Source organism: Pleurodeles waltl, chromosome 7, assembly GCF_031143425.1.
Source record: "Pleurodeles waltl isolate 20211129_DDA chromosome 7, aPleWal1.hap1.20221129, whole genome shotgun sequence".
Lineage (NCBI taxonomy): Eukaryota > Metazoa > Chordata > Amphibia > Caudata > Salamandridae > Pleurodeles > Pleurodeles waltl.
Window position 1 is genome coordinate 538710321 of NC_090446.1, and position 288358 is coordinate 538998678.

The following is a 288358-nucleotide window of genomic DNA, read 5'->3' on the forward strand; positions in this document are numbered from 1 at the left end:
CTTTACAGGTATTTTATGCCTCATCTGATTTCTTGGCTCTGATGTGTGTTCCTTTTGTGTCTTTTGTCCCAGACCCAATGTCTCCAATATCTTTTCAACGGTCAGTAAGTGTTTTGTATAGGTTTTTAATGTTTATTCCCAGGCAGCCAAACATATCTTCTATTTGATTTATTGTCTCTGTGACTTTCTTTACCCTTGTTGTGAGGTTCCGGTTGTTGATCATCTTCTTTGTTTTTCCATATTTCCCCATCGCCTCTTTTTCATTTTCATTGCCTTATTAAGGCCTTGTTTGATTATGGTTGAAGCCACTTGGCTTATAGCCATTTTTTGTTTTTATTACATACTACATTTTTTCTCCTTCTCTTTCGCTCATATTTCCTTTATTCCTCTCTTATCTACTCAAGTTTTGCCTTTTTAACCTATATTGCTTTTATTACTTTATTATTCAGTCGAATTTAATTTATCGTCATACAACTAAATCAAATTGAAGATGTGGTCACAAGTATTTATCGTTAGTCTTTTCATATGATTAATGCTATGCGTATTATATCCTGGAATGTAAAAGGCATGCGCAATCCCATTGAGAAGCAGAAGGTTCTCTTGCATATTTCCAAATTGAACTGTAAGATTGCTATGTTACAGGAGACCCATTTATCCGATAAGGATTTTAATTCCTTAAAAAGGCAGTGGGTGGGTCATGTGTCTTGTTCCCTTGCCTATCATGACAAGAATGGAGTCATTATTTTATTTCATAAGTCCCTTTCTTTGCGGATGGAGAGAGAGGAGAAGGATGATGAAGGGAGATGGTTTCTTATTCACCCTATTGTTAATAATATCCCCTATTCATTACTTATTATATATGCCCCCGCGGGCATAGATGTTAAGTTCTGGAAAACATTTAGGATCTTTTGCGCTCATGCTCATCTGATAACCTTCTAGTCAGTGGGGATTGCAATCAAATTATGGACCCCTTCAAAGACAGGCAATCTCATTCTAGATATGTTCCCAATAAAATGCAAAAAAATCTAAAATGCTATTTGTTCTAGAAGTCTAATTGATGCTTGGGGAATACACAATCCTGATAATTTAGAGTTTACCTTTTATTCTCCCACACATATTTCTAAATCTAGGATCAATTACATCTTTTGGACTCCCCGCTTACTTACAGCTCTAGTGCATGCTGAAATTGGTTCTATATTAATATCTGATCATGCACCCATATTTATTAATGTAAAAACCCTATCTGAACATCAAAGGTCAAGGATATGGAGTTTTAACAATTAAAAGATCAGATTTTTGTGGATAAATTTGGGAAATTCCTTAAAGAATATTTTGAAGTTAACCTTACCTCATCATTGCAATTCCACGTTATTTGGGACGCTTTTAAAGCTATGGCTAGAAGATTTATTATTGATTATATGGCTGCAAAGAGAAAATGTTTTACAGACTCTGCAATTCTTTTACCATATATTAAAAGTCTTGAACATAAATATTATTATACCTCAAATTATGTTGATACTCTTAAACTTCTTATTTGAGCCAAGTTTGACTTTAATAAAAAAAATCTACTGAAGAAGCCTTTGGCAATATTTTGAGGATTATTTCCAAATTTCATAGTGGGAGGAATACATCTGGCAAATTGCTAGCAAATTATCTTAACGTCAAGTCCCAAAAATTGAAAATTTCAAACATTATAGATGACAGGGGTATCAACCATTTTAAAGATGAGGAGATCTTACAATGTTCGTTTGACTTTTACCAAAATCTTTATATACTTGAATCCTCTCCATCAGAAGCAGCTCTTGATTCCTTTTTCGAATCTCTTCCACCTCACCCTGACCAATCACTTAACTTTTATTTTTTAGATGAGGACATTTCTTTGCAGGAAATCAGAATGGCCTCGACCAAATTACCTTAGGACACGGCTCCAGGTCCAGATGGCTTCACAGGGGGATTTTATGTTCACTTCTCTCATATTATTCCTCCTCACTTATTTTCACTATACCATCAATTCCTTCACAATAATGAAGCCCATGGCACTTTTTCTGAAGCAATGCTTAGCCTCATCCCTAAAAAAGATAAGGATTTATCTCTACGTACTAATTATCGGCCTATTTCTCTCATTAATTTAGACTGCAAAATATTTGTGAAGATCTTAGCACTTCGTATAAATAAGATTATTCCTGATATAATCGGCACAGAGCAAACTGGTTTTGTTAAAGGCAGATATATAACTGATAATTCTAGACCTATATTAAGATCCTACATTTAGCTTCTAAAAATCCTACCTCTTTAGCAGCCGTTTCATTGGATGCTGAAAAGGTTTTTGACAGTATTAACTGGCTTTTTATAATGCGAGCTCTTAAATGGCATGGCATCAGTCCTGAAATAATAAAATATATAAATATACTTTATTCTTTCCCATCTACTTCCATTTTTTTAAAATGGCTTTCAACCTTTGTATTTTTCCATCCATCTAGGTATCAGACAGGGTTGTCCATTATCACCATTATTATTCATTTTATCTTTGGAACCATTTCTGCATTCTTTGAGGCATTCTTCTTCTTATTTTGGTTTTAAATATAAAAATCTGCATATTAAGTTTGCTGCTTAGGCTGATGATATCATCTTAAATGTTTCCAATTCACAAACATTACCTGTGTTTGCTTAACTTTTATGTACATACTGTAACCTTTCAGGATATAAATTAAACTTTAGTAAATCTGAGGTACTTCCCTTGAACCAAAATTGGCTTTCATTAAGACCCTGGTGGTCTTTTGACCACCAGGGTAAATGTGGCAGTATCACCGCCAACAGGCTGGTGGTGTATACAGCCACATCTCCACTCATACCGCAATGGCGGTGTGAACTGCCGGGCCGGGGATATACATCTTCGACCCAGCAGTGCACAGCAGACTGCATTATGAGCCGATCTAACGCCATGGTTTCCGTGGCGGTAGCACCACCATGAAAACCATGGCGGTAGGGCTACCAGTGACAGGGAATTTCTTCCCTGTCACTGGTAGATGGCTCCCCCACCTCCCCAGCGAGCACCTGACCCCCCCACTACCCTACACACATAATGCCCCCTACCCACATAGGCCTCCCTACACAATTAGCACCCCAATCACCTCCCTGCATACATGCACACTATGTACACACACACCCACACGCACCACGCATACTCATTCACCTCCACTTTCAGACACGCATCCACTCACACTCATCCATACACGCATTCACTTACACATTTTCATCTATATGTGCATTCACTCACACATACTCACACTCATCCATACACGCGTTCACTCACGCATACTGACAACGCATTCAGGCACGCATCCACACAAACATACTCACACGCGTACACACTGACATGCAGACACGCACTCACTGCAACATTCATACACGCATTTACTCACACGCATACAACCACGCATATACCACAACACTCACAGACGGATTCACACATGCACACACAAATTGATACACTCGGGCAGACACCACACACAACACCCTCCACCTTCCTCCCCTGTTGGATGCCTGACTTACCTTGGCCGGCGAGGAGCTCGTCCGGCAGGACACCGCCAGGCTGTATTAATGGTCTTAATACGGCTCACGGCGTCCTTCTGGCAGGGAGGTGTAGGTGGTACCACTGCCCAGGCGCCTCCGACTGCCAGCATGGACACTGCCAGATTTCCACCAACAGTGCGGCTGAAATCCAGCAGTACCCATTATATGGTGGGTGGAAGACTGCCAGCACTGCCAAAGTCATAATGAGGGCCATTGTCTTAAACATACGTTTGCAGGAACTAATTACAAATGGAACTCTAACTATATTAAATGCTTAGGAATTAAGTACACTGCTTCCATTTTGACAACCATTCAGATTAATTTGGAGGACCTCCTTCAAAAAATGTGTAATATGTTGGATAAGTGGTCTCCCCTTTATCTCTCATGGTGGGGTAGGTTGGAATCAATTAAAATGATGATGCTTCTGGTTATTAATTTCTACTTGTCCATGCTTCCAGTTAAAATACCTTTGACATTTTTTAAACCTCTTAATAGTGTACCTTTTTTCGTTATGCCAACCTAAAGAAATTAATGGAGTTAATTTTCCTAATCATCGCAGTATCATTATTTATTCTCATTAAAACAAGTTTTACCTTATATCAATTCTTTTTCTGATGTTTCTCCGCCGATCTAGTACAATTTACAAGATAGCATAATCTCCCCTTTTCCATTCAAGTTTCTAGCTTTTTTTTCTCAAGCTCCCCTAAAGTTCACTTCTCTCACACTGTTAAACATTCTGTCTCGGTCACTTCTCCATTTTTTAACAAGCCTTTATCATCATAATATGCTTTCTAGACTCCTCCATTTGGCATAATAAAAATATTAAGTTATCCAATCATACGCTCTTGTGGAAAGAATGGGTGGGTAAATGAATCTTACAAATCATGCAATTATTTCAGAACATGCAGCCTCTCTCCCCGTCTGAAGTCCAATCTAAATGTAATCTTTCTGCTTCTCAGATGCTTAAGTATGTCTTTAAAAACCCTTCATTTGCAACAATTATCTACCGTAAAGCAGAACTCTTCCCTCACTCAGTCTTCAACTCTCTTGCAGTTTCCTTCTTCTACCCCTATTAAAGCATCTCTCTTGTACAAATATCTTCATTACCAGCTCCCAAGTCGTCCCAAACATAAAATAGAACTTATATGGGAATCTGATTTTCATTACTCCTGCTCTGTTCAAACATGGAACCGTAAATGGTCAAAAATTCATTATACTTTCTGTAATGCTAGCACCACACAAACTATTTACTATTTCTACCATAGACTTTATTTAACTCCTCTCTATCTCTCTATATGTTATCCAACCTTATCTAACCTCTGCTGGTCCTTCTCTAATATACCTGGTGCTTATTTGCATTCCTTTTTTCAATGCCCAGTTATTGCTTTTTTTTGGCCAAGATATGTAATACAATTGCATTCATATTTAATACTGACTTCCCTTTTGAAATTACTAACATTTGTATCAGACTTTTTTCGCCTGTTTGGATTGGTGTTCGTAAAATTAGCCATTTGGTTGATTTACTTATTGCTTTAGCATTTCAAATCATCGCCTCGAACTAGAAGGGTGCCACTGGTATCTCATTTAATAGATGGTGGAATTTACTTTGTCATCACCATAGATGCGAGAGAGCATCGGCTAAACCCACATGTCAACTTTTTCAAAAAGACTCCTTCTGGTCTCCTTTTACCACATATTTATGTCATAAATCTGCTCAGTTTCAAAACAAGCATTTTGACTTCCATACGCCATGAATTATTACTTTTTGACAAATTACAGTTTTTAATTGGTTGTTTTATATTGTTATAATGATATGACAATTTTGTTTTTCTTTAACTAATCAATGTATCTGGTAAAGTTAGTTTTAGTATGCTTTTTTTCTTCTATGTTCCTCTTCTTTTCCTTCTCTCTTTATCTCCTTTTCTTCCTGCTTCTTTTATCTTTATCTTTTCTTCTCCTGGAAATATAAAATATAAAAATTGCAGTTTTTAATAATGGTACATTTTATAACCATTACATATTTTACATAATGGTTTTAAATGTATACATTGTTTGTTAATCTTTTGCTTATTGTACCTTCCTGTATTATCCTTTGGGCTAAGTTTACTTCAGTGAAAAGATATAGTACCTTGTTTGCTCCCTCCTATTCTTTAATAAAGCATTCTTAAACTAAAAAAAACACCAAAGCGGTAATAATTTCAGAAATGAAGGTATTTCCACATGATTAGGGTGATGAGGACTATAGGGCCTATTGTACTAACTTTAGAACAGAAGCTTGCATGCAGAGGAAAGAGTATCTGAGATTCAGCCATCCAGTGCAGTAGTTTATCAAGTATTTGGTGACAGAATACTTTCTGCAGATTGTTGATCAGACTGATGGGGTGATAGTTCCCTGTCAAACTCCTGTTCCCATTCATAAAAATGGGAACGATTGCACTGCGCGTCAGGAGTCAGGTAGGATATCCCCGGATATAATCCTGTTGGACACAAAAATAAATACATGGGTACATGGGTCCCATACAGCAATCTCGGAGTGGTACAGAACCCCAGGGACCTTATTGAGCCCTAGTGAATTCCCAGGTTTAAAAATTCTATTGCTCCGACCCTCTCTTCTAGAGAAAAAAACAGAGATGTCAGTATCTATGGATCAGTTTTCATTTTGCAAATGAGCATCCTCTAAAGTTGTGGTGGCAGCCACTTGTGGTACACCTGTGACCAAATCATGGTCGGAACATAAATCAGCAAAGTGTTTTATATGTGGATGTATAAAATACTCAATCCAATTTACCAATTGGTAAAACCAATATAGATAGATCCCGTTCTGCCTGGATGTGGACAATCGCCCTCATTATGACCGTGGCAGACGGCGGTATTTTGAAGAAAAGTACTGCTAACAGGCTGGCGGTACTGTTCCCCAAAATATGAAATTGGCAGTTTGGCTCAACCCAAACCACCATTGTACCACTCTGTCCGCCACGGCGGTAACAGCCGCTGGGTTGGAGACTTCAGTCTCCAGCCAGGCAGCCATCACTGTCCCACCCGTGGGATTATGACCCCGCCTACCGCCATGGTTTTCGTGGCTTCGCTATCACCACGTAAACCATGGCAGTAGGCACTATCAGTGACAGGGAATCCCCTACCTGTCAAAGATAGGGGTCATCCCTGCCCCCTCCTCTGCCATTGTTATAATGAGGGCCAATATTTGCTTGGATCTAGATCTAGCCTCTCTGATCCCTTCCAGGTTGCATGATTTAATTGCCATGATGAATAAAGACTTTGCCTTTTGACATCTGCCTGAGAAACACAGGTTATTTTTGGATATATCAGGGATTTAGGTGGTAAAGCTCCCTCTGTGTACAGATTTTTAGAGCCTTAAACAAAATAGAGTAGAGTTGTATGAATTTGATCTTGCTGCTAAGGTGTTCAATAAAGGGGCCAAAGCGGGTGCTAAATAAATGTACCTCTTGCTTCATCCTTAGAATCAGTAAGAGTGTCCATACATTCTAATAGCTCATATGTTACATTAAAGTCTACAGCTAACAAGAGGGTGATCTAATTGTAACGCTGGATAGATGGTGGTCAGGTAGAGAAAGCATTGGAGATTTTTTTGCATAGAGCGATTATAGATATTGTGCACATTCACCACTAAACCATTGTGCTGCCAAGCCAATAATGTATAGCTATTTATCACCAATCATTTAATTACTAAACTTAGGGATACTTAAACCCAAATTAGAATCCTGCCTGAAGGGCAACTACATTTAGACGCCGATGCTTTGTAGCTGTAATATGTAAGAAGGGTACCTGTATAACTTCAACTAAAGTTCTAATCTCTAACTTTATACCAGTGGGCTAGATATTAATATCCAGGCACCATGCTGTCCACCCCCAAGAAAGGGACAATGTTTTGTGTGTGTGTGAATTGGTATTAAAAACTTAAAGAAGAATATGTGTTGAAAATGTGAAAACCACCAGTTGCATGCAGCTGGGACTTCATTGCCCAAAATCCACACTGCCCAATGCCAACCCCAGAGGTCTAGGAGGGGCAAGGTGGCCTTCAAAGTGCCGCAAGAGACCTGCTGCAGGGTAAACACTGCTACCACCAGCTGCCTGCATTGCCCAGAATCCACACTTCCCGAAGTTGTCCCAGGAAGCCCAGGAGGAACTAGGTGGCTCGAGACCTGCAGTTTGTGAAACACCAAAATCACCAGCTTCTTGCAGCTGGAGCTTCATTGCCCAGAATCCACACTGCCCAACACCATCACGGGAGGCCCAGGAGGGGCCAGGCAGCCTTCAAGGGGCAACAACGGAGCCATGACACAGGAAATGCAGAGACCCCCATTGGCCTGCAACTGGGACTTCATTGCCCAGAATCAATGCAAGCCAACCCCGCCCCAGGAGGTCCAGAAGGGTCTACGCAGCCTTCAAAGGGCCACAAAAGACCCACAGTGTGGGGTGCTCGTGAGATGCAGACCAGGCCAAGAGCAGGCCCATCTGTGCCTGTCAGTGACAGGAAGAGGCAGGACAGAGCCACCCTCCTTGTCCTCACTGCGGGAGAAGCTGCCCTTTGTGAAAGCAGTGAGTACACCACTGCAGGTTTAAGCTTTTAAGCTTTTAATTATTATGAGCTATGGGCAAAAGGAAGCAGCTGATTCCATTCCTGGTAACGACAAGGAGCCAACTGACAAAAAAACATTCAGCAGAGTACTGTTATCTGAAGGATATAGACAATTTAATTGAAGAAGTAGAAGATATACTTCCCACAACGACGGCCACCACAAATCTCAAGGGGAGGGGTGGGCAGGTGGGCACGAGGGGGACAACAACAAAAAATAATAAAAAACAAAATAATAATAATAAAAAAACATAAACGTACCTGTCCCTACGCCACTGGCCGCCTTGTTCCTCTTCTCTGATGGTGTCTAAGCAGTCCCTGGGACACCAGCACAGGCTAGCATGAGAACAGCATCAGGATCGGTCTTAGTGGCTTTGTCTGCTGCTCAGACAGTGCATGGGAGTCTGTGCAGTTTCTCCAATCCGGCTCTGCAACACAGCTAGGTGCGCATGTCAGTTTGGCAGGCCAAAGACAGCTGACCAAATTCACTTACGCACTTAGTGCACTCACTCCACTCCTCCTCCCTCCTATGACCCAGCCCCGCCCTGAACATGCTGGCTTAGCCGGCAGCTGAAAAATAAAATAATAGTAAAATATTGTTTTACTTTTTATCTGCTGGCTCTTAGCCAGTGGGGTGACGCTCCTGCACCACTGCAAAGGAGCTGCCTCTGCTTATCAAAGGGATCCCCAACGTTCAAAACCAAAGATTACCTCTATTTGTGTAAGTTGTCATTCCTTGCCTGTGACACATTCTGCCATCGCCCCTGAACCCGTGGGTCTACCAAATGGTCCGAGCTTACACATCGTCAGTCACCTAAGCTTGCTTAGTTTCCTTTGGCCCCAAGCCAGTCAGTGACCTTAATCCATCTCCCTAGCTTATCATGCTCCAAACATTTCACTCCACTGGCCAGTCCTATCCCTGAAAAAACTCTCTGCCTCCAAAGTTTGATAGAACTGCCACTACCTTGAGTTTGTAGGATGTTTTAGCGGTGATCAATGCTATGAGGGAATAACTTAATACCCTAAAGTCCACAGTACGGTCATTCAATAATAAAGTCTTGAGACTTTCAAAAACAAGTGGAAATCTACCTCAGAGTTTTTCAGACTCTCAGCCTAAGCACCCTGCCATACTATCAAGCTGTCAACAAAGACTGGTAAACCTACTGAAGGGGGTGCCAGCAGCTGTCCTGCTTCCACTAGCCCTTTTTCTAATGCCATGCCAACTGGCTTAACCACAATTAGGACTGTCAGTGGTTATGAAGACAAGTCAAGAACACCAGGCCCGCCCATGCAGACTGTGGCTATGAAGGTGTGGGGAGAGCTTGCGCTGAAATGCCTAGGGCACAATCTAATTTGGAAGGTCAGTCTCTAGTTCGGAGGCAATTTACATCCGCACCCTTCAAGCATTGATAGATACATGCATCCTTTTGATCAGTCCAGTCGTTCTGGAGTGGAAAAATCATTGGTCCTGGTTGGGTAGCCTTTATTGATCAGCAAGATATAATAGTTCTGCAAGAACCATGGAAAAGCACCATGGATTGGGTTACTCCATCTAGAGTAATGAAGCAGTACCCACCAGAGCAGGTGGTCCATCTGGCGGTCTACTACTCTGGGTCAAAACTATGTTGAACATTTATATTTAAAAAATAGAGTTTGACCGTAATGATATATTGGGCTCGTCTATAAGAGGTTGCAATGGCAGTAAGCTAGATTTATACAATGTATTTAATCGTACAGTCCAGAGGAACAAGGATTCTCCCTTAGGTGGTCTTGCTTAGGCCATAGACTTAGAGAAGAGGTCTTCAAACTGGGGGGCGCACCCACTGGGGAACTTTGGCTCCATAAAAACTTGGAAATTAAAATAGTGTGGAAGCACAAATTTATTTATTTACTGTGTTTCCAGGCTGTCTTCATTTACAAGCAGCAGCTAGAGTCAAATATGTAATTTAAAGAGAACATTGTCTGTACTGTTTTGTTCTGTGTTTTGTCGACTGTAGGTAACTGCAGTTAAAGTAACGCATACCTTAAATGAAAAATAATTCCAAGTTATTATTTATGAAACCTCAATTTATTAAAGCAATAGCTACAGATGTCTGTGTGGGGCCTAAGTGTTACAGAATTGAATCCTGTTTGCGGCAGTGAGGAAAAGGAGCTTGTGTATGTACTGTGCAATGAGGTCTCAGTCTATAGCAGAAAGCACCTGCATGTGTGAATATGTAAATCATTATTTCAAAACAATATTATACACAGTATAAGATAGACTGCTGTAGAATGGTTTAGTCAGAGCCACTGGATTTATGTGGCAGGGGAGCACCAAATTATGCAGTGGGGTTGACAAAATTATGCACGCATTAAAGGCAAATTATGCAGCATAATGTGACTTTTCTTATATCATTACTTCATTATTTTGTACTTTTTTACAAATGGTAATACTATTTGGGCAAAGCTGGTACCTCATTAAAACCAGTTTAACAACCAAATACATTAATAAGAAAATGAAAGGTGACCGGTTAACCGGCCTTGGACTGCTTGGGAACACTTCACCATATTTTTTCAACTTTTGATCCGTTTGAGCTAGAAATATTTTTTCTTTCTAAAGTGTCTCTCGGTTTCGTGTTTAAGATAAAACAAGGCCTTTCAAAGCATATATTTAGTAATAGCCAAACAAACTGTTCCTAGTGCAATAATTTTATAAGTATCCATTAAAAGGACACTTTTCAGAACTGAACACCCTTATTTCACTTGTCATCATGAAACTTCAAGTAACTCTGTCAATTAAGGCTTATACAGGTTCCCGAGTAGTTCTTACATTTGGTAATTAACCAATTGCACACATTTATATTTTTTCAGTTAGCAGGCACCTTGGTCTCTGCTTCGGCTTCACAACACATAAGAGTCCCACCACCTCCCCTTTCACTTTCACCCAGAGGCAGCACAAGTTCCACATTAACTATTCAGGGATGGTTGTTTCTTTTGTGTTAAACAAAAAGTACGGGAACTGGTTTTGTGCAATTAAAAAGACTTTTCTGCACAAAGGAGTTTATACTGAGTAAACGGCAAGTACAACAGCCTCCTCCCTGGTACTCTGATGAGAGACCAAAGGCCAACTAATTGATGCTGTTTAGCAGGGTTCTTAAGAGCCAATCAGTTTGGCCCATGCAAATTAAAAACAGATCCCTAATTCGTGTAAACCGAATTGGATCGTTATCAATTGGTCCGCCCTGGCTGAGGCTTCAAAAAAGAAATACTCTGAGCCCTTCTGGCATATATTTGCTCATGATAGCATTAAGTCTCATAGCTGATTCGAACTCACTGTTCAGCCAGAGCCGTTGGAAGTTCACTTCATGAGCATGTCAAATTGTCCTTACACTGATAGTAAATAATATGTTATTTACTATTAGTGTAATAAAAAGGAGTACAATTAGTTGGAATATGCCCTTCCACTGCAGCTGAGGTAAGTGAAAAATGATTTTAAATATATGTTGTGTGCATACTTGCGTGTGAGAGTGTATGTATGTAAGTGTTAATGTGAGAGTGCATGTAAGTGTGAATATCTGAGTATGTATAATAAGTAAGTGTGAGTGAAAATGGAGGTCAAAAGGCTTGTGATGTCACATCTGCTGCCCCTGGCATTTCGGTGAATTGATGCCTTTGCCCGCTACTCTTTGACTGTGGTATCAAAAGGTTGGGTGAGATAGCGTCCTTAAAACCTCTTCTCTATTGAGTTAAGTTGTGGTCCATTCCCGCGCAACTGCATTATAGGTCAGCTGTAGAGGACCTTTTGAACACTGGTAAAACTCACCATATCCTTTGGTTTTCTCATGTTAAATCTCACCTCACCAATTTGGGATTATGGGGGTCATTCCGACCCTGGCGGTCATGGACCGCCAGAGCCGGGGACCGCGGATGCACCGCCAACAGGCTGGCGGTGCATCCATGCCAATTCTGACTGCGGCGGTAAAGCCGCGGTCAGAAGAGGGAAACCGGCGGTTTCCCGCCGGTTTTCCCCTGGCCTGAGGAATCCTCCATGGCGGCGCTGCAGGCAGCGCCGCCATGGGGATTCCGACCCCCTTACCGCCAGCCTGGTTCTGGCGGTTTTGACCGCCAGAACCTGGCTGGCGGTAACGGGTGTCGTGGGGCCAATGGCATGGGCACTGCAGGGGCCCCCTAACAGGGCCCCACCAAGATTTTCAGTGTCTGCATAGCAGACACTGAAAATCGCGACGGTGCAACTGCACCCGTCGCACCCTTTCCACTCCGCCGGCTCCATTCGGAGCCGGTATCCTCGTGGAAGGGGGTTTCCCGCTGGGCGGGCGGGCGGCCTTCTGGCGGTCGCCCGCCCGCCCAGCGGGAAACTCAGAATTACCGCAGCGGTCTTTTGACCGCGCAGCGGTATTCTGATGGCGGGACTTTGGCGGGCGGCCTCCGCCGCCCGCCAAAGTCAGAATGACCCCCTAAGTGCCTATTGGAGTAACCCTTCTTCAATTAACGATAAAGCTAAGTCTGTAGTAAAAGCTGCTTACTGGAATAGTAAAATTAGTGAACTCCACTGTAATACAACTTCGGGGGGGGGGCTTGTTTGACGGGGACTTTCTATCCATAAAACCCGTACCTGCTCTGGAATCGTACATGGATGCAATCCAACCTTCACAAGCTCACACAGTATTTATAAAGTTCAGGTTGGATACTTTGTTGGTCAGCAAATTCACTTGCAACTGGAAAAACTGCACCAAATAATCCTCTGTTTTTTGTAATTATGCGGTTGAGGATATTGAGCACATTTTGGCGGTCATTCCAACCCTGGTGGTCCGAGACCGCCAGGGTTGGGGACCGCGGGAGCACCGCCAACAGGCTGGCGGTGCTCCCAAGGGCATTCTGACCGCGGCGGTATGGCCGCGGGCAGAAACGGAAAACCGGCGGTCTCCCGCCGGTTTTCCGCTGCCCTGAGGAATCCTCCATGGCGGCGCAGCTTGCTGCGCCGCCATGGGGATTCCGACCCCCTCACCGCCATCCTGTTCCTGGCGGTTGTGACCGCCAGGAACAGGATGGCGGTGAGGGGTGTCGTGGGGCCCCTGGGGGCCCCTGCAGTGCCCATGCCAATGGCATGGGCACTGCAGGGGCCCCCGTAAGAGGGCCCCTAAAAGATTTTCAGTGTCTGCCATGCAGACACTGAAAATCGCGAAGGGTGCTACTGCACCCGTCGCACCCTTCCCACTCCGCCGGCTCCATTCGGAGCCGGCTTCCTCGTGGGAAGGGGTTTCCCGCTGGGCTGGCGGGCGGCCTTCTGGCGGTCGCCCGCCAGCCCAGCGGGAAACACAGAATAACTGCGGCGGTCTTCTGACCGCGTAGCGGTATTCTGTTGGGGGAACTTTGGCGGCCGGCCTCCGCCGCCCGCCAAAGTTAGAATCACCCCCTTTATTCTTTTGTCCCACATATGTTAGGCCTAAACGGACTTGGATTAAGACTATATGCATCAGTCTAAGCTTGAGACGCTACAAAGAGGCCTAGCGAATCTTAGGATCTGACACTAGTCCGCTAATAATTTTCGGCATCAGCCCCTATTTATATGCTGTTAAATCAATCAGGAAAAGGGCAGGTCTTGTACTTTGATTTTTCTTGTTCAACTTCCCTTCTGTTATGCTTAGTTTTATTCTGGTAAATTTCATTTATGCTGGCAAATCATTCCCACCTCAGGTCTAATGTATTTAGCTTTTTATACTTTTAATCGCAGCTACTGTTGTCACGATTCTTCTGGGCCGAATACTCCCACAGACCAAGGATTTGCCAAGCGGTATATAAACCAGCCATTGATTTTAGATGTTTCTTCCAATGAGTTTTATATGCATTAGTACCTCTTGATCGATGACAATGTATGTGACATTGTAGGAAGTTGGCTCTGTATGTGCTATTTCAAAGTAAGGAATAGCATGCACAGAGTCCAAGGGTTCCCCTTAGAGGTAAAATAGTGGTAAAAAGAGATAATACTAATGCTCTATTTTGTGGTAGTGTGGTCGAGCAGTAGGCTTATCCAAGGAGTAGTGTTAAGCATTTGTTGTACATACACATAGACAATAAATGAGGTACACACACTCAGAGACAAATCCAGCCAATAGGTTTTGTATAGAAAAATATCTTTTCTTAGTTTATTTTAAGAACCACAGGTTCAAATTTAACATGTAAGATCTTGTTTGAAAGGTATTGCAGGTAAGTACATTAGGAACTTTGAATCATTTCAATTGCATGTATACTTTTCAAGTTATTCACAAATAGCTATTTTAAAAGTGGACACAGTGCAATTTTCACAGTTCCTGGGGGAGGTAAGTTTTTGTTAGTTTTACCAGGTAAGTAAGACACTTACAGGGTTCAGTTCTTGGTCCAAGGTAGCCCACCGTTGGGGGTTCAGAGCAACCCCAAAGTTACCACACCAGCAGCTCAGGGCCGGTCAGGTGCAGAGTTCAAAGTGGTGCCCAAAACGCATGGGCTTCAATGGAGAGAAGGGGGTGCCCCGATTCCAGTCTGCCAGCAGGTAAGTACCCGCGTCTTCGGAGGGCAGACCAGGGGGGTTTTGTAGGGCACCGGGGGGGACACAAGCCCACACAGAAATTTCACCCTCAGCGGCGCGGGGGCGGCCGGGTGCAGTGTTAGAACAAGCGTCGGGTTCGCAATGGAAGTCAATGAGAGATCAAGGGATCTCTTCAGCGCTGCAGGCAGGCAAGGGGGGCTTCCTCGGGGAAACCTCCACTTGGGCAAGGGAGAGGGACTCCTGGGGGTCACTTCTGCAGTGAAAGTCCGGTCCTTCAGGTCCTGGGGGCTGCGGGTGCAGGGTCTTTTCCAGGCGTCGGGACTTAGGTTTCAGAGAGTCACGGTCAGGGGAAGCCTCGGGATTCCCTCTGCAGGCGGCGCTGTGGGGGCTCAGGGGGGACAGGTTTTGGTACTCACAGTCGTAGAGTAGTCCGGGGGTCCTCCCTGAGGTGTTGGTTCTCCACCAGCCGAGTCGGGGTCGCCGGGTGCAGTGTTGCAAGTCTCACGCTTCTTGCGGGGAGATTGCAGGGTTCTTTAAAGCTGCTCCTTTGGATAAAGTTGCAGTCTTTTTGGAGCAGGTCCGCTGTCCTCGGGAGTTTCTTGTCGTCGTCGAAGCAGGGCAGTCCTCAGAGGATTCAGAGGTCGCTGGTCCCTTTGGAAGGCGTCGCTGGAGCAGAGTTCTTTGGAAGGCAGGAGACAGGCCGGTGAGTTTCTGGAGCCAAGGCAGTTGTTGTCTTCTGGTCTTCCTCTGCAGGGGTTTTCAGCTAGGCAGTCCTTCTTGTTGTTGCAGGAATCTAATTTTCTAGGGTTCAGGGTAGCCCTTAAATACTAAATTTAAGGGCGTGTTTAGGTCTGGGGGGTTAGTAGCCAATGGCTACTAGCCCTGAGGGTGGGTACACCCTCTTTGTGCCTCCTCCCAAGGGGAGGGGTTCACAATCCTAACCCTATTGGGGGAATCCTCCATCTGCAAGATGGAGGATTTCTAAAAGTTAGAGTCACCTCAGCTCAGGACACCTTAGGGGCTGTCCTGACTGGCCAGTGACTCCTCCTTGTTGCTTTCTTTGTTCCCTCCAGCCTTGCCGCCAAAAGTGGGGGCCGTGGCCGGAGGGGGCGGGCAACTCCACTAAGCTGGAGTGCCCTGCTGGGCTGTGACAAAGGGGTGAGCCTTTGAGGCTCACCGCCAGGTGTTACAGCTCCTGCCTGGGGGAGGTGTTAGCATCTCCACCCAGTGCAGGCTTTGTTACTGGCCTCAGAGTGACAAAGGCACTCTCCCCATGGGGCCAGCAACATGTCTCTAGTGTGGCAGGCTGCTGGAACTAGTCAGCTTACACAGACAGTCGGTTAAGTTTCAGGGGGCACCTCTAAGGTGCCCTCTGGGGTGTATTTTGCAATAAAATGTACACTGGCATCAGTGTGCATTTATTGTGCTGAGAAGTTTGATACCAAACTTCCCAGTTTTCAGTGTAGCCATTATGGTGCTGTGGAGTTCGTGTTTGACAGACTCCCAGACCATATACTCTTATGGCTACCCTGCACTTACAATGTCTAAGGTTTTGCTTAGACACTGTAGGGGCACAGTGCTCATGCACTGGTACCCTCACCTATGGTACAGTGCACCCTGCCTTAGGGCTGTAAGGCCTGCTAGAGGGGTGTCTTACCTATACTGCATAGGCAGTGAGAGGCTGGCATGGCACCCTGAGGGGAGTGCCATGTCGACTTACTCATTTTGTTCTCACTAGCACACACAAGCTGGTAAGCAGTGTGTCTGTGCTGGGTGAGGGGTCTCTAGGGTGGCATAATACATGCTGCAGCCCTTAGAGACCTTCCCTGGCATCAGGGCCCTTGGTACCAGAGGTACCAGTTACAAGGGACTTATCTGGGTGCCAGGGTGTGCCAATTGTGGAATCAATGGTACATTTTAGGTGAAAGAACACTGGTGCTGGGGCCTGATTAGCAGGGTCCCAGCACACTTCTCAGTCAAGTCAGCATCAGTATCAGGCAAAAAGTGGGGGGTAACTGCAACAGGGAGCCATTTCTTTACACAAGCCCCCCCCAGCCCACAGGCCAGGAGACTCAGCCAAAGCTGGGAGAGTCTTCCTAGTCTGTCAGGCGAGGAAGAGTAGAGAAAATAGGCTGGTTTGTTGCAGGGCCTACTCTGCCTTACATCCTCCTGTTCAGGTCATTCCCTCTGGGGAACTGACCCACTTCCACAGTGATAGGACCTAGTCTGAACTGCCTCTTGTCTGTGCTTTTTATGTCTTCACCCATTCTCTCTATTTTGGGGTTAGAGGTATCCACCTCTGCTAATCTTATCTTAGCCAGGGTCACCCCTAGCTTACCCAAAGAGGTTACCCAGAGCTGGAGTAACCCCACCATGACCAACAGGGTCAGGGGGCCTAACTTGTTATTTGGCATGGGGTCAGACCACCATGCCAAGGATAGTGCAGCCATAAAGGCTAACACCCAGCAGAGGCCACTGACAGCTGTCAGTGCCCAGAACCACACCTTTAGCTCTTCACCTACAAGGGAAGGGGCTAAGTTACAGGCTTCTTTGGGTTCAGGGTGCCTGCCTGCTGTATTAGAGTGGGGGGTTACCACATCTTGTAGTAAGCACCCTTCTTCCACTCTTTCTTCTGTTAGCTGAGGAGCCACCCACTCAGGCGTAACAGTTGCCTGACTAGCCAGGACTTCTTGTGGGTCAGGTTGGACTTTATCAGAGCCACTTTTGGAGTTCTCCTCTACTGGAGCAGAATCTCCTTGGCTTGCTGGAACCTTGGCTAAAGGTTGTCCACCTTTCCTACTCTGTTTCCTTTTCTTTTTCTTCTGGGGCCTACTTGCATTTACTGCAGAGGCAGGCACTCCAGAATCCTTGGGAGAGGACTGGCACTGGACCAGTTCCTCTCTTGGGCTCTGACTAACCTCTGGGTAGTCATTTCCAAGGAGACAATCAAGGGGGAGGTCTGTACTGACTACCACCCTTCTCCAGCTAAAAGTCCCACCCACTTCTATGGGCACAAAAGCCACTGGCCTACAAGTGACCCTGTCTGGGCTAACTCTTACTCTGGCAGTCTCACCTGGGATGTACTGGTTTGAGAACACCAGCCTGTCATGCACAATAGTGTGACTGGCACAAGTGTCTCTCAGGGCAGTGGCTGGGATTCCATTCACCAGTAGGTGGTGGAAGTGTCTACTTCCCTCTGGAATCTCCAACTCACCTGTTGGGCCCTTTTTCCAGTTGAAGGCTATGAAGACCTCCTCATCTGAGGAGTCATCTCCAATGGCTACACTGGTTACCCCTGGGATTTTGCTAGGGGGTTTGTTTTTGGGACAAGAAGTGTCCTTGGTGTGGTGCCCTGTCTGTTTACAGTTATGGCACCATGCCTTAGTGGCATCCCAGCTCTTACCCTTGTACCCACCTTTGTTTTGGGTTGTGTCTCTGGGCCCACCCACCTGGTCTGGTTTTTGGGGGCCTACAGGGGACTCTTTTTCTTTGTTTCTAGTGTCACCCACTTTCTCCTGGGGAGGCTTTGTAACCCCTTTCTTTTGGTCACCCCCAGTGGAAGTTTTGGTTACCCTAGTCTTGACCCAGTGGTCTGCCTTCTTTCCCAATTCTTGGGGAGAAATTGGACCTAGGTCTACCAGATACTGATGCAACTTTTCATTGAAGCAGTTACTTAAAATGTGTTCTTTCATAAACAAATTATAAAGCCCAACATAGTCATACACTTCATTTCCAGTTACCCAACCATCCAGTGTTTTCACTGAGTAGTCAACATAATCAACCCAGGTCTGGCTCGAGGATTTTTGAGCCCCCCTGAATCTAATTCTATACTCCTCAGTGGAGAATCCAAAGCCCTCAATCAGGGTTCCCTTCATGAGGTCATAAGATTCTGCATCTTTTCCAGAGAGTGTGAGGAGTCTATCCCTACACTTTCCAGTGAACATTTCCCAAAGGAGAGCACCCCAGTGAGATCTGCTTACTTTTCTGGTTGCACAAGCCCTCTCAAAAGCTGTGAACCATTTGGTGATGTCATCACCATCTTCATATTTAGTCACAATCCCTTTAGGGATTTTCAACATGTCAGGAGAATCTCTGACCCTATTTATGTTGCTGCCACCATTGATGGGTCCTAGGCCCATCTCTTGTCTTTCCCTTTCTATGGCTAGGATCTGTCTTTCCAAAGCCAATCTTTTGGCCATCCTGGCTAACTGGATGTCCTCTTCACTGGAGTTATCCTCAGTGATTTCAGAGTTGTTGGCCCCTCCTGTGAGGGAACCAGCATCTCTGACTATTATTTGTGGAGTCAGGGCTTGAGAGGCCCTGTTCTCCCTAAATAGGACTGGTAGGGGGGAATTTTCCTCCAAGTCACTATCTTCATCCTCTGTGTTGCCATCCTCACAGGGGTTGGCCTTTTCAAACTCTGCCAACAGCTCCTGGAGCTGTAGTTTGGAAGGTCTGGGGCCCATTACTATTTTCTTTATTTTACAGAGTGACCTTAGCTCCCTCATCTTAAGATGGAGGTAAGGTGTGGTGTCGAGTTCCACCACATTCATCTCTGCACTAGACATTATGCTTCTAAAAGTTGGAATACTTTTTAAGAAACTAAAACTGGTTCTAGAATCTAATTCAAACTTTTAACAAACTTTTAAACTCTAAAAGAAATGCTAACAGGGACTAACACAAGGCCCTAGCAGGACTTTAAAGAATTTAGAAAACTTTTCAAATTGCAAAAATCAATTTCTAATGACAATTTTGGAATTTGTCGTGTGATCAGGTATTGGCTGAGTAGTCCAGCAAATGCAAAGTCTTGTACCCCACCGCTGATCCACCAATGTAGGAAGTTGGCTCTGTATGTGCTATTTCAAAGTAAGGAATAGCATGCACAGAGTCCAAGGGTTCCCCTTAGAGGTAAAATAGTGGTAAAAAGAGATAATACTAATGCTCTATTTTGTGGTAGTGTGGTCGAGCAGTAGGCTTATCCAAGGAGTAGTGTTAAGCATTTGTTGTACATACACATAGACAATAAATGAGGTACACACACTCAGAGACAAATCCAGCCAATAGGTTTTGTATAGAAAAATATCTTTTCTTAGTTTATTTTAAGAACCACAGGTTCAAATTTAACATGTAAGATCTTGTTTGAAAGGTATTGCAGGTAAGTACATTAGGAACTTTGAATCATTTCAATTGCATGTATACTTTTCAAGTTATTCACAAATAGCTATTTTAAAAGTGGACACAGTGCAATTTTCACAGTTCCTGGGGGAGGTAAGTTTTTGTTAGTTTTACCAGGTAAGTAAGACACTTACAGGGTTCAGTTCTTGGTCCAAGGTAGCCCACCGTTGGGGGTTCAGAGCAACCCCAAAGTTACCACACCAGCAGCTCAGGGCCGGTCAGGTGCAGAGTTCAAAGTGGTGCCCAAAACGCATAGGCTTCAATGGAGAGAAGGGGGTGCCCCGATTCCAGTCTGCCAGCAGGTAAGTACCCGCGTCTTCGGAGGGCAGACCAGGGGGGTTTTGTAGGGCACCGGGGGGGACACAAGCCCACACAGAAATTTCACCCTCAGCGGCGCGGGGGCGGCCGGGTGCAGTGTTAGAACAAGCGTCGGGTTCGCAATGGAAGTCAATGAGAGATCAAGGGATCTCTTCAGCGCTGCAGGCAGGCAAGGGGGGGCTTCCTCGGGGAAACCTCCACTTGGGCAAGGGAGAGGGACTCCTGGGGGTCACTTCTGCAGTGAAAGTCCGGTCCTTCAGGTCCTGGGGGCTGCGGGTGCAGGGTCTTTTCCAGGCGTCGGGACTTAGGTTTCAGAGAGTCGCGGTCAGGGGAAGCCTCGGGATTCCCTCTGCAGGCGGCGCTGTGGGGGCTCAGGGGGGACAGGTTTTGGTACTCACAGTCGTAGAGTAGTCCGGGGGTCCTCCCTGAGGTGTTGGTTCTCCACCAGCCGAGTCGGGGTCGCCGGGTGCAGTGTTGCAAGTCTCACGCTTCTTGCGGGGAGATTGCAGGGTTCTTTAAAGCTGCTCCTTTGGATAAAGTTGCAGTCTTTTTGGAGCAGGTCCGCTGTCCTCGGGAGTTTCTTGTCGTCGTCGAAGCAGGGCAGTCCTCAGAGGATTCAGAGGTCGCTGGTCCCTTTGGAAGGCGTCGCTGGAGCAGAGTTCTTTGGAAGGCAGGAGACAGGCCGGTGAGTTTCTGGAGCCAAGGCAGTTGTTGTCTTCTGGTCTTCCTCTGCAGGGGTTTTCAGCTAGGCAGTCCTTCTTCTTGTTGTTGCAGGAATCTAATTTTCTAGGGTTCAGGGTAGCCCTTAAATACTAAATTTAAGGGCGTGTTTAGGTCTGGGGGGTTAGTAGCCAATGGCTACTAGCCCTGAGGGTGGGTACACCCTCTTTGTGCCTCCTCCCAAGGGGAGGGGGTCACAATCCTAACCCTATTGGGGGAATCCTCCATCTGCAAGATGGAGGATTTCTAAAAGTTAGAGTCACCTCAGCTCAGGACACCTTAGGGGCTGTCCTGACTGGCCAGTGACTCCTCCTTGTTGCTTTCTTTGTTCCCTCCAGCCTTGCCGCCAAAAGTGGGGGCCGTGGCCGGAGGAGGCGGGCAACTCCACTAAGCTGGAGTGCCCTGCTGGGCTGTGACAAAGGGGTGAGCCTTTGAGGCTCACCGCCAGGTGTTACAGCTCCTGCCTGGGGGAGGTGTTAGCATCTCCACCCAGTGCAGGCTTTGTTACTGGCCTCAGAGTGACAAAGGTACTCTCTCCATGGGGCCAGCAACATGTCTCTAGTGTGGCAGGCTGCTGGAACTAGTCAGCCTACACAGACAGTCGGTTAAGTTTCAGGGGGCACCTCTAAGGTGCCCTCTGGGGTGTATTTTGCAATAAAATGTACACTGGCATCAGTGTGCATTTATTGTGCTGAGAAGTTTGATACCAAACTTCCCAGTTTTCAGTGTAGCCATTATGGTGCTGTGGAGTTCGTGTTTGACAGACTCCCAGACCATATACTCTTATGGCTACCCTGCACTTACAATGTCTAAGGTTTTGCTTAGACACTGTAGGGGCACAGTGCTCATGCACTGGTACCCTCACCTATGGTATAGTGCACCCTGCCTTAGGGCTGTAAGGCCTGCTAGAGGGGTGTCTTACCTATACTGCATAGGCAGTGAGAGGCTGGCATGGCACCCTGAGGGGAGTGCCATGTCGACTTACTCATTTTGTTCTCACTAGCACACACAAGCTGGTAAGCAGTGTGTCTGTGCTGGGTGAGGGGTCTCTAGGGTGGCATAATACATGCTGCAGCCCTTAGAGACCTTCCCTGGCATCAGGGCCCTTGGTACCAGAGGTACCAGTTACAAGGGACTTATCTGGGTGCCAGGGTGTGCCAATTGTGGAATCAATGGTACATTTTAGGTGAAAGAACACTGGTGCTGGGGCCTGATTAGCAGGGTCCCAGCACACTTCTCAGTCAAGTCAGCATCAGTATCAGGCAAAAAGTGGGGGGTAACTGCAACAGGGAGCCATTTCTTTACAGACATTTAAACAGATTATTTATTTATATGTAAAAACAATTAAAAGTGAGTTTTGTACGTTGCGCATGTTCTATGGCTAGTCCCGAAATAAACTTTACTACTACAAGTATTGATCACAAGTTTATTACCATTAGACATGAGATAGGGAGGGGGTGGGTTCCACTAGAATCTCATCTGTCAGATGATTGCAAAGGTTTGAGTCAGCCTGTATGTTGTTGGTAATTAGAGAAGACTATTAACGTCACAATTCTGAGGACTCAACAACAGTCTCCATCATAGGGTGCCTTTCTGCGATGTATAGAGACAGTACCAAGTGGTGAACAGAAAAGACCACAATAGGGGAATGTGTGGCGACATTCTTAGCAAGCCGTACACATGGAATGACTGGCCATGGGAGCCTGATGTGAGGATCAGGACTTCAGTGAGGACCTGGATACAACTCTGTCTCTATTCTTATTCGATACTCCCTTTGATAAGCAGTCTTTAAAAAGCATCACAGCCTCTCAGGACAGTCTCCTACTGGCCTTCCCGTTTTGAAGTGGGTGAGTTCCACATTACTAGGTGTTCTGAATGTGTCCTAGTGCAAGTATTTTTATAAGTATCCATTAAAAGGACTCTTTTCAGAACTCAACACCCTTATTTCACTTGTCATCATGAAAGTTCAAGTAACTCCATCAATTAAGGCTTATACAGGTTCTCAAGCAGTTCTTACATTTGGTTATTAACCAATTGCACACATTTATATTTCTTTCAGTTAGCAGGCACCTTGGTCTCTGCTTCGGCTTTGCAACACATGAGAGTCCCACCACCTCCCCTTTCACTTCACCCAGAGACAGCACAAGTTCCACATTAACTATTCAGGGATGGTTGTTTCTTTTTAGTTTAACAAAAAGTGTGGTTTTAAACTTGACAGCCTTAGAGTGGTCACCCCTAACTTTTTGCCTGCCTTCCTCCACTTTTTGGACACTATTTTGCTAGTTTTTAGACTCTGCGCACGTTACCACTGCTAACTAGTGCTAAAGTGCGTATGCTCTCTCCCTTTAAACATGTAACATTGGATCACACCCAATTGGGCTATTTAATTTACTTATAAGTCCCTAGTAGTGTGCACTATAAGTGCCCAAGGCCTGTAAATTAAATGCTACTAGTGGGCCTGCAGCACTGATTGTGCCACCCACTTAAGTAGCCCCTTAACCTTGTCTCAGGATTGCCATTGCAAGGCCTGAGTGTGCACTTTCACTGTCAATTCGACTTGACATTTAAAAGTACTTGCCAGGCCTAAAACTCACCTTTTTCTACATATAAGACACCCCTAAGGTATGCCCTAGGAACCCATAGGGCAGGGTGCTGTGTAGGCAAAAGGCAGGACATGTACCTATGTAGTTTACATGTCCTGGTAGTGTAAAACTCCCTAATTCGTTTTTACACTGCTGTGAGGCCTGCTCCCTTCATAGGCTAACATTGGGGCTGCCCTCATACATTGTTTGAGTGGTAGCTGCTGATCTGAAAGGAGCAGGAAGTTCATATTTAGTATGGGCAGAATGGTGATACAAAATCCTGCTGAATGGTGAAGCTGGATTTAATATTACTATTTTAGAAATGCCACTTTTAGAAAACGAGCATTTCTCTGCACTTAAATCTTTCTGTGCCTTACAATCCACGTCTGGCTGGGTTTAGTTGACAGCTCCTTGTGCATTCACTCAGACACACCCCAAACACAGGATACTCAGCCTCACTTGCATACATTTGCATTTTGAATGTGTCTTCCTGGTCTGGGAGGGTGGAGGGCCTGCTCTCACACAAAGGACTGCCACACCCCCTACTGGGACCCTGGCAGACAGGATTGAACTGAAAGGGGACCTGGTGCACTTCTAAGCCACTCTTTGAAGTCTCCCCCACTTCAGAGTTACATTTGGGTATTTAAACAGGGCCTCTGCCCCTTCCAACTCAGACACTTCCTGGAGAAGAAACTTGTAACCAGAACCTGCATCCTGCCAAGAAGAACTGCCTGGCTGCCCAAAGGACTCACCTGACTGCTTTCTGTGAAGGACTGCTGCCTTGCTGTTGCCCTGTTGCCTTGCTGCTCTCTGGCTGTGGTGAAGAAGTGCTCTCCAAGGGCTTGGATAGAGCTTGCCTCCTGTTCCCTGAAGTCTCAGGATCAAAAAGACTTCTCTCTTGCAACTGGACTCTTTGTGCGGCAAAAATCCAATGCACAGCTTGCTAAAACCGACGCACAGCCTGCCCCGCGGTGAGAAATTCACTGCACGCCGAAATGGAACGACGCAGTGCGACTTCGCAAGGAGAAGATCGACGCAGCACCTGCATTGCGACCGGAACTTTGGCGCGCGGCCCACTGGATGGACGCACAGCCGACCTGGGACGACGCAGCCCGACTTCCAGAGGGGAATCAACACAGCGCCTGCTATGTGGGAGAAAATTTCACACAACGCTCACCGGAACGATGCAGTGCTTGTGAGTTTGCTCTGCAAACCCAGGATTCCACGCACAGACCCCGGTGCATCTGAAAACCCTGCAACCCGATGAGGATCCACAACCGAGTGCTGGAAATCGATGCACAGCCGTCCCTGCGTGGAAACTAAACGACGCATCGCGGTGTGCGGCCGGAGAAATCAACGCACACCCCTTTGTTTCCACGCTTCTCCTCCTCTGCAGCCCTTTGCGGAGATTTTTCGTGCGAACCAGGTACTTTGTGCTTGAAAGAGACTTTGGGGGTTATTCTAACTTTGGAGGAGTGTTAATCCGTCCCAAAAGTGACGGTAAAGTGACGGATGTACCACCAGCCGTATTACGAGTTCCATAGGATATAATGGACTCGTAATACGGCTGGTGGTAAATCCGTCACTTTTCCGTCACTTTTGGGACGGATTAACACCTCCTCCAAAGTTAGAATAACCCCCTTTGTTTGCTTTAAAAATACTTAGGACACTTTATATCACTTGTCAGTGATAACTCTACATTTACTTATTGCATCTTTGATCTGCAAATATCCAGATATATACTACATATTTTTCTTAACACTGTGTGGTGTATTTTTGTGGTGCTATATTGTGTTATTGTATGATTTATTGAACAAATACTCTACACATTGCCTTCTAAGTTAAGCCTGACTACTCAGTGCCAAGCTACCAGAGGGTGGGCACAGGATAATTTGAATTGTGTGTGACTTGCCCTGACTAGGATGAGGGTCCTTGCTTGGACAGGGGTACCCTGACTGCCAACCAAAGACCCCATTTCTAACATATGGGAACTGGTTTTGTGAAATAAAAAAAGACATAGGCATATCTGTCCCCACAGATACTTCACACTTCGACCCGGGGATGTCTTATCAGGTAAATTGAAGGGTGGCCAGCAGGGTTGCATTCAGAAGCAGAGCCTTGATCATCCAGACCTCTAAGGCTTCATAGTAATGGCCCGATTGGTGCTGCAGGTGCTGTGGCACTGAGGCAGGATGGTGTGACAGGTCAACTATACCGCAAGTTGGCTGTTTTACTATCCTTCCTTGTTTGCATTAGGCCCCAGTGCGTCCTTGCTGTGTTTGTGTTTTTGGTTCACCTGGGGTACCAGCCAGAGCAGAATCGATTAGGTAATGTTATATATGGATCTTTGGCACCAAACAACTGATTTCAAAATCTTGTCCAGAACAGACAACGATCACAGCTCTTTAAAGCTTTTATTGAAAGGCAATTTGTTGAGTAGCACTTCTATACAGGGTGCTTGTTCTATTTCTTTGGGGAACAATAGAAGATTTATTAAATAGTTCAAACTAAACTTCGATCCAAAATACCAAACTCAAATATGCAGCACCTTTAATCATATTTTGGCACCTATTATTGAGAACCCCAAAGTCACAGATTCTTTACTAGAGGCACATGATGATCTTTTTAGGCTCCGCAACTTTTATGCGCAAAGGAGTTTATACTGAGTAAACGGCAAGTACAACAGTCTCCTCCCAGGCACTCTAAAGAATGACGAGAGACCAAAGGCCAACTAATTGATGCTGTTAAGCAGGGCTCTCAAGAGGCAATCAGTTTGGAACATAAAAACAGATCACTACTTCATCTAAACCGAATTGGATCGATGCCAATTGGTCCGCCCTGGCTGAGGCTTCAAAAAAGAAATACTCTGGGCCCTTCTGGCATATATTTGCTCGTGATAGCAATAAGTCTCATAGCTCATTAGAACTCACTGTTCAGCCAGAGCAGTGGGAAGTACATTTCTGGCGCATGTACACATTTATTGGGCATCGGACACCCTCTTATTTGTCAGATGTACATGATCCAGTACCAACAACTGCTGATGCTTTCACTTTTTTTACACTTGATGACACCCTCAGGGGCTATCCAGCACCTAAAACCGGGGAGGGTCATAGGTCCGGATAAAGTTCTCAGTGACCTGTTCCGACCTTATTTAAATTTGCTTCCAACTAGGAAATGCCAGATTTCTGACACACATGGATCATAAACCTATGGTTAAAGTACTTACATCTAGTCGGATGTTGAAAGCCACACCATGCATAGCTAGGATGACAGGTTAATAGATTTTGTGTATGATGTAGAATATTTACCAGGAAACAGAAACAAAGTGGCTGATTATTTGAGTCGTTCTACTTTACCATTAAATGAGCAGGTCAAGAATACTTGGGATGAGTACAACGTGGCATTGGTTAGCGAAGGAGATGAAGGCATATCAAAAGAAGATTGGGAGACAAGAACATGGAGGATGAAGATTTACTTGCGACCAAATTGTACATTGTTAATGGGTGGTTGGAGAAAAGTAAATTAAGAGAAGAGGGTAAGAAGTTGTGGGAGATCAGGGAGCAATTATCTCTTAGTAATACAGGTCACATTATTAGAGGTGAAAGAGTGCTACCACCCAAGGGATTAAGAGAGAAGATTATGCAAATTAATCATGGAGGAAATTGTGGTATTGTAAAACTAAAGAAAAGAGTGAAATTGTTATATTGGTGGCCTGGTTTTGATAAAGATACTGAGGAATTTGCAAGAAATTGTAGAATTTGTGCAAGTTCTGATAAAGCACAATTTGTGTTCCAAACCCCATTAGGTGAAAGAAGATGTCTGGAAAATCCTTGGAAGGACCTTAGTTTAGACATATAAGGATTTATTCTTGATTCATGGGGTGTGTCCAAATATGTGTTTGTCATTATTGACCATTATTCTAAATGGCCAGAATATGAAATTTCCGGGAATACTGAGGCAAACATTTTGGTTTCTTTTTTGGGATAAAATATTTTTGAGTGCGGGATACCTAAATCAATTCTAAGTGATAATGGACCACAATTCAGAGCAAAAAGGTTTCTTGATTTTCTCACTAGGAATGAGATTGAAAGCAGCAAACACCTATCATCCAGCTGGTAATGGTGTTGTAGAAAGGCTCAACAGAGTGTTAATGGGAAGTGTGCAAGCTGCTATTAATGTAGGTAAAGACTGGGAGAAGGAATTGGCTAAAACTATATGGGCTTGTAGAATAACACCAACGGTTACAGGGTATATTCCCTTCCGCATCTTAAGAGAGAGAGAGCCTTTTAGAAAAGATAATAAAGTGTGGATGAACTTGACACCCTCAGGGCTATCCAGCTCCTAAAACCAGGGAAGGAAACGGGTCCAGATAAAGTTCCCAGTCACCTGATCCACTCAGAACCTACCACCTGGGGGCATTATTTAAACTTGCTTCCAACTAGGATAATGGCAGGTGGGAAAATCCCTAATTCTTGGCATGGTGCAGAGGTGATCCCATTGTCCAAAAAAGGTGACGGAATATTCCCTTACAATTACAGACCCATTAGTTTAATAGATAACATCCTGAAGGTGTTTTGTCACCAAGTATTGGCCAAACTACTTGGATTGAGGAGGCTGCTATTCTGTCTCCTTTCCAGGCCGGTTTCAACTCCAGGATGATCACAATTGATCAGATCTTTCGTATCCATATGATTTTTGCCAAATATCTCAGAATTTCCAGGGAAAATCTATACATGGCTTTTGTGGACCTTAGGGCAACCTCTGATCTGGCCTCAAGAGAGCAATTGTAGTCCACCCTTGCAATAATGGATATTGATCCTGTACTGCTTAATGTACTTATAAGACTACACAAGAATAATTTTGCACAGGTCAGGTGGGGGTGGGTGGTGAGCCGACTGCTCAAATACCAGTTAAAAGAGGGGGCGACAAGGATACATCCTAGCTTCCACCTTGTTCTCGCAGTATATAAATGATGATGTCAACTACCTAAGCACTTGGGTTCATGAATCCCCCAGGCTGGGTGGCTCTCCATCACCGCATTAATATTTGCAGATGATACCCTGTTGTTATCTCGAACCCCATCAGGGCTTCAAAACTTGTTCAATAAATTTGCAGATTTTTGTGACCAGAAACCTAGAAGAAAACACCACAAAAGCAAAGGCCATGATTCTCCAACCCCATCGATCTATTAGGGGAGGGTTCCAGATGAAGGGGGTGAATCTGAAGACGGTTGATAAATTTGATTACTTGGAAGTCAGAATTGATAAATCTAGTGGCTGGAAATCTCACACTGAAAAATGTAAATTAATGTTACTCCACAGTGCTTCAGTAATAAGGAAGCGATTCAAGATAACAACTCCCAATCTGTTTCTCCTGCTATTAAAGTTTATAGGGTAAAGGTACAGGCTGTAGCTCTGTGCAGGGCAAAAATTTGGGGCAATGAAAACAATAGAGGTTTGACCCTTACGGAAAATAACTTTCTCAGAGGAAGATGTGACCTAATGGCCTGAGCTGCTGACTTTGGAGCTGGGGGAACCAGGCTGGAGTCTCAGCGTCGGCTCAACGTCCTGTGAGTCTGGGCAAATCACTTAGGGGGTCATTACGACCCCGGCGGTCGACGGTAATATGGAGGACAGTACTGGCAACAGGATGGCAGTACTTTCTTCCATATTATGACATTGACGGTTTGGCTGAAGCCAAACCGCCAATGTACCACACCGACCGCCACAGCGGAAACGGTGGTCAGGCTGGAGACATCAATCTCCAGCCCGGCGGCCGTCACTTGACCGGCTGCAGGATTATGACCCCACCTACCATGGAGGTAGGCAATATCAGTGACAAGGAATCCCTTCCCTGTCACTGATAGGGGTCTTCCCCAACCCCCTCCCCACGTTCCCCCCACCCCCTTCCTCTCCAGATCCCCCCTTTCTTTCCAGTTCCCCCTTCATACACACCCCTCCCTTCACACATGCATACACACACCCATTCCCACATTCAACCATGCATGCTACATCCATTCACACACACACACATCCACACACTTACATACATACACACAGACACGTATTCATGCAACTCAACATACACACTCACACCTCCCAACATGCAACACACACCTGCATACATGCACGCACATACTCACACACCCCAACACACACAACACCCCTCCTTCCCTGTCGGAGCACCCACTTACCTTTGTGTAGAGGGTCCTCCAGCAGGAGATGGGATGGTGGCTGCGCTGCTACCAGCAGAAGCGTCCACCAGCAGAACACCGCCGGGCTGTATTAATTCTCATAATACGGTTGGCAGCAGTCTACTGGCGTGGCGCTGCTGCTGGCAGCAGCGCCAACTTACCGCCGTTTACCGGCATGGCCACAGCCGGATTTCCATCATCCTTCTGGCAGAAATCTGGCTGTGCTCATATTATGGGAGACAACTGGTAGCCACAGCAATGGTCTTTTGGCGGCCTTGAGACCTCATGGGTGATTTACAGCACTTTACAAATCCTGGATTTATTTATTTATTGTTTAGATCTCTGTTTTGCCTACACTACCCCTATATCCCTGTTACCAAGGCTGTCATTTAAGGGTCGCTTGCCCCTGCCAACCCCTAACACTGCCTTTGCGACCCCTAGCATCTAAGGTGGCAAATTAAGTGCCAGGAACACTGGGGCAGCTCATCCTTATGACGGGCGTGCGTTGGGGTTCCACTCTCTTTGTTTTCTGTCAAATTGTCATTACACTGATAGTAAATAATATGTTATTTACTATTAGTGTAATAAAAATGGAGTACAATTAGTTGGAATATGCCCTTCCATGGCAGCTGAGGTAAGTGAAAAATGCTTTTAAATGTATGTTGTGTGCATGCTTGTGTGTGAGAGTGTATGTATGTAAGTGAATGTCAGAGTGTATGTAAGTGTGAATTTCTGTGTATGTATAATAAGTATGTGTGAGTGAAAGTGGAGGTAAAAAGGCTTGTGATGTCACATCTCCTGCCCCTGGCATTTCGGTGAATTGATGCCTTTGCCCGCTACTCTTTGACTGTGGTATCAAAAGGTTGGGTGAGATAGCGCCCTTAAAACCTCTTCTCTACTGAGTTAATTTGTGGTCCATTCCCGCGCTACTGCATTATAGGTCAGCTGTAGAGGAAGTTTTTAACACGGGTAAAACACACCATATCCCTTGGTTTTCTCATGTTAAATTTCACCTCACCAATTTGGGATTAAGTGCCTATTGGAGTAACCCTTCTTCAATTAACGATAGAGCTAAATCTTTATTAAAAGCTGCTTACTGGAATAGTAAAATTGGGGAACTTCACTGTAATACAACTTCCGGGGGCTTGTTTGACGGGGGACTTTCTATCCATTAAACCCGTACCTGCTCTGGAATCGTACATGGATGCAATCCAACCTTCACAAGCTCCCACAGTAATTATAAAGTTCAGGTTGGATACTTTGTTGGTCAGCAAATTCACTTGCAACTGGAAAAACTGCACCAAATCATTATCCTGTGTTTTTTGTAACTCTGCGGTCGAGGATATTGAGCACATTTTATTATTTTGCCCAACATATGTTAGGCCTAAGAGGACCTGGATCAAGACTATATGCATCAGTCAAGCTTGAGACGCTACAAAAAGGCTTAGTGACTCTTAGGATCTGACACTAGACCGCTAATAAATTTTGGCCTCAGCCCCTATTTGTATAATGTGTAATTAATCAGGAAAAGGGCAGGTCTTATACTGTGATTTCTCTTGTTCAACTTCCCTACTGTTATGCTTAGTTTTATTCTGGTAAATTTCATTTATGCTGGCAAATCAGTGCCACCTCAGGTCTAATGTATTTTGCTTTTTATACTTTTAATCGCAGCTACTGTTGTCACGATTCTTCTGGGCCGAATACTCGCACAGGCTGCATTCTGCCAAGGATTTGCCGAGCTGTATATAAACCAGCCAATGATTTTAGATGTTTCTTCCAACGCGTTTTATATGCATCAGTACCTCTTGATTGATGACAATGTATGTGACATTTTAAACAGATTATTTATTTATATGTACAACATTTTAGAAGTGAGTTTTGTATGTTGCGTGACATGTTCTATGGCTAGTCCCGAAAAAAACTTTACTACTACAAGTATTGATCACAAGTTTATTACCATTAGACATGAGATAGGGAGGGGGTGGGTTCCACTAGAATCTCATCTGTCAGATGATTGCAAAGGTTTGAGCCAGCCTGTATGTTGTTCGTAATTAGAGAAGACTACTACTGTCACAATTCTGAGGACTCAACAATAGTCTCCATCAGGGGGTGCCTTTCTGCAATGTATAGAGACAGTACCATGTGGTGAACAGAAAAGACCACAAGAGGGGAATGTGTGGCAACATTCTTATCAAGCCGGACACATGGAATGACTGACCATAGGAACCTGATGCGAGGATCAGGACTTCACTGAGGACCTGGATTAAACTCTGTCTCTATCTATCCGATGCTTCCTTTGATAAGCAGTCTTTAAAAAGCATCCCAGCATGTCATGACAGTCTCCAACTGGCCTTCCCGGTTTGAAGTGGGTGAGTTCCACATTACTAGGCATTATGAATGTATCCATGTTGTTTGCTTAAAAGTGTTCTAGGAACTTTTCTAATCCTTTGGCTCACAGAATTCCTTGTTCAGCTCATCCAGTAAGAAGAGTGTTACCGCTGTCTTCAGAATGGCCAAAACAAATCAGCTGTAGGCACAGGGCCAAGAATTTCTTACTCTTTAGATTTGTTTCATGGGGGCAGTCTTAGAAGGATAATAGTTAGTAGTCTTTGATGAGGAAAGGGTAATTTTGCTTCTTGGTGACCCGGATTATCTGCCTCATTTTTGGTGATGAAGTAGGGACACCAAAACAGGTTTTCAATAGTGTTATAGGTGCATGCTTCAAGCATACTCTATGCACCCTTTGGAATTCTAGAGGCGGTCAGAAGGCTACGCCCTACAGGTCTGTGAGGAAGCAGCCCAGGGACCACAACATGTTTTCTCATTCCTCATTTTCCAGAATTCCTGATTTTCTGACAGTGTCCTGCAAATTCTGTATTTTAGATCTACTGTTTTTAGGGTCGAGCCCACAAGCGCTCCATCCCTTTTGTAATCTCTCTTTGGGCTTTTAACCATGCCCATGTCATGCCTGTCACTTTAATTAGTTAGTGGGCTTGCCTTTTAAAATCCGCTTGATTTCATTAGTGAAAGGCATGCATACGTCATGCCTTTTCAGGTGTTTAGCCTTCCTCAAGGGCACCGGGCAGCAACCGAAAACATACGAACCTCCATGTTTTCAGCCTGGTTTCTGCACTACTTTATCTTTTTATTTTCCATGCAGAGTGATCGCGCTGGGTTTTACATAGCGTGATCGCCCTCAGTTTTTTAGTTTTCAATTTCAGCACGATTGCTCTGGGTTTTACATAGCACAATCGCACTCTTTTTTTTTTCTTTCAATTTATGTGGCAAGAAAGGTCTGGTTAGGAGTTTACAACGCTAATAGCTCTAACTCGAGCAAATACGAGACCCGTTGCATTGCAAATGCTTGTATTATGTAGCATCCAAAGGTTTTAGCCCCAATCTGGTATTCTGATAATTTGTTATGGTTGGTTTTTGGCAAGGCAGCTTTCTGTGGAATGAAATATGGTCTGAAAAGAGATTCCCGCACTAATCATGCAAACACACAACAGAAATCTGGGACACCATCAGGACCAACAGGTGGACACTGTCTTCATCACTATGACCTGCCTGAACCCCTTATGCACTCTAGACATCACCACAGCCACCCCCAACAGATACAAGATCGCAAACCGGATCGATCCAACAGCATCACCAAATTATACAACAAGAACATCGAATGCTCCACCACCACCGACGACTCCAACCCCTTCATGGAACACTTCAACTTCCAACTCCGAACCAATAGCACAACCACCATCAGAGGCACACTTGCCTACAGCCCTCCAGGACCCTGCCCCGCCTTCTGCAACTCCATCTCCGTCTTGAATCTTTACATCTTGCTAGGAGACCTCAACTTCCACCTGGAGAACACCGAAGACGCCAACACGGCTGACCTCCTAAATAGTAGGGCCAACCTTGGGCTCAGACAGCTGGTCACCGACCCCACCCACTCTGCATGACACACACTCGACCCTATCTTCTCTGCCAGCAACAGAGTGAAATACACCCACGCTCAAGAGCTCACTTGGACTGACCACCACTTTGTCTACATTGTCATCTCTGAACCGCCGAGCACCCCCTGCCTTCACCGCCAGTCAAATACAGTGCAGCTGAGCAAAGGTATAAGAACAATTCTGGACCAATACCCTCAACTGCCTAATACCAACAACCACCAGAGACACAGAACAAGCAGCAGACAACCTCGAGATTTTGCTCATGGCAAGCACTGACGAAGTCGCACTGCAGGAACACATCAACCCCAAGAAACAAACACAACCCCCTAACTGGTTCATGGAGGAACTCAAAACCCAGAAACGAAAATGCAGACAGAAGGAAAAAATATGGTGCACCAGTAAGACCCCAGAGGACCGTAAACACTTCAAAGATCCCCACAAAAGACACCACCACCTCCTGAAGAACACAAAGAAAACCATATTAGCCACCTGCATCATGGACAATGCCAACAACAGCAAGGAAATCTTTAACATAGTCAAAGAGTTCACCAACCCCTCGGTGACAGGAAACAACATCACTCCCCCGCAAGCGCTGTGTGACACTCTCGCAGACTTTTTTCACAACAAAATCAATACCATCTACCAAGACTTCGCATCCCACCCCGCAGAGGACAGCATCAATAGCATCATGCTGACCAACGCACACCCACATCAGCTAAACTCGTGGAACATCCTCTCTGAGAAAGAAACTGCATCCATCATGAGATCCATCCACTCCAGAGCTCCAGCAGACCCCTGCCCACACCATATCTTCAACCTCAGCAATCAACCTATCATCAAAGAGCTTACCAAGGTCCTCAACTCCTCAATCACCACTGCCCACTTCCCCCAGAAATCGAAGCATGCCGATGTGAAGCCACTGCTGAAGATACTGTCTGCAGACCCAAAGGAACCTAAGAACTACAGACCTATCTCCCCCTCCCTTTCCCAGCCAATGTCATTGAGAAAGCCATCAAAATTCAACTCACCAGACACTAGGAGAGCCACAACCTTCTGGACCCCTCCCAGTTAGGCTTCAGAGCAAACCACACCACAGAGACAGCCCTAATCACAGCCACAGACAACATTGGAACACTATTGGACTGCAGAGAAACTGCAGCTCTCATCCTTCTCGACCTCTCAGCACCCTTCAACAACGTATGCCACCACACACTGCTAAACAGATGCCACCAGCTCGGCATCCAAGGAGCAGCCCGCAAGTGGATTCCATCCTACCTCACAAGTAGAGCACAGAAGGTCATCCTCCCACCCTACTCCTCATTACCCAATAACATCACCTGTGGTGTACCCCAAGGCTCATCCCCCAGCCCAACCTTCTTCAACGTATACATGACAGCCCTGGCAAACATCGTCAAGAGCCACGGACTCAACATCATCTCCTACATGGACAGTACCCAACTCATTCTCTCCCTGACCAGCAACCCCACGATCACTAAGAACAAGTTCCAAAGATGCATGAAAGACATGGTCACCTGGATGAACAACTGTCTCAAACTCAACACCGACAAGACAGAAGTACTCATCTTCGGGAAAGGCAAGAACACCCTCTGGCGCTTTCAGCTTCTTCCTCCTCAATCTCTTTGACGTAATGGAGACCTGCCGACTATGAGCTAAAGGCCGAAGGTAGATTTCCCCACTCCCACCTACACCTACACTCTTGGCCTCGTGAAAGGGCAGTGAACCTTATTAAGATGTTCAGGAGTCAACTCCACAAAATGGGAGGTGAGAGGAAGGTGAAGAATATGTGGTTAGAAAGAGTATCTACCAGAAAAAGAGCTACTGAACATAATTAACTTACTCTTCTGATGGATATGTCTAACAGCAGATTCCTCACCTTTTAAATAGGTACCAGAGCAGTACCTCCCAAAGTTGGAGGGTGTGGGGAGTGAACCCAGACCACAAAGTCTCACAGGACCAAGTCGGCAAAATTACCTTCCCACTGGACCCAACTGTCAAGACAGTAGAATTTCATAAGCATGTGTACAAATGCCCATGTCGTAGTCTGGCAAAAACCAAGTACCAACACCTTCCTCACCAATGTCATCATTGTTTTAAACATATATTTATTGGCATTTTGTTTTATAGCTGTAGACAGAAACAATACAAATGGGCTGGTGCCCAAAGCACAAAGTAGAGCAGTAATACAGTGTTTAGAAATTACATCCTCATGTGTCCTTTTCACTTCTTGGGTCGGGGGTTTAATCTCAACACTTACAGGTCCATGTCCAGACCTTGGTATTAAACATTTCCTTCACAGTTTTTGGCATCTAAACCCTCCCAGCTTACGTATCAGCACTGTTCTGTGTCAGAGTATCTTCAGTAACTGCCATTACCACCTCTTCCCCTTTTGTATATATGATTCTCTCATATTCTCCAGCCCTCTGCTATATTGGAGATTCTCAGTCGACGGTGTATTTAATAGCAGCTAGTAAACTTAGAACTTTAACAAACTTAATGAAAAAGTAACATCAGTCCTGGAGGTTCAATAAGTAACTTAAGGTTATGCGGCATAGGGGAGGGACCAAGAGTGATATTACAAGGGTCTAGTAGCTCTCCTGGGAGGAAAGAAAATTCCACAAAAGAGGTCCAGTATGGAAAGGGTTGGGGGCAGGGCTGTCCGCATCACCCCCGGTGAGGCCGAGGGTGAGTGAGGCGGTCCCGCGCCCAGCAGGGGAATCAATCTAAGGTCAGCAAAGGGCACAGCTCCACTGTAATGTAAGTTCCCCACATTCAGGGGTCTCCCACTCCTCCCTGCATCCCTGTTAACATCACGGCTCACCACTCTAACCATTGCAAATGCAATAGTAGAGGCATTGTCACAGGTACGATGCACCTGCAGGTCTTCAGAGAGGAGCTTCTTGGCTTGCGCCTAGCAGATTTTGATGCAGAGAACTATCTGTCTTTACAGGACCCTTTTCTGATCCACATTTCCTTTCTTTGCTCCAGATAATGCCACAAACAGCTGATCATCCACCTGATGGCATTTTGTGCAGTCAATGTAGAAACTTAACATCCTCTTGGAGTCCAGTCAATGAATCCCCCTCTCCTCTTTGGTGAGGCTGTGCAAACAACATTGGCAGAGTGAAAGACTAGCAGATGTGAAAAAGTCAAAGCTCAGCTGTATAATAACTCTTAACTGTTCCCAAAGCAAGGTGTTTCAGGGCCAATGATAGAATAAATAATGCATTTGAAAATCTTGCCTGCAAAGGGTTGGTGTGAGTAGCGCTACACCAGGCAATTCATTTCTTCCAGATATCAGCATAGATAGACTGTTCCGAATGGTGTTGGGGAGCAAGAATGATATAGACTACTGTGGCAGGGGTTTGGATGCAGGACACTTCCTTTTTGCTGAAGCAGTTGGTCCTCCTGAAGTGGTAGCCAATCGCAGGGCAAATGTTTACTCTCAGAAGCTCTGAGCACCATATGCTCCTCTTCCAGTCTAGGGTTACTAAGTGTGCTTGGGCCAGGTGTGTCCCGATATTCCTCAGAGCTAGAAACAAATGAAGAGGTGATGTGAACACGTACAGGAGTCTTGAGTCCCATCGCAGTCGGAATGAGTCTTCCAGAAGCTTCCTAAAGGAAACTTCAGCCCACAGTTTTGGCACACGGTTCAAAAGCAGAGAACAGATCCAATCAACCATGCTTCACTGATTGAAAATGTCACTTGTCACCTCAAGATGAAGTGCCGCTTGCGATCCACCAACCGGCGCCTGCTCAGCTGATCTGCTCTGGGTTGAGATCCTGCTAGATTGTTGGTAATTAGAAAGATGTTATGCTATTCCAGCCATCTCCAAAAATGTAGGTCCTTCTGGCACAGGAACCACATAGCGGTCATGTTGTCCGTAAGGAATGTACCAGGTGCCCCTTGATGGAAGGAAGGAAGGCTTTCAGGCCAGACAAATTTCCCAAAGCTCCAGAAGATGGATATGCACCTGGTTTTCTGCCAGAGACCAGAGGCCGCTAATCTCCCACTCACCCAGGTGAGCTCTGCAACCCATTGCTGATGCATCTGTCACAAGTATGACATCTGGGTCGGGAAAGAAGAGTGGCTTGCCATAGGTCAGGTTAGCACTTGTCTCCCACCATAGAAGATCCTGATCTGACTCCAACTCAATATGGATGATTTCCAAGAGGCAGCCCTGAGGCTAGGCCAACTGAAACTTGAGATTCTACCGCAGAGCCAGCATATGCCATCTGGTGGTCAGGAGAGGAGGATGCATGAGGCTAGCAGACCAATAGCCTCAGAGACATCCTCATTAAGACCCAAGGTTGAGCCAGATACATTGATATCATATTCCGAATATCCTAGACTTGATGCAATGGTCGAAAGACCTTGAATCAGATAATCTCAGTTAAGGGAATTCTCTGTATGGGGCCCGGGTGAGACTTCAGTTCTTAATAGAAAAAAACAAGGTTTTGACAATAGGAGTCCGGGATTGGTCTATTCCTCATTGTAGCAAGCTTGTCTTGAGCAGCCAGTCACTGAGATACAGGAGCACATATATCCCCGACCTCTATGGCGGGCAGCGAACATTACCATCACTTTCAAGAATACTCAAGGGGTGGATTTAAGTCTGAAGGGGATCAGTGCAAATTGGAATCGTTCCAACCCCTACTGTGAACTGCAGATTACACTTGGAAGAATGTCTGTAAAGCCCCCTTTCAATGGCACTAGGGTGACGAAGAGAAGGGATATGGTTGAAGGATCTCAGTTAATAAATTTGCATTTGTTTCAACAGTTGGCATAGGTCTAGCACCTCTGCTAACTTTTGCACCACTACTGCAAAAGAGGCACTGTCTTCCATTGGTGTCTGAAGTGGTGTGTATAGCTCAGTTACTGGCATTCTCAAAATCCACATATAGCCCATCATCAGTATAGTGAGGGAGGAGCAAGTTGCCAGACTCCTCATCATCACTGGTGTCAAGAGGAGGATTTTGCATACTCTGAACTTCATCAAAATCAGAGTCAAGTAAGTCCTCTAACCTCTGATAGTAGGGGCCGGGAGTAAGAATCTTGTTGCACACTGACTGGCTTTGCTTTTATAATCTCATAGTGCAACAGAGGTCTGATGTCGACCAACGACGGCTCACAGACGTGCACCTACACAGGAGCTGGGGCATTGGTGCTGGCATGAAAATGACAGTGTGGTCCCATGGGCCAAGGCAGAAGTATGAAGCTGTGTCAGAACAGACCCAGGAACAGGCCCCACAGACTCAACTGTGCCGGGGAAGGGCCTGCAAGAAGAGGTTCAAGTGGAGGCCCTTGCAGCTCCATGAGATACCAAGGTGAGCCAGAGAGAGACGGAAGCATTTGGAAGAGCTGCAGCATAGTCTTCTTGAAAGTCGCTATTTGCTACTGGGCCGACTACATACTGGGAAATCGAGGTTTGCCAGGACCAGTTACAAGATCAGGTCAGAAGACGCTTGAGAGGTCTGATGTTTTCATTGACACCATTACACCTTCTTGACAATTTCTGGTGGGAGGTGGGGCTGAGCCCCACTTGGTGTTTTTGTATATTCAACTTACCAGAAGACTTAGAGCTAGAAAGAGTCTTGAAGTAAGAGATGTTATTTTTGCGACCTCTTGTTATGTTCTGCAACCTAGAGATTTGCCTCCTGCTCACAGATCACCTTCATTTGCATGAAGACACATTTATTGCATGACTTAAAGCCGTGACCAGAGCTAAAGCACCAAAGACATATGTTGTGCGGGTCCATAACAGACATCTGCTTTTCGCAGTAGTGACACAAATTGTATTGTACCTTGCACACAGTCAGAGGTAAATTTAAAGTTCCCCAAAGACCATCAAAGGTGGGAGTAGAGCTCCAGATCTCTGTCAACTGGTGTGGAAAGAAAGAATGGCGCTTATATGTGACACTACTGTTTCCCTTCAAGGGTGATGTTGGAAAAGGCCTTTTCTGTAGTCACCACCAAACTTTTTGCCTTCCTCCTATTTTTTAAATTATTTTTTGCTGTCTTTCATACTCTGTGCACTTTACCACTGCTAACCAGTGAACGTGCTTGTGCTCTCTCCCCTAAAACATGCTAACACTGGCTTAACCCCAATTGACATATTTAATTTACTTATAAGCTCCTAGTAAAGTGCAATACATATGCCCAAGGCCTGTAAATTAAATGCTACTTGTGGGCCTGCAGCACTGATTATGCCTCCCTCATGAGTAGTCCTCTAACCATGTCTCAGGCCTGCCATTGCAGAGCCTGTGTGTGCAGTTTTGACCCTTTTGCCAGACACAAGCCTTCCTTTTTCATACAGATAAAGCACCCTAAGGTAGGCCCTGGACAACCCAAAGGGCAGGGTGCAAAGAATTTAAAAGGCAGTACATATACTTTAAAGTTTTACATGACCTGGTAGTGAAAAACTCCCAAAGTCGTTTTTTCACTAAAGTAAGTCCTATCTCTCCCATACGATAACATTGGGGTTAGCTTATTACATTTTAAATGTGTAATTCACAATCTGGAAGAGATCACGTTTGGTGTCTCTGGACTCCCAATTTGAAATCACAGCTTACGGTGAAGTCAGATTTAAATTGTAGATCTGAAAATGCTACATTTAGAAAGTTGGCATTTTCTTACTTTAGCTGTTTGGTGCCTACTGTCGGTCTCTGAATACACATCTCTGGTGGGTGACAGCTGGGCTTGGGCATTTCCTCTAGACAGCCACACACAAAGGGAGCTTAGGTGTGACTGATGGGTGATCCACAGCCTGATGGGCGATTCTGGCCAGGATGAGAGGGAGGAGCTGACACACCTGAATGGGCTGTGTCCTGTCCCAACACAAAGAGCTGCATACCCCCCTGTAGTGAGTCTGGAGCCACATCAGGCAAAGAGAGCAGCAGGTCAGCACAGCAGCGCAGGATTCCCACAGAGTTGCAGCCCAGCAAAGTGGCAGTCCTTGCAACAGTATAGCAGTCGCCCTTCCTGGCAGAATATCCATAGGTCCAGAAGGGTAAGGAGTTTGTGGTGTCAGAGGTCCAGTACTTACACACAGTTGTGCTTTTAAAGTAGGGGAGACTTCAAAGAAAGGTCTTTGAAGTGCACAGAGGAAGAACGTCCGTACACTTCAAAGACCTTTCTTTGCTCTATGCCAAGCTACGAGAGAGTGAGCACAGGCTAACCTAGGGTGAGTTTGTGACTTACCCCGACTAGGATTGTGGTTCCTGCTTGGACAGGGTACATACCTTTGCCAACCAGACACCCAATTTCTAAAACTGGTGATTGGCAGTGAGCATAGGACTTGTGATTTGTGGTGCCATACAGTAACTTGGTATACAATACCCATCCACACCCAAGATCATTTTAATTTTTTTAATTGGCATTTTTTAAATTTTCCTCAAAATCATGTCTCTGGCTGCTGGTTTTACAACTGGAATCAAGGAATTTGAGCTGGCCAACTTGGAAACCTATACAGTGGCTCAGTTTAAAGACTTCTGCAAGGAGAAGGGGGGTTCCTGCCAAGAGTGCCACCTAAAGGAAGAATTGTAAAAGGTGCTGAAGGCCTGGGCAAAAGCCCACTCCAAGGAGAATGGTGGATTGGGGGTCCTCAGAATGGCTCTGCTGAGGATCCACCTGCAGTGGCTGAGGGTGAAATGCCTGAAGTTGAGCTCCCTGTGAGGGCAGGCAGCAGTGTCTCCTCCTGTGGCCTATCTCCTGACAAGCTCAGGGAGAGGAAGCCAAAGAGAAAATTGAAGCTGCAGATGGCCAAATTAACAAGCAGTTGAAATATAATTGGTCTAGCACTCGCAAGAGTTAGAGCTATTGGCATTGTAAATGACAATGTCTTTTGCCCTTGTGTTTTGGTTTGAAGTGGAGTGGATGTATGTGGTTTGGAGTGGAATTATGTGGGATGAATTGGAATCGTAAGTTGTCGAATTGTGGGGTGTATTTGTATAGTGGAATTATGTGGCATGGTGAATAGATAGGGGTGGGGGTTGAATAGAATAGATAGAAAGAAAATTAGAGAGAGATAGGTAGTTTGGGCACACAGTGGTGAATAAACTCCAGTCAGAGTAGCAGAAAGAGTGTGTGAGAAAGAGAGAAAGAGGAAAGCAGGCCACAGACACATAGAGAGGGTACATGTCCAGTACCATTGAATCTTGGGGCAGGACCACACCACATGAAAGAAGTCCGCCTGTGAATAAGTGCACCTGTTACATCAAGGGTCCAGCCTGACCTCGGCCCGGAAAAGCCTAGGTGGGGTCAAGTAGGCACAGTGCAGGTATTATATCTGCACCATGCGCAATCTATCTGAGATTGTAAAGGACTTCCGGCGCCATCAGCGATTCTCGCCAGTCCTCATCGTCTAGTGGACCAACCCAGGATTCCCAGCAGATCTGCAGGGGTATGAGAGGCAGCAAGGCGTTCATTACAAGAGAGCGGTAGATCTAAGAGATCCTCCCCCCCCCCCTTGGTTCCCAGAGCTCCCATCATCATTTTGGCTTCCATAGGGCTAAATTCACGTATGGGGGTATCATTATCAACATGTGTTCTCAGTGCATGCCTTAGTTGTAAGAATTTTTGAAACTGTGTCGGTACCCATGCATATGTTTCTTGAAGCTGTTGAAAAGACATCATGTGTGTGCCCTCCAAGATGTCTCCCATCGTTGTTATACCTATGGCGTCCCATCTCAAAAAGCCCTCTAGGGTGGCAACCTCCCTTAATCACTGTCCATGCCATAAGGGGGTGTGTTGTGTGATCCAGCCCCCCCACCCTGTCAGTCTCTGAGCTGCCCGCCAACCATAATAGACCTGACTAGTGACTTCGGGCATGATCTTGGGAATGGGACTTCCGTAGAGCATGTTCATAAGATGTGAGAATCCCACTGCGGACAGTTCAAGGCGATAAGTTGGATCATCCCAGCCTCCAGTGAGCCAGTTGTTGATGGTGAGGACCCGGGCAGCTAAGTAGTAGCAGTATAAGTTGGACATGGCTAGACCACCATCATACACGCCGCGTTGGCATGTCTCCCATGATAAGCGCCGCTGTGCCACACAAAGGAGCAAGCCATAACGTCCATCTCCCGAAACCAGTGGTGAGGGAGCCAGATGGGAAGGTTTTAAAGGATGTAAAGGAATCGGGGCAGGATAAGCATTTTATATAGTGCAATGAGGCCCATGACGTTTAGTGGCTGTATCTGCCACTGTCCCAGCTCTGCCTTCAACCTCCGGGTAAGAGGGGTGTGGTTAAGGGCCCAGGTCATAGTCAGGTCAAGTGCTATTTTCATGCTGAGGTAAGTTAAGCTTAGGCATCAGATGGGAATGGTCATTTGCCAGTAACTCTGGTCATGAGACTCCGAAAGCCGGATCAGGAGGGATTTCTTATAATCCATCTTGAGACTGGAGACCTCTCCGAATATGCGCAGCAGATGGAGACATCTGGATCCGCTCAACTCCGGCCGTGACAGGTAGAGCAAGACATCATCTACGCAAAGCGAATGCGGTCCTCCCCCCTCCTGCCCACTGCCAACCCTCTATGAAGGTTTCTCTGCAGACCATCTGTGCAAGCGGCTTTATGGCTAGGGCGAAGAGGAAAGGGGACAGGGGGGCATCCCTGCCTTGTGCCCCTCCTGACAGGAAAGACTTATAAGAGCTTCTCATTCACTAAAACACAAGAAGTCGGCGTCTGGTATAGGATTCGGACAATGTGGCTAAAAGGGCTTCCCAGACATGCCTTATGAAGGACGAGGTCCAGGTAGCTCCAATCCACCGTGTCGAACGTTTTTTCGAAGTCGATGAGAAGGAGGGCCAGTGGGGAGAGGAGCGTATGTCTGTGCGCCAGGGCAATGATTAGCCTCCGAGGGCAGTGTCTGGTGCTGCGGGCAGGCCTGAAGCCGCATTGGTCTGGATGATTCAGGTATTGTAGAGCTGTCTTGAGGTGGGCGGCCAGAAAGTTAGCAAACATCTTGATTTCGTTGATGATTAGCAATATTGGTCAGTAGTCTACAATGGACGCAGAGGGGGGCTGAGATTTAGGCAGTACCACTATTGTGGCCTAGTCCAAGTCATGAGGGAAGGCGCCCCTCTCCAGTTCCTCTGGATAGAGACCATGGAGTTGAGGCAGTAAGATGTCCTGGAATTTAGAATAATATTCTGCATGGTACCCGTCGGGGCCGGGAATTTTCCCTGGTCTCAGTTTCATGATGGCTTCCCCGATTTCTTCTAGAGTTATGGGGTCATCAAGACCCTTACTAACTGGAGCCGGAAGGGTCGGCATATCTCTTTCATTTTGCAGTGGCATTTGCTGTTCAAAGGTGGGCATGGGCACCACTGTGTATAGGGCCGCATAATACTTTGCGAATCTGTCCGCTATGTCCTGCGGGGTCGTATGGGCCATCCCCAGGTCATCTATTATTTTGGGGATCACTCACCCCACCCTCGGTCTAGCTGCCAACCAGTAAAGGAGTTTGCTGTTTTTCTCTCCACAGCCATAGATCTGGGCCTGGGAAGCCCACTAAATCTGCTTTGCCTCCTCTAGGGAGTGGATTCCGATTTCTTGTTGCCCCATCTCTAGGACTCGCCTGTGTTCCTCCCCTTCTCTCCCAAGCACTTGGCGTTCCAACTGAAGTGCCCGGGCCTCGAGGGAAATGACATGGGCCTGTCTCTGTCTCTCCCTCTCCCTCCACCACAGAAGGTCCATGGTGTGGCCCCGAACTGTGGTTTTGCCAGCGGCCCAAAGTGTGGTATGAGATTGAAAACTACTTCCGGGACAAAGAGGGGACGGTCCAATCTCTTTACGGAGGTCAGTACAGTATGCCTCGTCCTGTAAAAAACAGGCATTGATACGACACATGGGCCTTCGGCTCTGATCGGAGTGGCCAATGGTCAGAGAGTGGAGCATGATCGGAGAGGCCACGGCTAGTATCTGGACCTGGGTTACCAGGGAAAGGTCACTTGCGGGGATGAGAATCATGTCTATGCAGACATGGGTGTGATGTGCTGTGGAGATGTGGGTGTATTGCCGTGAGGGTGCCATGCTCGCCAGTAACCGACATCCATTTATTAAGGGATAGAGAACGCCTGTGGCGTGCGTCAGACAGGGGGCCCGTGATGTCAAGGGTCGGGTCTAAGACCGTGTTCATATCTCTGCCGTTGACAGTAAGGCCGATGGGCATTTGGGTTAGTAGTGTGGTAGGAGAGTGGAGAAACTTGTTGAGTTCTGGTGGGGGGGGGGGGGAGGGTCATGAATACTGAGTAGATTGATATTGTGGCCGTCTACCCTGCCTGCCAGGGCTACGAACCTCCCCTGTGGGTCCAACCAATTCTGCTGCAGTACTAGGGGGTAGTCGCGGTGTAAGAATATTGCCATTCCCCTGGCTCCCCGTGTGTACCCCGAGTGATATGCCCGGTCAAAGCCATATTGGGCCAGGAAAGGGCATGTGGACCCCATCAAATGCACCTCCTGGTGAAGTAGGATTGAGGGGCGGAAGCGCTACGCATGGTACAGCACAGCCGTCCTTTTAATTTTGTCCAGGAGTACCATTGACGTTCCATGAGATTACATTAGTAGGAGCCATGTGGCATTGAGGAGAGGGGCACTTTCCACCACTACATGTGGCGCTGGGGACACAGGACATTTACCTGGTGAGCCATTGTGAGGATGTATCCTGCATATGCGTAGTGCCTAAGAGACCTGAGTATATCTTCCCACCTGTGACATTAAGGCGTAAAGTGTACAAGACAAACAATAATATAACAATTCAATAGTATATTGGTGACTCCCATCCAACAACCCCCCCTATACTTCCCCTCCCAACTTGAAGAAGCATCTGTCGCCCCAAAAACCCCAACAAAACCAAAAGAAGGGTAAAGTGAGTCTCTGTTGGCGTGGAGTGGTGGACCCCTCCAGTGGGTTGAATCTCATGTGCACGTTACTGGTGGACCCATGCCAAGCCCATTGTCACCTTGCAAGTTAGTCAAATAAGAGGGGGTTTGGCTTAGTCTTTCACTCTCTTCCAGAGGCCTCTGCCCCCGGAACGCAGACACAAGGGAGGTGTCTCTCTGCAGCGGGGTGACAGGGAGGGGGGTCCCGCTGTGAGGGATCTTGAGGGCGTCCGGGACCGGCGCTTTCTGCGATGGGAGCCAGCCCAAGAAGCCCCAGGGCGATCGGGCTCCCCTGTAGCCATCTTGGACGTGCACGTCAGTGGCACCCCGTATCAGGGCGTTCAGGGGGCAGCCACTGGGCCACGGACCTCCCATGTTCAGATGGAGGCAGGGCCGATGCCGCCAGGGCCTTCACGCCCGGCTCGGCCTCTTCTCTCGACAGGATGGGGCAGTGTCACTACTGCTCAGGGCCACATCGGAAGGCGGCCCAGTGCCTGGAGCCGGACCGATGTCAGGGTCCCGCAGCTCCAGGCTGCTCAATATCATGTCAGCTGTGCAGGGCCTCAGGGCCTCACCGCCTAGCACCAGCCGGGGCCTAGTGGGTGTCTGCCATCTTGTTTTGCCCATCGACCGGGTTCCGCTGTAGTTTGGGTCTCACGGCCAGGGAGGATTCCCACGAGGCCGTCCACTCGGCTCACAGCTCTCCTCATATCGGGACAGCGTGGATGCCGGCGGATGACGGAGGGTTCCAGAGCACTCTCAAAGTACGACCGCCATCTTGACGCCCAAAGCCACACACTCCAAATGCGTCAAGATTTTTAAAAAATTGTCAGTCGTAGCACAACAGATGGTCTTTTCGAGCTACATGGTGATGAGGAAATTAAAGGGAGTAGAGTTAAAGGTGAAGCGGAACACAAGGACTGATAAAGAAGCAGGCATCGGCCATTCGGAGGAGTCGAACAAACATGAGCAGGAAGCAAAGACAAGCAGCAAAGCGGGAGGGGCTTGGGGGACTGGGGAAATCCTCTCCCTTCAGAGAAAGAAAATTACCTAGTGCCAGGCATTTGATCACTGTCTTTGAAGGCACAGCAAATGTAAGGAGATAACGCAAATTACAGCCCTGTTTACATAAACAGAAGTCGGAGCACAGGCAAACAGGAGCAGGGAAGGAATCTCTTACAGAAAGGGAAATGTAGTCCCTAAACACATGCTACAATGAGACAAGTGGAAGTGTACAAGCACTGGGGCACTGCTACGTGGACTGAATAGGAGGGAAAAATAGGAAAGATTGACCACTAGCAAGCAAGGATTTTAAAAGGGCACTGAAACAAACCAATGAAAAGCAATAAGTCCACAAAGAAGTATATACTAAAAAACAAGTATACAAGAGATCTTGAAAGCTCAACCTAAAAATGGAGGCTGAGGAGAAAAAAGCTGAAAGGGTCTTGAAGGGAAAGAAGGCTGGGGCAGAGAGAGCCTTAGCATAGAACAAACGTCTACTGGCTCATGAACTGAGCCTGAAAGACCTAGATATCAAGGCCAGGCAGGCAGTTTCCAGCAGTCATTGACGCAGCATATATGCAGTACCTAATGAAGAAACAAGGGTTTGCATAGCCAAGGATTTGGTCCCAGTTTTGTGGTGAGAGAAGATACTGATACATGGTTTTCTGCTTATGAGGTTGCACTGAAGGTTCTGAGGGTTCCTGAGGAGCAATGGGGGGATGGGAAGTCTGTGGAAAGACAAGCCAAAACCAGGGAGGGACTGTCAAGCACTAACCTGTTTGTTCCACGAAGAGCACAATGCAGACAAAGCTCCTTGTTCCCAATTCCACCTAAACGTTGCGTGCCTCCCATTTAATAAACGTGATCGGCACCGCAACATCCCAGAGGAAAGAGGATCGATGACAGAAGAAGAGAGACACTGGAGTCGCAGAGCTGGATCTGGACGCCTAGTGATGGTTCTTGAAGAGCTGGTCTTTCCTATGATAAATTACACATCTGTCAAATAACTAATATCTCATAACCCAGGTATACTCTACTGTTAAACTATGATGTGCAAGCTAGATGTACCTGCTGGGGTCCCTTTTCCTGCTTTTGATAGCTCTCCTTCTCTCTAGGAATTTTGGAAAAGATATGGAGTACCTGTAGTTAAATAAGAGCCTTGAACCTCCTATACTTTTTATAACTACTCCCACTGTGATCCCAGATTAGTCCCTCGTCACCTCAAGTAAGCCTACCTAGATATTCCCTGACGTTCAGTGGATATCTTGCGCGTTTTACCTTGATGAGATTTCCCAAGATGCTGACTCACTCGACTCAGACATTTATATAGGCAACAATAATAAGAACAAACTGTCAGGGAATTAGATTCTCCAGATATTCATGGGTTAATTATTGTACTGTGCTAGTATTGTGAGGATTGTAATTCAGTGTTCAAATCACACTGAAAATGTAGGGTTAATATCAAGGATTACAGTTCACATTGTATTACTATGAAAATATAGAGTTAATCAATAGCGTTCAATTTCATGAACAACCGGCTTATCACTGTTACATCACTGTGTAATTTTGAGCATGGCAAAGATAATCTTTAACTTCGTTTAAGCACCAAACACAGAATGTTCTGCATCACCAGAAACAACTTGAAATAACACAAATGCACTTTGAACTCAACGATAATAACCGTATTCACAGTACATCGTATTGCTAACAACAATAGTAATGCCACATTAAACTCAGCGATAATAAACATATTCACAGTATATCATTTTCATAAAAATTGTTCAATAGAAACTCCTTTCTGTGGTAAAATGTAAGCAACTACAATAAGCATTAGAGCATGACATGCGGTGAACATCCCAATGACCTTAAAACTCAAAGATGTGCCCTCTTATGTGTGTCGCATCCTAGAACATTCGCTTATCAAGTTTAAAGTCAGCATGTATTAAGTTTTAACAATACATGTTCTTAAAAAACCGGCATCACTTCACCGCCTTTTTAAGGGTTAATTCTCTTGGTCTATTCTTCTTCCAAAAACCGCCTCCAAGATGCTAGACAGAATAGAACACGAAGATCAAAAGTGGAGGAGCAGAGATTCCTTGTCTGCAGCCAGTGACCTTTACAGCAAGCAATTCACTCAGGCCGGGTGTGGTTTAAATATCCGCCGCATCCAGCCACACCCAGTCTGAGTCATAGGAATGCTGGAGGCTTGTGCAACACGTGTTCCCAAACAAGAACTGGTCTCTAACCAACATTAGTTGCAACAAGCATTGGTCTCTGCAAACAAGCATTTGTCTTGGTAAACACACATTGACCCTGCAAAGGCAAATGATCAACTCAGAAGTTCTTCTCCGGGTTTGCAGGCCCGACAGGGACAGACTTCTGACAGAGGCTGGGGACCAAACAAAATATACCCCTATGAAGGCTGTTTTAATTGCCAAATATGGGCTGACACTCGAAAGGTATTGCCAAAGATTCAGGGACAGCCCAGAGCTCCTCAACCAATCCTGGATACATTTTGTTGATTACTCCTGGAAGACACTGATTAGCTCGGTGAGGGGCACCAAGGTTATTGATTTTAATGAGTTGTACCGTTTAATTCTGAGAGAGCACATGCTAAGTATCTGTCTACCTGAGCTGCATCAGTGTCCAATGGACAATAAGCTTACTGACCCCAGTAAGCTTGCTGAGGAGGCAGACCTCTGGGTGTCCAACAAGGAACCTGGAAGTAACCCCAAGAAGGGTGGTTCTGGTCCTGCCCCCCCCCCCCCCCCCACAGGTGCATTGTAGGGGAGGTTAAAGATGACCCAGATAACTGGTGGTTCTGGAAAGAGGTAGCCCAGCACGCCCCATTTACAACTCCATTGCTTTGAGTGCTCCCAGTTAGGACACAAGCAGTAGGAGTCTATCAGTCCAAAGAAACCAACCAATGGTGTGACCTCTACAGGAAAGGCCAATGTGGCATTAGGGGCAAGTAATTCCACAATCTACCTCACCTGGGAGATAGGCTCAGAGGGTGAGCTGGTGGTCCCTAAGGATGAGTGTCATCACTTCTACCAGGTAGAAGTGAATGGGTTCCCAGTCACTGCTGTGAGGGACACCGGGGCTAGCCATACCATGATAATGAATAGGTTAATTTCCCCAGAGCAGTACACTGGCCAGGTGTGTAGGGTGACTCTGGCCCATGGGCAGGACTCCTTCGATCCTATGGCCCTGGTATCCGTGGAGTGGGGTAGGGAGGTGATCCAGAGGAGGGTCATAGTTAGTCCCCCAATGCCCATAGACTATTTTCTGTGGAATGAGATGCCCCCTGTGGCACGAGAACAGGGTGGGGCAGCCCCCCAAGGCACCCTGATAGTTCAGTTTTCTGGAGGTACCACTCCCACACAGAGGGTACAGAAGCTCAGATGTAGTGGTAGGTTGGTGGAGAACTCAATTCTGCTCCCTGTTCAGCCTAGGGGTACAGATCCTGTGTTGAATAGCCAGTGTCAGGATATTACCCCAGAACCATTGGGCGGTAGAGTGGAAGGGGGTGCAAATCACCTGGGGCTACTCCCCCCCCACTCTGAGAAACCTCAGAGGTCCAAGTACCTTCAAGAGCCGTAGGAAACTCATTGCCAGCCCAAACGCTGGAAGAAAGGCTTAGCCAATGTCCCTAGTCGGGGCTCCCACCCGGCAGTGGATGGCCTGGGGCCTAGCTCTTGACACTGACAGCTGTGAGTGGCCTCTGTTGATTGTTGTGCTTATGGAAATAATTTTCATTGGCTTGGCTTGGGAACAGAAGTCTAATCCAAGGAGTAGACAGGGCCACATCACTGATCACCACAGATGAGAAGAGTTCACAATGGGTCAGTTCAGTGGCTCAGGTGGGTGTAGCCAGGGGGATCCCAATGAGAACAGAGAGGTGTAGATCTGACAAGTACCTCAAGGTACTGATTAGGCTACCCTGGTTTTAAGCTAGAGGTGGTCATGATGGAAATACCCATTTCTGAAGGCTCACCTCCAAACATTTTGCCTTCCTCCCTCCTCCTATTTTGTTTACATTGTTTTTTGCTGGCTGTTAGAAATGGAGTCTCTAGTTGGCAGGGTAATGTACCCTGTCCAAGTAGTGACCACAATCCTATTCAGAGCAAGTCAATTACACAACATAAATTATTCTGCACTCACCCTCTAGTAGTTTGGCACAGAGCAGGCAGGCTTAACTTAAAAGGCAAAGTACCTGTGCAATACACCAACAGTAAGTACAGTGACAACACCACAAAAAGACTCCACACAGGTTTATATGGTTTATATAAAAAGTAGAGATTCTTTATTGGAACGAATCGTGACCAGTATGTTAAAATATCCAATAGGTATTTACTTTTCAAGAGTATCAAATAAGTACACTTTATGCAAGGCTCATTTCAGTTCAGGGAAGTTTGTATGTTCCTCTGCGATGAGCGCAGTGAAGATGTGTTGGGGTCGTTTAATGCTGACCCAAGGGTGGATCGACGTTAAAATGGTGATTTTCTCTCAATGTACAGGGAGCGCAGCAGAAGCCCTCAGGCCATTCAGATCTGCAGTTATCAGGCAAGGCACCACCGTGACCCGGGTTGGAGGCAGGCAGTATCGCAATGGTCGGTGCTGCGACAAGGGATGCCTGAGCCTAGGAAGGCAAGTGTGGGCAGCACATCTTGATTACCTGGTTAGTGCTGGCGGTATCTTGAAGGAGAGCCACAATGAAGTCCGTGTGAGATGGTCAGCCACCGCAGTGTGGCGGTGTCGCAGTTCGTGGGGACAAGCAAAAAAAGAAGCAGCTCCAAGGTTTCTGCTCAGCAATGACGGCAGTAATAAACCCATTTGTAGATTGATGCACAGTGGAGACGACTGCGTGGGGCTGCTTGTAAGTTGATGCACAGTGGGGATGGCTGCAATAAGGCAGCTTGTAGGTTGATGCCCAGTGGCGACTCATGCAGTGAGGCCACTTGGGAGCCTGATGAACAGCGACAGCAGCGATGAGGCCCCTTAGGAGGTCTTTGATGTACTGGAGACCCTCAGTGGAACTGGGGGCAAGCCAGCAAGCCCTTGCACTCTGGAAGGGATGAATCCAGAACATATATGACGGATTCAAGAACCAAAACCTGCCCCCACTGCCCACCAGCATCACCAAAGACCCCATGCCGCACCAGACCCTGAACCATTGGACCCCTACCTCTACAGAAGACATCCAGAAACTCTGGAACTCCATCCATTCAGGGGCACCCTTGGACCCATGCCCACATCACATCTTCGACTTGGCCAGCGCCACCATCGCACCAGAGCTTTGCCGAGCTATCAACTATTCCATCGAAACCGCCAACTTCCCATTTAAACTGAAAGCATGCAGAGCTCAACCTGCCCCTAAAGAAACCCTCTGCCGACCCAAGGGAGATGAAGAATTACAGACCCATCTCTCTGCTCACCTTCCCAGCCAAGGTAACAGAAAAGGCCAAGGACATGCAACTCACAGAGTTCCTCGAGTTGAATCACATCCTAGACCCCTCGCAGTCCAGATTCAGGAGCAATCACAGCACCGAAACAACCCTCCCCGGAGCCACCGACGACATCCGCTCCATACTGGACCACAGAGATACAGCCGTCTCATCCTCCTCAACCTCTCTGCCTTGTTCGACAGTTTCCCACTTCACCCTTTGCACCAGACTCCATGATGCCGGCAACTGCGGCAAAGCACTGGAATGGATTCAATCCTTCCTCACTGGAAGAATCCAGGGCATCAGACTCCCAACATTCACCTTGGCACCCAAAGAAACCCGCTGTGGAGTACCTCAGGGATCCTCAGTAAACCCGACCCTGTTCAACATCTACATGGCCCCGCTCACTAAAATCGCTAGACAGCATGGCCTAAACATCGTCTTCTATGCCGACAATACCCAACTGACCCTCTCCCTAACAACCTATCAACAGCCAAGACAAATTTCCACAACAGAATGAGAGCAGTCGCCGCCTGGATGGAAATCAGCTGCCTCAAGCTCAGCTCAGACAAGACTGAGATCTTCGTCTCCACCCAGTCTTCCTAGGACGACTCCTGGTGGCCAACTGTTCTAGGAAATGCCCCCACCGACCACACACGCAACCTGGTCGTCATCCTGGACTCTACACTTTCCATGACCCATCAAGTCAATGCCGTCTCATTGTTATGCTTCCACACTATGCATCTCCTTCAGAAGATCGTCAAGTGGATCCCCACAGAGACAAGGATGGTCACCCACACTTTTGTCAGCAGCAATTTGGATTACAGCAACGTACTCTATGCTGGCATCACAAAGAAGCTACAAGCAAGACTACAGAAAATCCAGAACACAGCAGCCAGACTTACCCTGGACACTGACTGTCAGTTAACAAATGCATCACTTTCAAGCTACTGACACACACCTACAAGGCATTGACCAACATCGGACTGGACTACCTCAACTAGCGCCTGACCTTCTACATCCCCGTCAGGCAACTCTGAAACTACCAACTTGCCCTCGCCGTCATCCCCAGAATCAGAAAGAGCACAGCTGGAGCCAGATCCTTCTCTTTCCTCGCACCCCAGACATGGAACACACTCCCACTTAACCTCAAACAGGCAGCCTAGCTGAAGCAGTTCAGGAAGGATCTCAAGACTTGGCTTTTTGAGTGATCAGCACACCCACAACAGCGCCTTAAGACCCCAAAGGTGATAAGCCGCGCTTTACAAGTGCCTGATTGATTGATTGATGAATAAACCTTGGGGTGCAGGGCATGGATCAGCAGGCAGCAGGGCAGCACAGCAGTCCCTGAGAACAGTCAGTTCTGGAAGAGTGGCAATCCTGGCCCACAGCAGTCTTTACTCCAGCAGAGTTTTCTTTCGTCCACTGGTGTACTGTTTTGAGTGGGTCAGACACCCAGTACTTATACAAGAAAGTGCCTGCTAGGATGTGGGTCTCTAGTTGGCAGAGGTATACACCCCGCCCAAGTAGGGACCACAATCATTGTCAGGGCAAGTCAATGACACACCCTAAATTAGCCTGTGCCCACCCTCTGGTAGCTTGGCACAGAGCCGCAGGCCTAACTTAGAGGTAATGCATAAAGTACTTGTGCAACATAACCTCAGGCAGCACACCACAGAAAGAGACTACACATGGTTGTAGAAAAATAATGCATGTTTATCTGGGTAATTTAAATTAAGCACAATAGAGATCCAATTCGTAAATAGTGAAATATTTGCTTTGCAGACTCAAAAATAAAGTAAGGTGGATGAACAAATGCAGAGATCAAAGGGGGGGTGCTGAGGACTCCTTGGCACAGTTGCACAATGTTGTTATAGACTTCAGCACTATCCTGGTTACAATCCTCTCAGGAAGCGGTGCATGGCTAAGCTGGGCAAGGCCACGCAGGTTGATTTACAGCAGTGAGCCGCAGTTTGAAAGAGGTGCTCAGGTTGACCTGAAAATAGTGAGCGGCAAAAGGAAAGCAGGGCCGCTCAGGACTGTTCACAGATGCAAGCAGCGAAGTTTGGCAAAGCCACTTGGACTGACGGAAAGTTGCGAGCTGCAAAGGAAATTAGGGCCGCTCTATACAGTTCGCAGAAGCGAGTGGCGAAGTTTGGCAAAGCCGCTCAGGCTGACAGAAAGTAGTGAGCGGCAAAGGAAAGTTGGGCTCCGGGCAGTTAACGGATGCAAGCGATGAGGGAAAGCAGGGCTGTTCTGGGCAGTTCACAGATGTCAGCAGTGAAGTTTGGTAAAGTCACTCGGGTTGTTGGAAAGTAACGAATGGCAAAGGAAAGCAGAAGCCACTCGGAGTCACTCTGGGTTTGGAGAATGAGCCTTAGGCTACCGGGGAAAGATCAGCAGGCCAGCACAGCAAAGGAGGGCAGCAGTTCCTTCGAGCAATCAATCAGGGCAGAATGGCAATCCTGGCACACAGCAGTCTTTACCCCGGCATCGTTTCCTTGAATCCCAAAGTGTACTGATTTTAGTGGAACGGGGACCCAGTACTTATAGTAGAAAGTGCCTTTGATGTGGGGGGGTGACTACAGAGTTCTGCACAGGTTCCTCCTTTACTGTCAGCCTCAGCTCCAGACAAACAGTGGGAGATAATCAACTCCTTTGTGTGGACTCTGGTCAATACCCTTTGAGGTATACATGTCTTCACTTTCAAACACAGTGTAATATTAAAGCTCAGAAAGCATAGAATCAACTGTTTTAACATCCCAGTCATCAGAAACAACACCAGGTGTAATAACATCACTCATGGAAATTTTAAAAACATATGGAATTTGAATCACCTCACTAGGACCGTATATGTCAAATGGTACGTTATTCCACAAAATCCCATCTGGAATAAGAACTGCTGAAATGTTCTCTTGGGACCTTATGGAAAGACAGGTAAGGTGTCAAAACCTTATCCACCAGCTCAACCGCAGTGCGTTCAGGAAGAAAATGTCAATTTATCAAAAGAAGGAAAACAATAACAAAACCAATCCAAAGCAGAAAGGCAACAACTCTGTTCTCTCTGGAACCACGCAGTGGTGGTATGACGACAGTTCTGGTACCATGTATTCCCAGGACTGGAACCGGTGCTCTTTAGGATGGACCCAATTCATTTTTCACAGCAATCTTTTCATGCACTAGATTCCTGACTTTAGGAATCCAGCCTGCAGATGTTGTTTGTAAATCCATTATTCCAAAGGTGGCGGCACAGGCAGATGACTTCTCATCACAGAATTGTTATAGCTCCTGTGAGGCAGTGACATGTTCATTATGTCAAACATTGTGTCTGCCGCCACCACGCCAGACCCACCAAAATCAAGGAAATACATAGGTATCCCGAGGAGGACCTCATATGGTGTGCGCCCTCCCAAGGACCTTATTGGCAGATTGTTTAGTACTCATTGGACCCCCCTATGGGTGATAAAGCCAACTACGTCCTGAAACTAAAACTCTCACTATAAAGCAGTCCTTAAAGTCTCCGTTCTTTCTCTTCACTACGCTTTTTCCCTCAGGATGATAGGGTGAGGAATAATGGAGTTGAACACTCATCATTCCCATTGTGTCCCGGAATGCCCTAGAGGCAAAGGCAGGGCCCTGGTCCAAGTGAAATGCTGCAACTACATATGTTATTGCAAGTCTTTAATAAGAGTCCGACGTCAGCCGACCGTTGTGGCCATACTCACAGGAATCTAGAACAAGAATCAACAGTGACTAAGATGTGTTTGTATGCACCATCAGGTTTTAAGTCCTTCGCTGCCAGGGCTTTCCCCCCTCAGGTGCCAAGCCTTTTTTGGGCTATTTGGGGCAGTTCGCACTTAGGCCCTCATACCTTTTTGTCCACATAAGTTACCCACGCCCAATTTGCGTCTGTTCTTCCCAACATCCTAGGGATTCTAGAGGTACCCAGACTTTGTGGGTTCCCCTGAAGGAGACCAAGAAATTAGCCAAAATACAGCAAAAATGTTGTTTTTTAAAAAACAATGGGAAAAAAAGGCTGCAGAAGAAGGCTTGTGTTTTTTATCCTGAAAATGGTATTAACAAAGGGTGTGCGGTGCTAAAATCACCATCTTCCCAGCTTTCAGGAACAGGCCGACTTGAATCAGAAAACCCCACTTTCCAACACAATTCTGGCATTTTACTGGGACATACCCCAATTTTACTATTTTTTGTGCTTTCAGCCTCCTTCCAGTTAGTGACAGAAATGTGTGTGAAACCAATGCTGGATCTCAGAAAGCTAAACACTTCTGAAAGGTAGACAGAATTCTGAATTCAGCAAGGGGTAATTTGTGTAGGTCCTACAAGTGTTTCCTACAGAAAATAACAGCTGAAATAAAGAAAAATATTGAAATTGAGGTGAAAAAAACTGCAATTTTTCTCCATGTTTTACTCTGTAACTTTTTCTTGCCATGTCAGATTTTTTTTAAGCAATATACTGTTACGTTTGCTGGACTCTTCTTATTGCGGGGATATATAGGGCTTGTAGGTCCATCAAAAACCCTAGGTACCCAGAGCCAATAAATGAGCTGCACCTTGCAATGGGTTTTCATTCTATACCTGGTATACAGAAATTCATTTGCTGAAATATAAAAAGTGAAAAATGGGTATCAAGAAAACCTTTGTATTTCCAAAATGGGCACAAGATAAGGTGATGAGAAGTGTAGGAGGCTGGACTGGCTTGTAGTGAGTACCAAGGGGTACTTACACCTTGCACCAGGCCCAGTTGGCCCTTATTAGTGTATAGGGTGTCTAGCAGCTTAGGCTGATAGATAATGGTAGCTTAGCAGAGCAGCTTAGGCTGAACTAGGAGACGAGTGAAGCTCCTACAGTACCACTAGTGTCATATGCACAATATCATAAGAAAACACAATAAACAGATATACTCAAAATAAAGGTACTTTATTTTTATGACAATATGCCAAAAGTATCTCAGTGAGTACCCTCAGTATGAGGATAGCAAATATACACAAGATATATGTACACAATACCAAAATATGCAGTAATAGTATTAGAAAACAGTGCAAACAATGTATAGTTACAATAGGATGCAATGGGGACACATAGGGATAGGGGCAACACAAACCATATACTCCAAAAGTGGAATGCGAACCACGAATGGACCCCAAACCTATGTGACCTTGTAGAGGGTCGCTGGGACTGTAAGAAAACAGTTAGGGTTAGAAAAATAGCCCACCCCAAGACCCTGAAAAGTGAGTGCAAAGTGCACTAAAGTTCCCCAAAGGACTTAGAAGTAGTGATAGGGGAATTCTGCAGGAAAGACACAAATCAGCAATGCAACAACGATGGATTTCCAAACTAGGGTACCTGTGGAACAAGGGGACCAAGTCCAAAAGTCACAAGCAAGTCGGAGATGGGCAGATGCCCAGGAAATGGCAGCTGTGGGTGCAAAGAAGCTGCTACTGGACAGTAGAAGCTGAAGATTCTGCAGGAACGACAAGGGCTAGGAACTTCCCCTTTGGAGGACGGATCCCCCACGCCGTGGAGCGTCGTGCAGAAGTGTTTTCCTGAAGAAAGATCGCCAACAAGCCTTGCTAGCTGCAAATCGTGCGGTTAGGGTTTTTGGATGCTGCTGTGGCCCAGGAGGGACCAGGATGTCGCCAATTGAGTCTGGGGACAGAGGGGGCGTTGAGCAAGACAAGGAGCCCTCTCAGAAGCAGGCAGCACCCGCAGAAGTGCCGGAACAGGCACTACGAAGTGGAGTGAAACGGAGCTCACCCGAAGTCACACAAAGGAGTCCCACTTCGTCGGAGGACAACTTAGGAGGTCGTGCAATGCAGGTTAGAGTGCCGTGGAACCAGGCTGGACTGTGCACAAAGGATTTCCGCCGGAAGTGCACGGAGGCCGGAGTAGCTGCAAAAGTCGCGGTTCCCAGCAATGCAGTCTGGCGTGGGGAGGTAAGGACTTACCTCCACCAAACTTGGACTGAAGAGTCACTGGACTGTGGGAGTCACTTGGACAGTTGCTGGATTCAAGGGACCTCGCTCGTCGTGCTGAGAGGAGACCCAGGGTACCGGTGATGCAGTTCATGGGATTGTGCCAACTATGCCAGGATGGTATAGAGGGGGCAATTCCATGATCATAGACATGTTACATGGCCATATTCGGAGTTACCATTGTGAAGCTACATATAGGTAGTGACCTATATGTAGTGCACGCGTGTAATGGTGTCCCCGCACTCACAAAGTCCGTGGAATTGGCCCTGAACAATGTGGGGCACCTTGGCTAGTGCCAGGGTGCCCACACACTAAGTAACTTAGCACCCAACCTTTACCAGGTAAAGGTTAGACATATAGGTGACTTATAAGTTACTTAAGTGCAATGTAAAATGGCTGTGAAATAACGTGGATGTTATTTCACTCAGGCTGCAGTGGCAGGCCTGTGTAAGAATTGTCAGAGCTCCCTATGGGTGGCAAAAGAAATGCTGCAGCCCATAGGGATCTCCTGGAACCCCAATACCCTGGGTACCTCAGTACCATATACTAGGGAATTATAAGGGTGTTCCAGTAAGCCAATGTAAATTGGTAAAATTGGTCACTAGCCTGTTAGTGACAATTTGTAAAGAGAGAGCATAACCACTGAGGTTCTGGTTAGCAGAGCCTCAGTGAGACAGTTAGGCATCACACAGGGAACACACACCTATAGGTCACAAACTTATGAGCACTGGGGTCCTGACTAGCAGGGTCCCAGTGACACATAACAAACATACTGAAAACATAGGGTTTTCACTTTTAGCACTGGGCCCTAGCTAGCAGGATCCCAGTGAGACAGTGAAAACACCCTGACATATACTCACAAACAGGCCAAAAGTGGGGGTAACAAGGCTAGAAAGAGGCTACTTTCTCACACAACCCCTTCCCCCCCAAACGAAGGACAATAAGGCTAACCTTGGCCAGTTGAGACTTTATTGTCTAAGTGGTGATAAGTAGAGAGTAGCTCTGCAATAGACTGGTTACTCCCTTTATCATCCACTATATGGTTACTTCCCTGTGGGGATGTAAACCACCCTGTTTGAAGTTTTTTAGCTAAGCAACAATGTGAAGATGTATTTTCAGAGTTTCTATCAGTAAGTTTTAGTTTAGAGCAGTGGGAATTGTCCACTGAACCTATTTGTAGTGATGGAAATGCCAGACAGGGATGCTGTCTCAGAAAAGCCATAGCTGGGCAAAAACTTTGTCCATATGGCTGGAAGAGAGAACAGGGATGCTGTTTCTCTTGAGTTGGAGCAGGGCAGGGATGCTGTCCTATGAGCTCCACACTAGGGCAGGGATGCTGTCCTAAGTGTTGTGAGGCAGTGCAGAGTTTCTGCACTAACGTTTCTATGGGAGGGTTGGAGGGATGCTCCATGTTAACTAAAATGGTGCTCTTTTTCTCACCAATGTTAGTTATCCCACAGAGAGGTACTTCTACCTCAGGGAGTACAGCTTTGCCAGCTGATGCTTCCCTTGGAACAGGTGCCACCCCAGGAGAGGTTTCTCCCACCACAGGAATGGTATCCTGATTGGCAGGGTGATTAGGGGATACTGTGATACCCTTTTTACCTGTTGATGGAGAGGGATCCTGAGTTTTCAGGCCTTCTCTCCTTTGCTTTTCATTTCAGTAGAAATGAGAGGGAACAATTCCTCTGGGATGCCCAGCATGGCTGCATGGGCATAAAACTCTACATCAGCCCAACCTGAGGCCTCTAGGTCATTACCTAAGAGACAGTCTACAGGTAAGCTAGGTGATACCACCACCTGCTTAGGGCCAGTAACTCCACCCCAACTAAACTGAATTATAGCTAAGGGAAGGAACTTAGTGGAGTTATGGACATCAATAATTTTATACTGTTGTCCAATGATGTGTTGTTCAGGAGCCACTAGGTTTTCAGTCACCAAAGTGATAATGGCACCTGTGTCCCTGTAGGCCAAGGCCTCAACACCATTTATTGAAACTGTCTGCCTGTACTTATCCATTGTAAGGGGACAAGCAGCCAGTGTGGCAAGGCCAATGTCACTAGGTGTGACAGAAACTGTCTTGGGACTGACTACCCCAGTTTCTATTATGGACCCATAAGTGAACCCAACTACACCCTTAACTTGACTGTTGCCAGCAGTCCCACCACTAGTACCACTACTGCTAGGGGCACTAGAGCTTGATGTATTAGTGGTGGTAGGCTCATGGGGTTTACCTGGACAGGACTTATCCCCTGGCCTATGTTTTTACACACAAAGCACCAAGGCTTTGTAATGTGTGCAGGTTGAGAAGAGGAAGAATTTGTTTTATCCCCACCCTCTGAAGAGTGTTTAAGATTTGAAGTGGGATCTTTGGTTTTTCCGCTATCCCCATGCTTATCTTGAGATTTCTCACCATCTTTCTTCTTATTGCCATCTTTGTCACCCCCTGTATGAACTTTTCTGTTCACCCTTGTTCTGACCCATTTGTCTGCCTTCTTTCCCAATTCTTGGGGAGAGGTCAGATCTGAGTCTACCAGGTACTGGTGCAACAAATCAGACACACAATTATTAAGTATATGCTCTCTCAGGATTGTGTTATACAGGCTTTCATAATCAGTAACTTTACTGCCATGTAACCACCCCTCCAAGGCCTTCACTGAATGGTCAACAAAATCAACCCAGTCTTGTGAAGACTCCTTTTTGGTCTCTCTGAACTTCATCCTATACTGTTCAGTGGTTAAGCCATAACCATCCAGGAGTGCATTCTTAAGAACTGTAAAATTATTGGCATCACTTTCTTTCACAGTAAGGAGCCTATCCCTACCGTTTCCACTAAATGATAGCCATAGGATAGCAGCCCACTGCCTTTGAGGGACATCCTGTACAACACAGGCCCTCTCAAGTGCAGCAAACCACTTGTCATCCCCCTCCTTATAAGGGGGAACTATCTTGTGCAGATTCCTAGAATCATGCTCTTTTGCAGGATGACTATGGGGAATACTACTGCTGCCACCATGGGTTTCTAAACCCAATTTCTGTCTTTCCCTTTCCACTTCTAAGGACTGTCTATCCAAATCCAGCTGTTGCTTCTTGAGCTTCAGTCTGGTTTGTTCCACTCTCAATCTATTGAGCTCCCTTTCTAACACTCTGTCATCAGGGTGGGTGGGTGGGACATTCCTTGAAACAGAAGTATGGTGAGAATGTACAGAAGGAGACGCATCCCTTACAGAAGGCATCCTAACAGCTTGGTTAACAGAAACATCACTTCTACTATGATGAGAAGGAATACTCTTGCTATGATGTGAGACAACACTATCAGTATGGTGTGACTCTACATCAGTACCAACTATGCTAGGCTGTCTGGTAATGGGCAGGCTAGGAAGTTTCTTTCCTGAATCTTTTTCTAGGGGAGTCCCTGGATCAGATTGGGAACCATTAGCTACTTTTTCAACAAAGGGGCACCTCTGGCCTTATCCTGTTCTATAAGCATGTTAACCAACAGTTCTCTGGGGGGATTCTTCCCTACACTTATACCTCTTTCTATGCAGAGACTCCTTGCTCCTTTCCAGCTAAGGTGATCATAAGCAAGTTTGGACAGATCAACAGTTTGGCCTGTGCCAGACATTTTAGAAAGTGTTTAAGTGATAGAAAAAGGAACAAAAAGTTTTTCAGAACTTTTTAGAAAGACAGAAAAAAAACTTTTAAAACTTTTTAAGAACTTTTAGAAAGTTTAGAGGTACTTTTCAGCACTTTAGAAAAGATGTGAGAAAAGAAATGCAAAACTTTTTGGTTAGGTGTACATACACTGAACTTGTTTTGTATATTTTTCTCTTATGAAAAGTACAATGACAAAAGTGGTAAGTAGTCTCAAGGCACTTATCCCACCGCTGCACAACCAATGTAGGAGGCTGGACTGGCTTGTAGTGAGTACCAAGGGGTACTTACACCTTGCACCAGGCCCAGTTGTCCCTTATTAGTGTATAGGGTGTCTAGCAGCTTAGGCTGATAGATAATGGTAGCTTAGCAGAGCAGCTTAGGCTGAACTAGGAGACGAGTGAAGCTCCTACAGTACCACTAGTGTCATATGCACAATATCATAAGAAAACACAATACACAGATATACTCAAAATAAAGGTACTTTATTTTTATGACAATATGCCAAAAGTATCTCAGTGAGTACCCTCAGTATGAGGATAGCAAATATACACAAGATATATGTACACAATACCAAAATATGCAGTAATAGTATTAGAAAACAGTGCAAGCAATGTATAGTTACAATAGGATGCAATGGGGACACATAGGGATAGGGGCAACACAAACCATATACTCCAAAAGTGGAATGCGAACCACGAATGGACCCCAAACCTATGTGACCTTGTAGAGGGTCGCTGGGACTGTAAGAAAACAGTTAGGGTTAGAAAAATAGCCCACCCCAAGACCCTGAAAAGTGAGTGCAAAGTGCACTAAAGTTCCCCAAAGGACATAGAAGTCGTGATAGGGGAATTCTGCAGGAAAGACACAAATCAGCAATGCAACAACAATGGATTTCCAAACGAGGGTACCTGTGGAACAAGGGGACCAAGTCCAAAAGTCACAAGCAAGTCAGAGATGGGTAGATGCCCAGGAAATGCCAGCTGTGGGTGCAAAGAAGCTGCTACTGGACAGTAGAAGCTGAAGATTCTGCAGGAACAACAAGGGCTAGGAACTTCCCCTTTGGAGGACGGATCCCCCACGCCGTGGAGAGTCGCGCAGAAGTGTTTTCCTGAAGAAAGATCGCCAACAAGCCTTGCTAGCTGCAAATCGTGCGGTTAGGGTTTTTGGATGCTGCTGTGGCCCAGGAGGGACCAGGATGTCGCCAATTGAGTCTGGGGACAGAGGGGGCATCGAGCAAGACAAGGAGCCCTCTCAGAAGCAGGCAGCACCCGCAGAAGTGCCGGAACAGGCACTACGAAGTGAAGTGAAACGGTGCTCACCCGAAGTCGCACAAAGGAGTCCCACGTCGCCGGAGGACAACTTAGGAGGTCGTGCAATGCAGGTTAGAGTGCCGTGGACCCTGGATGGACTGTGCACAAAGGATTTCCGCCGGAAGTGCACGGAGGCCGGAGTAGCTGCAAAAGTCGCGGTTCCCAGCAATGCAGTCTGGCGTGGGGAGGCAAGGACTTACCTCCACCAAACTTGGACTGAAGAGTCACTGGACTGTGGGAGTCACTTGGACAGAGTTGCTGGATTCAAGGGACCTCGCTCGTCGTGCTGAGAGGAGACCCAGGGTACCGGTGATGCAGTTCTTTGGTGCCTGCGGTTGCAGGGGGACGATTCCGTCGACCCACGGGAGATTTCTTCAGAGCTTCTAGTGCAGAGAGGAGGCAGACTACCCCCACAGCATGCACCACCAGGAAAGCAGTCGAGAAGGCGGCTGGATCAGCGTTACAGAGTTGCAGTAGTCGTCTTTGCTACTTTGTTGCAGTTTTGCAGGCTTCCAGCGCGGTCAGCAGTCGATTCCTTGGCAGAAGGTGAAGAGAGAGATGCAGAGGAACTCGGATGAGCTCTTGCATTCGTTATCTAAGGAATCCCCAAAGACAGAGACCCTAAATAGCCAGAAAAGAGGGTTTGGCTACTTAGGAGAGAGGATAGGCTAGCAAAACCTGAAGGAGCCTATCAGAAGGAGTCTCTGACGTCACCTGCTGGTACTGGCCACTCAGAGCAGTCCAGTGTGCCAGCAGCACCTCTGTTTCCAAGATGGCAGAAGTCTGGAGCACACTGGAGGAGCTCTGGGCACCTCCCAGGGGAGGTGCAGGTCAGGGGAGTGGTCACTCCCCTTTCCTTTGTCCAGTTTCGCGCCAGAGCAGGGCTGAGGGGTCCCTGAACCGGTGTAGACTGGCTTATGCAGAAATGGGCACCATGTGTGCCCATGAAAGCATTTCCAGAGGCTGGGGGAGGCTACTCCTCCCCTGCCTTCACACCATTTTCCAAAGGGAGAGGGTGTAACACCCTCTCTCAGAGGAAGTCCTTTGTTCTGCCATCCTGGGCCAGGCCTGGCTGGACCCCAGGAGGGCAGAAGCCTGTCTGAGGGGTTGGCAGCAGCTGCAGTGAAACCCCGGGAAAGGCAGTTTGGCAGTACCCAGGTCTGAGCTACAGACCTGTGGGATCATGGGATTGTGCCAACTATGCCAGGATGGTATAGAGGGGGCAATTCCATGATCATAGACATGTTACATGGCCATATTCGGAGTTACCATTGTGAAGCTACATATAGGTAGTGACCTATATGTAGTGCACGCGTGTAATGGTGTCCCCGCACTCACAAAGTCCGGGGAATTTGCCCTGAACAATGTGGGGGCACCTTGGCTAGTGCCAGGGTGCCCACACACTAAGTAACTTAGCACCCAACCTTTACCAGGTAAAGGTTAGACATATAGGTGACTTATAAGTTACTTAAGTGCAGTGTAAAATGGCTGCGAAATAATGTGGACGTTATTTCACTCAGGCTGCAGTGGCAGGCCTGTGTAAGAATTGTCAGAGCTCCCTATGGGTGGCAAAAGAAATGCTGCAGCCCATAGGGATCTCCTAGAACCCCAATACCCTGGGTACCTCAGTACCATATACTAGGGAATTATAAGGGTGTTCCAGTAAGCCAATGTAAATTGGTAAAATTGGTCACTAGCCTGTTAGTGAGAATTTGTAAAGAGAGAGCATAACCACTGAGGTTCTGGTTAGCAGAGCCTCAGTGAGACAGTTAGGCATCATACAGGGAACACACACCTATAGGTCACAAACTTATGAGCACTGGGGTCCTGACTAGCAGGGTCCCAGTGACACATAACAAACATACTGAAAACATAGGGTTTTCACTATGAGCACTGGGCCCTGGCTAGCAGGATCCCAGTGAGACAGTGAAAACACCCTGACATATACTCACAAACAGGCCAAAAGTGGGGGTAACAAGGCTAGAAAGAGGCTACTTTCTCACAAGAAGCAGTGGATATTTGCACATCTCTGAATTCCGGGGTGCCTATACTAGCATGTGAATTACAGGGCATTTCTCAAAAAGACGTCTTTTTACACTGTCTCACATTTGGAAGGAAAAAATGTAGAGACACTTGTTTTGCTATTCTGTGTTCCCCCAAGTCTCCTGATAAAAATGGTACCTCACTTGCGTGGATAGGCCTAATGCTCGCGACAGGAAACAACATGGACACATCACATTTTTACATTGAAATCTGACATGTTTTTTGCTGGGTGCCTAGCTGTAGATTTTGGCCTCTAGCTCAGCCGGCACCAGGAGCAACCTAGCAAACCTGCACATTTTTGAAAACTAGACACCTAGGGGAATCCAAGAGGGGGTGACTTATGGGGCTCTGACCAGGTTCTGTTACCCAGAATCCTTTGCAAACCTCAACGTTTGGCCAAAAAAACAAGTTTTCCTCTCATTTTGGTGAAAGAAAGTTCTGGAATCTGAGAGGAGCCATAAATTTCCTTCCACCAAGTCTCCCGATAAAAATAGTACCTCACTTGTGTGGTTAGGCCTAGTGCTCGCGAAAGGAAATGCCCCAAAACTCTATCTGGACACATCAAAATGATCAAATACAAAACTACCTGCTTTTGCGGGGGGCACCTGCCTTTTTAGTCCTGGCCTCAGCAGCCATCTAGGGAAACCTACCAAACCCATGCATTTCTGAACACTAGACACCCGACGGAGTCCAGGGAGGTGTGACTTGCGTGGATCCCCCAATGTTTTCTTACACAGAATCCTCAGCAAACCTCAAATTGAGCTAAATAAATCACTTTTGTCCCACATTTCTGTGTGGGATCACTGCACCGGGACAAATTTCCAACCACCCAAACTTCCCCTCAGTCTCCCGGTAAAAATGATACCTCACTTGTGTAGGTGGGCCAAGTACCTGTGACAGGAAAGAGCCAAAAACATGTTGAAATTGAGGGGGAACCAAAGCGGGTCCAAAAGGGCAGTTTGAAAAAAAAAACATTTTTAGTCTAAGAAGTGCAGCAGAATTTTTATCGTTATAGATGAGACAATGTTGGTTGGTAGGAATTTTGTGGTTTCCTGCAGATTCCGGAAGGTTCCATCACAAAAATGTGGGAAAAATTTGTGATTTCCAGCAAAGTTGGAGGATTGCAGGGCACTGTGGGTATGAAAATGGTGCTGGTGCATGTGAAGCACACCAACGTGGAATCAACCAGATGTTTAGTTTTCAGCATTTTCAGATGTGTCTAGGTCTTGTGGATTTTTCTACATGGCAGCGTCCCAAAGTCAAAAATGTGCAGCCCTCACCATTCCAAGTGGGACGATTGTGAGAGTTACCAAGCTCTCATGGCCCAAATGTAAAACCAAAACCCAAAATAATCAATTGTCCTCTTGCTTGCTTGATAAGATGTTTTAGTGTGCGGGGGAGAGCTGAAAGACTGTTACCCCCTTCAGTTGGGGTGGGGGGCATAACCAGGCCCATACTGGTTGGTAGTCACCACCGCACTATTTTTTTTTTTTTTTTTTTTATTCCATAGCATCTAGAAGCCTTTCTGCCCCCGGGATGTGGATCGGCGGTAATTGCCCCATCTGCCCACCGGTGAGCAGAACAACTTTGGCCCCATTTATTTGGGGTGGGGGTATGGCTATACCCCCACTCTCTTATTTTGAAAACACATCTTTCCTGGTCTCTGTGGGCTTTCTGCCCCCCAAAAAATAGGCCAGTCTGCTCCCAAGGGGGACAGATATAGCCAACAGTAATGTGCCCCCATCAGGAGCGACCCTTGTCCAAGGGGCTGCCCCCAAATAAAACACACACACCAATCCCTGGTGTCTAGTGGTTTCTGCCCCCCTTGGGGGCAGATTGGCCTAAGAAAAATAGGCTGATAATGCCCTAAATACAGTTTGCCCCCCAGGGGAGCGACCCTTGCCTAAGGGGTCGCTCCCCATACATAAAAACATGAAAAATATAAATATATATATATATATATATATATATATATATCCATGGTGTCTAGATGTTTCTGCCCCCCCTGGAGTCAGATCGGCCTAACTATATTAGGCCGATCTGCCTCCGGGGGGAGCAGAAAAGTCCTAAAAATATTTGCCTCCCCTTGGGAGCCGCCCTTGCCCAAGGGGCCGCTCCCCTGATGCGTTAGTATAAAAAAGAAATCCCTAGTGTCTAGTGGCTTCTGCCCCCCGGGGGTGATCGGCCTAATATAATTAGCCCGATCTGCCCTCAGGGGGGCAGAAATGGCCTAAAAATAATTTGGCTCCCCAGGGAGCGACCCTTGCCTAAGGGGTCACTCCCAACATATATATAAAAAAAAAAAATGTATCCCTAGTGTCTAGGGGTTTTCTGCCCCCCCCCCAGGGCAGGAAGGGATGACCGCTATGCACTTTAAAGAACTTTCTTTGAAGTCTCCCCCACTTCAAAGGCACAACTGGGTATATGTACTAGACCTCTGACACCACCAACTCAGTACACTTCTGGACCTGTGGATAATCTGCCAGGAAGAAAGACTGCTGTATTGCTACAAGGGCTGCTACTCTGCAGGGCTTCTAGTCTGCGGGACTCCTTCTCTGCTGTGCTGACCTGCTGCCCTCCTTGTCTGGGAGTGAGAAGGACCGGACATGCATTTCTCCAACCCAGAACCAAAGTGACTTCAAGGTTAGTTTGCCTCCTGTTTTCTGAAGTCTGAGGGACACAAAAAACTTCCAACTCACGATATAGCTCTTGGACTCTGCTAAGTGAGTCTTACCCTGCCAAGTGGTGCTACTCCAGTTCCTGGGCCATTGGAAGTGGTTAAAAAGTGCTGTGCCAGTCAGAACCAATGCATCGCTGCCACTGCGCGGAGTGAATCCGAAGCATCGGCTGCATTGCGTGGACCAGAGTCGACATCACCTCTACGGCATGGATCAACCTCGGCGCATCGCCTTCAGAACCTCCACATCTTGAACCCAACGCATTGCCGCTGTTGCATGGATAAAACTGACACCTCTTTGCCACTGCGTGGAAAGGACTGACGCATCGGCTCCACTGTGGGGATCGATGCATTGCTTAAGTCTACACCCCGCATCTTCCTTGACATTAAAGCAACCGGGATCAAGTTACTTTTGTAAGTGGGTCCCTGCATCTGGCCTAGGCACCGTTGCGGTCAGCCTGAACTTTTGATTTTGCCGGGGTCCTGTGCAACCAGTTATCCAAAATTGGTGCTTATTGTTTCTAAGCGCTGTTTTACATATATTGTTTGAAAATTCATATCTTGACTTCTACTTATTGGATTTCTGTTGTTTTCTTTATTAAATTAAGCTCTATTTTTCTAACCAGGTGTAGTACCTTTTTGTGTGATGTTCTCATTGTTTTAATGTTTGAAGTGTTGCACAAATGCTTTACACATTGCCTCTTAAGTTAAGCCTGATTGTTCTGTGCCAATCTACCAGAGGGTGAGCACAGGTTAAACTAGGGCAGGGGTCTCCAACCTTTTCTGGAGTAAGAGCTACTTTTGATCAGTGAAAATCATTGTGAGCTACTGAAATCTAATCAACTTTCGCATTGTTACCAGACGCCCCCATGCCCAGTTCAACTGATTTTAAGCCTAATGTTCATAGAGGCAGATACTAAGATTTGAACAAAATACTTTGACTGGGGGCACTATGACAGAACTTCCACATGTCAGTAAAAGCATGGTCCTTGGGGATGTATGTACATGTTTGCGTATGAATGGGATTATATGTGTACAGCTGACCAATAAACTGTTGTATGTACTTGTGGAACAGAACATACCTTTATCCATATGTGGCACCATTAAATGTATAACACAAACATACAAAAGTTTTTTTTAATGGGAGAAATTTTAAGTGCATAAAATGTCCTGCAAAACAAATTCAGAATATGGAACATATTTCTGCACTTTTTTATTTCTCTCACTTAAAATAATGTTTGCATTTTTTACTTGTAAATATAACACTTAACTTTGTTTATATGGATTCCATATAACTCATCATTTCCAAGTGTCACATTTACACACACCAGACATCTTGCCCCCAGTGGCCTTTAGACATGATGCTATATATTTATAACAGAAAAATAAATTTGTTTAGATAGGACTCTCGCAATTTCTGGGAGGAATTTTAAGTGAAGAAACATGCTTCATAAAACATTAAGGGCCTGATTTTAAACTTGGCCAATGGGTTACTCCATCACAATGGTGGTGGATGTCCCGTCCCCCGAACTCTAAATCCCATTATATCCAATGGGATTTAGATTTCGGCAGATGGGACACCTGTCACCGTTGTGATGGAGAAACCCATATGCCGAGTTCTAAATCAGGGCCCAAGACTTGATTGGCTTAATTAAACTGGAGAAAGTCATTAAGACCTAATAGTTAATAGAAATGTTTTCTTCACTTTTAACTTCTCCATTTAAATTTCTTTACTATTTTTCAGTTATAAATATATCACAGTGTTTACTGGCCATGGGAGCAAAAGAAAAGGACTGCTGCTTGTAAATGTGACACTTTGAAATGGGAGAAAATTAAAACGAAGTTAATGATTAAGGTTACTTTTCATTTTAATTTTCTCCCCTTAAAAAGCACACAGAATCTTCATTTTGTTCTCACACTCCCAACATTGCGTCAAAAAGGACTTTTATTTAAGAGTTAAATATTTCAGTTCTTCAACTCTGTGTGGAGACCCCAGACATAGGATGTGTTTGTGACGTACCCTGACAAGGTATGTGGTTCCTGATTGGACAGGGTGCATACCTCTGCCAACCAGAAACCCAATTTCGAGCAGGTGGTATTGAGTCACTCTCTGAAGTTATCTGAAGACTGACAAAATTGGGAGTGGAGTTCGGGATCTGTATCGAATGGTGTACAAAGAAATGGTGGCACCTATATGTGACTCTCCCCCATTACTTCATGGTGGTACAGAATCACTGCGTAGCCATATGGCACAACCTATTAGTTCACAGGGGCCCTGCTGTAAAATCTCTGTATTCAGGCCGGCATCTGGGCATATTGGAAAGGTGAGGAATCTGTGATTTGAAGCATCTGTCAGAAACTGACATACATTCAGGAACAGTAAAGCACTTGAACTCTTAAAAGGAACAAATCATTATATGGGGAAGTATTAGATATGTGTTTCAGTTGAAAGTCTATAACAGTATTAAAATATAGCTCTATTTGTCTTTATTTTTATAGAAGTCACTATATATATTCTACAAGGATCTTCGCTATAAGATCATTTCCAAAAATAAAACTTCATCAACTAAAATGTTTTCTGCTATCCCAAAGGAATATTTAAGTGTTTAAAATATCAAAGAATATTTTTGGTAAAGACAAAAGTAAAAAGGAAAGGTGTGTACAATTTATATCTATATAGAGCACAAATTCCTTTCAAGTAGTGAAAGTAGGGTGCAATGTTACAGGGCACTACAGACCTGGAAAAGAGTGGTTACAGTATCCATCCAGTAAAAACAGAGAATGTCCCCTTCATCAGAGAACTTGTGTCCTAGGTTTTTTCCAGTACAAAAGCATCCAAGTTACTTTGAACGGCCATGAATCAGACATAAAAGCCAACATAGCGTGTGGTGTACTCGTGTGACTCAGAGAATAGCCAGTGGTCAATGTTTTCAGACTTTCTATATGTCAGACTGGTTTGCAGACTGAAATGGAACCAAACTTTCATCCATTTGCTGACAGCAGTTCAGGAGACTGTTATTAGTTTTTCCCCCCCTGAGCTAATGATATTGGTCCAGTGTCTTTCAGCTGGCATTCAAACCTTGGCAACGTGAAGCAGAGAAATCTGATGAAAAAATAATCAACAGTCAATTTTTCTTTTTAATTAAAAAAATGTATGTTTTAAGTACAAGTCAACTCACATACAATTTCAATACATGGGGCCATTTCTTTTTTAAATCAAGGGCTTTATTCAACTATTTCGAAAAACATTTATACTGTAGAAAGCACCTAATTTTCCATCCATGATTGCACAAGTACATGCACTAATTGGACATTCTAAATACAAAAATCATTTAGCACAAGTTTCAAATAAAACCTTATGAGGGTGGCAAAGTGAGCAAAATATTAACAAACAGTGAAGAGGTGTCTGGGGTTCGTATCTTCCATAGACCCTGAGGGTTTTTAAGCCATGTCTCTTCTAGAGCTGGAGGATTGGTTGGAGAGGTTGTATATTTTACAACTCTCTCCAAGTTTTCGCTGTATTGAAAACATCAGCATAGTGTAGCTTACAATTGTGGTCCATTATTTATATTAATTTTAAGTAAATGTACATGGCTTTCCTGTCTAAATGTGTTTACTGGACATAAAATCTAGGGCCCTTGCTAAGTCGACAGGTGGTCTGTACTTCTCAGCATCAGGGGTTGCCAATGCGTTTTAAATACCCATGCAAAGAAGGTCTGCTTCCTACTGCTGATATTAAATACAAAATCAGTGTTTGGGTGCCATTGGGGAAGGGTACCTTGGAGCTATCCTGCAGGTATCCCTGAAATAAACAGATGTGTGAATAAAGATGTAGACGGTTGCAAGTCGCACCAGAAGGGGGACCTAAAAGCACCTCCTCCCGAAGTGGGAGGGGTTGGGGGAACAAAAGCAGTCCCCTTTGTCCAGCATAAAGCTTTTTCTCAAATTCCAGAAATGACCTTGTATTTGGATCTGAGTCTTTTGTAGAATGGAAGATCACTTTTTGGTAGCTTCAGTAAATCTGAGTGAGCTTTTCCACTGCTTTGGTTATTGCATTGGTTCCCAATGGTTAGAAGAGCTTGTATAAAGGCAACATCTGATTCATTACACCATTTGTCTTGTGGCATGCCATTTTTGACTAAAACTTTCATTTTTCACTCACAGTTACTGTGTAACATTGAGTGTCCATCTCAAATTGTTGTCCAGCTGAAGAGACAAAAGAGGAGGGAGCTCGTTTTCAATTCTAGGAACTACTCTATGGAAAAATCTGCTTCCAAACCTCTACATGCCAGACAACTTACTGCTTTTCTATAAATGTTCTAAACATTGCTTGTTTCTATATAATAATTTACCATGAAGTAAAAGTCACTGCTTGTGAAGTCTATTACCATTTGCGGCAAGAAACTACTAGAAAACATCACCTTCTTAGGTATGCAATATGCACAACACAATTCACTTTTCATGATATGATTAGATTAAGGAAATTAGAAGCAATATATTATGTCTTACTAAAACAGATGGCAGAGTGGCTAAGGCAGAGGTCATTAAAATGAATAGCCTGGACTACTGCCAACCAGTGTAGGGACAGCATATGTGAGGAGGAGGGGATGCAGTGCTTTCAAATTTCTTGATAACCCTTGCAGTTGAGGTTTGCAAAATTAGGGAGCTGAGTAGATCAAGGTATACCGTACTGCAATATTTAAAATATGAGGTAATAGGTACTGTTGCCATAGATTTGCTGTGAGCAAACACTGCATGGATCATCTATCAAAGACACCAATTCAGGTTTGTGCTGCACAGATTCCAAGAGAGCTTAACATGTCTTTGGTTTAGAGAACGTTTTGCAGTTTTCCAAATATGCTTGGTATCAGTGTGTATGCAAGAGGTAGCTGCAAAATACGCCTTTAGTTGCTGACCTAAACAGGCTATAGAACTAAAAAAATTAACCAAATAAGGGGGTGATCTTTATCAGGCAAGACTGGGGTATGACTAGTCGCCCTGAGTGAAAGTAGAACTTGGGCTGCTAAAGAAAGGTGGGGACAAGGGCAGACAACTTAGTTTGAAGGTCAGAATTAGCCCCAAGGCCTATCCACAGCTGCTCAGAGTCAGCATGGAGGAATGCACAGGATTATCACAAGAAGTGTTAGCATGATTTAGCATGCTGTTGACCATGATTTTCAAACCATATCAGGTGATAAGGAGACCAGTTCATGTCATGGAATTTGTCAAGCACTAACTTTCTTCACTACACAAGCCCTCAGCACTGTAGAACACAGTCTTCAATAAAGACTCTCATGACACGGTTCATCTGAGTCTGAAAAGGTTACATTTTAAGTGTACAACAAATACCTGTAGTCATAATCAGCTTTGTATTAATAATATGTTCAAAAGCCGTGCTGCCTGAACTTAAAATCCAGTGCAAGTCTTTAATTTAGGGACTGTAATCAAGATAAGATTGACGAGTTCTGGGTGGCTTGTACAAGTCAAAACGTTTCATTAAAAAACACACTCAACTTGTAGAGTGAATAGGGACTTATCCACAGTACTTTAAATTTTACTCTCTCTTTGACAGGCAATCAGTGGAGTGACTCAATGATTAGGTAAACACTGACCTGACAACCCAGATGCAAAAGGGCTCAGCACTTAATGGCGGAAGAAACAAAGACCTGACAATCCACATGACAAAAGTCAGTACCATTTTGTAGTTGCTGAAGAATCTTAAGTATATTGGGAGGCCAAATTCACATATATGTGGCGCAACCATAAGCAGTGCATTACTAATCACTTCCATTATTTACTTTTTATATGGATTCTCAGAATGAGCCTAGCTGTGAAAGCCTAATGCCTGAAGGCCACAAAGGAGTCAGCTCACCAATTCCAATCATTTCCAGATTTGTCGGGTTGGTTGACTTTTCAGCATTTATGCCTCATCCACGTGAACTGCAGCAAGCACAATGTCTTATGAACTTCTGGGTAGGAAAGACATAGCTTCAAAGAAACTTGCATGATGCCTGAGGAATTGCACAAACCATGTTGTCAGTTCTGAGAAACTGTGATTCTTGCAATTCCTGGGATTCCTGCAATTCCAGTGAGAGTGGAAAAATGTAGGACCGGTCCTAGAAAGGTTGATGGTGAATGAACGAGGCAGAACACAAAGGATGAATACAGAGTTCACAGTTTTTATGGACAAAAAGATATTGGCCCCTCTCTTGCTCATGTTAATAAATGTAGACCACACGCATTCATGCATCTGATTTTGCCTCTGCTGGAATAAAAGGCACTGCTGATGATGCTGGAAGTAACGAAGGGGTTAGGATAGTGGTCTTAGTAGACTGCTCCACTGGGTGTTGTAGCGCAGTTGGAAGCTCTGGGGCAGGTGGTTTAATGGACTCTTCTTCTGTTGTTGATGGAGGGTCTGGGTTAGGGGACTTGGTAGTGTCTTCCTTGGCTGCTGGTGAAGGAAACATTGGAGGAGCAGTTGTAAGTGACTTGAAGATAAATGTTGCAGCCTTAAGAACCACGGGGCGAGAAATAAAAGTAGGAACTTCCAATATCCTTTCCTCTAAATATGTGTCAAGATCATCATTTTCTCTTTTAATTTCACCATAGATATTATCAGATGCAAATAATTGATTCTTTCCCTTCTCCCAGTTGCTAGCTCTAGCTCTTGCTCTTTCTTTTTCGCTTAATCTTGAAATCCTTTCCCTAGTAGCTGGCAGAGACTTCTTCTGGTAACCTATTTTCTTTTCTGGTTTGTCTCCAAGCAGACCAGCACATCTCTGATTTGCATGGTGTTTTCGAAGTTGTGATTTCTGGCTGAACCTCTTTCCACAGTCAGGGCAGGGAAAAGGCCTTGTGTGGACATTATTGTGAGCTTGCAGGAATCTCTTTTGACTAAAGCTCTTCCCACAAAGTGTGCAGTTATATGGTTTCTTGCTTATCCTCAACTTGGGGTCAGGATCATTTCTTCTGTGGATTCTCTGATGTCGTATAACAGTTGACTTTCGAGTATATTTCTTCCCACACTCAGGACATGGAAAAGGTCTCAAGATTTGTTTTTTCTGCTCATTCTTTATTTTAGAGTTTCTGTGGAGTCTCTGATGACGTACAAACTTTGCTTTCATAGTGAAGCTCTTATCACAGTGAGTGCAGGAAAATGATTGTGAGGTTTGTGAACTAAGATTTTTCTTGGTGTTAGTGCCTCTGTGTATTCTCTGATGATGTACTAAGTTTTTCTTTAAACTAAAACTCTTATTGCATTTTGTGCAGGAAAATGACCTTGATGTTTTTGAATCCAGGTTGTTTTGTGTATTCGAGTTTTTGTGGATTCTCTGGTGAAGTACTAAATTTTCTTTTACACTAAAACTCTTATCACACTTTGAGCAGGAAAATGGCAGTGAGATTTGTAAATTCAAGTTGTTCTGGGTGTTATTATTTCTGTGCATTCGCTGGTGAAGTACTAATCTTGCTTTCAGGCTAAACTTCTCATCACATTGCATGCAGGAAAATATTCTTTCTTGAGCTGCTGGATGGTTTTTGACGTGTCGCTGAAGATTACCATTCTGGCTGAATCGCTTTCCACACACAGAGCAAACATAGGGTCGTTCTCCAGTATGAACTCTTTGGTGAATTATTAGATGGTTCTGATTACCAAATTCCTTCTCACATTCACTGCAGGAAAAGGGCTGCTTTTGTGTGTGGCATTTCTGGTGCTTTTCAAGCCCTGACTTCACCATGAAGCCCTTTCCACAATCACTGCATGAAAATGGCTTCGACTTCTTATGAATTTTTTGGTGATTTACAAGCATGGCCTTGAGATTAAAGGTTTTTGTGCACTTTGTGCAGGAAAACAATCTTTCTGCTGTGTTGTGTTTCTGGTTTAAGGTACCATTTCTCATTTGAGAAACCTCCTTTTCACCATCTATGCATGGATAAGCATCACTCTCCTTCATATTTCCAAGTCTGTCGACAGATCACTGCAGAATTAAAAAAATAAAAAATAAGTTATCCTGTGTTTCACTGACAGAAAATAACATTTTGCAGTAGGAAATTATGAAGAAAATGCAAAGGTCTCTATTTTGAAATATTGGAAAAATCCTGATGTGGCTGGTATCGAATGACATTGGTCAAAAAATGTGTTTCGGGGGGGATCAACATCACCCCCACCCAACAGATACATTTAACCAGCAAAAATATTCTTATGTCTCCAGGCCATAAATAGGGTATTACTATGTGGATCAGAAGCAGTAATCCCAATTGCTTAGTTAATTTCTCATTTTAGGGACTACTCGTAGTGAAAATCTCTATACTAGGGTATTCCTGTGTCTCTGAAATACCAACAACCACAACTTTGGTAATTTCAGGTGCAGGGATACTGCATTTGTGTTACAAACGAGGGCTACCGTGAATTATAGATACAGACAAATCAGCTTTTCTTTGATTTAGTATAAAACTGCAAATACAGTTATAGCTAGAGTGACAGTCAAACAATGTGCAAATGCCAAGTTGATAAGACTCATTAAGTATTTCCATATTAACAACAGAAACATTTTGACTATTAAGTGCAAGGTAAGAATCACCACATTACCACTCCCATAACAAGCATGTTTACTAATACTATGAAAAAATGCCAACACATTCAATTTGTAAGCTCTGAACGTTCAGCCAAAGTGGACTACTGAAACAGCCCTGTGAAACCCAAGTGGTGGGCAAGTTCAATGACAGGAAACACAAAGATAGACCAGTGACAAGCAATGTGAATACAGCTTACTGACTGTCCAGCTGTAAGTTGCGTCAGACACCAAAGACTAAGCAATCATTAAGCAGCTCCTAAGAAGATAAGTGTTGACAAATTTAAAACAAGCTGTACAGCATGGATATTGTAGACTCTATCAATAATGTGTTTCATGGCAGCTGTGAAAAATATTTCTTTTTAAAGTGCTTTGACTTAGCCAGCACTATGGTGCTTTTTTATTATTGTCTTTAGCTGCCTGCTACCCAATCTCCTCTCGCCTATCCGCTTCCCCTGAGCCCCTTTCCCAAAGAAAAGGTAAGTGGGCTAACATCACCACACAGAGAAAGAGGGTAAGTGAATGACGAGGGTGGGGATAGAAAAAGATGAGGGAGTAATCACATGGACAACTGTGAAGAACTTGTTTAGACCAACCACTCCCTCTTCCTGCTACACAATATTTGGCAAGGTAAATAAAGACAATTATTAGGTTGCATTGATGCCTAATGACTCTCACATTACCTGATGCAAACAACCCTTTGACAAACAAAACTGTTTTCTGAACTCTTTGACCCTAAAAAACAGTTTCCATTGTCTATTTAATCGGGTACTAAGTCTTATAAACAATGTTAAAACATCTTTGCCATGATGGGAAGGGGTGAGCAAGTTCAATGCCAATGGCATTCTACTTAATGGCGCCTCTCTTTTAATAGGAGGTAAGAGATGTGAATTGAACACAACACCCTCCTTGTACTTTTAAGCTTTGTAAAGAAAAGTAGTTAATATACTATGAATTAGACTCCTCTTCTATACATATATATTTGTGTGTACGTTTTCATATTTTCCAGCTGTCTTTTAGCAAGGCAATCCTCACTTTTAGGCTCCTAACTTCTAATGTTTATATTCAACTTTTTTTTTCAGAAATGTGCAAAAATTGGGAAGCGCCTTTTAATATTGTTGAAGAGTTGAGCAATGCAACTGGTGCCATGCTGATTAGTACTGTTCCTGTGATTTACCTATTCCTCACCTTCTCACGTCATTCTGTATTTGGAATTCACCACAGAATATGCTTTTTTTTAACAGCTCCATTTGAGGCTTGAGATACTCCTGGTGGTATAAAAAGTTATCTCTGTGCACTTCACTGTTCTTTGCAGTAAGGTTTTTTATAAATATTAAGTACCAAATGAAAAAATAAGATCAGCTTTGAAGGTGTACACAAATGCATGAATGCACAAAACACATGCATGAATACATCTCCCCCGCCCCCTCCCCAGAGTCCCCCCCACCCCACAACCCTGACATACACACACCTACACGCACATACACATGCATACACACACACACACACACCCCATTCACCCACGCATGCATACATCCATGCACACACACATCCACTGACATACATACAAGCACACACGCATTCACACAACACAACATACACGCACACTCACATCCATTCATGCACACACGTATTCCACACACCCCATAACCTGCATGCACGCACACAGAAACATACACCCCCCCACCACACACAACTTCCCCCACCCCTCTCGGATCACCGACTTACCTGCTTGCAGGGGGTCCTCTGGCAGGAGACAGGACAGGGCGCTGCTGCCAGCAGCAGCGTCCGCCAGCAGAACACCACCAGGCCGTATCATGGATCATGATACGATCTGCGGCAGACTACTGGTGTGGCGCTGCTGCTGGCAGCAGTGCCACCTTATTGCCATCCGCCGCCATGACCGTAGCTGGAATTCCGCCAGCCTTCTGGTGGAATTCCGCTTTCGGACATAATATGGCGGTCGGCTGGTAGCCACGGCGGCGGTCTTTTGGCGGCCGTCGCTGAGGCGGTAGGCGGCATTTACCGCCTATGTCATAATAAGGGCCTTAATGCTAATTCCACCAAAGGTTTCCTGTACCATGTGTCTCTGCAGTTCATCCCAAAGCTACTGTGTTCGGGGATAGGTCACTTAGGTCTGTATTTTTGCAATCTGGACAGCAATAGTGGTGGGGTGGGTTGGGAAAGATAAACGGTTTATTAAGGTTCTAGAGAGTGGTACCTTGTGGGAGGGTGAATTTGTAGGAGTTGGTAGGCACATGGGGGTAGAGTATGCACTGGAAAGTTTTTATGGTAGAGCAGAAGTGTTGCCATCTTGGGGGGGCAGGAAAAGGAAACAAGCATTTGCAATGCAATAGGTCTTGCATTTGCTTAAGTTAGAGCTATTGGTGTTGTAAATTCCTAACCGGACTTTTCTTGCCATATAAATTGGTCAAACCAGCTTTATGATTTTGTTTTTTTCCTGTCTTATAATTCCAGTGGCCCGAAATATAACTAAAGCACTTCCATTTACCTTCTTCCTCTATCTGTAGCAAAAAATGAAAATGTTGCCATTTAGCATCCTAATTTAAATCTGCCATACTAATTACAATAGAATACCACTTTCACCAGCCCACTATCAGAGTTTCTGGCTGGCTAACACAATTCCCAAAAATAGACAGAAGGCAGCCAGGGAGGAGTAACGAGAAATAAACAAGAAGGGTCACCCAAACATATCACGAGTGTTCAAACAGTTATGGTGTAACAAGGATATTACGTTGGCCTGAATTATTGTCATAACTGCAATAAGGAGATTCGTAAAACATAATCATCATGTAAACCCAATAAATACCTTTTTCATTAATAAACTTAGAATAAATTAGACTGTAATGCTCAAAACTGTTAAATAAATGTGGAAATGTACCATTTTGTGACTTTATTTATACTCAAAACATAAAATAAATATGGATTAGTATTAATAAGATGTCCAAAAAATAAACATGGATAAAGACAGACGAAAATTTTAAAAATATATATGTAACATAAAACCGGGAGACCCATTTATAATCAGCACTAGAGAGTTTTGTCCAGATATGACCCCCTTTGTTGTGTGTACATTGGTGATCACACATATTTATAGCGCTTTTGTCTCACCATGTGCCTCTAGTTAAGATCCTTATCAATCCGACAGATATACATATGTAAAACATGCTCTGTACAGCATCCCGGCAGAAGTGGTGCAGTTGAAAACAAGACAAGCCAAGAAAAGATAGCTCTGTGGGCTGAGGACCACCTTTCAGGTTTTGATCTGTGCAGGACTGATATCAAGTGTCATTTTTCCACAGTTGATAAAACAATGCAGCTACGTTTCACCCGCCATTTAAGGAACAATAGACTGTTCCCGTTTGCTGAATAAGCACTTCGTAAGTAGAGATAATGCAGGCTCAAAACGGTTGGCAGAAAAAGACCTTATCATAGCACCGAATATCAAAGGGTGCAGCAGGGGTCCAAGCCGGGACGGAGGGGACTTTGCACCGACTGGAAGCAGCGTGGCGAACAGGAAGGAGTTAATATTTACATAGTTTGAGCTTTGAGAGTTCTCCAGACGTTGACAATTAACACATTTTCCTGAACTTGTAATTGCAATTTCCGTCAGACCATATCTGCAATATCATTTGTGGTAAATTCTCTCTCACTTAGCAAGTACTAGACATTTATTAACTTATCATTTGAAAAAAAGACGACTTGCAGCACCTGCCCCCTTATGGAACAGGTTCTAGAAGGAGGTTGACGGACACCGGACACGGAGAAAGCTTTAACTCATGCTGTGAAAGTGCAATGTAACCTTAAGTATAATACATTTATAGTTATTAATGTGACTCCCTATATCAGCATTCATTGCATTTCTAAGCGCTAGCACTTTCGGCAGACACAGGGATCATGTACACAGGTTCACACGGTAGTCAGCTACAGAAGTTCAGGGTACCCTACGCAAGTGGATATTATATATGCAAAAACACAGCCCCTAGAACACAACACCCAACTTAGCTGTGAGAACCTCTGGATAATGAAATACTGAGCCCGCTCTGCTAGTATGAATAACTATAACCTGCAGGTTTATGCAAACCTGTTCAGAGTGTGCGACCCACTGAGATTTCTCACTAGTATCTCTTTATAAAGGTATTTGGTTAGCTCAGGGAAAAGAAGAAAAGGTTGAGAGTGAACAGAAACCTGTATGAATGGAAAGTGTTGTAGTATGGTGGAAAGTGGATTTTCATCACAGCTTCCTTTCTTAATCAACATGTGAACATGTGGAGATGGACAGCAAATAGCTTTATCTCCATCTTTTGACAAAATTAAAAGTGGTTAGGAACAAACTGAAACCCATTAGGAAATCACATTTGTGCGCGCCAAGAGGCAAAGCAGTTTGCAGTATTGCGTTATACATGTCTCATCATTTCAATTATCTAAAAAAAAAAAAAGTTACACAAGTTGGCAAACTTACATTTTGGACTTAGGAGATGGACTCTTTTCTCTGTTGCGGACAGCATGTTTTCTTCTTGGCTGGTGTTGCCTTTCAGCTTCTCCTCATAAATCTTGTACATCCTTAGCAGATCAAGCTGAAGCATTTCGTCTCTACCACCACTATGGAGCGCGAAGGGGAGAGACAGAAAACAACCGCCTTGGAGCGCGAAGGGGCAAACAAAAAAACAAAAAAGACTGCCATGGAGTGCGAAGGGGAGAGACAAAACCAACAATGTGACGTAACTGGTAGTCATGCAAAGTGCTCCATTTCCACTGATCGAGTTCGCGCTGTATGATATTTTAAAGCGCCACAGAACACGTGGTGGAGAGACAAAAGAAAAAAATTGTTTGCCTACACTGAAGAATATCGGCAATCGTGCAATCCATTCAGTAGCATGGCATAACCCTGTTTGTCACAGGAATAAATCAGTGAGGACTGATGTAAAGATTGATATCTACGGTCACTGGCTACTTGCTCAGACTAGGAAAAGGGGGGAGGGTTCAACTTATTAGCTGCTCTGTTTCTGACCCAAATATTGATGATCCTTCTGTTTTTAATTTTTTTTTTGGGTGAGTTACATCTATGGCCCGATCCTATTGTCTCTTTTTAGGTCGAGAATGCAAGCGCTTTGAACCGTTGTATTATGGACTTTTAACCACACCCACCTCACGTCCATCACTTTCACTTGTTCATGGCCTTGCCTTTAAAAAGTCCCTTGAAGTCCTTGGTAATTGCTTTCCATTTGTCCCGCCTTGAGGCGGTTGGGTAACTGCCTTGCAGACTGCCCCAGTTACATGGATAATTGCACAATTGCCAATATACTTCAGCATGGGTGAACAATTTTTTTGTCTCTCCCCTTTGTACTTTATGGCAGTCATGGCGCTCACAGCACCAACAGCGCAAACTCCATTGGCAGTATTGGAGCACTGGTCACATTGTTCACAATGCTACCTAATCAGAGTCATTTCTTTTGACTCTCCCCTTCACGCTCCATAGCTTTCCCAAAAACACTGATAATTGCTAAATGCTTTACTAAAAACAATCAATCATTCGCATTTATAAAGCGCGCTACTCACCCATAAAGGGTCTCAAGGCGCTGGGGGGGGGGGGGGGGTCAGTGCTTGAGGAGCCAGGTCTTGAGCTGCCTTCTGAAGGAGAGGTGTTCAGGTATGGCGCGAAGGTGGCTGGGCAGAGAGTTCCAGGTCTTCGCTGCCAGGAAAGAGAAGGATCTTCCTCCGGCGGTGGCTTTGCGGATGCGGGGTACGGCTGCCAGGGCCTGTCCGGCGGATCGTAGAGTGCGCGGAGGAGTGTAGAAGGAGACGCGGTTGTTGATGAGTTTGGGTCCGAGGTTGTGAAGGGCTTTGTGTGCGTGGGTGGGGAGTCGGAAGGTGATCCTCTTGTTGACGGGGAGCCAACGGAGTATTTTCAAGTGTCCTGAGATGTGGTGGTGGCGAGGGATGTCCAGGATGAGTCTTGCGGCAGCGTTCTGGATCGGTTGGAGTTTCCTCAGCAGCTTGGTGGTGATGCCCGCGTACAGGGTGTTCCCGTAGTCCAAACGACTGGTGACGAGGGCGTGGGTAACAGTCTTCCTGGTGTCGGTGGGGATCCAGCGGAAGATCTTGCGGAGCATGCGGAGGGTGTTGAAGCATGCTGAGGTCACCGAGTTCACCTGTCTGGTCATGGTTAGGGATGAGTCCAGGATGAAGCCGAGGTTGCGTGCGTGGTCGGTGGGTTGGGGAGTGCTGCCTAGGGCGGGGGGCCACCAGGAGTCGTCCCATGCGGTGGGGGTGGGGGTGGGGCCGAGGATGAGGACCTCCGTCTTGTCGGCGTTCAGTTTCAGGCGGCTGTCTGTCATCCAGTTCGCCACTTCCTTCATTCCTTCATGAAATCTGGTCCTAGCTGAGGTGGGGTTGTTTGTGAGGGATAAGATGAGCTGGGTGTCGTCGGCGTATGATATTAGGTCGAGTCCGTGTTTGCGTGCGATGTTCGCCAGGGGGGTCATGTAGATGTTGAAGAGAGTGGGGCTGAGGGAGGATCCTTGAGGTACGCCGCAGATGATCTCCGTGGCTGTGGATCTGAAGGGGGGCAGGCGGACTCTCTGAGTCCTTCCGGAGAGGAAGGAGATGATCCATTCGAGGGCCTTGCCTCTGATGCCGGCGTTGCTGAGGCGTCGTATCAGGGTGCGGTTGCAGACCGTGTCGAAGGCTGCGGAGAGGTCCAGGAGTACGAGGGCCACGGTCTCACCCTTGTCGGTCAGGGCTCTGATGTTGTCCGTGGCTGCGATGAGGGCGGTTTCGGTGCTGTGGTTGGTCCTGAAACCGAACTGTGTGGGGTCGAGGGAGTCGTTGGTTTCCAGGGCGTTGGTGAGTTGAGTGTTGACAATTTTCTCAATCACTTTGGCGGGGAACGGCAGGAGAGAGATGGGCCGGAAGTTTTTGAGTTCGGTAGGGTCTGCTGTGGGTTTCTTTAAGAGGGCGTTGAGCTCTGCGTGTTCCCAGCTCTCCGGGAAGGTGGCGGTGGTGAGGGAGGCGTTGATGACATCTCGGAGGTGCGGTGCGATGATGTCGTCGGCTTTGTTGTAGATGTGGTGCGGGCAGGGGTCCGATGGGGATCCGGAGTGGATCGAGTTCATGACGCGGGTGGTCTCCTCGGTGGTGGTTGGGCTCCAGGTGAGGATGGTGGCGATGTCGGTAGCGGGTTCCGGGGGGGGGTTCGCGTCGGTGGTCGGGAAGCTGTTGTATATGTCGGTGATCTTGTGGTGGAAGAAGGTCGAGAGGGAGTCGCAGAGGTCCTGTGATGGAGGGATGGAGTTGTTTTCTGCGTCCGGGTTGGAGAGCTCTTTGACGATGCCAAATAGTTCCTTGCTGTTGTGGGCGTTGTTGTCAAGTCTGATCCGGTAGGCTGTTTTTCGTGCGGCGCGGAGGCGTTGGTGGTGTTGGCGGGTGGCGTCCTTGAGAGCTGACATGTTCTCTTCGGTCTGGTTGAGGCGCCACGTCTTCTCGCGGGCGCGGCATTCTTTCTTGGAGTCCTTGAGGTCGGGGGTGAACCAGGAGTTTTTCTTGTGGTTGTTGGTGCTGGCTTGAGTTTTCAGGGGGGCCAGGAGGTTGGCGCAGTCGGAGATCCAGTTGGTGAGGTTGTTGGCGGCTTCGTTTGGGTCGGTGGTGCTGGTGGGTCGGTTCTGGGAGAGGGTTGATGCGAGCTGATCCGTGGCGATACGATTCCAGTGTCTTCTTGGTGGTTGCTGGGTGTGGTGGTGCACAGTGGTCTTCTTGAAGATGAAGTGGACGCAGCTGTGGTCCGACCAGGTGAGTTCGGTGGTGTGGCTGAAGGTGATGTGTTTGCTGGAGGAGAAGATGGGGTCGAGCGTGTGTCCGGCGTAGTGGGTGGGGGTGTTGACTAGCTGATTCAGTCCCAGGTTGGTGAGATTGTCCAGTAAGGCGGTGGTGTTGTTGTCGGTGAGGTTCTCCAGGTGAAAGTTGAGGTCTCCTAGGAGGATGTAGTCGGTGGACGAGAGTGCGTGAGGGTTGACGAAGTCTGCGATGTCTTCGCTGAACTTGGTGCGGGGTCCTGGTGGTCTGTACATGAGGGTGCCTCTGAGGGTGGTCTTGGGGTCGCTGTGGATCGTGAAGTGGAGATGTTCGGCGTCGGGGAGTGAGTTGTCAGTGTCGGTTGAGATGCGGATGGAGTTTTTGTGTGCGATGGCGATGCCTCCTCCGATGCGGTTGGTGCGGTCTTTCCGGATGATTTTGTAGCCGTCGGGGATGGCTATGGCGATGTCGGGTGCCGAGGAGGGATTCATCCAGGTCTCGGTGAGGAAGGCGATGTCCGGGTTCGTAGAGTTGATGAGGTTCCACAGTTCGATGGCGTGCCTGTGGACGGATCGGGTGTTGACCAGGATGCAGTGGAGATTGCTTCCGGGGGAGTCGTTCTTGACGGGAGCGGTGTTGGTCCGTAGGCAGGTGAAGTGACAGTTGCTGCAGGTGAAGGGTCCGTGGGTCCGTTTGGGGGGGGGCGCGGCAGCAGCCCGGAGTGCGGCCAGGGTGGAGGTTGACGAGGGTGGCGGAGTCGTAGGTCAGGCGGGGGGTGCGGGGGCCAGGGGTTCGGGCGCTGTGCGCGGTCCAGGCGCGGACGGGCGCAGACGGGCTTGCAGACGGGCTTGCCTTAGGCGCGCCCGCTGCGCGCGTCCGCTGCGCGGCCTCGCAGCGGCCGCCATTTAAGGGGTAGCCGGGGAGGCGGGGTCAGCTGGGAGGCGGGAGGAGGGCGGGTAGGGCGAAAAAAGCGGCAAAAAAGCGGCGGGAAAAAGGCTCCGAAGGCGAGGAGGCCTAGAAAAATGGCGAAGTGCCGAAAGGCGCAGAAAAACAGGAAAAACAAGGGGGAGACAGCGGGAGGGCAAGGGGGACGGCACTCAGAAGATGCAGGCACTCAGGGATACAGAAGAAAACCAGGGGAGCGCGATCACACAACACAGGCACTCGGGGATACAGAAGGAAAAAAGGGGAGCGCGATCACACAGCACAGGCACTCGGGGATACAGAAGGAAAAAAAGGGGAGCGCGAACGCAGACACGCGGCAACACAGACACTCGGGGCACAGGCAGCGATGCAGGCAAAAGAGAAGGCAGAACAGGGGATCTGGATCTGGTGGCGCTGTGAGGACAGGGGAGCGACCTACCCTGGGGTCAAGGGTCGCTACTACTGCCTCGCAGCGGCCGCCATTTAAGGGGTAGCCGGGGAGGCGGGGTTAGCTGGGAGGCGGGAGGAGGGCGGGTAGGGCAAAAAAAGCGGCTAAAAAGCGGCGGGAAAAAGGCTCCGAAGGCGAGGAGGCCTAGAAAAATGGCGAAGTGCCGAAAGGCGCAGAAAAACAGGAAAAACAAGGGGGAGACGGCGGGAGGGCAAGGGGGACGGCACTCAGAAGATGCAGGCACTCGGGGATACAGAAGAAAACCAGGGGAGCGCGATCACACAACACAGGCACTCGGGGATACAGAAGGAAAAAAGGGGAGCGCGATCACACAGCACAGGCACTCGGGGATACAGAAGGAAAAAAAGGGGAGCGCGAACGCAGACACACGGCAACACAGACACTCGGGGCACAGGCAGCGATGCAGGCAAAAGAGAAGGCAGAACAGGGGATCTGGATCTGGTGGCGCTGTGAGGACAGGGGAGCGACCTACCCTGGGGTCAAGGGTCGCTACTACTGCCTCGCAGCGGCCGCCATTTAAGGGGTAGCCGGGGAGGCGGGGTCAGCTGGGAGGCGGGAGGAGGGCGGGTAGGGCGAAAAAAGCGGCAAAAAAGCGGCGGGAAAAAGGCTCCGAAGGCGAGGAGGCCTAGAAAAATGGCGAAGTGCCGAAAGGCGCAGAAAAACAGGAAAAACAAGGGGGAGACGGCGGGAGGGCAAGGGGGACGGCACTCAGAAGATGCAGGCACTCGGGGATACAGAAGAAAACCAGGGGAGCGCGATCACACAACACAGGCACTCGGGGATACAGAAGGAAAAAAAGGGGAGCGCGAACGCAGACACACGGCAACACAGACACTCGGGGCACAGGCAGCGATGCAGGCAAAAGAGAAGGCAGAACAGGGGATCTGGATCTGGTGGCGCTGTGAGGACAGGGGAGCGACCTACCCTGGGGTCAAGGGTCGCTACTACTGCCTCGCAGCGGCCGCCATTTAAGGGGTAGCCGGGGAGGCGGGGTTAGCTGGGAGGAGGGAGGAGGGCGGGTAGGGCGAAAAAAGCGGCAAAAAAGCGGCGGGAAAAAGGCTCCAAAGGCGAGGAGGCCTAGAAAAATGGCGAAGTGCCGAAAGGCGCAGAAAAACAGGAAAAACAAGGGGGAGACGGCGGGAGGGCAAGGGGGACGGCACTCAGAAGATGCAGGCACTCGGGATACAGAAGAAAACCAGGGGAGCGCGATCACACAACACAGGCACTCGGGGATACAGAAGGAAAAAAGGGGAGCGCGATCACACAGCACAGGCACTCGGGGATACAGAAGGAAAAAAAGGGGAGCGCGAACGCAGACACACGGCAACACAGACACTCGGGGCACAGGCAGCGATGCAGGCAAAAGAGAAGGCAGAACAGGGGATCTGGATCTGGTGGCGCTGTGAGGACAGAGGAGCGACCTACCCTGGGGTCAAGGGTCGCTCAAACACAGAAAGCCCCGGCTCTCCCAGCACAGCGGGAGAGCCAAAACGACAATATTCACTGCACTTGGGAAAAGTCACCCCATAATGCTTTGCAAGCATCTTTTTTCAAAACATTTTTGCCCATAACTCCGCCTGTGGTTGTCCTAGGACAACGGGACCACCACCAAAACGTTCAGCAAGACACACTCTGTTTAGGTCGTCTCTGGGTCCCCACCCTAAGTTAGTGGGGTCCCTAAAATAATAACCCCTCCCACCATTCAGTCCCTTTTTAACTTTCTTATGGCTGGAAGTAGTTTTATGGTTGAAGGTAGCTTGGAGTAGTTTGTGCTCTAAGGGCCTTAGTACTGCAGTAGGCCTGAAAATGAGTAAGGCACAACAACGCCCTCTAGGAGCTAAATATATGGTTGCATACAATACTTTGTGCCATTCTATATTCACGCAGTTATGCCCTCTAGGGGCTAGTTATATGGTTACATGACTATGGCCCTCATTCCGACCCTGGCGGTCTTTCGGGCAACGGAAGCACCGCCAACAGGCTGGCGGTGCTTCATTGCCCATTCCGACCGCGGCTGTAAAGAATGACCCCCTATGTTTCTTACAACTTATATTTTTATTGTGGTGTCCTCTAGGGGCTGCTCTGAGCATTACAGTCAACAAACTACTATATTTCCTGCACTCGGTCATCCCCAAAAATGCTTCGCAGGGCATTCTTTTACTAAACATTGTTTTTCATAATTCGGCCTGTGGTGGTCCTAGGACAATGGGACCATCTTCAAAACTTTCACCACAACCTGTTCCTTCTGTCTAGATCATCTCTGGGTACCCACACTAGGTTAGTGGGGACCCCAAAACAATTATCCTTCCCTCCATTCGGTATCTTTTAACCTCTCTCATGGCTGGAACTTTTGTTTTCCAACTGAAAGTAGTTTGTGTTTTCAGGGTTGTTTGTAATATCATTGCAGTAGGCCTGCTAACCATGAAAAGGTTTAATGCACTATGCTCTCTAGGGGCTATATATGGCTTCACTGCAATACTTTTAGTCATTTTCTTTTTATGTGGTTATGCCCTCTAGGGGCTAACTATATGGTAGCATGACCATGTTTCTTACAAATGCTATTTTCATTGCGGTGTTTTCTAGGGGCTGTTCTGAGCATCACAATCTAATGCCAAACATTTATTTCTGATAAAGGTTTTTATTGGGTTTATATGATAATTGTATATGTTTTAAAATCTCTCCTAATTGCAATTATGATCATGATTCAGGTCAACGTAACATCCTTACTACACTATGACTGTTTGAACTCTCTTGATATGTTTGGGTGACCCTTATAGTTTATTTCTCTTGTTACTCCTCCATGGCTGTCTTGTTTTGGGAATTTTGTTAGCCAGCCAGAAACTTGGAATTAGCACAGTAGATTTAAATTAGGATGCTAAATTGCAACATTTTCATTTTTGGCTGCAGATAGAGGAACAAGGTAAATAGACGTGCTTTAGTTATATGCCAGGCCACTGGAATTATGTGGCAGGCAAAGACCAAATTATGAGGCAGGGTTGACCAATTTATAAGGCAAGAAAAGTCCAGTTATAAATTTACAACAACAATAGCTCTAACTCGAGCAAATGTGAGACCCACTGCATTGCAAATGCTTGTTTACTGTTGCCATTAAACCAGCTCTTGATTCTACATCAGTAGTGTATGTGGCTAAGACACATAAGTAAATCAAGAAACTCACTGAAAGAAATCGTAGAATCAAACACCTTAACAGATGTATGGCAAAACTGTCTACCGCTTGAACATGGATATTCATTTTATTCTGTCCCTCACAAGTCACCTCGGACCTTTATGTTTTTTGCCAGCTATGCAATCATTCAATATTTAGATATAAAGTTTACTCCTAAAATTGTCTAAGACTATAATGCTCTTTCTCTTTACATTAAGTCTTGTTACTTCCAATTGGTGGTTGTCCCGTCTCGCTGGACATTTGATTGCATACTGCTTATGGATAAAACATTTACCAACACTATGGAAGGCCTCCTTAGAGAATTTAGGTAATAATCTACAGTCTGCAGAAATTACTATAGTGTGGGACATTTTCAAGGCTTTTATAACAGGCCAGACATTGAGTTTTTCTATCAAGCAAGAGCAGGCTGGTAGAGCTACAGAAGTTCACATACGACTTCCATTTTTACAACTAGAAACAGAGTATGCTTCCAATATTTCTGAATAATATAAACGAGATAACTGATCAATAATCTCTGAACAACTGATTATCCTCCAAATTACTTTGAAAAAGAGGATCTGGGATAGGGCTAATCGAAAGCTACATGCTTATCAGGTTCTCGCTTTGAAAACAGTGAGGAAATTGGATGCCTGTTTGTGTTTCAGATTAAGACAGAAGAAGCAGGAACTCCATCAGTAAAATAAAGAACCTGGATGGGGATTAGGTCTCAGGTAAGTCTGAGTAAAGAGGAGAAGTTTCATTTAAATTTGTAGATATAAAAATCTAGGGCCTCTGAAGAACAGATTGAAGAATACTTAGAAAATGTCCCAACTGTCAGCTGCACAATGAGAAATATTAGAAGCTAATATAACATGTACAGAGATAGAGACAGCAAATTCTCAGGTGGCATCTGGTAAAGTGACAGGCCCTGACTAGATACCTGTGAGGTTTAATAAAACCTTCTTGAATGTCTTGATTCTCTTGAGGTACGACCTTTTTAACTAACTAATATTTCATAATTCAGTGCCATCTTCTTGAAACGTAAATAACAAAATTTCTTAAAAATAGAAGGATCCTTATAAACACAGATATTATCAGCAGATTTCATTGATAAATGTAGATTCGAACAGTTACACCATAATACTATGACCAGGTTATGGTTATAACCAGTTAGAACCTATGCAGGATGGATGTAGTCCTTCCAGGGACACAACATTCAGCAATAACTGCACTGGAGGTCGCATGGTACTGGAAAGGCCAGGATGATCCTGTTGGATGACAAAAAGGCATTTGACAGGGCCTCCAGACAGTTCTTATGGTTATGTTATGATGTACAAGGGCTTCAATACTGACTTTTTAGGCCGAGTTAAGGCTAAATATATCTCAGTGACAGCTCGTATTGTTCGCAGGGGTGGGCTACGAAACACCATCTTGATTAACGAGAAACAAGGCAAGGGTGCTTGTCCCCATAGCTTTATGCCAGTTAGGTCCATATATTCATGCCTTTATAACACAGACTACTCTCCTCTCATTACAATTCCCTGAGCTAGAGGTGAGAGTATTTGCTTATGACGACAATGTTATTTCGTCTTCTCCCTCCAGCTCTTTAGAAGTATTCGTACATCTAAGGACAATTTGGCAAGGCATCTAGCTATAAGCTAAACGGAGAAAAAGCATATGACTAATGTATCTTCAATAATATCCGACTCCTGTTGTGTCAAGCATGTAACATATTTGGGTGTACAAATAGCTATGAAGATAGATGAAATTTTTGCATTAAATTATAACTCTTTATTTCTAGAATCACTCAAAGCTACTCCACTCTAAGCCATACCACTCCACTGTGTGCCACTACATTCTATCCCACTACACTCCATGCCACTCCATATTTTGATACTCTATGCCATTCTCCTCTACGCTGCTGTACAATACATCTAAAACACATTAACAAAGCTAAAAGCTCTTACATAAGAGAGATCTAATGGCTTTGCCAGTGTTTGTTTTTACACTGTCTGCAGCCATGGAAGGGATAAATGGCCATTAGGTGATTTGTTTTCTGGCTATCAAGGCAGCAGATATGTATCTAGGGTCCAGATGTATGACATGTTTTACCAGTAGCAAACGGCCCATTGGCCATTTGCGACTGGGAAAATGCATTTTCCTGTGTACCAAACCTATTCTGTGAGTCAGTAGCCATTACTGACTAGCAAAATAGGACTTGCGAGTCGCTATTAGGAAAGGGCATCCCTTTCTAATAGTAAGTCGCATTTGGTATGTATGAATGTTTTGCAACCGGGAATGTGGTCGCAAAACATTCATACTTTAATGACTCCTTGAAGGAGGCGGTAACCCATTTGCAAACATGGAGGGGTCCCCATGGGACTCCATCCCCTTTGTGAAAGGGGGTGCCAAAATGTTTCCAGAGCAGGCAGGGGTACCCTGGACTACTTCCCACTGTGAAAAAATGAAAAGATAATTTTTCATTTTCAGTTTTGAAATGCATACCGTTTTCCTTTAGGGAAAATGGACTGCCTTTAAAAAACATTGCTTTATTTAAAAAGCAGTCAAAGACAAGGTGGTCTGCTGATCCCAGTAGGCCACCATCCCTGTGAATTCTAGCCATTCCCAATGGGATGCAAACTGCGATCTGCCTCATGAATATTAATGAGGCAGGTCCCTTGAGACATATTTGGGAATCACAAACTGTGTCTCAGACACTATTGTACATCAGTGTTTGCGTCTCGCAAAAAAAAATGCAAATTGAGAGTTTCAAACACTGAGGGTCGTACATCTGTCCCAAAGCCTTTAAAAGGTCTTACTGACATTGCCTACTTTGAACATACTACATTTAAAACAATTATGTTTTTTAACCAAATATCGTAGAATATAAGGAGGTTTGCTCACATTTCTAACTTTAATCAGTATACATTCCTAACCTTCCATCAATCATGCATACAAGCTGTTAGTATGATCCGAAATGTATTACCCTGGGAAAGATAATTAATAAGGGGGTTTTCCTTCAAAAGAGTTGCAGAAGGAATATGCAATGTCCAAACAAAGGTTCTTTCGATACCAATAGCTTTGAAGTTTTTCCTAGCACTTGTATCGGAAATAAATTAATCTAGCACATAATGATTTTGTCAAACTTCTAATAAAGACACCATGGAGAGATTTCATACGTTTTTTTCTGTAATTCTTTAACAGTAATAAAGGACACAGGTTTGATCTTTTGGTATCTAAATAGAACAGGCATTTTGATACCAATGTTACAGCTGAAGATATTAATTTGAGCAATATGCTTGCTCAATCTGTTCTTAATGTTTCTCGTATTAGACTACATCACTTTAAAATACTGAATGATTTGTCTTATATACCCCTATTGGCTGCATTTATAAGGACTTGGAGAAACTTCAAAATGTTTTTGCTCCCAATGCGTCGAAGCCAACACCACCCATATATTTGCCGTCTACCCTTTTATTAAAATTTAGGTCATGTGTTTTATCTACTTAATGATGTCACAAAGATCAACATAGTTTGGGATTCTAAAATGATCATATTGGGACATTCAACGAACATCCGGTCTTTTGTTATGGGTGTCTACTACTTTGCCATCTCAGATGCTCGTCTTGGTCTAGCACAACATTGGCTTCAAACAGATACTTCCGATCCCTTAACAAGGTGACAAGAATGTACAACCCTTTGTTTCTTGGAAATGTCTATCATTCAACTTGATCAACAAAGAGTTAAGCTTCTAAGAATATGGGATCCTATAAAAGAATGGGTGCTGATGTTCATGCCTGGTTACATACTTGAAATGATTTCAAATGAATGCTTGTTTCTTTTGTGTATATGAATATTTTGATCATTGTTATATATGAATTGTTTCTACTCCCATGACGGACACTGCACTTAAGGATGTAACTGAAATGTACACTTAAAGTTATGAATTGTTGATACTTCCCTAATTAAAAAATTAAAAAAATATTGACAGGAGGGTTACTGCTCCTGATGTGGAAGCTCACATTTTTTGTTCCCATAACAGTAACTTTGGCATGAGTTACAAAACCCATTTACCTAGCCTGCCTGCTGTATTACAACGCTTCTCTGCTTGGACAAAAAGCAGTCTGTGACCTCATTGAGCACCCTTGGCTAAGATACCATCACAAGCAACTTTGAACATACTTTAGCCATCTTCTTAGACTTCCAAATAGTAACTCGATTTTAAAGCTTTAAAATGTTGAAGATATTTAAAGAATTTCAACATGTCTTTTTGAATGTATTTTGGGGGTGTAGTAGTGCTTAGCGAAAGGCTTCTGACCCCTCCACCAGGCAGTGTAGTAGCCACTGAAATAAACTGAAAAGTTCAAGATTCGAAGTGTTTCCTCCATTCAAGTCACCCTCCAAGGTGTTTACAAGTCAGTAATAAGAAGAAATTCAACATAATTGAGCGGAATGTACATTTCTTACAAATTGTCTCTTAATGTGCACCGTGGTACAAGCTCTAGAAGGTGATTGGTTGCAACTCCTTAAGAGGTCACTGCTATTTTTGTGATTTCCATGACAACGTAGATTGAACCGCAACGAGAATTTAAAAATGCAGCAGCATCGGAGAGGGAAGCACAGAGGCAGGAGTCTTTGCCACAGAGAGAGAGGACAATGAGACAAGAAACAGTACAACGCACACATGGACAGAAGTTTATTATTTTCGCGTTGCTTCTGGTTACGTTCAAGTTTCCATTTAGCCAGATTCACTGATGTGCAGCAGCAAAACAGAGAGGTTCTTCAAATGTGTCAGACTTTGTTACTTTCAGAGATGTGGGCTGAGGGAACTCAGAAAATTAATCCAAAAGCACAATTATTGGCTGCATCTTCAAAAGCACAGGAAAAGCATTTACAAAAAAGGACCAGTTTTGAAATGCAGTCCAGCACTGGCACCTGAAACTGGCTAGAGCACAGAGGCATTGCACGCCTGGACTGGCTGGCAGAGGCAGTGCACATGTCCTGGGATGAATATCCTGCTCTGTCTGATTGTAATTAACCAATGAGAAGTGGGTAAACGGACTGGTATGGTAGACTACATCATTGATGGAAGATGCTTTGAATACACAAATGTGAGCTGCCCTCTGATTGAATCATTGCAACATGAGCTCTGCAGTCTGATCCTGCACTGCAATCAGTCTTTCATAACATATTCTTTGCAAGCCCTGAACCCTTTTGAGATATCATGCTGCTGCACCACCAGAAGCCCTATGCTGCACTTAATGAACTGTCGGAGAATGGCTATAATCAGTGAGATAATTCAGACTTGGGCTCCCTCACTAGACATAACCTGAATGCCTGAGTAGTAGCTCACTCTGAAGAAAAAAACTGGCTCACCACAGCAAGCAGGCGAGTACATTTTTTGAGGCTTGGATTACTATTCTGATTTGAAGGAAGAAGGAAAGAGAGGGGAAAAAACAATTAGTCAAGGGGCATCCCAAAACAAGGTTTGGTGCAATGTGAAAGAAATTAAAGCAAGTGCAGATATATTATGAAACTGCAAGGGTTAAAGGGCATATAAAATGGCAGCACTTAATGGCAAAGAAAACAGAAAAATAGAGTAGGATGCAAATTACTGCAGCTAGAGTATGTAATGGATATAATAAAAGGGGATTTCAGGTAGTTGACTGGCAAATAGGGAAACTGTACCATATTGAACCCGAACGCTCCCTTTATATCTGGATAAAATCCCCAAGTTCATAATAGCTAACAACAATGGACAATTGTTATTAAATTGGATACAGATTTAGAAAACAACTAAATCCATCAGTTGCATCTAATTAAGTTGTTCTCAACAACGTTCAACACAAGCATGCTGGTACTCATTCAGCCATCTCACTAACATAGAAAAAAATTGACAAGCATTAACAAAGCCAACAATTTTGGATTTAGTATTAAAGGTCCACCTTAACCACAGATAAGTGGGAATACACAAATGCAAGTCTGAGGGTCACTGATTACCGGGCAGCAGGTCAACCACGTTTGGAGGTGTTCAATAAGCTAACATTGTATCTCCTCCCCGACGAAAGATTAAGAGCTGATGAGGTAATGGTTTCATGGATCAAGGTAAGTAGAATAGTTGACTACTTAGCTAGCTATGTGTGCTACGGAAACTGAGTGAAAGTTTCTGGTAGTTCATGGGGAGTTAAGGACTGATCTCGTAGGATAGAGGATGGGCACTAAGGACTGGGAGCCTGATTACGAATTTGGTGTTCCGGTGACCGCCATGGCAGCAGCGGCAGTCCAACAGCATTGCAATCAGTGCAGTCGGACCGCCACAAGACCGCCTCCACTGCCGACATTGAAGTTGCTGCACAGGTGGCGGTAGGGACCGCCGCAGTCAATGGTGGCGATGCCGGCATTGGCATGGCCGTGTATATTACGACTTGCCTTTCCGTCAACCTTTTCGTGGCAGGGACACCACCATGAAAAGGTTGGTGTAAAGGCAGGTAAAGTGTCACAAAAAAGGACCCTGGGCATTGAAGCCCATGTAGATTGCGGCCGGGCCCATATTGTTCCCCCCTATACCTGTAAAGTCATTGCACGCACTATTTGCCATGCACAACATGGTGCATTAAAACAGTGCACCAGAACTGCTGGAGGTGCAGTAGTGTGTCCGACAGTGGTTTCAGGCTCCCTCCTAGAGCCGAAGCATGCCGTCTTGACTGCCCTGCTGACACACTGCCAGCCCCAGGAGAATCTCGTAATGCGGCAGTCGGGATGCCGATGGCTTGGTGCTGTTGTCCCGATTGCCAAACTTGTAATCAGGCCCTAGGTCTTGATCAGCCAACTACAGGCAGAATTCCTCACTCTCCTTCTAGGTATGTCCGTTCTTGAAAGGTACAGTCAGGCATAAAGGATAGAGAAGAACTGCATGTCCAGACCGACCTCTAGTTTTTTCAAGATGTCATGCTGCAGCTCACCATGCTAACAGCCCAAAAGGGGCTTACTGGGCACAAGTAGAACATACATTCTCCATAGGGCACCTGACCATAGGCTTTGGCCCTCAGCCAATGTCATACAACTTCAAATTCCAAACTAGAAACCACATGCAGAGCACAGTACTGGGATAGACCCAAAAGAGACACAAGAGGAAATGGCTCTGAACATGCTTGCAATATGAGTTACTGCCTCAATGTTAATTGGTCTACCACCCAGAGAGGGTGTTAAAAACCTCTGAGGTCTATATTGAAGTCTCCCTGACCTAGAAAGAAATGTTACTTCACTAGAGTGTGTGGGTCAAGAGAATCTAGGAAGAGAAAGTGTGTGTATCTTATGCACTGAATGCAATTCTTATATTGTTTCCTTCTGCCTCAGGCTTGCACTTACATTTACTGGAGTATGGCACCAAGCTAGCGTGTGTGTTTTCTTCAGAGATGCATGCTGAAGGGTTTTTTGAACTCATAACTAGAATAGATGCATAGATATAAAACCATAACTACAAAGGAAAGTTCTGAAAAGTCCCCAAAAATATATTTTATCTTGAAGTTGATTCAATTCTGTACAAAACACAAATCAATGAGTGAACAAATTCTTCTTAAGTCCACCATCAGGAAGCAGCCATATTATGGTGTTCAATTTAATTTTATTATTCTTCAGACATCACAATGAAGCCCGTGCCAACACATTTCACCCTTGCAGACTTCATCAGGGTACATCCAATCTTGATATTTTCTTTTTTTTAACTGAACTTGTCAAACTTCCAGGTAATGAGCAAGTTCTATAATATATATTTCTCCCTAGCGGGTCATCCACTGACCTGGAAAGTAAAGCCTTATCAACAAGCCATTGTAGCCAAACAGGATTTCCGCTTCATTACCCAGACTTTTGTCAAGTTCAGATAAAGAGAAAAACTCAAGACTAGATTAACCCTGAGGAAATCTGCAAGGATGAAACACATTGGCTGGGCTGGATTCTGATGTCTGAAGAATTAGAATAAAATTAAAATTGAACACTGTAATATTGCTCCCGCCTCATGATGGAGGGAAGAAGAATGCGTTCACTTAATGGACTGTGTTGTGTACAGAACTGAATCAACTTCAAGATAAAATATATTTTTGGGACTTTTACGAGCGTTCTCTTGTAGTTATAGTTTTTTATTTATGATTTTTAGCTCCAGAGCATTGGAAGTGCAGGAGATTGAGCACGGATTTGTGATTTAGGATTACTAACACTTGTGCAACTGTGTAGATCCAACACTTCTCTTTTCAGATGCACAGATATGTTCCAATGTTATATTAATCACGGACTTGGGAGTGCGCCGACTGCTGTGCAGGTTAGCACCAATTGCACTGCACGTACAGGAGTGCCACTTTAGAGGATTCAGATTATTATGCAGCAGTGGGGAAACTATAGCTACAGTACAGATGCAATTCTTTATATTCACGCTCAAACAGATGCACACAATCGGACGTCGATAAGTGGAGAAAGCAGAAAGAAAGTATGTACTTTTAAACTGTATCCCGAATATATGGGGATTTATGACAAGCTCTGCTTGTAATAGGCAAAAACAGAATAGAGGTGCTGTAGCGAGACAGTGTTCCTTTTGTAGAGTACAATTTGCAGGTCTCTGATTCCAATCAACCAATTCAAACGTAGCTCATAGTGAAGTGCATTTTCATTAAGCAGCACTAGAGCGTGACCAGTCAATCAATCACGAGCCAAGCTCTTCTATGTCTCTCCAACTCACGTCACAGAAAGGATGAGTTGAAACTAGCATTGGCAAAGCTAGCCAGTCTCAGTCTCAGTCTTTGGGATTGGCCTTGCCAATGTCTTTTGGTCATGATGTACAGTGTTGGCAGCAAGATGCTGTGCAGCATGTCCAAAAGGAAAAACGGGCACTGACACACCAGTGTCATTTTGTAGGCGTGTGAGGTGTGTGTGCGCTGCACAGGCAGCATATTTACCAAAAAATTTAAAAGTATTAGCAAGAAAGTGTTTCGTTTTTTTTGTTTGTTTTTTTAGACGCAGGGTTCAGCAGCAATTTGCTGCCTGGTCCTGCCACCCACCCCACTACAAAGAAAAAAAACAGTGGGCTATGGGGAAACAGCACACTAGGTAGGGCAACACTGGGACAGGTGGAGAAGCACACAAGAGAGAAGGAAACACAGAATGCGAGAAAGAGGTTTTGGCAACAGGGGAGAAGCACAAAGGAGAGAGACTACAACATATGGAAGCAGCAATACAGGATGCAGGATGACAGACTGGGAAAGAAACACACTGGGGAGAAAGCTGGAAAAGACAGGCTTTCTCATGCAGGGAGTAAGAAAAAAGTAGTTCCTTAAAAGTGAGCAGTGGAAGGCTAGAAACCTGCCAATCAAAGAGAAGGTAACAGGGATGTGCTCCAGTGGTGGGGGACAAACACAAGGAGGACAAGGAAAACCAATGAATAAGATGAAAGCAAATGAGTGACAAAGTCAACCAATGGTAAGTAGTGTTGGGGGTTGTAAGACCCTTTAAGTTATCGGTTATGCACACAATAGGTATTTTGCAACTATGCAATGCAAAGCACAGGAGGGGATATATGGCTGACGAAATATCTTCAAAGAACTTAAATATTCTTACGTCAGAAGATTGTATGTAGGCAGAAAACAACAAACTAATCAATTAAGAATCATACAATTTGGTGAAAGAAATGGCAAAAATATTTTACGGTAAACAACAGAAACATAAGTCACCTAATTGGCTGGGCCATAATTCTCAAAGAATCCAGGGTCAGGCATGATTAGTTCATCTTGACCAGTTTTCCTGTTTCATGTGTGATATTTTAGTTATAGTCACGTTTTTATAGTGGAACAAACAGGACTACAAGTTACACAAACATGGATCTTGGAAATGTGAATTCTCTGCCTGGCTACCGGATAAAAGAGTTCGCAAGCCGGATGCTCACGCAGGGCACACTTGGTAAGCTGCACATGCAAGCTTCAGGGTAGAAGATTTCTCCAAGACCAAGCCTACTTGTGGGTAATAACTCACAAATGTAGCCATGGTTTAGGACGTTTGCTGGCCTGTCTGCGAGGGAGCTCTAGGTATCACCGTTTGAAGGCTGTTCTAAACACGCCCCTCGGTCGACTTCTTGTGCTGGAGCCTGGACAAAGCGCCTTAGATGGTTAAGCTCCGTCTTACCAATCCGTTAACAAACACTGCACCATTTAGGAACATACAAGACTGCATTAAATAAATAGTATGACAAACCTGCGCCCGAACAAAGCTTTACGCGGGGCTTATCCCGGAGATCACAAGAAGCAGAAAGCGCGGAATCTGATCTTAACAATAACAAAGTAGCGACTTGCCGCCTGGAATCTGCGAATACTGAGCGTGAATTCGGCTCCTCTACTGACGTCGGAGAGGAGATGGTATGTTGGGAGAGCTATGGGAACGGAGTGGCCATTTTGGAAGGTCCACAGAGAAGCCTAGTTTCATTCATTCTGCGGGAACGTGAGCTTTACAGTGTGCCCGAGTCGCAGATTAATTTTTCTTGTCTCGCGTTTTGAACTGTAACTTTAAGCATGTTTTTTACCTTGTCGATGCAACTGAACACGTCTCAATTTTGCCGCAAGTCATATACTCTTGAATTAAGCATTGGGAATAGACTCTGCTCTAAACCCAAAACTTGAAAACAATATCCGATGTGGTCTTCTGAGGAGCAGTTCCAAATTAAATGATCACCTTGTAATATAAAGACCAAAAAGCTCAAGCTCTGAAAGCATCCGATGGTCTGGCAGACTAGTTGTGATTACTTGTACAACGAAGATTTTTTATTTATTGCTAAAACGGTAGCCGCGTAGATGTTAAAACGATCATATTGGCTCAAAATTTGCAATATCTATTACGAAAATAGTGAAAGAATTACATTTGCAGGGTACGCTGTCAAAAGTAAACCAAATACGAGTCATTGCAAGATGGCCGAGCTCCAGCTCCCGGACTTCTGAGTTCAACCGCCTGGCTTTGATCAAGCTACCAGTGCACTGCCTCCATCATCGGATACCGTTTGACAGATTGCTAGACTGCTGTTGACATCAGCAGATTCCAGTCAGCCGGTCGTTAGTTGTTGCTTGCCAGAGGTTCCAGATTCCTGCAAAGCTGTGAACAGAACAGGTAGGTTAGAGCTGTAGAGGGGTAAGTGCAAGGCACACAAATACGCCCCGGGGGAAACCATGTCTGCCTCCTAACCCAGATCATCATATATGTAGAGAGCCACAGTAGGCACTGGTTGGATTTCTTGACATGGAGAACATTTCTGACAGAAATGTTCATTGCATAGGTTACATAAATTAATACTTAAGCGATTGAACAGAAATCTACGATGCTAGCGGAGACGGGACGTATATAGAACATATATGCTGTGATGGCGACCACTTTGCTGTCCGATGTGCCTATCGTGTTTCCTAGAGTCAGAGTCGATTTTTTAACTGTTATTTTATTCAGATTTGCGGTTTCCAGAAAACCCTATGTACGCGGAACACCAATTATCCAGTCATTGCGTTGTCATTTACATTTAACAAATCACTGCATTCTGGCAGTTGTAGTCTTCATCTTCTTAAATTAAGGCAGTGGGGCTAACGCATATAATAACTATAATATGCACAAAAGGAAGCGGAATTGAACGTGGGTTACGCCTATTCACAGAACTTTGTTTAGCTTTTTAGGATACATTGGTTGTAAATCGTCGTGTCACTGTCCTTTACCCACTGAGCTACCATTTTTGCCCGAATAACAATATGAGCGAACCATTTTGGAAATTCTTATCGCCAGACCTGCTAACTCGCATTGGACCTTGGTGCAGTTCACTATATTGTCACTCTTCGTAAGTTATCTGCTGAAGAGCTGTTGATATCACACTGAACACAAGGTGAGATGGAGACTCCTACTCTAAGTGGATTTCAAGTTCATGCGTGAAGGATCCGCATGGCTTAAGCTCGTCACAGGTTTTGCAGCCTGCTCAGGCATTGCAGGTGATGTCAGGATCATTTGTGTTTGAGTACTCGGGCAGTGTCAGTCTCAAAGACTCATTGACTCTCCCTCACCCTGGCCCATCCATGGATGCTCTGTCAGTGAAGGGCTCAAACTCACGCCACAGGGCCCGCTCCTTCCAAGGCCTCTACTCTCATCTTAGACTTAGGTAGTGAATATTATTTTCGAGATTGACAGGTCTGTATTGTGCTTTTTCTGCTTTCCCATTTACCGCTGGGTTGTAGCTAAGGTAATTTAAGAGCAAAAACCAAGTGAGAGCTAGTTGTGCTTAATTTTAAATATTGGTGTAAAATTATTTGCACCGTGTTTCCATTTGTGTTTTCCACTTTGAACCAATATCTAAATAATCACCTAAGAGACGAAGTGAGCAGTACTGTGTTCAGGCTTACCTGTTTAAATGAGCTGTTGCATAAATGTAGTATTATAAATCATTGTTACTTATTATTTTTTTGTAAATAGAGCAACAGCTTATATAGAGTTGAAAAGGGGAATAATAATAATTTGTAACAGCACCTCATTTGCACAAGTAAGGACATTTTTATTATATTAATCTGAAAAAACAAATCTATATGTTTAAAAAAATAAAATATATATACACATAGTTTGAGAATACACTGAATCCTGTATGTAGAAGAAGAATGTCTACAAATGTAGCCATCTTCGCTGTACCATACACATACCCGACACATAGCTGCCAAGTCGCCTAAGGTCCATGCGTGATGTGCTGCTCCAGTTCCTTTTTTAAAAAAATTGTGGGACTTGTAGTCAGTTTTCTGGGATAGAGAGTGGGGTAGCAGTATGGTGGAGCTTTCCTTTAAAAATACCAATACTCTACTGTGTATTCTACTAGTCTACTCGGCTGGGCTCTCCTTGCAGAAAACAGGGTGCATGTCACGAACCTGAGACTGTCACAGTACATATCACTGACCATAAGAAGAAATCTCTGAGGCACTGCCATGTAGGATTCCAGGAGTGGTCTATTCTGGGGATTATGAATGGCGCTATCCCATTCTGCTCTTTCCTCTGGTCCTTATTTTAATAAAGAAACAAAAAGCATCCTCACTAAACTACTCAATTTCTAGTCCCAACACATGTTCCACATTGTAAGATTCTTAAAACAAAAATAAATTTTGAGAGCAATACGTTTTTAACTATATGTTAACATTTAAAGTGAAATGTTATTCTAGCTAATGTGTAATCAACACCATAAATCCCACAAACATAAGAGTTCAGGGATTAGGGGTAATCACAGAATATTTAACATTCACAGGTGTTGAATTATTCTGAAATCAGTGGGGTAGCTGAGACCACTTAGCCTTGTTAAGTGTGTTTGTTTTATAAAGTGTGATGAAGTCTTTAAAATGTTATGGTAATTTACTTTTTAAGCGCTACAGTTCAAATGCAGAGTCGTGCTGCATAACTCCATATACTAATAGGCTGAATGCCTAATTATGTGTACTGTATATTAATTTTAGCTAAGGAAATGGTAGGAATTTAATTGTTTCTTAAGGAAATTAGTGGGGTGTGTAAGATGGCCCTATATTGCTACAGGAATTAATACATTGTGCACAATAGACATTTAAAAAAGGGCAAAGACCTGCACTGTGTATATTGATTAGAAGAATGATTAGCAACAGTGTGGTGGTTCTCTTTAAGTGCACTCCGTTGTCCATACTCTAAGTTTTTCTGTTGATAGTGGACAGATGTTTCATTGAAAAGATGGGTTTTCTCTAATTTATGATGAATAGGGGGTGATGGCACAAGTCAGTTCTGTACACGGATGTTATTCCAGATTCTAGTAGCGTACATTTTCTGCTCTTTGCCTTTTGCACTCCATGCTTTCCAGTCTGAATATACAAAGGTTGCCTATGTTGTGTTGCCACTGGAGATATTTATTTTTTCTTCCAGACTGGGTGACCTATGAAATGTTGCTGCTGTGCAGGGTACAAAACAGGCCTTAAAGGTGATGCGGACTGAGGGACGAGCCAGTGAAGTGTTTTCAAACTGGGGAAGTCATGTGATGTAATTTTGTAATCCCTTACAGAGTCTCACTCCTGCAAGTAGGACATCTTCAGTGGGGTTAGGCGAGAGTCCACAATTCTAGCAAACACAGTCCTGGTGCGAGTGGACCAGAGCTTAATATGTTGTTCTGATGTCTGTTTCATAAATGTACGGTTTTGTTAGTGATAGCTGTGGCAGTCTCTCTCTACACCTTTCTCAGTACTTCTTTGTTCCATATTTCTTAGTATCTCTTTCACCTCAATTAATAGCTGACGTTCTGCCAGCTATATTATTTACACTTTTTTCACCTCCATTTCACATTCTCCTATACCCATCACTCTCTTCGGTCTCCCTTCCACCACCTTATTCTTTCATTATGTCTAGCTCGCATCCACCTCACCCCAGTTTCCTACCCTACAGCTACATTTCTTTCTCTGACCTTGTTTGCTGGTTTCCTTCCTTAATTTTCTTTCACATGCATTCCTGCCTCTTCTACTCTCACTTCTCCCTTTTTTAATTTCTAACAAGTATCCCCATCAGTGTCCCTCTCGGTTGTATGGGTTTTCCTCTCACTAATTCATCTAATTTTTTTACAACTATACATCGTCGCAATTACAGATTCATATCAAACCAGCTCATCTCCGATTTTGTAAGTTCCTGAAAACATGGATATTCTCTTCTTAACCACCATCTACCTTTTCTGTTCAGCGTCTTCTACCAATAGATCTATTAATTGGGGTGGTTGTTGGGCTTTCTAAAATACCCCTAAATAAATCCTACCATCCAGATTAAACTCCTAACTTTAATAGTCTCTTCCACCTCTTTGTTCCTCACCTCTGTTCTAGTTCTCACATCTCGAGCTCCTGTATGTTTCTTCTTCTCATCCTTTCGTCTTTTTTATCGTTTTTTTTTTTTAATTCCTTCACTACTATCTGACAGTTGTCCACTCGCCTCTCCTTTTCTCTTACTTGCTACTCTTTATTTTATGGTAGCCTCTCTCCCACCTAGTGCCCAGTTTGTTTCCTGCCTTTACTTCTCATGAGCTATTTGACTTCTATAACTAACAATCTCTTCTTGTTAATCTCTTCTCCTTTTTTCCTCTCTAACTTCTGCTACCCTCTTTCATGGGTGTTGACAGAAAGTCATTGTTTGGATACAGCATACCTTGCAATTCTTTATTATTTATACACCCATTGCAGGTTGAGGGTGTTCTGTCCGGCAAATAGATCTCCTCTGTGGAATAAAGAAACTTCTGGCTTACTTCTGTGACAAAGAAACTGTAGGCCTCATCTTATAACTCTGCCTTTATAAGAATAATTTGGTGAGAAAAGGCTATACCAGATGTTTGGAAGTGTTGCATCAGAAATGCTTTAAAGGGCAGATGTACAAAGCAATTTAGAGGTCGCAAAGGGTGAAATTTGCCGTTTGCGACCGCTAAATGGACTTGCACCATGTACTAACCCAATTTTGCGAGCCTGTAATCTATTACCAACTCACAAAATAAGTTTTGTGACTCGCTATTAGGAAGGAGCGGGCCAAGGGCGTCCCTTCCTAATAGCGAGTCGCAGAGACATGTATGATTCTATGTCAGGACCGGAGGCAAGGATTATGCCTTATCTTTCTTCACTCTTTATTAACTGCAAGTTCAAAGTGCAACATAAAGAACTACAACACCCATGGTACACGTCGCCATGGCAACCAATGTCCAATCATAACACTATCCGACAGCCCGTATATATGTCAGCCCGTGTCGGTGTCCTTCCTCTTTCTTCATTGCTCATTCGTCAGTTAAGTGCTTCCCTTACTGCCTCTGAGTTGAGAGAGTGTTGTTACTGCTATTTGTCGACTAACGTTGTGTTTTTTCCTGTCTATAGTGTTTCGCTGCACGGTTGTTAGTGGCTGCTTAGCAATCACATCGCGCGGTAGGCAATTTTCATCGCCCGAGTGCAGATTTCCTTTAATCTACGTCGGGTCCATCAGAGTGTGCTCTTTCGCGCGCTCCAGTGCCCGAGGCGTTTCTCTCAGCGATTTGAGCCGCGTTAAGTGCTCGCTTCGCTCTAGAGTTACGCGCTAGGGTTCCAAGTGGGCTTTTTGCTCACTACGAACCCTCCAACCCCGCAAAGACACCGCTTGGAGGTTGCAACGCATTACTCGTCTTGAAAAACGCAGCAATCGCGGATCGCGCGCTGAGACGTTAAGTCTCTGCTTTGATTGACAGGAGTGCGGGGGGGCTTTCCTTTATATACTGTTAGGGTGTATTCTCCTGTCTGGACCCTTCTGTGTCTGCCCCTATGCAGTCCTTGCAGGACCATGATAATTACCCCACCCTGTCCCCTGGGGAGGGCACCTCTCAACGGACTCTTCCTCCTGAGGTGGATGTCCTCCTGACTCAGGCCATTTCTAGGGCCTTGGCCCCCTTGAGGGAGAGCGTGGCCAAACTTTCGGACCACGTATTTAAGGGGACGGGGACGGTGGGGGTTACGGGGACCGACCTTAAGGGTACGGCGGCCCCCTAAGAGCTTACGCAAGCATGATGCGGGGCACCTGGAGGGCTTCAGCACCCTTACTGAAGTTTTCCACAAGAGTGCGCGCACGCTCAGGCGTCCACCCTTCCGGGAGGGTTCTGACCCCGGAGAGACCGGTGAGGTGGCTCACCACGTATCAGACCCGGAGACCGGATCACCCAATAGGGTTGAGGGGGACACGGAAGGGGACTCTTTCTCCGATGAGGAACAAGATTCAGGACGTCCGTGGAATCCGAATTCTAATTTTTCCGACCCGCTGGAGGCTGAGAACTCCGATGCTGATATGTTTCAACCCGAGGACATATACCATCCTAGGTCCTCGAAGTGGCGCCCTGAGAAGAGGGTGGCGAGCGCCCCAGAGGTGCCAATGGTGAGTATTACCCTTTTTTCCCCTCAGGTGCTCGGGGGGAGGCTGTGACTATTCGCACACAAGTGGACCCAGTTAACTTCGGATGCCTGGGTTCTCCAGATGGTGTCAGGGTTCCACATAGAGTTCTGGGGGCCTCCGGTTCAGGAGGTACTGCCTCGGAGCCAGACACCTCACTGATAGACTCAGAAGTGGGGGATCTTCTGCGCAAGGAGGCCATTTGCGCATCAGTCCGGCATCCCGGGGGGTTTGTGAGCAATCTCTTTTTGGTCGAGAAAAAAGACAAAAGGGTTTCGGCCCGTCATCAATCTCAGAGCCTTCAATGAGTGGGTCGTCTACCGCCACTTCAAAATGGAAGGCATCCACATGCTCAGAGACCTACTCTTGCACGGGGATTGGCTGATACGGCTCGACCTCAAGGATGCCCACCTGACGGTACCGATTTTTTTTCCCCTCATCGCCGATTCCTGCAGTTCGTCTGGAAGAATCAGGTGTTCAAATTCACGTCCCTGCCTTTCGGCCTGTCCTCAGCACCTTGGTGCTTCACGAAACTGCTCAAACCAGTGGTGGAGTACCTTCGGTCGCGGGGGATCTGTTTGATCATCTACCTTGACAACATCATGCTGCTGGACCAGTTGCGCGCGTGCGCGCCTAGTGTCCAATGCGAATATAACTATGCAGCTCCTCCAAGACCTGGGGTTTGTCATAAACGCCCAGAAGTCGGACCTTCGGCCATCCCAATCCATGACCTTCTTGGGTTTCCTCATTGATTCCCAGGCGGCCACTCTCAGTCTCCCGGGCTCGAAGATAGCCAAAATCAAGAAGGAATTGTCAAAGGTCTTGCGGGGCGACAGAATCTCACTCCGGCAATTGGCCAGAGTAGCGGGACTCCTATCCTCCTCGATACAGGCATCTTTCCGGGCCCGCTTCATTGCAGGGCCCTTCAGCTTCTGAAGGCTCATCACCTACGACGCGGTCTCACGTATTCCGAACTGGTCTCTCTCTCCCAGGAGGCACGGACAGATATCCAGTGGTGGCTGTACCACATGACGGCATGGAATGGCAGGGCGATCTTCGGAGCCTCGCCGGACCTTGTGATCGAGTCGGACGCCAGCCGCTGCGGCTGGGGGGCTCGATGTGGGAGCATCTCCTTTGGGGGACGTTGGACCCAGCAGGAGCTCAGCCTCCATATCAACTGCCTGGAGCTCCTAGCGGGCTCCTTCGCCATCAAGTCCCTGACGCGGGTCAGAGTTTCCTGCTGCATTCTATTAAGAATGGACAATATATTGGCGGTGCAATATGTGAACCATTTAGGGGGCACCCGCTCGAAGGCTCTAGCGGAGATGGCGAAGGACTTCTGGCACTTTTGCCTCCAGCGACAGATATCGGCGACGGCGGAGTACCTTCCAGGCTCCCAGAACACCCTGGTGGACTGGAATTGAGGATTCCAGCGACTGGCGGTTGGACAGAGCGGTATTCCTCACATTCATGGAGCGATGGGGTCCCTGCGCGGTGGACCTCTTTGCATCCAGGTGGAATACCCACCTGCCACGATACTTTAGATGGCGTCCAGACCCCGGGGCGACGGCGGTGGACGCTTTCCTTCAGGATTGGGGGCGGGATCAGAGTTATGCGTTTCCCCCCTTCCTCTTGATCCCGAGAGTGACAGCGCAGATACGTCGCCAGGGAGCGACAGTGATCCTCATCATCCCCTTGTGGAGGTCTCAGGTGTGGTTTCCCTCTCTTCTGGAACTCTCTTGCGACCTTCCGATTCTGTTACTGGACTTCCCATCCATACTATTGAGCCCAAAGGGACAGTTACACCCACTAGTCCTTCAGGGCCATCTCACACTGGTGGCTTGGAGGATTTCTGGTCTCGTTGGTCGGACCACAGACTTTCGCAGGAGGCTGAAAAGTTTATCAGACAAGCCTGGGCCCTGAGCACTTGTAAAAGATACAGATCGGCCTGGAATTGCTGGGCCCATTGGTGTGTGGGAAGGCAGGTCAATCCCATGGGGTCCCAAATTACAGATGTTGTGAACTTCTTGGCAGAACTGGCGGAAGCCGGCCAAGCTTACTGCTTGATTAATTCGACACGGTCTGCGATTTCGGCAGGGCACCCCCCAGTTGGCAACCACCCAGTGGGGGAGCACCCGTGGGTGTGCAAGCTGCTGAAAGGCATCAGATTGAGCCGTCCCCCGGAACCCAGATACGCTGAGCTGTAGGATGTCAACCTGGTGATGCCAGGTCGGTAACTTACCCAGCTTTTGAACATTCTCCCAAACTCTGCGTAGTGAGATGCCTGAAGGCATATGAGGAAATGACGGCCGACCTCCGGCTGCCTGGAGAGCGACAATTGCTGATCTCACAAAAAGAAACCCTTTAGGGCAGTTTCTTCTCCCTCCATTGCCAGGTGGGTCAGATGGATTCTGATGGAAGCCGGCATCATTGTAGAGGTCTTCAGAGCGCATTTCACTCGGGGGCCATGGCCTCCAAAGCCATTTAGGTAGGCGGAAGGCTGGAAGACATCATGAACACGGCCGATTGGTCGTCAGAATCTATGTTCAAGAGATTCTATTTTAAGCCGATTCATGAGGCAGCCTCACTGGTGGTGAGCAAGCTTTAAACAGGCATAATCCTCGCCTCCGGTCCTGACATAGAATGAGAAATTTCCTAGCTATTGTGAAGGAAAGTTTCAATTCTATTAAGGAAACGGCAGCGAGGATTATCCTACCCGACATGGCGGACATGTCACCTACCCAGGAACGGAGTTAACGGAGTCAATGGGTTTGGAGGTAGTATTCTTTCTTTATTGGTGAGGAATGAGATTATTTTAGACTGCACATGTTCTAACCGGAAAATCATGTTGACAATTAATATTGTTCCCTATCTTGAGGAAAGTGGGCTTCTTGTGTCTGTTGTGATTCACTTCACCTGTTAATCATTCCAAGACATGGTTCCCTATCTTACTATTCTCTTTCTCCATAGGTACAGAAGCTGCGCCAACCTAAGAACACCTTAACTTCCGGTCGCAGTGAAGACAAGGAAGAACACCGACACACGGGCTGACATATATACGGGCTGTCGGATAGTGTTAGGATTGGACATTGGTTGCAATGGTTAAGTGTACCATGGGTGTTGTAGTTTTTTATGCTGCACTTTGAACTTGGTGTTAATAAAGAGTGAAGAAAGATAAGGCATAATCCTCGCCTCTGTGTCCTTAATAGAATTGAAACTTTCCTTCAAAATAGCTAGGAAATTTCTCATTGTTTTGCTAACTGGTGGTAACCCATTCATAAGTAGGAAGGTCCCCAAGTGACCCCTTCCCCTTTGTAAATGGGGGCACAAACATTTTTTGAGAGCAAGTAGTGGCCCCACGAACAACTCACTGCCTACTCTGAAAAAATGAAAGGAAACTTTTATTTTTATTTCTTGATAAAGTAGCTTGTTTTCCTTTTACACAAACTGGCTGCATAAAAAAAACCCTGCTTTATTGAAAAAACATTCACAGACATGGTGGACTGCTGACCCCAGCGGGCTACCTTCCCGGTGAGTGCTGGCCATTCCCAAATGGGTCGCAAATTGAGACCTGCTGCATGAATGTTAACGAGGCAGGTCCCTTACGACCCATTTGCAAACGGCAATCAGTGTCTGTTACATTGTTGTACATCAGCTTTTGCTACTCACAAATTTCGAATCACAGAAAATCGCAAGCTGACCGTCGTAGATCTGGCCTAAATGCTTTATGTTAATACAAAAACAGTGACCATGTGTGATCCTGTTTGCAAATGCAAATGTTATTAATTTGTTGTGAGGACAGAGGACCATGGTACCACTCTTTTAGATTAAGAATAGGATGCTTTTACATTTTTGGTTGCTGATGACTATTCTTCTGATTGGTTGTATGGTTATCCATTGATTTATTCCATTAATGTTTTGGTCTGGCGTAAGCCAAAGGCATTTTGCTGCAAATACACACACCGAGAATAGGCTTTAAGTGAAGCAACTTCAGCCACTGTCTTGTTTAGGGAAGGAAATTGTGCAAAAAATCCCTCATTGTATAGCAAGAGAAAAACGTCTACACAGTTGTGTGTTTCTTTGTGCACTCTGTTCACTTTTGCTCCTGGGGTTGTTTTAAAAAAAAAAAACTAGTTTAATCACCAAGCTCCACTGGTGCTTGGCTTGGTATTACACATAGGAATGGATTTTGCGATCATAACTTTTAGCACCAGGAAAGTATGTCCTTGCAATTTGGACCAATATTGTGAAATCTGATATTCTCTCCAACTGCTTTCCCCTCTACCCGAGGTCACCCTTTTCTCTGGTGTCCTGGAGTGCAATGTTGCAGTCTGTGTAGTTTATAATACTTACAATGATTAGATGTGCTCATGGACCGTATGGCGTTACGGGAGCCCCCAACTCATCTACCTGTCATACAAACAAAAGTGGGGGTGGTTTATGTTAGGAACTTGATAATACATTTTCCACAAAGTTCTTCATGTTCTAATAAGAACGAATTCCGAAATCCTGTTATTGCAAATGAATTGTTGTGTGATCTCAACTCAAGGGCTTCATCACTTACTTAAATGTACTTGATAATGGCCTATGCTTTGGAAGTGCTCCCAGCCTTCTTCGTCGGTTCACTCTGTTTCTTAGTTTTACCTCGCATGAATTTTACCTACCTAAGTCATCAAATTTGGTAGAAAATCTCACCATTTCCTTCTCGATTAGCATACATTTAGGATAGTGCCCAATGAGTAAATCAAGATAGAAATAAGCACCAAGATGTCTGAGCTCTGTTATAAGCGCAATAGTACACCGTTCGAGCTCTGTAGAACTTCTGCCTCCTTGAGGGGACGGGTGGGGCTGCTGGAATGGTTGAATGCCCATTTTACCTGCAAACTCCATCATGTGGTTTATATTTTAGATTGGCAGTTAGGTTTGTGGCCCAATCTATGATCTTATACAGTCCACCCAGTGAATAATATTACAATACATGTCTAAACTTCTGCTGACATCAAACAAAGCAACGTTGTAGAATTTCTATTGTTGTTGATTGTTTGTGATTCAGGACTGGATAAAGATAACTGTGTTTTTTTCTGTCCTGAATGGGCCCTTTGAGCACTCAACCCTAACTATCTTCAGCACCACCAATCCTTCTGGTAATGATAAGACTACTAATCTCCTCCTGACTTTGGCAGAATGCCTGCCGCGGCACGGCACATAGTACACATAGCTTAAACGGTGATGAATGGGAACACAGAGTGCCAGGTAGATGTGGTTTGGTTGACTTGTCAGGAGCCACACTGGGCTGCACAACAAGCAAAGCAACACCTCTACCCACTCCAGCCAGAAAGCAGGTGGACCTGCCCAGCTCTGATCTTTGCAATCAGATGCCCGGGTGAGAAGGGGAAAATGGAGTAGGCTTCTGGGAAAGAACAGCTGACGGGCATACCTGGGAGAGCAGAAATGAGCAGATCGATGCACCAGACAAGAAAACATTCATAACAAGGGCGTGGACCCAAGTGGGACTGTTGCATGCGTATTGGTTGCACTTCGTCAGAGGCTGGGCCTCCGCACAAAGGCCACACATCATCTCTCTGCAATAGTCATTATCAACTTTGGCTGCTACCTGAGATATTCGGAGTTCCTACTATAACAGCATGTTCAGCTGCAGAGCGGACTCCAGAGTACTTGTTTATTTGTAGCCCTAGACATGAGCTGTTTTGATGAGCAAAATAGTGCTTGATTATTATACTCCTCATAGAGCTGTCCAAGTGCGTGTGTGTATTTTTTCTTTTTACAGGGTGGCGGTCGGCAAGTTTTGGGGTGATCCTTCAAGCGGGCAATGAGAAAAAAGGGAGATCCCAGAATGTGTTCTCTCCATGTTAATTCCCATTGTGATTTTGAACAGGAATAGTGCCCGAACCACTGGATGGAATTACACCAAATATGGGAGCAGGGTAGCCCTTGGTCCAGAAAGCGCCTTTTTTGTTATTTGGTGTAAATCTGTTTAGTAGTTTTTGAATATTAAAGAAATCTATATTTGTATATGGGGATGCATAGCCTCCACAAACCCTCCCGATCTTGTGCCGAGATCTGATTGGCTACCAACACTTCAACAAGGAAGTGTTGACAGCCATCTTCGGCTCTGCTTCAGTCGAATCTCTGAAAAAAGGTAAAAAAAAATAACAAAAGGGGCCAGGGTAGGGACACCTTGACTCCTTAGCTCTGTTGCAGGGGTCGCAGAGGGAACCCCCAGTGCAAAAAAAAAGTGTTGATTTTTTTGTTGTTGCTTCAAGTTCAAATCCAGAGGGGAAATCAAGCTTGGGCTCCTGCTTGCTTTTTATGAAGCAGGGGGGTGGGCCAGGTCCCAGGGACATGTCAAAAATAAAGAAGGAGGTTCATGCAGCCCCGCTGCTGGGCTTGCTGAAGCCCATGGGACCTTTACCTACTCTGGGCTTTAAACTACAATGAATGCGGTGGGGGTGGTCTGCACCCCCTGCAGCCCCAGGGACCATCACCTCCTTGGGGCTTTAAAACAAAATGAACACAGAGGGCTGCACAGCTGCCCTCCCTCAGCCCTGGGTACCGCCACCTCCAGAGGGCTTTAATGTAAAATGAATGCCTGGGCAGCATGGCCCCCACACAGGGACCGCAACCTCCCAGCGGGGGGAAGGGCCTGTGCCGCCTCTCCGCAGCCTCAGGGGCTGCCACCTACCAAGGGCTTTAAAGAAAAATGAATATGGGGAGCCTGCGCAGGCCTCCCCTCTGCAGCCCTGGGGATCGCCACCTCTCTGGGGCTGAATTTAAAATAGGAAGGGGGTGTGTCACAGACCTACATCCCCGGGGACCACCACCTTCCTGGGGATTGTTGACGTTGTAGGGGGGCTGTGCGCCCCCCCCTCCTCGAGGAGCCAATGATGGCCCTGGTGACCACCACCCCCTAGGATCAGCTCCTGCTATGTCCCGGGGTGGCCACCCCCGGTACATAGCTGTTTGCTTTTGCTTGGTGGGAGCATTGAAAGCTCCCACCTAGCAAAAGCAAACAAACTCTGCTTTCTGCAAGCGGCCTAAGGTAACTATAACTCCCAAACTCGCCGTGCACTGATAATTAACTCAGATATTACAGCACTCATTACCACTTTTATAACATCAATAAAAATATCAATTAGAAGTGAAATTATCAAAGAAAAAACTGTGCATTGCAGGGGGCGAGTTATAGTTACTTGAAATAACTGACTATAACTGCTGAATTTCTGTGAGTAAATTAAGAACGTAACAAGAACGTCCCTGTAACCTTTTTTTTTTTTTTAAAGTGAATTTGTATGTTTTTAAAAATTTTTATTTCCTAACTATAATCTCCCTATAACCTTTGTTTTTTCAGTGTGTGTGTATATATATATATATATATATATATGTCCAAAACCGTATTTTAGTCATTCTAGATGATGTCTTGCTCTGCCACTAAGACACCTAAGGGTTCTGTGTAAAGATAGACAGTCCATTAGACACAAATGGAACCTTGGGGGAGTGATTTGGACTAGTCCATCTAGGTATTTATTGTCTACTAGCTAAACAAATTAGGGGTGGGTGGAAAACCAGCTGTGGACCATAGTGTTATATCTGTCTGGAATGGAGGGTGTTAAGTAGAATTTGATGATCAGCGATATTAAAGGCCAATGAGGGATAAAGGTGGCCCAAGAGGCGGTGACATTGTGTTGTTGATCTCTAGGGTGTCATGAACACACTGCATTGTTCTATTTTCTGTGTGGAATTGGGGTTAAAACCTGATTGGCAAGCCTGTAAAAGATTGCACTGGTTACTGTGGTTTTGAAGATGCAGTATTCCTGCTTTTTCTAAGTCTTTGATAATTGTCTTAGCAACGTGTGCAAAAGTAAAAATAAGATGGTTAATTTTTTGTCTGTATATTACATTTAAAAGAATGTAACTTTTTTTCTATAAATTCTACTCACATCCAATAGCAAATGCTCCTTTATAAGTACCATTGTATTCAGTAAGAGTAACATTTGTTAATTAAACCGCTTAAAATGTCAGAAGTGGGGATTTAGAACTGTATGTAGGTAGAACAAGGTTATTTTTTATAAATGACTTCAAAGAAGAGGTAGTATTTTGGGTGGTCAGAACTGTTTTTTTTTTTAATTTAAACAGATTTTATTAGGTTTTGTGAACACAAAATACCAATAGACATATAGAAGTAATAGCATTATGAAGGCAATTGTATTGACATTTTTACATTTGGTTTGTATTTTTGTGATATCAACATGTAAAAGTACATATGACGATTGTGACCTGATGGTTTTCATTTACAAATGACCAAAATTCACATTGGTTTAAATTCTGCTCTTTTCTGGAACATAAAAATGCCCCACCCACCAACTAGCACTGTGTCTATGTTCTGCCCTATTTGCTCCATACATATTGACTGTATTAACTGAATTAGAGGAAGGAAGGGGAGGAGTTCACAAAATTAAGTGTAAAGCATAGGTTACTTCTGGTGTGAGGGCGCCAAGGGAAGCATCAGTTTTAATGTGGGCAAGTCGAACCTGCCCAGTCAGCTGGACCATTCCTTGATTACTTGACAATAGACTATTCTTCAGACCCTTGCTGTCGGAACTGTTCTAACACCAGGTCCCATGCTGCGGACATGGGCCGCTTCTGTTTTCCTCTATACTCCTCTGTGTAAGGCCAAACTTGCATCCTTTCCCCAGTGGAGCATTTCCGCTCTCCATGTCCGCCCCATTGGGGGGTCGATTATTTCTAACAGATTATTTGTCTTTTTGCTACTATTAAAGCCATGTCTACAAATCTCGCCACCACAGTGGAACCCTTGGATCTCGGGTGAAGCCCCAGTATGCAGTGTTCTACTGAATCCCAGTATGTTAATTCCATTACTGCCCGTAGTGAGTCGAGGATACCTCCCCAATAAGCTCTTAGGAAGGGGCATGCCCACATCATGTGGAGGAGGTCCGCGTCCTCCACTTAGTAGCGGAGGACACCGCTGAATGAAAGAGTGTGTACCCTCATGGGAGTTTAGGTATGACCTACGAAATATTGAGTATTGTATACATTTGAAAAGTAAATTGTGGGGGACATGGGTTGCATATTCCATCACAAATTTCTATTCCTTGTCATAGAATGGACGGGGCACATCTGATTCCAATGTTCTCGAAGTGGGGCCAGGGATATTTGTAAGTGTGGATGCAGAGCCTTGTATACCCATCTCACCAAGCATTTACCCGCCCCCATTTCATAAAGTGCCTGCATTAGAGCGTGCGTTTTGGGTTCTTCCCCAGATAGTGTTGGTGTGTATATTAGCATGTATTAGAAAAAGGGACCCTGGCAATAGGTACGAGGTCATGGACTCTCGGTGGGGGACCAGTGTGCCCTCCTTGAATAAATCTCCCAAGGTAGATATATCCTGCTCTTCCTAGTGACGTAGCCTAGATAGGGACAGCACACCTGATAGGGTGGGAAGACCACATAGGGGAATTTTAGGGGCATACAGGCTCATGGTTCTAGTCAGGCAGAGCGCCATGTGCCAACACCACAGTGCATTATGTAACAATAGGGTTAACTTTTGTGGGTGGCTGGACGTCCCAGGAAATAAGTGTGTATTGTTATCCATTATTCAAACACGTCTGCGTATAGTTTATTTTCTGAAGATGTCTACCTTCTAGCCAGTGAGAGACCACTGTAATTGCACCGCTCTGTAGTCAGTGAAAGTCAGAGGCTCCCATCCCTCCTCCATCTGTGGGCATCTGTAATTTTTGAAGACTGATACCGCGACGACACATGGCCCAGATTTGAACTGTTAGCAATGAGTTCAGTGTTCTGAAGACCCCTTGCGATATTACGATGGGGAGATTTACAAAGTAGTACAGCAATCTGGGTAAGATCACCATTTTGGCTAAGGCCAAGTGCTCAGCCACCGACAAAGGGAAAGTGACCCAGAACTTCACTTGGGCTCTCAGTGATGTTATCCTCCTTTGTAGATTTCCGTCCAACAAATCAGTGTGGGATCAATATATGTGGATTCCTAAGTATCTGAAGGTTTGCTGGGCCACGGTAATCTCAAGCGTCCCTAAGTAGACTATATCAGTGTGAGACAGGGCGTCTCGGAAGGAGGATGCCTATGATTTTGTATGGTTTACTCACAAGCCGGAGATTGCTCCGAATGGATGAAGGGTATCCCCTATTTGTGTGCGGTCCATGTCCCGAGCATATATGAGTATGTCATCTACATTTAGGGAGACCTCATGTAATTGGCGTCCGTCAGCTATGCCCCATTTCCTCTCTTCTTGTTGTAATCTTTGCACCAGTGGTTCCATCACTAGGACAAACAGCAATGCAGATAAAGGGCAACTCTGGCGCGTGCCCTGAGATATTGGGTAAAGCAGTGAAATATATTCTCCAGTTTTTGCTTTGTCCGTTGGGTGTGCATATAGCACTTGAACCCATTTATTGAAAGCAGTTGGAAAGTTAAGCCTTCTGAGTATTTGGGTGGTAAGAACTGTTATGCAAATTTACAGATTATGCTCTCAATATTCAGAAACCGTGGCCCACCTACTATGTACTTGTCTGTGGTTAACCTTGGAGCATAGATTATTCCTGCACTATATATTTATCTAGCATCTATACGTTGTTGTCGTCACACCATCATCTTTTACTTGTGGAGTAAGCATCCTCAGGCTGTGACTCGATTTATTAAATACATAGACATTGCTGAAGTGAAAGATTAAACATCACTGTATAAGATTGGAGGCTGTTTTTAAAGTAATGATGGGCTGTTCTCCCTTATCCTGTCGACAGAAGGCCAGAGTTTAAACGCGCAACCTTGAGTGTTCAGCCTGCGTAACAAAATAATTAACATTTGGTCCTTGTTTTACTTTAGAAGGCACCTTAGAATTACACTTGGCAGTTGTTTTTGCCTATTTTAGAGGAAAGTAATTTGTTTTGTTGTTAAAAATGTTAGAAGAATAGCCCATGAAGTTACTGTTCCCTCAATAATGACATTTCACTATTTACTTTAGATACTTAAACCTTTTTATGCGCACATACTTTAAGGAAGGATCTATTTCTATTACTTTAACTTAATTTTAGGACGTTTTAAAAAAATATTATGCTTGTTAGCTTTTTAGCTGTTGAAGTTATAGATCATACAATAATCCCTATTATCAAAAATATTTGTCATAAACTGTGTAATCTTTATGGTTGTCCCAATGTTTTTTACTTACTCCGTGATGGAAGTACAAAATATATTGGGTTTAATTACCTGCAAAAAAATTACTACGACTAGGTAGCATTTAATATGATTGTAAAATGCACCACAGAAAGCAATTGAGTGTTGAATGTAGCTAAAAAAGTTTTTTAACATTTGTAATGTTTTCTTTCACAATAAACGAAGCAAAGAGTGAACAAGAACATGAACCGATGTTGGCAGTTGTACAGACGGACGTCAGCCAGAGGAGTAACATAAGAGTAATGTAACTGAGCGAATATGTGTCATAATCTTTTGGGAAGTACTCCACGTCACCAAACCAGAGATTCCCTGGAGAAATGGCTATCTCTCTGAAGTGTTTGGCTCTGGATTCCCCATCATATAAAGAACACGTTGATATGCTTATGCAATTCTCCTGGGGAACCAAATGTCTAATTGTTTATGGCATTCTTTGTTTACATGCACCAATTTAAGTTCCCTTTCACTTTGTCTATTACTGGGGTTTTGCCGTATTCCTAATTTATTCACCTTCTTTATATCTCTGTAAGTAACAATTAATTCTAGAGCATAGGTAATAAGTTTGCTCTTGGGTAGGTTTAGTTTACCTCAGAATCCCAGCAGCTCCATCTGTGGGGTCTGTGTTGCCTCTGTCCTCAGGACCATTGTTGGTGTTCATTTTTTCCTGAAAAGATTGTACAACTGTACCACCATAAAGTAATTGGATGAAAGTCATGATGCATAGTCTTGACCTGTAAAATGTACCTTATATTTGATTGTTAATTGTGCATGCCACAGGGTTGAATAGGATCTTCCCTAGTGTATAAAAAAAAAACTTCCATCCTCATCATTAATTGAGCTGAGGTCAGTTGCCCATTTCCCCTCAGACTTCCCACAATGTCTGCCATGTTAGAGAGGAGCATACTGTATATACTGTGTACTCTACTTCATCGATCAGTTTCTCCATCTGCACCCTTGCCTTGGTCAGGTGTTTGTCCTGAATTGCAACCCAGCCTAAGTTGTGTGCATATAAAGCAGTATGATCTGCTGGTAACAATAACATTTAATCCACCCCCTCCCCCAAACTGATCTGCTTTACATTCTTGCAAATGACTTTAGTCAGTGCCCTAACGCCAAACAATCCCCCATCTTAGATTTTTAATTAGGCAAGGTGCACCTTTGATCAACTTATCCTTCCAGCCCTCAAGTTATATCGCTGTCTTGCAAGCCTTAATTATCCTAGCAGAGGTGTGGGACAACATTAAAATACCCCTCCCACCATTATGAACAGTAGATGTGTTCTGTGTCCTAATAGACAGCCTATCAAGTCAGAGTGAGGCTTCTTCAAGGTTGGCGAAGACCTAACCATTCACCTAAATTGATTTAGCCATCCAAAAGTAGCCCCACTGGTACGGCAGAGACACCCCTCTCGTGCTTATCAACACAGGGACATGTAAGTATTTAGGAAGTTCAACCATTTTAATTAGGGCAGCCTTGATCAGAAATGTAAATCATTTTTTCTAAATTTGTTCAGAATTAAATGAAAATTAGGATTTACAACCTGGTCACAAGTCTGGTCCACACCCAGTTATCAGAACTTTTTCTGAACTTATTGGTCATTTCCTTGCTAGGAATTGGGTTTGATTCGGGCTAGTTTATTCTAAACCCATGACGTAGGCAATGTACAGCACCCATGTACATAAGAATTGTGAACCAGTGATCTGCAATAAAAAAAAAAGGGTACCTTCCGTGTTGAGTGATATTTGATCTTCATCATTATTTTCCCATGGCAATCATTCGACAGTGGGTCTTGTCTGGTCCAGCAAGCTAGGTGCTTGAGTGCCAAAGCAAACAGCATCTTGGAAAGTGGATAGCTCGGTTTCAAGATCAAAGTTATCACATAGGATCCCATTCACCTAAAATGCATCTGAGGGGCTGATACTAGCTTATATTCCTCCCCAAAGGCCATGTTTTGGAGGGCATGTAACATAAAGAGTAAATTGACTGACTCAAGTGCTTTCTCAACATTAAGGAACCACACCACAAAGGGTTCCTCCACTGAACTCGACCTCACTTTTCAGACAGTTGAAGTGCTGGAGATTCAGGTGCTTAGAGCTGCATACATTCTGTTTGGTCAGGAAGGACCAGCGAAGAGATGGAGGGAAGATGTTTTCGGGCTAGAACTGTAGCAAGAACTTTGCTGTCACTTTTGAAAGCTGATAGGACCTTTTAATGAGATAAACTTGTTTATATATTAGGGTAACTACTGGGAGATTTGTTTTGGAAAGGAAACAGCCTTTGGATTTCATCAAGTGAAAAAGTGGTAGAAGTTTAGGGTAGAATTAACCTGAGAAAAGTTAAAATAGTTCTGTCAGTAGATCCTTAGGGCCAGACATCTTCCTGGACCATGCCTGAGCTATGGTTTTATTGTCCCCACAATGAGTTCTTTCATCTTCTCAGAGTCCAACAGTATGTCATGATAATAATTTCTAAACAGCTTAGCAGTTGTCACGTTGTGATAAACTGTTTCACTTTTTGCATGCCTCTTTATAGCTGCTATGCAACTCTGTCAATTTACCAGCTTTATACCCTGTATTACACAACCACGTTTTTACCTCTTTGTAGTGTGCCTTGTAGTCCCTGTAACCTCCTCATTATATTTGTCCAATTGACCTTCCTCTGTTCATACATTCCCCAAGGCTGTATTTGTAGACCGATCCCTTTCTGCGGCAATAACGGAAGCCTTGAAGTCAGTTTGCTTCCAATTTTATTATGGGATGATGACATTGCCTACACGTGGAGTGCTGTTTTTCATATTATATTGGCACTTTGAACTGCATTTGTAGAGCTGGATACAAATAATCAATGGATACATGAATCTAACTAAGGTTGAGCTTCATGATAATAAATATCAGAGTTGTTTTTTTTCTATGCCATTCAAATGTATTTACAGGATTAAAAGATCACTCTTAGTGAGTCAAAGCATTGTTTCCATCCAAATAATAAGACTTCTAGAAGGCAAACAGTATTTCTCAAACAAAATACTGGTCAGTAACTCTAAATCCTGTTACTTCTTTCCTCATTTGTCATACTTCATGTATGTATAGTGCACTGCCTAATGGTGAATTATCACTGGATGGTGCTTATAATAAGCTCATTTAAGTCTGAAGTGTTACACTTTTCTTCCCCTACCACACTTGTCTACGTCTTCACGTCTACATCCTCATAACACTTTGATCATATCTTTTTCTGCCATAAATCTTGGTGTTCTTTTCAGCACTGCTATGCCAGTGGAATCACCCATCAGTGCAATAAAGCTGAATACCAATTTTTAAACATACCCAATATATGCCTTTTCATCCCCTTCCACATATCTGAATCTGGTACATACTTCTATTCTGTGATTCCACATCTTAAAATCTCCCCTGGTGCGTGACTGTTTCCATAGAATTTTGTAGAAATGTTAAGTGGATTTGTGCTGCTCCGAATGGACTCCATACCGACTTGGAAGTGATCTAGCAGAGCAGAGCCACATATAATTGCCATCCTTGATTGCTGACAAAAGTTTATTTTCTTTCCCTTTCTGGGCTCTTAGATGCAACAAGTGAACAATTGTTGGTAATAGTGTACTGCTAACTAACTAGGGACCTTTTCAAATGTTAAAAATAAGCCACTCCACAAAACATGGGAATAGTAGGGGAGTGACTTATCTGTGGTTACATAGGGTTTCCATCAGAAAGAAAGTTATAGAAGATATGTAGCTATTTTTAAAATGGAAACTTCTAACTGGAGAGTCGTCAACTTAGAATAGATACCAAAGCAGTTGCTCCCCAAGGTCGGCGGTCTGTGGAGTGGGCTGAGACCTAATGGTTTTGTAGAACTGAGCAGGCAAAATGTCCTTCCCGCTGGTCTTGGACGTTAAGGCATTAGTGCTTTGCAAAGGTTTGCACCCATGCCCACACCAGATTTTGGCAGATATCAAGGATAGGTACCACATGCACCAGCACATTGCATTGGTAGTGCCCTGAACTTGGTGGAATGGATTCTCAGACATTCCGGGGGGTGGGGGGGGTGGGGGGGTGGGCTGGGGGCAGGTGGCTGGTGGGTGTTGTTGACAGGGGCTGAAGCAGAGTTTTGCTTCTTGCCAGCACTGTGCAGATCTTAATGCAGCTGTCGATCCACCTCATTAGTGACCTGTTCTACACAGCATGCCCTTTCATTGCTCTGAAGAACACCAAAAAAATTGAGTTTCTACTCAGTTGCCTTTGCGACAAAGAATGCTAAAGCTCAATGACCATTTTGGATCCAACCAATGGAGCCTCTACTCGTTTGAGATATGAAGGGGAGCAAAGAACGCTGGTAGAGTGGTTGATTGGTCAAAGTGGAAAGAAGCAATGACTTATGGTAAAAAGGTTGCCCACGTCCTAAGCACCAATTTTGGAAAAAGGTAGTGAAGGGCAATTGCACTGAAACGGCCTGAAGTTCAGTCATTCGACCAGCAGACATAATCACAGAGAGGAAGACAGTGCTCAAGTGCAGATCTGGGCACAGCAAGGGGTACTTCTGAATAAGACGGTTCAGAGACGTGAGAATCCACTTGACCAGTCCTGGGTCTTTTAAGAAATGAATTGTTAGCTTAAGTGTTAGGCAACTGCTTAATTATTCCAACTTCTCATCTGTTCATGTTTTTCTTTCTCTGCCCATACTGGCACAGGAGCAGAAACAAGCAAATAATTGCAGCATCATCAGTACAAATGCTGTGGTCCATGACAGACCCAGGCACCTATATACTATGATAAAATATGATAGATAGCCTAACTCCTTTTCCCAGTGCTTGCATAAGGACACAGGAAAATGAAGACTTAATGGGGACAACATCAAGGCTATAACATCCAGCAGCACTGCACAGGTGCTGTGAACCATAAACTACTTCAGAGTTCAGGAACATATTGTGTTTAATACTGAGTTTCAGATCACTGGTGGGCTTTTTGCCATCTTTTGATTGATGTGGCTGTGTTGGATGCTGTTAGAAATGGGGTCTCTATTAGGCAGTCAGTTTACACCGTGTCCAAGTAGAGCCCCTCACTCTAGTCGGGTAAGAGAGATGCACAGCTCAGATAACTCCTGCTCTCACACCCTTGGTAGCTTGGCACAAGCTTATTTCAGAGGCAATGTGTAAAGTGTTTGCACCAACACACAGTAGTACAGTGAAAGCACCACAAAAGGACTCCACACCAGTTTAGAAAAATAGCCAATATTTATCTAAATCAAACAAGACCAAAATGACAAAAATCCAACATGATATGAATATTTAAAGTAAAAAGTGTCTTAATCCTTAGAAATCAATGGGTGTGTTGTTTTAGCACAGGGTACTGGTATGCATGAAAAATAAAGCCTCACGAGCGAGCGTGCGTTGGAAAAGCAAGCGATGCATCGATTCCTTACTCGCAAGTGAGGCAGTGTGTTGATTCTTTTTCCACAGGGTAAGTGATGTTTTGGTTTCCGGACCAGCAGCCTTGGGTCCGTGCGGTGATGTTGAAGATTGTGACGATGCGTGGAAAATATGGATGCACAGCAGTGAGGAATCCATGCTGAGCTGGCAATGCATCGATTCCACCAGCGCTGTGTTTATTTTTCAGACGCAGTGCAGGCGCTGCATCGATTTTTCTGCCGCTCAGATCTGATGCTTGAATTTTCTCTCTGGTTCTGCCAGCTTCTCCTTACAGGGCCCAAGGGACTGGATGTGGCACCACTTGGCAAGTCGGGGGGGTCTCAGCAAGAGAGCCCAGGTGCTGGATGCTGGTAGATGAAGTCTTTGATGTCCCTGAGACTTCTTAACAGGAAGCAAGCTCAATCCAAGCCCTTGGAGAATCTTCACAAGCAGGATACACAGCAAAGTCCAGTCTTTGTCCTCCCTCAATCAATCAATCAATTGAACATTTATAAAGCGAGTTACTCACCCGCTAGGGTCTCAAGGCGCTGTCAGTTGGGGGAAGGGAAGGACAGCTGCTGCTCGAATAACCAGGTCTTGAGGCATTTCCTGAAGGTCAGGAGGTCCTGGGTCTGACGAAGGTGGGCCGGGATGGTGTTCCAGGTTTTGACGGCGAGGTAGGAGAACCTAAGGCATAAGCTGCAACTGCAGACCAACCCGGTAAAGCACACACAGCAAAGGGGCAGTACTCCTCCTTACAGTTCTTCAGCTCTTCTCCTTGGCAGAGGTTCCTCTTGATCCAGAAGTGTTCCAAAAATCTGGGGGTTTGGGTCCACTACTTATACTAATTTCAGCCTTTGAAGTAGGCAAACTTCAAAGGAAAGTCTCTGTTGTACACAAGATCCTGCCTTGACCAAGCCTGGCCCCGGGACACACTCCAGGGGGTTGGAGACTACATCGTGTGAGAACAGGCACAGGCGCAGGTGCAGGTGTCAGCTCCTCCCTCCCCCTCTAACCCAGGAAGACCCATATGCAGGATACACTGCAGCTCCTTCTGTATCACTGTCTAGAGGGAATTCACAAACAGCCCAACTGTCAGTCTGACCCAGGCGTGGATTCCAAAGGCAGGCGGTGGCACAGAATGGTTAAGCAAGAAAGTGCCCACTTTAAAAAAGTGGCATTTTCAAACCAACAATCTCAAAACCAACTCTACCAAAAGATGCATTTTTAAATTGGGAGTTCAGAGACCCCAAACTCCACAACTCAATCTGCTCCCAAAGGGAAACTGCACTTAAAAGATATTTAAAGGCAGTCCCCATGTTAACTTATGGAAAAGATAGATCTGGCAATAGTGAAAACTGCATTTGGTAGTATTTCACTATCAGGACATGTAAACCACACCAGTACATGTCCTACCTTTTAAATGCACTGCACCCTGCCAATGGGGCTACCTAAGGCCTACCTCAGGGGTGACGTACATGTACTAAAGGGAAAGGTTTGGGCCTGGCAAGTGGGTACACTTGCCTGGTCGAATTGGCAGTGCAAAACTGCACAACCAGACACTGCAATGGCAGGTCTGAGACATGTTTACAGAGCTACTCGTGGGTGGCACAGTCAGTGCTGCAGGCCCACTATTAGCATTTGATTTACAGGCCCTGGGCACCTCTAGTGCAATTTACTAGGGACTTACTAGAAAATCAAGTATGTCAATCAGGAATAACCAATCATAATCACAATTTATACATGAGCACTTGCACTTTAGCACTGGTCAGCAGTGGTAAAGTGCCCAGAGTACCAAATCTAGCAAAAACAAAGTCCAGCACACAGTCAAAAATACAGGAAGCAGAGGCAAAAAGACAGGATACCAAACCAAGAATGCCAGGTCTAACAGGTGCTTCTTAAATCCTTGTTATTTGTGTCTTGAAGGGCAGTGGATATATTCTTGGGTTTGTATAAGATATAATTAAAGAGTCTTCTAATTGCTTTTTTTCCCCGCTATTGTGGACAGGAAAGGGAAGAGAGGATAATTAGGAAATGGAGGAGATATATTTTTGTACCTGAGGATGCCAAGCTGAGGTTGGAGATTTACCGGTGTAGCCAAGTCAGTGCTCATGTTGCTGGTTCGTCTACTTTGGCATTATAGGTGGTGAACAGAATCTATTTATTAGTTTGCTTGATTGGTTGAGGAGGTTGAAAAGTGACTACTGGATTTGGACCGGAGGGGCAGGCATGTGCAGTAGGGATTCCTGGAGTAGGGTGTTAAGTGGTGAGTTGTAGTACACAGTAGATAGAAATATGTTAGAGGAATATGGCGGTAGTGCTGAATTTGTACCAGGTGGTGGGCAAGTGCACTCACCTTTGAGAGCCACACCTTATTTGTCATCAGAAAGGGAGAAAAGAGAGATGAAACAAAGATAAAGGGGAAAAGAGGGATGAAGAAGAACCTGCATTAGCAAAATCAAGATTCAGGGAATGTAGGGTGGTGATAGCAAGACCAGTTGATATAAACATGACTAGACAACCTTGGTATTGGCCAACCCTGACATTTAGCTGCACCAGGCTCCTAACAAGAACATTTCAGCCCCCTTGCTGTTATGTTTTTGTGCAAATTATGCATTATACGGAGGCCAGGTTGGTGAGCAAAAGAAGTGAAAGAAAGGTAGGTTGGGGGCCATAAAAGGATTAGGGGTTGGTCAAATGGATACTTCTGAGGTAACCAATGTCTGTGTAATGGGCAAATAGATAATTCTGTAGGTAATCTAGATTTGCAAATTCTGATGGATACAACTACCTGTGGATTCCTCACCTCATGAATACTCCCATGGCGCCAGCATTCGACGGAAATCTTCTTACTAGTCTCTGCACGTCGACGAGGACGTCACTGTCTCGCACGCGACGCCGTCTGACGTCATACAGGCAATAAGAGGTCCTCGACGACGTGCAGACGTCAGTTCCCTTTTTTCCGTGCATTCGAAACGGTTATCTTCGAGGGAGCAACTGTTACTCTTGCGGTTACAGTGTATATCTTGCTGCGTACTCTTTCTCTGTGGAAATAATGTCGCAGAGAAAGTCTGGATTTAAGCCTTGTCGTGAGTGTGGAGGCAAGATGTCGGTGACGGATCCTCATTCCGATTGCCTTTGGTGTTTGAGCTCCGACCACGACGTCTCGACTTGTGATTCATGTCAGCACATGAATCCGAAGGCCCTTAAAGAACGCGAGGCGAAGCTGTTTATGGCCAAGTCAAAGGAGAAGCATCACAAGAAAAAGTCTTCTCCAAGACATCGGCGTCATCGAGACTCCCGGCGCCGTAGAGAATCTCGGCGTCATTCAAGGGAGGCTCGTTCCAGGTCTCCGGATCGGCGCCGAAGGACATGGGAGGTCAGCCCCACGGTGATGCCGCACCCTTCGACGCCGTTGCCCTCTCCGGCGTCTCCAACTTCGCCTGGACAGGCGTCGGTGATTGAGGTATTGGAGCCTCAAGTGTTTTCTCCGGCGCAGACGCCGAGGCCGGCGTCGGGGTCGCCTCCGAGTCAGGCACCCCAGTATCCGGCTTTTCCCACCCCTGGAGCCGATAGTTCCGCATTCTTGAATGCGATGTATGCCATCTTCCAACAGATGGCTCCAGGGGGTGCTCCGGCTGGGCCTTTGGCCTTTTCTTTGGGTGATCCTGCGCCTCTTCGGCCGGCACCCTTTATGCCCTTTCTCCCGTTTGGGAACGTGGGCTCGGCGCCAGTGTCGGCGCCGGTGGCCGCTCCGGTGGCTTCGGAGGGATTGGCCCCAGGGATTTCCATCCCGTCGACGTCGAGATTTCGGCCTGTGACTCCGGTGGGTCCATCCGTTTCAACTGCTCTTCAGTCGGCGCCGAAGTTACCTGTGGCGCCGGATGCGGCGTCGGTGGCTTCGGAAGATCGGCGCCGATCTCCGACTTCGGCGGAGGTATTGTCGACTCCGCGGATTGAGCAACGACTGCATTCAAGGAGGCGTGCTCTCCGGGTACTAGAAGAGCAGGAGTACCAACGAGCCCTAGAGGAAGGAGAGCTAGAGGACTCGGGTGATGGGCTGCGTGGACTGGAGTCGGCCAGTGGGCTGGACACTTCCCCTGAGTGGGACCTTTCGTCCCCGGGGGAATATACCGAGGAAGCTGCTTCCTTTCATACAGTGGTACGGAAGGCAGCTAGTTTTTTGGACCTGCCTTTGCCGGTGGTGGAGGCGAAACAAAACCTTTTGACAGAGGTGTTGCATCCGGCCTCAGCCGCGGCGGAGCCTCTATTACCTTTTAAGGACGCTCTGCTGGATCCGGTTTTAGAAGTGTGGAAGAAGCCGGCATCTTCCCCAGCAGTTCACAGAGCCGTGGCCAGGAGGTATCGGACGGCTCCAACTGATCCTGGTTTCCTATCTAGGCACCCTACGCCGGAGAGCTTGGTTGTGCAGGCCTCCTGTTCGTCCAAGTCAGCGCCTGGTTCTTTTCCGACGGTGCCTGGGGACAGAGATTCAAAAAAGCTGGAGGCGCAGTCGAAGAAGATTTTTTGTCCTGCAGTCTGGCATTAAAAGCCACCAATGCAACCTGTATCCTGGGGAGGTATATTCATGCTCTGATGGATGACATCTCCTCTTCGTTTACAGAGCTTCCCCAGGGTCTTTTGGATCTTGTCTCTGATGCCCAGGCTGCTGCGACCCAAATTATCCAGACGGGACTGGATACCACCGACTCGGTAGCCAGAGCAATGGGCACAACTGTGGTGGAAAGGAGACAGGCCTGGCTCCGTAACTCGGGCTTTTCGGCAGATGTACAGTCCACATTGTTGGATCTCCCGTTTGATGGGGACAAACTGTTTGGGGCTAAGGCTGATTCGGCCTTGGAACGGTTTAAGGAGAGCAGGGCCACGGCTAAGTCGTTGGGACTCCAAGCTCCTTCTTCCACGGCCTCTTCCAGATTCTTCAGGAGATTTCGTGGATTTGGGCGTGGCTCTTCCTCCTCTTCCTTTCGGGGAAGATATCAGCAACCTGCCTCTTCCCATCCCTATAGATCTTTTAGGGGGAGGGGTAGGGTCCGCACCAGGGGAGCTTCTCAGCAGCACTCTGCCTCTTCCTCATCCTCTGGCGGGGTGCAGCAGGGGAAGCAGCCTTAGGCTTCCACCATTTCCCACTCACTCCTCTCCTGTAGGGGGAAGATTACAGCATTTTCTCACCAAATGGGAGACTGTTACGTCGGACACTTGGGTTCTCAGTGTTGTGGGAAAAGGCTACACCCTTCCCTTTCGGGAGTTTCCGCCCCTCATCCCGCCCCGCCCTTCGTATTGTTCACAAGAACACCTCCTGTTGCTAGAACAGGAGGTAGAAGTCCTCCTTTTAAAGGGCGCGGTGGAGTTGGTCCCGGAGCAGGGAAGGGGTCAAGGAGTTTACTCAAGGTATTTCCTGATTCCCAAGAAGGATGGTCGTTTGAGACCAATTCTGGACCTGAGGATCTTGAATTGGTTCCTCAAGCAGGAAAAGTTCAAGATGCTGACCCTAGCACAGGTGCTTTTGGCGTTGAATATGGAAGACTGGATGGTGTCTGTCGACTTGCAGGATGCTTACTTTCATATCCCGATACTCAAGTCACACAGGAAGTATCTCCGGTTTGTGGTGGGATCGCAACACTACCAGTTTGCGGTCCTTCCGTTTGGTCTTACTTCAGCACCTCGAGTCTTCACGAAGGTGATGTCGGTGGTTGCGGCAGAGCTCAGAAGGAAGGGGATAGCAGTATTCCCTTACTTGGACGATTGGTTGATCAAAGCCAAGTCCCCGGAGCTTGTGTTGCGTCATCTGCAGTCAACAACCCAGTTGTTGTTCGACCTGGGCTTTTCGGTGAACGAGCCCAAATCTCACCTAGAGCCCTCTCAGCGCCTCCTGTTCATAGGGGCAGTACTGGATACAACATTGGGTCGGGCCTTTCCTCCGCCTCAGCGGATTCAAGATATTCAGGATTTGGTTCCAATGTTTCGAAATGGAGCGGTAGTTCCAGTCCTCAAGGTCCTTCGTCTGCTCGGTCTTTTTGCCTCCTGCATTCTGTTGGTCACGCATGCTCGCTGGCACATGAGGGCTCTTCAGTGGTGCCTCCGAAGGCAGTGGTCTCAACACAGAGGGGATCTCGAGGGTACTGTCAAGATCTCCAGAGATGCTGCTGTGGATTTGAAGTGGTGGATTGCAAGCAACAATCTTTCACAAGGAAAGCCGTTCCAGCAGTCGCCACTAGTGGCCACAGTCATAACGGATGCTTCCACTCTAGGGTGGGGAGCTCATCTGGGGGATCTGGAGATCAAAGGTCTTTGGTCTCCAGAGGAACAGATTTTTCACATCAATCTGTTAGAGTTACGGGCTGTACGTCTGGCTCTCAAGGCCTTCCTCCCTTCCCTTCGTGGTCAGTCGGTACAGGTCCTAACGGACAATACTACCACGATGTGGTACATAAACAAGCAGGGAGGAGTGGGGTCGTACCTTCTCTGCAGAGAAGCTCTTCGACTATGGTCCTGGGCAAAGGACCATCGGATTTGCTTGATAGCAAACCATCTGGCCGGAGTTTTGAACGTGCGTGCGGACAGTCTCAGTCGCCACTTCTCGGCAGACCACGAGTGGCGTCTCCATCCAGATCAAGTCCGTTTAATCTTCCAGAAGTGGGGGTTTCCTCGGGTAGATCTGTTCGCCACTCGAGAGAACGCGCATTGTCCGTTGTTCTGCAGCCTTCAGTATCCGATGCAGGAAGCGTTGGGGGACGCGTTTCAAATGACCTGGTGCGGCCAGTTGCTTTACGCGTTTCCTCCCATACCCTTGATTCCTCGAGTATTGAGGAAGATTCGCCAAGACCGGGCTCTAGTAATCTTAATAGCTCCGGATTGGCCAAGGAGGGTGTGGTACTCCGACCTTCTCCAACTCTCAACGTGCCCGCCGCTCCATCTCCCTTTCAGGGCAGACCTCCTCTCACAGTCGCAGGGGCAGGTTCTACACCCCAACCTCCAGAGTCTGCACCTACATGCCTGGAGATTGAACGGGGCAACCTGAGTTCCTTCTCTCTCCCGCCTGAGGTAGTGGATGTTATATTAGCGGCCAGGCGACACTCCACTAAATCTATCTACGCTAATAGGTGGTCTAAATTTGTTGCGTGGTGTGGAGAGAGGCAGATTGATCCCTTACATGCTCATCTATCGGACGTTTTGTCTTTTGCTCTATCTCTGGCGCAGAAAGGTTGTGCAGTGGCTACCATTAAAGGTTATTTATCGGCCTTGTCAGCCTTCATATGTCTTCCAGACCAACCATCTTTATTTAAATCCCCTATTGTTATCAGATTCTTGAAAGGTCTTCTAAATCAATATCCTCCAAAGCCATTCGTTATGCCGCAATGGGATTTGTCCTTAGTCCTGACTTTCCTTATGGGGTCCCCTTTTGAACCTATGCATTCTTGCCCCTTGAGGTATTTGGTTTTAAAAACAGTCTTCCTGATAGCTATAACATCAGCAAGGAGAGTGAGTGAGTTGCAGGCCTTATCAGTAAAACCCCCTTATACAACTTTTTATGGGGATAAGGTGGTGTTGTGGACCAAGGCTGCTTTCCTTCCGAAGGTTGTTTCACCCTTCCATTTGGCTCAGGCAATTACTTTGTCCACGTTCTATCCTCCGCCTCATCCTTCCAAAGAGGAAGAAAGACTGCACCGTCTGGACCCAAAGAGAGCGTTGAGCTTCTTTATCGATAGAACAAGGGATTTCAGGCTGGAGGATCAGCTGTTTATTGGATACGTGGGCAAGAGGAGAGGAAAGGCAGTCCACAAGAGAACACTATCCAGGTGGGTTGTTCTTTGCATTAAAATATGTTACTCTTTGGCAAAGAAGGATCCTCCTGAGGGCATTAGAGCTCATTCCACCAGAGCTAAGTCGGCCACTTCGGCCTTAGCCAGAGGTGTTCCTGTGGTCGACATCTGCAAGGCCGCAACTTGGTCGTCCCTTCACACTTTTGCAAAACATTACTGTTTAGATTCTGAGGTTAGAAGGGACGGCCATTTTGCACGGTCAGTGCTGCAGGATTTCTTGGTTTGACCATTTAGGCACCCACCGCCGGGCGTGGTACTGCTTTGGGACTCTATTCATGAGGTGAGGAATCCACAGGTAGTTGTATCCATCAGAAGAACGAGTTACTTACCTTCGGTAACGACTTTTCTGGTGGATACATTAGCTACCTGTGGATTCCTCACGGTCCCACCCGCCTCCCCGTTGCCTTTATGGTCTTGCCAAGTAATCCTTGAGTGCGCTCCTCTTGGTCTTTGAGGGTGCAATAGATGTATATATAATATATTTATATATATATATGTATATGTGTATATATCTTTATGTATATACTTGGTGTGTGTATATATTTTAAAAGAGAGAGTTTTATATATATATATATATATATGTACATAAAAAGATTTACAGTTATTCATACAATGTGGTGTATTTTACAATATAATGGATGTTGCCTTGCTCTTTCATTGCATTGCCTGGTTGTTCTCATGCACGTAAAAAATGATTGGTACTGACGTCTGCACGTCGTCGAGGACCTCTTATTGCCTGTATGACGTCAGACGGCGTCGCGTGCGAGACAGTGACGTCCTCGTCGACGTGCAGAGACTAGTAAGAAGATTTCCGTCGAATGCTGGCGCCATGGGAGTATTCATGAGGTGAGGAATCCACAGGTAGCTAATGTATCCACCAGAAAAGTCGTTACCGAAGGTAAGTAACTCGTTCTTTTATGACAGTTGTTGCAGTGGGTGGGCATGAGTAAGTGGAAATGGGGTTTAATCATTAGCAAGGTGCTTTGGGAATTTGTAATGGAGAAAGAGATTAAGATGGAAGCAGCAGATAATTTCGAGAGGGGTGTAGAAAGTCGAGGTGGGTGTGGCTAGGGGCAGTTGATTGGTAGGTTGGGGTTGAGGATCTTGAGTTATGGGTGGAGGAAAGTATGGCATTGACAGATTGCTTTTAAAGATGGTTGAGAATGTAATGTGGGATTGGGTGAGGATAGGAGAGATGTGTGGATTAAGTAAGGAGGGAATAGGAAGAGGATGTTGGCTTGGAGGAGAATTAGTAAATGTGGGGTTTGAGCCAGAGCAAGGGGTAGTAGAATTCTGTTCAAGAACATGGAAAGGCAGTGGGGAGTGTTGTCATTTGTAAATGTTTGACAATTCTTTTTGCATATTCAGCCTATTTCCAATTATATGTTAATGCCTGCTGGCATGAAGTGGTTAGGCTGATTGCTGGATTGGTCTGTGTAGCAGAAACTTGACCATCAGGGTTGTGCAGACGCAGGAGGAGCTTGGCCAAAAGGCTAGTCACAGGTCCAGTATAAACTCTGAAATCCCTATAAGATGTGCCTGTAAGATCTACCTTAACTGGGAAGGAGGGCATCTTCGTAAGAAATCCTGAGCTAGAGAGGTGGTTTTACGTATCAACTGGAAGTTGAATGGCGTGAATCCTGGGATATACCCAAATAGCACAGTACAAGGTTTTGCAGGTTTACTCTAGTGCAGCACAGTGGCAACCTTGGCTATAACCAGGCATCACAGTAGTAAGCCTAGACGATAAATGTACCAGATTAGAAAGTTTGTCCTGCGAAATGCAACACTGGCTTGAATGGATGGGGATACTAGGACCCTGCATGAGCAATGGTGGACCCCCTTCACGAAAGAGGAAAACGTTCAGTACCAGCAGTACCAGCAATCAGCTGTCGCCTCTGTTACATTAAAAGATGATTCACAGTATACCAAAAGCTATTGGAAGGTCTGACACCACTAGCATGGTCAAACTGCCTGCATAAAGGATCCTACGGGATGTACCTGTAAGAATTACAAATTCTGACCCTTGTTTGTGACGGACCCCTGACTGATGGATTTCTAAAGCATTTTTATCATCCAGTTGCTTCTGCAGCTGTGTTGTCAGTGTAATTTCCTAACTATGGAAAGGCTAGGTAAAGACCTGTACCTGCTTTGTGTGTATGTTTTCTTTAAATATCTTTCTTAAACTACAAACAATAACACTGAAATAAAGGCAAGTGAATCCAGTGTGTTTTTTAACAGAAGGGTATTAATGCTTGTTCAAGGATGCTTGGACTATACACTGTTGCAGTGATGCTTTATTAATGGACTGCATGGAAGGAGCAACACAGTTTGGAAAATTAGCTGCAATCTAGCCTTGTGCAGAATCAAAGGGCAACTCTGTATGGGTTGTTGTGAGGATTCTAAAGGTCTGTGTTATGATTAATGGGGTTTATTCAGACCCCTCGTGATAGCCTTCTTAAATGAAATATTTGTGATACTGTCATACATAATTTTCTTTAAGTAATGTTTTTCAGTTCTGTTTACCCCTTTGATATTGGTCTTATTCTTGAAAGTGGGAGGCTCTCATATACTACCAATATTGCCATTCGCGTTTTCCTATTCTGTACACACAGTATTTTTTTGGGTCTTCCTGGTCACCTCAGTGTGATACTCAATTCCAGGTGTCTTCTTTACAAACTGTCTCCTTACATTATTTTCATTTCTTTTTCAAGGCTTGTGTTTTTTTGTTTTATGTGCCATCAATGCAGTTACATGAGATCACTGGATGTGGACTGCTCAACTTTATTGAGTCTGCTACCATTACTTGTTCGCTCTCCTTGATCTTTGCTTTTCCTTTGTCACTGTCACTGCGTATCCCTATTGGCCAATCCCACGTCACAAATATGGCCAAGGTATGCAAAAGCATTGTTGGGAATTGTATGGGATATTTACCCCCAGGATGCTTAGGAGTTGTTGCTGTGAACTGTTTAGTATTGTAGTTAATGTTCCATTATGGTTTCTCCACAGTGTTTTTCTGCTGTAATGGCCTTTCACATAATTGTCATTTTGTGCTCATGTTGCTTGCTCAGTGGGCTTTCATGGATGAGGTTGTGGTGTTTCTCTAGCACAGACCATACCTGCAGCTCAGCTTTTTCTTCCTGGAGTGGTCTGTGTTATATTATTTGTTTGATGCTTTGTAAGTTGGTTTGAGCCACAGTGTGGCCACAGCAAACAAGTCTGGAGATAAATATAAATAGATTTTTAAAGAAAGGCCACCATTTGTGAAATTGATAGTGATTCACAAATGGTGACCCCCAGGTCATAGTTCCTTTTGCAAGGTGAGGTGATGTCATTACCTTCAGAGATCGTGATCGGAGAGTGCCCAACTAGGATGTAAGTTGAATGACTATGCATGAAGTTTCCAGGCCATCAGTGAACACTAGGTGCAAGGTGCACTCTAAGTTCTCAAGATTTTCACCACTTTTTGATGCTTGCTTGTTCTGCTGTATGTCCGTCCCACTGTAATAATTCTCTTTTACCAAGGTCTTTTGCAACATATATAGGACTATTTCCTTGATGAGCTTTATCCCCTATTCTGTATCACTAATACAAAGAGCTAAGAACTAGTTGAGTTGCAAGTAACTAGGGCTGAGCATATTAGTGCAAGTGAAGACCTCTGAGTGGATAAGTATCACCCCACCACTCTTGCTGATGGTTCTTGCGTGGAAAATGAGTCTGTTATATTTTGATAGACACTTGTTGAATAGGATAGGAACTTTCATCATACGTAGAACATGGCACCACTCGATCACATGAATTTTGATGGGCTGCTTGCCAGCTAACCACTGTTTAAACCCTGTAGTAGTTGAAGTTAATCAGTAAGATTATGCCAAAGCTCTTTTGGTAAGCCCTTGCTTATGTGACACACAGCCTGATGAAATATGTTCATGCAGTCAATCTTTCATTGTAGGTGGCCTCTCAAAACCTAGGTATGAAAGGAATGAAATAGTAACTCCCTTACAGCCATACTTCTAAGGGGTATCCTCTTGTAGCTCTAAGCTGGAAGGATTATCATCTTACTTCTATTTCTTTGTATGGTATGGTTAAGAATTGCTTATAGTCTTTCCTCTAGCTTTTTGAACACCTAATTGCTTTTAAGTTGTATTAAACATGTTCCTTGGTGCAGGTGAGGTGAAACGGGCCACTGTAGCCTTCTGTAAGGGAAAAGCAGTTATTATTTGAACATGCGTAAATAATTGGTGGTACTGGGAGAAGAACCTTATGCACACCTTCTGAGTAATGGTGGATACATGTCCGTAAAATTGATGGCCATGTTTTGTCCCTTTAGTCCAGCTGAAAGCAGCCCGATCCCTCTCCTTTATGAGACTGTCACATGGCGGCTGTACAAGTTTCTTTTAGTGAAAAGTGTTTGGTGTGTGTAATTCATTGAACTGTGCTCATCAGTGCCACTTTACTTATATCTTGGGTGCTCTTCAGTGCTGAGAATTGGCTAGAACTGGCTTGTGTACCCAGTAAACTGTAGATCCTGTATCCCACTAAAGGTTGATGTGGCATCAGACAAAGCTACATCATTGGAAGGATTAGTCCTAAAATCCTTGTCTTCAGAAGGCCCAATCCAGGTAAGTCTCCCTAGACTGATGAAATGTGACTGAGATGTTTTCTTGAAATGTTAATCCTCTGTAGGAAATCACTCTGGCTTGAGTAATCAGCTTGTTTCTTTACAACTTGGATCTGGATTTTATTTCTTTACATCATGGTTGAGACTTCCTAATCATATCCGACACACTTGTGCTCTCTGTTTAAATAGTGTGCTTTTTCCCCTCTGCTGCCTGTCATCGCCTTGTGTCTTGACACTATCCTGACATTTTAGGTTATCCAAATATTAATACCTAGTCCAGTGTAAGGCCGCAGTAATTGAGCAGACCCTCTGTCCTCTTGAGGTTCGACAAGTTATGAGGCTGCGAAAGGAAGCTGTTTGTTTCAACATCCTAAAAAGGTTTTGCTCTGAGAGCCATGCCTATCTGTTTGACTTTTCTCACGTAAGAAAGATGCAAAATATGTCTGTGTTAAAAATACCAGTTGGGTAGCAGTTAACAAGATCAAAATGAAACCATAAAGGTAGTTTGCCCTGTTGAGGACATTCATCAGCCATATTTCATCGAAATTTGTATTTTTTCATACTTGTTAGTTTTGATTTGCAGGAAGACTGCAAAAGCAACTTAAAAATGTTAGAGGACACCAATGGCTGGTAAACAGCTCTGCCTGTCTCTTTGAATCTAAGAAACTTCAAAAGGAGTGTAAACAACACCCTTCATTTCCTACAGTGTGTTCTAGGACACGGGATGGCCTCCGGCTCCACCTCATGACAGGACTCTCTCCACAAATAAAGGGAAGTAGGAGATTGGGCACTGAGAATTTTTATAGGACTTGCTAGGGGCATTTACTGGTAGCATTCTAATGTACACTGCATAACTTTGAAAGGCAGTCACCCGCAATACAGTGCTTGTGCCAATGTAAATATTAACTATCCTGCAACAATAGCAACAACATCATGAATTGTCATTTGTTTCTCCTTGGTGGTCTTTCGGAGCACAGCAGAAAGTGTTGGAAGAAACACGTATGACCTAAATGCAGGGCTTTTACACAACATCATTTGTTTCGGCTAGTGTATCTTCAGAAACGCAACAACTACAACACACCACTTCTCTTGATTAAAGGGTGGATGAGACATAGGAAGAAAGAGGGCACATAAATGTAAAGTCCGTATTCAACTGCGTCCTATCTACACACAAATGATTATCTCCCTCAGACACTGCTGCAACAATGGGGAGCCCCCAGGCATACCTGAAAAGAACGCATGTGCAGTTATCAAACCTGCGCTCAAAGTATTGAAAGAGCTCATATTGATATGTCCTAAACTACCTAAACTAGTGTTTCTTAACCCTGTTGTCCGTGTACTGCTGGTGGTCCACAATGCCTACTCATAAAATCCATAACTGTTTAGAAAATTAAATATTAGCGGATTATAAAGGTATGTGTATAAAGAAGGAAAATGTAAAATCGAAATGTTTTGTAAATGTGAAGGAATTTGAAATTAGAGGCAGAAAAGTATGTTTGTGTCCTTTGCTGGATTTGTGGGAGCAGCTCAATTCCGGCATACAGTCTATACAATGAATGGCCTCAACTGAAGCACAGACAAAAAGCAAGCATGCATTAGAAACAAAAAAGGCAAAATGATATGCTAGACTGTAGCATATCACTTCATCGTTTAGAACTGAAAACAAATCTTCTGATTAAAATCTCGATTTTTCTATATTTGTGAATAAAATAGTTTATCATTTGTATGCTTGCTGTATATTTGTTTCAGTATTTTTGTGTATTGTTTTGAGGTTCAGAAGATACAAATTGCTGAGGCCTGGGTGCCCAGCTTTCACTAATGCCTCAGGTGTTGTCCCTGGATTCCAGTAATGATACAGTGGAGGTTTCCAGTAATGATTCAGAGGAGGTCCACAGAAGTTAAAATCTTAGGCACTGCTGTCCTAGACATCTGTAGTTGACTCTGCCATGCTTAATGCTTGTCACCAGATACCATGCAACTTTGTCAAGCACCTCAGGCTGAAAGGAACCCCGTACCACTGACATGATTATGGACATAATAAAACATATTTGTTGGGAATAGTGGTCAACATGTATGAAAGAAAATGGATTATTAGTTGAGGGGGGGAAGTATCTACCTCTAGTAATAATCACATCCTTGTCAGCGTGAACCACTAAAGTCGCTAAAAGAATCTAAGCTCAACCCCCTTGTAGCTTTGGCACAGAGCAGACAGTCTTAACTTTGAGGCAATGTGTAAATAATTTGTGCAGTACTAAAACAGTAATAAAGTTGAAATGCAAAACAATAGAAATGTGAAAACAACAGGGGTGTAGGATGTAATAAAATATCTACTTTTCCGTAGGACAAGTTATTTCTTAAATCTACTTGTCCTGTAATCATAATCTTCTTGTCCCTTTGGTGCCATGTACTGCAGTGACCAATTATCACAGCATTTAATAGCTACTATAGCAATTTCCTTATTTTGCCACCTTTCTGCAGATCTACAGACTGGGGCTGGAGGAAGCAGTAAGCAATAGTTCCAGGGCTGGAATACCTTTGAGTCTGCAAACCTACTAGCTTGCATGTTTTATGGATTTTCACCAGCTCTTCTCTAATCTTTTCCCATAATGAGAAAGGTTGGAAATGTACTCCTGACAAGAGCAGAAGTAGAAGTTCTTCCAGGATTGGGAAAAAAGAGGTTGGAAGGAAAGTGAACTTGTAAACCCTCAATAGATTTTCACATGAGCAAATCTACACATGCATATTTGCTCGTGCTAAGATACAGTTCACAAATATTTTCTAGGAGTACGATTTCCTGGTCTACTTCTGTAAGTTCTTGTGAATTCATGAAAGCCACTAATTCAAAGACGTATACCGTGTGTGCACTTTAGTGACTTTCTTTAAGAATTGGGTCCCAAGTTAGGGTTAACAGAGACATTTTGGCCCAGATTCAAGAAAAGTGGTGCTTCACATCATGAAGCGCTACTTTTCTTGCACCCCCCTCACGCCACCACGTGTGCACCATATTTAAGATACGGCACTCCATGGCGGTATTAGGCACAATAGCATCAAACATTTTTACGCTTTTGTGGCGCTTTGCTCCACTAGCGTCAAAAATTCTGACGCTAGTGGAGCAAAGTGCAAGGAGGCCTATTGATTCCAATGGGTGCGTCCTCATAACGCCTGCTTTCAGCAGGCATTAAAAATGATGCCAGAAATGGCACAATGAAATTTAGTGGATTTCATTGCGCCATTTTTGCGGGCCTCCTTGTGCCAGAACGCCCCCTTTGCATGCATTATGCATGGAGCATGCATAATGTGGCGCAAAGTGGTGCAATGCATGCACTGCGCCACTTGGTAGCTATGGTGCGGCTTTTTTGGCATTCCTTAAATTTGGTCCTTTTGTTTTTATTAAACTTTTTATTTCTCTGTCTATTGGCTGGGTTTACTGTGAGTGATTGCATTCTGCTCTTCCAGAAGGAGCATATTGGCACACAAAGTAGTTTTGTTCAGTGCCAGGAACCACTGTGGCAATCAATGGTGTAACGAAACTGGAGGGGGACTCTAAGCAAAGAACATGGAAGGCTCCTCCCTCAAAACTCATTCAGGGCAGGTGGTGTTCTGAAGGTGCACCCTGGAGGGGGGGCTGCGGGGGCCTTTGTTACGCTACTGGTGGCAATGTGTGTGCTTTTTGAGACCAAAAACATTTTTTTTTCTTTTTGACAGCGTTTGTTAGAATTGTAAGGGCCTGGCAGCTCCCACAACAACAAGCTTTTGCAATGCAATAGGGTCTTGCATTTCTCTGAGTTACAGCTATTAGCAGTTGTAAATTCTTACCAGATTTTTCTTGCCACATTGAATGGGAAAAAGCAGTGTGATCGAGCTGCTACTGTTCACTCTTAGTGAAACCTATCGGCAAAAGTGAAATGATCTACGTAACCGGCAAAAGTGCAGTTAACTATGTAACAGGGTCGATGTTATGCAAAGCGCTCGACTTCTGCCAAGGGAGATTGCGCTGCGAACAAAAGATAAAAAGTAGTCCTAAAACCTGACGGGAAACAGCGACACTCGCATGTTTTCAGTACTTGGTTGCTGCGCTCGAGGAGGGCTAACCATGTGAAAAGGCATGACGTATTCGTGCCTTCCACTAATGAAAGTAGGCAGATTTTAACAGGCAAGCCAACGAACCAATGATCGACACTGACGTGACATGGACAGGGTTCCGAACCCTTTTCTAACTCCTAAAGTGCCTCACAAGCGAAACGCATGCACAAGCGCATGCGACGCAGACTCGACCCTAATAAAGTGCTACAAAAGCCATTTCAAAACAAGACACGCATTGACAAAACCGAAAGACTCACAAAAAATGTCCAATCGATTGGCTTTGCCAGTGCTTGTATATTTTTATGCTTTTTATAATCTTGTTGAAAATGGTTACACTGACTGTCCATTAGGAATATTTTTGGGAAATACTAGCATGCATCAACACATTTTACTGCATGATGCTTCAAAGAAAGAGCACCTAACATTTCTTAGTAGCAAAACGTTTTTTTTCCTACTTGCATTTTTTTCTGAACATTGAATTTTGAAAGAAAATAATTATCACTCCTGCTTACAAGCTACTACAAACATTTGCATCTAATCAGAGAGCTTTCTGGGTGCATTATATTTAGCCTTATATTGTTAAACTTTTCAAACAAGTGTTTGAGCCACTGTCAGTAGTGATGTGTGACCTTAAAACATTTATTTACAGCGCTCACCCTAATAATGAAGGCTTTTAATTCATGAACCATAAATACAGGTTCGAACAGCATTAACTTTTGGACACACATAGTACCTGAAATGCAGACAATTGCCTTCTCTGTAAACTGGCAGCCTAAGGGTTTGTGCTGCAGGGGGTTGGGCCTACTTCTCCCAAGGACAAAATAGACATGAAAACTTGTTGCCCTTGACCCAAAACAATATGTCCCAGGCGTCGGGTGATAGGAATTCCACATCCCTGGAGCAATTTAGAAAAATATCCAATAAGGGGAGCTGACGATATGAATTTGTATAGTTTTAAGTAGAAATAGCACCAAGAAGCACAGATTGCCAATGATAGTCAGTGGTTGTGGTAAAAAATGACTTAGACACAATTTACTGTTGACTGGGTTAGAATGCGGGTTGGATACACTAACCAAGTTTGCCCCGGTCAAAGACTTTACATTCTGACTTTAGTCCTTGAATTCCCAATTCACCAGATGAATAGACTTCTAACCACCCCCCACAACCTCCGGGGAGGCACCTAGAGACTCACAAGGTGGTAAGCAGAGGCCAACAAGAGTCTAGTCCAGGGCCAGATGCCACTAGTCAGCTTGGCAGTTGCAGGAGAAGGACTCTTGTAGCTTGTTGTGTCCCTGTAGCTTTAATAAGAGTTCATTCTTATGAGCCCACTTCTTTGTCCTGGGCACATGGGTGAGAACAAGTCCAGGCCTCCAGGGTTGCTCTCAGGTTGCAGAACGCAGGTTCAGTCTTCTGATCTTTGTGAGGTCCAGTAGTGTTCTAAAGTAGATGTCTAGAAGTGCCACATTTATACCTGGCATGAACTTGTGAGTGAGAATGATTCCTGGGAATATTCTAACCAATAAGGAAATGTTTCCCCTATTGCTCTGAAGTGGAAGCTGCTCCATATTTTTTCTCTGCTGACCACGTAAAGCATCAAGAGCAGAGGTGTCTCAGACCCGGCCTGGAGAGAAGGCTGGCCTTGCAAAACTGGCAGGGATAAATGTAGCGGGCTGTACTGTGCTACAGTGCTGTACCACCTGACTCGTAGGGGGCCTCCTGTCCTGTGCCTGCGGCCTGTGCTGGAATGCTCCAGCCAGTTCTGAGAGGGGAAGAGTGCTGCCCCGGGCGGCATCTTAGATTGGCACACTTGAAGCGGCCTGCCTGAGTGTTCAGCCTGTGGACCTGGGCGCCCCTATGAAGTGTGCGGACGCCAATCTGGTTACGTCTGTGGACGGGCCTGGGGGCCGTGTCCCCTGAAGAGTCCGGTGGATGAGTTGAGCGGTCTCTCCCCCTTATCGTTTGCCTTTGTCTCGGCCCTGTCCATAGTTGATTACAGCCTATGCCTGTGCCTCTCTGGGTGGCCCTGTGGCCACATAGGTCTGCGCATAGGAAGTCTGTGCCGCTGAGCAGACAGAGGCTTCAAGGTGTTACTGCAGGGATGGCGCTTGTGGTCATTTATTCCCTCACCGCCTGGCTTCAAGGTGTTACTGCAGGGATATAGTGCCTGTGCTCATTTATTCCTCCACCGGCTCAACAAGGAACATTTTGCCACTTCTTGAGGACTTGGAAACACTCGTCTTGTAGCCTGGAGGGACCCTATCTGGTTGACAGGTGAGGCGACTGTGCTAACTTGGAGCACTGCCACATTATGGAGTTTGGAGAGCCTGCAGGCCACTCCCCCCCGGATTGAGATAGCTGGGGTAGAGTGCGATGCCTGAGTTGGGTACAAAGGTGCTCTGGAGGATGAGCCTCATAACAGAAATCCTGATTTATAGAGACAGGGATATTGTACAGCACCATGCCTGCAAATTGAGAGATCTGAAATTTGAAAACCATGTGATGTACATTTTTCCTGACAATAAGCATTAAGTACAAAAAATGAGAAAATCGTTTAAAGCAGTGAAACACAAGCTACAAACTATGGGCCTGATTACAACTTTGGAGGAGGTGTTAATCCGTCCCAAATGTGACGGATATACCACCAGCCGTATTACGAGTTCCATAGGATATAATGGACTCGTAATACAGCCGGTGGTATATCCGTCACTTTACCGACACTTTGGGACGGATTAACACCTCCTCCAAAGTTGTAATCAGGCCCTATGTGTTCTCAATGTATGCTTTTGTTACTGGCCAAACAATGGGCAATACTTAGCTGGTGCTCCACTTCTTTGTGGACTATGGGGAGGTATAGGAATGGCTTGATATGGGTGGTGCCAGGATGGTTTTCTAACTGGATTCGAGGCCCGGAGGAAATGAGAGTGGAGTGGGGGTCGTGACTGTGGTTTGCTGTGACAGGGCATAGGAGTGCCTTGTAGAAAGCTGGCTCTTTGTATAGTGGACCAAAAAGAGGGTCACTGTGTAAAGAATCTAAGCAAACCCCAGAGGAATTACAGAGGCACAAATGACACCCTAGTTACTCTCTTTTGTGCTATTGTGGGAGAGCAGTGAGCCATATCAGAGGGTAGTGCAAAGTATGTATTGCACACACACATAGGCAGTAAGTGAGACACACTCAATAGAGAAATCCAACCACTTTATAAAAAATAGTGTGTACTTTTATATAAATTTTTATACCAAGTTCATTGGAATCAGGTAAGTACTTTTTGAGTTATGAGTTTTTACAGTTCGACACTGTGCAGTTTTCTGAAGCTGCAATGTCTCTCTATGGGATAAAAAACATACATGGCAAACAAGTACTACACATCAAGTTAGAGGACCAGTCTTCCAGACTTAAGGTGAGTATAGGGCTGGGTCCCAGGCCACACCAACAGGTCACCTCGGGTGGCACTTGGGCATGACGGGTGCAGTTCAGCGTTGGGTGCCCCATTGAAGTCAATGGGGATTGGTCCCGTCAAAAAGATGCTGCAGGTAGGAACCGGGGACCAGTCTGGGTGAACCACCAAGGGGGTTCAGTTATTGCAATGCTCTGAGATGTAGGGCCACCTTTGCTCCTCTTCTCCTTGGTCTGGGGCAGATGGGTGCAGAGGTGTCTTGGACTATCGGGTTTCCATCACCAGTGGTAGTCGCAGTAGAGGGGACCTGCCAAAAGAGGCTGCAGGTGTGGACTGGGGGTCCAGTCTGACCAAACCAATGAGTGGGCTAAGGTCTCACGAGGCTTGGGGCCATAGGGACACCTTTGGTCTTTCTCCTCTGTCTGGGCAGCCAGGTGCAGAGGTGTAGTGAACCGTTGGGTTTCCATCATCGGAGGCAGTCGTGGTAGAGGGAGCCTGCAGAAAGAGACTGCAGTCAGTCACTGGGAGTCCAGCCTTGCCAAACCCAATGGTGGGCTCAGCTCCAGAGGGTCTCAGGAGTTCATGGACACAGTTGACTCCCTCGGACTGCTGGGCTTGGGTGCAGAGGGGCTTTGAGGCGTTGGGTTCGTGGGGGTCAGACAGGTTCTGGGTCTTGGTGACCTGGTGAGGAGGGGAAACAGCGCAGTGGGGCCACTCTCTTGAATTGCCTTGTGGACCCTGATGTCCCTGCTTTGGTGCTGTTGGAGTCTGGATTAGACCGCCAACAAGCCTTGGTTGCTGTAAGGGTTCCAGTACCCCGGGTGTAGGTGCAGGAAGCCTCCAGGTGGGGTCAGCATCTTGGGGATTCGATGAAGTGGCTGGGGTTGAACTCCTGCACTCCCAACAGTCTTTTTCTGCCTCTTTGCACCCTCAGAGGACCTTATGGCCAATGGGGGAGAGTACTGCACCTTACAAGCGGTGCTTCCATCGGCAGGGAAGCAGCTCCTCTGCTTCAAGGGAGATTCTTCTGGTGATTGGTGAAGCGCTGGCAGCTCTCTTGGTTTCTTGGAGTCTCCACAGCGGCAGGACAAGTCTGTTTCTCCACAAGGGTCAGGTACAGCAGGCAGGCTGGCAGGACTGACACAGTCAGTCGTGCTTCTCAGTTCTCGGATCAGCAGTCTTCTTTGTCCACTCCTTTTGTGTTCAGCGAAATCTCAAGTCCTGATATCAGGGGGTCCCCTAAATACTCCATTTAGGGGCATCGAGGGGAGATAGGGGTAGTAGCCAATGGGCTACTTACCCCTGTGGTCTCCATGCCCCCTAGATGACTACTTCCTTTGGGGAGTGGGCATCACCCTGTCCCAGAATTCATAATTATACCACATACAAGATGGTGGAATTCCTAATGTTGTGTTAACTTCAGGCCGGTCACCCTACAGACGTGTCCAGTCTGCAAGTGTAACAAACCTCCTGCATAGCTAATTTTCCTGCCTGTCCAGGTGCCAAATGGGCCCTGGCCAGGGGGGTCAGCATCTCCTCATTTCTGAGGGAAGACAGATCTGCAAATTAAAGGGAGTGGGCTCTTTGAAACCACTGCCTTGGAATGCACATTTGTAGGTAATCCTGTTGGGAGAGGTGTGTAGCACTCCTGCCAAAGTAGGCTTTGTTCCTGACCACCCGAGAGCAGAGGCTCTTGCCCTTGGGGGTCAGAAGCTTGCCTGTTGGTGGCAGGCTGGTCAAAACCAGTCAGTCAGCACACCAGTAGTTGGTAGGTTTTTCAGGGGGCATGTCTAAGGTGTTCTCTTAGTGCATGTATTAATAAATCCCTCCCTGGAATCAGTGAGCCTGTATTATTTCAAGATGTTTGACACCAAACATCCCTATTTTCAGTGAAGCCATCATGTGGGTGGGGTACTTGTTTTGACCAGTGCCCAGCACATGTACTTAAAATAGCTTCTCGGATCACTTACTATGTCTAAGAATCGACAAAGACATAGCAGGGGCATATCTTTTCTTGCTGATATGACCACACATGTAATATAATGCACCCTGCCTTATTAATGGAAGGCCTGCTGTAGGAGTGACTTACATATATTGCATGCAGTGTTAGTGGGCATGGCACACAGGCTGTGTGCCATGTTGTGATTTCACTTTTAGCTGTACCAAGACACAGAGCCTGCAGTGGCAGTTTGCATTAGCTAGGTGAGGGGTCCCTGAGGGTGGCACAATACATGCCGCAGCCCTTGGGGATCCTGTTTGGTATCCATGCCCTAGGTACCTAGTTTACCATTTACTAGGGACTGCCAAAGGTATTGCTAAGTTGGGGATTAATTGTGCAGTTTTGGGGAAAAACACTGGCACTGGGGACCTGGTTAGCAAGAACCCAGTGCACTTCAGTCAAAGTTGCATCAAATAGCAGGCAAAAGGTGGAAAGACTACCAAAACGAAAACCCAGTTTCCTGCAAACCTGCCATGCAGAGGATCAGAGTGCAGTAGGATGGCATGCTGGGGCTTGCATCCTGGGAGGCTAGGATGGACTGGAGGTATCTGTGAAGATGAGAACACTGACTGAAATGATCTGACACTGGACTGAAGCCCGGAGCGGATGCTGCCACATCCACTTTGTGGGATGCCGGAGAGATCACTGGAATGTAGGGGCACTTCCAATAGCTTGCCTAAATATGAAATATCACCTTGTGTAAGTGGGGAGGGCAGGAATATGATATTCTTTAACTGTAGGTGGGCTCCCCCCTATTTTTTATAGCTCTTTTCTTTTTTCTGTGCTTCTCTTCTTTGTTCTCTTTGAATGCCACTGGGGGGTAAAACTCACCAATGGGGTTTGCCTGGTCGGTCGCTCTGCCCGGTGGGTGTACCAGGCGAGTTGCACCTTCCCGTATTGGGAGACTATTACACACAAGGCTCATTTCGAGTTAATTTACAGTTTCTGTTACACTTATGCAGTCCATTGGGTTTGCATTTTTCTCTTTCATTGGCAAGTTGTTTGGATAGATACCGTCCAGTGTTAGACAGATATGGAAAAACGTTACTACCTGATACAATTTGTTTACCCCTGGGGGAGCAGGCAGGGGGAGGAGATATGTTTAGCAAGTTCACTGTACCATTTGCATTACATGAATAAGTACAGTGGCCTTTTTCTCCTTTTTTCAAGTGGCAATGGGGGCGATGGTCGTTGAGACCCACCTTGAGGATAAACGAGGGTGGGAGGTCCAAGATGGAATTTCCCCACTGCTACATGGATCCGTCAGAATAGATTGTGAGAAATGGCAGGCAGCTTCAGGTTTGTGATGTGGAATGTTAGAGGTCTTAATAGCCCTGTGAAGAGGTATAGAATACGGTCCTATCTCAGACGACAGTCTAAACATGTTGCATTCCTGCACGAAAAGCATCTGATTGATTCTGAGGCAGGAAAGCTATGTAGCAAGTGGCAAGGCTGGCTACAATCCTCTACCTTCGATTCCAGGGGCGTATCGATGTGGATGGCCCCAGGGGTCTTCTTCATATACCATTGCTTCTGTGCAAAAGTTATGGGACTCTAATTATTGTTACATGGTCTGTTGAACAGGACTGAGGTCTCCCTCTTTAACATCTATGCCCCAAACACTGATAATGAGACCTTTTTCCTGTCTATCATGGAATTACTGGTGTCTTATTTTGATGTACCACTTATGGAGGGGGTGACTAAAACTGCACAATAAATGGGACTCCTGATAGGCTCCCGACATGCCCCTTAGCTAAGCGTAATATGACACGAGAGCTAGAGGAAATGATGGGTAGATTGAACTGTGTCGATATCTGGTGCAAACTGCACCCAAATATTCAGGAATAATCTTGTTACTCAGCGACTCATGAGGCGCACCACAGAATAAATCGTATACTGGTAACAAGGATGGATTTTCAAAACGGGCACTCAATTATGAGAAGTCTGATGTGATTAGGCTTCTCTGTTTTTAATTTGTATTTATATTTTATCTGGAAAATGTATGTAATGTTGTATGTTTTATTAATGTGCTTTTATGGTTTTTATAAAGTTTAATAAAGATACTACTACTGGTAACAAGGCCTGTGGCCAAGAAACTAGAACTAGCCCAGTATTAATATCCGTTCCTTTCGTACAATGCCCCACGGATAGTTTAGTACCATGGAGCTCATCCCCAAACTCCAGTTCAGTTATGGAGGCTTTGCCCAGTGGCCCTTGGTAATATATCTCCTGAGATCGTGGAAGCGATAACAACATATTTTGATAGCAACTGGGGCTCTCTTTTCACCAGAGCCAATGCCGGGATGCTTTCCAAACTGTTAAGAGAAGAATACCTGAGCAAGGTGGTTGGAATCAAACACTAACTTAAGACTAATCTACTACAGTGGGAAGAGCAGGTATGGCGGCTACAGAAGCTGGTAAGCTCTGATGCAACGCTTTGCTCTGAATTGCCTGATGCTGAGAAAACACTGTGAGAGATGTGAGACGATTTGGACAAGCTCATGGTTCGAGTTTATAGGCAATTACTCCTTAGGGAAGGAGGCAAGTCGGGGACACTTCTCGTGTGGCTGATCCGCAGTGAAACACCGCATACACAGGTCCTCTCCATTTGGAGGTTGGATGATACAGAGGTGGGAATTGTGGAGGCCTTTCAGGGCTTACTGAGGGACATATATATAGGTCCCAGGAGGGTGGGGCTGTGGCTCCCCTGTGTGAAACGTGTGGTGGAGAGGGCATGCATTGCAGTCCCTTACGGAGGAGCAGCTGAAGGCTTAGAGGCGAAAATAACTGGACCAGAACTGTGGTGGCACTTAAGGACATGCCACACAATAAAACTCTTGGATTGGACTGGTTCCGCAGTGAATTCTACCAAATGTTTTCCCAACGCCCGACGTAGAGACTGTTAGTGGTTTATACCGAAGCAGGGAATTTGTGCAGACTTCCTGAATCACCATGTGAGCCAGTTATTGTGATGTTGCCTAAATCAGATAGACCCACAGATGAGATGGGCTCCTATAGACCCCTCTCCATGATAAAAACAGATGCCAAGTTGCTGGTCAAGATATTGGTGAATAGGCTTAGGACAGTAGTGCAACTTTATACCTGGTTGTAGCTTTACAATAAACCTTTGACATCTGACACATGTTCTGCATTAGTGAGAGACACTGACAATGAGGGTGCTCTGAGAGGGCTTGACATATAAAAAGCATTTGACCACATCAGATGGTCGTAGATGCTATGGGTACTGCAAGCAGTGGGCTTCATGCTGCATTTCCTGGGTTGGGTAAAGGTCATTAACACAGAACCGCTGGGCAGGGTACATGTGGGTGGATTGGTGTCTTCCAAAAGAAAGATGGGGAGAGGTACCCGACAGCGATGTCCCCAGCCCCCGCTGGGGGAAGGTCAATTAATTCAGGTACCTGGGTGAACAAATTGTGCTAGATCCCACTACGTAGTTCGCACATAATTTAAGCCGAAACACGGAGGAACTTCGGGGCTCTATCACATTCTGAACACACTCCCCATTTCCATTGAAGACCTCCTAGCACTTACAAAAATGGTACCTCAGCCCATTGTTTGTACCACTGCATTCCTAGATCTACCTCAAGGAGCTGGATTCTCTATTGATCTTGCTGGTCTGGGCAAATAAGAAGAGTAGGTAGGGTTAGACTGCCTGTTCTTAAACTGGACATACAGGAGGGTGGGCTGGGACTTCCGGATTTAGAATTATATTATATTATATTTCTTCCCAGCACAGCCGCATGATACTCGGAGGAAGACAACTGGAAGAAACGTCCCTTGAGTAGATGCTGGGAGGTGGACACATTCCTGGTCACATTGCTGAGGGATAGAGGGGGTACTGTCTCATTGTCCCTTTGTGATTAATCATGTGGCCATAACATGGTAGACAGCGACGCATGGGGTCCTTCAGTGGCCCCCCTTTTCCATACTTTTGGAGATCTGATGACTGTAGCCATTTCGGTCTATCAATGACTGTTGCCAGGTGGGAAGAGGATGGATGCTTGACATTGTGAGATGTGTATCCCTTAGACATATTCATTTCCTTCAGAGAGGCTCAGACTCAATTCGGGGTCGCCACTGGTCAGTTCATGCAATAAACTAAACTGTGTTAAGAGTGCACAGGACATTTGGCTGGAGTTCCCTGGGTTCTCAGCTGTTACGACTGCAGTTATGGAGTTTAATTGTGTCGCACATGCAATCTCCCACTTCCACAGACCTTTTGGGTCCAGTGGCTGTGGGACGCCGAGCTGGAAGCACCCCTGTCAGATGAAGATTGGAACACTGCAAAAGAGTATGTGCAGACAATTTCAAGCAATGCCGGATTTCAGTTGACTCACTTCTGTTTCCTACGTGTCATCTACATGTCACCCGCGCGGCTCCACAGAATCAACCCGGACACACCACCCACATCTCCCTAATGTGGTGAGGGTTGAGCGGACTTTATCCACATGACCTGAAGGTGTGGTCAAATAGGGGGTGTACTGGCAAGCAGTAGTGGTTGCGCTGGCAGAATTAACCAGTATATCAGTAGAGATGTTGCCACATCACTACTTGCTCAATTTAATAACTAAGCCTCCAAAACAGCAGATTGCGCATATACATTTTTATACTTGGGGTTAGCGTTAACAATACGCACAGTAGCTATACACTGGATAAAGCAAAAGGCACCACTCTAGAGAGGTGGAGGAGGGATATATGGGAATGGGTCATAGTGTAAGATATTCGGATGAAAATTATCAGGACCAACCCAAGCTACAAGAAGTCCTGGAAGTGTGGGCAAGCATGCTTGTTGAAGTGGATTATGATCAGGGCCACTGAAATTATGCAGCAGGACAGGACCAAATTATGTGGCAGAGTTATTTAAATTATGTGGCAAGAGAAGACAAATTATGTGGCATAATGTGCCACTTTTTGTAATAGTATTACTTCATTATTTCATCATTTTTGCACGTGGTAGCACTGATCATTAGTTGCACTTCATTAGTATAATTTTAATACCCAAATATAGCAATAACCAACAAAAGGGTGGCTACTCCAGCTTTGCGAAGGGCTTTTCACTGCGCAGCAGCATGTCACTGCATTTTAAGTAACGCTTGAACCATTCGAGCTACCAGAAGCATTTTTTGTTAAAATCTGCAGATTATGCAGCAGATGATGGATTATGTGACAAATATGGTAAATCTATAGTCATCGCCACAGCTGCACAATTGCATGATTCTCATGGCCCTGATTATGATTCTCTGGGAGGAGGGATGAGGGAATTATGGACAATTGATGAGGGCATTGTCAGCCCTATACTCATACACGCCACTGCACCAGTTTATTGTCAACATGTCACTTGTAGTGTGACTATTGTTAACAGACAAATAAAGATTTTTTTTAAAAACAGAAGACCTGTCAAAGAGGCTTTGACAGTGTAATTTCAAAAGAGGCCCACTATGATTGTGGTCTGGATGGCTGGGAGACAACAGAAATGCCCTGCCTAGGTGTTAGCTAACATTTGCTTGTGACTGGGGAGGCCTCTTTGAATTGCGCCCCAGTATCATATGAAGAGCCCCAGCAGACCTGTCGAGCAGGATGTGACATTTAAGCAGGACTTGACACTTTAATGTAAAAAATAATCTATCCATGGTTCTGAGGGATCATCTTTGCCCATTAAGCTCCACCTAATTGTTTTTGCTCCTAGGAGCAAGAACACACCTTATTCACGCCTATTTAAATGCTAATTACTGACTTACTGAAGAAGTGGGAGAGCAAAATGCAGGTTTAGCTTCCAGGGGCTTCAAGCAGGGTAAAGGTAACGTTTACGTAATTTTTAGAACAAATCAGGCTTCACTGTTGAATTGGATTTTTAACAGCTGTTAAAAATGATTTTTTAATTTTTCTAGCTAGACCTATTTTGAGATCCGGGGTTAATGTTTAATATTGCATCCCAGTGTTTTCCTGTGGAACTGCGAAGCCTGCTTCAATGAAAATAGCTTTGAGGGCATTGTCACTGTACGGCCTTTAGGCATGTTTGCATTATCATTGCAGTGAGTGACTCAATGAGTGCTGTAGCTCACTGGTGACATTTAACTTACAGGTCCTGGATACACTGTGGGTACCGTGTAATAGGGACTTGTATGTAAGTTAAATATGCAATCAGGAGTATAACAATTTTACCATGTTGAAAAGAGGAGACAACAAAAATAGAGTTTGGCAAAAAAAATTGAGGTGACCCTGTAGAAACAGCATTTTTCCAGCAATGTATAACTTCCGCAGTAATGCCTAAACCAAAAATACATAAGCTCGTGCCAACACAACACGTGCCAAAATGCACAACTATGTCTTGTATGACTGCACTGAAGAATCTGCTTTCCCTACATTAATTAACATTTTCTCCAACCCTCAGTAAAGTCCATAAATGATTCAAAGCTTACCCTAAGTAAGCCCCCAAACTGCACAGCTAAAGATACTATATGCACTTCTGATGGATACTTCTAAATGCAGGTTTCACATTTTAGAATACTCCCCAGGCTCCTGACTGGGTCAGAAAAACTTTTTCGCAGCAGTGCTCCTGTGCGCTAGAAGGTGACACAGTGCGGCTCTGAATTGGCTCCGTACCGCCTCAGAAATGACAGAGCAAAGTCACATATAAATGCAGTTCTTATGTTCTCTTCTTTCCGTGCCTTTAAATGTGTATCCAGAGCTGCACTCCCAATCTTGTCTGTCTTCTCTCAACATGTGAAATGTCCCCCTACCCAAAATTACAGGTTTCAAACCATGCAGCGTTTGGAGATAACAGAAGTCGAGTCACAGGCCTACACAGTGTGTGCCTTGGGTGCCTGGGCTTGGACCACGACTCAGTTGTGCGATAAATGTGCCCTCATGGACCAAAAAGCAATCTGGGACCAGGAGGTGAAGCTGTACATCGACAAACACAAAAAGAAGTCATATATGTCACGTTCAAAGTCACTGGCACAGACTCTGCCCCACTTCCAAGGTTGTTCTCACAGGAGGTCAGCATCACACTAGAAGTCCTCCAGTGAGTATAAATCCAAGTCCAGGTACAAACATAAAAAAGCAAAGTGCAACTCAAGCCTGTCCCGTCACTCTGAATCCAAAGAAAAGTCTCAAGAATGGCATGATGCTGTTCTCTTTCGAGGTCTCCAGTTGTGTAGCTTATTCCTCAACTGATCTCAGTGTGTCCTTAGTTTCCCCGGCTGTTAATGCAGCAACAGATTTAAACCTTTGAGGAGACCATGGTACAGTTTTTTGCGCCATGCTTGTTCCCTTTGGGCCTCAAGGAACCACAGGAGCCACATTTGGGTTATCACCTGCAGATCTGTCCTCTGTGACATCTGAACACTTTTGACCTGCTTACTTACTGACATTGGTACAAGCTTCCACTCTGGCTCCAGGATCTGCGCCTGTCCCTTCCTTGATGATACTGGTGCTGACACCACCAGTGCTGGATGAGGATCCAGTACTGATACCAATGTCAGACAGCAAACCAGCTTCAGCTTGATCCCAGCTTATGTTGCCCTACAAGATTACAATAGCACAACCGGTCTTCAGACACCCAGACTCAGACCAGATTCAGCGCTCCACCAGAGCATACATGCCAGCAGAGGCTTCATTATCTCTTAGGCACAGATTCAGACTAAGAGACAACCCATGATGTGGATTGTGCTTATGGTTGATATGTGGGTGTATTTCTCACCCCCTCACTACACAGATGATACCTTTAACATTGATGTGGTAGAGGCTGGTTGTCTTGACTCCTCTTCTGAGGCAGGTCTTAATTCACCTCTTGGTTCACCAGTGAAATAAAGTGCCTCCTGGTTGTCCACGGGACAGCTGAAATTCTGGATTTGCAGTTACTCTCCTTTGAAACCAAAATAAATGTTCTGACACACTTTATCAGCCTTTTACAGCTACTTTTATGCCCTTGCTCCCTTTTTAAAGAAGCCCTCACTGTAAACTTTATGGGCACTTGGCCAAAGCCCTGTTCCTGTCCATCGATAAATAGGCAGGTGGCCAAGCATTACAGTTTAGCTCCTGGCAATCCTAATTTTCTTGCAAACCATCCTACTCTAGAGATCCTGTGTATTTTCATATAACCGTCCTGCTGTCTCCCAGACATTATCTGTGGTTCAGGGTATGCCAGGAGCATTTTCAGTTTGCTGTGCTCCTTTTCAGCCTCATCAGCACCCCTTGGGTGTTCACAAAAGTGATGGCAGTGGTCACTGCCCACCTTTGGAGGTCAGGGATACCAGTTTTCCCTAATCCCAGTGACCAGCTGTCGAAGGTGGGCTTGCTACAGTCCATCATAGGCCACCTCCATAAAACAGAGAACTTCCTGACATTGATGGGGTCACACAAGCCGAAGTTACACCTAGCTCCTTAGCAGAGGCTTCCATTCATTGGAGGTATGTTGGATATGATTCAGGGCCTTTTTCTCCTCTGCAAAGAGCCCAGGACATTAGAGCTTTGATCCCGATGCTTCAGCCTTGATCTTGGATCTTGGTGAGAGCAGCTTTGAGGCTTCTTGGCCTGTTAACCTCCTGCATTCTGCTTGCAGACTATGCCAATTGGCATATGCTGTCTCTTTAGTAGAGTCTGAAGTCCCAGTTTCCCCAATACTACGGCAACCTGTCAGATATTATCCAGGCTTTGACAGTTACTGCACACAATCTGCAGTTGTGGCTGCTCAACTGGAATTGGTCTAGCAGGGAACCTGTCATCCCTCTCCACCCAGAGCTGATGGTGGTAACAGATGCCTCACTGCTGAGTTGATGAGGTAGAGAGCTGAGGACTCTGGTCCTTGATGAAAGCCTGGCTCTGTATCATTCAGTTGGAGTTGCAAGCCATTCATCTGGCTCTGATGACCTTCCTAATTTCCATCAACAGTAGGCTGGTGCAGGTTCACAAGGAAAACATGGCCATGTGGTATTATAGTGAAGTGGGGTCCTGGACCAGGAGGCTGTGTGCTTTTGGGTTTGGTTGGAGTGCACAGGCATTTCCCTAGATATGAACCACCTGGTAGAGTCGGTGAATGCCAATGCAAACAAGCCGAGCAGATGGTGTCACAAATGGTGTTTACATCCTGTGGTGGCACGTAACATCTTTCAAGGGTGGGAGAACTCTGGCTATATCTTTTTGCCACTCTTGAGAAAGTGCAGCATCGAAGGTTTTCCATGCTGAAGTTTCTGCTAGAACCCTTGTTAGGAGATACGTTCTGGGTGGAATGGAACACTGGACTCCTGTATACCTTCCCATCCCTGCCTGCCCTGTCCTGAGTTCTGAAAAAGAGAAAAAACTTCTGGGGACCTGTCATCCTAGTAGATGTAGATTTGGCCAGGAGATTCTGGTACCCAGAACGTCTGTACATGAGCAGCTCCCATGTCAGGCTACCACTTTGTGAAGATGTTCTGTCAAGGCAACAAGGCATGTCCTCCCCCCGAATCATATCTAAAGTGCTCCCTGGAATAGGGTCAGGCCCATCTTGGTTTTTAGGGACGGGGATGAGGCCCAGTGATGAAGCATGCCATTAACAGCGTGGGTGAGAGTCTAACAAAAAAAAACTATTTGTTTTTCCAGAACGTATCCATTCTCATAAGACATCAGTTTTTTACAGTACCTCTGGGTGTGGGATACTAGTTAGTGTTCTAGTATTAAATAGAGAGAGTGTATCCCCTATCCGTAGAAACATCTCTCTCCCCTCCCCAAAGTGCAGTCTAGTGGCTGCCCCACCGGCTCATTGGATTGGTGGTCACCCATCACTCTGCCAACGTTTTTTGTTCCTGTCTCACCCCTGGAAAGAGGAGGAAAGGCTCCAGCACCTGGACCCCATAATTGGTTTGAGCTTTTAAATTATTCATACCAGGAAACACAGAGTGGAAATCATCTCTTTCTGGGGTTGTGTTAGGCAAAGAAAGTGTAGGGAGTGCAAAAGAGGACCCTGTTGTGGTGGGTCAGCCTCTGCATCAAGATCTGCTACACACTGGCCAACAAGCAGTCCCGGAAGTTATTAAAGCCCGTTCTTCCAGAGTTAAGGTTACTACTACTGTGTTGGCTTATGGAGTACCTGTCCATGACATCTGACAGACTGTGATATGGGTGTTGTTTCATACCTTCACGAAGTTTAACTGCCTTGGCAACTGGGGAGTATTTCAGGGGAGAAATCTGTGATTAAATGAGAGTATTCGCCAGAAAGAAAAATACCAAATGTGGATAACTTGTTCATAACAGGCAACCTGTACTTTTTTATTAGGCTCCAACCCAACAGTATAATACTAAATCCAGATGGCAGGTTTGAAGGTAGGCACAGCAGATGACAGGCTTGCAGACTGATGAGTGACTGAGCAGAGGTTCATTGGCATCGTCTTGGGGTTGTGTAATGGCGACAATGTGACTGGCAAACATGTAGTTTCTTAAAACTTGATATTTATCATCATGGTCCTCTTTACCACATTACTGTTGTACTAGTTGTTAGAATTTGGGTTTCTGGTTGGCAAAGGTATGTACCCTGTACAAGCAAGAACCACAATCCTAGTCAGGGTAAGTGAGATACGCACCACAAATTAACTTGTGCTCACCCTCTGGAATCTTGGCACACAGCAGTCGGGCTTAACTTAAGAGAAGAGGTGTAAATTATTTGTGCAATACTTCAAAAAGTGAAAAGACCACACAAAAGACACCACACCTGGTTAGAGAAATAGAGTTTAATTTTATGAACAAAAAACAAGACCAAAATGACAAAAATCGAATTAGTATAATTCGAGGTATGAATTTTTAAAGATTAAAATACAATATAGGCTTTAGAAGCATAAAGTGCCAACCAGGGATATCTGGTTGAGCTAGACCAGGTTAAATCCAAAAGTTTAGGCTGACTGCGATGAAGCATGGGTCGGATACAGTCCCAGACAAGTCCCACTGAAGCTTTACCTTCTCAAAAGTTGAGCCAAGAGTCCCATTTGCAGGGAAGACATTTGCTGAGAGCAAGCAGAGTATTCCTGGTCTGCGAAAAGTCACCTGGACATGACAGACGGGTGAACTGGAGCCTTGTGGTCATGAGCAGTGATGCTTACTGTACAAAGAAATGAACTTGTGCCCACTTGCGCTGATTCTTCGTGTGAGCTGCGCGTTTCCGGTGTGAGCAGGCCTGCTCGCGGTTGCATAGAGCCCAAAAGCTTGATTTCAGGATCAAAGAAACACTTCCAAGGGCCCGGAACTAAAGTGGTACCTCTTTGGGGGTCAGTAGCTGGTTGAAAACAAGTCCAAATGCTGTACCAGGTAGGTTGGGTCTTTTGTGTCCCTGAGACTTCAGACAGCAGGAGACAAGCCAACGTGCCCTGGGAGTTATTTTGGTTCTGAGATGGCGAGATGAAGATCCAGTCCTTCTCAGTCCCAAGCAGGAGGGCAGGAGGTCAGCTCAGCAAAGCAGGAGTCCAGCAGAGAAGCAGTTCAGCAGAGCGGCAGTCCTTCTACCTGGCAGAGTATCCAAAGGTCCAGAAGTATACTAAAGTGGTGGTGTCTATGATCTAGTATCTATACTTTGGTGCCCTGGTTCTGGAAGGGAGGAGAAGCATCTACATAGTGTGTTTGAAGTGCCTGGACTTCCCTTCTTCTCCTATCCTGGCTCCAAACTGGCTAGAGTGGCAATTTAGGGTTGTTAAGCCCTTGGTGTGTCTGCAGGGTACAGCTTATTCAGGTGTAAGTGTGAGGGTCTGGCCAACTCAGGATGGCCCATCACTCACACCTAAGCTCCCTTTGTGTGTGGCTGTCTAGTGGGAATGCACAATCCCATCTGCCACCCTGCCCCAGATGTGTATTGGAGACAGGCAGAAGGCACTGAATGGTGTCAAAGCAGATAATTCCTCTGGAGCAGTACCTCCATTATGCCCACCTTCCTGCAGCACTGACTCTGAAATTGTAAACAGAAGTTAGGAGTGGCCAGATGAGGAGAAGGGTTTTAGGGAGAGTACTGCGGGAGGGAGACCTGGAAGAAGACTGGATACAGACTAGATGACTGGAACCTGCATACACTTTAGTGCCAGCATTACCATAAAGGCATTACAATTGTCTCTTGCCTGTGGAATAATAAACACCTATTAGTATGCTACCAGATTTCACTGTTCAGTTGTTTAGTGAGTTTAAGTCTATGTTTTTTCTCTGATTCTGGCAGTGGTATGCTTTGAATCGCTTCACACATTTTTATAGTCTTGCATACCCCTTAAAGAATACCACCAATATTCAGGCTTGGATAATTAATTGTGTTCCATCACACCACTTGAAGGTCTTCATTTACCATGAAAAAAAACAATGAGCTAAGTTCTTACCAAATGTTCTGTAACTGGATTAAATAAAATAACTTGTGTCTTTTTCCTCAAAGACACGATGTATTAATAAACACAGTCACTCACTTCAGTCTACTGCATTGTAGCTTCTTGCTACTTATAATCAGTAACTTGGCACTGAAGGTGTCTAGAAGCACTGTTAGTGTCGAGTAATTTTCTCTTTGTACATGCAAGCAAAAGCTTTCAGAATCTTAGTGCAATGTAGCATTTCGTCTTACAGTGATTTTATGTTCCAAAAGCCACTTCTACCTGTACAGGATCTGCTAGGCCAACAGTCCTTCAGGAACTCAGAATCTTCTCTTGCGTCTGACCGCTAGAGGAGGGATCTGCAATTGTGAGCGGTTGACATTGGGAGAGGCCGCTATTTATAGCATCTGCCACACCCAAGATGGCAATCGCGATTGTTCGTTGTCTCGTGGGATTTCGCAGCGACTGTAGACAATGCAGCTGTAATCTGCAAAACTGCCTACCACATGCAGCCCCCCACTGGCTATCAATTCTATTTTTTCAAGGTCCACAAAACACAGTACATGAATCCTGTGTGTAGAAAAACTAACAAGCGTCCAGATCGCAAATACCATGCCAGTACATATAGCGTCCATATTGCATATACCATGTCATTACCATGAGCAGCATGCAATGTCTTGGGCACAGTTGTAGCAGTACAATGGCATCAATATACCATCACTCCAATATGCACAGTGGAAGCATAAAATGCATCTAACGGTGAGGGGGCCATGCCAGCCGTGACAAATGGTTAGAGTAAGAAAATGCCAACTTTCTAAAAGTCTAATTTTCAGAACTACAATTTAAAATCCAACTTCACAATGAGTTGTGATTTTAAATTGTGATTCCAGAGACACCAAACTTGGGGGTCCAAGCTCTTCCCAATTGGAAATTACACTTATAAAATGTAATGATATGTCTATCCCAATGTTATCCAATGGGAGAGATAGGCCTTGCAGTAGTCAAAAACAAATTTAAGAGGACATGCGCAACTTTAAAGTACATGTCCTGCTTTTTAAATACACTGCACCCTGCTCTTAGGGCTGTCTAGGGCCTAACCTAGGGGTGACTTATATGCACCAAATAGGAAGGTTTGGGCCTGGATAGAGTGTTAACTTGCCAGGTCGACATGGCAGTTTAAAACTGCAAATACACCTACGGTAGAAGGAGGGAGAGAGAGAGATGCACCACCCAACCGAGCATCCAAGGGCTCTGCACCAATGACAGGGGACACAGAAAAGGAAAGTGAAAGTAAAAGAATCTGTTCGGTTTGGGCAGAAGAAAGTAATGACAGGAAATTACTGCAATTGAGAAGGGGATTGAGTGACAGTCTTTGCGCTGGATAGACGCGCTTGTATCTCTTGCACTATGGCAAAGTCCTCCTGTGCCCTTAAAGTCAGTGGCAACAGCAAGAAGACGGTGAGCGTCTTCAAGGATGCTCTCTTCAAGGAGGCAGAATAATTTATCTCAGTGTTTTACCATTGAAACTCAAGTGGGTGGCACTAGTAACATTTAATTTACAGGCCCTGGGCACATTAAGTGCACTTTAACAGGGTCTTTATAAGTAAATTAAACACGCTAATTGTGGATAAGCCGATGTTACCATGTTTTAAGCAGAAAGCACATGAACTTTAGCACTGGTTAGCAGTAGTAAAGTGCCCCAAGTCCTAAAGCCAACAAAAACGAATTCAGCAAAAAGGGGAGGAGTTAGGGAAAATCTTTGGGGGTGACCATGCAGAAAAGGCCAGTCTAACACTTAAATCACTTGAAATTATGTCTCGGCATGGCCGTTTTAGTTTATAATTCCTTAGTTACTCTCACGTTCTAGTTAACTATACATGATCTACACTGGAGAAACAAGCCCTCGAATTCAACTGACCTTTCTGTCAGCATTAGAACATGCAGCAGCCCTGGAACACTCATTCATCGCACATTCTGCACTAGACCATGGACACCCTTCAACATAAAAACACTTAAAGATACATAGAATAGCCATTCCCCTCCTTAGCTGCAGACAGTTTTCTATTTAAAGTACTCAATTACTTTCCATCCTTTATGTAAATAACCATTTCCTCTGTGTGAATAATAAACCATTAATGTTATAATTTAGCAGACTGTGCTTAGCTTATGTGACTAGCTGTATATAAATCACTTATTAAACTTTTTTTGTTTTAGGCTGTTCAGCATATAAAAATGAAGCTGAAGTGTTTAGTATAGATGATAGATGACTTTGCTTAAGTGCTTATGTTGCTAGGTTGTTTCAGCCTTCATAGGGAAATTACCTTATTGGCCTTCCTGGATTCTTGGTATGCGAGGTTGATAAATGGACACCTCCCAGTTCTTTCTACTGCTTGGAGCAAAAATATCTTAGGTGTTTTATGGGAGGTGTTCCTGAAGCAGTCCATAACTGACTTTTCTCTAAGAGGCCATTTTGGACCTGTGTTTCCAAATGGAAAATCGTTACAAATCCTGAGGTATAAAGCTGTGGTACTACTCCAAAGATATAGCCCTTGTGTTTGAGGTGGGGATACTGGTTTGCATTTTTGATGCAGAAGTTACCATGGAAACATTGAATGGGAGATCTCTACTGGATTTGATATGTGTCCACTCTTCCTCCTTGTACAACACTTTACCACCCCAAATCCTTTTTGCATACAATCAGGGCAGCTGTTTCAATGTAGGGTGCTGCTGGTATGTTCCCTCTTCCAGAAGTGAGAGCCGCCTGCTTTCCTGGTTTCACCTGTCTTCAGTTACTGAGTTACAGCCCAGCAAGCAATGGGGCCCCAAATGGGACCAGGGAAGACTAAACTTTCGATCTTCCCCTTCCAGGGACACAGCCAAGAAGTGGTTGTGCCAACCCCTCCTCAAAGCTCATGGGTGACCATCTTCTTCAAACTAGGCCCTTTGGGGATATTTTAGGGGTAGCAGAGACTCAGGGTCTCTCTCAAGTCTTTAGGACTTCTCTGGTTCCTTGTATTCCGTGGGGGTCCGATCCCTTTTTCCTAACCACTTTGTTTGCAGTCGTCCTGAGGCAAGGAAGGTCCATTCTCTTCTGTGTAATTTATCTGGTTGTATTCCTGTGTAAAAAAATCGATTATTAGTTGGGGTGTCTGTGGGGCCTCGCCAACTAATAATTCCACTATTCTCTGTCAGGTCCAGTTAGAGATCTTTAAGTCAAATCTTAGCTGGGTCCTGGTTATCTGTGACACAGAGCAATCAGGCTTAACTCGAAAGGAAAACAAGTATAAATCATTTATTTGTACCAATCAGTCAACAAGTAGGAAATTGAACACAATAAAAATCCCTCTCCAATTAATACAAATAGTATGTATTTTTGTCTTTAAATGGAGACAAAAAGGACAAAATGCAGATGAAGGGAATATTTTCATAAATCACTGCTTTTCACTGTAAAAAGTTTTTTAAAGTTTCCAAAAGTTTTGTAAGTCACTGCTTTTCTCTCTTAGCTGTTGTCTATGAATCTTGGGCATAGGGGTCTAGGACTAATTCAAAGTTTCAGGCTGACCAAGATGGAAGTCGGGTCGGATGTGGCTGCCAGGTTAGTCCTAGTTTTTACCTTTTCACTTAACACCTTTTGTCTTCTTTTTCTCGTTATGCAGAGGTTAGCAGAGTTGTCTGCAGCTCCAGACCTGCTTTGGGTGTGACGTAGATGAATGGATGAAATCCAGGGTTTCTTTGAAAGTCTTGAATCACAGTGGTGTTCGAGGATACCTACAGACCAGCAAGTAGCGGTAGTCTAAGAGCCTCACACTCTGCTCAGAAATCATTATCTTTGGCTTCAGGTGGACTGGACTGAGGAAGTACTGCTGGGAGGGAAGGGTTGAACTTGAACTCACAAGCTACAACAGTGGAGTCCAGGTTAACTCCAGTGGCTGCTGGTCATCTGGGCCCTTTTCAGGTGCAGACTTCTGTAGCTTTTGCATCCCTGAAGCTTAACAGAAGGCTAGACGACTGGCCATTGGAGTCCACTCACTGGTCCTTGGCACAAGAAGGAACAGGTACAGCCCTTTGTGTCACTTGTCACGGATTCAACTGCAGGAGCAGCTCTTCGTTTTCCAAAGCCCTCTCTTGGTCCAGTAGGTGCAGTCTTCTCTGGAGTGGCCTCTCTTCCTGGGGTCCACAGAATCAGCGGGTGCAATTCTTCTTCTATTCTTTCCTAGTCCATCAGTGTTCTGAGTTTGGTAGCCAGGGGTGCTACTTTTATGTCAATTTCTAGTTTGATTGTGGGGAGGACTCCCTAGCGAATGGGACAGCAGTTCCCATAATCCTACCCAATTTTACATCGTTTCTTGTGGGATTGAAACTAAACAATCCCTCAGTACATCTCTCAGCTCAAATTCAAGATGTCAGGACTCTCCTTCCCTGGGTCAGAGCTATGGGCACACCCCTTAGGTGTGTCCAGTATAATTAGCCCTCCCACCCCAATACTAGGGGAGATGCCAGTCTTTCTACCTATCCAAAGGTGCGGGCAGCAGACTGAAGTGAGACATTTGCTTCTCAGAGGAGGTAACCCCTTTGAAGCGGGGCCATCTGTGGTCACTACCCTATAGGCATCCTGCTGGAGGAGGTCACAGCTTCTCCCACCATTAGTCCCTTTGTTCCCCGTTCCTGGGAGGCCTTTACACCTCCTAGCAGGAGGGCAGCAGATTGTCTCAGGTGACAACTGCTGTAGTTAATCATTAATGGTTGCTGGAAGTTTGGCGCAAGAAAATAGTGACATTCTAAAGTCACCTTACTTTTAAAGGTTACCACAATTTTGATACCTTAATGGTCTCAAATAAAAGTTAGCACGGGCCAGCGAAACAACATGTTTGCCAGTGGGACTACCAACCTTACTACAGTGGGGAAAAAACAATTTTGAGTTTTCCCAGTCGGGACATGTAAAATACAAAAGAAACATGTCCTTTTATTTAATATTCAACCTGTCTTGTGGGCTACTAAGGCCTTTCCTATGAGTGACTTAAAAATATTAATAAAGGAAGGTTTTAACTTGGCATAAGGGTTTATTTTGCGGTGTCAGGGTAGCAGTTTAAAAATGTCCCAGCTGGGCTGCATTGGCAGAACTAGAGCCATGTTTTCACTTAGTCACTATAGTGGTGGCACAACAAGTAAGTAAATATTTATTAGCATAGTTAATTAAAATCAGCGCCAATTTAAAACTCATCACGTTGTCAGGCAAATGAGCCCCCGCAAACACATTAATAATAGATAAAAACAGTCAATTATAAAAACCGAAAAGCAGACCCCGGTAGAATTTAATTGATATTCCACAAGACTACTGACTTCCACAGTGGGTTGTCCCTGCCCTGTGGTCATAATGCTTAAAACTTGTCTGTAAGAATGATCCAAGAACTCGCTTATGGCCGTATATATACAGTAGCAGTACAACCTAGTTAGCGATCCTAAATTGCCCACAAAATCAAAGCAACAAGTTTCGATGTTCCTGAGTCTTAAGTCTAAAATCTAGAAATACTTGATTACACCGCATGATAGATAATAACCCAACGGCTAAGCTATAATATCAAAACCTGCTCAGTTTCCTAAATTTAGCCAACCATCTACCCATCCACAAGCACACGAGGACATTAAAAATAGCGTCCTCCCTATCCGTCTTGACATTGCGCTACCATATTTGACCGTTTTTTGAAAGACAGCACCATAAACTTAGCCCCCCAGCGGCAAACGAAATTGACAGGCCGCTTAACCAACTAATGTCTGCTGGCCTACATGAGCGTATACCCAGTACCATAAAAATATGTTTCAGATATGTTTTCCTTTGTTCGGCCAACGCTGGGAATGCACAGAAAACATGAGCAAGTGACTCTTGTTTGTATGCACAGAGATAACAAGATTGAGTCCTGAACTGCTACTTCCAGGACGGGGCCATGTCTTTAGTTTCAGTCGACCCAAAGCGCAAAAGCATAAATTGGTCTTTCAGCAATTGCGTAAAAAATGCTGAAAAATATTCCTGTGCTCGGAATGCTTTATAAGATGATAAAACGGTCCAGGCATGTTGTCTTTTGGCAAGCATGTTCTTGTCTGTTGTAAGCGTCAATAACCGAGTTGAAGCATTTGCCATCAGGTAGAACTCCGCTTTGCTCACGCTCATGCCCCAGGTGTTTTGCGGGCCCAGTTCCTTTATTGAATTGTTTAGATGATTTCCCCATGAGCATATAGTATTGCAGCACTGTTGCTCCTCATTTCACACCAGCAGAGGTTACTTATAAATCCTGTCTCTCCAGCTCGCAGTTTCCAACAAAGTTTTACATATGCGTTTTTGCTCTGAAATCTGTAGTTTTTAAAATCCAAATTCTAGGCGTACCTTAGCTGGCGAAGCTGATTTTAAAATCAGGAAAACTGTTTTATACACCTTTGTTTGAATTTGATTTAAAACTACTATTTCTTTGCCCAACATTATTTCAACCCCATATGTAACAGTAGGCATTAGCCATGCCAACATTACAGAAAGAAGATGGTAGTATGATGGACAGCTCAATTATTGTTTTAGACTTAAACCCATAGGACAAGGATTGTGCCTTTGCTTGAACTATAATAAGCTGAGGTTTAAAAGTTAGATTACGGTCCACAAATGAAGTCCAAGTATTTATATGTGGGAACAACCTCCACCTGGGTTCCATTGATGAACCATGAGAAAGATTTGAATTTCGAGTCCACCAGTCTGACCACCTTAGTTTTATTCAGGTTCAATTCCAAACCTTGCTTGGTGATAAAATGAGTAAATGCATTAATACTGTGCTGCAGGCCAATTGGAGTTTGACTAAGTAATACTATGTCATCTGCATACTGTAACCATGCAATTGCTTCCTGAGCCAGTACAGGTGGGTGATTGTTTACTGGAGAAAGAGCATTGGCTAGTCTGCTAGATATAAGTTGAAAAGGAGAGGGGCTAAGACACATAGGGGGTCATTCTGACCTTGGCGGTCCATGACCGCCATGGCGGAGTGCGGCGGAAGCACCGCCAACAGGCTGGCGGGGCTTCCTGGGCGATTCTGACCGCGGCGGTAAAGCCGCGGTCGGAAAAGGGGAGCCGGCGGTTTCCCGCTGGCCCAGGGAACCCGCCATGGGGATTCCGACCCCCTTACCGCCAGCCTGTTTCTGGCGGTGTCCACCGCCGGAACCAGGATGGCGGGAACGGATGCCGTGGGGCCCCTGGGGGCCCCTGCACTGCCCATGCCACAGGCATGGGCAGTGCAGGGGCCCCCTAACAGGGCCCCACAAAGATTTTCACTGTCTGCTTGGCAGACAGTGAAAATCGCGACGGGTGCCACTGCACCCGTCGCACCCCTTCAACTCCGCCGGCTCCATTCCGAGCCGGCTTCATTGTTGAAGGGGCTGTCCCGCTGGGCCGGCCGGCGGTCTTCTGGCGGTCGCCCGCCGGCCCAGCGGGAAAGCCAGAATGACCGCCGCGGTCTTTCGGCGGGAACCGCTTGGCGGGCGGCGACCGCCGCGGTCAGAATGACCGCCATAGTTGCTTTAGACCATGGGTACTCACAAACGTTTTACCAGAGGACAACATTTTTTGGTCTATGATGTGACGAGGGCCGCATTGATGCCAGCAATGTGGCACTCAGAAGGAGAAAGTTCCAGGGAGTGGTGCCAGTAAAGTGGGTGTACTGGAAGTGAAACACATAATAGCTGCAACCTAGAATTAATCCCAGCTTCCCCACTTTATCAAACTGTGTGATCCTAGGCAATTGCTTTGTTCCACTTTCCCTTTTTTTCTTCAATATCACATACAAAAGCATGTCGAAATACATGACTTCAAGATGTGGAATGTGCAAAACCTTCCCCTGTGTTTGATTTAGTAAACTATAATGTTGTTTGTGTATAACAAGAACCCAACCCACAGGGTGCATTCAACAGCTGGCATGCATCTTAGCTCACTATTGACACTGTTGTCACGGTGGGGGAAAAATGAATGTAAGTTCTTGTTTAAAAACTATTGCTTTAAAACAAAATAGTCCTCAATGCACTGATAAAATGTGATGTACGAAGGTGGAACGGTTTTATATGTTAATGAAATACGCTTTCTGAATTTTGAGTGGATTAAATCATATTTTTGCAATATTGCTTTAAAAATAAAAGTGTTTCTATAGATAAACAGTGCAGAATAACCTAGTTACTTCCTTTCTTTAATTTCAGTTAACCTTTACATAAATGCTTGCTTGTTTATTTAATTTCTTGCTCAATTTTAGTGCTAATTCAGCCCACTGCTACTTTTGACTTTGGGACTTTGCAAAGGTCAGGGGGGCTGCATGCGGCCCCCGGGCCATACTTTGAGTATCAGTGCTTTAGACCATTTAACGTTTGAAATCTATTCGTAATGTGAACACCTCCTCCAATTTTAACTTGCGTCCAGGTGCCTGAGTATAGTTCCATCATTGCGTTCAACAGGCTACTGGGGAGACCCCAGCTTTTCATTTTTTCCCATGGGCAAGCTCTAGGAACACGGTCAAACGCAGACTTAAGGTCAATAAAACAGGCAAATAGTTGGCTTTTTTGTGCCTAGACTTTCGACCTAACAACGCCAAGGCAGTCAAGTTGGTCGAAGTCCCCATGCCAGCTCTGAAACCAGTCTGACTTTGTGGTAGGAGTTGTTTCTCATGTATCCAAACGGATAGTTGCAACTGTATACAGGATGCCTAAAGCTTTGCTTCAACTTCAGTCAAGGCTATTAGCCTATAGTTTAGTGGAGAGGCGGGATTGCCGGTCTTATGAATTGGATGGAAGATGCTACCTTTCCAGGCATTTGGAAGCTTCTTTGTGCCATGAAGATCGTTAAAAGGAGCGCCAAGTAGTAAGCCCAGTATGTTGCATCTCCTTTAAAAAGGGCATTAGGGATACCGCTTTGTCCTGCTGCCCCTTCCTCTTTTAACTTCGTTATAATGCCTATTAGCTGCTCCATGTCTATATCCATGAGAGCATTATCTTGATCAGAGTCGGGAAGGGAAGCGTCTGTTTTCAACTTTACTGTAAATCCAAAGTCATTCGAACTAGAGCTGCTACAAGTTGCTGGCAAAGGATCCCCTCCCATCACCTTTTGGTCTGGGGATGAATACAACGCTGAAACGTAGGCTTCCCAGGAGGCAGCATCAATGCCTGCATTTGAATGACGATTTTTCCCATGTACCAGCCCATTCACCAGTTGCCAGAACTTCTTCTTGTCCTTCATTTAATTGGGCATCAGGAGCTTTGGCTACAGATCTTCATCCTACAACCTTTTTTCATCCAGCAGGCTTTCTTATATTGTAATCTCAATTCAAGGAGCTTTGTTTTGTCGGGGTTCTTATTCCTTTGTGCCTCCACTTTTTTGTCTCACGTGAGACTTGATTTTTTAATTTACGCTGAGATCTGTTATACCATGGATGCTCTTTGTTGACAACTTTCAGATTTTTTATTGCAAGAGTTGCAGAGCTTGAGAGAGGGATTTTATTCAGAAATGTATTCAGTAGAGAGTTGCATAAGTGCTTTCAGGCTATCAGCTGTGCTCCTGAACACAATGCAGTTTGTTCCTGTTTCTCAAGTTCACTTTTGAGCTCTTCAATTGACCATGCACAGCATTACACTTCTTCCATCACTTTCTTAATGCCATGCCCCTGCCATTTTAACTTCTTTATATTGTAGATCGTCGGTGCGGCGATGATGATATTTGCGGTTGGTAATTACTTCCATGCCAGTCTTAACTGTATAACTTGTGGAAAATGATCACTCTCTCAACGTGCATAAATGTTGTAGGTGGCGACTAGTGATAAAGCTGCTTCATTTATTAATGTGAAGTCAATTGTTGATTTTATTGAAACACATGAAAATGTTACTGATGAAGGCTAGTCTCCCCCTGAGTGGGTCATCAGCCGACAGAGGACGAGATTTTCAAATCTATTGTTCAGATACAAGCCCTGATGTTTTTGACCCTGTTTTATATAGCCTTTGCTCAAGTCAACATTAAAGTCACCGGACACAACATGAATGGCCTCCTTTTACTGCCTCATAAGCATCTTGAGGATATTTAACAGTGTTTCCATATTTTCTTTATTTTGTTCCTTGTTCGGATGAATGTATGCGTTGAGTAAATCAGTGGTGTATTAGCACCATTTATCCCCCGAGATTCCAACTTAATTGGCAGCACCCAGTCTATTCAAAGATCAATTTGTTTGATGGCCCAATTAGTTTTAGTTGAACAGAAGGTCCTAGGGTCACCTTTAGGATGCCCAAATTTTTGGATCTTGACTGCAGGTACATGCCATTCGGCATAGCCTGAAGTGAATAGGCTCCGTATGCCAGGTTTCCTGAAGCATGATGGTATCAAATTTCTGTAGGAACAAAGACGCCTCAGCGTCTGTTACCATTTGTTTCAAACTGTGTCAATTCCAAGAGCATATGTAAAGGCTGTCCTCTATGGCTGTTTCCCGCCTAGGTCTTTCATAAGGACCATTTGTGACTGTGGACCATTATAGATTGCCGCTCTTCCTGATTCCAACTTGGAGGTCTACCAATAAATACTCGATGGCTGCTCCCCTCATGCAGCAAACTTTGATTCCTTACTACAGTTAGAACTTTGCGTCTGCTTGGATTCGCCTCCAATCCAGCTGCTCCTTTCAACACTGAGGCCCCCCTCACAATTCCCAGGAGCGGGGGGTTAGGATATCGACATGATTCTTGTCTTTGTAGCATGATGCCCCATGAACTAAAGATGTCCTGGTGTGCCAAAATTTGGCCAACAATGGCTGAAGAGGCCCAAGGTTTGAGTTTTGCTTCTTTGTCCCTATTATTCGGATGCAGAACATACTCCACTGACTGCAGCTTGTCCATAGAGATTTGGGCTAGAGGCGAATTTCATTTTAGAGTTTTATGATTGTTTCTCTATTTAAGATGTCGAAGGCCCCTTTTGAATTGTTCCTGAGGATGAAGAGGAGTTTGTGGTCACTCGGAGCCCCAGTTTGTAGTAAGGTCTGTCCTCGTAGCGAGTTTGTTGATATTGACAAATTAAGATTAGTATTGTTCCTTATGTGTTGTTTCTTTCTGGAATTCGGCATGATGCTTACCTGTGGGGGGGTGTTGTGAGGCCTGACAGTGATCGAGTACTGCAGGGGTTTGGTTGATTCCCCCACAGTTGAAGGCATCCCAACCTGCATTCCCCCTTCGATTCCCTTGAACAGTATTCTGAACAATATTACGATCCACTTCCGGGGTGTTTCTGGTCGTAAGCTTCCACTGAACTGGGTTACTACCCCGGCGGCTGGGTGATGACCTGATATCCTCCAGTGGCTGATTTTGATGAACTGGTTGATTTTTACATTTGGAAACGGCTTGTGTTGGGTTATCCTGAGTAGACGTCTGCTGCGTGGGATGTATACTACAGTCCTCCAAATCTCCCTCAACTTTCTCCTTGGAGACTTTGCCCTGCGTGCCAATAGACTTTGCAAATGATTTCCAAATACTGTTTTGCTGAGCCTCCTTGGTCTTCTTCTGTGCTTTTGTTTGTCGTTTCTTTTCACTTTTAGTAAGAGAGACCTCTTTTATTGCTTAGCAGTCTGAAGCTTCTCCTACTATCCCTTTCTTGACGAGGCTTATTGCTTGAGTGTTGGAGTCCTTGCTACCCCCAGAAGAACTCTGGTTTTCCTCCTGCTGGAAGGAGCAAGTTGCCTGTGAATTGCTGTTTTTACTGTCAAAGCCATTCTTATCAAGTTGATTGTTGTACACGGACCCATCCATTCTACTAAGCCCGTCCTGAGATCTAGAGGCCTGGGCCGTGACTTCTATCAAGATTTTGTTTAGAATTTTAATAGTCTTGGGTGCATTGTCTCCTATAGAAGCACATTGACATAGCACTTGCTGAGTGTAAGAATGGGTCTGAGCCCTTCTTATCAGGTCGTTCAACCCTTAAAGCTTCTTGTTAATACTCACAATATGCACTGCCAAGACATTGAGTAGTCCACCTGAGTTTCCTGTTTGTCTGCTTGATAATGAATCGCTGTGCCATTGGAGGGCCTGCCAAGAAGCCCCGGCCTCCTCGGAAACTGACTGGTCCTCCTTAAGATTAGCTTCCAGAAAAGGATTCGCCGATCCTTTAGCCTTTTCTGGACAGTCCAGTATGGTGCCCGATGCCTGATCCAGCTTGGCTAGGGCACTGGGGCGCTGTGGATTGGCAGAGGGGTATGCCTGCCTGTCCGCCAATGAACTGCTGCTGTTGGTGATACACTGTTTCAGAATAGCTGTTGGGTTCACCGAATCTTCCTCTCCTCCTTGCGTGGTGATGATGTTGATGTTGGACGGTTGAGCTGCATTGGTAAAAGCCACACAAACTGCTGGCTCAGTTGAAGAAACTGTGGCGCAAGTTTCGGAGAGGTTAATTAGAGGTGGGTCATGCGTCATTGTACAGTTGCTGGTACACGTCCCCTGCGGTGGTTGCAGTAATTACTGTAATTGCGGTACTTGTGGAAGCTGTAGAGGGGAGTTCTGGCTCCATTTGCTAAGATTTGAAGTGGAGAAGGAGTCCTGTAAATTATCAGTGTGTACTTCTGCCATAGTTATTACATTAGAGGCACTTGGGGTGCTGCTGTGGAAGCTTTCCCTATCCTGAAGGGGCCTCTTTGATGCCGCATTAGTTGTCCCAGTAGTAGCGGCCATATGCAGTGGGCCCGGCTGTGAGCCATTGTAAGCTGGAATGGACTTATCCGCCGGCTTAGTTAACAAAAAGTCTATGATTTTGTATCCATCTTTCTTGTGATGTTCAACGTGTTTGCTTGAGGTATTGACAGATTTCTTGGAAGTCGTTGAGTTAGTGGAAGGATTCCACTCAGTAGAGTCAATCGGTTGGCCGATTGAGTCCAGTGATTCCTGGGAGCTTTGCCTTAACCTCTTTGCTGCTTTTTTCCTTCCCCGAGTTAGTGTAATCCTTGCTCCTCTGCTCCTTTCACCGGTTGTTGTTGGTGGTTAGGCAACCAAGTAGAAATTGAGTACTGGTTATAAGGTGCTGAGGTGCTTGGCAGCCTTCCTTTAGGCACAAGCCGCACCGGTCTAAGGTGGCTGTGGCCCAAAGCCCTGGAGAAGCTTGCACTCTCAGTAATGTCCCATAAATGTTCTTGAGTTTTGAGGTATGGCGCTTCATGGTTGCACACTCTTACTTGCACTAGTCTTTGTGGGTCGCGTTGGTGCAAAACTGGTGCGAATTGTTACTTGACTCTTAGCGCGGATACAAACACTACGCTGTAGACCCCAAGGCCGGGGGCGTGGACGAGTGATTGACCGATGGTGAGAGGATCTTGAGCGCCTACAGACCATGCTTTCCAACCCCCTAGACCCCTGCTGCCTAACCTTCAATCTTCCCCTTGCTGAACTGGGTGTGGTCCTTGGTGCCTCGGGCTCAGGCTCCTCCTGTTAACTCCCCTTTCACGTGCAGAAAGGCCAGACCAGGTCAGAACCGGTCCGGCCAAAACCCGAATGCTGCCTGCTGACCCCAGATGCTGAAGCGCGGCTCCGGTAAGACAAAAGGGACTAGGGACTATGGCTGGGTCGAGTATAGCCGGTGGGGGGGGGGGAAACCGGCCCAAGTCAATTAAATGGAGCTGCAATGCTTGCGCCTCAGCGTGTCCTGGCTTCATGCCTTGCTTCCTCAGCCACTCCTCCGCCGTATGCCACCCGGCACTCGTGGCATTAACATCCCAATGCCTCCCAACGCCCCGAACACACTCCGTCACCCGAATGAAAATCACCACCAATTACACAGAAACAATATGTGCACCAGCATGTTATAATAAGCGCTGCAGTGCACTAGTGACATTTAACTTACTAGCCTGTAGTACACTTGGTACCATATACTAGAAACGTATACATAAGTTAGAGGTCAGTTAAATATGCCAATCAGGGATTAGCCAATTGAACATACACGTTTGAGGGTTCAAAGCACATGCACTGGCACCTGGTAAGCAGGATCCAGTGCACTTTAGAGTCAAAGAAAACAGTATTAGCAGTCCGAAAATCTGCGTGTGGGGTGAATCATAGAAAAAGAGGCATTTTCTTATACTTCCGATCAGTTGGAGCACTCTGAAACCACGTGGGCCATATTGTAGGTCAGCCACGCCCACAAAATAATTGTTAGACTAGGACAATGGAATTTGGGCAAGGGAAAGTAGAGGTGAAAACACACTTGAAGGAAATGTTGCCCAAATCTTTAAGGACGGATAGGAAACTGTGTTTAGGTAAAATGATTGGACACAGCCACACATTTGTGCAGTGGTTGAACTATAATGTTTAATATTCACAGCAAAAAGTAATGATGAAGTGCTACCAATCATGTGCAAATAAAGACCCATGCTTGAACTGGCAGCTCTTGATGCAGATTCGAAAACGTACCAAGGGGTTTAGCCTTTCTGTGATATTAAATGAGCATAGAAGGGAGTGGCTCTCCAGTGTGCAAGTAAATTATATTGCAGGTAACTCGAGCACAGCACAGGTTTGATAAGGGCAGTGGCCGTAGTACAAGCTTCCTTACAAGCATTGAACCGGTACAGTGGAGGCAGCACTTACCAATGATCCTTACGCGGTGCAGCATCAGTGCAGTCTCACACACAGAAACCGTCCAGCGTGGACAGCATTAGGCCAAATTTGCCACACACAAGACTGTAGGTCCATTACCAGCCCGAGCAGGACTGTCCCACATACAGCCCGGCTCTGTACAGGCAGAAATAACATACGTGCTGGAGCGATGCCACCTTCGCTTACACACGCAAACTCACAATACAGGTGGAGCATCGATAGTAGCGAAGCAATCTTTCCTCACAAGAACAACTGAAACAGCATCAGCAGCTAGAGCACAACATTCACTTCCACACAAATAACAGGGTGCGCACGAACAGTGGCTGTGCACATTACGCACACACACAGCGGTCGAAGAAGTGAAATGTAAAAATAGTACGGGAGCTGTGATGCTGCATGCAGTGGGGGCGGGGTCAGGCAGTGTGGGGGCGGGATCAGGCAGTGTGGGGGCGGGCACACAGTGTGCCAAAAAAAATATCTGTGTGTTCTTTTGGTCTTTCACCGCCCGGTACCTAAATATAAAATAACATGCAGCTTAAGTAAAAAATACATTTAAAAAAAGTTGTTACTCATTGGGAAGTTCACTATTAGTGCCCTGCAGATGTCTTTGTGTAACCAGAGAGCTACCGAATTGAGTATTGGTGGGTGCAGTGGAGAAAAGGTACTCGTATTTTTAGTACTTCGAGGTCACAGAAGGCACTGTAAATATGTACTTCATTATTTAAATGTATATTACGCACAGTATCAGATAGACAGCTACAAAATGTGCAAAATGTTTCAGATAAAATGGTGCTTCCACAATGCATATTTAGTGTACAGAGTGTACGTAATGCAATTTTGTTTACATTACTGTCTCTTCAACACCTCCAGGTGTAGCAAGCGTGATCTAAATGCAGATACAATTAAAAGCCTGCAATTCACAGCTCAGTTGTTAACTCTTAACACTGCCACTTGAAAAAATAAATATTTTGTTATCTTAAAACTTGAGTGATTACGTAAAATTAGAGATAGTACCGCCTCTTAAGCATCCTTCAAAGTTGCAGAATAACTTGCAGCGCACATTTGCATTAATTTGAGGCAAGAAGACACGCTGGCAGAACACTTGTTTAGTTGTCTGTCTGGAATCAGGGCACAGGAGACTCACTGAGTGACACTTCAGCTGAGGCAGTTAACTGGCGGGCACTGTTGTCTTTTTACAACAAGCATTTGCAATGCAACAGGTCTTGCATTACATCGAGTTAGAGCTATTAGCGTTGTAAACTCCTAACTGGACTTTTCTTGCCACATTAAATGGGGGGTGGGGGGGGGGGGGGGAAACGAGCGCACGATCACGCTGCGAAATAAAGAGAAAAAGTGGTCCAGAAATCATATGGAAAACATGGAGCCTCGTATGTTTCAAGTTGTTTACTGGTGCTCTCGAGGGGGGCTAAACACCGGAAAAGGCATGATGTATGCATGCCTTTCCCGAATGAAAAAGCAGATTTTAAAAGGCAAACACACAAACCAATGAAAGTGACTGACGTAACATGGGCGTGGTTAAAATCCCCCTAAAGAGATATTAGAAGAGGGACGGAACACTTTGCGCTCGCCCTAAAAAGTAAGGGAACAGTGTTTCATAAATCATAAAAGTACGTCCACGTTGTGCCCCTCCGATCCCACCCACTTCGACCACTGCACACATGCACACGTGTGTGCACATGCAGGCACGCAGCAATATGGAAAGCTTCTTGCACATAGATAACACAGGATAAGCATAAGCATTGCTAATTACCAATTAAACTACATGCACTTCCACTCCTGCCTGAGACAAATGCGTGGTTGAAGAAGCACAGGGGCAACCCAAAATGCACTTTTGTATTAAAATAGTATATACAAGTACAAGGTGGACTAATTTAAATTAATATCTGCAATTAATGGACAAGACAATGTCCCAAATCTTAGTTAATGCGGCTTGAAAATCAGAACTAAGAAGCCCTTACTGCCCAACTAAAAGAGTTTTATTTACAGTGATATTTGTATATCCATATCTCCTGTAGCATCAATGAATATGTGCTTAAAGATGATCACTTAGTAAAGAAGGGAAAAAGTGAGATTATGTGTATATCATCTTGCACCACTCCTTATACAGTACGCTTTTAGCTCTGTTCCACAGTCTTATTAGCCATTAGTTCGAATATGAGTAGTAATTATTGCATTTCTCTTCAACAGACAAAAATGTGCTCTCAATAATGAAGTCCTGATGCTGATGTTTTAAACGTTTACATAAAGTTGAAACATCATTGAAAGCTGTACAATCAGATGAGTGATTGCCGGCATACTATTAATTATATGATTGTGTATTTCAAACCTTGGATGCCTTCGTTTTGCTGCTGTTCCTTGATCGATTGTACATTTCTGTACATACATACCATCTTACTGTTCTCTGCACTGTGTGTAATAGCTAATGATAACATATTTATTATATTATATATACATATATATATATATATGTATGTATATATATTTCTTTCTCGCTTAAAAAGCTAAACGTTACAGGGACGTTATAGTTAGGTTCTGAATATATTTGTACAAAACCATAGAAATTTAGCAGTTAGAGTTATTTCAAGCAACTATAACTCGCACCCTAAGGTAACTATAACTCACGTCCCCCCATGCAGTTTTTTTCTTCAATAATTTGAGTGGTAATGTTTCATTTACATTTTAAATGATGTTATAGAAGTTGTCATGGGTGCTGTGATATCTGTGGTAATTAGCAGTGCATGACGAGGGTGCAAGTTATAGTTACCTTAGGGCGCGAGTTATCGCTATAATGTCCCTGTTACTGTGTTTTTTTCCAGTGAATTTCTATGTTTTTTTTATATATACTATTTCCTAACTATAATGTCCCTGGAACCTTTGTTTTTTTCAGTGAATTTCTGTGTTTTTTTTAAACTTAAAGATATTTTAATTACTATACGTTCATCCAACCACCGGCGTAGCACGGCACAGGTTGGCAGTAGGGCCTGCCGCCAACCCCTATAACCAGTCCACCCTGCGAAAGCCCTTTGACTGTGCACAGTGGGGGTTGAACGCAGAACCTGGCTTGTGGCCACCCCCCTATAATCACCCAACCCTTTGTCATCTTGCCCTCTATTTCTGCCTTTCTGCTCATGTCTTGCCTTCTGTTTCTGCTTCTCTGCCCAGTTACTGCTTGTTTCTTGCCCTCTGTTTGAGACTTTTTGCTCATTTCTTGCCTTCTGTGCCTCTTTGTCCATTTATTGACATCTGTTTGTGCCTCTCTGCCTGTTTCTTTCCTTTGTTTGTGCCTTTCTGGCCCCTTTTCTGCTCATTTCCTGCCCTCTGTGCCTTTCTGCTCATTTCTTGCCCTCTTTTTGTGCCTCTCTTCCCCTTTTCTGTTAGTTTCTTGTATTCTGTTTCTACCTTTCTGCTCCTTTCTTCTCTCTCTCTGGGCTTTTCTGCTTGTTTTCTGCTTTTTTTTACTTTGTTTCTGCCTTTCTGTGTGTTTCTTGGCCTCTGTTTGTGCCTCTCTGGCTATTTCTTGCCATCTGTTTCTGCCTTTCTGGTCATATCTGCCCTCTGTTTCTGCTTTTCTGCCTTTTTCTTGCCTTCTGTTACTGCCTTTCTGCTTATTTCTTGCCCTGTTCGGGCTATCTGGGTCTGGAAGGGGGCCTCAAGGCCTCTATCATTGTCCCAACCAGCTCCCACTTCCTGTTGGAGCTGGAATTGCTGTCACAGAGAGAGGGAGAGAGAACTGCTTCCTCTGTCCCTGCCTGCATGTCCACAGGCAGAGGAAACCTCCACTAGGATGAAGTGAGAACTGTTTTAAATTAGCCCCGGGGAGGTGGTGGTCCCCAAGGCTGCAGGGGTGCCAGGCGGCCTCCCCGCATTACTTTTCTTTAGTGCCCGGGGAGGTGATGGTCCCCGGGACTACAGGGGGCCACCTGGTCCCCCTTATTAGCTTATAATTCGTGCCCTGGGGAGATGGCAGGCAAGGGCAAGTGGCCCCCCTGCATTAGTTTTCCTTAGTGCTCTGGGGAGGTTGTGGTCTGGAGGAGGGCCGGACAACCCCTCCCGTTAGTTTAGGTTAGTACCCAAGCGGGATGGCAGTCCCTGGGGCAATAGGGGGCAAGGACCCCCCCCCCCCACATTTAAAAATAGCAATGCCCCTGAGAGCTTATTAAAAAACAAGCGTGCATCCCGCGGATTTGCAGCAAAAAGTTCTTTAAAAAAGGGGTCAGGGTGTCCGGGGGCCCTTTTAAAAAAATATTTCATTAAGATTCGTCAAATGGCGTCAAAGATATAGGCAAGTCAAAAACACTTTTTCTATAGAAAGGTGGTCCTAATTATAACTACCTAGCGGTAACTGACACTAGGAAATATATATATATATATATATATTCACTGAAAAAACAAAGGTTACTGTGATGTTATAGTTAGGCTCTGAACTTATACGTCACTCCCATAGAAATTCAGTTATAGTTATAGTTCTTTCATGTAACTATAACTTGCTTCCTAAGGTAACTATAACTCGCACCCCCGCCATGCACAGTTGTCTCAGCAATAATTTTATTGCAAAAGTTTCAGTGATAATATGAAAGATGGGATAGAAAATGTCATCAATGATATAATATGGGGAGTAATTAGCTGTGCATGGTGAAAAAAAAGGAGGGAAAAAGACGAGGGTCCTTACATATTTTTATTTATGTTCGACAAGCCCTTTACAGGCTATCTGGCTCTGGGGGAAGCCTCAAGGCCTCCCTTGCGGTGCCTTTGCTTCAGCAAGCATGGAGCTGCTTTAACAGCAGCTCCGTGCTTGCTGAAGCATTTCATCTCTGTTCCCTGCACGCGTACTAAATATTGGCATTTAATTAAGGCTGACAAAGTGATTGGTCAGTTAGTGAGTCCTCTTCCAATGATAACATATAGAAGAAGTAGCTCCTCACGAGATATCCTTGTGCACAGTTATGTAAGGAGAAAGAAGGGAACCTTCTTAGATACACAACAAGGTTTCTATATATGTGCCAAGTGTAAAGCATGCAGAAATAGCACTAGCCGCAAACAGTACACATTACCCACGGGTAAGAAAGAGAACATTAAGAAATTTATCAATTGTACTTCAGACTTTGCTATTTATGAGATTGAGTGCCCATGTGGGCTGCGATATGTGGGAAGTACAATTTTTCCCCTCAAGAAACGCATTCTTGAACATTGGAGAGCAATAGTGAATAAGGACACTACATACCCAGTAGCGCGCCATTGCAACTCGGCACATGATGGGCAGTTGGATAAGATGCAATTCTTTGGTATCGACAGGGTAGTGGGCACCCCAAGGGGGGGTGATAGAGAAAAACTTTTGAGGAACTTAGAATCGGAATACATCATTCGATTAAACTGTCAATTCCCTTGGGGATTGAACAAGGACGAAGAACTTCATGTCCACTTTGTATAATCTGACATTGTAAAGAAATGGGAGAATTGGGTTAGGGTTTCAGAATTTTGGTGTTGTGTGATTTTGAAATTGTGTTAGCATTGTCATGTGGTCACTCGATTAGTTCGGTTAAGAGTGTTGAAAATATATTGACATCTCTAGAGAAGAGAGAGAGAAGAAGGAGAAAAAGAAAAAAAAAAAGGATTTCTTCTATGTCTACACCATGGATCAATGGTTATATAAAGAGTAGGAAGGGCCACATGACCTATATACTAGAGGGGCCAAGGAGGAAGACCGCAATGGTTGACACGTCGCCCTTATCTGTGATTTCTTTGTCATATGGATTGATATGGAATCTTGGATATAAATAAAGGACAGTAACCTGCATGGAGTGCCAGCGTTTGAATTACATGTTGGAACAATATATATATATATATATATATATATATATATATATATATATATATATATATATATGAATTACATGTTGGAACAATATATATATATATATATATATATATATATATATATATATATATATATATATATATATATATTGTTCCAACATGTAATTCAAACGCTGGCACTCCATGCAGGTTACTGTCCTTTGTCATGTGGTCACTCGATTAGTTCGGTTAAGAGTGTTGAAAATATATTGACATCTCTAGAGAAGAGAGAGAGAAGAAGGAGAAAAAGAAAAAAAAAAAGGATTTCTACTATGTCTACACCATGGATCAATGGTTATATAAAGAGTAGGAAGGGCCACATGACCTATATACTAGAGGGGCCAAGGAGGAAGACCGCAATGGTTGAAACGCGTCGCCCTTATCTGTGATTTCTGTGTCATATGGATTGATATGGAATCTTGGATATAAATAAAGGACAGTAACCTGCATGGAGTGCCAGCATTTGAATTACATGTTGGAACAATATATATATATATATATATATATATATATATACATATACATATATATATATATTTCTGATGGATAGAACTACCTGTGGATTCCTCACCTAAAGAATTTTCCCCATGCTCCAGCATTCAACGGAAATTTTCTTGTAGCTCTGCACGTCGATGATGACGTCAGAAGTGCCCGACTCCCACGCGACGCCGTATGACGTCATCCAGGCAATAAGAGGTCCTCGTTGACGTGCAGACGTCAGTTCCCTTTTTTCCGTGCCTTCGAGTAACATTTTTTTCTTCGAGGCTACCAGGGAGCTACTGTTTCACTTCGTGTGTTACAATGTCTCAGCCACAAAAGTCAGGTTTTCAACCCTGTAGGGAGTGCGGAGGCCGAATGTCGGTCACAGACCCACACGAGAATTGTTTGTGGTGTCTGAGCTCTGACCATGAGGTCGAAGCGTGCAGTTCATGTCAGCGCATGAATCCGAAGGCTCTTAAGGAGCGGGAGGCCAAGTTGTTCTTGGCAAGGTCTAAGAAGGAGGAGAGACATCATCGTCGTGGGTCTTCTTCCAAATCGTCGAAATCTCACAGGCGGCATCGAGACTCCCGACGCCGGCATGATTCCCGACGCCGGTCAAGTAAGGACCGTTTCCTCTCAAGGTCGTCGTCGGCTCGACGTCGAACGACTTGGGAAGTTAGTCCGACTGTGTCACCTCTGCCTCGGACAACTCCTACTTCTCTGACGTCTCCGCTGTCGGTTTTCGAAGTTGATCCTCACCAGGAGCCGGCAGTCTCTCCGGCGCAGACGGAGATGCCCGAACCAACGTTGGCTTCACCTCAGGCACCGGCTCCGCAAGGATATCCGGCATTCCCGGCGCCAGGCACAGACCCTGCCGCATTTCTTAATGCGATGTTCAACATCTTTGCCACCATGGCTTTGGGAGGTGGTCATTCGGGACCTTCGGGTCCATTGGCTTATGACATGGGTGTTCCGGCTTCATACAGACCGATGCCCTTCATGCCTTTCCTTCCTTCGGGAAGTGCTAGTTCGGCGCTGGTATCAATGGCGTCGCCTAGAAGGCCTGTGACGCCGACGACATCTACTGCCACAGCGCCGATGAGTTCGCCACAGCTTTCATCTACCCTGAAGAAGCCTACGGCGCCGATGGATCCGGCGTCGGATGAATCCAATGGTCGATGCCGTCCGAGGTCTTCGGCGTCGGCAGACGCCTTATCGATGCCAAGGATTGAATCCAGGCTCCGCTCCAGGAGGTTGGCTCTGAGGCTGCTAGAGGAGCAAGAGTATGAGAAGCAGCTCTTGGAAGAGGGTGAGATTGTGGAGCCCCTGGGAGACCTGCAGGGCTTGGACATGGTTAGTGGTTTGGACACTTCCCCAGAGTGGGACTTTGCATCTCTGGGGGAGTACACTGAAGAGGCTGCCTCTTTCCATTCGGTGGTCAGGAAGGCGGCGGATTTTCTTGACCTTCCTCTTCCAGCTGCGGATGTTAAGACAAACATTCTTTCGGAGGTTTTGCATCCTTCTTAAGCTGTGGAAGAGCCGCTTCTTCCTTTTAATGAGGCGCTCATTGACCCAATAATGGAGGTGTGGAAGAAGCCTGTGACTTCTACGGCAGTAAACAGGTCTGTTGCAAGGAGGTATCGGGTGGCTCCTGGAGATCCAGCGTTCCTGTCCAGACACCCGACTCCAGAGAGTTTGGTGGTGCAGACTTCATGTTCCTCAAGCTCTGCTCCAGGATGTTTTCCAGGGGTTCCCGCGGACAGGAAGTCCAAGAAAATGGACCAATCTGCTAAGAAGGCGTTCTCTTCATACAGCATGGCCCTCAAGTCAACGAATGCTACCTGTATCCTGGGCAGGTACATGTATGCTCTCATGGACGAGGCTAAGACACACACTGCATTGCCTCAGGAGGTGCTTAACCTTTTGGCGGACGCTCAGGCGGTGGTGACCCAGGTTATCCAATCTGGGCTTGATACATCGGACTCTGTGGCCAGGGCTATGGGCACGTCCATAGCCACAAGACGGCATGCCTGGCTATGGTCTTCAGGATTCTCTTCCGATGTGCAGACAACCTTACTCGATCTTCCATTTGATGGGGATAAACTGTTTGGGACAAAAGCTGACTCTGCCTTGGAGCGGTTCAAAGAGAGTAGGGCCACGGCAAGATCCTTGGGCTTGCAAGCATCCACAGCCACTTCCTTGAGATCGTTTAGGAGGTTTAGGGGGTTTGGGCGTGGCTCTTCATTTTGAGGGAGATTCCAGGCAGCTGGACAGCAACCTTCTACAGCTCACCCCTATAGATCATTTAGGGGAAGGGGTAGAGTTCGTACCAGAGGGCCACCTAGCAGCACTCTGCCTCTTCCTCTTCCTCCGGAGGGGTGCAGCAGGGAAAGCAGCCTAAGTCCTCCATCACTTCCTTTGCATGCATCTCCTGTAGGTGGGAGACTGTCTCAGTTTCTTCACATGTAGGAGTCAATAACATCGGACTCCTGGGACACCAATATTGTGGGGAAAGGTTATACTCTTCCCTTTTGGGAGTTTCACCCTCCCATCCTTCCCTGCCCATCCTTCTATTCGAAAGACCATCTTCTTTTACTACAACAGGAAGTGCTAATCCTTTTGTTGAAAGAAGCAGTAGAGTTGGTTCCAGAGCAGGAGAGGGGTCAGGGCTGTTATTCAAGATATTTCCTGATCCACAAAAAGGATGGTCGGTTGCGGCCAATCCGGGACCTGAGGATTTTGAATTGGTTCCTCAAGCAGGAGAAGTTCAAAATGCTGACCCTAGCACAGGTTCTTTTGGCGTTGAACGAAGGGGATCGGATGGTGTCTGTCGACTTGCAGGATGCTTACTTTCATATCCCGATCCTCAAGTCACACAGGAAGTATCTCCGGTTTGTGGTGGGGTCGCAACATTATCAGTTTGAAGTCCTTCCATTTGGTCTGACTTTGGCACCTCGAGTCTTCACAAAGGTGATGGCAGTGGTTGCAACAGAGCTCAGAAGAAGGGGGGTAGCAGTATTCCCTTATCTGGACGATTGGTTGATCAAAGCCAAGTCTCCGGAGCTCCTGCGGCGTCACCTGCAGTCGACAACCCAGTTGTTGTTTGATCTGGGCTTTTTGGTGAATGTGCCCAAATCTCACCTGGAGCCCTCTCAGCACCTCCTGTTCATAGGAGCAGTACTGGACACAACGTTGAATCGGGCCTTTCCTCCGCCGCAGCAGATTCAGGACATTCAGGCGCCGATTCCAATGTTCCAGAATGGGGCGGTCGTTCCAGTCCTCAAGGTCCTTTGTCTGCTCGGTCTGTTCGCTTCTTGCATTCTGCTGGTCACTCATGCACACTGGCACATGAGGGCTCTTCAGTGGTGCCTCCGCAGGCAGTGGTTTCAGCACAAAGGAGATCTCGAGGAATCGCTAAGGATCTCCAGAGATGCTGCAGTAGATCTTCAATGGTGGGCTGCGGACGACAACCTTTCTCAAGGAAAGTCGTTCTCACTGCCACCTCCGGTGGCCACATTGATAACGGATGCCTCCACTCTAGGGTGGGGGGGGGGCCCTCATCTGGGGCACCTGGAGGTCAAAGGTCATTGGTCTCTAGTGGAACAAAGGTTTCACATCAATCTGTTGGAATTGCGGACAATACGTCTGGCTCTCAAGGCCTTCCTCCCTTCCCTTCGCGGTCAGTCGGTTCAAGTCCTAACGGACAACACAACCGCGATATGGTATATAAACAAGCAGGGAGAAGTGGGGTCGTATCTTCTCTGCAGAGAAGCTCTACGGCTCTGGTCCTGGGTTCAGGACCATCGGATTTGCTTGGTAGCAAACCATTTGGCCGGAGTTCTGAACCTGCGTGCGGACGGTCTCAGTCGGCGCATTTCGACCGATCACGAGTTGCGTCTTCATCCAGACCTGGTCCTTTACATCTTCCAGGTGTGGGGGTATCCACAGATAGACCTGTTTGACACTTGGGAGAAGGCGCACTGCCCGTCGTTCTGCAGCCTCCAGTATCCGGTGCAAGGAGCTTTGGAGGACGTGTTTCAGATGTCCTGGAAGGGTCAGTTGCTTTACTCGTTTCCCCCATACCCTTGATTCCTCGGGTCCTGAGGAAGATTCGCCAAGACCGGGCCCAAGTCATCTTAATAGCTCCAGATTGGCCAAGAAGGGTGTGGTACTCAGACCTCCTCCAACTCTCTCTGTGCCCTCCGCTCCATCTCCCTTACAGGGCAGACCTCCTATCGCAATGGCAAGGGCAGGTTCTACACCCCCACCTCCAGAGCCTGCATGCCTGGAGATTGAATGGGGCAATCTGAGTACTTTTTCTCTCCCACCTGAGGTGGTGGACGTTATATTATCGGCCAGGCAACACTCCACCAAATCTGTCAATGCAAGCAGGTGGTCTAAATTTGTGACTTGGTGTGGAGAGAATCAAATTGATCCCTTGCATGCCCACTTATCTGACATTATGTGGTTTGCGTTATCCTTGGCGCAGAGGGGTTGTGCAGTTGCCACTGTTAAGGGTTATTTGTCCACGCTGTCAGACTTTCTGTGCCTTCCAGACCAACCCTCCTTGTTTAAGTCCCCAATAGTTTTGAGGTTCATTAAGGGTCTCACTAACAAGTTTCCGCCCACTACATTCGTTATGCCACAGTGGGATTTGAACTTAGTGTTGGCCTTTCTGATGGGTTCACCATTTGAACCGATGCATTCTTGTCCCTTGAGGCTTTTAGTTTTAAAAACTGTTTTTATAGTTGCCATTACATCTGCTAGAAGAGTGAATGAGCTCCAGGCTCTTAGTGTGGAACCCCCATATACTTGCTTTTATATGGACAAGGTGGTGTTAAGGACCAAGGCGGCTTTCTTACCGAAGGTTGAAGAGAGGCTACACCGACTTGACCCAAGAAGAGCGTTGAGCTTCTTCGTCGTCAGGACAAGGGAGTTCAGACAGGACGATCAGCTCTTCGACGGTTACGTGAGGAAGAGGAGAGGCAAAGCTGTCCACAAGAGAACGCTTTCCACGTGGGTCGTTCTGTGCATCAAATTGTGTTATTCTTTAGCAAAGAAGGAACCTCCTGTGGGGCTACAAGCCTATTCCACCAGGGCAAAGGCGGCTTCCTCATCCTTACCTAGAGGTGTTCCTGTGGTTGACATGTGCAAGGCGGCAACTTGGGCATCCCTCCACACATTTGCCAAACATTATTGTTTGGATTCTGAAGGCAGGAGGGATGGCCATTTTGCACGCTCAGTGCTGCAGGATTTCTTGGTTTGACCATTCAGGCACCCACCATCGAGTGGGGTACTGCTTTGGGACTCTATTCTTTAGGTGAGGAATCCACAGGTAGTTGTATCCATCAGAAGAACAAGTTACTTACCTTCGGTAACGCCTTTTTTGGTGGATACACTAGCTACCTGTGGATTCCTCATGGTCCCACCCGCCTCCCTTTTGCCTGGCTGGTCTTACCAAGATTTCCGTGGGTGAGCATCTGTATGTTGTAGATATGTATATACGGATGCAATGATTTATATATGTGTATATAGTCGTTTATGTATATATATTTAAAAAAAAGAAAAAAAAAGACATGTATATATGTGTGTGTATATATATATATATATATGTTCTAGGTAGATATATGCATATATTTCGTATTGTAGGGTTTGATGCAGTAAGTTGTTTATTTCTATTAGTTATGTTTTATATTGGTGGAAATAAATGATGGTATATAAGTTTGATTGATGTGTTCATATCATATCTGTAGTGTCAATGTTCACCTGTTCGCCTCAAAGGCACGTAAAAAATGGTGATAACTGATGTCTGCACGTCGACGAGGACCTCTTATTGCCTAGATGACATCATACGGCGTCGCGTGGGAGTCGGGCAATTGTGATGTCATCATCGACGTGCAGAGCTAGAAGAACATTTCCGTTGAATGCTGGCGCATGGGGAAAATTCTTTAGGTGAGGAATCCACAGGTAGCTAGTGTATCCACCAGAAAAGGCGTTACCGAAGGTAAGTAACTTGTTCGTATATATATATAAAAGAATGGAAGGTTAAGAAGTTTTATTGGTCAGTGCAAATACGTTGTGTGTATAAGGAAGCAGCAGCATGTTAATAGACTGTCACTGCTGTAAGATGCTAAGAAGATATTCTTTCTCTGTCCTAGTTTTGTAGTTTTTGACATTCTTGTCGTAGGACTCTCGTAGGGGCAAGACTGCTGGATTTTGGGTAGCAGCACCACCAAGCATGGGGGACTGAGTCTGATCCCACACCGTATGACAGTTGTCAACCTAATCCTTTTGCCTAGCTAGCATCAGCTCACCAGAACCCAACAGTAAAAGTGAGTTGTGGCAGCCTATCGCATGACACTCTAAGACTCCTCAGGGAAGTCGTGATGGAACAGATCTTACCCCATTCTCAGTTATACACATCTCATACATGCAAAGACAAACAGAAAAAGGGTTTGGTTCAATATGTTTATTGAAGCAACTGCATTCTATGTAAAAAGGCATGAATTGCGATTATTGGGATAATGAAACGCAACACCCTCACAGCGGTGATTAGAAAAGTGAAACAGAGGAAAAGTCCCACCATAACTGATTCTAAAATCCCTACTCTCACTCCTATGATTCTAGATGAGAGCAATAGCAGTGTTAGCCCCAGTCTGACCATCTAGTCCCTGGAAGGAAAACTCAATCTCCATACCTGTACTATAAGTGGCGAAGAGGTCTGTTGGCCTGTTAGGAGTCCTCCCACATGGATGAAGAGAAGATGCAGAGTTTCAGCAGAAATTGTGACCACAGCGTGCAGCATGAGATGGCAAGTTGGCTGGCATGCCCCCTCAGGTGGTGGGGGCAGGCTTGTGTTTTATTATAAAACATCTGATGTTCCAAGAACTGCCACGACGTGACAACACTTATTTTTCCTGTGTAAGGTAGACATCTTACTCTTTGTACCGGCAATACATGGTAAACAATCATGTGTAGCCTTGGGTTGAGCACAGGATGAAAACGCTGTGCAAATAAATGAATGATAAAGTCTGCGTTAAAGGGAAACTGATCAAAAATAATAAAACGTCTTCACTAAAATGAAGCTGTGCTAAAGCAATAAGAGTAATAAGATGAAATGTAACTAGGTGAAAGGGCAGAGTCTTCAGGCCCAGAGCCAAAATATTGAGCCGTATAAATGCTAAAATAACTTCACGACATTATGACACTGGACAAAATAAAACATTATTCCTCCAGGTTTTGGTTACGTCTCCAACCTCGGTTACTATATAAAATTTGAGCAGCGTTGCTTTTTTTATGTATGTTTTCTAAATTTGCATTAACAAATGGAGTTTATATTAAAGGAAACTGGTTGATATGCGCTGTCGTTGCTTTCTTTATGGGGCATATGTTCTTCACACTACACAGTTACAAGCATTAATTTTATTCCTGCTTGTAAATCATTATTTTTCTCAGACGTACCTTCCTCCCCGACTTTTACTACTCTTTTTTTGTGATACTGATGTTAAATCTCCTACTACCTAGCTTGCAGCTCATATTCTATCCATGATTCCCATCTACACCAATCCTCTCCTTATCCTCTTCCCTGCTCTACCCATCAGCCATGTTCCCAACATTCTCTCTCCCCACACCTCTTTTATCTAGTGTAACTTCTTACTAGTCCTGGACTCCTACTCTGATGTCACTACCTATGCACGTCTCTCCTAGGGTTTTTTTTACATAGTAAAAGCTCTTTGTAACATGCTTGATTCAAAACTTTATCTCACCTTTCCTTTCTCCCCTTAACCAAAGCTTCCAATCTCACCCACAATAAGCTCATGACTACCTGTCATATCTAGTAATTTCCTCTTTTGTATAGTTCAGAGTACAGGATGACTGAATAAGAACCACACTGAACGTCTGCAAAATGATATCAGACTCCTCCCCTACTCAGTGTTTATAGCAAAATCTGCCCTTTTGGCGATGCTGCACCTCTCTTTCACAAAGTCAAACTCCCAGGTTATGAAATAGTTTACAGATATTGTTCAACTAAAAAGACTGCTGGAGGTGTTTCTATTGTTTCCAAAATATCAACCAAATCCACCCAAGACTTCACTCCCCAAAATGAGACACTGTACGTGTGTCTTTATCCCCAACCTTCACATTGGCATTTTTGTTGAACTAGAGACATTCTTCCCCACAGTCCATCTTTTGTTGACCCCTTCCTGGGGCTGTGTTAGAGTACTTGACCCAGAGGTCCAAAAGGTGTTTGTGGCCGCTTCTTATACCCCTGGGGTACTTTTGTAATATTGAAGGGGCTGCAGATCCTCATGGGCCCCTTCTTCAATAAGGACCACACTTGTGCACATTTTAAGCATGGGTAATAAAAGGGAATTCCATCATTGTCATGGAGACTTGGCCCCATGGAAATGAGGACACTCTTTACCTCTGTGCTCGTGCTGTATTACAGACACAGGTGCAGAATCAAAGAAGCTGTCTGGAGGCACACTGACTGTGCTCTTTATGCAGTCATTGCAGCCTGGCAGGCACTCTTCAGATTGGGGAAAAGGAGGTATCCAGTGTCCCACCCCTTGCAGATGTGTGTAATCACTCACTCCACCAGCCTGCAGGGTGATCGCTGCCCCACTTTCAAATACAGGCCTAGATACCTTTTTCGTATTTAAATGTGGATGGCAGTATCAGACAGTTGATCCACCTTTCGTTAATGCGCAAGTTGGCAGCTGTGCTGGGAGCAGTGTATCTACTGTAATTGGGCACACTGTCTTGGTGTGCGCAGGTGTGCATCTAGTTGAAGTTGTGCCAGTTCAGAAACAGGGGCCGTGTGCCCTAAATGTAATGCAGATCATGGGCTTTGTTTCAGAGTTCACCTTGAAACTCCCCAATATCTACATGCTGGAAGGTTTCAACACATGGTTTAAAAATAAGGAAGTACATCCAACAAAATGTCATCTTCCTAACCAAATGTCTATTAACTTTCACCAAATGGTAGCTGGTCAAACATCAAATGCAGCATTTGCCCCAACATCTCTGTTTTGAAAACTGTACCGTCACTTGGACCACTTAGGATCTGCTTCAGTCCCTCCATCCTATTGCCCCTAAGGCTACCACTATTTCATAACAAATACTACATGTTAGACCAGAAAATAAATGCAGGTTTCCTTCATCACAGTTACCTTCTATATCAATCTCAAGTCTTATTACAACATGTCTGCCGTCTTGGACAATCTTTTCCCATGCAGGACAACATCAGCTACTAAGAGCTGTAGCACATTTGGCTGGCAAGCACCTGAAGCCAAATCCCAGCAGTGACAAACTCTCTCTCTCCAGTGACATTCCAGATTTTATAAAACAACTATTAAAAAAAAACAATTTCCACTACATCTGGCTCATTTCTGTAGATATCGACCCATCAGAGAACTGCAGAGCTACATTTGATTTTCTGAATTCACAGACATCAAAGTGGCACCTTTTCAAGATCTGTTGAAACTCCCTGACAGAATACTCAATCAAAATAACCAAAGAACTGGAAATATACCAAAAGATGACACATAGGAAATAATAACACAATGTCCCAAATGACAGCTGTGATTGAGAAACAACGACAAAAGTTACTCATCTTTAACCTCCCAAACCTCGGACTATTTCACTGAGGGTACGAAAGTATGTAGCCAAGCAGGGTCATCAGAAGACCCTAACTTAACTAATATATTCACCGCAATAGCTCTGCAGATAACCTGTCCAGCACCATCATCAACCAATACTTGGTAGCAGGAACCAAACGATCCTTCTACCAGCCAATGTGCCATGGCTTGTTACTAAACAAATTTATGGAATGATCAGTCGCCAGACAAATATAGTCATTCATCAAAGAAAATAACCTCTACTCAGACTATCAGAATGTATTCCACCCTGGCCGTGGCATTGTAGCAGCACTAACTGACGTATGGGTATATATTAAAACCACTTTTGAGTAAAATGGAATTCCTCATCGTTGCAATTCCTCCTTTTACCTCAGCATTCCCCAACCTTACATGTGGAGTTCCTCATGGCTTGACCATCAGCCCCTTCCTCTTCAGTATTTACCATTGCCCACTATCTGACCTAATTTACTTTGACCTCAAGTGTTACAACTAAACTTGCGACACAAAAATCATGCTTAAGCTTACAAATCCATCTGACTTTGACCCTTGTTTAATTGGAAGCTGCCTCCAAGAGGTCCAGCATTGGTTACTACTAAACCATCTCAAGCTACAGCCATCAAAAACGGAGAAAATGGCTTGTATCAGTTGAATGAAATAGCACCTTTCAGCAGTATGGTCTAACACATAGTCTACACCAATCCACTCAAGTTAAGTAAAAAATGTAAATGTAAATTAGCATTTGTATAGCGCACTACTCACCCGTTAGGGTCTCAAGGCGCTGTACTCATACCGCTATGGAACCCCTCCTGGCTTTTCCCTGTGAGGCGCCCACTCCTGAGCACCCCCAGGGTGAAGCCAGGCATCCAAGCGCTGTTGGGGCCGTTGTGGAGATTAAGCAAGCTATTGCCCAGAGTTGCAGAGTGGGACCCATGAATTAGATTAGGCACCGAGGCGAGAATTATCTGGTCAAGGGGAATTGAGCCCAAGACCTGCCGAAGCGGGACTTGAACCAGATCTCTGCTTCAGGGTCTGCCGCTCTAACCATTGAGCCACACTTCTATATATATATATAGGGGTGGCTATGGAAGCCAATTTCTCCCTCATAACACAAATAGACACGTTTCCATATGAGGCTTCTACGTATATGCTGGGAGTGCTGCATCAAATTTTCCCAATTCCAGCTACCTTCAAAATTTTCAAGTGCTCATTACCCTTATGTTCTCCGTCCAAGACTACACCAAAGGCATATGCCAGGTTACCTCTCTTCCTTCTTTGCAAGTGAAACAGAAGGCACAATGCAGCTGCAAAACCTTTCTTCAAGCTTCCTATTTAGACCCGCAACACACCATCCCTGAAATACCTAAAATGCACTAACCCTTAAAATTCCATTAAAAGCATTACAGTAGCAGCTAGTGTTGGTGGCAAGAAGCATCCCATTTGGATGAATGTGCACGGTACATCTAGCCAACCGTGGGATTCGCCAGATCTTCTTTCAACATAATCTATTTACCTATCATCAAAAAGGACCTGTACGCCCTCGGTTGGCACCCCTCTTCATTATTCCTCTCTACAAAAAATTGTAAAGTGTTTAAACTTTAAGCATTGAAGCATCATTCTTTCAAGGATAAGAAGACTTTATAGTCATCTAGAATTTTGGAAAGAATTGAATAAATGGCTGTTACCACCAGCATGACAAAGAAGATAAATTACTAAAATAGTCCCATTGCTCTGCAACATTTCATACGTATGCTCGGTGACCAGTTCGAAGCATAACATTGAACCTCAAAAACCTCACCTAACACCTCCATGTGGGAAAAACTACATCTGACATCCATCGAACAATATACTGTGAAATAACTAAAGGAGTCTGAGTCTATTTGAAGCAGTTCGTACCCTTGTAGGGAGGAATGAATATATACATGTTACAGTATACTACTCTACAGCAGAGTGCACATCAATGCAACCAGGCTGTTAGGAGGCAGCATATATATAGCTCCTTTTATCTTCATGCCCTACATCACACTGTAGTTGTGCAGTGGAAATAATTTGCCCCTAGCGGTATTAAAGCACTATCTAAAAAGGTGGTGGCATGCTCAGGAAAACCAGTATTTCAGTGGTAGTGTTGAAGAAAAGAAAGGGGTATAAAACTAAGTTAGCCTTCATGGTGAAGACCTTCCTACCGGGACAAATATGTAGGCGGGATAACATGAATAGTCAGACGTTAAAACAGAGGAAGATCAAAAGAAATGTGGGAAGTCTTTGCAAAAATTTCCAGGAACTGTCAATTAAATAGAATCAGCCAAGAGCCTTTTACATCAAGCAGAAATGGAAAAAGCATGTTCGGTGCCGCTGAGGGTTCCTGTGGATGAGAAATGCAAAAGATGGACTTGCATTGGCTTAAAGTGCTTCTACAGTAAATAGGAAAGGTGCTTAAAAAGTGAGGAAACATTTTTCTAAGGATTCTGATGGCACCCAACCAGCCCTAGTCTCAGACGACAAAATTCTTCAGCTTTGACTCCTTTCAACCGGATGCCTCAGGGGTGGGTGAGAATGGTGGCCAAGGAGTCCGAGATGACGGTCAAGCTTTGATTCAGCTCCCATCACCTGTCCGATCATCCACGCGCATCCTGCCTAACAGCTCCCTTTCCATACCCACCCCCGAACCTTCTGGGCACTGGGTGCACTCTGAGGTTTCACTTCGGCCCTACAGCGGTGGTGTCGGGGGTGCTTGAGCCCTGTGCTGCGGACCTTTTGAGCCAAGGGCCTGGGACAAGATTTCAGCCGCCTCGCCTCTGCAAGGCTGAGTCTAATGCACATATTCCTGGACCTTTGGCGTCCCTTGCCCTAGGCTCTTCCTGCCAGGGAGGGCCATCTGGTGCTTAGTGTGCCTGGCGGTGCCTACAACCGCAGACCCTTTCATTTGTGCTAGCAGGGGAAGACCAGCGATCGAGACGGCGCTCATTCCACCCTTAGGCCGAGGACGTGAGTAACTCTGGGCTAGTGGCGGTGATTTCAGAAGCTGCAGAAGTAAAGACTGCAAGCCACAGGCGATGCAGGAACAGCTGCTGTGTGAGTCTGCAAGGGGGCACCTGGCAGGGCTGTGACTGTGGGACCTTGACGGCTGCATCTTTGGGAGCGAGACCGCCCAACTGGCAATAGCGGTTAACTGAGTCATGATGGGGCATCTCTTGCAGCAGCAGCCCCCATAGGTACATAGCAGGGAGTAAATGCAGTGGTAAGCTCATGTCGGGGTGTGGACAAAAGGTCCCCACACCCATTTGAGGAGAGACTTGTCATCTTGGAGACTTTCTTTCCTCCCCCGTCACATTGTTTATTGTCTGTGGTAGTTTCATCAAGGGGCAGTTATGAAGGCCATCCCTCTCTTCTTCTGCCCCCACCAGATATAGGCCTGTGATGTCCTGCATTTTTGGGGTCCACAAATTTCCTTTTCCCTCTCCCTCTGCTCGGTGTGGGCACAGGTGGACTGCCATTTTGTGAGGGTGTCCTGGCCTGCCTGTCGTTATGGGGGAAAGGAGGCTGTTGGTGTGGCCTGAGGTGCTGTGGAGGTCGCATGTCTGGACCCTCAGGACAGGGAGTGACCATGGAGAGATCCCCCACCCTCCTGTCTGAACCCTGATCTGCCCTCAGTCGGGCTCCTGGAATGCGGGAACACCTCCCTAGAACTGACTTTGAAACAAGTATTGCTGGCTGCTTGTGCTGCCCTTGGGCAAGTGGGCCGGCTGGTGTGTGTCCCTGCCCTCTCAGCTCACTCACAACTTTGAGGGCAGTTATGGGTCGTGAGAAGTCCCCTTGCTGAAACCAGCCCAGGCAGAAAATGGGCCAGTACACTACTCCTTCAGTGGATAAGCTGGAGACTTCGGAGTCACCCCACCCACAGTCAGTGCCCGCAGCGCCCAGACCTGACAGTCATCCTTAGAGCTTTTCAGGATTCCAGAGAGGCAGTGGAGACTAAACTAGATGGTGTCCAAGTCTCCCTCATGTCCCAGGACCTTCCCAAGGTGGAAAAAAGGGTGACGGAAGCCATGGCCCGGGTCGTATGATGGAGGATGAAATGGTGACCCTCAAACATTAGGCCTCCAAGCTGATGTCCATGACGACCGCCCTAGAGGACTGGGCTGAGGATGCTGAAAACAGGTCCAGATGCAACAACTGGCTCCTCATTGGGTTCTCGGATGGGGAGGAGATTTCCAAGATGGATGGCTTTCTGGAGGAATGGTTCTGAACCTGGGTCCCACTGGACAAGCTGTCCTGTTGCTTTATGGTGGAGAGGGCGCATCTAGCCCTGACTATGAGGCATCCCCCAGAAGCTACCCCTCTCCCTATGATAGCTCGCATCCTCAACAATTGAGATCGAGATGTCATCCCTTGGGAAGGCTGGAATCACCAGGACCTATGCTATCTCAATACTAAGATCATGATCTTCCCGGACGACACCCGGGTGAATCAGAGACTGCGCTGCTCCATTGAGGACGTTAGGCAGAAACTGGGAGTACTTCATATCCAATGCATTCTTCTTTTCCCAGCATGCCTTAAGGTCATCTTCAACTAATCCATATATTTTTTTTAAGCTCCCAAACAAGCATGGGAGTGGGCAACAGTGCAACAACTGTTCTAGCTAACTAAGTCTGAGGGACTTGCGGAATCTGGGGTGCATTTGACCCCCTGGCCCTCCCCGCTCGGATGCCCCAGAAGAAAAGCCCACACTCTCAGAGGGGCAGACCGAACCAACTCAGAAGACAGGGATCATCAATCCCACCTCATTCTGGGAATGCACTGAGAGCTCTGGACCATCAGGTGTCCTTCTCTGCACCCCGGCTCTTTTCCAGACTCAGGATGGTGTTACTGACTTGCTTACTTGAGCCCTAACGGGTGCTGCAATGCGCAATGTACCGGTCATGGTGGACTGATGGCCACTCAGACATGCCTCTCCTGGAGGTGCTCTCTCTACAAATGTTTTGTTGCAGGGGTAGGGATGGGGAAGGGACACTGGAGGTATTTTTCTGGAATTTCAATGTTATTGTGTTGGTTTCTTACAATCCTCAGATTTTGCTGTCGGGCATTAGAATCCTTTCAATGTGTGACTGGGACCCTCAATCGGATTGAGGGCCGCCTGGAAGCCAGATCGTCCTATGTCCCCAGCAGATGCTACGTTCGACACTGCAGGCTTTTGCACTCTCGTGGTAGCCCTCCCAGGGGACCACCTTGACAGGGGGAGTCATTAATGCTGTCCCAGAACCCAAACAAGACATTTCTGAGGCTCCTAAGCCGGGCCGAGTGGCACGCTCTACTAAGCAGACTTAATTGGTGGACTCCATGGGCCTCTGTTATGCATGGAGATCGTGGAACCCCCTCACAGCGGTCCTATACCCATGCCTCTGCCGCACACAAAACCGAATCCAGAATAGATCAGATCTGGCTGCCGATGACCGATCTGCTTGCGTTGTGGTTTGCACAAATCCTACCTCATGGTATTTTAGATCACGCACCCCTCCTCTTAGAGTTGGGACACTGTTGGGACTATCTTCTTTGTCCAATGTGGCATCTTAAGGCATGGCATTTGATGGCCCAAGACTGCACTGAATTTGTGCAGGAGGAACTCCAGGCTTTCTTTCAAATTAACTGTAATTCTGTGTCCTCTGCCGAGTGCCAATGGGTGGTGAGCAAACCCACCTTGAAGAGAGCTTGCTAGATCGACTCCCAATATTCATCTGCCTAATGCCCCAAAATCCATACACCCATCAGTCTCCTGGGACTCTGGTGATTGAATCTAGAGCCAGAAGCTGAGGGGATACCGAAAATGGCCTTTTCAATGCTGCTAGATGGTTGGAAGCCAATCTATGGTGAGGTGTGTCCTGGTGCTGCAGTTGCAGCCGCATCCTTGTGTGTGAAGCCTGCACCGCCCAGGACAAGCAGAGCACAGACGTCTTGGTGGGGCCCTTGCTGAATGTGGAAAATTTGTTTGTGTGACCTCCAGAGTTGCAGTATCAGGACTTGTGTGAGCCCTTGGCACCTCTATGCCTCTGGAGAGCCCTGCTACAACTAGGCACCCCTGAGTGCTTAATGGGGTGGCAGCCTGGGACTTAACTGTGGTGCTGCTGGTAGGCTGAGAAACGGACGAGAGACATCCTCCCGGCCCCTCATCTGACAATTACGGGGCCAGTGTGACACCTACATAATGCTGACAACCCAGCCAATGGCAGTGAGTCCAGCAAGGGTCCCTGGGGGGGGAAACGACAGCTGAGCGGCCCAGCAGACATGGGCAGGTGAGCAGGGTTTGCACTGTTGGCTGTCACGGCTTAACCCTCAGCCAAGTTGCGATTGTCTTTGCCAGTGACCCCCTATATGAACTCTAGTCATCATCAGGACAGTGGAGCCCTTGGTGAGCTCTCATTGAATGGAGGAGCCTGCAACACTGTTGAAGCAGGTGCCTGCATTCTCACTGTAGGGTTGCTGGTGCTTTGAGACTTTGAGGCGCTTCCCATACTTGCAGTCCCTGGCCATAAGTGGCATTACTGGTGGCGTCGACAGTGCTGAGATATGGGCCAGCAGGCAGGTGATAATTGGGGGGTTCCTTGAAAATGCTTTGAAGGATTCCAGTTGACCCCACTCTGCCCCCTTCCTATTATAAGCTGTTACTTAGACCCACCACATTTGCGTGCCAGGCTGGGGACTCCCATTGGAACTACAGTGCAAGACTTATGCCAGAGCCCCGTGTTGTGGACTGAATGGTGTACCTGACCCTACTCCATCTATATTGCGAATTACAGTGACTCACCCCCCCCCCCCTCCTTTTCACATACTCATCTCTCTTAGGGGATCTGGAGGCAGTGTAATGGAGCAGCCACGGAGGGCTAAGGCAGCAAGACTTTTTTCGAGTACCACTATGCACAGGACTACTGACTCCAACTGCCAAATCCACACAGCACCATACCTGGACGGTCCTTGAATTCTGCATCACAGGCATTATGGGCTCTGTTCCTGGTGTAACATGCATTCGGCCTTAGAACAGGCTCCAGACCTTAGGGTGACCCACAGTGGAAGAAAACACACACAGGCTGCAAGGGAATACCTTGTCAAGGGGCTCCTCAGGCTAGTGGGCGATTGACTACTTCTGTGACTCCTCTTGTGGAAGAGAACTCTGATCCCCAGCGCAGATGACCGGGAGTTAGGGTGCCCAAATGGCACATCAAATGAAACTAAATAAATTTGCACTCCCCCGCCATGGGGCAAGTAAAGGGAATGGAGAATGCTCAGAGCACTGCTGATCAGCTTCCGAATGATGGAGATATACGCACACTTAAGGACATTATGGCAGCGGTCCAGGTGGTCAGGGGATCCCTGAAGACAAAAATTTACACAGTCTCAACACAGGTCACTCTGGTTAGGGACGAGCTCTGCAATATGAGTGCAAGAATGAAGGAGGCAGAAGAATGGCTCAAGACCCTCCAGGCTAATACTGCGACTCCTAAGAAACAAGTTAAAGAGGCACATACTACCACATATGTCTTGAGGGCCAAATTGAAAGACTGTGAGAGGCGCTCAAGGCGATACAACATTTGTATAGTTGGAATTCTCGGGAGAGCAGAGGGACTGGCAGTGGACCTTTTCATTGAAGACCTCATTCTAAAGGCACTGCAACCCGAGGCTTATGAAACTGCTTTTCTGTTGAATGAGATTATAGGATCCAGGGAGTCCTGCCCAAGCCGGGGGTACCACGTGGCATCCGTAGGGTTGTCTTACCCCAGACTTTTTGCCGTTACCTCCTGTTTTGCTGCTATATCTTTGTGTTGGCCTTAGGACTCTGAGCACTTTACCACTGCGGATCATTACTAAAGTCATTTGCTTCTCCCCTAAAACATGGTAACATTAGTCTATCCGCAATTGGCATATTTAATTTATTGTAAGTCCCTTATAGAGTGGTATACCATATACCCAGGGCCTGTAAATGAATTGCTACTAGTGGGCCTGCAAAAACAACAGATGATGGATGGAATGCAGAACAAATCGAACATTCACCCCCAGTCACAGATCTAGGTTTAATCCATCAGTTGTTTGCTTCCTATGCCATTCCATTTTGAACACAGCCATATGCAAATCAGTTTTGACCCTGTTCCCCATGGGAACAGTCCAGTCCGAACTGCCAGGCCAAGTCCTCCCTAGACCAGAAACAAGCATCCTGGGACCAATTTCAGGATATCACCCTTCATCAGCCAGGCTAGCTTGAATCTCATGGCATAGCAAGCACGTGACCCACGTCTGGGCATACCCTTCCCACTAGTGGGCCTGCAGCATTGACTGTGCTACCCACTTAAGTAGCCCTGTAAACATGTCTCAGGCCTGCCACTGCAGCACCTGTGTGTGCAGATTAAGTGCCACTCTACACTGGCACTTAAAACCTCTTGCCAAACCTAGAACTCCCCTCTTCTTACGTATAAGTCACCCCTAGGTTAGGCCCTAGGTAGCCCATAGGACAGGGTGCCATGTAAGTAAAAGGCAGGACACATATTTTTAAGTTCTCATGTCCTGGTAATGCCAAAGTCATTTTACATTACTGTGAGGCCTGCCCCTCTCACAGGCCAGCATTGGGAATTACTTATAATATCTTTAAGCTGTAATTCCGGATCTGAGAGGAGTAGCTGCATCATGTTTAGTACCACTGGAATGGTAATAATGAATCCTCTTTACTGGTAAAGTTGGATTTATTATTACTATTTTATAAACGCCACTTTTAGAATGTGGGTATTTCTCTTCACCCCCTGCCCTTTGTGCCCCTAGGCTATCTCCAATACACACCTGGCTTGGTCTCGGTGACAGCTACACTTGTGCATTCCCTTCAGACATCCACAACACAGGAAACTCAACTGCATGCATCTGCATACTGATGGGTCTTCCTGGGGAGGAGGTTGGAAAGGGCTCACACTTACTCCTCAAAGGGTATTGTCTGGATTCCACACAAAGGGGATGATTATTTTATTTTATTTAAGAAATGTATAAGTACTCTGTGACCATTTAGGTATCCTGGTGCTGATATGAGCCCACCAGGACAGAGTGGAGGGGAAGGAATAGATCACAGATTGCCACTAAGACAGAGCATAAGGGGTAAAGCTGCAATAATTGAGGAATACAATGTAGTCCACCATTACTGTGAAAAGAGCAAGGTTTTCAGGGCTTTTCTGAAATGCAAAAGGTCCGTCAAGGATCTGATGGATCGGGGAGCTGATTCCAGTTTTTGACAGCGCTCACCGTAAAGGCACGTCCGCTATGTCTAGGTTTTCTAACTTTTGGTATACACACAAAGTTGGTGGAAGCAGAACGAAGGCACCTTCGTTATTTTGTAGCGGCACAGGGCCCCTGCCCTGGAAGACTTTGAAAACAGTGCGGGGGGGGTTAAAAACGACATGCTGCAGCAGCGGAAGCCAGTGCAGATCTTTCAGGGCCTTAGAGGCAGATGATCTCCTGGGTCGTTTAGAGCTGGCTTGGCAGCCCCAGTCTGGACTCTATGCAGTCTGTGTAATAGGTAATCCGGTACACCTAACAAGAGGCCATTGCAATAGTCCAGCCTGCTCAAATGACACTGCGAACAGTAAGTGTTTTTAGCAGAGGGAGGCATTAGTGGAAGAATTTTCTAAAGACATCGAAGTAATGAAAAACAGGTGCCGACTAGTTTGTTCATTTGTGTTTCCATCGATAGCTTATTGTCAAACGTAGCCCCTAAATTATGGACCGAATCAGAAGGGGTTAGCTCTGCGTCAGCAGTCTTCTGTGGGGTAACATACGGAGCTTTACTTGCAGAGCAGTATAGAATCTCGGTTTTAAATTTAAGGGGATTGCAGTTGAGCCAACTGATAACATCATTCATACAACTGTGAAAGTCAGTAACAGACTGTGAGTGATCTTTGTCAAAGGACGGAATTAACTGTGTTTCTTATGAGTAGTTTACCACACTGAGATTGTTGGATTTAGTTAGCGTGATCAGAGGCCTGAGATAGATTATAAATAGGACGAGACTCAGAGCTGAGCTTTGCGGAACTTCGTGATCCATGTTCTTAAAATCGGAGCTGTAGGGAGGAGAGGGAACTGCCTGAGAGTGTTTTGATAAATAAGAGATAATCCATTTATGTGCGGTGCCATCAACACCAGGACCATACTTTTGTTTAATGTATCCAATGCGACTGAGAGATCTAAACGGACCTGCACAGCAGATTGGCCTACGTCAGTCCGCATTCCAAGTTCATCCAGTGCCATGAGCAAGGCTGATTCAGTGCCATGGTAACTCCTGAAGCAAAATTGCTCTCCTTACAACCATCTCACTGATGGTTTGAGAGATTACATCCCACTGGTAGTCCGGAGCCAAGGCTGACCTGAAAGAGGGACCTGTGCACTTCACAAGAAATCTTTGTAGTCGCCCCCCACCAAATACGCTTTCTAGTACTACTACTGGGTCCCTGACCCCCTAAAATCAGTACTCTTCTAGACTAAAGAAAATGCTGCTGAAGTAAAGACTGCTGTGTGCCAGGATTGCCACTCTGCCAGGATTGACTGCTCTGAGAAACTGCTGCCCTTATTTGCTGTGCAGCCCTGCTACTTGCTGATCTCTGCCGTTACCCAAGACTTGTCTTTCAAACCCAGAGTGACTCTGTGTGGCTTCTGCTTTCCTTCGCCACTTGCCTTCAATTTCAACTTGAGCGGCTTTTGCCCAGCTTCGCCACTTGCATCTGTAACCTTCCTAGAGGGGCCCTGCTTTCTTTTGCTGCTTGCCTTCAATTTCAACCCGAGCAGTTTTTGCCAGACTTAGCTGCTCCCATCTGTGACCTGCCTGGAGGGACCCATGCTTCCCTTTGCTGCTTGCCTTAAATTTCAACTTGAGTAGCTTTTGCCAAACATAGCCGCTCGCATATGTGACCAGCCCAGAGCGGCCCTACTTTCCCTTGCCACCCTCTTTCAACTTCAACCCAAGCAGCTTTTGTCAAACTTTGCAGCTCGCTTCTTTCAAACCGAGTGGATTTGTCAGCGTTTGCCTCTTACACCCGGAAACTGTCTGGAGCGGCCCTGTTTTCCTTCTCTCCTCACTGCTCTCAGTCAAACCAAGTGTCTCTGCCCATCCGAACACTTATCCTCGAGAGGTGTGCAGCCAAGACATAACCGGAGTCCATCAGGACATTGTACACCCGTGCCAAGGAGTTCCCGGCACCACCCCTTTAATCTATGACATTTGCTCACTAACCTTGCTATTATTTAGTCTACAAAGCCTATACTTTGCTGTTTGTGAATGGGATCTGTATTGTGCTGATCTTAAAAGTAACCAGATACACAAGCTTTATTTTTCTACATCGGTGTGAAGTCTTTTTCTATGATGTGTCTCATGAGGTTATTGTGTGAGTGTAATACACATACTTTACACAGTGCCTTCTAAGGTAGGCCCCTGTTCTGTGCCAAGCTACCAGAGGGTGAGTACAGGCTAATTTATGTTGTGTTATTGACTTGCCCCGACTAGGATTGTGGTCCCTACTTGGACAGGGTGCATAGCTCGGCCAGCTAGAGATCCAATTTCCAACAACCCCGCACAACTAAAGCGATGATCTTCACTTCAGAGATTGTGATGTTATGCTCGCAATGCTGCACCGGTCACGTATGATAATACAGTCATCATTTTCTACCCTGAGATCATGCTGAAAGTCGGGAGACTGTGCCGGAGGTTTGCTAAGGTTAAACAGGCCTTTAGAGAACAAGACTCAAAATATTAAATGATGTTCCAGGCTCAGTTGCGGATGGTAGCGGAGGGAAAGACCTGGCATTTTACAACCCTAAAGGAGGCATGGGACTGGCTGGATGGTTGGAGACCAGTCGGAGGAGCGCTGCCACACAACCGGTCTTGTCGACAGAGACATGAACATGATCCCTCATACCATAGCGAGGACTAGAAGAAATGCAGCAGAGCCAAAGATTACCACAACAAAAGACTACATGGACAGCAACTCACCAGGACCAGCGCAAGGACAGTTTTGATGGCGCCGGGTGACCCTATGGTTCTTGTATACCACATCTGTCACTAACAATCACAGAGGACCGATGCAGCTTTCCTTACTTGGGAACTGAATGTTACTACAGCCAAGAAGGGTGCAGACACCAATTCACTCTGTTTGCGTTTGGTAACATGCAAGTTTTATATGGGGGAGGCGGGTGGGGGGTTTGCTTGTGGTTGCCAATGTCCCCTATTGTTTCAATATTGGTTTGGGGCGGCAGGCACTCTGCACTGTTTGGGTTCAGGCAGTTTCGAGTCTGCTATGCAGGGAGGGAGGGTGGATTTGTTCTGAGACTTTGTTTGCTATTTTTGCTTCTGTTTTAGAGTTCAGTTGTTTCGTCTAACACATGCATTACAAGTTAACTTAAGCGTACACGTGTCATCTTTGTCCATCTCCCAGGATTTACTGCTGAGTTCAGTAGATCACAGTAACTTTATGACTTCACATACCTATGGAAGACAGCCCTGATGCATTGGCCATAAAACTATTGTCCTGGAATGTGAACGGCCTAGGAGATAAAATTAAAAGGACACTTGTTTTACAATACATCAGGCTTCTGGAGCCTGATGCAGTCCTCCTCCAGGAGACTCATATGCTGGGTGGGTACCACCTATAGTGCTTTAGATAGATGGGGATATAAATTGGTGGCCGATGCAGGCTATACTGCTAGCGCCAGGTGGGTGGGTAATCTAATACGAAAGACATTATAAATTATTGTTGACCATGTATGGCCACATACTCACAGGAGATACGTAGCAGTTAATGGGAGTTGCGAGGGAGTAACGCTTAATATGTGTTTGGTTTATGTCCAGCCCTGTCCCCACGACAATACACTCCCTGACCTGAAAGCTCTGCTTCTTCCTAGCCAGACAGAAAGATGTTGTTGGGGGGGTGACTGTAACATGTCTTTGTGACCAACAAGACTGTTGGCCCCTCAAACCAACGGGATCTACTCACCGTGCATTACTGATTTCCTGTCTGTCCTTGGCCTGCTTGTCAATGGTACCCTCAAATTCCTAGGGCCCAACAATACATGTTCCGTTCAGGAGCACGTGGGAGCCTTTCTCCTATAGACTACCTTTTAACCCGCACACACCATTCACAGCATTATTCGGGGGCCCAACTCTTGGCACAAGGAATTACAGATCACTCCCCCACATGGGCTGTGTTTGCTCTGCACAGAGGTTCAGTGCATCGAGGCATAGTGCTTAGTCCCTGAAATCTTAAGGTGCCTCACATTAGAGAGGATCTTCTTGTTGCAACGTGCAAAATGTCTCCCCAAATGAGAAGTCGGTTGACTCTGCTGAAACACTGTGGGAGGCATATAAAACTGTAATAAAAGGGCAGGGCCTCTCCCTGATTGTGGGTCATACACGAGATAATAGGACTAAAATGGAGACGCTAGAGAAAGAGATTCAGACACTGGAATGAGACCTTATTGATCAGCATTGTACAGATTCCACACATGTCCTACAACTTAAACAGATAGAATACAAAGATGTCACAACGGATGCCACAAAGGGGAGCCATAGGGCCATGGAACACAGCCTCTACAAGGTGGGCAGTAAGGCGGGTAAACTCTTGGTGTGGTTGAACAAAAGAGAACAGGCTGGGCGCTAGGTACTGGAGGTTGAAACTGATGATAAAGTTACTGGTAGGGGCAAACAAGGTTTAGTGGACACCTTTGCCACCTATATATATATATATATATGTGTATATATATATATATATATATATATATATATATATATATATCTCTCCTCAGGTGCACAAAGTTCAAGTCCAGTATGAGTAGTGATACACCTCTGGCATACAGCCATGAGGGCCCTGGGCAGGAAGGGCAAGCTTGCACAAGCAACACCCCTCTCGGACATGGCAGAATTGAGTTTCTTGGGGGACAACCAGGTTTTGACAAGTGGGATCTCATTGGCCTCTCCCGGGTTGTGGATGTATGGGCTTGAGGGGATGTTGTTACCTTCATAGACCTACAGAGCGACTGTGAACTGTCTCCTGCTGAAACCTTTCATTACCTGCAAGTATGACATGCACTTCGAGCTGGGTTGCCAAGAGAAATGGAACTCCAGAGTCTTTGCCCAGAGAAGACGGACTGCTAGATGCATATATGCCCCACAAAAGTCACATCCCTTACATATAAAATGTTGATCAACAACATCCCTGATACCCTTTAAGGGGACGGTGGGTTCAGGATTTAGACAGCCTGGAAGATGATGAGTGAATGGAAGCCCTAGCATCCCCAAGAGAGGTGGCCATACGGGCAGGATTCCACCTAGTTTAGCTTAAAATAGTATCGCACTCTTACTATACACAATACACTGTGTTCAAAATAGGCAGAGCAATTGATGAGTCTTGTAAGCATAGCTGTGGACAAATCCTCACCTTTTATCATACTGTATGGGAATGCTGGCTAATGCAACAGTTTTGAGAATTGGTTGCAGAATGTGAGTTTCCTATGCAGTAGCAATGTTACCACCTCTACTAAATCGTGTTTGCTAAGTATTTGGAGAGACTTGGATCACAATCATATGGAGCGCAAATAGGTAACACTGGGGCTACGCTAACCAAAGAGAACATTGTAAGATTCTGGGGGGTGGAACAGGTGACCGATCTTTACGAATATTATCTTGCTGCGCAAGTGGCTACGATCAATGATTGTTTTAATGGGGGCTGAGATGACCCTGCTTATCGAGTCAGACTGCATCTCCTGGGCCATGACAGCCTCCTTGGACTACTTTAGAGTACACCAATAACACCCTCTCTTCCTGCCTGCACACGGATGACCATACTCTGTTGGACAGCGGCCCTACATTTTATCCACTGGGATCGTTGACTCACAGGAATGACAACTCAGTGGCAGGGTTTGTGGCTCAGGCAGGTATCGGGTCTTCAGGGATTTACACAATGGGACAGAATAGGGATCACTTATTTAGACAATGTTCACCGCGGGGGACATTGAAGTAGTTTTAGGAAATACACAATCTTTACCAACGTGGCAATAGCCAATTCAGTAACTACCCAAATCTGTAAATGCCTCCTCGTTCATGTCCCTGTAAAAGCCCAGGAGCGCAAGTAAAACCTCGTCGAGACCAAACTACTGCTGATGGGGATACTGGGGAGGGGCGCCATTTCCATGCTCTGCGCCTTGCTGATGTTTAATGTGCCAGACCTCTTCCTGGCCCTCTGATGACAGGAGGTTTGAGTGGAAGAGCTGGATGATGATAACTCGGGAGAGGCACGTATGCCTAGGAAAGAGCTGGCAATTTTCATCACGCCTCCGAACTGTCAAACATAAATACCTTCACGCAACGTTTCTGACCCCCCGGCCGATGCAGCAGGTGGGCCATGTTGCTCAGGTCGCATGTGAGAGATGCGTTCTACCTTCAGCTGATTTGTTTTCATATGGGCTGATCTTGCCTGGCAGTGTCTATTTTTTGGGGAGAGATAGGTCAAGAGCTATCTGGTCCTGGTCTGCCAAATTGACTTGGGTCCTCGGAAGGCCTTCTGGATGAAGATGGAGGGCCAAGATTGGAAACAGCTTTCTTTGGCGTGGACTCAATGGTGGCCAAAAGGGATATTCCCCGTACCACCAAACTGTCAGGGCCCCCTCACTGGACATCTGGAAGAAAGGGGTAGACTGTTGTGCACGCGAGGAAAAACTAATCTATGAGGCACGGAGATGCCCAGAAGCAAAGTAATATATAAGGTTGATGGTAGTCGTATCATGGGCTCATGGTGTAACGCTGTTGATGTTCACAGATACATGTATTGTGTTCCAATATTCGATCCACATTGTGGTGCAATAGATTGATTCTTGGTGGAAGATGCTTTCATTTGTTGACAATACAATTTGGTTATTAAAAACAGGATTCCTGACCTTTGAGCAGTTACTTCAAACACCCTGTACAGATTCATAGTTGAAATACACACAGATCTCTTTATTTGTACTTTTTCTTGATTCTACTTAGACCTGAGCAGTGCAGAATCAGTTCTGGGGCCCTACAAAATATTTAAATTCTGAACAGAACACTGTGCACTTTTTCAGCATTACGTCAGTTTAAATCCAAGTCACAACTCCATTTGCATCGCTGTCCGCCTCCGTTTATCAATATTGTGCCAATCTCTTAGATGTTACACCCCTTACCGCTGTTGTAGACTTCTATTCAGTGAAAGTCACCCTGACTTGTACCCTGGGAGTCCTTTTCGTAAAATGTTCTCCTGACACTGCAAACAGCTGCGTGGCTGCCTCGCTTGACAACTGAGAAACTGTTTAATCTATTTACCAGTTTCTATTGCAGAAAAACCAAGATCATAGAAAAGATTTAGGGAGGGTGTGGATTGGGCATACCTAGGACCAGACGGCCTTTTAAGAGATGACGAATACTGAAGTGACCCACTGTCATGTGTTACAGATGACTGTTCTTCTGTAATGATGTACATGTAAAAAGTTACACCCTAGTAAGATGTGTAAGACCTGATTGTGAATGAGAGGCAATCCAGATTCAGATAGTTTTGTTAACTCTCTCAGATGCATGGGGGCAAGCTGAAAGTAGGCCAAATGGGTGTGGGGGAAACAGGCCCAGTAATGGAAAAACCCTATTGGAAGCACCAATTCCTAATGTAGTTCCCTGAGTTTTTAGTAAAAAATGCAGTATGAGCTATTAACTCCTAAACTCAGAAAAAAGTATCAGCACCTCAAAATGCAGGTGTCAAGTTGAGGTAATCCCACAGCATTCCTACTATTATCAATAAGCATTAATTCACACCACAACCAACTGCACTGTCAAAGGACAGTGCTAAAGTGGGACTTCAAGTGACAAAATGGACAATCTTGGGCAAAATTGGCATCCATATTTTTACCGCATTTGATTCACGGAAAATTCTACCTACTTTATTCACCCAAATTTATTCCATTTACATCTTCATGTTTTTTAATACTTTTAGTGGAAAATACTCATTTGTTCCCTAATTGATGCGGTGAACATTTTTACAGAATAATTTGTATTTTCTTAGAATTCTATATTGTTCAATTAAAAAATAGAATCAAAAATGTGAGATGAACATGTTATGTTTACAAAAAACAGCTTCACATTTCGGAACCCACCACAACAAAAAATCATTTCCAGTCAGTTGAAGAATGGCCTGATATTTCTTATCGATATTAATTCCCGCAGATCACTCCCTTAAACCGCTTTCATCTAATACCACATGCTTGGTGGCTTGCTGTACTTGTGTTGTGGGAACTGGCTGCTTGGCTGTTCATCTCTTCTGGATCATCTCTAAGAGTCTTTTAAAGAGCTGCTGCATGGTGGCAGACATGGAAATTAGACTGGATATAAGGGACGCAATAGAAAGGTTCATGGGTTCCTCTGTAATGTTCCGGGATCATGCTTCAATGTGTTCACCTAGGTTTTCATTAGAATTCTCAGCACGACTGACAGAAGGGCTATCTGACGATCAAATGTGGATGCCTGCTTTGAGTTATGCTAGAACTTTTGGTCTTCTAGTCCAAAAATTCCACACACATTACAGAAAATATGTAGATGTTATTGAAAGTATTTGGATGGTGGTAGTCTCAATAACAGCTCAAGACACTCAAATGTTTTTCTGGGTCAGGCAGAGATCGTTAGTAACAAACTTCCTCATCTTCTTCCATTGCTCCCCAGTAGCAACATTTCTGTGATTTCTTGTAGGGTTTTGTGCATCTGGAGGAAGTTGGATTAGTGGTGTTCCTTCAGAAATGGTAGGAGTTCACCTCGTTCAGAGCATTGAAGATAGTGGCACGAGGGTACAGTCTGTCACTTATGGAGAAACCCCTACTGTTTACTTTTCCTTCTCCCATTGACCCTAAAAGCACTTTGTTGTACACGTGGATGCATTATTAGAACAAGCATTTGCAATGCAACGGGTCTCACATTTGCTCGAGTTAGAGCTATTAGTGTTGTAAACTCCTAACTGGACTTTTCTAGCCACACAAATTACAAGAAAATGTAATGAAAAAGCGATCGTGCTGAAATTGAAAACGGAAAAACCGAGGGTGATTGCGCTATGTAAACCCCAGCACGATTGCGCTGCGTGGAAAATAAAAAGTTAAAGTAGTCCGGAAACCATGTGGAAAACATTGAGCCTCGAATGGTTTCAGTAGTTTACAGGTGGTGTGTAGGTGGGCTAAACACCCGAAAAGGCATGACATATGCATGCCTTTCCCAAATGAAAGCAAGCGGATTTTAAAAGGGAAGCCCACAAACCAATAAAAGTGACTGACGTGACATGGGCGTGGTTAGAAGCCCAAAGAGAGATTACAGCATTGGAAGGAGTGCTTTGCACTCACCCATAAAAAGGTTGCATGCCAATGAACCCGCTTTCTAAGAGAGTGAAAGTTCTGTTTTCTGACTATCTTTTTTATCCCAAAAAAAGGAGAGGCTTTACAATATCTACATTTCCTGAACAGATGTATAAGAGAAGAACTGTTAAAGATGCTAACACTACTGGGTATGACTATTCCGTCCATGAACTACGAGTTGTTAACAGCAATGTATTTACATTGCTTGATACATAGTTCAGAGATCTCTATCAATGGGACAAACTTGAGGTCTTGTGGATGTGGAGGATCAACAATATAAAAATGAAATGAATGCCGCACCTTCTTTATTTTTTTCGATGTCTCCTAATACAGACATTCCTAACAGTCTAAAGACTTTATAGAAAACAGTCTGGGGATTCATTTGGAACAGCAAAACACAGCGTATTGCAAACTCGTTATCAATAAGTAGTCCTCTGAAAGGTAGCATGGGAATCCTGGATAATAAAAGATGCATAATAGCTGCCCTGTTGACCCTGGCGTTAGTTTTTCTCTGATGCTACTAAACCATGGTGTCAGATGGAACAGAAGAAGAGTAGGGTTGCCTTACACCATTTATTGTGAACCCCCTCCCCTATCAGAGCCTGTGAGATTCAGGGCCCATTGATGTGGTATACAGCCATAACTTTCACGGACTGGACTAAGGCCAGAGGAGTTATTACTTACCCCTCCCCTTGGACTGCAGAAATTGGGAATCCTGACTTATACTGGGTCAGATAGATAGGTGTTATTTGGCTTGGGAGGGGTGTGAATCCTTGTGCTTAGGCCAATTATACGCACATGGAGTCTCTAATAGTAAGGATCAATGTGCAATGTATCCTTTCGTTAGATTACACTGGGCCAGGGACACAAAGGGGATTAAGGACCTGTTTACAGATGGGAAACATAAAGGCAATTATCACAGCTCTGTTGAGCAGTAGATAAAGCTATTCTCCTGTTGCAAATAAATTGCACACAACAATGGGCAGACAACTTTGACCTACATTTGTTGGAGACTGATTGGATCCTCATATGGCAGAGAACAGCTAAATCTTTTGTTTGCCTCCAACATAAGTCCAATACATTTGAGATCATGCTCAGATGGTATCTCACCACCAGGTCCACCTGAATGCTATTCATGATGGCTGAGATTTGTATTGAAGGGGCTGTGGGTGGAGAGGATCCTACCTTCACATGTAATAGGATTGCCACCAGATTCTGCGATTTTTGGCACAGGTCCCTGAGATAATCAAGGATATGATAAATATTGTGCTGCCAATGACTCCCTATATATGTCACTTGGACCAGATTGATGATAGGGACATTACTCTGTCTCCTCTGCTTCCCAAAAACGTTTGACCCAATTACTGTTTTGCGGCTTGGTGGAGGTGACATATCAGTGGAAGAGCTGTGACTCTCTGACCATGGCTTTATGGTGGAATAAGCTGTGGAATATCCAGACTATACAATGCCTCACCATGCTTCTTAGAGACAAAATGCATCACTGTGAGAAAATATGGACCCCCCTTCCACATATTTGTAAAAAGAGGCAAGAGTACTTAAGCATCCTCAGCTTGTGAGTCTCACAAAAGAACAATCACCAGGAACTGCAGAGAGACTTGCTGCACCATAAATGATCCCTCTTTGTTCCCTCTCCTCTGGAGATTTGTGATGCTGTTGAGTTTAGGCAGTGGGGACATCCTATTGTGTGCCTCCACCTGTTGCACCCAAAGATGAGCTGCTGTGACATCCTAAGTGATTTCTGTATCTCTATTGTCTATAATATTCCCCTATCAGTGATTTGTGATTCTATTCAAGCCAATGGTGTTCAACCAAAATGTTAAAGATGTTTAAAAAAATGCTAAAACTACTTTGCATGTTTTTGGCCTTTTGGGAGCAGGAATGGTCCATTTCTCTGGATCCACAGTGTGCCCTTTTCTATATTTCAGCGATACACTTTCATAGGAGGTACCTGAGGGTTACAGTTTGATGTTCATTTTCCTCCCAAAGTGCTATATTTTGGTCTTTTGTTTGCCCCTCCAGTGTTTATCAAATTAATGGCAGAGGAGGCGGATCATCTGAGAAGGGAGTCCACCGCCTTCTTTTCCTTCTTTAATTACAATGGGGAACTGGCTATTTTATAGCCGGGTGGAGACCACATACAATGCCCCACACCCTCCCTGAGCTGCATTTCTGCCGACTCAGGCCAATCGTGACACTTGTTTCATGCTGTGTAACAGCATGAGAGAAGCGTCAGGGTTGGTTGGGGAGGGAAGATGATGAGAGGCGGCAGGAGTGGCAGATCACGGAGGGGCAGGTAAGTTTATTTTTTGTTATTGTTTTTACTCCTCCCCCCACTCTGCGAGCTGCCCCACCACCCTCCCACTCCTTCCTGGAGTGCTTACACTGGCGGAGCTTCCGCTGTCTTCGAGATTATAAACCTCTGACTTTGCGGCCCATTAGGTCGCAGTGACGGCCATCCTTCGCTTTTGACGGTGGGGCAACCAACAATTATTTTTTTCTGGCTATGACCACCCTGCAAGGCTTGGGGAGCGTGGGCAAAACAAATTGAGAACGGACCTCAGCTGCTGGGAGACCACGCTTTACACACTGCTCCATTTATTTTTTGTAGTAATCAAAACCTCCTGCTTTGGGAGTTTATTTTCTCAATGCAAAATAATTTGATTTTTGGGAGCTTAAAACAAACCGCCCGCTCACCAAACCTTCAGTGCTGTCAAGAAGAGAAATGCCCCAGCTGTGCTTCCTTCACTGTATAGAAATTCCTACCGGACAGGTGGAGATAACTCAATAGAATGAATGGTCTGTCAGTGTGGCAGAGGCCTTCACCTTGTGCCGCTGTAATGTGTCAGTAAGCCACCTACCATGTTCTAAATGACACCCTTAGTTGTAGTATAGCTAAGAAGTATTTAGCCGCTATAAACTTCTTAGTTTTCACCTGAGTTGGGCTTGTTATTTAAGTTACCAACAACTTGTAGATTCCTTAAAGGGTTGTAAGATAAATGCTGCACCCTCCGCCGGATATCCTTTTGTGGAGCCGGGTTGGGACTTGAACCTGGCGTTAACATTTCTTATGTTTTCACCTTTTAAACCTTTGTTATTTTCAATCTCAAGTTGATGTTTTGCAAGTTTGATAATTTCATGGTTACAATGACATATGCCAGGAGGGTTAGAGCAGTGCGGAATTTATTCGTTTCTTTTCCTTTTACTGTTTTCTAGAAGGATGTGGTAACCCTTCTTTCTGTTGAACATGGTGTCAGCGTTTCAAATGTCGTAGTCTATTTCTGTCCATGTTTTCTTTCCTCCTCCTCATTCTTCAAAAGTTGAGAAGAGACTTCTTACGTTAGACCCTAGGAGGGCTTAGAGTTTTTATATTAAGAGGGCATCTGATTTTCTTAAGGGTTATTACCTATTTGTCTCCCTTCAAGGGCTGAAGATGGGCTCTGCAATTGGGAAGCAGATCACGTTGAATCTCACTGACAGTAAAGCACGGTTATGCGTGAGCTTGGCAGTCTGCTCTTGAGGGCTTTCAGACTCATCGCACAAGGTGCATGGCTACAACCAGTGGCTGTATTTACAGATGTTCCATTTCAGCCTATTTGTAAAGCTGCTACTTAGTCTTTTCTTCACTATTTCTCAAGCCAGAATAGATTGGAAATGGACTGTCTCAGTTTGGTAGGACAGTTTAGTCTGAAGGTGATCTTTGTTGATCCATCCTTTTATTTAGTGGTGCAACTTTGAGTATTCAAGTAAGTATTCTGCTGGAATTAATAGCCATCGGAAGAACAAGTAACAGTTTCTGTTTTTCTGATGGAGATGTTTAATCCCACAAATTACTAAGGCCATACTCCCTGCATAAGATTGCTGTTATTGTTGTTTTTTTTTTTGTTTTACTCTGTCTATTTATGTCCTTATGTCCCCGAGTCATGAAAAATAGACAGAACTGACTGCATTGCTGAATGTGGTGACTTTTATGGTGATCAACACATCACTTCCAGTCGAGCTGCCAGTCACAGCTGGTGGACCTTCTGATGTCAGTGAGGGTAAGCTCTATGAGATAAATTCCAGATCCAGTTCTAGGTCTACAAATGATATATATTGCTTCCTTCCATACTCTTCTTGTTCCCCTCCTTCAACCACCACCTCCTGTGTCTTGAAGCCTAACCATACTAAAGCAAGCATTTGCAATGCAATAGGTCTCACATTTGCAGGAGCTAAAGCTATTGGCGCTGTAAATGCATGAGTGGACTCTTCTTGCCACATAAATTGGTCAGCCCTGCCGCATAATTTGGTCCTCTCTGCCACATATTTCCAGTGGCCCTGCATATAACTAAAGCACTTCCATTTACTCTCTCTGTTCCACGATTGGAAGAAATTGCTCCTTGTGTCAGTGTTGTTGTCTGTACTCAGTGTTCGAAAAAAGAACAGACGTTTTGTCCTATATCTATGTTTACTCACGAGGACACCGTTGTTGCCTGGCAGAAAAACACCAACGGGGAGGAGAGCTTGAGACACTATTGATAGTAAAGCAGGGCTCTCCCGCCGCCATGGAGTGCTACAAACAAAAATAGTGAGGGATATAAGGGTGAGCACAGCACTGTGACCACCGGTGTGACAGAGGCAGCTGGGGAGGAAACAAGTAAAGCTCACATTCTGTCTTACAGAGAGCCCCCCCCCCCAGACAGCTCTCTGGTACAGAGAGTACAAATAAAGAACTGGCAGAACATGTACCGCCCAGCGCGAGCAATCAGCCATGCTGGCAGCAGGCCCTGTCCTCTGGTAACTCTGCTGCACCCTCTGGGCCTGTATGGCCAAGAAAAGGTGCAGACGGGCAGTGAAGGGAAAATATATATGCCATGCGCTCTCCCGTAACCATTGTTCACTGCACCACAGGATGTAATGGCCAGAAGAGCCGACTTGGTGAGCAGGCTGCAGCCAGGGAGCATGCAAGGCATATAACCGGATGCTATGTGTCTCCACCCCATTCCTAGAAGGCGGCTTGTTGTTACCTACAACGGCTGCAGGGAGCTGGATGTTGAGTGTGTTATGTCACACCTCTACTGCCATAGTGAAGCGGAGCCTTGTGCCATGTCTGGTGGCGGCAGCCGCAACTGAGAACCAGTGCTCAGGTGTGCAGAGAAAGGAAGGATACGCGGGAGGGCAAAGGAGGGGAAGGTATCACTCCAACCGGGACACAAGAGCAGCAGAGCACCGACTGCTGCTGTGCAAATGTGGAGGAGGGAGGATAGCAGCACGCCATGGAGCACGAAGGGGAGAGACAAAAGAAATAACAAAGCAAGCCGAAGCATACCAGCTCTCCCGCCGCCATGAAGTGCGAAGGGGAGAGACAAAAGAAAAAGGTAATGCGCCCACACTACCTTATATGGCCGATCATGCAATAATGCACGTAACAGGGTCAATCTGCAAGGCGGTAACAAAACAGCCTCAAGGGTGGACAAACGTAAAGCATTTACCTAGGAAATCAAGGGAATTTAGAAAGGCACACCCAGGAACAAAGGGAAGTGATGGCTGTGAGATGGGCGTGGTTAAAGCCCACAGGACTTAAACAACCTCCAGCATACTTTTTATTTTACATTAAAGTCCCCTCTCCAACACTCACTTAACTGACTATGATTATTACCTTTCATAGTTTGCTTTTTTGGCAAAACAACTTTCAATGTTTAACATTTCTTCTTCAGTTTTTAGCATTGACATTTTCCAGTGCTTCATATGATACCTCAGAGTGGAGAGCATGCCAATATGTTATGCTAACATACATTAACATAGGCAGCCGCATTTCTAATATAGATATTTATGAGAGCATTCTTTTCAAACTAAGAGCAATTGAACAGCAGCTAATATAACAGTTTTTTCTGACTTACTGATTAATCTACTATACTGTGAATACCAATATGAAGTCTAAGGCTCCTACGACGCAAAACTGAACAAAATGTCTCAGTTTTCATTTTGCTTATGTCTTGTGACCAAGTAGCCTTAACACAATTCCCCCTGGTTCCTTATTCTGAACATGATCTCCTTCATGGTAGCTAGTTTATGTATTTCATTGACCCATCGTTCGGTTCTGGTTTCCTTTGTTGCTTTCATTGTTTTAGGATTAGTCTTTTTACCCTTTGAGTCTATATTCTTGACCCATCGCATGGTTTCATAAGGAACCTTCTCTTCTAGGGTCAAACATTTGAACAAAATTAGAAGTCTGAATCTTATTTAGGAATTGAAGGGGCGACAAACATTCAGTGCTCCACTGTATTTAGAGTCTGGGGAAATGCCAGGTTTAGAGCAGAGGATCCTGGATTTGCTGGGACAGGTTTGGTTTCTCACCAGCTGTCCTGGCAGATTTCAACAAATTAGTCTCATGTCCTGGTTTTCAGAGAGGGCCCACTGAAACAATGGGATGAACGTGTGTATGCCTTCTAAAGCAGGACTAGTTGTTAACTGTAATTAACAGGCATGATACTGGCTTTAAAAATTGCATTATATTTATTTCCTTAGTGCGTCGTTGTGTGTGTTTCTATGTTAAGTGTTGTCATTGTGCCCTTCGGTTGATGTGAAGTGTTAGTCCGCCTTCTATTTTTGCCGAATGCCCCTGTTTGTGAATCAAAAAATCTGGTCATCCTAGGAATAAGCAACTGACTGGCAGCTCTACACTAAGGAGTCGCCAGATCACAGTGATGGTTGTCCTACAGTAATAAGGGTAGGGAAAATGCAGAATTACTCAACACCCAAGGAGAAAAATCCCTACATGCCATGGTCATTTATTGTTTTTGTTTATAGAAAAAAGAAACTCCCCCTTTGGGAGTTTGTTTCTATAAACGGAAGGTTTGCTGAGCGGTAGCGAGTTTGGTGAACTGAAACAGGGCATAGGGAGCCAGGTAGGTGGGCACCTATGCCTGGACCACAGCTCTTGTGGTGGACCAATGGATCCTCAGTGTCTTTTGACAAATGAACTCAAATTGGATAACTTTGTATAAGTGGATTTCGATGGAATGCATTTCCTCTGGTTTCAATTATGTGACATGATAGATACTTCAAAATACTAGAAAGGATAGGAGCTTTTTCCCTTCATAAATTGGCTCTTCCTTCACCAAATATTAATAAAGTTGGAAAAATTAATTGTGGTGTGCAGGAAGATGGAAGCCTGTTACAACTAGAGGAAAATGTACTTTGAATAACTTTTACAATTCTTTTATTCAACAAAGCTGAATTCAGGGGCTGTTGGCTTATCTTTCTTATAAGCTCTGTGGCAGCATCAGGTTTTCACCTTTTACATATAGCTAACGGTAGTCATAGAAATCTTCTTAAACCGGTACCAGTCTGTAATTAAAGTTTAATGTATGTTTTCTTCATAATGTTCTCCTGAAAAGTTGTTTTATATCTTGAGTTGCCATTTAATAGTTTGATTTGTTTTTCTTTTTATTCCGGAGGGGACCTACACCCTGAAATATGGAGGAGAATGATGCCGATGCTTGCACCAACCGTGAGAAAAGCAATACTACAAAGGATAATAGTGTGTCAACTTCAGCACTTACAGAACGGAAATTGTTTTCCTGCACACAGTGTGAAAAGACCTTTCCACACAAGGGACATCTTGTGTTACATCAGAGGACCCATGTGGTAGTAGGCTCATTTCCATGCACAGAATGTGAAATGGTCTTTCCTCGAAAGTCACACCTTATGATACATCAGAAAGTCCACGCTGTAGAGAGAACCTTTTCTTGTCCAGAGTGTAAAATGACATTTCCACGAAAGAGACTTCTTGTGGTACATCAAAGAATCCACAATGCGGAAACATCATTTACTTGCACACAGTGTGAAAGGACCTTCCAACGCAAGGCACAACTTGTGTTACATCTAAAAACCCACACTAGAGAGAGATCGTATTCTTGCACAATATGTGAAATGAGCTTTCCTCTAAAGGCACTACTTGCTGGACATCGACGAATCCACAATGTAACCAGATCTTTTTCCTGCACACATTGTGAAAGAAACTTTCCTCGAAAATCACTACTTGTGCTACATCAGAGAACCCACTTTAGAGAAAGATCATTTTCTTGTACAGAGTGTCAAATGAGCTTCTCTCGAAAATCACATCTCGTTGTACATTGTAGACTTCATGCTGCTACTAGATCATTTTCTTGCACAGAGTGTGAAATGAGCTTTCCCTTAAAGACACAGCTTATGTTACATCAGAAACTCCACACAGGAGAGAAAGTATTTTCTTGTGCACAATGTGGAAAGAGCTTTCCTCATCGGGGTCATCTTGTTTTACATGAGCGAATCCACATGGTGGATAAGCCAATGTCGAGCACAATGGATCACAGTAGGTTTAGTACGAAGGTGAGTTTTTTAAATCATCAGAGAATTTGTAGAGAAAAGATGCCCTATTCCTGCACTGAGTGTGGGAAGATCTTCAGTCAGATGGCCTTTTTGTTGCGACATCGGAGAATGCACACTGGAGAAAGGCCATTTTCTTGCCCTCAGTGTGGAAGATGTTTCAGTCAGAAGGGAAACCTTAGAACGCATCAGAGAAGAATTCATGCTAAGAGGTTTGAAGACTTTAACCTCGAAAGGCATCCAAATACAGCCCAGCTTAGAGATACGACCTACAAGAGGCACTTGAAAGCTTTTGCACAGACACGGTTTTCCCGTATACATACTTTTCAGAGAGGTCTCGTAGGGCACCAGAGAGTCCAAGCCAGACCCTACTCTTGCAAAGTGTGTGAGAAACGCTTCAGTCGATTATCTAATCTCATAAAGCATCAAAGAACAGACCTTTGCCATCTCCAGCTCAGGGATAATGATTCACAGAGAGGGAGATTCTACACAGGAAGCTTGTGCAGGAAACCTTTACTACTGGAAAATGAACCCACTGACAGTGAAAACGAAGAGGAGTATGATCTTTTAGAGAGGGTGAAATCCATCAACTGGGATCAGAAGAAGAAAAGGCATTCCCTTTGGGGACGCATTCATGCTGAAATACATACAAAAACTAATGTGAACAAGCACTTGGATAAAGAAGAGTCGGAGGCACCAGTTGTCCGTTCTCGGCCAGTTGTTCTGAAAGCACCAACATTCATTTTCACATCTCTCGCAGCTACGGCCCCACCAGCATCCTCTCCACCAAGAACAATGGTGGGGGAGGCCCCCAAAACACCCATTCAAGCTCCTACACTTTCTTCACTGTCGCTGCCTTTAATGCCTCTAGTTGAGCCACAGCCAGAATCTGACTCTGTAGTCGGTGTAGTTAAAACTTCTCATGTAGAAGGAAAAAAGGAAAATCCACTTCCAGATCAGAACATCCTTGCATAATGCATGTCATTCCCGTTTGTGCTTGTCTGTGTGGAAGGCTTGTTTAGGCACAGTCCTCCTACACACAAAATGCTGCTGAGTAACCATGAGGGAACAGGAACTAGAACTCCCGCAATTGCCTTCTTAGAATGATAGACATGAGAGTCAAAGACAGCACAAGGGTTATTTCCAATAAAATCCAGCCAGGTTGCTCTTTGTAGCCTCCTATACATGTGAGGAGGACCCTTGAGGAAATCTGCACTTTTCGGGACTAGGAAAACTGATGTTGGCCTTCTAGGCCTGAATTCCTCCAAACACGCACAGCATTCTCTTTTTATCTAGCTCCCTTACTAAACTTATTTATTTTAAGTATTTTATCTTTGCTGCTTTATAGCATAATAATTCAAAAGTCGACATCCCGAAATGAGATAAGGGTGCATGATTTTACTGAATAGGAAAATAACTTATTTGTGGAAGTTGATTTCGTTTGTGTGTTTGTATGAAATTTAAGAAGACATTTATTCTATTTCTTTGAAAGTGTTGAGCGGTCTGACACTGTGAAGCCTAGTCGTCCTGTATAAATGTTACAAATAAATTATTCATTCATATATTTCACAAGGTCTAGACTGCCAATTGTCAGCTGTTGGAAGCCACTATTTACAAACCATTTATGTTCCAGTCCAAAAGAAGCGTAAGATGTTACTGAGGTAATCAAGCAAACAGATTCCAGGAGCAATATGAGCAGTACAAAGGTGCAAAGATTTGAGGAGCAGATGGAGGTCTTGAGCCTGTATGCGGTCTGAATTCCTTTACCTCACATTAGTCAAAAACAGCAGACTCCAGTTGTTGCTATATTGGCTTCAGACATTGTTTGGTCTTTTTCCTGTTCAAGGGTTTCCAGTCCGCAGTCCTGGGGCCTTATATTGACATTTGTGTTGGCATGCATTCTCCATAGCTTTTTCTCTGCAACATGTACCAAGGCAGACCTTGCGTTCTATTTCCCCTACAGGTTGTTGATTGCATTAATACGCTAGGTTGTCTGATTTGTTTTTCGCCATAGTCGGAAAATAGGCTAAATATGACATCATGCTGTGTTTTCTTCGAAAATAATACCGACAACATTTATGCTGTTTAAAGTATCCTTCAGAACTGTAAAAAAGGAAAGCCTTCCTCAGGAGCCTTAGTGCTCACATCTGCAAACTCTCTGGGAACTTCGGAAAGTTGTAGGCACCTTTAAGGTCTACTCTCTCACAGTCCATATTTTTGAATTGTCAATTGAAGCACAGTCCAGGAGAGACCAGTTAACAAGTAAAACTGCTTTGTTTCAATGTTCTTAATTAGAATATTTTGGTGAACTTGACTTAGCATCCAGAGCGGGTGCCAGAGAAGTTCTAAACTTTAAAGGCTGTTACCTCAAAAAAGGCTGGTGAAGTGTTTTTGTTGGGGAACGAACACCCATCGGCTGTGCCATTTTATAGCCAAACAAAGGGAAGTAGAGTTTGTAGTTAGGTGTCCTGCCACAGTTTTGAACCAAGGTGTTTCCAGAAAAATGGTTAGTATGATAATTCCAGTGTGTCCAAAATAAGGCCACCCCGCCCTTTTACTAATGTGATACTGCCCTAAGATCTAGTTTGAAAGGAGAAAACAGAAGTGTCCCTCCATGGCTAGAAATATTGGTATTCAGTTAATCATAAGGTCCGGGATGCTACTGTTCAAGCAGGAGTATTGATGGCTCATCACACTTTCAGACCCAGAATGTCTCTTGGAGGTCTTTGTTTCTCTTGCTATGCAGACGTCTCTGAGTTCTAGTAAGCTTGACACAGTGTCCTTGTAACTCTGCAATTCGTCAAGAAAACCTCCATACTGGCTTCAGCCTACTGGGCCTTGTCCTTCAGGTGTGAAGACAGTTATTCTACATGCACGCCTAGCCAGACAGCTCATCCTCTTCTAGAGCAGTGCTCAGGCAACAAGGCATCCTTCAGGGTCTTATCCTTGGTTGTACCCTTGAAAGACACAGCAACAATCAGAGTTCTTTTTCTGCCTCTTTTCAGGTCGAGTGTTAGCGTTTCACATATTGTATACTTATACTGTGGGTTCAAGTGATTTCATTTGTTGGTTCCAGTGTCCTTTAAAAATCCTTGCTTGCTAGTGGTCAGTTCTGCCTCTTTGTCCTGCCTTTTTCTCTTTGGTAGCAGCACAAAGTACTGTAGAATTACGCCGTCCTGTTTATCTCTTCTGTAAGGGACTTTTTTTTTTTAGTATTTGCCTGTTTGTCTTAAACTGTGGGTGTGTTTTCAGTCCCTCCTCCCCACCAGCCCCCTCTGTAAACATAAACCAACAGCAGAGGGGGGCTTTTTCCAGGGCCAGCTCACCCTCGCTCTCTTTCTCTTGTTATTTTCAGTTTGTGTGGCAAGAAAAGTCCAGTCAGTAATTTACAATGCTAAGAACTCTAACTCGAGCAAACACGATACCATTGTATTCCAAATGCTTGTTTTTTTTAATCAGCAAGGCCCCCTTTTGCAGCCTCTGCACTTCATGTTTTATGAAGCTGTAAAGCGAGTGCCATGTTGATAAAAGAAAGGCGTGCGCCCGCTTCCTTTAAACTGTTCAGCTTAACAACAGGGCTGTTCAACTTTGGCAAGCGGTGCTGCTGCCGTTCTCCCCTGTCCCCCTTTTATAGGTGGGGCTAAGAGTGCATAGGGCTGGACAGGTCCTTGCTGTTACGTCAGAATCCCTGTGGCGCTCCCTGACTCAGGCATTCGGTATGTACAGGATGTGTGCTCACGCCTGTCTCTAGCATGTTGCCATCATGCGTGCTTCGGGGGTGGGGCCGGCATCAGTAGCCCATGCCTGGCGCATGCAGTTGCTAATGCGCTTGTCCAGCCTTGGCCAGGGAACGGACGGGCGTCAAGCAACTCCGGTGCGCGCAGACAGCACACAGTGCGGGGTTCATGAGAGGCCGACGGCAGCTTTGTGGAGGAACACTTATGAAAATGGCTCAAACATGGCAGCAGCTGTGCACTCATCCCCTCAGCAGACACCACGGGGGCCAAAGGCAGTTGCAGATAAGAGGTGTCTGGTTTCACAAGGGAGAAAACAGTGGCCTCTTTTGTTATTTATGGGGAAGTTGCATCCTGAGCTTCGAGTGAAGCAGCACTGAGAGCCTGCAATATGTCATCATATCAGCTACCAGCCTGCGGCAACATCTTTCAACTTGCTGCCCTTGCACCTTCTCAGTCTTTGCATTGTCCACATGTTCTTCTATATTGGCAGCCCCTCTGCGCTTATCCTGGGAATTAATTCTTATCTTGTCTGCAGCCTGCCCCTCTTCTCTATCATTTTGTATCTGACATTACTTACCTGAGTAAGGGCCCACGGTCCTGATGATCCCTTACCTCGCTGCGAGTACGCCGTTTGCCTTAGTGTTCCTATTATTGTTTTTACTCCACATTCACTGATACGTCTCACTCCCTGCACCACCTCGATAAGCTTCATTACACCATCCCTAGTCTAAATTAAATTTTTCTGTTTTTAAAACGCACATTTTGTTTCCCGGCGACCTCTCCCAAAGCTTAACTTAAAACACAAGTATTTTTAATCTATAGTTTCTGCAGGCACATTGCGTTCTGATTATATCATAGAACATTGCTTGAACAGGGAATGTCATTACCAAATGCTTGCTGTTGTAGTTTAAAAAATGTTTTTGTATGTGTTTTCCTGTTTTAAAAATGTTTTGTTTTGGTTCAGCATAATGTTGCGTTTCCTTGGGACGGGAGGGGGGGAACCTCGAGAGATTCCGTAGAAATGGGGAGCTGAGCAGGCAGGGGGTAAAGGAAGGGGTGGGGCTTACTAGCCAGGCATGTTTGGCATTTATTGCAGATATGAAGACATATTTTAGATAAGGGCGTGCCATGCTCACCTGCATGATTTAGGCCCAACCAGAGGTACATAAATAAAATAGCGCAAATAATAGCAGCAGTCGTTGCAAAACGCACACAGCGTCACTTGTGAGTGATTTTGTGGGTATAAAAATATTGTGATTTATTTTCTGTAGTGTGTATGACCTCCGACGAGGCGTGTAAGCACTTTTCGGCGCAGAGCACAAATTATTGTTTTGTATTGAGTAGTAACATATAAGTATGGATCCGATCTCACAAAAAGCTTTACAAAACATCCAATATCCCATATGTGTCCCATTAACATCTTATTTTTCTGCTACGTGTACACTGCAGCCAACGTCTTTTCTTCAAATCTGTATATGAGAGTTTATTTGTGTTGTAAGGTTCACAAGCTCCCTTATCTGCACTCCCTCCTTGTTTTATTTGTACCCTGAAGTGAGGCTCCTCTTGGCTCTGTTTTGTTCCAGTACTGTTCTCAAGGCTGCCGCAATGTTGTTATTACTTGGGAACGGGCATAAACATTGAGATGAGTCTTCATTTCAAGAATATTTTTGTAAAACATGTTCGGGATTAAAATATGCAGAGGAACAATAGCAAAAGTAATTTTTAAGACGAAAAATTAACAAAAGAAAATCTAATTCCTTCCTTCTACCCTTCGCCTCCCTGGTGCAACCCAGACATCAAGATCAAGCAAAATCATGAAAAGTTCACAGTGACATTTAGGCCCAGGGAGCTCATCCTCAGCTCGAAGCTAAGACCGATCAAGGCAGGGCTTAGGACTGTCAGTGGTTCACTTTTTTCACAACTGCACATGAAAGGCTGCAGCTGTCCTGTTGCATAGCCTCATGATGAAAGTTTACATCTGTGTGTATTCCCCATTGCTTAAATCGGGAATGTTTGGCGACAGAGTATTTATTTGACTTCATAGTCACAAGTTCGAATCTCGATGGTCTACTCAGCATTTCGTCCCTCTGGGGTAGATAAAATAAGCTACATTCACTTGGGTAACAATGTGCAATTTCAAGAATTAACATTTTCTGCATAATTTTGAATATGCCACATAATCCATCATTTGCTGCATAATATGCAGAATGTAACTGAAAAGATTTATTTCTAGCTCAAAAGGATCAAAAGTTACTAAATACGCTGTGATGCAGTGCAATTAGCATGAATTAGTATGGCAGATTTAAATTAGGATGCTAAATGACAACAGTTTCTTTTTTCCTGCAGATAGAAAAAGAAGGTAAATGGAAATTTTTTGTTATATGTAGGACCACTGGAATTATGTGTCAGAAAAAGACCAAATTATGAGGCAAGGTTGACCAATTTATGTGGCAAGAAAAGTGCAGTTATGAATTCACAATGCCAGTAGCTCTAACCCAAGCAAATGCGAGACCTATTGCATTGCAAATGCCTGTTATTGGTGTAGCAGAGACTCCTCACCATGGAATACTCTATAATATTCATAAAAGATTATCTACGTGCATGTATGGTCATATGGAGCACTTCTGTTGTTAACAGCTTATTTTGAAATAGTAACACAAATATTTAGAGGGCTTGCTTAAATAGGCAACATATCCAGTTTTTATTTCTTTAACCAATCAGCAAAATGAAACATAAAAGTACATCTGGCTGAAAATGCAGCAACTGTTTACCACTTTAAAAGAAAAACAAAAAGAAAGCAGGAAATGATGTGCTAATGCAAACACAATGAAACAGTGGAAACTGTCACTGTCCTCTTTACGAATCTTGGAGAGCGCGCATTCCTATCAGGGCCAACAGACCGCCAGTTACAAAGTGAGGATGATTCCCAATAAATTTATCCTTTTCTTAATCTGAAATGTTAATTTGCCAAAAACACACGTTTCTTTGTTTCCCTTGATATCTTCACACATCAGTTAACTTTTTCAGCCTTTTTAGTTTTTAGTGAAATTATTTGTCCTGATTTTTCTGGGGTGATTTCCACTTTCCTTTTTTTTCCCGCTCACTCGCCAGGCTTTAATTTATTGCATACGGGATGAGTGTGAAATCAGATAAATCCCAAATCAGTCCACAAATCCAAGTGATAGAAAGAAGATGATTTATTGAACTAACAGCTCAGCCACAGCTAATCCAACAGCCCTCTGATTCAAACAGACACATGCTTATGATAAATAGAGAACACATTTTAAAATGACATACTCATAGCAGTGTGTTTGAGAGTAAGACTGCCGGCTAGGGCCAGCACAGCAAACATCTGTGTAGGATACCATTCATCTTCCTCTCCTAAAGCAGCAAATCAAACCTTACAGTAAGTGCAAGGAATAAATAGAGAGGAAAACTTAACATAAATAATAAAAAAAGCAAACATAACAAAAAAAAAGCAAAATACAGGAAAAAAAATCAACACTCTCACCTATTAATCTGCCATTTCATCCATCCAGGACTTCATTTTGAATTAGGTTTCCTGCCCTTGAACAATTCAAAATGGTGTTCATCAGTAACTTGGTGGGGAGTTAGTTTATAAGCCACAGTCCTTTTAGTAATTTTATTCTTCAACAGCCACATGTTTCTCCTAAGTGGATGAACGCCTTCCTTAAGTGGCTTATTAAACCTTTCTACAGAGCCATTAGTTTCAGGATGATCTAAAGCACACCAGCGATGCTCAATTCCTTTCTTTTTAAGGAAAATGTGCAATGCATTTGAACAGGGTTAAACTGCGTTATCAGTCAAAATAGAGGTGGGTAAACTATCTGTACCAAACACCTCTCCTAGAAAGTTTATGACACCCCTTGCACTAAAGTTGCTAACCCACTACACTTCAGGCCATCTTTAAAATAGGTCAGTTCAAACAAAAATGCACAGGGTTCACCTGTAATTGGCCCCAAAATATCCATGGCCACCTATTCCCATGGTCCTGTAGGCAATCTATGTCAATGATTGGGTGATTTCTTGGCACATAATACCTTGTCACTATTGCAACAGTCTAGACACTCTCTAAGAAACCTATCACAAATAGTTTTGTTCCTCAGTGTCAGTAAAGTGCTAATTCTGTGTGCGGTTAAAGAGGTTAGGAGTGCTGATTTAGTATATGTAAAAATACTTTATTCGGTTGTTATCAGCAACCATAAAAGCACATACAAACAATTAAAAAGTTAACATAACTATATTAAGAGTTAAAGTCCGTGGGTGACGTACATCAGTTAGTGATAATAAAACAAGGAAACATATTCCCATTTATATTTTGCAAAACTGTTAAAAAAGGAGTATAAGACATTAAAAAACTTGTAAATAAAATACCTGCGGTATTATCTAAAAACCCTTTCTGGCTTTCAATACTGAGCATAGATAGAGTACAATACCATTGCAAATTTCAATAGATGGAAGAGTTTGTAGGTACAGATAAGCCGGGCGGCACTGACGTATTTGTAGAGATTTTAATAGCGGTATTAAACATTTCTTTCTCTGGCTAATATAAAATTTACAAAATAAGACTGTATGTATTTTGCTTTGTATTGAGACTGAGTCGCAGGGACAGTTCTCCAAATCAGTACTCCAATCATTCATAACAGGTAAACTAACCAAGCGATGGAATGTCTCTAGTCTTAAGCGAATGAGGACATAGCGGTGCCTGGGGTTCAGAACATACTGTAGATATGGTTCCATGCCGTCCGTCATCTGCATCAGTTGATTCCTCATTACACTAGGTATTTGCCCTTATATGGCCCACCTTAAATCAGCCAGATGGGTAAGGCATTCCATAATAAGATCTTTCCTGCTCAATGTTTCCATTATGTCTGGTGCGGCGTAGAAGTCCGGGTGACCCATGTCCATAAAAAAGTTCTTAATACAGTCCAACCAGGGAATTCGCAATGAATAATTTAAAATTAGACAATCTTTTAAAATCGCTCTGTTCAGGCTCGCGTACTCTGAAGACCAAACCTTATGCCATAACAATACTGGTTGTATCCTTATTAAATCTGCAATGTGCGTAACCCCCAATTCTGAATGACACACAAATGATGAAGTGGATTTTCAAACATTTAAAAGTGACTTTAAAAAATAATTTTCCGCTATCTGCAGAACATTGCACTTTTTATGTCCCCATAGGCCATCCCCATGCATGGCATCAGAGGCACATTTAGCACTATAAATTGTCAGCATGTCTTTTGGGGTAATACTCACTACTCATTTAGAAAAGTGTTTTATAGCCATATTGGTTTTAATGAACTGTAATTTTCTAGAGCTAATACATTGGGACCAAGTGCCTTTGTTATCAAACAGAATTCCCAGGTACGAGACTGTTGATGTAATATTTATTCTCTCCCCCTTTATTGTGATGCAGCAGTTCTTGGTAGTCTTAGTGCCACATTTCCTCCCATATGTTTTAGATCAATTAACTCTAAGCCCTAATTCTTCCATGTGATTAGCAAAGGCTGCCAGAAGACGCTGCCAGAAGACGCTGCAAAGCTAGTGGGGTTTGTGCCATAAGAACGGTGGCGGCGGCATACAAAAGAGCTGGTATCGGTTGATGGCCAGTTTGGGGTAAATCCTTGCATTTATTAACTAGCAATGACTCAAGTTTGTTTATGTATAATGAAAAAAGGAATGGCGCTCATACACAGCCTTGTCGTACCCCTTGATTTATATCAAAAGAGCTGGTTGTTCTGCTTTCCTACATATCTCCTATCGGAGCTTACAGAACCTCCCTGGAATGCACTTCTGAGTTCAAAGAAGACCTTTATTGTTGTTAATTCTCCCCCACCCACAAGTTCTTGAGAGACGAAATTAGTAGATTTCAAGCACACAACGTAGTCGCAGCAATGAAAGCAAAATATATCACAGTACTTCTCAGTTGCAATGTACACAGCAAATATATATGATTATAGCATAGCAAAGCATAAAAGTCAAATTCATCACCGTATGGGCTTTGCGGCAGGGCCTATATTTTCAGCTTCATCTTTCTGGGGTCTGCAAGTTGATGACTCCGGTCAACTGCGAGAAAGAGATTATCTACCCAAACGGGAGACTGGCAACTGACGTCTAGCTCCAGCCTGAAGTCAAGCAGATTCGAATCCCACTCACTGTAGCCCAGAGTCATCCTTAAAAGCAAACTCAGTGTGAGACTTGAACGACCTTGGAGAATGGCCAGTTCTCTTGAGCCATTCCGGTCTCAGACTGGATTGCGAGGTAAACACAAAATCTACGTGCTCTTATCAGCTAAGGTCTGGTGTGAAGAAAACAGCTTGGTCCATCTTGTGGAAAAACACAGCTTGGAAGAATACAGACATCTGTAATGTCTCAACTGAAATGTCTAACTCCATGTTAAAGCCAATAGGGAGCTAATCTAAATATCAAATGTAATGTCTAATGTCATGTCAAAGCCAATAGGCAGCTAAACTGAATACAGAATGTAATGGCTAATGCCATGTCAAAGCCAATAGGCAGCTGAACTGAATACAAAATGTAATGGCTAATGCCATGTCAAAGCCAACAGGTGGCTAAACTGAATACAGAATGTAATGGCTAACTCCATGTTAAAGCCAATAGGCAGCTGAACTGAATAAAACATATAGGGCCTGATTCTGACCCCGGCGGTTCCTTACCGCCGGGGCCAGGGTCGGCGGGAGCACCGCCAACAGGCTGGCGGTGCCCCTCAGGGCATTCTGACCGCAGCGGTTTTGCCGCGGTCAGAAGTGGAAAACCGGCGGTCTCCCGCCGGTTTTCCGCTGCCCTGGGAATACCCCATGGCGGCGCAGCTTGCTGCGCCACCATGGGGGATTCTGACAGCCCATACCGCCATCCTGTTCCTGGCGGTTCTCCTGCCAGGAACAGGATGGCGGTATGGGTTGTCGTGGGGCCCCCGTAAGAGGGCCCCACTTTGTATTTCAGTGTCTGCATTGCAGACACTGAAATACGCGACGGGTGCCACTGCACCCGTCGCACCTTCCCACTCCGCCGGCTCAATTCTGAGCCGGCGTCCTCGTTGGAAGGGTCTTTTGCACTGGGCTGGCGGGCGGCCTTTTGGCGGTCGCCCGCCAGCCCAGTGCAAAAGCCAAAATACCCTCAGCGGTCTTTCGACCGCGGAGCGGTATTTTGGAGGGGGGAAGTCTGGCGGGCGGCCTCCGCCGCCCGCCAGACTCAGAATGACCCCCATAATGTGCTACTGGTGAACATTGAGCAACTAATATGCACAGTGGTGAAACACAAAGTCATTGGTCAAACACAATTAATAGCATCACACTGGTGCATTCCCCATGCACCCCAAACCTTATCTTTGCTGTACTTCCAGAGTATAATTCCATTATAAAGTGCATTATTGTTTCATCTACCCCCAGGCGAGTCAAAGTGAGCCATAATTTGCTGTGAATCACACAATCCAATGCTCATTTAGTATTACAGTGCAAGCTCTGAATAACTGGGGGATGGACAAGTATATCCTCTGCAACTTCTGTCTCTCTTCAGTAACCCTGTTGTAAAATCTGGGAACTTGTTAGGGTGAATTGTCATGAGAGTGGATTTTATTAAAGTTAATGCTCATCAGTACCACACTGTGTCACATGCAGGAAGAGATATGCTGAAATCTCTAGGTAGAAATTTGGTACTGTCATGGGCATTGGGTTCAGCTCGCCTCAAAATTTCTTAATTAAATACAAAGAAATTGCTCTAAAATAATTCTCATTTGGTGAACACATGTATTAAGTATTTTAAAATGGTTAAGCTAGAAATACAAATGTTCACTTCCTACTAAATTGTTCTTATCAAAAGATCTCACTCTTGTAATATGCGACCTTGATACAGCTATCTTCACCTAATGCCTACCACAATAAATTCCCTCTGGAATATTTAGCCATTCTCATGTAAAACTCTTAACTGTAATAGAGCCCACAAATTCATTCTCATTGCTTAAAGTCAGTGCACTTGAATTATTTGATTCTGCAGCTGTGACGTTTTTCGCATACCTATGACTTTGCCACATTCGCCACATAATCCATCATCTGCTGCATAACCTGCAGATTTTAACAAAAAATAGTTCTAGCTCAACCGATCAAAAGTTACTGAAATCACAGTGATCTTTGTTACCACCTAGTGGAAGGCTATATGCAAAGGTTGACTGGTCATCTTTCAGTTGTTTGTTAGTGTATTATTTGGATGTTATACTGGTACTAATGAAGTGAAACCTCTGCCTAGACAGTCTTAACATGTGAAAAAATGACAATGGCATGCAGTAATACTTCCATAAGGTATGGGCTCGTTATGCCCCATAATTTGCTTTTCTTGCCGCATACTTTTTTAACCCTGCCTCATAATTTGGTCCTTCCCTGATGCATAATTCCACTGGCGCTGCTTAAAGTATGTTTGGTGAAAGTAGGTTGTAAGGAATGATATTCACTGCTAATTGAAGCTGCTGTACTCTACAAGTAAATATAGTTCAGTTATTTCAGATTAACCTGGATCATATTATTCTGTATGGGAAAAGGCAAAAGGGAGCATAAAAATGAGGGGCCCCTCTGAGAATCTTTTCAAGTGCTTCCCAGTGCAGTGTAAGTCCACCAGGACACATTCAGTGGCATTCACGCCCATTCAATGCATGCTGTGCCATGTCAAGCCTTGGGGTATTGGGAGGCTCCTAGTTCACCTGAAAGGCCATCTGCATCCATATGCCTCATTCAAAGCATTTGTTTTGTCTGAGCTGTGCCCTGACTGGAATGAGGTGTCTGAAATCAAAGGTGGCCCAGCTAAATCAGGCCACTCTGCATCACCAGACTCAGAAGCTCAAAACAAAGATAACAGTTCCTTCTGTGTCACTTCACATGTTAGTTAAGGGATGAAGCTAGATATGGACTGTTTTCTTTCTTCAGCTCTACACGTATGTGCATTTTGTAAGCATGAATGGAAGCTTAATTTCAGCTGGTGGTTTCCGGTGCTTAATTGTCAACACCAGGGCTTGTAACAGTCTGCCACATGGTGGCGCTATTTGTCTAATTTGAAGGTGAGCACATCAGCAGTTGTTTATTAATTCAATATAGATAAAAATAGCTATTGACTTCCACCCAAACTATGCTTATAGTTTTGTGCATGTGGAATAGGCTGAATTGTCACACTTTTATGACTGTGATGATTAGTAACTTTGTTGGTACTGCCATTGGCAGAGCTGGGAGGGGCAATATGTGGTGCAAGCTGCAGTGGGCCGCCTAAGTAAGGCCTGTGCACTTTTTTTATTATTAAATTTGACAAATTATGCAGTGGATGTGAGTACACTGATAATGATCATTTATACAGGAGGAGCTATGATATGAGAATCCAAATACTACCAAGTAGGAAACGCATGCACCACGGGTGTGCTGTTTGGTGTGTTTCACGTGTTTACATGTTTAAAAGTTTTAAATGTAGTATGTCTGGTACTGTTGAGTGAGAAAGTACTTTAGTCTGTCAGTCCTGATATTCACGAGTGGGGTGCAGTTAGCAAATAGGTGGCACCACACCCACAAACAACATATATAGCGGCCCATTACAAATGGGGGCTATGATAACTATGCCTCTCTTGTATTTCCACAGGTATCAATGACGGACGCCATAAACGATAGGTATCATCTTATGGCACCACATTAGTAAGGTGAATTGCACCATATCACAGAGCATGTATTATTTATGCTTTCACTAGAGGTAGTCAAACAAGAACTGGCACCAGGGAGTCCACCTTGGTCCTAAAACACGTAGACTAGGAAGTCAGGTACATTACATCCCCCACTTCCGCAGCCCCTTTTTAATCATACCGCCTCCAAGAGATCTATTAAATCATTGGAATTAATAGGGAACAGGTATTTTTAACTCACCCTAGACCCCACCATTCCCATCCCTCCTGTGATTCACATTGACGAGACTACATCAGTGCTCCCACGTATTCCGTAAGTCGTAGCATGCCCCGCTCCATAGTGGAACGGGAAGAAACCCAATGATAAAGCATGCCACCAAGGGTAACCCTGGTGGGTGAGGGTTTTTTCTAACCAGAAAATCTTTTTTCCTGTCCATCCTGTGGTAGTTCTTTTAGCTGGGCCTCTTTTGTAATGTTAAACATTTATATAGGACACAATACAAATTGAATTGCTTTGGTCATTCATTATTAATCTTTTTAGAGGGTACCAGTTTTATCAGCTTTACAAATACAGTAAATCATTTTAAAATGTAAGGATTCAAACTTAAGAATTTCAGGTTGCAGGGATCTATTTGCGAGAGATACATGAATTATTTTACCCTCCCTCTGTTATAACCTGCAATTTACACAAGGTTCCCAGCAAGAAATGCATTAACCCACTGAGCTACCTCCCAGCAATGTAAACTGGTCAACAAAATGCTCTCCATTTTGGCATAATAACATCCTAAGGTGATTTTAGACAGTTCAAAGTTTAGATCCCTGAAGCAAGTGTGTTAACCACCTTATCTATCTTACCAGTAATACACCTTGAGTCTTGATGGATGCACAGATTTCTACAGCAGAGGACTTGATACCACAAGCCTTTGTAAAAAGTAAGCCTTCAATAAATTGTCAGAGTAACTTTACTATGTAGTATGGCCCAGCGAGTTAAACACTTATCGCTAATATATATGGTGAGCAGAGGACACATTTTCAAAGACAACATGATGAACTGCACGATCCTCCCTTCCAGGGTTGGTAAATTGAACATAATTTCATTGGTTCATTGTAATACTAGTTATGTGTACCACTTAGAGACCTCTGAAGCGAGTTATGAAACGCTGCACAAAAACCATATTATTGTTATAGCCCTTATCACTAAGCCGAGTTTTTAAAAATGACACATATGTACTGGCAGCTCTCTGGCTCGCCGTCTTTAACTGCCCCTTCTGACACCATCCGTTGTAACTCCATACCCTTTTGCAACTGTCGTCCATTTTTATGTGTTACCTACATACATGTTCCCTCATTTAATGTACTGTTTAAGATCTTTTAAGGAAACTGGGCCACAAAATGACCGCTGTGTTTGCCTCTGTACAATAGCCTATGAAGGAAAGACAACAGTGAAATAGGCGGAAGCTGCGTTATTCTCAATAAGCAGTGAGATGCTTGCTGTCACCTCATCGCCTACAAGGGTGTGACTCTGTTGCTATGCACACGTTTCTCAAGATGCTTTGCTAGGCGCTGGCTTCTATCCGCACAAAGTACTTTCACACTTTGAATAGGTACACTTCAGTTATCAGTGGATGAATAACAGTGAAAATTAGACAAGTATTTTGGGATTCAATTGTGCTCCAAACAGCTAGCACAGCAGAAGATTAAAAATCGGAGGGCTTCAAGTAATCCCGCGGGGTGCACCAGGTTCTGGCCAAAAGAAGCACTATGTAGATAAAAGAGTTTTTTTGTAAGCAGAAAAATATTTATTGCATTTTAAAAAAAGGTAACAGAACTTGACTGCAATATTTAAATAAGTCTAGACATATTTAACCATTGCCAACTTAATATAATAATTGTGAAAATATCTGAGGGGGGCAGATGATCATTTTTTTCTCCAATGTGGAGATGCGGCATTAAAAGTTTGAAAACCTCTGCCTTTGAGGGAACACAGGCTGCAAGTCACTCTGTAGCCTCTACTGGTTCTATCCCTTCAGCGTTACACAACTTCTCCAACTCTTGTCTGACGGGCTCTTGCAAACTGAGTGTTAGCTTTCTTACATGTGAAACTATAGGTAGAGCCGCTCTTCTGAGCTTTCTCTTTTGAATATATTTTTAAGCAACCTAATTCGAGAAATTATTTTTCAGATCAAGACTTTTCTTCACTCACTTGCAGTTGAGCCAGTGCTTCAGTATTTGGGCTAAGGATAAATCCTTTTTATACCGACCAACCAACAATGTTATCTCCTCTTACAGACACATAGTTTATCCACATCATGCATCCCTTTATACTGTATCTCACCATGAAAACAACCTTGCATTTTAATCTTCTGACTTCCATACCCCAGCAAGGTTTCTAAAGCAATAATAGTCCAAAGAGGACATCAGCTCAACCTTTGTGCCATTTATCTTCACCCAATCCATTGAGTGTCTTGTGTCTTTACCATCCATCTGCAAGGCAGTTTCATCACACATTTACTCTACTACCTTGCTGTTTCTTTTGACATATTTGTTACTCCTGCAGATATCATCAAGCGACCCTTCTTTCCACATTTGTTACATATGGCTTTAACTGCTGGGCATGCTTTCGAAAATGGCATGTGCCTTATTTGTCCTCAATAAAACATTGTCCCTTGAATCCACTATCCATCCCTTTTTTCTTCTCCCACTTCTTATTTGGCATTTACTTATTCCTTGTTTCCAGAACCTTTTTTTATCTCTTTCACACGAAACATCATATGTTCTATTTGATTGGCTACAGCCAAGATTTCACTAAGAGGGGGGTTCATCCAAAGCTCTGATTCTCTCATTACCCAGCCACCTAAATTGGCAACTCGCAGCTAGATTTCTTAGAGCCGATACATACTCCACCAGAGTGTTCCCATCTTGTGTTCTTTTGCCAAAGTGATAATGTTGTAGTATTGTTCTTACTCTTGGTAGAAAGTGAATGCACAGGCACCTGCTGATAACCAACGTGAAGCAAAGTGACAATATGCAACACAACATGCAAAGCCAGTACCAGCTTCACTACCATAACTGAGCTGCAAAATTGTACTGCCTTTGCACAGATCCGATTTAATCACCTGCAGTTTTTTATAGTTATTAACTCTGTTGAGAACAGCATTTAACCTAAAGCATTGTCTCTAGTTTTAATCATGGTAAATGCCAAACTAGATTTTAATGTTTCCTCCTGTCCTTCTTTGTAAATGCAGCTTTTTCCACAATAGTGCTCGTTGACCAATTGAAACAATTGGGAATAATAATGTATGAAAAAGGAGGAGATGAAGATCTGGCCCACACACTACTGGTATTGACTTTGCTTTTGATTTATTTAGTTGTGTTCAAGAAGTACAGTGACGGTGTGATATATATTATGTCCCTATAATCTACTGTTATCTATGACTGCAACTTTTTGTTGAACGATCTGAAGATCAATAAAGATGCATTTAAGAAAAAAAAGTGAAGCTCCTTCAACTCAACATCCATTAATCCCCTGAGCAGGAGAATGGGCAGCTTGAGTCACTGAGACATAATGCCAGTCAGATTTCACCTTATAGCATCAGGGTTTCCAGTTGCACAGCTCTTTCAAATCACTATGATCGATCCTTATGGCATTCTGCCTCCATTTATGGAATTCCTTCCTATAGAGAAAGGGGAGGACTTCAAGGAGCATGAAGGAGGGTACAATTTCCTCTGACAGTATCATTGGTGCAACCTGAAACAATGCTGATGTGCCTGCTGTTGACATGATCACTTTATGAGATTACTTATTTCTCTCTCACCGCAGGCCTAGCAGAAGATGCTATAGCTTCCTTTTAATGGTCCCTACTTCTGTGGGTCGCATGTCGATGAGAGGAACCGCAAGATGACATTAGAAGCAGACACTTTGAAGTTGGTACAGATGGATAAAAGTAAGGAGTTCCCCATGGTTCAGTATGGAAAGAGAAGAAAACATGCGCGTATGCCATACTGAAAACGACCACTTCAAAAACATTGCAAACAGGAGCTTTTTCAGAGTCACACTCCTCCTTGGGGGAGGCAACATCAGTCTCTTGAAGAAAAGCTCATCAAAAGCCATGGCTTCCTCATACTCCCATCAAGTAGCACCTAGGTGAAAGGGAGTACTCCAACCGTCTTGCAATGTCACAGAAGTTTGAAAACAACAAACAGGTGTTGGGTATTGTACAGAATGTGTGAAGAATCATGTTTTCGTATGCTCAAATAAAAACTTTGCCAGGGTCGTTCAGTCACGTGGGCCCCTTGAGTGAGGCCTTTTGCAGTGCTCTTATCAGAAAGCAGAGTCTGTACCACTTTGTGTGAACATACATACCTTTTCTTTATATTCTAACCTCAGTCCTTATATCTTATTTACCTCTTACTTGATATATCAGGGAAATCTTCTGCTGTACTTAACATGTCAATTTGCCTTTAACTGAGCCTTCTGTTATTTCTCCTAGAAGGTTGACTGCCCTGGTGATTGTTGATCACCCTTTTGTGGTGTCTTGGGAGTTCTGGAGTACCTAGCAAGTGCTGTACCATATTTTGTGTAACTTCACCCTCGAATGCTGGGAAGCCCAAAATTGGCATGGTCACATGCCTCACTGAATATTTGAGTCCTTTTATCTTGTTCTCCGCTGCTCATTTCTTGAAACTCTCGAAGCAGCCTTTGTGATTTTTCTGCTTCTTTCACTGAGGTGTCTAAGTGATCTTTTGTTAGAGTTTTTAGATAACTAGTCCATTGTAGTTCAGTAACCACTACACTCATAGCAGCACACTGGCCATCATTGTGATTGGCTCTGTAAATGAGGCTGGTAATACTGTACCTGTTATTACTGATACTGTGTCCTTTTACTGCCAGAGACCTGGAAATCAAAGCCCAATAGTCCTCAAAGCAGTGGGGAATAACATTAAAAAATCAGTGCTGCTGCACCAGTTTCTGCATGTAAACTTGCAATCCAATTGCACTTACCGGTTCAAAGATCTACAGGTATAACCTGGAGCAGGCATCTCCAACCAATAACTTGTGAGCTACTGGTAGCTCTCCAGCTATCTGTAATTAGCTCTCATGTCTGCAGCTCAAACTACTAAATTAGAAGCTATTGTACCGTTGTGTTAATATATGTATGCCAAAATGCAATAGTCTGTATTCTGGATGCAATTATGTGTCTTTTTTTTTAGAACTCATAACTTGATGTTTGGAGAAAAAACTGTTTGGTTTCCAAAATATATGTAATGTTGATATTTCAGTGATAAACCACGAGGCATTGGAAATACCTATTATTACTAGTTTATTTCCTTGGTGCCAGGAACTTAGCAGTTATGGTTGTCATGTATTCACCATGTAGAGGCAGTCCAAATTGATATAGCCTTTTCAAATTAATGATGGCAACGCTGCCTGATATACTGAGATGATCACTGTGGGTAATCCTGCATGGAGTGTCCACTAAAGTAATCTTGTTTTACGTGATCACTATTACTACACTAAAAACATTATGTTAGATGTTCTGCTTTTTTATATTGTTTACTCTGGGTTACTTAGCTTCAATAAGGAGGTTTTTTTCAAACGGGAAAATGTTTCTTGAAAATAGTCAGTGAAATAAAGATTTGGTTGTCTGCACTAAAACAAAAACAATAATTCTGCAATTAATAACTTAAGTTAGTAAAACCTCCGTGTTATTAAAAGCACAATCTCCCTTTAGAGAGGTTATTGAAGCTATTATTTTTAAAATGCAGCTAACAATAGGTACTGCTTGCAATTGTAAAGTTTAGTTTTTGCTTACCATTCATCAATAGATTGTTAATAGAACAATGGTCAGGGCCAGTGGAATGATGTGATTCTGTGGCGTTTTCTGCATAATTAAATGTCTGCCACACTTGCAGATAATTACCTGCACTGCTTGCAGATTTCTACCACAAAATGGCGTTTACTAGCTTATATAAATCAAAATAATAGGGCCAGGGAATGTGCCACATAAGTTGTTTGCCTTTTATTGTTGCAAACCTTAAATATCTATTCCTCATCATTGGGTTCCCAATTTCTGCATAATCCCAATAGCCCTGACAATGGTAAAGTTCTGCAGAGTAGACTTTAGGGGCTGCCATTGATGATGAAACCCACAAAATATTTTCCAGAAGACACTTTCCACAGACGTGCCGAATAGTGGGGAAGGTTAAAGAATTTCCTCCCTGGTCTTAGCCAAAGGCCGGAGTGAGTGTGGTTTTTAAGTAATAAAAGAGGTGGGAGTTAAGGTGATTTAGGCCCTCATTACAACCCTAGCAGTCGGTGATAAAGCAGCGGTATTACCGCCAACAGGCCAGCGGTAATAAATATGAAATTATGACCACAGCGGAAACCGCTCAGGCAGACAGCCACTTTAACACACCGACCGCCAGGGCAGAACCAACAGGCACCACAGCAGTAACCGCTAACAGCGAGGCAGAAGACAGTGCTCCGCCCACAGTAATATGACACACCCATCCGCCACCTTTTCCGGGGTGGTACCAACGACATCAAAAGCCTGGCGGAAACAGAACACAGAGGGGAAACGACTCACCTCTGGAGACTCAGGGAAGAACCACGCCGCCATGGAGCCCGAGCTGCATGTGTTCCCCATGCTCTTCTACCTTCTGCTCCATTACGAACACCAATGCCGGCGAAGACAACCACGGTGAGTACTTCCGCCTAGCACACAGGGGAGGGGGGGGGAAGAGAGTGACACACACATGCAACACACACACACCCACCCCCATACACACAAGCAGATGAAGCAACATAACATATGTACCCCGTGCCCCTCAGGAATATTGCAAGGACAACACCAATAGATTAAAGTGAGTGTAATAAGATAAAATAGTAGAAATACGTGCATCAAAATCAAAAAGTATATACATATTTACAAATCAAGAGACACTGCCCAGTCCTCAATATCTGTGGAAAACAGGGCCACATCACATAGTCCAAGGCCCCACCTTACTCCTGCAACAACACAGAGAGAACACTGCAGGGGCATCAGGTTGAAAATAGCCAGGCATCTCAGGGGGACGGGGAATGGGGGGGGGGCACCTCAACTGGAAGATGGTACAATGCCATTGGTCCTGGAGGGGGCAACATGCCCTGTGCTTGATCCTGGGGAGTGCAAGGACACAGTCTCTCAAGTGGGTCATTTGCCCACTGCTTGGTATTGGGGAGTGCATGGCCACAGTCTCTTAGGTGGGTGATTTGCCCACTGCTTGGTCCTGGGTAGTGCAAGGCCACGGTCTCTCAAGTGGGTGATTTGCCCACTGCTTGGTCCAGGGAAGTGCAAGGCTACAATCTCTCAGGTAGGTGATTTGCCCACTGGTTCTGGAGGGGGCATTGTGCCCAGTGAGCTTCATCCTGGGGAGGATGGGGTGAGAGGATGGCTTCTCCACTGGTTCTGGAGGGGGCATTGTGCCCAGTGAGCCTCATCCTGTGAAGGATGGGGTGAGTGGATGGCTTCTCCACTGGTTCTGGAGGGGGCATTGTCCCCGGTGATGCAGATCTTGGGGAGTGCAAGGTCACAGTCTCTTACCTGGGTGTCAGACCCACAGGATTTGCTGGTGCCAGGCTGCACAACAGCCGATGGATGCAGGACTACACACTGTCCGCCGGCGGTGACGGCTGCTCAGTGATGGCAGTGGTGGTGCTGCTGGTGGAGCTGGCAGTGGTAGGGGGAGGCTCCAGCCCAACCCCTGCATCCTTGGACGGCTATCCACTGGGGCTGCTGCTGGCAGTGGTGCTGGTGGTGGTGCTAGCAGTGGGGGGGGGGCTCCAGCCCATCCCCTGCAGCCTCAGACGGCTGCTGACTGGGGCTGCTGCTGCTGGCAGTGGTGCTGGCGGCGATGCTAGCAGTGGTGGGGGAGGCTCCAGCCCTTCCCCTGCAGTCTTGGACAGCTGAACCATCATGGTTGGTGGTGGGGGCTCCGACTGAGTCCCAGCACCAGGCCTCTTGTCCTTTCTGCCTGCTAGGGCAGGCCCCTTGCCCTTCCTGCCAGCAGCTGGGGATGGCTCCTTGCTCCTTTTGGCAGCAGCTGGGGACTGCTCCTTGCTCTTTCTCTCAGCAGCTGGGGATTGCTCTTTGCCCTTCCTTTTAGCAGCTGGGGGTGCCTCCTTGCCCTTCCTTTTAGCAGCTGGGGGTGCCTCCTTGCCCTTCCCTGCAGCAGCTGGGTTGCCTCCTTGCCCTTCCTTGCAGCACTTGGTGCAGGCATCCTTTCAGTGTGGCTGCCTGGTGCCCGGGATCCTCTCCAACCCGGTGTAGCTGTGGACACTACTGTGCCCGTAAACTGGGTGGCTGAGGTGCTTGCCTGGGTTTTGACCACCCTGGCCTGACGTAAGGGACGGGGGGTCAAGGGAAGAGGTCAATGTTGGCGAGGAAAAGCTTCTTAGGGACATTGGGGTGGGGGGAGGGAGATGATTTGGGAGTGGAGGAAGAGGGAGTGGTTGTGGGAGGTGTCAGTCTGCTGAGTTTGGGTGCAGGTGCATGGGCTGGATGCTGTTGTGAGGTAGATGGCTGGTGGGTGTCTGAGTGCTTGCATTTGTATACTTTTGGTGGAGAGGGCGCAGACACAGTGGGAGAGGACACAGGGGACATGTGCATGGAAGTGGGGGTGGAGCCTGCCAGTTAGGGGCGTGTGCTGTTAGGTGTGCTGGTGATGGGGGTAGTGGATGAGGATGTAGTGCATGCAGGTGTGATTGTAGACGCAACTGGGAGGGAGATGGAGGACGAGGAGGAGGGGGACACAGTGGAGGCATGTTGATATGTCTGCATCTGGATGGTGTTTGTGTGACTGCCTGTGGGATGAAGTGTGGTGCTTGTGTTTGCATGTCCACTCGTGTTGTCCTGGGTGCATGCTAGTCTGCCTGTGTACTTGGGATAGGTTGGGGTTGAGGGGAATGGGATTAGGTAGAGGAAGTTGGAGGGGGGAGGCTAGAAACAGGGACAATGGCTACCATCAGAGAGTAGGCCAGAGCCTGGATTGATCCATGTTGGGCCGCTATGCCAGTGTGAATGCCCTACGGGAATGTATTTGTCTGTTGCATTTGGGCTGCCAGCCCCTGGATGGCATTCACAATGGTTGACTGCCCAACAGAGATGGATCGCAGGAGGTCAATAGCCTCCTCACTCAGAACAGCAGGGCTAACTGGGGCAGGGCCTGAGGTGCCTGGGGCGAAGGAGATGCCCACCCTCCTGGGTGAGCAGGCATGGGAAACTCACTGAGGGGCTGCAGGGAGGGCGGTGCTGGTAGAGGGGGTGGCGGCTGTACCTGTAGCTGGGGTGGGCACAGGGGTGTCTGACACCACCAGGGAGCTTCCATCAGAGGAGGTATCACTGCAGTGGCGGCTGGCAGCTTTAGGAGGGAGGGGGGCGGGCGGGAAGCACACACACACACAAACTCATTCTTTTACATACAGACACGCACGCACATCCATTAACAACACTCGTAACATTCAAACATGCACGCACGCACGCACCAAACATTAATTTTAATAGTTCACATACACTCATTCTTTCACACACGCACGCACATCCATTAACAACACTCATACCATTCAAACAGGCACGCACGCACCAAACATTCATTTTAAAAGGTCACACACACTCATTCTGTCACACATACACGCATGCACATCCATTGACAACTCATAGCATTGAAACATGCACGCACGCACCAAACATTCATTTTAAAACATCACACACACACACACACACACACAAACAGACTTACCTTCAGCCTCGAAGTCCCGGGAGGGTTGGGACTGCTGCCTTCCCTCATTGGCTGATCGAGGGAAGGCAGCAGTCCCAGCCTCATCACAAGGTGGGATGGGGTCAGTGAGACTGCTGACCCCACCCCACTCTGTGACGAAGTGTCACTGATTGACTCTCGCCCTGGGCGCTTCAGGGCTTAAACCTGAAGCTCCCAGGTCGAAGTCAATGGGTGACACTTTCCTCGTCACCCAGGGGAGGGCCTCAAGGCACCTTTGCTGAGCCGAGGCGGTCACGCCCATAGGAGCTGTGACCTCCTCAGCCCAGCAAAGTTCAGCTCAGGCAGCCAGGAGTCTGCGCAAATCATGAATGTCTCACTCCTGGCTGTCTGAGCTGAAAATGGAGAGTGTCTGTCAGGCTGACCTTTGTTCAGCCTGACAGACACTCTTCATAAAGGGCAAAAGGTAGGGGGGTGGCCCCTCCGCCCTAAAGGACAGGCCGTGCCTGTATCACTGTCAGAACTGTCCCCTTCAGTCTCCGCCGTGGTGCTCCCATCGCCCTCTTTCCCACTGGTGCCCTTACCATCGGTGGATTCGGCATCCTGGGTCCTGTGGGATGCAGCTCCCTCCGTCACCGGTGCCTCTGCTCCTCCGCCAGATGATGCTAATGCACATAAGGACTGGGTGACAAAACAAAAAGGGGGGGGGAGCGAGACAAAGGATACACTTGGTCAATGGCGGCACAAACAACACCGTTGGCGTACATGACACACACACAGGGAACAGCCCTACGCACTAGGCAATGCACTACCAGTCACAATGCTAGTCACCAGGCCATGGATAGGGACACCTAATGTCAATTGCAGCATACCTGAGACGCACAGACCCCTGCCAGTAATGGATGCCTACTAGCTTGTTTGGAGGAATTTTACATCATAACCCTGCCCAACATGGGACCTACTCTACAATGTCAGGCCTGGCCTAGGGGCACCCTCAGTCCCACATCCCCCACCCGTAGACCACCCCACCACGGGCAAGTAGTAGATTTGGAAACTGTAATCACCCCATTGTGGCTGCTGTGATGCCCTCAAGCACCCATCCAGCTCCGGATAGGCCACCGCCAGTATACTGAACATCAGTGGGGTCAGGGTTCGACAGGCACCCCTTCCTATTTGGGAGGCCATCCCCAGCTGGGCCTCCGACGACTTCTGTGCCCACGTCTCAGGTCCTCCCACCATTTACGACAGTGGGTGCTCTGCCTGCCGTAGACCCCCAGGGTCCGCACGTCCTTCGCGATGGCACACCATATACCCTTTTTCTGATGGGCGCTAACCTGTGTGGAAATTGACACAGGGAAATGTATTAGTCCGAACGTCCTGCCTGTTAAACTCATGGCCCACCATGCCCCTTCCCATCCCCATTAGCACAGACATGGCCCACCATACACGCTGCCCAGGGCCCATCCACTACACTCCCCCTACATGAGGCCCTCACACACAGCACTACGTGCATTCACGCCCCATGCATCGTACTCACGGTGTACTCACCTGTTGGTCTGGAGGCCCATACAGCATTCGGTACTGGGGTAGGGCCCCATCCACTAGTCTCACCAACTCCGCCGAGGTGAAGGCAGGGGCCCTTTCCCCAGTGGCACAAGCCATGGTCAGTTTCAGACACAGGTCACAGCAGCACATGCAGTGTAGGTCCTCTCCTGTTGAAGGTCAGGTAGCAAGTGAGTGAACAGATAGAAAATGGTGGTGACGTCCGCGGCAGTGCATACCGTCACTGCCGGCGTACATTTCCATTGGCCACTGTACCCCATAGTGCCCAATGTTAACCAATGAGGAATTGCACAGCGGTTTTCGCCCACCTCCCGCAACGGCGCACAACGTCAGCAGAAATACCTTATTTCCACCTGTCCCTCCAAACAGGACAGGCGGATGACATTTCAGGGGGGTGCAGTCCATGGCTCCTAACTGCGTCACAGAACACATATGCACCATTTGGACCTCTCCAACAAAATACTGTTACAATCACAACATGCATTGAAGTGTAGTGGTTGGAAATAAGAGATACTGACCAGCTGCTCACCATTTTGCCCCATAGATTGCAACAGCTGTGGATGAATAGAAGATGGAGACATACACCCGTGTACAGACCCCTGGTGGACTTGGCAACAATGGAGGACAGGCACATTATCCTCACTTATAGACTGGACAGGGCCACAATCACAGAGCCTAATTGGAGCCTGACCTAATCTTTGCTATCCGTCACCCCACTGGGATCCCCCCTCTTGTGTAAGTGCTATCAGTGCTCCATTTCCTGGCAACTGGCTCCTTCCAAGTGACAGTGGGCTTGGTTGCTGCAATGTCTCAGCCAGTGTTCTCAATAGTGCTGACCAGAGTGTTGTCTGCCATGATTAAACACATGCGCAGCTACATCGTTTTCCCCCAGGTTGAGGATTTGGCCACAGTGAAAGCTGATTTCTATGCAATGGGACATATCCCCAACATTATTGGGGCAATTGATGGTACACATATTCTATTTGTCCCCCCCCCTCGGCGAAATGAACAGGTGTTCAGAAGTCGAAAGAGCTTTCACTCCATGAATGTGCCGATGGTGTGCCTGGCGGACTAGTACATCTCCCACGTTAATGCAAAATATCCTGGGTCTGTGCATGATGCCTTTATCCTGAGAAATAGCAGCATCCCATATGTGATGGCTCAACTCCAGAGGCACAGGGAGTGCCTAATATGTGAACCCTGGTTCCCACCCAGTATATGTTGGTGTATGGGTATGGTGTGGGCCCTAAGGGTTGGTGTGTAGCTAACAGTTGTCCCTTGATATTTGCAGGTGACTCTGGTTACCCCAACCTCTCACGGCTACTGACCCCTGTGAGGAATCCCAGGACCAGGGCAGAGGAACATTACAATGAGGCACATGGGCAAAGAAGAAGAATTATGGAGAGGACCTTCGGCCTCCTGAAGGTCAGGTTTTGTTGCCTCCATCTAACAGGTGGATCCCTCTACTACTCACCCAAGAAGGTCTGCCAGATCATTGTGGTATGCTGTATGTTGCACAACTTTGCCTTACATCACCAGGTTCCTTTTATGCAGGAGGATGAGACTGGAGATGGGCGTGTGGCAGCAGTGGACCCTGTGAACAGTGAAGTTGAGGAGGCAGAGGATGAGGATGAGGACAACAGAAGTACAATCATTTGTCAGTACTTCCAATGACACACAGGTAAGACAGTGTAACTTCACATTTAATTGACAATTTTGTGTTTGGCATTGTCACTGGCAGGCTGATTTTCTCACTTCTATGGCCACCCACTGTACCCTTTGGCATCTCTATTTGCAGATATTTGTGCCCCACTATCGCTCCTGGTGTGTTGACTGCAGCCAACTACAGGTCATTCCTATGTATACAATATTGTACAGTTGATTTTCAATGTTTAAACCTTGTTAAACGAATACATACTTAAATCATTTGACATACTCCATACATGTATTTTTTCAAAGGGTGTTCATTTAAGTGCTAAGAAGTAGAGGGGGATGTGCAACTGGCTGGGGTGATGGTGGAGAAAAGTCCAGGTTAGAGTCCAGTCTATTTGTATCACAGGTGCATTGTCCAAGGGGGCAAATGAAGGGGAGCAATGGCAGTTCAAGGTGGACAGGGTGACAGAGTGGGACAAAAGGGTGACAATCAGGAGAGTCTTATTTCCTGGCTGGGGTCTTGGCAGTAGTCTCTGGCTTCTGCCTGGATCGCAGGGAACATTTGTGGGGTGGTTCTCCTTCTGCACGGGGAGGGGTGCTGGTGGCCTGTTGGTCCTGTGGCGGGCCTCCTGTCCACTAGTGGCAGCGGAGTTGGAGGGCTGTTCATCGTTTTGGCTAGTGGCAGGGGCCCGGTGTGGTGCCACTGCCTCCCTCATAGTGTTGGCCATGTCTGTCAACACCCCTGCAATGGTGACCAGGGTGGTATTGATGTCCTTCAAGTCCTCCCTGATCCCCAGGTACTGTCCCTCCTGCAGCCGCATCTTCTCCTGCAACTTGTCCGGTATCTGGCTCAGCGTATCCTGGGAATGTTGGTATGCTCCCAGGATCGCGGTGAATGCCTCCTGGAGAGTTGGTTCCCTGGGCCTTTCCTCCCCCTGTCGCACAGCAGTCCTCCCAGCTTCCCTGTTGTCCTGTGCCTCCCTCCCCTGAACTGTGTGCCCACTGCCACTGACCCAGGTCCCTGATCATCCTGTGTTTGTAGGGTGGCCTGGGTCCGTGTAGTGGTGGATACACTGCTGATTGATGTGTCCTGGGGACAGAGGTATGGGCACACAGGATGGGTGCTGTGGTGGTGTTTCCTGAGGGGGGAGGCTTTGTGGTGGTGTGAGAGTCTGCCTGAGTAACCGACTGTCCAGAGATCCCTGATAGGCCAGGTTGGTCATCCAGATACAGGCAAGCAGAGCTGCTGTCATCACTGTGGGCCTTTTCTTGGGGGTGACTGGATGTTTCTGGCACCTCTTCTCGGGTGACATTGGCTGGGGGACCTGTGGGGATGTAAATTCAGTGTTATTGTTTCTGCGTGTGACATCATGTGCATGGGTGTGTATGCCCTCTGCGCTCAAAATACACACACACACATACAAAACAACTCTACATTGGACAATTCAAATAACACACACCTGACACCCATACACACACCACACCCACACACCCACACCACTATAAAACACCCACCCACATTACCCACAACCCTTTATGACAACAAACAAGTGCCACAAGAGAGATAGCAAGACCAGAGCCACACACCGCTATCACCTATACACCATCCACGCACCATAGATCACACACCCCTACACATCACCCCACACACCCTCACCCACACCACTCACACTACACCCATGGCACCACAATGACACCCCAGGTTCTCAGAGGAGGAGCTAAAGGTCATGGTGGAGGAAATCATCCAGGTAGAGCCACAGCTATTCGGATCACAGGTGCAGCAGACATCCATTGTTAGGAAAATCGGGGACGGGGTCAACGCCGTGGGACAGCACTCCAGAACAAGGGATGACATCAGGGAGAGGTGGAACGACCTACGGAGGAAGGTGCGTTCCGTGGCAGCAGGACACCAAATAGCTGTACAGAGGACTGGCGGTGGACACCCACCTCCTTCCCAACAACTAACAACATGGGAGGAGCAAGTCTTGGCAATCATGCATCCTGAGGGCCTGGCAGGAGTAGGAGGAGGGCTGGACTCTGGTAAGTCAACTCTCTATTACTATCACCCCTTACCTGCATACCATCACATACCCCACCATCACAACCTACCCCTCCCAATACCAAGCCCTGCATGCTCTACCAATGCATGGACCCCCATCACAGACCTGCATGGACACCCATCACTAAAGCATGCACACTAGAGGAAAACAGCAAGCTCACCAAATAACTACTCACACAAGGCAAAGTTGCCAAGGCAATAGCAACCATAGAGGGCAACACACCCATGCACAAGATGTCATGTAGAAACAATAACACTGCATTTACATCCCCACAGGTCCCCCAGCCAATGTCACCAGAGAGGAGGTGCCAGCAACATCTAGTCCCCCCCCCAGAAGAGGCCCACAGTGATGACAGCAGCTCTAGATGCCTGGATCTGGATGACCAACCTGGCCCATCAGGGATCTCCAGACAGTCGGTTACCCAGGCACAGTCCCATACCACCACAGAGTCTCCCCCCTCAGGGAACACCAGCACAGTACCCACCCAGCGGGCCCATACCTCTGTCCCCGGGACATGTCAATCAGCAGTGTGTCCACCACTACAGGGACCCCAGGCCACCCCACAAACAAAAGACGATCAGGGACCTGGGTTCAGTGGCAGTGGGCACACGGTTCAGGGGACAGAGGAACAGGACAACAGGGAAGCTGGGAGGACTGCTTTGCAACAGGGGGAGACCAGGCCCAGGGAACCGACTCTGCAGGAGGCTATTACCAACATTCCCAGGAGACGATGGGCCAGATACTGGACAAAATGCAGGAGAACCAGCGGCTGCAGGAGGGACAGTACTGGGGATCAGGGAGGACTTGAGGTCCATTAACACCACCCTGGTCACCATTGCAGGGGTGCTGGCAGACATTGCCAACACTTTGAGGGAGGCAGTGGCACACCACCGGGCCCCTACCACTAGCCAAACCGATGAACAGCCCTTCACCTCCGCTGCCGCTAGTGGACAGGAGGCCCCGCCACAGGACCAACAGGCCACCAGCACCCCTCCCCCTGCAGAAGGACAACCGCCATGCAAACGGTCCCTGCAATCCAGGCAGAAGCCAGAGACTATTGCCAAGACCCCCGCCAGGAAATGAGACCCTCCTGATTGTCACCCTTGTGTGCCACCCTGTTCACCTTGAACTGCCATTGCTCCCCTTCCTATGCCCCCTTGAACAATGCACCTGTGATCCACATAGACTGGACTCTATCCTGGACTTTCCTTCACCATCACCCCAGCCCATTGCACACACCCCTCTCCTTATTAGCACTTAAATAAACACCATTTGAAAAAATACAAGCATGGAGTCTGTCAAAGAATTGAACTATGTATTTGTTTAAAAAACTTTAAACACAGCAGTACAACTGTACCATAATGTATACATATAAATGACCTGTTGTTATCTCCAGTCAACAAAACAGGAGCGATTGTGGGGCACAAATATCTGAAAATAGAGATGCCAAAGGGTACAGTAAGTGGCCATAGAAGTGGGAAAATCAGCCTGCCAGTGACAATGTCAAACACAAAACTGTCAATTAAAAGTGAAGTTACACTGTCTTACCTGTTTGTCATTGCAAGTACTAACGAATTATTGCACTTCTGTTGTCCTCATCCTCTGCCTCCTCATCTTCACTGTCCACAGGGTCCACTGCTGCCACACGCCCATCTCCAGCCCCATCGTCCTGCAGAAAAGGCATCTGGTGACGTAAGGCAATGTTGTGCAACATACAGCATGGCACAATGATCTGGCAGACCTTCTTGGGTGAGTAGCACAGGGAAACACCTGTCAGATGGAGGCAACGAAACCTAGCCTTCAGGAGACCGAATGTCCTCTCTGTTATTCTTCTTGTTCACCCATGTGCCTCATTGTAACATTCCTCTGCCCTTGTCCTGGGATTTCGCACAGGGGTCAGTAGCCATGAGAGGTTGGGGTAACCAGAGTCACCTGCAAATATCGAGGGACAACTGTTAGACACACACTAACCTTTAGGGCCCACACCATCCCCATACACCAACATCCACTGGGTAGGAACCAGGGCTCACCTATTAGCCACACCTGGTGCCTCTGGAGTTGAGCTATCACATATGGGATTCCTCAGGATAAAGGCATCAGGCACAGACCCAGGATACTTTGCATTGACATGAGAGATGTACTGGTCCGCCAGGCACACCATCTGTACATTCATTGAATAAAAGCTTTTTCGATTTCTGAACACCTGTTCATTTCTCCGGGGGGTACAAATGCAATATGTGTACCATCAATAGCCCCAATAATGTTGGGGATATGTTCCATTGTATAGAAATCAACTTTCACTGTGGCCAAATTCTCCACCTGGGGGAAAACGATGTAGCTGTGCATGTGTTTAATCAGGGCAGACAACACTCTTGTCAGCACTATTGAGAACATTGGCTGTGACATGCCTGCTGCCAAGCCCACTGTCACTTGGAAGGAGCCAGTTGCCAGGAAATGGAGCACAGATAGGACTTGCACAAGAGGGGGGATCCCAGTGGGGTGACGGTTAGCAGATATCAGGTCAGGCTCCAATTAGGCAAACAGCTCTGTGATTGTGGCCCTGCCCAGTCTATAGGTGAGGATAATGTGCATGTCCTCCATTGTTGCCAAGTCCACCAGGGGCCTGTACACAGGGGGGATGTCTCCATCTCCTATTCATCTGCAACGGTTGCAATCTAGGGGGCAAAACGGTGAGCAGCTTGTCAGTATCCCATATTTCCAAACACTACACTTCATTGCATGTTGTGACTGTAACAGTATATTGATGGATAGGCCCAAATGGTGCTTATGTGAACTGTGACGCAGTTAAGTGCCATGGCCTTCCCCCGAAATGGCGTCCACCTGTCCTGTTAGGAGGGACATGTGGAAATGAGGTAATTCCGCTGACTTTGTGTGCCTTTGCAGGAGGTGGTCGAGAACCGCTATGCAACTCCTCATTGGTTAACATTGGGCCCTAGGGGTTACAGTGGCCAATGGTGATGTACGCCGGTGGTAACGGTACGCACCGCCGCGCACGTGACTGCTATTTTCTATCTGTTCACTCACTTGCTACCTGACCTTCAACAGGAGAGGACCTACACTGCATGTGCTGCTGTGACCTGTGTCTGGAACTGACCATGGCTCGTGTCACTGGGGAAAGGGCCCCTGCCTTAAGCGGAGTTGGAGAGACTGGTGGATGGAGTCCTACCCCAGTACCGAATGCGGTTTGGGCCTCCAGACCAACAGGTGAGTACACTGTGAGCATGATGCATGGGGCATGAATGCATGGAGTGGTGTGTGCGTGAAGGCCTCGTGGGGGGGTGGTGGAAGGGCCCCGGGAGCGTGCAGCATGTATGGCGTGCTATGTCTGTGTGTAAGGGGATGTGAGGGCTATGGGGTGCCATAAGTTTAACAGGCAGGACAGTCTGACTAATACCTTTTCCTATGTGTATTTCTCTGCAGGTCAGCGCGCATCAGAAAAAGGGTATATGGCGTGCCATCGCCAAGGACATGCGGACACTCTGGGTCTACGGCAGGGGGAGCACCCGCTGTCGGAAACGGTGGGAGGACCTGAGACGCTGGGCACGGAAGACCGCGGAGGCCCAACTGGGGAAGGCCTCCCAACGAGGAAGGGGTGCCCGTCGAACCCTGCCCCCCGATGCCCCGCATACTGTGGGTGGCCTGTCCGGAGCTGGATGGGCACTTGGGGGCATCACAGCAGCCACAATTGGGTGAGTACAGTGCCCCAATATACTACTTGCGTTTGGTGGGGTGGCATCCAGGTGGGGGATGGGGCCTGTGGGTGCCCCTAGGCCAGGCCGGACATTGCAGGGTAGGTCCAATGTTGGGCAGGGTCTGATCTAAACTTCCTCCAACCAAGCTAATAGGCATCCATTGCTGGGCAGGGGTCTGTGAGTCTCAGGTATGCTGCAATTAGCGTTAGGTGTCCCTGTACATGGGGGTGGTGACTAGCATTGTGACTGTTAGTGCATTGCCTACTGTGTAGGGCTGTTCCCTGTGTGTGTGTGTGTCGTGTATGCCAACGGTGGTGTTGTTGCCGCCATTGACCAAGTGTATCCTTTGTCTCTTCCCCCCCTTTTTGTTTTGTCACACTGTCCTTATGTGCAGTAGCATCATCTGGTGGAGGAGCAGAGGCACCGGCGACAGGGAGAGCTGCATCCCACAGGGCCCAGGAGGCTGAATCCACCGACTGTGAGGGCACCAGTGGGACGGGGCGAGGGGAGCACCACGGCTGAGACTGGAGGGGACAGTTCAGACAGTGATACCTCCTCCGATGGAAGCTCCCTGGTGGTGGCGGAGTCTTCTGTGCCCACCCCAACTACAGGTACAGCCGCCACCCCTTGTACCAGCACCGTCCTCCCAGGAGGGTGGGCATCTTCTTCTCCCCAGGCACCTCATGCCCTACCCCAGTTAGCCCTGCTGCCCTGATTGAGGAGGCTGTTGACCTCCTGCAATCCATCTCTGTTGGGCAGTCAACCGTTGTGAATGCCATCCAGGGGCTGGTAGCCCATTTTCAACAGACAAATGCATTCCTGGAGGGCATTCACTCTGGCATGGCGGCCCAACAGAGATCAATCCAGGCTCTGGCCTCCACCCTGATGGCAGCCATTGTCCCTGTTTCTAACCTCCCCACTCCAACCTCCTCTACCCAATCCCATTCCCCTCAACCCCAACCTATGCCAAGCACACAGGCAGACCAGCATGCACACAAGACAACACACAGGAGTGGTTCAGGCAAACAAAAGCACCACACATCATCCCACAGGCACTCACACAAACACCATCCAGATGCAGACATACCAACATCCACTGCCTCCACTGTGTCCCCCTCCTCCTCCTCTTCCACCTCCCTCCCAGTAGCGTCTACATTCACAACTGCATGCACTACATCCTCATCCACTACCAGCATCACGCCTATCACTGTCCGCCCCTCACTGGCAGTCACCACCCCCACATCCATGCACACGTCCCCTGTGTCCCCTCCCACTGTGTCTGTGCCCCCTCCTCCCAAAGTACACAAACGCAAGCACTCAGACACCCAACAGCCATCCACCTCACAGCAGCATCCAGCCCATGCACCTGCACCCAAAATCAGCACAGACACCTCCTACAACCACTTCCTCTTCCTCCACTCCCAAACCTTCACTCTCCTCCAGCCCCACTGTCCCTAAGAAGCTTTTCTTCTCCACCATTGACCTCTTCCCTACCACTCCCCTCCCCCGTCCTTCACGTCAGGCCAGGGTGGTCAGAACCCAGGCAAGCACCTCAGCCACCCAGTCCACGGCCACAGTAGTGTCGACAGCTACTGCAGGTGGGAGAGGATCCCTGGCACCAGGCAGCCACACTGAAAGGGTGCTTGTGCCAGGTGCTTCAAGGAAGGGCAAGGAGGCACCACCAGCTGCATCTAGGATGGGCAAGGAGGCACCACCAGCTGCTACAGGGAAGGGCAAGGAGGCACCACCAGCTGCGTCAAGGAAGGGAAAGGAGGCACCCCCAGCTGTTACAGGGAAGGGCAAGGGGCAATCCCCAGCTGCTGACAGGAAGGGCAAGGGACCTGCACCAGGAGGTAGGAAGGACAGGAGGCATGGTGCTGGGACTCATTCAGAGCCCCCACCACCAGCCATGGTGGTTCAGCCGTCCGAGGATGCAAGGGAAGGGCTGGAGCCTTCCCCCACCACTGGCAGCACCGCCACCAGCACCACTGCCAGCATCAGCAGCCCCAGTGGGAAGCCGTCCGAGGCTGCAGGGGAAGGTCTGGAGCCTCCCCCCTACCACTGCCAGCACCGCCACCAGCAGCCCCAGTAGGCAGCTTCCAAGGCTGCATGGGAATTGCTGGAGCTTCCCCCCACCACTGCCAGCACCGCCACCAGCAGCTCCAGTGGGCAACCGTCCGAGGCTGCAGGGGAAGGGCTGGAGCCTCCCCCCACCACTGACAGCACCGCAACCAGCACTACCACCACTGAGCAGCCGTCGCCACCGGCGGGCAGTGTGCAGTCCTGTATCCATGGGCTGTTGTGCCGCCTAGGCGCTGCAAATCCTGTGGGTCTGACACCCAGGTGAGAGACTATGACCTTGCACTCCCCAGGACCAAGCAGTGGGCAAACCACCTGTAGGAAAGTACCATCTTGCCTGACATGTTACCCCCATTTTCACTGTTTGTATGTATGTATGTATGTTTTAGCCCCTGTGTCACTGGGATCCTGCTAGGCAGGACCCCAGTGCTCTTAGTATGTGCCCTGTATGTATTCTCTGTGTGGTGCCTAACTGTATCACTGAGGCTCTGCTAACCAGAACCTCAGTGTTTATGTTCTCTCTGCTTTCTAAATTTGTCACTGCAGGCTAGTGACTAAATTTACCAATTCTCAGTGGCACACTGGTACACCCATATAATTCCCTTGTATATGGTACTTACACACCCAGGGTATTGGGGTTCCAGGAGATCCCTATGGGCTGCAGCATTTCTTTTGCCACCCATAGAGAGCTCAGACAATTCTTACACAGGCCTGCCACTGCAGCCTGAGTGAAATAATGTCCACGTTATTTCACAGCCATTTTTCACTGCACATAAGTAACTTATAAGTCACCTATATGTCTAACCTTCACCTGGTAAAGGTTGGGTGCCAAGTTACTTAGTGTGTGGGCACCCTGGCACTAGCCAAGGTGCCCCCACATAGTTCAGGGCAAATTCCCCGGACTTTGTGAGTGCGGGGACACCATTACACGAGTGCACTATACATAGGTCACTACCAATGTATAGCGTCACAATGGTAACTCCGAACATGGCCATGTAACATGTCTAAGATCATGGAATTGTCCCCCCAATACCATTCTGGTATTGGGGGGACAATTCCATGATCCCCAGGTCTCTAGCACAGACCCCGGGTACTGCCAAACTGCCTTTCCGGGGTTTCCACTGCAGCTGCTGCTGCTGCCAACCCCTCAGACAGGATTCTGCCCTCCTGGGGTTCAGGCAGCCCTGGCCCAGGAAGGCAGAACAAAGGATTTCCCTGTGAGAGAGGGTGTTACACCCTCTCCCTTTGGAAATATGTGTGAAGGGCTGGGGAGGAGTAGCCTCCCCAGCCTCTGGAAATGCTTTGATGGGCACAGATGGTGCCCATCTCTGCATAAGCCAGTCTACACCGGTTCAGGGATCCCCCAGCCCTGCTCTGGCGCGAAACTAGACAAAGGAAAGGGGAGTGACCACTCCCCTGACCTACACCTCCCCTGGGAGGTGCCCAGAGCTCCTCCGGTGTGCTCCAGACCTCTGCCATCTTGGAAACAGAGGTGCTGCTGGCACGCTGGACTGCTCTGAGCAGCCAGTGCCAGCAGGTGACATCAGAGACTCCTTCTGATAGGCTTTTACCTGTGTTGCTAGCCTATCCTCCTTCCTAAGTAGCCAAACCTCCTTTTCTGGCTATTTAGGGTCTCTCCTCTGGGGAATTCTTTAGATAACAAATGCAAGAGCTCACCAGAGTTCCTCTGCATCTCCCTCTTCAACTTCTACCAAGGATCGACCGCTGACTGCTCCAGGACGCCTGCAAAACCGCAACAAAGTAGCAAGACGACTACCAGCAACATTGTAGCGCCTCATCCTGCCGGCTTTCTTGACTGTTTCCTGGTGGTGCATGCTCTGGGGGTCACCTACCTTCACCCTGCACTGGAAGCCAAGCAGAAATCTCCTGTGGGTCGACAGAATCTTCCCCCTGCTAACACAGGCACCAAAAGACTGCATCACCGTTCCTCTGGGTCCCCTCTCATCCTGACGAGCGTGGTACCTGGAACACAGGAACTCTATCCAAATGACTCCCACAGTACAGTGATCCTTCAGTCCAAGTTTGGTGGAGGTAAGTCCTTGCCTCCCCACGCTAGACTGCAAACCTGTGTACTACGTGATTTGCAGCTGCTCCGGCTCCTGTGCACTCTTCGAGGATTTCCTTCATGCACAGCCTAGCCTGGTCCCCAGCACTCCGTCCTGCAGTGCTCAACTCTCTGAGTTGGCCTCCGACGTCATGGGACCCTCCTTTGTAACTCTGCGTGGACTCCGGTTCACAAATCTTCCAAGTACCTGTTCGGGTACTTCTGCGGGTGCTGCCTGCTTCTGTGGGGGCTCTCTGAGTTGCTGAGCGCCCCCTCTGTCTCCTCCTCCAAGGGGCGACATCCTGATCCTTCCTGGTCCCCAGCAGCACCCAAAAACCTCTACCGCGACCCTTGCAGCTAGCAAGGTTTTTTTGCGGTATTTCTGCAACCTTCATCGTGACGTGGGACATCTTCCATCCAAAGGAGAAGTTCCTAGCCCTCTTCGTTGTTGCAGAACTCCAAGCTTCTTCCACCCGGAGGCAGCTTCCTTGCACCTTCATCTGGGGTTTTCTGGGCTCCTGCCCCCCCCGGACACTATCGCAACTCTTGGACTTGGTCCCCTTGCCTTGCAGGTCCTCAGGTCCAGGAATCCACCTTCAGTGCCTTGCTGGTGTTTGTTGTTCTTGCAGAATCCCCCTATCACGACTATTGTGCTCTTTTGGGGTAGTAGATGTACTTTACTCCTACTTTTCAGGGTCTTGGGGTGGGGTATCTTGGACACCCTGACTGTTTTCTTACAGTCCCAGCGACCCTCTACAAGCTCCCATAGGTCTGGGGTCCATTCGTGATTCGCATTCCACTTTTGGAGTATATGGTTTGTGTTACCCCTGGACCTATGTTTGCCTATTGCAACCTATTGTAATTCTACACTGTTTGCATTACTTTTCTGACTCTTACTTACCTGTTTTGGGTTTGTGTACATATAACTTGTGTATATTACTTACCTTCTTACTGAGGGTACTCACTGAGATACTTGTGGCATATTGTCATAAAATAAAGTACCTTTATTTTTAGTAACTCTGAGTATTGTGTTTTCTTATGATATTGTGCATATGATGTAAGTGGTATAGTCGGAGCTTTGCATGTCTCCTAGTTCAGCCTAAGCTGCTTTGCCATAGCAACCTTCTATCAGCCTAAGCTGCTGGAAACACCTCTATTCTACTAATAAGGGGGAACTGGACCTGGCACAGGGTATAAGTACCACAGGGTACCCACTATAATCCAGGCCAGCCTCCTACACCACCCACTTGAGAGACTGTGGCCATGCACTCCCCAGGACCAGTGGTGTTGTACCAACTTCCGGCTGAGGTGCCTCCCCCATTCCCTATTCCCCTGAGGTGCCTGTCTATTTTCGACCTGATGCCCCTGCAGTGTTCTCTCTGTGTTTTTGCAGGAGTGAGGTGGGGCCTTGGCCTATGTGTTGTGGCCCTGTGGCCCACGTACACTGAGGACCGGGCAGTGTCCCTACATTTGTAAATGTTTATATTAAGTTTGGATTTTGATGCGCTTATTCATAGTATTTTGTCGCATTACACTCACTTTCTTCAAATCATTTTATCCGTGCATTATTCCTGAGGGGTACGGGGTGAATATGTAATGTTACTGCATCTGGTTATGTATATGGTGTTGGGGGTGGGGGTGTTGCGTGTTGCGTGTGTGTGACACTCTTTTTCCTCCCCCCCTCCCTTGTGTGCTAGGCGACAGTACTCACCATGGTTATCTTTGCCGGCGTTGTTGTTCATAATGCAGCAGAAGGTTGACGAGTATGGGGAATATACCGCCCCATAATAGTCTGGGCAGTACATTGTCTTCCGCCTGGCTGTTGGCGGTTACCGCCATGGTGCTTGTTGATTCCGCCGTGGCGGTCGGCGTGTTAAAGTGGCTGTCTTAGCGGTTTCTGCTGTGGTCATAATTCCATTTTTGTTACCGCCGGCCTGTTGGTGGTATTACCGCCGCTTTATCACCGACCACCAGGGTTGTAATGAGGGCCTAATTGCCTTATGAAAGCGCACTCCCTTGGTGTTCCAGGCACCAACAGTCTCTCTGCACTCCTTGTCTGTTGCTGCTTGTCGGCTGCTGCTGTGTTGCCAGATCGGAAATGCTAAGCAAGCATGCCTCCCCTTAAAAAGAAGCCCAAAACAAGCATAGGAGTTTACATAAGAAGTCTAAAATAATTCTAATCCTGAAATCCGCCGCCAAATGACCGCACCGCGGTCAAAAGACCGCGGCGGCCATTCAGACATTTCCTCTGGGCCGGCGGGCGCTCTCCAAAAGAGCGCCCGCCGGCCCAGAGGAAATGCCCCTGCAACGAGGACGCCGGCTCAGAATTGAGCCGGCGTAGTTGCAGGGGTGCGACGGGTGCAGTTTGCACCCGTCGCGTATTTCAGTGTCTGCATTGCAGACACTGAAATACACAGTGGGGCCCTCTTACGGGGGCCCCTGCAGTGCCCATGCAATGGGCATGGGCACTGCAGGGGCCCCCAGGGGCCCCGCGGCACCCCCTACCGCCATCCTGTTCCTGGCGGGAGACCCGCCAGGAACAGGATGGCGGTAGGGGGTGTCAGAATCCCCATGGCGGCGGAGCGCGCTCCGCCGCCATGGAGGATTCCCCCGAGCATTCCCCTACCCCCTATTCCCCTGTTGGCGGTGCTCCCGTGGTCGGTGGCCCTGGCGGCCACCGGCCGCCAGGGTCAGAATGACCCCCAATGTATTCTCATGAGTGAAGAAAACTTTTATGTATCATTAACTTTTCTAATTCATGCGTTTACTTTCCAATGCTTCACTTCCTCTCCTGCACCCTTTTACAAGATGGCACTGTCCCGCCATTGGCTGGAATAATTTTTTTGTTAATCTTTGGCTAAATAATGACCTCCTTTGCACTCCTTATCTGGTCGCTGGTCAAATAGTATCTCTTCGGTGCTATTTAGCCCATAACTGGATAAATAAAAAAGTTTCAGATATTTAGCCAAACGCTGGCTAAATAACAGAGATTATGTACTTTTTTGCCGGTTGATGGGTAAATAGCAGAGATTATGCACCATGTGGTTGGTGTCTAGATAAATAGCCATTTCTGTTTTTTAGGGCATGGCCCACATGGTAGATTCAACTTTCACGGATAAAGGGGTAAGAGGTGTATTCTGGTCCTCTGCGTGCCTAGTCTATAGGCCCTAATAAAACAACAGAGGGTAGAACACACCCCATTAGTTTCTTCTGCACTGAGAGTCCCTGCCCAGTCCTTGCGGGAGTTACTATATTTCATATCTCTACAAACCATTATTTTAGGATGCACATTTAACTTCTAGAGTAGTGGGAAGAAACTCATGCATTTTGGACAGAGTAGTAACTTGGAGTCAACTGCGCATTTAAAGCAAAAGGGTAACCAAATTAAAGTCCGCTTTTCTATTTCCATTCATGGATGTTCTACTTTCTGTTGTGAAAATATGTAACACGCCATGAGCATGTCTTGGGGTTCACCTCTTTACTTAAATTAGAAGGTACGCAAACTTTCGCTACGATAAGCATTCCATACAGCACAGATGAGTACCTTTGGAGGTACCCTGTAGGAGGCTGTCCCACATAGATCCACTAGTGGGTCTAGTGGAATTTGCATGCAAGTTGTTATGTATCCAACTAAGAAACGCCTTCTATTGTCTCTCTACAACAGGTCACAACTGCCATACATAGAAGAGGCTTTCCTTATGATCACATGCCCTATAACAATATGGGTTAAGTGAGCCAGCATCAAAAACCATTGATGAAATGGTTTAAAAGCATTTTCTATGTAGCAAACAGACATGAAATTCCTAACAAACTGTCAGTAGATGCCCCCCCCCCACTTAGTTCAATATTAACTCTTCTATATCCCTATCACATCATGCAAAGAACACCAGAAATTTGCTGAACACAAATCAAGGAAAAATCCATGTGACTGGTTTAGACGCACAAGTAAACAAAAAAGTAACAGACAAAAAATCTGCATATAGGAATAAAAATGAGGACATTAACAGCAGCAGTGCCTGAACGTGGCGAAATAAATTTTCTCTTAGCATATGCACTCCATCCTTAGGTATTTAGAATTTTAAAGGATGGACAGGCATTTGTATGCCAGCATTAATGGTGAGAACAGTACATATGACTGGCACCACAAATAGTTTTAGACAAATGGCACTTGCTGGTGAATGCAGTTAAAGATTTGTAAACACACTTATGTGGACCCAACGTTTTACAGGAAATCAAAGACTGCATTCACTTTCTAAATAGGTGCTTGCTGTACCTTTTGATCCAGGATCAACACAAGTAGCTTGAAGATAGTCTGGTATTGCTTGTTGTCCTGTTCAGAGGAGATATAGCCTGGTAGTTCCTGATGGGCTGTTCCTATTGGGGCATGAGCAAGGCTGGTTTGGATATAGTTGCTCCACATCTACAGTGGTGCTGCGGCGGTGCAAAGAGGATGGACTGGAATGTGTCTGGAGTGATTACCAGTGGATGACACTTTTGCAAGCATTCCACCCATCAGTTTTAATAGTTTTAATGTGCTTGCTTAATAGTGAGAGGTTTGCTCAGGTGTAGGCAATGTATTCGCTGTGCCACTGGATCCTAGCTGCATTTCACAGTTGATGTCCACTGTGCTGATACTGGCCAGGGGTTGTGTTCCGTCCAGATAGGATGTAGCCTGGCACTTCAGGCTAAACTGTCTCAATTGGACCAAGGCCAATTCTGATTTGCATATGGCCCTCCCTCACCCCATCTGGATTTGCAGAGTGGTCAAAGAAATAATGAACTACAATGTGGGCTGAGCGATTGCCAGCGGCTTAAGCTTTTTCAATCATTCCACCCATCACGTTTTGTTGTTTTAATGGGGGTGCCTTAAATGTGACAGGTGCTTAGACGTGGGCCATGGGCTCATTGTGATGCTGAATCCAAGCTGCACTCCAGTAATGCCCAACTAGGCTGAAACTGGTCATGAGTTGCTTGTGCTCCCATTCAGAGAGGACGTGCCCTGGCAGTTCAAGCTGGAGTGTTTTTCTTTGAAGCAGGACCAAGAGTGATTTGCATATGGTTCCTTCACATCTTGAGTGGTGCAATGGGGAAACAATAATGGACCTCAATAAGGCTACAAGCATTCCACCCAACACCTTTTTTTGGCTCGGGCTAAACTAAGAAGAGACTTCGGCTCTCATTAGAACCCTGGCGGTGAAAGACCGCCAGGGTTGTTTTGGTGATCGTACCACCAACAGGCTGGCGGTACAAATCGCCATATTATGACAGCGACGCAGTCGCACCGCGGGGACCAGCGGTTTCCCGCCATCGTTGTCCCGGCGGTTATAAACCCGCCAGGGCAGCGCTGCTTGCAGCGCTGCCCTGGGGATTATGACTCCCCTTCCCGCTAGCCTGTCCATGGTGGTAGAGCCCGCCATGGAGAGGCTGGTGGGAAGGGGAGTTGTGGGGCCCCTGGGGGCCCCGCATTGGCCCTGCACTTCCCATGCACTTGGAATGGGCAGTGCAGGGGCCCCCAGTCACAGCCCCACCCTGCTTTTCACTGTCTGCACAGCAGACAGTGAAAAGCTCGAGGGGTGCAGCTGCACCCGTCGCACGGCCGCAACACCGCCGGCTCCAGTAGGAGGCGGCTGCAATATTACGGCCGACATCACTGCTGGGCCGGCAGGCAGAAACTCTGTTTTCACCTGCCAGCCCAGCGGGGATGTTGTAATGCGGCCGGCCGGTTTGCGGCCGCATAGGCGGTCCAACCTTGTAATGAGGGCCTTAGAGTTGGCAGAACTGGAAAGTGCTGCATTCTCTTGAGGGTGACCACCTGGCACAAGGGCAAATTTTGGAAAAGACTGTAAAATATTCAGGACAAAGGGTCAAAATTCAGGACACAAATTCAGGACAAAGGGTCAAAGTTCAAGACATCCAAGGAGAGGCCATACCCCTCTCCTTTATCAGTGCATTTATTTACTGTTTCCTACACAGTAAGGAGAGGCCATACCCCTCTCCTTTATCAGTGCATTTATTTACTGTTTCCTACAGAGCACTTTTTATTTACTATGGTCTTGAAGTGATTGCCTTTGGGTATGCTACATCCAGGTGGCTCATTATGACCTTGTTCAATAGCTAATTTAATGCCTTTGAGCACGGTGTCACCCCTACCCAAATCTATGTAATTTTTCTTAGAGAGAAAGCAACAGCAACATTTTGATTACATTTTTAAATATTTTAAAATCAATGGCAAACAGTTTGGGAAACATTAAGATAAGTGACCATCTGCTAGCTTATACAAGCTGAACAGAAACATCTGGCTCACCTCAAGCTCTTCTGGACGTTAAACCTAAAAAAAAATTATTGAGGCAGAGCAGATGGTGTGGACGACTACAGTCTCGCACTCAATGTCAGAATGTGAGGTACCCACAACTTGTCTGTAGTCTCATAGCACTAGACTGTGCGTCCGGGACGCTATGTTTCTCTCAGAACTGGGTGCCTAGACTACCTATCAAATAGAATTAAAGAGCACAATGAAATCGAGAGCAAATTGGAGACCCACAACTGATTCAAAGGGTTGTTGCTAAGAACCGGACAAATAGGAAAGAGAAGAACAAGGTGGGATAATTCCTAAATCAGACAAGATCGGTCTGCTGTGTGTATCGGGAAGTATTCTGTACCTGGGTATTTATCTCTGCAGAGAGGAAAAAACCCGGAGAGGCACTGTCAAGTGGTTGAACAAGCAGCTCCCCCCACAGCACATTCTGCTAGTGCAATGGGCCACTGGTCATTCTTGTGAAAGGTAAGCAGGGGCCAAACTCCTTGGAAGATTGTGCCCTGGGAAAATGCCCGATCTGTCCCTTTCTTAAAATGGTTCTGCATTCAAGTCAAGGCTGAAACAGTGATCTTGCTCATGCCTAAGTGCCAAAGTACATGCAGAATCTTCAAAATATTTGGGATGTAAATTGCATAACATGAAAAAGTTTTTATAATGTAAGAAGTGTTTCTTTAACATATGGTAGTGTTTTCCCTTTAGTTACAGTTATACTCCAGGGAATCATTTGCCCTGATACCTAGGGACTAATATCTACCATTCTCCCACTAATTTTGAGGATGGAAATCTGAGTAGAGCGACACGGTCCCTCCAAGCCCTGTTTGCTTTTTTGTCTTCTTTTCCACTTTCAGTAATGGACCACGTGGCACCAGTGAGGTGGTGGTACTACTCGGGGTTATTATATTGTTTTTCACACCTGCTCCTGCTCTTCTGTCGTTCCTTTTTCTGACATGTCCCACATCTGATTTGAGGGCCTGAGTGCCACTGAGTAGCCCTTCCCACTATAAAGCTACTCGTGACTGCAGGTGGGTTAGCCCTTCTGGACTTGGAACGCTATTATTTAGCTGCACAGTTCCAATGGATGTTTTGCTGGCTGTCTGGCTGCCCCCCTGAATGATTTGGGGTTTACCCATAAAGACTTTAAGGAAGGCTAACTGCACTACTCATTATTTCCTTCTGACCATTCTACTCAACCCAACCTGGGGTTGTCCTGCACAACTTTCTCTTGTCTTATTAGAACCCGTAAACTCACTAACATGACCAAGACCTATGCTCCTGCAGTTCATTTGCTAGACCTCCCTACACACACATGATGGCTTCGCCTAGGGCAACTCCAGCAGTGGAAAGCAGCAGGCTTCTGAAAATTGGGACATTTGTTTGTAGACAGCAAGCTTCCAAACCCTTATGACAGACTAGTCTTCTCCCAGGTCAATTCCTTTCTCACAAAAATCATTAAATACCATATTTCACGTCAGCCACCTAGCATCAACTGAACATGGGGCTTTCCAGACGCTCTACGCCATAGGGACTGGTGGCAACTGATAACATGGTGTACAGAGCTTTCCTGCAACATGGGAATCAGTCCAGGGATTCTCTCCATACTAACTGGGAGATTGACATCGCCATACTCCTGTCCAAAGCGGCTGCGCTTATATATTGAAATATCCCCACAAAGTGGCCGCAGCTCCCATTTTTAATAGTGTATTAAATTTGGTATTTTGAACTAAGCCTACCTTACACCTGGCCGAAATAATAAAATATATTTGGGATCCGCAGCTGCATGTACTCGCTGCATGCAATTTGATTCCTATTTACTTCATATGTTTTGGTCTTGTACCATACTCCTTTCATACTGGCAGTGAGTTCTCAAGGTGCTGTCCACCACAATGGACTGTGTTCTAATGGATTCCCCCAAAGTGGTCCTGTTGGGCATATTCCCCGCCCTAAGTTCGAGAACCCCTCCATCAAGTTGTTCACCTGGCTGTTCTTCCAGCAAAACACAATATTACACTGCAGTGGAAGGATTAACTTCCTCCATCTATCGTAAGCTGGGCTAAGGTCTCACTCTTTTAGTTTCTATCTGAGAGCACCCTGTTACATAGGGAGGAATGAGCTGGTTGAGTAAATATTTTATTGCACAGATGTCAGATATTATGGTGGAGGCTGTAAAGACTGCACCAAGGGTGTCACTCTCCTTCTATAATCTACCCAAACACATTTACTTTTGGTTTCTATATAGTAAGGGCCTCATTTGCAAGAGGCCTGCGCTGCCGGAGCGTCACTTTTTATGACGTTTCGGTGCTACAGCCCTCTCAATCATATCTATGAGGCAACACAAAGAAGCCACCCTGCATGGCTTTGCAAAGCACTGCGTTGCCCTACTCTATATCAAGATGGCATTCCATGTATATTGCAGTGGGTTTTCCCATGCAACACCCATGGGTTTTGACACATTCCCAGATTTACTAAAATTTGTAAAACTGGGAATGCGTAAAAACAGTGTGCCTTCCCAGGAAAGGCTAACAAGGAGAAATAACTTGATTTTTACTCGTTTATTTCTTCTTTCTTTGTGCTGCATTCTGAAGCACACATAGAAAGAGGAAAACGCCTCCATTGATTGTTTTTGTGCAGGAAGGTGTCATGCCAACAACACAGACACCCTTTCACCATGGTGCAAGGTTGTCTGCATTGGTGCTGGGTGCCAGTGTGTGCACCAGCACAGGCAGAAGGGACATGAATGCGCCATATTTCATTAATATGGATCATTCCTGCCCTTTCCTTTTGATGCAGTACAGCGCAACAAAGTGACTTGCTGCGCTGTGGCAAAAACTAGTAAATGAGGTCCTAATTGTTTATGCCACATCTAAGCAACTACACAAGGCAGTGGTCGTGGGGCACCTATCCCTGACACGCTGTCATGATGTCCTCACTATAACACTTTTTTTTAAGCACCACAGAGTTGATTGCTCTGCTTCCCTTTTTTTTTTTTTTAAATAGGTTTTTATTGATTTATCAGTCAAGTGGCAACATTCAAGTAAAGTACAGGTAATTACATTCCGTTTCAGCGTATATTATACATAATAGTTGTTTTGTTTGCCCAGTTTACCAGTCTTATACAAGCACTCTGTCTCCCAACTTGGGCACTACAGAGTATACCTTTACAGTACGCATTTGGTTCGTCATGTGCAATTTTATTGAAGAAACGAAGAGATATAGGGAGAGGATCTAAAGATAAGAGATAGAGAGATTCCGAGTGCAGGTGGGGGGGAGGGGGAGGAGAGCAGGGGTAGGGAGAGCCAAGCGCCAGAGGGGAGCACAGCCAACTCAGCCACCCACACGGCATGCCCGTATTTCCAGCCGAATGTCGCTGCAGCTCCCACGCTCACCAGGATTACCTGGGAAAGGCAGGGATCCATTCCTCGTGCGGGATGAGGGCAACGGAGCAGGGAGAGCGGATTAGAGGAGAAAGATCGACGGTGCCTCGTATCTGTAGTGTCTATCGCGTGCTTACGCGTGCCAGCCCCCTGCCGATACATCTGGGCATTCCCACAAGGCATATTGTAATGTTTGTGTTGGTTTACAGTCTATTCCACGTGTTAAAGTGAGCGTCTATATTATTGTTTTAGCATTGCTCCTGAGGTGTCGGCATAGGTCACTCTCTTGTTGGTCTAGGGGGGGCGTTCATCGTCTTTGTTTTCTGCGGCCATCACAAATAAATTCCATGTATCCAGTCCTTTAACTGAGATACCTTTATCCAATAAGTTCTGTAAGGTCTGCGTTTCTGCTTTAGCCCAACGTATTACTTCCTCTCGCCACTGGGCTACGCTAGGGGTGCCCGGGGCTTTCCACTGCATGGCTATGATGCGTCTGTACAACACCAACACAAGGGCGATGCACTGATATGTTCGTTTGCGTTTTTTAGGGCAAGGTGCTATGCCCAGGAGACATAGTTCAGGGCTGAGGGATAGTGTAGTGTCTGTCCATTCAGCTAATAACGCTATTATGTCTATCCATGTGTTCCGAATTGGGAGGCACTCCCATGTCATGTGGTAGAAGGTGGCCTCTTCCGTGCCACATCTGGGGCATGTCTGCGGCGATCGGGGAAACATACGTGTTATGCGGTGCGGTGATAAGTAGGTCTGATGCACGTAATTAAACTGTGTATACTGGAAGCGGGGGTTACGTGAAACTACGTGTGTCATTTTCATAGCCTGTTCCCATGCGTTTAGTGTTAGGGGTTCGGATAATAAGCAATCCCATCTATTTTTTGCCCGCTCCTGTTTGTGTTCAGTCTGGGCAGCGAGGATGTGGTATATATTCGATATTCTTGTTGGAGTGTTGATGTTCCCCAATAGCTCGTGGAGCAAAGAGGAGACATCAGGTTCCAAGTTGCCGCCCTTCCACCACGCACGCATTGCCTGTCGGACTGCTCCGTAGGCTATGAATCCCCCTTGCCCAGCGCATATTTGTCAGCTAATGCCTCATATGTTTGGAGTTGCCCTTCTTGGTGAATGTCCCCAAATGTGTATATGCCTTTGCTACCCCAGGTGTTCAGGCCCACTTTGGCCGCTATTTTCGCCAATGTCGGTTGAGCCAGCAGTTGAATCCTCGGGGAGTATTGTGGGTTTTTATCGCGTAGGAGTGCGTATCGGCCCCAAGCCCAATGCGCAGTGGTCAGCAGCATATTACATGTGTGTTTAGGAGCGACCCGATTCATGAGGTATTGTAGAACCTCAGTACTGCCGAGATCCAGCAATACCCTCTTTGCTTCCGCACCAGTGGGGTTTCCGACCCAAGTGGATATCCATTGTATCTGGGCAGCTGCATAGTAGGCTTCGAATTTGGGGGCCCCCAGTCCCCCCAATTTAAGCGGTTGGAGCACTTTAGTTAACGCGACACGTCTGCGGCCATTGCCCCATATTAGGTCCATTAGTAAACCATTCAGTTGTTTGAAAAAGGAGCCAGGCAGTACCAGAGGCAGTGCCATGAAAAAATAGAGGAGGCGTGGCAGTACTATCATCTTTGCTATGGCTACTCTGCCCATCGGGGACAGTGGGAGTGAGCACCAGAAGGGCAGGGAGCCCCTAATTGATCTGATCACTTGGCCGAGGTTACCATCTCTTAAATCATGACTATCATGGTGTATATTTACACCCAGATATTTAAATGTGGTGTAACACCATTTCAGATCCCCCGGGCTTGATAGCGTTCTGATTGCTTCGGGAACCGGACGCATAGGGAATATGCACGATTTTGCCCAGTTCACCGTTAACCCGGCCACCGAGGCAAATTTTTGTAAGAGATCCAATATGCCCGGGAGGGCCGCAGTGTGATCTCGAAGAAAAATCAGCGCATCATCTGCGTATAAGGAGACTATCCGGTGTGTCCGGCCATCTAAAACGCCCCAGGCAGGGGCCATTGTGCGGAGGCGGGCGGCCAGTGGTTCGATGGCTAGTGCAAATAGGAGTGGGGATAGCGGGCAACCCTGTCTGGTGCCTCTTCCAATATTGAATGTCTCGGAAATCATGTCCCCCGTCTTAACCCTAGCCGTTGGGCCAGTGTACTCTAACCCAGCCAATATAGGTTTGCCCAAAGCCCATACGATTAAGTGTTTCTGTTAGGAACGGCCATCCCAGCGTATCGAACGCTTTTTCTATATCTAACGAGACCACTACTTGGCGCCAGTCGTCTTCAGAGAAGTTTCCCATCAGGCGCAGTAAATTCCTGATGTTAATGAACGTACTGCGACCAGGGATGAAGCCCGATTGGTCTTGATGGATCAGCTCTGAGACACATAGGAGTAGGCGGTTGGCTAGTATTTAGCCGAGTAATTTGCAGTCTGTGTTTAGCAGTGATAGTGGCCTATATGATCGAACGTCCAATGGGTCACGGCCTGCCTTCGGCAGTACTGCTAACAGCGCCTCTCGGCATGTATCAGGGAGTTGGCCCCGTTCTAGAGCCTCCTTTAGCATTGCCAGGTAAGGGGCTAATATCTGGGACGAAAACGTTCTGTAGTATTCGATAGGTATGCCATCGCTGCCGGGTGCTTTGCCATTTGTTAATTGCAGCAGTGCCTGTTGGATTTCAGTTATGTCTATCGGTCTGTCTAGCTCTGTCGCCTGTGAGGCAGTTAGCCGGTTCAGGGTAATGCCGCTGAAGAAGTCATTTAGTTGGGCGTTAGTGGGTGGAGGCCGCGCCTGGTACAACGAGCTATAGTACTCTCTAAAAGCATTATTTATCTCTGCCTGTGTGTTAACTATCTGCCCTGTATCCAGCCGAATAGCGCCTATGGGGGGGGGTTTCTCCGTTCATTGTTTGTGAGCCATGCTAATAATTTGCCCGCTCTGTCACCTTCTGCGTGTGTCCGGGCCATGTAGTGTCGGTAGTCAAAATGTCTGAGTCGGCTGCCTGTCTCAGTCCACCTAGAGCGTATACTAGTGAGCTTTGCTTGTGTTATTGTGCCTTTTCGCGAATTCACACTCAGAGGAGTGGATTTATTTTTCTAACATTCGGAGTTCGCGCGTTAATGTTTGACGTACTCCTACTGTCGTTGATATACATACCCCCCTCATAACTGTCTTATGTGCATCCCATTCAATAGCCCTAGAGCTAGTTGTCCCAGCGTTGGAATACAGGAGCGGGCCTACCCCATCTTATTTTGTGCTATAAGTGGACAGTGATCTGAGATTACTTTGGCCGAATACTCTGCATTCATTATTTTATGTGTTAGGTTCTGTGAGGTAAGGATAAGGTCAATTCGGGTATGTAGCAAGTGTACTGGGGAATAGTAGGAGTATTCTCTTTCATGCGGATGCATGTGCCTCCATATATCGGTCAGGCGTCGTTCTTCCATCCATGTGCCTAACATCTGAGAAGTTTTCGCTACTGGGGTGGCCACAAGCGGGGGGTGTGATCTGTCTATATCTACATGTGGGACACAGTTCATGTCTTCACCCCATATACAGGGTGTGGTTAGGTCATTGGTTAATTGCGATATCTTTTTTTGTAAGAAATCACCTTTTTTAATGTTCGGGACGTAAAGTCCGTTTATCACGAGCTCCTCCCAGTCCAATAGGCCCTTTAGTTGTATAAACCTACCATCCTTGTCCTTTATGCTGTGTTGTACTGTGTAAGGGACACCCGGGGCTATCCAGACTAGCACCCCTCTAGCGAAGGACGAGTCACCAGCGCTATGTATTGAACCCGCCCAACATTTTTCCAACCGCACAACGTCTGCTGGTGTAATGTGTGTTTCCTGGAGTATCGCTATGTGTATATGGTGGCGCTTTAAGTGTGTGTGTATTCTACGTCGTTTATTAGTTCCGGCCATGCCTTTCACATTCCAAGTTATTATATTATATATGGGTTCCTTATTCATTGTGTTGTGTAAGGCTTTGAGAAACTATCTAGGCAGTTCCCGTTTCTCCCGGCTAGGTCACCGCGCCTCCCTCCCACAGCCCCACCAGCCCAATCCGGGCACCCCCCACACCCACCCACCAGCAGCCCGCGTGTCAAAGAAGGGAGAGAAAACCCATAGTGAGTTGAAAAAAGGGGATGAGAAAGGAAAATTTAACAACCAAAAGGATATTCCGGACAGCGTCCGTCTGTTAAACAAGGTGGCACAACCGGTGCCTAAGGTGGCATCCAGGGAAGTCAGTTCCATTCAGATACCGTTCAGGTATAGGGGGACGTGGATTTAAGCGAGGTCGGGCCCTTAGGTGGCCCACCTTCAGGATGTTTCATTGCCTCTGCAATCCCATGTGTGAAGGGTCAGTCTTGAGAGATCCAGTTACTGCTTCCGATGTTGTTGGCGACTTTTCATTGTAGATCTCGGAAAGAGAGCCCCGAAGGAGAGGGATGGCCACGGCCCGGAAGTTGCGGCAACCAGGGGCGGCGCCACGGGCGTCAGTCAGCTACACCTAAAGTTTGTCCGCTGTTCGCGGTGTGAGGTCCGGTCCCATCAGCAACGGGGAGGGGGATGGGCTTGAGTCTCCCCCATGTGAGGCGGTATCATTGGTGTCCGTTTCGCTCCGGGTGTCCAGCAATGTACAAGCAAATGAGTTGGTATCTTTCAAGATTTATGCTTGATCCAACGCTATTTGTGCTTTTGTGGGGCGGGAGGAGGTTTTGGATTTTTTCTTCTTTCTAGAACTATCGGTAGTCCATTCTTCAATTAGTGTATCTTCCTTGGCAGGGTCGACCAGACCTTTAGCATGGATCCATGTCCAGGCATCTTCAGGTGTGGGAAACATTAGGGTTTTTTCATCCATGACTATGCGTAGGCGTGCTGGAAACATGAGGGAGTAAGTGATGCCCTTTTCTCGTAGCAATTGTTTGATCTTAACATAAGCGACTCTCCTACGCTGTACCTCTAACGTATAGTCTGGGTAGGCCGTTACCTTGCTGTTTTCCAACGTGATCTGGTTAGATGTTCTAAAGTATTGGAGGACCAAATCTCTATCTCTGTAATTTAGGAAACGTGCTATGAGCGGCTGGGGAGGTGCTCCAGGGCGAGGATGTCTGTTCGGGATTCTGTGTGCCCTTTCTATCACGAGAGTTGTATTAGGGTCCTGTTCTGTAAGTGTGTTTTTCAGCCAGGTCTCCAGGAACTCCTCTGCCTTGGGGGATTCAATTCGCTCTGGGATGCCGAGGAATCTGATATTGTTACTTCTGGAACTCCCTTCAGCATCTTCAGCTCTGCGTTGTAGTTGAGCTATGTCTAGTTCCATTTGTTGCATTTTAGTTTTCATGTCTACCACCTCAGGCTGGACCAATTTTAACGTTGTTTCGGTATAGTGCACTCTTTCTGTTAATTTGCGATGATCAGCGCGTAGCAATGAGACTTCCAGAACTGCGGCGTCAATTTTCCCTTCCAGTGATGATTTAGTGTCCATTATTGCTTGCATGATTTTATCAAACTGGAGGGAGTGCGCTCGTAGCGTTTCGTTCAGCTGGAGAAGTGTGGTCGATTGCATGCCTGCATGTCCCGTTAGCGAAGGAGGGTCTCCCTCTCCCACAGTCCCCGTTTTGGGGTGCTTTGGTTTGACCATGCTCTTCTTGATTTCCACCTTGTTCTTTTTGTTGGGGATGATAGCCAGTTATTTGCTGGGGGTGTCCGCCTCTTCCCCTCCCCGCCTCCTTTATCGTTGGTTTCTATTAGACCTGAATCACTTCCGACCTTAGTGGCAAGATGTTGCACCTATACCATTGGTTCAGCATTGTTACTGATGCACTCCATGTCTAACGGGGAGTATCACCCCCTAGACCTCCCGATTCCTCCAAGTGCATCCCCCAGATCACTCGGGTTAGGGGGGCCACGTAATGGTGTCCACGTATTTCCCCCCGAGTTTCTCCGTTTTAGCGGGCTCAGGCCCTATCTGGTTCCCAGGCGCCCTTCGCCCCGTTCCAGCGTTTGTTCCGGCAATCGCTCTGCAAGAAGGACCCGGTTGGATCCCGCGCGCCACGTAGCGCACCACTCCAGGGGGGAACTCCTGTGGTTCAAGTGAGAGGGCCGGGAAGCCCAGGGGTTCCGCGGTGCGGCACAGTCAGGCAAGGCCCGTGGTTCCAAAACAGGGCTGCGAGGTCACCGCCGCCCTCGCTTCTACGCTTCTACGTTTCTTCCACGGGCGTCGGGTCCTGGCTCCCTCTGCACCTGCTACATGGGCTTAACAATCCATCAGGCGGGGGCTGTGGGCGGGCGTAGCTGGTGGGTCCTGGCAGCCGCGTGCGGCCTCCCGCGACAGGCGGGCGCTTTTCTGGGTCACTCGGTCGGTCGCGGCCAGGGCGAAATGCACCTTTCAGTATGGGGGGCGCCCCCGAGCTGCGGCCTCTACACCGAGTCGAGGAGCGTCAGCAGGGGGCCCAGGGGTCTCGGTGTACACACGCTCCTACCTCCGTCCGACGTGCGATACGTTCAGGCAAGGCCGCAGCTCCAGGTAATGGCGGCCGCGTCTTCTCTGCGTTTCCGGCTCCTCTGCATGTGCCGCATCCTCCGGGACGTAGCTCCCCCAAGACAACCACTGGTGTTAGGCGAGGTTACTGCTCTCCTCTGACACAGATTGGGACACGGCAGGGCACAGGATTTTAGTTTGTTGGTGGGCCGCGAGGGGAGCTCCTCAGTTAAGCATCCGCTCCAGCAGCCATCTTGGCCACGCCCCTTGCTCTGCTTCCCTACCCTGATAGTTAAGGCAGCGGCGACTGGGCATTGGGGATGGACAGTTTATTATGGGCCACTTTGTTACACAGAAGAATGTAAACATTTTTAGTTATCTCTTCAAAAATAGCCCAGCACTGTTCTCTGTAAATGTAGATCAAATCTATTGCTACATACCTGGCGACTTTCATGCCATGTAACTTAATTTGCCATGCAACAATAAAATCTTTAAAAAATACATTGCATTGACATTTATTTGAAGTGAAAATTTCTAAACATGAACTTTAAAACATTCAATAAACCTCCCTCTTGGCAGTAACAGAAGTAAACAAAGTGAATCAATTATCTGGTGTCTCTTACATCACGGCCAATATTACTGTTATCGATGGTGGAACACAACAGGCTAATAAAACACACAGGTGTGTTTTTTTTGTACACAGTCCATCTTATACTTAATTACACGAAAAGTGCTCTGAAATGTCACTATCAATTAAATTAGACACATGAAGTAAATTGATTTGACTTAAATCATACTGGCCCTCATTACGACCCTGGCGGGCGGCGGAGGCCGCCCGCCAGGATTCCGCCCTCCATAATACCGCTCCGCGGTCAGAAGACCGCGGAGGGTATTATGAGTTTTTCCCTGGGCTGGCGGGCGGTCTCCAAAAGACCGCCCGCCAGCCCAGGGAAAAACTCCCTTCCCACGAGGATGCCGGCTCGTAATCGAGCCGGCGGAGTGGGAAGGTGCGACGGGTGCTACAGGCAGACAGTGAAATACATTTTGGGGCCCTCTTACGGGGGCCCCGCGACTCCCCCTCCCGCCATCCGGTTCCCGGCGGGAGAACCGCCAGGAACTGGATGGCGGGAGGGGGAGTCGGAATCCCCAAGCCGGCGCAGCTTGCTTGGAGGATTCCTTGGGGGCATCGGGAAACCGGCGGGAGACCGCCGGTTTCCCTTCTCTGACCGCGGCTAAGCCGCCGCGGTCAGAATGCCCCGCGGGGCACCGCCGGCCTGTCGGCGGTGCTCCCGCGTGCCGCGGCCCTGGCTTGTAACCTGGGTTGTAACCGCCAGGGTCGTAATGAGGGCCACTGTCTCTTGGTTCTTATTATGGTAATAAGGCTGCATGTACAGGACTGCAGCACCACCGAGTATGGGAGAGCGAGCCAACCCCACACAGTCTGGAATCTGGCGGCCTAACTCCTGGCTAGCCTGCAGAACCTCACACACCTCAATCAGGGTAGTAGTGTTTGTGGCAACCTCATCCTGACACTCTGACTCCTCAGAGAAATCATGGAAACAAATCAATGCCCCTTTCGCTCAGTTACTTAGAGACTCACACATGCCAAGGCAAGATGGGAGATGCAAGCTAGATTTCAAAATATTTATTGAAGCAACTGCATCCTAGTATGTAAAGCATGGGCTCTGATAATAAGGCAGACGAAACATTATGATCATCATTACAATCAGCGTGAAAAAGATAATTAACCCCACCATTTTGTATGCTTCTAGAAAGCCTAGTGATTCCTGTTTAATTGCTTTGAATGATAGCATAGTAGTAGTAACCCATCTGCCAGTCCCAATCTAAGGGAGGAACCCCGACCCCATACATGAATTAGATAGCAAGGACTTGCCTGTTGTCTGGATGGCAAGCCTCTCGGGAGCTGAAGGGTCAGAGTCAGTAAAGCTGGCTACAGTATGATGTATGCCCCAGTGCAGTCATGACTGGAATGCTCCCTGTCCTCCTTAAGCCTAGGTGTAGTTTATATCATAATTCCTTCAAAGTTCATGGAAGTAGGACTGATGTCATGATACGTCTAGAGGATAGGAACTGTTTCCTGAGATGACAATAGAAGCTGGCATATCATGTACCAAACATAATGGCCTTGAAGAAGGCACAGAATGCATGATGTGCTAAAAGATGATAAAAATATGCAGTACCTACCCTGTCTTCATAGAAGGAAGCAGCTGATTAAAATATTAAGCAACACACTAAAAACAGGCTCTGCTAAATAAATGACAATGAATAAAATATATGCATGTGTTTAAGGGCACAGGCCGTGAAACTAATTAAAAACTGGGTGTCTAACCGAGTACTAAAGGGCCACTACAACAACACAGTTTAGTCATGCAAGGAATCTGGGATTTGAACCCAGGTTTCCAGGTAACTCATTGTGCACTTAAGCCACTTACTAGATTAATTTCTTTTTCGCAACCCCCTTTAAAACAAGAAGACAGTGTTTTTGTACTTTTCTGTAAGATGAGTAGTACACTGGGTTAAATAAATACAGATAACTGGTTGATCTGGCACAATATAATAAAGGACCATGATAAAGGTGAGGAAAAGTGGGACCCCATATGCTAAGATCACAGTTTTTTAGCCATTATATAGCTATTCTAAAGGTGGGTGAGCCACTGATAACTTGAGCCAGTCTCTAGCCTTAAGCCTGGCCCTGGCTTAGCTCGAGGTCCTGTTGGAACCTCAAGCCCATAATGAGCCAAGCTTTCATGTGGCTTTTGCTTGCGTCCCTCCATCAAACCAGTATTTGGCGTTAGGGCCAGGAATGCCGATTTTGGTACTAGGGAGTCAGGTTGGATTCTAGGCATTGGCTTAACATGCTGATTCTAGACAAACCACTTAAACTTCTTATGCCTTTAAACAATGGATGTGACCTTGTGTAATGTAAGTGCTGCTCATGTAAAGTGTTCCAATACCTTTGGGTTGAGTTCACGCTATGTAAAAACTGCACAAAAATGCACAAAGAAGGAAAACCAAAACCTTAACATTAGGAAACACATAAATACATACCCATTTACTGGCTGATTTATAGGAAGTTAAATTACAAACCTGGATAAACCGCAGCTTCCCTGCTTAAAGTATGTGATTTTAGGCAAATATTGGGTGCATTGTTTATTTTTTGTATTATTGGTCCAGTTGACCTGTAGTTAAAACAAAAATACCTTTCCAAAACAAGAAGAAAAAAAACTGTGTTAAGAACTATTTTTTCATTACAATAAAGAACTGGTTACTACCATAACATGTTCCAGCACAGGTGCAGTACATAATCTATATGAAAAAAATAGTAATGTAGAAGGTAAGTCAATGGTAAAGTATATTATATTAAATTGAACTTTTAGAGTTAGAATAAGCAGGTAAAGGTTATGCAACTTTTTAGGAAATCTGTGTTTAAAGATTAACTTAGTGCCATCACATTCTGTCCATCCTCTTTTGTTCCTCAAATATATTGTATAATGTCCTGAAGTAGTGTTTTCCATGATGGAAAATAATGGCTGTACAAATGAAAGTGTATCTAGTAATGAAGATTTGGCTAGCAGTGAAATCAGCAATTAAGGTATTAATTTTGATATTTTCTGGAGTACTTATTTGTATCATTACACATAAATACTTATGTACCATATTTAACCAAAGTGTTGACACAACCTTCGGTGCACACTTTGAACAAAAGTTAGAGTGCACAACTTGATTTATTAACTTTTTAAATTATATATATTTACAATCAGGAATAGTAAGGTATACATATTGTTCAAATTCCAGGACTGTTGTGAACGCATTAAATCATTGGAAACCTTCATGGTCCCAATAGTACCTAACACCGAAAAGATCTGTATGTGGCAAGTCTCATTAGCTATAATTTCAAGAATAGCCGTGCAGGAGGCGGGGCTTGCCAAGTTGACCGTTGGGATGTGATTCCCCTCGCTCTGCTGTCGCCTGCAGTAAAGTGGGGCACAGACAACAACATTCGGAGCATAAATAGTGCCTGAAAGGATGTGAATTCTATGTCAGGACCGGAGGCTTCGTATTATGCTTCTCTCTCTATGCTTTATTTACCACAGCAGCCAATCACAAGAGAGAACCAAAACAAAACATATCCCATCATTCAATGGATAACGTCACAACCAGCGAGACTGACACTGTATATATAAACTAACGAGGATAAAGCACTTCCTCTTTCTTTGCTGCTGCCGCAGCCAGTTAAATGCCTTTCAAGTTCTCTCCAGAATTTTGTATTGTGTATATCGAGCGCGTGCTACGCGTCTATTGGCACCGTGGAGTGGGAGCGGGAGTTCGCCTACGAGGCTCTGCCCCTGGCGATGATCGGGTCTTCCGATCGGAGTACCGGCTGTTTTTTGCCCCCGCACGCGCGCGCACACGCACGCACGCACGCATTCACGCGCGCTCATTCCGTTTCCTGCCGACCAGCCCCGTTCCATTCAAGGCTCGGCGGCATTTCAACGGAGTGCTCGCACGTGGATCGCAGCCCGTTTTTCTTTTCTGGTATTTTGCTATAAACGCTGCGCTCCCTGTCTTGCCAGTGACTCCCACCTTGACCTGCCTTCAGGCTTGGTGATACTCCCTGACGCCCTGGGGCCATCTGGTCGGCCCAGGGTTGAAATAATTGGCATAGGCTCTGCCTAGAGTGCAGCAGGCTGCTCCCTCCACGCTCAACTATCCTTTGGTGCCTTATAGCCTGCTGGGGTTCGCACTCCCCCTGATTGTAGTCCTTGGCTACCTTGATCGCAGTTACCCATACTGCCCTGAACATGTCTCATTCCTTTGCTTATGAGGAGGAGGATTATTATGGCGAAGATGCCCCTTCTTTGGAAGAGTCCCTTGTGGGTGCCTTTGACAATAGCGTACAGCTATCCGTAAACAAAGCCTTGGCTAAGGCTTTGGGACCCCTGACTCACCACTTTGAAAACTTTGCTCGCCAGAAGGGTTGGTGGAAACAGGAGGAGCACCGGTACCGGAGGAAACATACAATGCGGCTCAAGACAGAGCTCCAGCTGCTGAAGCTGGAGACAAAGGTGCGAGGACAGGAGGAGTAGTGTGGGGACCGCCACCTTGGGAGCACGCCACACTAAATAGAAACTGGCAGCGATGGGATAGACATTGGTGGGGGCCTAGGCTCTATGAGGTTGGTCAGGCATAATGCCTGACCCTAAAATGGCAACCGCACTGCAAACATGAGACGCGATAGCACAGGGTGAAACGGCCCTAGATGCACCGGACCGGGGTGAAAAGGCATGATAACAGCCCCTGAAGTCCCCACCTCACAAGGAGGGTTGGCCAAAATTGCTCCAAAAGATCTAGCAGCAGGTACGGCAGGAGTCTTCCAACGGGGACAATGAAGGCACAGAGTAGGGGATCTGATCAGGACGCGAGGCTGCGAGAGGGTTCCCCCTTAGGATTGAGGAATATGGAGTGAAGAGAGGATAAGAGGCTCTGCACATGCTGGGGGAAGATGAACATACAGAGTGAGAGACCATATCAAGGAGCGAGAATGCAGGGTGCCTCTCCCCCAGAAACAACGACAAGGATGGCCCAGGGTGGTGGAAGGGTGAACGAAGCATGGGACCAAAGTAGATCCCGTAGGTTCAGCTGGGATCTGCGGCGATTCACCCGAGAAGCTATCGTAAGAGGAGACAAATGCCGGCGATTAGACACAGGCAGGATATCAGAGAATATTATTGCTACACATGCCTCCCAAAAAACAGAACACCAACAGTCTCCAATTACTTTGCCCCATTAGAAGGGGGAGTGGAGGTCTCCAGGATGGCTCTCACCTGAGATGACCTACTGGCCTTGCTGAGAGAGTTTAAAAAGGAACTAACAGAGGGACTGTAGGCAGATATGACCTCCTCACTCGGAAAATTGCTGGCAGATCAATATGACAAACTACTAACACTGTGGCAAGATGTGGACTCCATGAGCTCCAGAATGCCGGAAGCATGTGCCAACCAATGAGAGGCACTCACACAATTACTCCAGATGCAGCTTCAGACAGCTACACTTAAGCAAGGAGACATAGAAAACAGGGCTCGGCGAGACAACATCAGGATTAGAAACCTTGCCGAGGGAGCGGAGGGGCCTGACCTCAAGGCCTTTGTGATGGGCCTGTTCCAGGAGATAACGGCTGGAATACAGCTAAAGATAGACAGAATCCACAGTGTGGGCGGCAGCACCTCCAGTGACAAGCGACGGCCAAGAGATGTTCTTTTTAAGCTGCATTCCTTCAGGGTCAAAGAAGCTATCCTTCAAGTGGTAAGAAAGGCAGACAAGGTGATGTTTCAGGGGGGAATCCTGCGCCCTGTTCCAAGATATAGCTCCAGCCCTCCTCGCCAGGAGGCAACAATTCAAGCCAATCAAGGACAAATTGAGGGAGGATCATGTCAGGTATCGCTAGACCTTTCCCTTTGGCCTGGCCTTTGAACTACGCAACGGACCGCATCACGTCAATGACATCTCAAAGGCAATGGCGGTGCTTGAAATCCCTCACTCAGGAGAGAGCGGAGGGGAGGGCCCTTCCAAACCAAGTCTGGGGAACACCCCCAGACCCGGACAATGGTTGTCCCGAAAGAACCCTTGAGCACACATGCACTGATGGGTAAAGGGGATACCCAGTCAACCACTGTTAGGATACCTCAACAGGTACATTCATCTGCATGATCGGAGCCCCTCCTTGTGGGGGGCTTGGAGCCCCCTTCCTTAACGATTAGTCTCCTTGCATGCCTGGACAGCACAGCATGCTAAACTGATAATGAAGATGCAAACCTAATGATGCCTCCTGCACCATCGTTCAAGTTAGTGTACATGTTACCGCCACCTCACCCCCCAAATTGTGAAGCCAAATGTTATAAGATTACAAGGCGACGCATGCGGTATTAAGCCTTAGCTCAAGCTGTTGTTAGCAGAATTATGGAGATTTCAAAGTTCTGCACAAGTTGTCCTTATGATGTTTACTGTTTGGTTTTTCTTCGGTGATGGGGGACTCAGTATGGTCAACGAGCAACAAGAGGCAGATATTAATGGAGCAAGGAAAGAGGGAACAAATCCCTTATGTACATGTTGGGGTATCGAGTGCGGTCTTGAGGGCACAGAGGGGTAGACAGCGGTCTGGCCCAATATCAGCCTCTGAGAGAAGACTGTACCCCTGACAGTATTATGGTAGTGATGCTGATTACTTGGAATATTAAAGGACTAAACTCACCAGCGAAATGCCATATAATATGGATGTACTTGACAGATCAACACTACGATCTAATAGTGCTACAGGAGACCCATCTTAGACGGGGGATGACAATGGGCTCATACATAAACAATACCCACAAATTTTTTTATCGTCTGCCATGACGAAACATAATGAAGTGGCACTTATATCTCATCAAGCTTTACAATTCCAACCCACAGGCCACCACACAAACAAAGAAGGGTGCTATATTTTGGTGAAAGGGGAAATGCGGGGACGCCAAGTCACTTTCACCTCAGAATATGCACCCAACACTAAGCAAGAACGATTTCTACATGGGTGCTTAGAGGCAATGGGGGCCTTTGCGGAGGGAGATGTGTTTACAATGGGTGACTTTAACCTCACTTGGCATGCGTTCCACTATAGCACACACCCTCACTGCTCACCAACGGGGAACTTTTCACATGCATTGAAACAAGCAATAAAAGAGATAGGACTGGTGGACTCCTGGAGGACACTTCACCCTAAAGATAGAGATTACGCATTTTTCTCACACACTCAACACACGTACTCTAGGATTAGTTATGTGTTCGCTAGTCAGGGGGTAGTCAAGGAGCTTCATAGGGCAGCAATCCACTCCATCACCCTCTCAGACCATGCCCCAGTGGAGGTTACACTAGACTGGAGAGGGAACAGATAAAAAACCCTGCAATGGTACTTCCCCTCCTCTCTTATATGAGATAAGTCCTCTAGAGATGACATACACAACACCATCAATGAATATTTTACACTCAGTAACCCTAAGGACACCAATCTGAGCATAACATGGGATGCATTTAAAGGAGTGCTCTGAGGGAAGTGTATTTCTCTAATGTGGGCACTAAACAGACAGAGGAAAAAGGAGCACCTCGTATTAGAGGCGGAACTACACACTGCCAAAGAGGCATATAAAGCAAACCCACCCTTACCCCTCCAGCACTTTGTGACTGCTCTAAGGGGCAAATTGAATGCTATATACACGAATAGAGCAGAACTCACACTGCTACACCTACAAAGAACATCTTATGAGCAGGGAAACAAGGTGGGTTCACATCTAGCTAGACAGTTAGGGGTGAAAAGGGAAAGAGAATACATATGTGACATACAACAACCTACTAACGAATTGACTAATTCAGGAGAAGGCAAACACATTTGGTAGGTTTTACCCAGACCTTCACACAGCGGCACCCTCCTTTGCTACCTCCCAAATAGAGTATCTAGGAAATATCGACCTTCCCAAGGTCACGGCAGCACACAACGATCAGTTGGGAGCACCAATTGAGGAGATTGAGGTACAGATGGCTATAAACCACCTCAAGCCACACAAGTCACCAGGGCCGGATGGATTGACAGCTCAGTTCTATAGAACCTATAGCTCGGAGCTGATGCCCTACCTGGCCACCCTATTTAACTACATAGGCACATCAGGAGCCACCACAAATACAATGGGTGAGGCTCTTATCGCTGTCATTCCCATACCACGGAATGACCTCCACGCCTGTACCTCCTATAGACCCATAGCACTCCAGAATTTAGATGCCAAACTCTGTGCTGGGATATTAACATCTCGACTTAAAGATTTGATTCCCGATTTAGTTCAGCTGGACCAATCTGGATTTATAAATGGTCATCAGACACACAACACCATTCGCAGGGTGATACACCTACTGGAAAAAACTCATTAGTAAAAGGTCCCAGCCATTCTGCTAAGTCTGGATGCCAAAAAGGCATTTGATCGAGTAGACTGGGCCTTTATGACCCAGGTCCTCAGGACCTATGGGTTCTGTGAGAGATTCATCAGGATGATTAGGGCCAACTATGCAGCGTTGACAAGGGGGACGAGACATGGATGTCCTCTATCGCCATTGTTGTCTGCTCTCAGTATAGAGCCGTTAGCAGTGTGAATTCGCACATCACCCACCATTCATGGAATCACTATTGGGACAACAGAACATAAAATATCACCATTCACGGATGATGTTCTTCTAACATTCACTGATCCTGCCTCCTCGAGTTCTTCCCTTCAAGGGGAACTTTGACTTTTCGAAGAAGTGGCAGGATTCAAAGTTAATCTTTCCAAGTCCTACATGATGAATCTGATTATGTCCCCATCAGAGATGGATCTGCTGGCAACCTCCACACCTTTCCAATGGACAAAGAAGGAAATAACCTAGCTAGGTATTAAAATCACACCAAAATATAGCTGACCTCTAAAAAGAAAATTATCCCCCGCTCCTGGCAAACATACGAGAAACCCTAAAACGATGGGCACCGTCTTATATCACACGGGTGGTGAGGCTTACTGCTAAAAAAAATGACACTCTTGCCCAAGATTCTTGACCTATTTCAGAGCCTTCCACTAGATGTTGACCGCACATTCTTTTCAACTCTCCGTATCCTTATTGTATGGTTTATATGGCAAGGGAGACGAGCCAGATTGTCTTATAAAATACAAAGCATGCCAAAGCAAATGGGGGGTTCTGAGTCTACCAGACTTCCAGTTATATTACAAAGCTGCCCAGCTAAGAGTAGTCACGGAATGGTCCCTTAGAGAGTCTGACAAACACTGGCTACACATGGACCGAGCCATAGTGGGGAAGGTAACCTGGGACTTACTGTGGAAGCCTAAGGCAGAACTCCCCCGTAATGCATATCTCAGCACACCAATAAAACCACGCACAAGGTCTGGGATGAGATGGCAAAAACAAAAGGATGAATGACTTTTCCCTCCCCTCACACACCACTGCATTACAACCCAGCATTTCCCCCAGCTCTGCATTTGGGGCCATTTGTTAAGTGGCATGACGGAAGATGCCTGGTGTTAGCGGATTTATTCCACAATACTGACATATTGACATTTGAAAACTGCAAAAGATAATTCAATGTCCCACACAGTGAAATCTATCGCTATAAACAACTGAGCCACTGGGCACTAAAGCCGGAGAATCAGCTTGCAGCCACAAGGGATTTCACACCATTTGAACAATTCATATGCAGGGCAGGACCCCCTAAGGGGACTATTTCCCACCTATATGCCCAACTATCTACCACAGGGAGTGTGACATGACCCTGCCACCACACCTTCTGGGGGCATGAGCTGGGGGAAGACATTCTTGACACACAATAGGACAGACTATATCGAGACATACGAAAATATAACCGTTTTATGGCCTTGAGAGAAGCTCATTATAAGATTCTGTATGATTGGTACCTCTACCCTACCAAACTGAGAAAAATATTCCCTGCTACACCGCCTCTGTGCTGAAGTGGGTGTGGGATACAAAGGACTTCAGACATATATGGTGGAATTTGCCCCACGATCCGCCCCTTTTGAAATGAAATTTTGGCTCCCATCAAGGACATACTGGGCTACCCGATACGGAATACAGAGCATTGCTTCCTCTTGGGACTAAGAGATGACACCTTCCAGTATCGTACGGGGGCAGACAGGTCAATGATGTGGTTGTGTCTAGGTGGCGCTAAAATGGTGATAGCGGCAGCCTGGAAAAAGAAAGAAGCCCCAGCGCTTACTCAATGGCATGCTCGCCTTTGGAAAGCATCAACAATGGAGAGGATGGCGGACATTTTTGCAGATGACTTCAAAAACTTTGAATATAAATGGGGCCCCTTAGTGTCATATTTGTCAAGACGCCTCCCACTATTTGCTTGCCTGACTAGAACTAAAGCACTGCACTTATTTAAAATTTAGAGGGTGGCTCGCTTGTGGAGTGGTACCCCTCCTCCAGCCCGGATGACCATGAAGTACAAACTATGATTATCCCCAGAGCCTTCCTTTGAAGATGACATACATGAACACTTTGTCTGCCCTAAAGCTATCAGATTCAGGATATGGCCTTATTTTCTCTCAACTTCGTTTTTGTGTTTGTATACTGTTCTGTGTTTTATGGGTCTTCTTTTTTTCTTCTCATTCTTACTAACTAATGGAAATGGTTGAAACTTCGATTTATGACAATGTTGATTATGGACGCTGTCTTGTAAAACAATGTGTACCTATATAGCAACCGTGCTCAGACAGATCGCACAAAGTCAATTTTCGAATGTAGTTCATGTACTAAATTTCAAACTAATAAAAACAAGTTTGACAAAAAAGAATAGCCATACATAATTCTTGCGCATCTTGTTGTTGATTTATAAAGAAGTGAAGTGTTCCCATACAAACATCAACAATACAACTTGTAGATTGGCACACTTGTTTTCCGCATTGAAGTAGGGAATGCAGATTAGTTACAGTTTTACAAAATTGGTTATGTGAATTTTGCAGAAACAATTCTTTTAGTAAAGTTAAATATATAATACTATTAACAGTCACATTACTATAGCAGTTAACATCATTTACGTTACTGAACTGAAAGCCTAAAATATCAAGGTGGTGTTCTTCTTTCTTTTCCTTACAAGGTTGTGTATTTTCTAAGGGCTCATTGGTTGTGAACCTTTCTTTCCTTTTCATGTATATTTTAGGTTTAGACACAATCAGATATTCTCCAAGAGAAGGAGTACATATTCTTTGAAAACAATTGTATTTGCATACAAAGGAAGCGTCATCAATAATTTTTGTGTCACAAAGATCTATGGCTGTAGTCCTTTTAATGTTTTCACATGAGATAAAGCAATACAGTATATGCCATGTCCTTTTTATAAACAGTACAGCCAATGTTAATTAAACCAAGCTTAAAATGTGAGATTCATTTATTGCTATGGCATAAGCTAACTATACAGGAAATTGTCCTCTTCGAATACATAAGTCTTTCATCAGTACAAATCTTGCCGTTGCTCTTGAAATTAATTTTATTTCCTTTATAGTGACAAATTTAGCAATAAATAATTCAATACTGGAACTTTTACATTTCACAAAATGTAGTATATGTCCCATTGCTGCATTTACAAGTTCATGTTCCACATCCAAATTTAGATGCAAATTTTTTTTTTTTTTATTTAAAGAGAAATAGATCTTTTTCTAATCCCGCAGTATGTGACACAGATTTTTCCGTGTTTAATAATTTAGAACCTGATTTAGAATTTGGGTTATGGGGTTACTCTGTCACAAATGTGACAGATATACCGTCCGCTGTATTACAATTCCATTTTATCCTATGTAACCCGTAATATGGGAGACTGTATATATGTCACATTTGTGACTGAGTAACCCGTCCCCAAAACACTAAATCAGGCCCTTAGTACTGAAGGATCTAGTTATGGAAACATTAACTCCATGAGTTTCAAAACAATCTTTACAGGGCAAATGTATATTTTGTTCATTTTTGATAGATAACATTTCCATATTTAAATCAAAGCATTGTGTTATTTTTGGCATTATCAATGAGTGGTGTCTCCAAAAGAAGAAAATGCATAACTTCTGCCCCACTTTTAAAATGTGGGAATAAAATGGATATAGGCCCAAATTTAAGAAGGGCATAGCGCCAACTATCGCCACATTAGCGACATTGCTTTACGCTAATGTGGCGGTAGTGTGCCAAAAACGCTGTGCCGTATTTACTAAGTGGTGCAATGCACGCATTGTGCCACTTTGTAAACCCTTGCGCCACATTATGCCTGCGCCAGGCATAATGTATGCAAGTGGGGCATTCCCCCATTAGGTTGCCTTCAAAAATGGTGCAGTGGGATCTATGAGATTCCACTGCTCCATTTTTAGCTGCATTTTTAAGGCCCGCACAGGGCAGGCGTTAAAAGGAGACACAGCATTTGTTTAATTGGCCTCTATGTACTTTGCAGGATTAGTGCCAACACTTTTGGCACTAATCCTGCAAAGTACAACAATAGCATCAAAGATGATGACACTATTGTCCCTAATCTGCGCCATAGAGCGCGGTATGTTAAATATGGCGCACACATGGTGGCGTTGGGGGGGCATGATTGGCCGCGGGAAAAGTGGTGCTTCTTGACCCCCAACAGGTGCACTAGTCCCAGAGTGCACTACATTGATGCCCGGACGCTCACAACATGATAAACTCAATTGCTCCTGTTGATCAATATTCATAAATCGTCATATGTTACAACCCTTCTTTTTATTGTTCAACAAGCAATGCATTATTCCAAATAATGACCAGTCCAAATGTTACTTCACACTTGAGCTTGTGTTAGTGCAGAATTCTCACAAGATCACACAAAGATGAAAAGTAATTTCAAACTGAAACCCACTGCATTTTGGGAATGAACCCTTCACGGGGGCATATTGTGAAAAAAAATATAAACCGAAGTCAGGTACAGAGCAATCTATGATTGCATAAAAACATACAGAGGCCACCAAGCTGCCCAATCGAATCAAAATGAAATGTCTAAAAACACTGCAACCATTGCCCACCTCAGCATGCACAGATGAAAGTTGAGTCTTTAGGTAATGCCTCTTCGCAACTCAACTTATTTCTAAAGCACTGTTTGAAATAATCACTCTGGGACACACGTTTATAATCACTGGCCACTAGGAAGACCTCCTCGGCCCTTTTATTAGGTCGGTTCACGTCACCGGCACACTGCAGGGGAGATTAACTTCATCCTCCTCCGACAGCGAGTGTCATGGGCAAGCCCATGACCAAACACAACATTCCTCCTTTACCCAAAACAAAAAACCGACAAAACACATTTTAAAGACACATCTGGTCAGTCTACCACAAATCCTTGCAATCTTGTTGAACGTGATGGGTGTGGACGTAGACTGTAACACTCCAACCCTTGTATTGAAGTTGATGAGCCAACTGGCACCATTTCAGGTACCTCAGGCTCCGAAAGGTTGAGGATGCTCAGAGTTCTGCACATCTGTATTCCTTAGACCAAAGGACAGAGGGTTATCAGCAGCTAATCCTTGACTCTGAGATGTGGATCCATGGTCACAATGATCCACCCTTCCTCCATCACCATCCTCACCTGAACTGGCTGGTGACATGTTTCCTTTTATCGCCACATCACTGTCCGTCATACGAACCACTTTGAAGAACGAAATGTTCCTCGTGACGGTCTCCTGTTTCCTTTTGGCAGTTACCATGGTGCCTTTTATTCGACTCACCACCCACGGGTCCTTCTCGAAGGGCAGCATAAACTTGCTTCCCTCTCTCTTGCTCCTTACAAGAACTAGATCCCCTATGTGGATAACTCGCTTCTTTGCTCTCCTTTTTCTTGACATCTTGTCATTTCTATCCTTCCTTTTTGACAGCATCTTCCCCACACGATCATGGATTTCGGAGGGTTCCTGAACATGAGGAATGGTATCTCGTACCCTTCGATTTATGCACAAAGAACTGGGCATCCTGCCAGTGGTGGCTTGAGGAGTAAGTTGATACTCCCGCAAGAAGGCATATACAGCACAGTCCACATTGTGACCACCAGCTACTGCAATCCGTAGCACTTTGTTGAGAGTTCTCATGAAGCGATCCACTTCTCCATTAGCCTGAGGCCAATGAGGAGGGATCTTTTCATGAACAATTCCTTGAGACTGCAGGTACTCGGCAAACTCTTGCCTAGAAAACGGCGGTCCATTATCTGTGCGTAGCTCCTGTAATAACCCATGGGTGGCCATGATCTTCTCGAGACGAGAAGTGATCTGAGGAGCTGTGGTAGACCCCACAATTTCAACCTCGGGATATTTAGAGAAACAGGGGGTGATTCTAACCCTGGCGGTCGGTGATAAAGCGGCGGCCAAACCGCCAACAGGCCGGCGGTCGAAAAAATTGAATTCTGACCCTGGCGGGAACCGCCAACACAGCCCGCCACATTAACACTCAGACCGCCACGGCGGTACAGACAAACAGCGCGGCGGTCACTGCCAACAGGCAGGCGGCAGACAATGTACCGCCCACAGTATCATAACTCACCAATCCGCCACCTTTTCCGGGGCGGGAGCCCCGCCGATAAAAACACGGCAGAAACAGACTACGAACGGGAAAACGCTCACCAAAACACACTCCACGAGTACGGAGGACAGCATGGAACCCGAATTAAACATCCTACCTGCTCTCGTCTACCTGCTCATCTACCACGAGTACGAACGCCGGCGCATACGACAACGGTGAGGACTGCACCTACGACACACGGGAGGGGGGAGGACGAAAGGTTACGGGAACACACATATGCAACCCCCACCCCCCCAAACAATGTACACACCAATGCAGAGCTACAATGCACAGTGACACCACCCAAACCCCCCTGAAAAATGCAAAGACATAATTAAATTGTGAACAAAAATTTATATAAAAAATAGACTCTGATAAATATAGGTCAACTATGCAAAATATCCATACCAAAATAATACTATATACACTGCCATGGAGAACCGAGCCAATTAGTCCTCTACATCCAAATTAAATAGAACAGTCTGTGGGCCACAGTGTAGCGACACAAGGGCAAAGCCCACACAGGAGACCTGAGTCCTTTGGAGAGAACACTGCAGGGGCATCTGATGAAAAAACTACAGGAACCTCAGGGGGAAGGGAAGGGGGGGGCACCACAGCCACATGAGTCCACGACGCCAGATCCACGAAGGGGCCACCATGCCCATTGATGTATCCTGGGGAGTGCAAAGCCACAGTCTCTCAAGTCTCTACAGTGGGTGGGTTGCCCACAGTGCCATCCTGGGGAGTGCAAAGCCACAGTCTCTCAAGTCCCTACAGTGGGTGGATTGCCCACTGTGCCATCCTGGGGAGTGCAAAGCCACAGTCTCTCAAGTCTCTACAGTGGGTGGCTTGCCCACTGTGCCATCCTGGGGAGTGCAAAGCCACAGTCTCTCAAGTCCCTACAGTGGGTGGATTGCCCACTGTGCCATCCTGGGGAGTGCAAAGCCACAGTCTCTCAAGTCTCTACAGTGGGTGGCTTGCCCACTGTGCCATCCTGGGGAGTGCAAAGCCACAGTCTCTCAAGTCTCTACAGTGGGTGGGCTGCCCACTGTGCCATCCTGGGGAGTGCAAAGCCACAGTCCATCAGGTGGATGACAGTCTCCACTGGTCAAGGAGGAGGCATGGTGGGCACAGTGAACCATAAACAGTGCTTGACAGGAAGGGCCCAGCGGAGCGGTGCATGACAGGAAGGGCCCAGCGGAGCGGTGCTTGAGACGGCGGGGCTCAGCGGAGCGGTGCTTGAGACGGCGGGGCCCAGCGGAGCGGTGCTTGAGACGGCGGGGCCCAGCGGAGCGGTGCTTGAGACGGCGGTGCCCAGCGGAGCGGTGCTTGACAGGAAGGGCCCAGCGGAGCGGTGCTTGACAGGAAGGGCCCAGCGGAGCGGTGCTTGAGACGGCGGTGCCCAGCGGAGCGGTGCTTGACAGGAAGGGCCCAGCGGAGCGGTGCTTGACAGGAAGGGCCCAGCGGAGCGGTGCTTGAGACGGCGGTGCCCAGCGGAGCGGTGCTTGACAGGAAGGGCCCAGCGGAGCGGTGCTTGAGACGGCGGTGCCCAGCGGAGCGGTGCTTGAGACGGCGGTGCCCAGCGGAGCGGTGCTTGACAGGAAGGGCCCAGCGGAGCGGTGCTTGACAGGAAGGGCCCAGCGGAGCGGGGCTTGACAGGAAGGGCCCAGCGGAGCGGTGCTTGAGACGGCGGGGCCCTGTTCAGCGGTGCCTATCTTCACGGCGGGGCCCTCTTCAGCGGTGCCTATCTTCACGGCGGAGCCCTGTTCAGCGGTGCTCTTCTGCACGGCGGGGCCCTGTTCAGCGGTGCCTATCTTCACGGCGGGCCCTGTTCAGCGGTGCCTATCTTCACGGCGGGGCCCTGTTCAGCGGTGCTCTTCTGCACGGCGGGGCCCTGTTCAGCGGTGCTCTTCTGCACGGCGGGCCCTGTTCAGCGGTGCCTATCTTCACGGCGGGGCCCTGTTCAGCGGTGCTCTTCTGCACGGCGGGCCCTCTTCAGCGGTGCCTATCTTCACGGCGGGGCCCTGTTCAGCGGTGCTCTTCTGCACGGCGGGGCCCTGTTCAGCGGTGCCTATCTTCACGGCAGGGCCCTGTTCAGCGGTGCTCTTCTGCACGGCGGGCCCTCTTCAGCGGTGCCTATCTTCACGGCGGGGCCCTCTTCAGCGGTGCTCTTCTGCACGGCGGGCCCTCTTCAGCGGTGCCTATCTTCACGGCGGGGCCCTGTTCAGCGGTGCTCTTCTGCACGGCGGGGCCCTGTTCAGCGGTGCTCTTCTGCACGGCGGGCCCTGTTCAGCGGTGCCTATCTTCACGGCGGGGCCCTCTTCAGCGGTGCTCTTCTGCACGGCGGGGCCCTGTTCAGCGGTGCCTATCTTCACGGCGGGGCCCTGTTCAGCGGTGCTCTTCTGCACGGCGGGCCCTCTTCAGCGGTGCCTATCTTCACGGCGGGGCCCTGTTCAGCGGTGCTCTTCTGCACGGCGGGGCCCTGTTCAGGGGTGCTCTTCTGCACGGCGGGCCCTGTTCAGCGGTGCCTATCTTCACGGCGGGGCCCTGTTCAGCGGTGCCTATCTTCACGGCGGGGCCCTGTTCAGCGGTGCTCTTCTGCACGGCAGGGCCCTGTTCAGCGGTGCCTATCTTCACGGCGGGGCCCTGTTCAGCGGTGCTCTTCTGCACGGCGGGCCCTCTTCAGCGGTGCCTATCTTCACGGCGGGGCCCTGTTCAGCGGTGCTCTTCTGCACGGCGGGGCCCTGTTCAGCGGTGCTCTTCTGCACGGCGGGCCCTGTTCAGCGGTGCCTATCTTCACGGCGGGGCCCTGTTCAGCGGTGCCTATCTTCACAGCGGGGCCCTGTTCAGCGGTGCTCTTCTGCACGGCGGGCCCTGTTCAGGGTGGCTATCTTCACGGCGGGGCCCTGTTCAGCGGTGCTCTTCTGCACGGCGGGCCCTGTTCAGCGGTGCCTATCTTCACGGCGGGGCCCTGTTCAGCGGTGCTCTTCTGCACGGCGGGCCCTCTTCAGCGGTGCACATCCAGTAGGTCAAGGGAGCCAGACCTGGGCTGGACTCCCTGCTCAGTCGCCCTCCGACCGTGATGTTTCTGGACCCTTCGGTGACGGAGTCCTGGGCCCTTTGGTGTCCTCCTTTACATCTGGGATGTGGCATATGGGGCCCACCTGCTCCGCGCTCCTGCTGGCTGACTTCTCCGCCCTGCTGCCCTTTCGCTCCTTAGATGGGGCTCTCGGGCCCTTGCCTCCCCTAGATGTTGTGGCTGGTGAAGTGGGCGAACTTTGCTCCTTGGGGGCAGCCGTGTCAGTCCTCGCACGGCGGCCCTTTTGTTTCCTGGTCCTCTTGCCGGAGGGGGGCTGGATGTGTCCTTGCTGCTGATTGAGGTGTCACTGCTGGCAAAGGGTGGACTCCAGAACCCATGCACAACAGTGACACTCGAAGCTGGGCTGGTGGTGGCTGTGGTGCTCTTGGGACTCTTTGCAGATGGAGGGGGTAGGTCATCGGAGGGAAAGAGGTTAGGAAAAGTTTTTTAGGGCCAAGGTAAAGGGTAGGAGAAGTGGTGATGGGAGTGGAGGAAGAGGATGTGGTTGTAGGAGAGTCAGGTGTGCTGTCATTGGGAGAAGGTGCTGGTGCTGTAGGCTGTCGTGAGGTGGATGGCTGTTGGGTGGGTGGCTGCCTGCGTTTGTGTGTCTTGGAAGAGGGGGTGACAGACACAGTGGGAGAGGACACAGGGGACGTGTAAATGGCAGTGGGGGTGGTGACTGCACGCGTGCGGACTGTACAGGAGGGTGTGGTGGTGATGGAAGCACTGGCTGATGTTGGTGTGCATGCAGGTGTGAGTGTAGACGTCACAGGGAGGGAGGAGGGAGACGAGGAGGAGGGGGACACAGGGGTGGTAGTGACTGTTGGAATGTCTGCATCTGGGTGTTGCTTGGGTGAGTGTTTGTGGGATCTGTGGTGCTTGTGTCTGGATGAGCTGCCCTTGGGTGTTGAGGTGTGTGCAGGCTGGTCAGATGGTGTGGATGGGATAGGCTGAGGAACAGGAGACAGAGACAGGGTGGAGGCAGTCAGAAGAGGGAGGCTGGAAACAGGGACAATGGCTGCCGTCAGTGCTGAGGCCAGAGCAGTGAACGATCGTTGATGGGCAGCCTGACCCGAATGAATGCCCTCCAGGTAGGCATTGCTCCGATGCACCTCCCTTTCTACCCCCTGGATGGCATTCAAAAGGGTAGTCTGCCCAACAATGAGCGTCCTCACAAGGTCAATGAGCTCCGCACTGAGGGCAGCAGGGGTGACAGGGGCAGGGGCTGAGGTGCCTGGGGCGAAGGAGACGCCCGCCTTCCTGGGCGAGCGGGCACGGAGCGTAGGCTGAGGGGCTGCAGGGAGGGCGGGGCTGGTGCGCTGGGTGGCGGCTGTACCTGTAGAGGCGGGGGGCACGGATGTTGCCGCCACCGCTAGGGAGCACCCATCCGAGGACGTGTCTGTGTCGCTGGTCTCACCACCGGTCCCCGTTGTGGTGCTCCCCTCGCCCTCCGGATCACTGGTGCCCTCGGTGTCTGTTCCTGGGCCCACCGGGGCCTAGTGACTTGCAGCTCCCTCGTGCTCCGATGCCAATTCTCCTCCGCCTGATGATGCTAATGCACACATGCACAAGAAGATGAAGAAGAAGGGTGGGGGGAGAAAAAAGAAGACCAGGATGAGTGCATGCAATGTCAACAACGTTGGCGGAGAGGACAGACACAGGAGCCTCATGCACTAAGCCGCGCATTCGGGGTACACTACTCAGTACTTATGACTAGGACAACAGGTCAAGAGACGACAAACGCGCACATGTGTGAGGCTGGACCATCAATAGCTGTACTTGTCACCCTACAGAGGTGGGGGCCGGGAGCACAGGGCCATGCCTAAGGGAGAGGACTACACTACAGAAAGCGCCCTGGCCTAATGTCACCCACAACCCTCCTCCCCCACCCAGACGCCTCCACTGCGCAGAAAGATAGCAGAATGTGCTGATACTCACCCCCTTGTGTCTGCTGTGATGCTCTCAAGCGCCCATCCAAATCAGGGTAGGCCACCGCCAGGATCCGGGACATCAGGGGGGGTCAGGGTACGACTGGCACCCCTCCTAGGTTGGGAGGCCATCCCCAGCAGTGACTCAGCGGTCTTCCTGGTCCCGCGGCGGATGTCCTCCCACCTCTTCCGGCAGTGGGTGCCCTGTCTGACGTGGACCCCCAGGGCCCGGACTTCCTTGGCGATGGCACGCCAAATCTCGACTTTCTGATGGGCGCTGACCTATGTGACATGTACAGGGTGGGAAGGAAACATTCATCAACTTACTGCATGTTAGATGTGATTGGCCCCCCCTCCCCAACCTTGCCATATGGCACATGCTCTCATCTGTCGTGCGTTGCACTCCTCATTCGCCCCCCACCCCACCAACTTACATCCACCCCACTCCACACAGGCATCGCCCATTCCATGTGCACCCGGTGTACTTACCTGTTGGTCTGGAGGACCGTAGAGTAACGCATACTGGGGGAGGACCCCATCCACGAGCTTCTCCAACTCTTCAGACGTGAAGGCAGGGGCCCTTTCCCCAGTCGCAGCAGCCATTGTCACTTCCAGACCGAGGTCACAGCAGCACTTGCAGTATAGGTCCTCTCCTGTGGATGATCAGGTCTCGAGTGATTAACCAGATAGAAAATGGCGGGCACGCCCGCGGCGGTGCGTACCGCGGCGGTGCGTACCGCTACCGCCGGCGCACATCGTCATTGGCTCCTGAAACCCATAGGCTTCAATGTTAACCAATGCGGCTGCGTATAGCGGTCTTCGACCGCCTCCCACCACGGTGTGCTCCGCCAGCGCATTGACCTCACATCCCATTGTCCCACTTCACAGGTCAGGCAGCCGCCATTTCAAGGGCCCACATGGCATAATTTCTACTGCGACACAGGCCTAGGCCTTGCATTGCCACACATACACGCCTTTCAATACATAGATAACCGTGTGCTATGCAAGCTGTGGTGAACGTACCAGTGATTAGCTTGACTCTGTGCTCCATGTTGTCCTTCCTAGGCACCGTCCGCTGGGACTTGCGAGGAGAAGGATGAATCCTCGCGTGTACCGACCGCTGGTGGACCTGTCGACAATGGAAGAACGCCACATCATACTACGATACCGACTTGACCGTGCCACTATCCATGAACTGTGTGCCCAGCTGGAGCCAGCCCTGATGTCCCCCATCCGCCAACCCACAGGAATTCCCCCTCTGGTGCAGGTGCTGTCAGTCCTCCATTTTCTTGCAAGTGGCTCATTCCAGACAACAGTGGCCATGTCATCTGGAATGTCTCAGCCCATGTTTTCAAAAGTTTTGTCTAGAGTGTTGTCTGCCCTGACGAAACACATGCGGAGTTACATTATATTCCCTGAGGAGGTTGATTTGGCCACTGTGAAGGGTGATTTTTATGCCCTTGGACATATTCCCAACATAATTGGTGCCATTGATGGGACCCATGTGGCCTTAGTCCCCCCAAAAGACGATGAGCAGGTGTACAGAAACAGGAAAAGTTACCATTCTATGAACGTCCAGGTGGTCTGTTTGGCTGACCAGTACATCTCCCATGTGAATGCCATGTTCCCTGGTTCAGTGCATGACGCGTATGTGATGCGTAATAGCAGCATCCCTTATGTGATGGAACAGCTACAGAGACAACGTGTGTGGCTAATAGGTGACTCTGGTTACCCCAACCTGCCTTGGCTATTGACCCCAGTGAGGAATCCCCGGACCAGGGCAGAGGAACGGTACAATGAGGCCCATGGGCGAACTAGGAGGATCATAGAAAGGACCTTCGGC

General features: G+C 46.1%; 2 protein-coding genes across 4 annotated transcripts; one reads left to right on the forward strand and one right to left on the reverse strand.

Annotated features, from left to right (window-relative positions):
• Positions 1-70798: 70798 nt before the first annotated feature.
• On the reverse strand, positions 70799-98992 carry LOC138304312 (gastrula zinc finger protein XlCGF57.1-like). Its single transcript, XM_069244264.1, has 2 exons — positions 98855-98992; positions 70799-75656 (listed from the first exon to the last, which is right to left on the reverse strand). The coding sequence occupies exon 2, from the start codon at positions 75630-75632 to the stop codon at positions 73923-73925; it is 1710 nt and encodes a 569-aa protein (XP_069100365.1). The 5' UTR covers positions 75633-75656; positions 98855-98992; the 3' UTR covers positions 70799-73922.
• A 16-nt stretch (positions 98993-99008) lies between these two features.
• LOC138304313 (oocyte zinc finger protein XlCOF6-like) lies at positions 99009-231401 on the forward strand. 3 transcript variants are annotated; one of them, XR_011205548.1, is made up of 2 exons: positions 99009-99757; positions 231090-231401. XR_011205548.1 is itself a non-coding variant. In XM_069244265.1 (2 exons), the coding sequence occupies exon 2, from the start codon at positions 212951-212953 to the stop codon at positions 214814-214816; it is 1866 nt and encodes a 621-aa protein (XP_069100366.1). In that variant the 5' UTR covers positions 99009-99757; positions 212932-212950; the 3' UTR covers positions 214817-221137. The 3 variants fall into 3 exon arrangements, 1 of the variants encoding a protein (XP_069100366.1); XR_011205549.1 differs by lacking the exon at positions 231090-231401 and adding an exon at positions 108515-109010; XM_069244265.1 differs by lacking the exon at positions 231090-231401 and adding an exon at positions 212932-221137.
• The last annotated feature ends 56957 nt before the right edge of the window (positions 231402-288358 follow it).

Coding starts and splice junctions, on each gene's coding strand:
- LOC138304312 (XM_069244264.1), bottom strand. CDS start 75,632: ATGAAGGAGAGTGATGCTTATCCATGCATAGATGGTGAAAAGGAGGTT.
- LOC138304313 (XM_069244265.1), top strand. CDS start 212,951: ATGGAGGAGAATGATGCCGATGCTTGCACCAACCGTGAGAAAAGCAAT.